Consider the following 285980-nt stretch of genomic DNA (forward strand, 5'->3'; position numbering starts at 1 on the left):
CCTCTTTTTTTCCTCATTCTAATGCTCAGTTTGAACTTCAGCAAGTCATCTAAACCATGTCTATTTGACTAAACACACTGAATTGCTAACATGTGATTGGCTTTTTAGATATCGGTGTTAATAAAAAATTGAACAGGTGTTCCTGAGAGTGTATAGAGAAGGACGGTGGTTTCCAACCTGGGGTTTGGGATCCCCAAAGGGCACAGGGAGTCCCTGAAGATTTGAACATTCAGAGCCATTGTGATTAATGTTCACACATTGTCCCAATTTTAAGACAAAAAAAAGTTAGGTTATATGTTGTTAATTTAACTTTGGCTTCAGGGAAGGACAAGACTCAGCCAGAATACAATATTTATGGAGAGAATCTCACTTTTGAAAGCACAAAACCAAGCATGGTTTCAGCATGGGTGGGTTATGGGGTCCACTTTTTAGTATTTGCATGAAGGGAGTCCTCAAGGAAAAACGATTGTGAACCACTGGAGAAGGAGAACATTGACACACTGTTGAAGAATCAGAACAGAATATAATCAGAACTAGAAGCACTCAGAGAGCACAGGTCTCCGCCAAGCCATTGTAATATAGATTTTTTATTTATTTATTTTTTGCCAGTGATTGTGGACATTAGTTTTTGAGTTTAGAAACTCTAATGGCAAAATTATCTCTATCTCCCAGGTGCAAACTTATGTCACGGTGGTCACATGACTATAAACAGCTTGCAGGTGAAAATAAACCCTGCGTCTTACCAGCGTCTGGGTTGAAGTGTGCAAATTGTTCTCAAAGTTTTAAGTTTTCTCCATCACTTCTCTTATTCAGAAAATTATCTATGATGTCATAAATTTATACTGATCCCCTCAGTGTCAAGGCTTGAAAAAGATTTGGGGCGGAACTAGGGAAAAGGAATGCCCTTATGTCTATCCACCGTCACATTGAGAAGGAGCTGCTAACAAGAAACATTCAAAACTTCACAAAAACACCAGCAGATGTTTGTTTTTGTTAACCAACCATTTCATGGTATTTTGGCATCTATACAAAAGCAACCCTACATTTTAAACAGTAATATCATAATAAATGTTTTACTCACCCGACACAAAATGATCTGAACAAATTGTTGAATATTTCAAAGGACTCCAAGGCATAACATGAGCATTGACACGCTTGATAGCTGCTAGCTAGTTATATATTTCTGGGCTTTTGGGTCTTTTGTTCGAAGACTGATCTCTTGATGTCTGTGGAACAACTACATTTATGGCAGCCAACCACAACACAACTTTTTGGCTTATTTAAAGGAAACTACGAAAATTCAAGAAAAATCTTTGAGGATTGTTGCTGAAAATCCAATAGTTTTATGTTTTAGCAACCTTTTGTTTTCACTGGAGAAAGACTCAGATGTGCCCAGATGTTCACACATGCCCTGGGCCTGTAAAGAATCCTTTAAAAAATTCCCAGGTCCAGGCAGTGATCTGGATCACCCCCAAAATCTAATTACTTATTCCTTTTTCCATTTCTGAGATTTCCTGGAAAATTTATTAAAATCCATTCATTACTTTTTGAGTTATGCTGCTAACAGATGTTTTTAAAATGTTTTGAGTCTTTATTGCGAAGCTGTGATGTTTTCACTGAACCAACATAGTTATTTTACATTCTGTACTTGTTAGGTAACAAAGCCATTTTTCACTATGATATTCATATTTTTAGAACCAGCAAAAACACAGTAAATGTGCATCTGCACTTAAAAACTAGACTACTTAAAGTCCATTATAACAGTCCCTTTGTGCTAAAGGAATTCATAGAAATATAGAATTTTTTATAAACAAATTCCTCAAAGTTCCAAATTTCCCTGATATTATGATATTTTCATCAACAAAAAAAGAAAATGTCCAGAAAAAAATAAAATGTGATTATGTGACTACTTGCCTGCACCCTTTGTGCATTGGTTAACAGTTTTAAATAATAAGGTTGGTCTTTACCTCTGCAAACATGGAAAACCATAACTTTTCAAATATCTGTAAATTTTGCAAGAAATAATTTCATTTGTGATAGTTAACAAAACAAAAACAGAGGATGAAAAGTGGATTACTTTACAACAGCATACTGATCCTGCATCTAACGTCTACATTGCACAATCTCTAGAGACCAAGCCGAAGTCCCTTGACCTGAACATCATCACCAATCTGTGGACAGCCCAAAGTGCATCAGTACATGTTCGACAGTCCAAGAATATTGCAAAACTGTGAGTCTTTTGCAGGAAGAATGTCTGAAAAGCTAAAAAAAAGTGACTGGACATAAGTAACTTGTATAAAATAGTGTTTTCAAGCTGTGATACTTACTAAAGGTGTTTTGTTTTATAAATATGGAATTAAAAAAACAGTCTTGTATGGAATATGTTGAGTGATTGTAAAGATAGAGTTCATTGTTCCAGTTGTACTTCAAGAATTCAAAAATATTCTGTGCAGACTCTCTGAAATGGATAGCTCGAATAAAGTTAAGCCCCAGTGTGTCTAAATAACGCAACTACATGGGACACTGGGATATGTGAACAACTGACTACCCCCATCTCTGGAAAGTATTGTACCAATCAAAAACAACTCAGCAATTTATGCTGTCTGGCTTCCTCAAATACAGTAAGTCCCAACCCTCTCCACACTCTGCCAAAGTCTCAGACATTAATGCAGAGACGTAGAGTAGTTTTGCTGTGGGTATTCTTCTCTCCTTCCTGAACTGGGAGTGCACCCTGTCTTCCTGAGCAAGCATCAAAATAATAATGCCAAGTCTTTGTAGTGTAGAGATGGCAGTGTGAGCTGTAGGCTTTTGGGCATGTTCTGCAAGTGATATATATATATATATATATATATATATATATGAGTGAATTAATGAAAATATGGAGCTCACCATGCACTGGAGGTGGTGGATCCATCTGTTTTTCTTTCATACAGTATTGTGCTTATTTACTCCAAATAACAGGAGTCACCTCCCTGTCGTTCACAGGATCATCATTATGTCTCCATCATGGACTGAAGAACTATCCCACTGTAGGTGAAAATTCCCATCTACACCATAGATATTATTGTTTCTCAACACAATCCACTTTCAATTTTCCTTGCCACTCAGCTTGTGAAAACGTTTTCTTTTCCAATCATCTTTTATGCACCTTCCTGTAACAAAAAGGTAAGCTGATGAGGTTTAAATTCTTTTTTCTGTTCTCACATTCCTGCATGATGGTAAAAACCTTTTGGCTCTGTCTAAAAATCGTCGATATTCTTTTGCTCTGTATTTTCTAACTAGGTTGTAGAGAGAAACACACACGCACACACACACAAAGGCACAAAATAGATAGTTGCCTCTGGAGAAGCACAAATGCATTCTAAATGTAAATAATTGTTGATCATGTGGTCACACCAGATTGAGTGGTGCCAGCTTCTCTCTGATTTGCAATAGTCAGTGGCACATGATCAGATGGAGTCCCACTATGCCATCTAATCCAGAGGCAGTCTGGCTTTAAGACATGTGATACAGTTTTTACACTCAGCCAAGCTGCACAGGAACATTTGTCTCTGAGTGCTCGCTGAGGAGGGACCCAGCGAGAGCCGCTGCTCGGAGGCTGCCTCTCACTGGAAGGATGCGGACGGTGGAAGAAGAGATTCCACTACAGTTAATTAAGGAGCACTCTGCACGTGCCTGTAGATACGAGGGGGCAAATGAATTCAGTGTCAGTGGGGGCAGCTCCTCAAGGTGAAGCAGTGATTTCTCAAAGGTGGAATTGAAAAAGCTGTAAATCTGTTTCCTGACTCCGGCTTGACGGTTATTTCTGAATCATTGGACTGTTGCTATCAAAGTGTGGAGCAGGGAGGCAGAGTCAGTGGAGTTCCCTCCTCGAGCCAAATTCAGAGTTACTGGATGGGATCATCATAATCAGAATTATGGATGGATTTATGGCATTCTGTTGAGATATTTGTGCACAGTTTGTTGGGTTGCTCAGGTAAGACTTTAATCTTTCTACTTTGGGGTCAATAAAAGTCCTGATGATGACAAGAGGGTTAGGTTAAATGTACATTTTTTAAACAAATATCACTCTGGTTTTACATTTACAAAAGCTAATATAAAAGTGTGATAGTGTGAGAATGAAAACAGCCAAATGCTTGAAGATGCAAACAAAAATTATAAATATGATGCTTATTTATTTTACTCCACTTGAAATGATCAAAAGCAGAAGTTTTATGCTCTTTACGATGCCGTCTCACGCAATATGAAACAGGCTCTGATCAGAATTTGTGCATCCTAAAATATAATTTTTTAAAAACAGTTTGCAGCTGTAAAACAGTTGCAGGGTTGAAGCGTTTTTTCATTTTCTGCTTCACAGATTTTCCTCTCTTTGACCAGAAGCATTCGTCACTATCTTTTTTCCCCCCCTTTTTCTCTTAACTGAACAGCATGGTGAAACACTACAAGCCTTTTTGATTCCTGTTAGCGCCACGTCACTGTCACATTATTCTGACAGATAGAGAATAGGCTTGGCAGCCAGCTGCTCACAAAACTCTTATCTTTTTTAAGTTTGATTTTGGTTTTGAGGCAAGAGCACAGCTCAGGAGTTGAAGGAAGTCAGCCTGTCAGGGGAAATATCTGCTGCATGGGAAAAACTCTTCAGGGATCACTCCGTATTTGCTGCGCTGTGGTTAAGGGACAAGACAGGGTAAACCAGGAGGAAAAAGTGCTCATACTTATATAATCACGGTAATAATAAATCCAGATGACTAAATAAAAAATCCCACAGTGGGGAAGCCGGAGTCAATTATCTTGAGAAATGCTTGATAATGCTGAGATACATTAATGTGTTTACTTGTGTAACACTGATGACTCTAAGTGTGTGTGTGGTTTGGTTGTGTGTTGGGGGCATGAGGTCACAGGTTTAGAACATGATGTATTGTGAGTGGACTCCCCCTCTGCTGGTCCTTAGCAGATGTGTCCTGTCATGTCCTGGCTGCTCTGCCTGTGCCTCTGGGTCAGTGTGACTGCCATCCAGCTGTGTCAGGCCACTTTCTACGACACCATCCAGCAGCATCCTGGGACAAGGCCAGGCCGGACCACAATTCACATGATTGGTGAGTCCTGCTACACTTTCCCTTCTTTGCTCTGATTACCAAAGATTTTCCCCAAATCATATAAAAATTAAAAAAAAAAAAAAAAAGCCAAAAATAAAGCATCGTCACCTCCTCTATTACTGTGCTGCTGCATTCTTGGTTTGGTTATATATGTGTGTAATTAGATTGTTCCAAGCGTAGAGGCAATAAAACAATTTGAGTTTTTTTTTTTTTTATTATTTTATGAAGTCATTACTTTAATCAGTATCAAAGCTGTTAACAAATAAGTTTGTGATGGCATTCCTCATTAAGATTTCCAACATACTGCTTAAGAATTTCTGCTCAAAATATCCCACAGATACACAATGAATGCTTCTATGTTTTCCTTCTTGAGCTATTAGAGCTGATATTCATGCCAGACTGCGCCCCTCCAATTTGATCTGTGCAATTGTGTTCCTTGTGAAATTGCACAGAATAGAATATGACCGAAGCATTGCAGGGCAAACTTTTGTTTTCGTTAGGCAGATGCGAGCCCTGGTTATGGTAAATAATTATGATCTCAGGATTCAACAAGAGGAGAGGAAGCTGAACGCTGTCAGAACTTCAAAGGGAAGAGCAGCTGCATGTGAGTGCAGGTCCTCAGTGTCTGTTATTGTGCACCTCAAGCATATCAGCAAGGGGTCTTTTCAATACCTTCAATGTTGTGAGTCAGAAAACTTCCTGTTCTAACACTTTCGTCTCATTACCCAGGTCAGTGCATGTGTGTTAGAGGAGAAAAAATGTAGTGGAAAAAAAGACCATTGCAAATAGGATGTCTTTTAAAAGGGGTCTAATATCAGCAACAATAAATCAAATAATTATTTCAAATTGTATTTTTTTTTGGGAGAAATCCAATTCAAAGCCAACAATCTGAATCCTCCGGGACCATCTGCTGCTAAAGGTGTAAATGCCCTGTCATTCCATTTACCATAGTCCTCACTCTTGGATAAATGAGATGCCAGTTTTATGAGAGGAGGATGGGAGGCCTGTCTGGATTGATTCTGACACTGAAACATTTGTTCTGTGCTGTGTGTTGTGTGCCTGGTGGATTGGTGGGAGGATTGGGGTTGACGGGTCATGAATTGGTGGCAAGAGGGCCGCTGGTTGCAGACCACTGGGCCAATCATTAAAGGCAGCAAAATGCCACAAGTTCATGGTGACTGGTATTAGCAGAGGAAATCGAGATTACAGAGGGCGAGAGATCAGTCGTGTCCTTGCCAATAGAAATTTTGATCTACAAGGAGGTGAATCAAAATCATTCATGTGTAGTGTTTTAGGGAGCAACTAAAATGTGACCCAATCTCTGAATCTCATAAATACCTAGAAGTTTTGGATTCATTATCATATGTAAATAAAATCACCTGTAACATGAAAAGGCATCTGAGAGAGCGAGATAAGTGATTTATCAGCAGTGCTTCTCTTGCTTATGTATTCTCAGTTATAATCTCTTTTGACAATGTACAAGCACATGTTCTACCTGTACACTGATATACTGGAAACCTTATTTTACAAAAAAAGAAGTGTTGAAGAAGTCCATTAGCTAGATGACCCCAGAGTAGGTGTTTGTGTATGCTCAGTGATTCGGACAAGGTGCCCTGCCTTTCACCCTACAGCCTTGCTTACAGATTACTGCCTGCCACTCTCTCAGAAAGGCTTAGGGCTGTTCTCTGCCTTCCTGGTACAGGCAGTGTTGCTCTCTGTGGTATGATTCATAAGGTGCTGCATTTATTTGGTGCAAAGAGCGTGAACGGTGCTCAAAAGAGAACAGATTTTGTGTGTCGTGCATTCGCAAAGTGCCGGGCAGAGATGTTGCTTTTGGGGTCGTGCATTTCTCGACCTTCGAACATGCCCAGAGGAAACCACAGATGGGCAATTTTCCCCATCAGAAACATTGACTTGAAAAGTAAAAACAGCCTCCTACATGCAGTGATTTTAAACCTCGATTTGACCACCAGAAATTTAAAAATATTCTGCAGCAGCTGTGACAAATTGCAACTAAGAAAGGGGCTGCTGATGTGTGATATTTGGTTAAAGAGAGAAATATATGCCTTCCTGCTACAAGAACAAAGGCATGTTGGACAAGCAGCAGTTTTTGGTTTTTTTTTTTTTTTCAGTGAAAGAAACAGAGCTATTGGTGATGCAGTGCATTGTGTGGAGGTGTTGGCAGAAAGAACGATAAACAATAGTGGCTGCCTGAGGTGGCCTTGCTCCTTCGTGAACTCACTCCAGCCAACAGTTGGCTTTGTGGGGTCAAACTCTTCATAACTGAAAGGTCATTTATTCTCTTCTCAGTGTAGATAATCTCCTACCTTGTGGTTGCTGTGAAGTGTGAAGTGGTGAGCAAACAGGCATAACGAGATAAGATATGCAACAGAGCCGAGGATACAAGCAGGAGAGTAACTCACTTGCAAGTGTTCACTTTATTCAGATTTAAGTCATGAATACATTACTCTTTGTCATATCAGTATTATCATCTTCCTCTGCTCTTGCTCCAGTGCCCACCGTGATAGCCTTATTCTGCAAACCTCCATCGTCCTCAGACCTTTTAGTGCCTTTTTAAGATGCCTCTTTTGACGTGATTATTTTTAGTGTTAAGAAACCTAAAAAGAATTCCCCCAGTGAAATAGGCAATGTTCCTATAGTTTCATTTTTCTTCAAGTGAAAATCCCACAGAAAAACTTCTTGTATCCCCTTCTGAGGCTTTAGAGGACTAAAGAATACGGCCGTTTTTGTTTTTTTTTTTTTTGTTTTTCCCTGTGCTTTAACAAAAGAACCACTCACTGCTGAAGCTCACATAAACATGAAAAATGGATTCTCATCTGTCACAAACAAAGGTTGTATCCTCTGTGCACTGTTTTAGATACTGACAATTTAATAGCCTTATATAATGCATCCTGGAGGCACATTATTTTGACATCTTCCTCCACCACTCCCCTATACGTCCTCTCAACCGTGCTTTCTCTTGTGTCATTGCTGCTCCCCAGCAACACCAATGGGAAGTGGCGTTCAGCCTCAACTCAAAGACTCTGCACAGCTGGAGCCCAGCAACCCTGCATTGCCCTGATATTGTTACACATGTTAGTGTAATGCTGAGGGACCTTTGACCAGACTGTAAAATACCAGAAATGTTGCTATAGACTCTTAATAACAGACTCTGGAAAAGACTTCCTGCTTTGAAAGGCAAAGCTTTTTCTGTCATCTTGTATCACATTTTAGCAGCAGCAAGATATTCATGTAATTTCCTCGGTTAGCGTAAAAGAAAAATATATTCTTAAGTAAATGAATCGAAAGACAATCAGTGGCTTAATTATTACTGTATGCTCTGAGCTACAAATAGGTTTTACATATGCTAGTATTTCCTGCTTATTCCCTCTTTCAGGTCATGAATTATTCATAAGAGAGAACTCCACTAAGCTTGTGGATATTTGTTTAAACAGCATGTTTAATTGAAGTCTTTCAGCCAATTCTGTGCTGAGGCTATGGGTTGTGGTCACAGCACTTATGTGCGAAATGAATTTTTGTGGCCCACAGCGTAATTAATTAGCCAGCTTTCTCTCTCTCAGACTGCACCAGCTGTTTCTTACCTCAGCCAGAATCCCCACACATTAATAACAGAGATGTTAACGGCACATGCAGTTCATCAGCTCATTTGTTTGGTAAAGATTTTTAGGTCACAGGACTACATTTTATCAGATATTAAGCTGCAAATTGAAATGACTTTGAAAAGCATGCTTCTGCTGTTTTTTTATGTTTGTTTGTTTTGCTTTAGTATATTTTATAAACAGTAAGCAGAGTTTTTGACATTCCTGAACATATCTTTGTACACAGAGTTTACTGTTACTTATTGAAGTCTTGCATTAGACCAGAAATTAATTAAAAATGCAGACATCTCAAAGTCAGTATAATTTTGCTATGAAGCGTCTTATCTCTTAAGGCAGCATTTTCAAAGTCATATCTGACTGATCAGTCGTTACAGAGATATCATCCATGTCATTTTCAGTTTTAAAGTCAGTTAAAAAAAAAAAGAAATCAGCCCACATCAAGCTAAATACCTGCCTTTAGGTTACATGTCTTCACCAATCAGGTTTGTATCTATGTTGTATCTATGTCTCCTCTGACTATTTTGATTTTAAAGCTGAGATTATGCTCTGATGTGAGACCAGTTCTTAGCCTCTGCCACTAGCCTACACAGCTGAAATACATGGTGAGATTTTACACCCTTGCGACTGTGCTTTGCAGCTCTTATTTATCTAAATGTGGGTTGTTTTATGCCACTGTGTTGAGTGTATGATTATTATTCAAAGTTTATGAGGAAATCAAATTTGAAAGACACCCTACTGAGCTGATGAAGAAGCGCTCAAGGCCAGTGATACAGAGGAAGCATGCAACATAGCAAAACGCTTTTACTCTGTTGATAAGGTACTTGCTCAGCTATTTGCTCACTCTGGTTTAAAATGCAAATTAGATAAGTAATTTTGCTCCAGTCATAAACTGTGGTTCATATTCAACATTTTTCTCATTTACACTATGCCTATATCTATAATCACCTCCAAGCTACAACTTTTTGGATTCTTTATATCAAAATTAAATATCTTCTTTGAGAAACTCTAACAGTTTAACATGTATAGAAGTCCTGTTTTGGTCAGTGGAACACATGTAAACATACTCAGTGATTGTTAAACTTAGATCACCATATTCAAATTAGTTCCTCCTGAAGCCGAACTGAAAATCTGTGAAAGATATGAAGAAATTCTCTTCTGGGATTCCTGATGCAGTGATCACAAGCAGATTCCCAAAAATATAAATTGGACAAGTGTGGGGCAAAAGAATGGCTGCGGTGTGAGGAATAAAAAACAAGTGAATCCATCTGTCGGTACTTGTTGAAAGACAACAGACTCTGATATTAAATAATGCATAACCAGTAAAAGAGGGGAAGTGGGTTCATGAAAAAAACTTTTCAGTGGAATGACACAAGACAAAACCTGTTTTAATTTTCTTTTTTTTAAATTACACAGTACGTTTGTGAATCTGTTCTTATTCCAAGTTTTAAGCTGTGGTGATCATCAAAATGTCGGTCTCCAGAATCCAATCACTTCAACAGATTTCTAATAAAGCACAGTAGACATAATGTTGTGTACCCTTATTCACCTGGATTACTGAGAGGGAAAGTTGACTCCTGGTGGCTTTTTTTTTGATTCCGTAAGGTTGATGATGGCATATTCCAAGTTCCTATCCTAGTTCACTATCCTATGCAAAATTAGGTAATGTGAAGCCTTTTAAGTTAAGGGCTGAGATGTTTCAGCATTTCTTTGAGCTCTTTTTATTGTCAAATCTTTTCTTACTTCAAAATTCCCAAGTCAAAGCATATTTTTAAATATATAAAACTGACGCAAAGGGGCAACATGTATGCCTCTTTTTTTTTACAAATGAGATTCTTAGAAAAGACACAATGCATAAGCAGTGACACTGTTTAATAAATTCAGTTGCTATCCTTAAACCACCAGTGCACCCACTTTGGGAAAGTTTAGTGCTTCGAACCTGTGTTGAAAGGTTTGAACAGTTCATCCAATAATTATTCAACAATTCACCAAAATGTCAGGAGCTTATGGGTGAAACTAAAATTTGAATGATGTAAGCTGCAAGCAAACAGTTTGTGCACTAAGCCAAACAGAAGAATTTACAGCATGCACTCTCAAAATTAATGCATTAATGCTACCATGAAATGTAGCCTCTGGTTAATTGGGTCTCTGAGACATCATTAAGATTGCATATGTACAGGAACCCTACCATTAAATAACTTTAGAGAACAGTGGGACATGCTTTGCCTCAGACTGACTCTATTACTTGATTGTTTCAAACCACTTAATCTCTCTTGGGTATGGGAAGCAGAGCTTCCTCTCCGGGTCATCAGCTAGTCTTTTTAAGAGCCTGGTTTTGTTTGTAGTTAGCAGCAGTTTTCTAAAAATGTTGCTGTGACAGCTGACATAGCTCAAGGATAGTTGACTCTGAAACCCTGAATCCTGATGACAGTGTTCACTTTGCTTTGATCCAGAAATAGTCCAAAACAAAGCTAAACTATTGCAACCACTATTCTCAGTGTCATGTACAAGCAGCAAACTGAGTGAGTGCTTTTAAAGCTAATTTAAATGCTCTGGGAAGGTAACGAGCCGGTTCCTCTACTTCAACAATTATCTGCAGCTGAAAATTAATCAGTGGCTTCTTAACAGAGTTCATGGATAACATTAATGTTTCATATTAATTAATACATAATGATGATGTTTCATGTGAGTAGTATTAAGCTTTAATTACTGTAAATTGTACATCGGCACAAGACCAAGAGCTGGTTTTAATATGTAGGAGCAAAGGTTGCAGAGGTAAAGACATGAATTTGTTAAAGCTCTGCATACTTGGCAGTGATAACATAATTAATTCTGCTAAGTAAATTAATGCAATATCTAATTAATATTAATTTATGAAATTATATTAATAAATTACTTTTTATCTACCACTGTGACGTGTAGTCACTGACAGACTGCATATTAGCATTAGCAGGCACCTGCAAAAGCACTTGTGAAAAAAATGATAAGAAACTAAGAGGCATGAAACATCAGTTCACTGTTTGCATATAATTTTGTGCTCAGTTTGTAATTAGTCATTTTTGCAATTGTTACATGTCTCTTTTGAGAAGTTTTGTGTCTTCTGTGTTTGATTCACACTCTTGTTCTGCTGTAGGTGCCTGAACCTGTCTATCTTGGTGCATTTAGGGCCACGAGGCTACTCCAATTGGAGTCAAATCAGCTGAGTTAGGATAACAAGATAGCAAACAACAGTAAATGTGGTTCAACTGGGACAGTACTTAAAAATTCTCTTAATCAAACCATGACAAAATTCAGTGATTCTGTCTTTTGTTTGTGTGTAAGCTAATAAAAAAAACCCTCACACTAGGAAAGATCCCACCATATCTATCATTTACAGTAATTCCTGGAGTTGTACATGCTAATGTATGCCTCATGTATAAGCTCTCTCTCCCCCCAGAAGAAAAACTGCTGCTGAATTAATGATGGCTTTTGTCCCTACTGTTTGTAAATATTACATCAGAAAGTTATGACCCTCTTGTTTTGTGTGTAGTAAAGACTGTTTCAGCAAATGTGCTGCAACCTGTCTGGGTAAAAGACCTTCCAGATGCCTATTTTTTCTTTTAACCATATTGAACTGTAGAGAGTCATTGGGCTATTTCTTGTCCTTGTAAGGAATTTTCAAGGTGTAGCAGCCATCAAATGAATTTGTCCCCTCACTTTTGGCCGTTGGTGGTAAAATTAGATGTGATCGGTAAGACTCTTCCGAGCCAAATTTCAGACGATTTGTTGGAATGAAAATAAAACTGAATGCATTTTCAAGTGATTAACTTCTTACAATCTCAAAAAAACATCACCAGAATCACAGCCGGTAAATCATCTGTATTTTTTAAGTGAAAATGGGACCCATTTCCTCATTTTAGATATTCCCTTGGAGAGAAATTGTTCTTGCAGAGTGGGAATTACAGTATGCTTGATAGATTATTTCATATGACACTGCCTTTGTGAGAGCCTATTTTAAATGCTTGGCAGGAATGTGAAATTCATTATCATTACTTAGACCTCATTAAACTGAAAAGAAGCATCTCAACTAACTAATTGGTTCCAAGGGGGAGGGTAGCATCAAAAATAAGCAGTGTAATTAATATTGGGTTTATCAGGCTCTATGCCAGATTTTATTTTTATGTGTATGATTTTTTTTCTATCCTTCATGTTCTACAGGTTTTCTGGCATATTTACGCCACAGATCCATCTACCTTTTCTGCAGCAATGGGAGTGTGTGTGTCTGTGTGTGTGAAACTAGGGACAGAAATGTTGATTAATGTTGATTAAAGTTTAAACATTTCAAGTTATGCACCACAAGACTAAAAGGATTAGTTAAATCTAATTTTCAATCTGGTAATTCGGCTCAATTTAAGGCATGAGAGCATGAAATGCTTTACTTGTATACACAGCTCTTGTTCTTAACAATAGCTGGTCATGTGACACAATCTACTCACTACTGTCATGCTGAATAAGATATCCTCCATGTTTCGTTGCTCATCAGCAGTCTTGCATAGTAATTGCCAGTGTCTATTCAGACTACATGCCATACATCATGGAAGGTCATTAAGCTTTTGCATTATGTATATTACTCACTTTAAATGTTGCAGCTGCATTTGCACGCTGCGTAGATGGTCTGGACCGCAGCGAGAGGGCCGACAGTCACATCGCAGACAAGCAGACACTCTAAACTCTCTGTGGTTCTACTCTGTTTGCTTCCTTTTCTTCTCACTCCATGTATCTCTTTCATCAGAGCAGGTAATCTAAAAATACAAAATACCAGTTGTGGACATTTGCAAGTTGGGGATAAGGGCTACATGGGAGGACAGGAGCAGCTTGACATTTAAAAATCATTGACATTGCACTGACACATTTTTTCGTTTCAGAAAAATTGTGAAGGAAATGTGTGCTGCAAGAGAATAATGTGCCATTATCTGTTTATTTGTGTTAAAGGAACATAAAAGCTGCACTGGGACTGCTGCACCTAATTGTCATCCTATACAAGCCACATATCTTCAACATAAAAACCAGACAACTTAGGGCCTTTTTGATGTATGAGTTCCACTAGTTGTCAAAATAGCATTAAAGGCCCTTAATCAGGACCAGGCTGGCAGTGTCCTGGGCCTGTTTTGTATGTGACAACATGAGATGATGGGCTTTGAGGTCCCCATGCAAATCAGAAACCCTTTCCCTATCTAAGCACTCGCTGATTCCTCTGTTGCATGCAGTTTTCATGCATCCTAAAACAACTCCAGCTCTGCTCTGAGAGTAGTCATTTTTGCATTTCAATAGAATATCACCCATTCCTCGCCCACTGCACAGGACCAATCTTACGGTCTCCTTGTGTGACATGCTGTCAAAACCACCAGCTACATCTCATGAATTTCTGCACTTTTATTTGTCATGGGCACTGCTTTTTCAGAGTAGCAATTGGTAGTTTTCTATTCCCAGAAATTGTTTAGAATTTTCTTTCTGCTGTGCACGTACAAGAATAATCTTACTTGTTTCTAAAAGTGTGGTTTCAACAAGAAATCCTCATGTGTCGACACTTGATGCTTTCCTGATACACTATTAATTCTCAAAATATTTTAAAAAATCTCAAGTTTATTCTTTTTTTAAACAAATTTGCCTTACAGTTGATCAGGCAATATCATTCACTTTCACCTCAACAATTATGTCTAGAGTAACGTAAGTACTACCGGGACTTCAAATGTTCCTAAAAACGGCAGGGAAGAAATAGTCACGCATTTCAACACCATGCAGTCACATGTTTTGTGCCTCTCGCTGTCTTCCATCTGCATTAATTTGACATTCTCTAATCCGGCACTCTGGTTTCCTGTCAGTAGCAGAAATGTTGTGCCCTGCTGGCTTGGCGAGGGCATACACAGAGAAAAAGGAACCTGTTATGGGTCACCTTGGTTGTATTTTCCATTAAAAGGATGACAGTCATGTTGTTTTAATACACTGACTGCTGTGGTTTGGACACTAGGGCCTGCTGTCTTTAGTAAATGACTTTAAAGCTACAAAATAATTAACCATGGGAGAAGCAGGTATTGCGGGGACCTGCATGTGACACGGACTCAGCTGTGGGCTTGTTTGGAAATATTCAGATGTCATACACTTATCAAGATATATTGTCATATGGCACTTGTCTGGTGGCATACTCATTCAGCACAGGGTGTGCACATGGTGTCACCAGCTGCCAGTCACTGGAATTCAAAGTCCCAGGAGAGAAACTGGTTATCTACTAAATAGAGTCCCTAAAGCTTTCCAGTTGGAGTGCAACAGCCACTACTGTGAGTGCTATCCTCTCATTTATAGGCAGTCTTCATTAAATCCAAATATTTCACTTGGATTAATTAGGTCTTAACCAAGTGATAGATGGTGTACTGGCTCCTTCTGTAAATTGCTCATATAGTTGTTTTTTTCATGTATACACTGTGTTGAGCCTCTGGAACAGATGGCAGAAGAGCGTTGCCATTCAGAGGGTATACTTGCTATCAGTGTCTCCAGAGACAGCCTCACAGTCTGGGCTCATTACAGTAGACAGCGAGTCATTGCATACTTATTGCGTAGTGACATTTCTATTGAGACAGACTGACCATTTTCCTTTGTGCAATGGCTGTTTCATCACGTCTGAAGAACCATTTACTGGTCCCACATGAACCCTGTTCACATTCATTAAGCAGGCCGAACAGCAGAGCCACAGAAATTCAGAACTGGTGCTACGCGTTCATGTCATGCATGATTTGATAGCATTTGCCTTCATCTAGGCTCGCTGTCCATAACTCATCAGATTTCAGTGCAGGGTTGCTGGCTCCCAGCATCACACATTGTGCCTAGGTTGCCATCGACTAAGAGCAGCTCACTTCCCATCCAGCAGCGGAAACATGCCTGATGGCAGGTGTTGTCATTTGTGGTGACACTGGATATTATGGTTAAATCCTCTGACAGACTTCAATTTGATAAACTGAAACTAAATAGACATGTGTCTGAGAAGCTGAATTAACAGCCAGAGAAGCTGGGTTGTATTTACAAAAACATTTTATGGTAAATTTATTTAACATCCGAATTTGCAAATGAAAGGAAAGCTGTTTAAATATTAAATTTATTACTGGTTGACTTAAAACATGAATTAAGCAAAAGAAATAGTGGGGTTGAGGTAAGTACAGACTTAATGTAATTTATCTTTTCTTCTCTTTTTTTAATTTCTGTGGGAATTAATATAAAACCACGCTTTTTTTTCTTTTCTTTTTTTTTTAAAGCTCTAAAGTTGGTCCAGTTAGATATAGGAGGCTAATTCGGAACTACATCTGCTCTGAATAAGAGGGTCATAAGGACACATTAAACAGGCCTACTGTAATAAGTATAATGACACATATTACAGAATGTCATATGTTCCCATCCTTGGAAGTGACAGCTGACAAAATGATTTCATCATGATCTGGTTAAGATAAAAATTGTGCATGTGGCTGACTGTTTCATCTCATTTTACATTGTAAAAAGGTTTGCTTTTCATGTAATATAGCCTATAGACAGCACTGATGTACAGTACACGTTTCATAATACAACTAGCACATAAAACATGTAATTGTGCAATAACTCTTAGGAAAAACCTCTCATTTTTTGTGTAAATCAACTGAGTTTATGTAGCATTGTCTTGCACATTCAAAGCGGTTTACACTTCTATAAAGGACTTTTTCATACAGAAAGGTTTTTCTAGTCTACATGGTGTTTTTAATCATTATTTATTTAGCTATGATACATCAACTCAAACACCAATTTCCACATTGTTGACAATGATGAGTTTATTGGAATCTATAATGCCAGTTTGGATGCTCAGTTCTAAGTTATACTTAAACTTTTTTTTTCCAGCTTAAACCAATCTATGAAATCAGGTAATTTCTTTCCACTGCTGACTTACAACTGCTGCGATTGTAAGCGCTTTCGTCTGTTCTCGTTTTGACTGTATCAGCCAGGGCTCCCTATACTCCATTTAGTAGATTCAAAACTCTGCAGCTAGACTAATTACTGGGACAAAAAGGGTCGAGCACATCAGCTCTGTGCTTGCCACCCTGATCCGGCTTCCTGGTAGATTTTCTATTGATGTTAAAATCTTACTGCTCACCTTTAAAAGCAAGCCTCAAATGGCTTTTCCTCCAAATACATCACAGACTTTTTGACTTGGTGTGTGCCCCTCCGACTACTGAGATCCACAATTGGTGCCATGCCAGATATTTCCAGGTCACAGTTTGTGACAACAGGAGATCCGGCTTTTTTCCATTAGAGTCCTCACCTTATGAAAATCTTTGCCCGCTGGCATTCTACATCTCTAGCTTCCTTCAAATCCTTCCTCATAACTTTTCTGTTTGAAAGAATCTTTTGTAATGCCTAATACATTTACAGTACCAGGCATTTTATTATTGTGTTCTAGTGAACTTCCATCTGAACAAAACTAATACAAATAATATTTATATATATTTTTATATTGTTATATTATTCTCTTGACCAAAGACACTTTAACATGAGGAATTCGGGAATAAAAATTAGCAAGCTTCTAATTAGCAGATGACTGTTTTACCCATAGATATATATAGAACGCTAGATGCCTTATGGCGGAGTCTTAAACGGCATCACAGGTCGGCCATCTTACCACAGGTTCGCTTCCTGGCAGAATCTGTCGAACCTGAGGTAAACCAAGGTAAGGTCAGTGATATGCTGAAACATTATTATTCTTATCTCGATGAAATTTTGACGGATTTACAAATGGTTGGATTTATTAGAAACAGTATTAACGTGGTTATAATCCTGGATGCTTGGACATGTTGAAATCGCAGATTTTCTCTTCAGAAAACGGTTTAGTCAACGTTGTGTATGGCTAGGCTGCTAGCTAGCACCTAGTAATTTTACGTCGCAGTCAGAGGCAGAATTGGTGTTTCTTTTCAATATAACTAAAGTTGCACATGATTTTCAATTTGGGTTTGGTTTGTTTAAAACATCTTCCATTCTTATTTCTACAGGAAATTTGTTTTTCAAAGAGAACATGCCGGACTTTTGTGCAGCTTATGGCTGCGCTAATCATCGTAGTCTTGACACAAGAAAACGAGGCATTAGCGCAATGTGGATGTTGGGTCTTCGGACACCGAGTTTCAGCTCCTAATTAAATATTTCTAAACAATGTGTTTCAGACTGGTTTTCTATGATTTCATATATGTAAATGTAAATTATACTGTACATTGAGGACATTTGATAATGCTGAAGGTTACCGTTTACTGTTTATACCAATATTAGTGGTATTAACCCTTTCAAGCATGAATTATAAGAAACAGTGCCACATGTTTTTTGCATACAGTATTTTACTTCCAGAGACACATACAGTGATGCTTTTTTATTTCTTGATCATATTTTACCTTATTTTTTAAATGTATTTTGACAGTTTATTCAAAATTATTAATTAGATAAGCTTTTCATATTTATATTATCTGGCTATTCTATAAAAATATGGCTATCATTTTTATTTTCCTGTTTATCACTAAAGAAAGTTTGGTTATTACAATGTATGAATTTACATATATAAATATTCATTCTAGAGTAAGTGACAGTGTATTGCATGACTCACTGATGTCCCCTGAAGTGGCAAAATTACAAATATCCACCCAAGAATATACTAGAAAACAGCTGTCAAATAGGTGTCCACCGTAGTGGATGCTACGCATGAAAGGGGTAAATTTATATTGTGTATTCTGTGATTATGGTACATTATGAGCATGCATTATATTGAGAGGCGGATGAAGTATTGTCAGAGGTGGGTAAAATGTTCAGTTAAGTTTATCCCCTACATGTATGGTCTCAAGACCTCAATTATTCAAGTATGCAGTGTCTACAGTATATACATCTGTGTACAGGGTGGGGATTTCAACATAGAGCCTTTCTTATAGCCTATTTGTAATAGGAAATATTAATCTACCTGTTTCATAACATTATTTTTAGGACAACATAATCATTAATAACAATTGAGTATAATTATTACATCCACCCATGTTTATAACAAACCAAACCGTATGAAAATCTGTTGAAATTTGATCAAGTTATGGTCCTCTGAAAAGTACTTTTACACTACCAACAGCGTTATGGGTGAGAGAGCTACCTGTGGTAAGATGGCCGCCAGGCACGGACGTTCGACTTTGTTGGCTGGCAACGCGGACGAGGCATCTAGCGTTCTATATATATCTATGGTTTTACCTGCCACTTGCAGCATCCTATAGCATCCACACTGGAGAAACTGTGGGTGTGTAACTCACAGAACTACCTTTACAGGATCATTTTTCCCCTATTTTTCAGCACCATCTACTGAAAAGGTTTCTTTAAAGCACACCAGGAACTATGAGTGGCATAACCATGAAATGGCTGACTATATACCTGAATGAACCACACCTAGCAACCTTATAAAAATTAAAGTGTAAACATCAGCAAAATGCTGACTTTCAGATAAATTAAGCCACTTTCAGTGTTGCAAATGTAAACGGAAGAAATGTCTTAGAAGGTATGTTATACTCAGGGGAGTTTTAGTTACCATCTAGGACGCTGCAGAACTGTTTGGTCTTATACTGCCAAATATTAGTACTAGGTCCAATATTTTGCTTTCCTCTAAATATATAACATGAGTAAAAAAGTATAGAAAATCAATTTAAATAAAAAGCTCTTGGCACATTTTGATTATCTAGTATTCTTACCCTTGCATTTATCACTAATGCAACTGCAGCTATTTTCAGATGTGCAAATTACCGATAAAGGCAAAACGTATTTAATTCTAAGTTTTGAGTGAATGAGTGAACATCCAAGTATTTCACACTTTGTTGGAGAGTCATAAATGTGACTGTCTTGAAACAGTAAATGAATCTATAATTGATTTGCATTAATTAGAGTAAAAAACGCAGATTTAAACTAAAGCAACAACAAAAAAGAGAATTTTACAGACAACTGATGCTTTGTCATTTAGTGGGTCTAAGATGTTTTCAGCTAAGCTTTTTTACAGGTGTAGCAGCTTTACTGATTTTTCTGTTATGGTTTTAATTGCATAGTTTTTGCTGTTGCTTTCTATCTTTTGTGTTTTTGTCTAATTTTTTTCTCTTCACTCTTCCTTCTATCTTCTCCTCATTCTCCTCACCCTGTCAGGTCCAACATTAACATTTAATTTAGCAATAATAAAATAAAAAATAAAGAATAATACTGTGTGACGTGTTACAGGGAACTTCAATCACATTTTGTACATTGAGCTCCATCTTGGTAATAAAGATTTGTTGGACACAACATGGAAGACAGACCATCGTTGTGCTTGCTATGATGCTGGAAAGGATTTTATTTCTAAGGTTATGCTTAAGGTTCTTTACTTTTCTAAATAACGTATAAATTTCTACAATCATCTTTAATAATTGCTGTGCATTATGTGTATTAAATAAAAATACAATGTTGGCCCCTGAGTTATGGCAAAAAGTAGATATTAAGTTCTGCTTGCCCACCTTACTGCTCAGTTTGCAGCTGGTTAATGTAATGTCCTCACTCATCTCTGAAATACAGCCATGAAACAACAAGCCTCTGGGCATAGACTTGTAACAGCCCTCCCACTCAACCTGCCAAGGTCTAAAAGACACCTTGACAGAAACAGATACACAGCCAGCAACCATGCAAATATAATCTGCTGTTGGTTTTCAGCTGTATATCTAGCAGATGCCTTGCGCTTTGTCTTGGGACAGTTTGCTGATATTTTGCATCTCTCTTAGTTTGTGCCTATTTTCTTTGTTACTTGTGTCTCTTCTTTCCATCAGTTGTTTGTTGTCTCAGTTTTTGGTCATATGGCATCATCTTATAGATGTTTTGTGTTTTATTTTGGCTGTCTTCTGTTTCATTTAGCCTCTTTTTGAGCTCTTTGTATGCATTATTTCCCTCTTTATACCTTATTGTGGGGATTCTGTGTGTCTCATTTTGGTCATTTTTCATCTGTTTATGGTTGTTTTGTGTCTCATGTTGGTTGTTTTGTGCTTTACTTTGAATTTCTGATCTCTTTGTGGACATGTTACTCTCATTTATGTTATTTTTATGTAAGGAAGAACCTCTGTGAGAAAATTTATTTGGTTAAATATAAATGTAGCATTAATATCAAATTCATAATAATTTATATACACAAGACCTGGCATCTCTAACCTGTTTGTTAGGTAAGACGAATTGCATTAAAGACCAAACAAATTGGGATACAGCAGATCTTCACTGGATTTCTTTTTTTTTTTTTTTTTTTGGGTGGGGGGGACAAAACAAATCTCAACAAAAGATATACATCAGCATAAAAGAACAAATCATTTCTGAAAACATGACAGAGCTCCCACCACATATAGCACAAAGTCATGACTTTTCCAGCTCAGCCAGAACTAAAAATGAGTTGTGCCCTGTTGGGCACAGATTGTATCTGTGGTCACCTTGTTGCCTGACAGCCTGTGTTCTCCAGCTCAGAGTAATGAAGAGGCAGAAGAAGGGAGAACAGAAACAGGGCAGTTCCAGTTGTGACCCTCTGCTCATATGTGACCCATGACCTTACAAACGGCAATTTCTGCATGACCCTTGTTCCTGTCAATCAAAATGTTGCAGGAAAGGCAACACAACCATACACACACATACACTCACATCCAGAATCCATTTGTTATTTGGAAGACTGACTTTGTTCATTGTTCCTGGTAATGGGGGAAATGGAAATACAGAAAACAATTATATCCATGCATGGTTCCAGCCTTCACCTGTAGGAAGCACTCCCATCCAGCTAAGTTATCCTCCTTCTCCTTTTGAAATATTTAGGATGCAAGATGGGGTTTCGTAGCGTGAAGCGTGCCGCACTTGCAGCTGAAACTGTGGGTGAACTTGAGGTACACAAAACAGTGTTGCATTGCTTTTGTGTGAAGGTACCCGATTCACCTGCTGGCTGAAAATACCACACTGATTTGCATTTTTGTTCAATTTTAATATATTCTTCTGAAAGGATGATTTCCAAATATAGAGTATCCGGTTTCTTTGGTCTGTTTGCTAGCAACAAGCAATGCAAGTTAATTCTGTTGAGTAGTGTTTTTAATAGATCAAAGAAAAAAAAATCTGGGGCTGTCTTCTGCAATTAAGGAGATGCATTAAGAAGAACAAACCCCTGTGGGCTGTTGTTTTCAAATGATGCCCCACTGCTTCCACTGCTACATCATGATTAACGTTGTGCAGACATGCCCTTTTGTTGAGTGCATCAGACAGCATGCAACATTCTCGCAGACTGACTACAAGATCAGGACATTTTTCTGTTAAAGTAAAGGCTATAGAAGTTTTCTGAGACACAAAGCCTGGAGTCAGATAACATCAGGAAACTTCACAGACATGGCAAGAAACAAGGAAAAAGAGTTTCATTATTCTGTCCTTCCCATTGCATTGGCACTTGGCTAATAATATTTTTTTCCAACTCTCTTATCCAATTAATAGATTTAAATGGTGGCTGGCAATTTAGTCCTGTTTATTAGTACTTGTCAATTATTTCAATGTTAGCAGACTTACATCCAGGCACTTCAGATTTACTGAAAATCTAAAAAGAAATAATGAATCCCAGATGAATTGCTATCAATTTGTTTTAGTAATTGAATCACTTCTTTTAATACAATGAAGTAAAATAATGGGAGACAATCTCAGTGATCTTCTTCTATACAGCAGGTCATGTGAGGCAGTGATAATTAATCCCCACCAGAGCTCACATAATGGCTCTCAAATCTTGTCTTTCTCTTTCTTGTTTGAACTTAAGCCCATTTTATGACTTGGTTCAAATGGAGCTTGGCTTGTACTTTTAACAAAAGCTTCACAGTGACTTTCGCCAGCAACAATGGCAACAAATCTAAAGTAAATTTAATGCATCCACACTGTTGTAATAGCTAAAATGACAGTTATGTTGTTTAGCATTTATATCCAGTGCATTTAATAATGAAGGAATTATGTTACTGGAAAAAAAAGGGTTTTTAAAATTCAGTTATTTGTTAATAAAAAGGATTATGTTTTACTACTACAAAAATTAAATAGTATAATGGTTTTAATGCTATTCATGTGCTCGTCTATTTATCTACTTTGTAAAAATTTAATAGCAAATCGATTGAACAGTAAATTTTAACATAACGTTTAATAGTAATAAAAATAACTTTTAGTAGTAATTTTAACAATATAAGCACATTTGTAAAGACATACTCATATTTTACTTAAATCGTCTGCACAGGTGAGATCAGCCAGAATAGGCTATTAAGACTGCAGATAATTGCTTTCATTTTTCAGTAACTGTTCTGCATTTATTTAAAAGCTGCTGAAGCAGTGAAAACACAATAAGGGAAATGGTGTAAAAAAATGCAAGCAAATTGTCTTCTTTGATTAAACAATACAAAGTCAACTCTTTAATTTTGAAGCAGGCTGGTCTCACAGAAAGGCATGAAATGAGCATGATTTGTTATATGGAAGGCAACTTATCTGTAAAACATTACCTGCTGGCATGCAGGACATGTCTCCACCAATATCCATCAACTACTGAGATGTCCCTATTCAGTCAAACAGCTAAGACATTAGAGCTATGATGTTCATGAACGAATCAATCAGTCTTTTAAACGGCTCTTTAAAATGAACCATTGGAACCAAGTCACAGCTGTGAGCCATTCATTTGTGAGCTGTTCTTTTTTAACTAGAAATTCTCCACACTGCCTTCACATGACACATGCGCCATCTTAAGTGTTTGATGTTCAACATGCTCCATTCATGTGATTCATCTATGGGCAGAAAGTATTGTTTGGAAACAAATACTGTGATTTATATCCAAAAGTTTGCAAAATTTTGCACTGATGTTGTAATGAATATATTGTTTTATTATATTTATTTATTATTATGGAATTTGTGTAATGTTGCTGGACCTGACTGGAGGGGACAGAAAAAAGAAAAGAAAGAAATAAAAAAAGGATAAAAATGGAAAGAAGTAAAAAGAAAGTGAAAAAAAAGGAAGTAGAGACAAAGACATAGTGGATAGAAGCAACAATTTATTAATTATTCTTACATATTGTGAGTTTTGGATTAATAAAATGTCCTTGGGTGGACACTTTTTGAGTAGTTGTTCTGCATGGAAGTTAACTGTAGTTTGCTTAGTTTTTATTGTGCCACAATGTTTTTTGGTGTTGGAAATCTAAAATAGTGATCTCACTTGTCAGCAGTAAAACATTTGTTTCATTTTCAGTCATATCATGAAAGAGTTGTGGGTGCGAAGAATTTTTGACATTTTTGACCTGTAGAGATCGGACCAAGTCGTAAATCCCTGAGTTTTAGGGCTTACAAAGCAGATCCCACTATTACAGACAAGGAGGAATTGTCCTTGTCTGTAAGAAAAAGTCCATCAGAGGTTAATTAAATAGAAAATTAAAGCAAAATCGTTCCTTTGACGAAGGCCAGAATACACCACAGCTAGCTAGCTAGTGGAAGTCTGACTGCGGCTGTGTCCGAATGTCCCCCTACTCCCTAACCCCTCGTTCACTACATAGGGCTGCACTATATAGCACACTACATAGTGCACTCATTCTCTTGGCAATTCGGACACGAAGCTGCCTATCATTTCCTTGCCACAAACCACGTGACTACCGCCGTCACCACGGCAACCACAACCCACGTCAAGATGTCATTCCAAATCCAATCCAAAGTTGTGTGTAAATATTTTTATTTTTATTCCTTATGTTGTATTTTATTCTTTGTTTGTTTGCTTATAGGTAATTTTGTGCAACTCAATTTTTTTGCCTCCTTGCGCCATGTTGAGCTTCTGCCTGCAATGCTGGTCTATATTGACCCGTCTAGTGACCATTGATGCTCACTACTTTTCAAGATGTATTGTGGGTAATTTGTTAGTGTCCTTATTTTTTATCTCTGTACATTGGGACACTCCGACAAAATGGCATGACCCCTATATAGGGCACTATGTAGGGAGTAGGGTGCACATTCCAACACAGCCTGCCTCTAGCTAGCTAGTGCAAAGCAGCAGGCGGTTGTGTATGGTTGTGTATGGTTGTGTGGTTGTGTGGTTGTGTATTCAGTCAGAAAAAGTTAAATTATGTGAATATTAAGTGTCAGAAATAAAGCTGCCAGCTAGTTCAGAACAGGGAGGAGATGCTGAGGGAGGTAGAGAGACAAGTGAGGTTTAGTATTCAGTTATGTTTGTCCCAAACAATTAATTAGGCTAAAATTTTATCAAAATCATAACATGCAATACTGAAGTGTTTACCTGACCTTGACATGAAATTGTATCAAGTAAAGAAAGCAATTTTGTTTGATAGAAACTGTGCCAAAAAAATCCACTATAATAATTTGAACATGTTTTTAAATTAAAATTGAATAATATTAATGTAAAAATTACCATTCCCACAAACATCACGAGCTCTTTGCAGTAGCAATGAGTCAAAGAGAGCACAAAGATTTTCTTTTTAAAAATCCTTACAGCTATAAGAATGGTTATATGTACTAAATGGTTTATCACTGTGTTTGTAATTCTGTTAATGGCCATATTTTCCTTCAAGTTAAATTTAAGTAGCAGATTTTTTTGTACTGACGGATTAAAGTACATTTCTGTGATGTTGATGATCTATCTGTCTAAGTGCAACATTATTCATATTCTAGGGGTGTCTGTGGGCCCTTTTTATGTTCCTATGTCAAAATCAAACTTACACCTTTGCATGCTAGTACAATCGAAGTGACAGAATTGTCATCTGTGAGCGATTCAGTGTTGAGAATTCATCTATTTCTGCCTCAACCAACTTGGTTTCCATGGTGACAAGGCTAGTTAAAGTCCTAAAAAAGACAGTAGCGTGAAACAACACCAAAGGTATGATGAAATTAGGCAGCTTGTGGTGGACTATTTATTTATTCATTAATTTATGGTAAATCAGGTTGCACTGAAATTGTCTACAACTTAAGCAGCATTTATTCATTCCACCTGCGCTGTGCTCTCCACATCGCTCCTTCAGTGGCCTGTTCCAAATGTAAGACTCACCTCTTCTGTACTCCCAAGTCTCATCCTGCATTAGCAAGGCAAGGAAAAGCAAGTTTATTTGTACAGCACAATTCAACGACAGGGTGATTCAAAGTGCTTCACAGAATACAAGAAGCATAATTTAACATTAAAACAAAAGAAAAGGGAAAAAGAAAGAACATCGGATAAAAACAGTATTAAAACACAATCAAGTTAAAAAATTCAAGCTTAAAAGAAACCGATGCAGATTTGGACTTTTTAAAATAAAAAAAACATTGAAATGCAGCAGAGAACAGGTGGGTCTTTAACTTGGATTTAAATAAACGGAATGCTTCAGCTGATCTTAGGCTTTCTGTGAGTTTGTTCCAGACATGTGGAGCATAGAAGCTGAATGCAACTTCTCCATGTTTGGTTCTGACTCTGGAAACTGATAAGCAACTGGATCTAGAGGACCTGAGGGTTCTGGCAGGTTCATACTGGGTCAAGAGGTCACTGATGTATTTTGGTCCTAAACCATTCAGAGCTTTATAGACCAGCAGCAGAACTTTAATGTCCATTCTCTGATGAACAGGCAGCCAGTGTAAAGACCTCAGAGCTGGACTGATGTGGTCCACTTTCTTGGTCTTAGTGAGGACTAGAGCAGCTGAGTTCTGAATAAGTTGCAGGTGTCTAATTGATTTTTTTGGTAGAACCTGTAAAAACACTGTTGCAATAATCAACCCGACTAAAGGTGAAAGCATGGACTAGTTTGTCCAGGTCTGGTTTAGCAAATTGTAAAGTGTGTTCATTCATTTCAGTAATGTCATTTTCTCTGGCACATTGCCATTGTGTTCCCTAGTTTCTATAAAGAAATAAATGTGCAGGAGGAAAAAAGGACTCTCTGTTATATTTGCTTAGATTGTACCAGAACATTGCTCATGCACTCTCAACCAAATGCAGAGTAATCAACCAGTTGTTTCAGCTCATCAACAGGACTGCTGCAATGATTCACTGCAGTTTGCTTTACAGCAGTTTTTCTTTTTTTTTTTTTTTTTTAAGTTTTTAGGCAGTGATGCATTTTTGCTTTTGAGAAAACAGCTCTACATCAAGAGGACCTCACAAACTAAAATATTCAAATGTTTTAGAGTGATATGCAAATCTAGCCATGACACATTTTTTAAACCCTCCGCTCATTGTCAAACATTACTTCAAATCACTTTGCTGGCAGTATACCAGATACTTTCCCCTCTCACTGCTCCTGCTCTCTGCTACCACCTTGATCTTATGTCACGCTGACGGCTGTAATTGTCAGATGGTCCTTTGCTGCAAAACTCTCATATGTGGAGAGTCTGAGAGCAGTGGGTGGGAGAGACCGGTGATTGAGGAGGGTCACGTCTGTTTGGTCTAATCCTCTGATCCTTAACGACACAACCAGTAGTTTGGTGATAATTACATGGTTGATCCAGTGCTCATATTCATGATGACCCTGAAGCAGGCCTTTCTCCCTGCAAATAGACATCTTTTGTCTGTGCACTCTAGCACATCTATTCATCATCTTTTTTCACTCATCATGCTGCAGGGAATTTGGTTCAAAAACTGGAAAGCACAGGAATAATTATTCAGGTTTACTGCAAACTTGAATGACGTTCCACTGTGATTTTGCTGCATGAAACAAACATGCATCATAGTTTAATCATATGATAGATGATGCTAAGATGTTGTGTATCAAAATGGCTAAGGTGTTTAAGTTAAAACGCTCATTGTGCAGTTAATGTTCTCACTGACTGGTATTTTCATTATATAACTCATCATTATACTGTTAACACTGAGCCACCACAGGAAAAGCAGCTATTTATAGTTATATGAAGCTCGTAGAATTTCCATTGGCCCCAACAGCTTGTGGCACTGCTGCAGGTCACAAGTTAAAATCTGACAGGAAAAATTGTCTCTTCAGCAGAATACATCTGAAACATGCCAAGTGGCCATGAGCAGACAGAAGATTTTAATAAGGGGTTACAATTCAAATAGGTTAGAAACACTGCAACCTTCCAGGTTATAATGAGAAAAAAGAGTGATGAAAAGTTCACCGGCCCCAGAGAAAATTAAATGTTAAACTAATTGGATAATCACTAGTTTAAATGTGGAAAAGTGTAATATTTCCCTGCATAGTACAACAAAAATCAGTTGAAAACAGCAACATAAAAATGTAATAACAGTTTAAGTAACAGTCTTGTGTTTGGAAAGAAGCAGCCTAATGTAGTCTGTTTATTTTTTCTCCTTATCAGAGGGAGGCACATGTGAAGTCATTGCTGCTCACAGATGCTGTAATAAGAATCGAATTGAGGAGCGCTCACAGACGGTGAAGTGTTCTTGTCTGCCAGGGAAGGTGGCTGGAACCACCAGAAACAGGCCTTCATGTGTTGATGGTGAGTATTAAAGCAATGCAAAATAAACAGTAAACTCATTGCTCATATCATCGAAAAGAATGAATCCCTCTTTTTGTCTTATAATTCCACAAAGCTTTTTTTTTCTAAGTTTTCTAAAAATACAGCGATGTCGTCACATCTCTTGAAAAGTTAGAGTCAGACTGTGCCTATGTCTTGTCCCAAATAAGATAACATTAACTGAGATAACGTCACATCCACATCTTGTTACTGTCAGACAGCAGACGGTATCTGCAGGGGTGAGCTTTGCTCTGAAACAACACAAAAACAACTACCTGAAAGTGGCACACCTTAGGGAAGAATAAAGGAATAAAATTATAGCATAATGCAAAGACATGGAGAGAAAAATAGATGTTTACTTCCTGGAAGAGATTTCATGATGGTTGCACACATTTTGACAAATATCTGCAACACAGCCTCAGTCCTTTGTAAGAGATGGATTTGGTGCTTGGGTGTGACACATCTAAAACACATATTGGCTCTAGGAAACTTCTCACCTGCAGCTTTTATCTTAAATCCTTTTGCAAATATTACTGCAATCTTGGAGCGGACTGGTGGAATTTCAGGTCTCTGGATGTCAGCTCTGATAGTTTCTTTTCCTCTGTCACACATTACAAACCATTTACTGTCTACTTACCCTGTATTTAAGACAATTTTCCCTCTTGACGGCAGAAGTGTGGTGTGCATTAAAGTCAAGCCTCAGTCACACCTACCAATTTTCTCACTCAATGAGAAGCCACAGTTTCACCCTCTACATTCTTCTTTATGTGCATATGAACAAAAAAAACGCTGCTTTTTAGTACATATATTTTGAATTGCTATTGATTTGATCATTTTTCTGGGTAATGGTCAGTTTATATGATTGAGAAACCCCTAATAAATACCTAAGCATTACTTATCAGCTACTTTCACATGTTTCTGTTTAGATCTAAAATTATGTTTAATAAATTCAGGGTATTTAGAAATGTTATATACTTAAGTAATTCAGCTTCATTTGTAAAGCTTGGTCCAGAGTAGAAATGCAAATAGTCTCATACAAAAGAACTGGATCCTACATTGTTGTTGAGTTACAGAACATAATTATTTAGACAACAGGAGAAAAATACCTAATCAAAACAAAATTTAAATTATGAATTGACATGGAGTCTCTACAGAGACCCTATAACTATCTACATGTCCAAAATGCAAACCTGTGCTATCTTGATTTACTCAAGTTTAAGGTTAAACACACCTGCAATGCCGTTTCTCTTGTCTTTGTTGCCTGTAGCATCTATAGTAATTGGAAAATGGTGGTGTGAGATGGAGCCTTGCCTGGAGGGGGAGGAATGCAAGACACTCCCTGACAACTCAGGCTGGATGTGCTACGCTGGAAACAAGATCAAAACCACAAGAGTAAGATAACCTCTCTCTTGACTGCATGAATTACACTGCAAGCACAATGATTAGGCAAATTGTACTCAGGGTTTATTCTATTGTTGAGCATACTGCACACTCTTAGTCCAAAATATTATCAAACTTTAATGTTTGACTTAAGGAAAGTAAGCTCAGTTTTTCTCAAGGTGCATGTACAAAATAAAGAATTTTGCACAAAGTCACATCTTTAATATAAACTGGGTTGTTTATCAGTATTTGGAGAAGGAATAACTGATAAGTAATTCAGCAGTAAGCTCTTGTTCATAGTCTGTCACGCTATTGATCTGTTCTTAGTCAATTTCTACTGAAACTGTCAGGTGCGTGGCTGATGAGGGCCCCAATGCAGAGTGAAGAGGCAGGAGACAGACCGATGCTGGAATGAAGGTTTAATGATAATAACTGAAGATAACAGGGCTGGGAAAACTAAAACAGAGACACAGATTTGCTACAAGGATCTGGCAAGAAACGAAAGAAACTAGGGGGTAAATATGCATGAAGGAAAACAGACTAAATAAGGAGCAGATAAAGCAAATAAGCAAATAAAACCAGGTGTGTAGAGAACAGGAAGTAAAACAAAATGTTCTACGGACAGGATTAACCACGAAAAAAAAATAGGAAACCAGAACAGCAACAGTAACTCCAACAAAAACCCAAACCAAAACCCACAGATGATGGCAGAAACAGCCACAGCATCCCTCTCATTCAAAGAAAGGTTTTGTCTTTCATCACTATAAAATATCTTGAGAAAATGGTCGACCACTTCTTAGAAGTATTTAAGACAAGGAAGTGCCTTTAGTTGTTTTTTTTTTGTTTTTTTTTTCAGGCAATTTGAGGCATTTACTGTATGTATTCAAAGGTATACTTTGATGAACATGATGCACAATATCCTCTATGAAGATAGCCCAGTCTCAGCAGAAAATGTCGAGTGCTATATTTGCCACATGTTTCAGTCGTGCTGGTATTACAGTAAAGCTTCAAACATTTTGAGAGAGAAACATTTTTTCATTGCCTGTTACTTTATATATATATATGTATGTTGTGAACCATATTTTTGTTAAAATGTAAACACATTTGTGATATTTTCTTGTCATAGAAAACCTGAGTTTGTCTCAATTTAGAAAGAAAAAATTGAGGCAGCATAATATTCAGTAATTACACTTCCTTGTGAAAGTGCTTTTGCACTATAGCCAACTTAGCTATTACACGTTCTAGTGTGAGATTGTGTTGATAAAGACCTTCATCTGCGATCTGGACTTCAATCAATCCCAAAAAGATCGACTAAGCTCCTCGCTACTAGTCCATCCTGGTGCCCCTCCTCCACTCTGTGGAGGTTTCATTAAAAGTTGTTTTGCTGTCCTGTGTAAATGATGCATCAAGAGTCACACTCATTTAATCTGTCCATTAAAACATGTTTAAGGTCATTCTTGTCCCAATCTTTAAATCTTGCAAATTGTATTCAGGGGTAGTTTTGTCCCAACCCACACCCCAGTTGAGTCGACACTAACGCTGCATTATAACTGGATGTTTTAGACAGTTTCTAAGTCTTGACTATTCAGTGTCCGTTAAATCTTTGTTGGTCCATTTTACCAAAGGTAATAAAGCTTCCCAATAATTATGCACACCTTAATGTAAGGTGTTTATCACTTTAGGCAACCCCCTCTTCCTAATTACATGAATATATATAACCTAAAAAATAATCCAATAAGTATTCAAGTTAATAATATGGTTTAGAGCTGAAAATTATTCAGAGAAATAATGATGAGGCAAGAACACTCACTTGCCTAATAATTGCACATGCAGCGCATAGCTGTGGGAAACAAAAATGCAGCAATGTGACGCTGACTGCGGCATCAACAAAAGCCGCACTGTTAATGGGATTGAATTTCCCAGGAAATTGACTTGTGAACAATGCAGTCTAACCTTCTATTTCTTCCTTTTTTCTCTTGTCAGAACACTCAGCCATACACAACATCAACATATTAACATTTTCTGGAGCAGATGCCAGGGAAACCCCCCCTTTCACAGGTCAGTCTTTGTCATATGTGCTGAAACACCAATAAAGTCCTTTATTTTTCTCGATTGTCTTAATTATCATCTCTATAAAGGGCAAACCCGCCAACCTGTACTCATTTTTTTGTGATATTTACACATTTTCTTTTTCTTTCAGAACTGTCATAGGACCAATTATCACAAGAGACAATGAACTTATGGTTGCTAAAAAAAATGAACACTTACCAAATCAAAGTGTAAAAAAATGTAGAATACATTCAGCACTTCTTGCTCAAGGGGCCTGAAAACAGAGATGCTCCAAGCAGCCTGGGAGGGACTTCATCATAACCTTGTAATGAATCTATTTTCATCATTTTTTTCCAAACTTTGAGATGAAGCATGACGGTCTGTGCATCTGGATTAATACTTGGACAGTAACTGACAGCCCTCTTTAGACACCAGTGAGACTGATGTTTACTGCAAAGCACCAAACAGGAGAGAAATTTATTGAAGAACATGGAATAAGTAAGAGCAGAAGGTGACTGCCCTCAGGATTTTCTTTTCTCCTTTTGATATTGTTGGAGGAAAAGAAATGTATATAAATTGTTTGTCCTTTTCAGTGTACATGGACTTTATTCGTGGTGGTTGTAAATCTCCCCTCCTCTTACACACAAAACCCAACACAGCCAAAGGTCGATGAGGTTGATGCAACAGATGAAGGAGATGTCTTACATACAGATTCAGTGTCTGGACATCACTTGTTAGTATGGTACTTGTACGCCTTTGATCACCTCTTAAATGACTTTACCAATATAGTTTTATAGCATTACAACTACCCTGGAACTGTTTAAATCACCGGAAATGTGCAATCAGCAGGTTATTTTCGATACTTGAAATGCCTTATTTGTGTTAAATCATTCAGATGATGACACTGTAAATAAGACGCCATTATTAATATGTGCTGAATTCCATTAAAGTCATTGTCCTGATATTTTTTTGTGAGTCCATCTTTGTTACTTTGTAAAGTTTAAACATACAGACGTACTACAGATGTTTTAGATTCAGTGAACCATGCATGTCATGAGGATATGATTATGATTACTTTCCCAGTGATGAAATAAAATATCCTTGAGTGAAGCCAGAGAGGATAGCAAAAGCAAGTTCTTTCCAGTTCCAAAATGTGCCTGATAGTTATTCATTTTTTCATGACCCTAACCCTTTTTTATGAGCATAAAACGAATTCAGTAAGGGTTGTGTGAGCATTCAAATGTACACTGCAAACATGTACTGCTTATTTTACTTCAGCTCAGAGTTGAGCTAACTAATTTGTTATAGCAGCTCAACCTGCAAACCAGCTGAGAGTTAAATGTTACTATTCTGTATTTCAATACACCTCATTGTGTTATAGCGCGGTTCAAAGGCTGCAACAAAAAGGGGGTGCAGGCACAAAGCGGTATTTACAAAAAATGATTTATTAAAGAGAAAACCAAATCAAAACAAAAAGAATTGAACAAAACATGCCGCCTGCACAGAGCCCAAGCCTGGGAGACACACCGAGTCCAGGCTGGTGAGGCTTTTAAATAGGAGCCAGAGCACACCGGGCCCAGGTGTGGCTCGTACCACTAAACTCCAAAATCGGCACCTGCAACGCAATCTGAAACAATTGGTGGTGAGGCCGTCACAATAGCCTCAACATTTCTTACTTTGACATTAGAAACATGCTTTTTCTTTGACTCGTTTTCACTTACTGTTTTGCTGAAAGATTTAACAATTTAAAACCCAGCCTGGTCTCAAAGAGTTTAAATTACTTGCAGGTTTTTGTGTTAGTTAAAAGTGTTAAATATCCTAAATGTCATGTGCTTTATAATAAATAGCCTGCACCTGTACAGAGCTTTTTAGGTCTTATTGATCAGTAAAAGCAGTTTGGTGTCAAAGTCACATTTACCACCAAATTCATGAAGAGTTTTTTCATTCTATGGATTGTGCAGAGATCTCTCTTACACACATGAGCACACATATGAAGATATAAGGTGCATTTGTAGGGTTCAGTATCTTTTCCAGGAACACTTTGACAGCAGACATCAGAATGGCATACCCAGTTAATTTCAATTAGTGGACTGCCTGCTATACCTCTGCAGCCTCATGGCAGATCTGCTCTCTTAGAATATATAAATAGAGAAGCGAGGGTGATGCTTTAAATAAAACTGAAAGAAATGCAGATGAGCGATTTCACTGAATTATGGCAGCTAATAGCAAATAAACTTGAGAAGAACTTCCTCTAAGGGACATTCTTGAGTTTTTCTGTTACCGTGATCTGATCAGTTCACAAGATATTAATTGCTGTGTTGTAGGACATTTCTCTAAATTTGGGCACAACTAGCAAACTAGCTTCCCCTTACTACCAATAATTATTCTATTCTATTCTATTCTATTCTATTCTATTCTGTTCTACAGTCATTTAGCAGACGCTTTTATCCAAAGCGACTTACATTTACATCAAGGTAGTCAGTATATATATATATATATATACATTTTTTTAATTTATTTATTTATTTTAACCAGTTCCTTGCTCTTGCTTCGTAACTGGCAGTCAGACCTGAACGTTATCATAAGTTCTCATCTAACTTTGGCAAAACAGTAATTAAGCATTTTTCTCCAAATGCCACACTGTTCCTTAAGATTTTGTTGCAAACATCTCATTAACCCTGTTGCATTTGCATCTTTTAGCCCTGCACCCATTCATTAATTGGTATCACTCTTGCACTCTGTATACACACAGAGTAAAATACCAGGACTAGCTTCTGTAAGTGCAGCATGCAGTGGGACACTGGCTACTGTTTTCACAGCCGCAGCCTCTCGGGAGTTAATCCCAGAGGAACTTCTGGCTGCTGGTACCGTGCACACTGTCATCCATCTCTGGAAAAAAAAAGGAATGTGTTCTCTGGGCTTCACCCTTGTTATTGTAGTTTCTACTGCTAACATATAGTCTGTTTTCTTAAAAGCACACATTGTCTGTTCATTCAGATGCACCAGAGCTACAGTTTTTTAAAGGCAAATACAGAATAGCTTGACATATAATATTCCATTTTTATCTGCTTTTAAACCTATAAATAATTTTGTCTCACCCAACTTGAACCTCAATCTGCCAGCTTCAACAATTTTTGGGTCAAAACGTCGTGAGTCTCTCTCACGGATTATCTAAAAGGAGTTTTCTTTCATAGGGAGTGCAAATAAACTTAATAATATTGCATGTTTTCCACATTGTATAAATAGTGAGTAGTAAATATGTAATTTCACCTAAGAAAAAAGAGAAGAAGAAGAAAAAAAGATTTTCTAGTGTTGAACAAAAGCAGCCCCCTTGAGTTACTCAAAATGCTTTCCCTTCGTAACCCTGACACTTCAGGGGTTTTGCCAAACATTATCCGCAGCAGGTTGTAACTTGAAAGGTATATTTGTGATCCCACAGATCTCTTTTGTCTAGAAAGATAAAAACTTTGCTCAGGGATCTAAAAACAAAAAAGGATTGTGTTTTTATTTCATTTGCTCAGACCACAGTGGTGACCCATCCTGTCTGCAGAAATATTGGATTTATATGTTTGCTTTGCCCAAGGCACATAACGTACATTTTCAGGGTTATAATATCCTTAAACATACAAGTTGCTGCTGTACAACAGGTAGAAAATGACAATTTGACTCTCCCCTCAAAGTGTGTTCAGGGAATGTTACACAGCGTGTAACCAGATCAACACCACAAACACAGAATAAAGTTCAGCTGCACAGAAAGATTCAGAAAAAACCCGACAAACCCAACAATGCACTTGAACACAAAGACTCATGGATGAATTGTTTGGATGGGGATTCTTATAAACCAGAATGAATGCTACCCAATTGTGTTAATTCTTTACTAAACATGGAGTGGATATGATACACTTAGAACTTTTAATGAGAGGAGACAGACAAGTACTTAAATATGGAGGAGATTTCACAGTAAATCCAGGTGTGGGTGTATCAGCAATCAACACACATCAGAATGGCAAGTTTTCAATATTCATTTCCCTGCAGTTTTTCTGCCCTTGTACATGACATGTTGTCTGTTGGCTCCATCTGCACTGAAATCATGCAGCAAAAATTACAGCACACTGTCCATCATCAGCTGTGCTGAAATTATAACATTAGACAGAGGCAGCTGTGGCTGCTATACAGTTCTCTATGAATTAATGAGCAAGCATTTTAGTCCTTGCTTTATTTCCTCCAGGCTACTACAGTTTTAACAAGGATCTGAAATAATGTCTCCTGTCCAACATGGGGTTGCTAAATGGACATAATGTGTGCAAGATGGCAGCAAGAAGCATCCCTTTTCTGTCAGTCTTCAGAGTGGCTCTGTGGTCTGCGGCTGTAGGCTCTGATGTCTCACGTCATGCTACAGAGCAGTGAGAAATAAAACACAAGTGATGGTGATGTGCCCTGACTTCTTTGTATGACGCACCAGCGACGTCCAGGGATTTGAGGCTCCCATGGGTTTGTTTGGAAGACACATTTCATTCAACACACCCTGCCATTCTAGTCATGCTCCATTCTCTGGACTTGGAAGTCACTTCTCTGTTTTCATGAATACCAAGGTGCAAAATTGCAGCAACAAAAGACGATAAGGTGCTAAGTGGAAAATAGCACCTATCAAGACAAAATCCCTGCACACTAAATATTGCCTAAGCAGTGATGAATGCACTTTAGAAACACTTTAAATCCAATGCATACTGTGTATAAAAAAAAGGAGATTAATTGTATCAAACAAAAGCAATAGCTGTCAACTCCTTCTCATGGGTTGCTTTCTATGGCATCGAGCAGTGACCAAGATTACATAGTCTAATCACATCCTGTAACCGAGAACTGTCTCCACTTCCCCTGCAGGACTCTTGGATTTCAAAGTCAAGGTAACACGGACCAAACTGGATTCTAATTAAAGTTGACATCAGGTGCCTCATGCTCCTTTCCCCCTCCTCCTCAGGCTTTCATCTAAATGATTCATGCAGAGAATACCCAGCCTTTCATGCTGTTAGGTCCTCACAAAGGAATAACAACTTGATCACACAAAGCAAACATGGACAGATTTACAATGACACCAGCACAGTGTCTGTTGAACTGACTTATAACATGTTATGTCAGACCAGGGCAGCAGTACTCAGTTGACATTTCATGTTTTTGCAGAGGTGTTTTTACAAACATTTGAGCTAGCAAATTAGAGCGAGTAAATTAAATCAGAGGGCTAAAAATGGTTTCTTAATGGAATCACACAGCATTATGAAGACAAAATACAGCAAAATATTTAGTTTCCAGGTGTGGTAATTTGAATAAGTTGCAGCCTGCTGTGAACCTGATTTGATTGAATGGAGATGAACGTGACAAGTGTGTGTCCGCCATGTGTTGTGGGCTGGAAAACTGCCGTTGCGGAAGAGAAATTAGCTCAAGCACTCAGTGTCACTCTGGGTGAAAGCACCAGCTAAATGCCTACGGAAACATAAAATTGAATCCTTCTATAAAATTGCAGAGGATACAGGTAGGCTAAATAATTGCTGAATAGAGAGATGAATACTTGGAGGCTTTTTTTTTTCCTTTTCCTTATAGGAAGAGGATTTATCTCTGTGTGAGAAAGCCTGTCTTGAATTAAAGATGAGCTCCCCATGCCTTTTGTCAGGTTATTGTGAACAACAGACCATATAATAAACAATGACTACAGGTATGCTGAGAAAGGTTTGTTAAAAGATGGTTTGTGGACAGGCTCAACAGACTGACCAGGACATGGAATTGCCTCCTGGGTGAGTACAAGACCTGTATGTTCTTTAAATTTATTGTAATTTTGTTTCATATATCCGAGTCTTGAAAATTTATATTGCCATGCCTCCACATGTAACTGCCTTAAGATTTTTATTTGTTTCTGTGTGTCATGTTAAACAATGACAAGATGTGAGAGTCATCAATTGAGGCGAAGGACGTGAAATGAGCAGCAACCGACTCATGTCCAATCCCTCCCTGCCATTTCTAGCTGTAGGTTATTTTCTGTCCCCGCCGCTCATGCTTGCACATGATTTAATAGGGACTGACAGCAAATCGCAATTACCAATAATTACACTGAAGGAAAAGAAGGATTACTGTTTTCTTTTTGAAAATGCAGGCTTATATTTGATTTATCCGAAATCTATGAACTGAAAAATAAAGTAGAAGAGTTATTTACATGAGTGCAGCTGTATGAGTTTTTAAGAGTCCAAGTAATGCCCAGAATAAAATCCTAAATCTAGACTAGGTAAGAGGAGTCATCTTGTAGGGCGGGATCAAAACAGAGAGACAGGAGGAGGAAATGTTGACCATTTCGTCCCTCCATGGACATGGGAAATGTGAAATCACAGGTAAAGTGAACCAGCATGGAGCCCTGATAAAAGACACAGCAGTAACATCAATAAAGTACTAATATGTGTTTCACTGTGACACAATATGTTATGTGACATGGCTGCAATAATTTAGACTTCAACATGTCTCTATACAGCTCTCGGAAGAAACAAACAGAAAGAAACTGCAGACAGTGAGGTATAAGGAAAGGAAGAGGATTGCTGTGCTTGTTAACAACAGGTGGTGTAATCTTTGACATATTGGTGAGCAGGAGCATCTATGCAGGCCAGATATTGAACTTTGACAGCAAGTTTCAAACTCAGACTTCACCTGCAAACATATGAAGCTTCATCTGCTCCGTTGTTGCCAAGCTATAAACACACCACTTCAATGCATTTCAATGCAATGCATTTATGAACATAATAAACACACCCTGGTCAAGCTCAGGGAAGTAGACATATTTGTTTTTTGGCATAGGCTATGTAACAAAAAAGATATGCAGATAGATTTTGTGTAAAGCTAAAGGTAGCTTAGCTTAGTTTAGTCAGATTTTAGAGTTTTAATCATGATTTTTTAAAATGTGGCTTAAAGACTGCAGGCGATGCCCTTCTGTAGCTTTCAATTAGCTTTCAAATACATTTATTGCTGGACATGAAATCATCAACAGCAAATCATATAATTCCCTCTATGACGTTGCTAACATGTGTCCCACATTGAGCAGTATTTTGTGTGGCACTGCAGGATCAATGCTCTTATTGATAGCTATACTGTATACGGCTGATTAGTCAGAAGCCATTAGGAGTCTCAAAAGCAGCCACCTTACCTAAGGAGGAAAAAACAACAACATTGGAAGAAAAATAGCAGTCACTATTAAGACACACCACAAAACTAACTAAAAGTAATCCTTTAACCATGAATTACAGATCAAACTTAAACCAATGAATTTACAGATCTTGGAGAGTAAATTCTGTGCAACAAGAATGTCATTTTAAATGTCAGTATGAAACTAATACATCCTACAACATGTTCAGAGGCAAAGAGCAACACAGAACGTTCCAATGTGACTCACTTGCCCAACAGTCAGCCTTTAAAGAAAACCATATGAAGCAGTTACACAGCCATGTGGTGTGCTCTCAAAACTGCTGAACACAGTCAAATCTTCAGTGACAGTGTGCACAAAAACTACCCAAGAACTTGGAAATAATTCAGAGAAATAGTCCAACAAGCTCAACGCTGCATCTGGGTAGAGGAAATAACTCATCAGTGTGTGCGGGACTGGTAAAAGCTGCCCGAGTTGATTTGCCAAAATGTCAGACAGCTTCAGCATTTTTAACTTAATTTCTATTAGAATAAATTATTCAAAAAGTTTAAATCGTCCATTTTTAGCTGCCTGGAGAGGGCCTGACATTTGTTTAACAGACTGCAAAACAGCCAGACATTTGCATTAATTTGATCTGTTGTCATTTCATTTTTATGAAACAAAACTGAGCCATAATATTCTTAAAAAATTTAAAAACTCAAACCCAAAGTATGAATCTAAATATGAAGAAATCAGTAACAAACATAGACTGTTTTTATTTTTTTTATTTTTTTTGCAGTATCTTGGAAAACCATAAACAAAAAATATCAATAAATATACTGGTCTGATTCTCAGATCATAGCAACATCTGTGCAATCACTGCAGCTTATAGCTAGCAGGCATGAATATTTGCAAATACATCACACTCAGAAGTCCAATCAATGTTTGTCCATTAAAGTGAGATTGTTCATCTCTGTTTTAATTACACAAAACTCCTCTTTATTCCAGACAATATGTATTCATGATGACAAAGCAAACACTAATTCAGCAACTACATTCACCATTCCTGGGAGTACCCTGCTCTGCATGGAGGTTTGCAGTGAAGCAGGGTTAATTCAGTTCACATACACAATGCACAAAATATATATAGAAGGATTGCGTTTACATCTTTTGCCGTGTCAGTTCCAGATGAAGGGAAAGTTGTTAAAGGGGGAACAGAACAGTGTTTCCATTATGTTTTTCATGTGCCCCAGGACAGTTTGTTTTCTTTTAGTGAACATGAACCACTGTACCAAATAGATATCCACTGAGAGAGAATGTGCCCTCCCACATATCAACCAGAAGCTGTCGAGTAAGCTTCGGGAATTATTTATAGGTCTGGTTTGGATTTTGAGAATCAAATGTACAGATTTGTTCTATAACTACTTATATCTCATTTTGTGGATATTTAATCCTCCATAATCCATTATCATCTATAATTTCCAGTAGTTTCGCCTCAGCCATGAGGTATTTTTTTCTTGTAAGCAACATTTCCATCTAAGATTTTAAAACTCTACAACATATTAATTACCTTATTTTGGCTGCTGTCATCTTGATTTTGGGGATGTGTTTTTTAAAGTCATGTGTTCTGACAGATACTGAGGGGGTTTCTGCTTAATTTGTCAGAAGGCAAGGTATGACTTTAAGGTTATTTTCCAGATAGAAGGTAATTAACAGCACTGCAGAAGTTTCTTAAACTTTTGTAAGACCCCCATATTTGTGTGTACGGATCGCAGATCATCAGAAAGTCACCTAATGAATGTCACACCAGCTCCTTTGAAAATGAATCAGAAAAAGTGGATTTTACTGGTATTTTAGGAATAGAAGCAGAGATTTGTGGACGTGTGATGTCAGCACTGATACCAGCTTCAGTGGGGTGTAAATGATCCTTCTTATTTCTTTCATTCTGCAAAGCTAATTCTTGTCAAATCTTATAAAAACAAGTGTTATTGCACAAAATATGACCACAATAACAGTCAATGCTCAATCTGTGAGTAAAAAATTAAGGAGGTTGTCTCAAAAAAGTAAACCTTTTAGAATATTTAAAAATGGTGAGATGGAAGTCTTACATCAACTTCTTCTGATTAAATTAAAGAAATCCCAGCTGCTCTCTCTTCTTTGCAGCCTCACTAACGTTGAGGCTCCATGTGTTCCTGAGCTTTCCAAAGCCTTCTTGTCGGGGTCTAGTTAAGCTTTAAGAACAGTTGGGGAGTCATGGGACGTTTAACTTCAATGAGCTTTGCACTTCTGCATAATATGAGTTCAAAACTGCAAGATGGGGAATACTCCAATGAACAAGAACATGAGAGGAGAAGACAATTGTTGGACTTTTAGAAAAAGCTCATGCAGCTCCCAAGTTAAATTTACAGAGCATATTATACAGCTCCTCTGTGTTCAAACTACATCAGTTTTGAGAAGTGTTTTTATTTTATTTTTATTTTTTTTATCCAGATAGCATTCACAATCCAAGTTCCTGAAGATTATCCTGACATACAAAAGCAAAGTTCAAGTCTATCAATTAAACAACAATGCTGGAGTTATAAGGTGAGTCATCCATGTGGTTCAGATGTTTTGAAATAAATACAAACTAAAAGAATTTTCAGTGCGGGTATTCATGAATCCTTTTCATATTTATTAAAAGAAAGGTCCCCGGGTAACATGATAACAGCTGTACAGTGCCGTATCACAGACGAGTTGGTGGTATTGCTGGACTATTACTGTTACATTTTACCACAGTCAAGTCCTTACAAATCTTTTGTTGAAGCATCACAACTCTTCTTTATCCCACTGTTGTCATCTGCATCATAAGCTTCTGCTAGATTTACCTACGATATAACACATGAAGACGCCGTTTTCCATACATTTCCAAGAAAAAAGGACAATGCATATATATGGTGTCACAGAGTCAACTAAATATCCTTGTTACTCTCAATCACTTCCCTGTTTTAGGAGAAAATTCACATTTTAACAGCATAATTCACAGCCCTGCAAACATTTAATTATTATTAAAACTGAATTTTCACAAAGTAAATCTATGAATAAATTCTTAAACCACATGGTAGCTTAGTGAAGTACCCTATCACTACCAAAACAATCATAATGCATAATTGCTTGATGTTGGACAGACTGCTTATAATTCTTCTGCTTTCAGCTTGCACAGCATGAGGCCTTCATAAAAGTCTGATACCTAAAATGAAATGATTTGCAGCTGATTGCATTATTATAAAATATGTCTTCATTGTGAAGGTAAAAATGCAAAATGAACACAAGAGATAAAAGAAAGGCAACTGTGGGGTGGGTCTAGAAGGAATATTATGCATATGAAGGGGACAACTGATCAAGTGGAAATAAACATTCTGTTCTGTTAGTGGCTATTATTTGCTTCAAGGCAGAGAAAAGCCTCTGTTTCCCATTATTACTATAAGCAGAGCCCCCTCCACAGGAACACTCAGTTTAGAGAGACAAACAAAAAAAGAGCATGAAGTAAAGACTCTCAGCAGTGAAGAGGCTCCTCTTCTCTTTTCTCTCCCATTTCTTCTCATGATTAGCATTTCAAACAGTTCTTGTTTTGCGTCAGGGCTTCATGCTTGTGTGCATGCCATCACAGCCTTGCAGGTGGTGGCCCGTCCAACCAGTGGAATCAAAAAGTAGTATTCGTGTATGTGTGCTTGTGTGTGTGTGTGCATGTAGAAGTATTTTGTGTCTAAAGGGATCTGACATCTTTAGAAAGCTAAGCATATGTTAAGGGACAGTGTTGACTACAAATGCTACATAGTGTAATCACAAATTCCTCAGTACTTGTGGTCTTTTTCTTTGAACGGCACAAAGTCATGAGCCACTGACTAGGCTCACATTCTGCCACCTGAAAATCCATAAAATCTCTTTTTAAGTGTCTGCCAGCAGCTCCATCCAAACTTTGATTGAGCGCATCACAATGTGCCCAGCATTCCAAGCACAAAAACAAAGACTTTTGCAGAAGCTCTGTTTGGATTGGAAAAAGGTGCTGCATCATTTTATCTTAAGTCAATTGTTTATAGATTGCTCTCTCCGTGAGATTAACACAAAAAAGAATTGTTTCAGCAAAAAGGAAATTAAAATAATGAATTCTTGCAGGTTAAAGCGCAGCCAGGAGATAGCTAATTAAATCTAATTTCTTTCATTCCCTGTGTGATGGGGTTGAAGTTGGCTGCAGCAGGTCAGGCTTGGATCCCACTCATTAGACAGATCTTATGTCTTGCTACCGCGCCACCTAAAAACATATGTAAAAGAAAGAAAGATTCATGGTTTTCTTAAGTGATTCCAGCTCCAAATTCCAAGCAACTGTCCAATCATCTTTCAGTATCTATAACTACAGTGAGGTCTGTCAAGCTGCTGATGCTGGAAAAGTGTGTGTATTGCTGTGGTAAGACAAACTCTATCACTAAGGTTTTGACAAAATAACAGTGGACAGCTGTCAGCATGCAAAATCAGGATGTAAGTAAGTGCTCAAAATCCAAGAAGTCTGACATTTTGACTGTCATCATTTAAGCACAGTTTGACCAACAGCAAACAGAACTTAATATATCCTTCATCCATTGGTTACACACACTTAATCCAGTTCAGGGTCATGGGGACACGAGCATATCCCAGCTACAACCCTGGACAGGTCACCAGTCCAATTTTTTGTATTTTTGAAGTAGTAGAAATAATTTATTTTGCATTCCCAGTGAGGTGAGGTATCTATCTATCTATCTATCTATCTATCTATCTATCTATCTATCTATCTATCTATCTATCTATCTATCTATCTATCTATCTATCTATCTATCTATCTATCTATCTATCTATCAGCTCATCTGAGCCGACCGAAGCTGTCATGAGTGATCTGAGTTTGAATACTGTGTTTACAAACAGCAATGGCACAACATGTTTTATGATTCATTGTCACTTTTCTGCCTTAGATGACTAAAATGTAAAGTAAAATGTGGAAGTAAAAATTTAGGGATATTAAACCATCTGAAATGTACTGGTTCAAGTGGTGGATGTTAAAGAAGGTAAGAAAAAAAACTCTAAGATGTTTCCTGGAAAAGCTTCCTTGAAATTCAGCTTTGGGTTTAGATAAAGACTGATGCAATCTTACCCCTAAAATGGCAACTGGTCAATCACAAGTAACCCTAAACCACACCCCAATCTGTGATTTATTTTATTCTAAATGGGACTATATTGTACTAAATGAATATTATGCTTTACTAATAGAGTCTTAGAACTAATAATTGAGATTATGAACAAACAAACAAAAAAGTTAACTTATGTAGCACATTTGTAAGGAAGTTAAGTCACGTGCTCTCAGACTGCTGGACAATCTGGTTTCCTTTTGCAACCAGACAAGACCTCCCTGCTGCTCATTATAAAGAGTGCATGTATCGAGCATTTTGCATTGCCTTCACTTCTCAGATACTTTTCAGAAGCTGTTTCCTTTTATTTATACAGACTATAAAAAAAAAACTTAAATTACTGCTCTTGATTTAACTATGAAGAATCCCCTTTACACAGAGCAGTGACTGAGAGAACAAGTGGGTGAATGGCAGGAAAATCATGGAAGCTGAGCAGTGTTGGCAACTTCTACAAACTGAAGCTTGTGAAAATCTGAATCCACAGCTGTCAGTTAGATATGAGATAGTGCCTGCATATAGGACAGCTATAGTACAATTGGCTTAGAAGGCAGATTTGATCCCTTCTAAGCAGCAAAGCAGCCCAGTTTACATGAGCGACCTCTTACACTTGCATGAAAAATTTGCTTTTTTCTCTAAAGTTGACCAAACAGCAACTGAAAAATAACAACTTAAAACAAAACTCAAACAATAATGAAGTTCCTACATGGGGCTTGAACTTAACTTACTGGAGAAAAGCTTGCAGCTGACTAAAGCTGTCTGCAGCTCCTCCGCCTCTAAATGAAATTTATTGTTGAATTTTGTGTGACAAAGGGTTAAGTGATGTAAAGATCCTTCAGGGTATAGTGCTTTGCAGATGTGTGGCGACCTGTTGAGGCTGTCTTCCTTTTTGGAGTTAAAGCTGCCAACCTATGCATAGCAGCACTGGTATTTTGCCTTTGCTGGACACATGGCAAATGTATCTTTGTAGCCTCAGAACTGGTTCAAGTCCTATATTGCTATATTTTGAATGGGCTGAGATGCAAACCAAGATGAAAGCGCAAGCATAAAGCAACGTTGAACCTGCTTGGAGGAATGAAAACAAATCCTGGCCATGTGGTAAGATATTAGTGAGCAATTACAAATGATAATGACCAAATAATGGTATAGTGTTTTGAATTAATGTAAGAGAAGTCTGTCTATATTTTGTGAACAAAAGCCTTGGTAGACATAGCAACAGTAACTATGTGAGAGTTATAGTAAAGGATGGCTGTGAGTTCTGTTTATTTTTTTCTTTATGATTGTCTAGCGGCCATAACGATGACTGCAAATCCAGTGATCACTTGCTGCATGCTCCCTGTGCTTACCTGCCCCAGTTTCACTGTAAAATGTTTCCCAACCCATGAATAATAAATACAAAACAGTTCAACAAAAAGGCAACTTCTGAGAAAGTGTGCTTCTAAAAGCAATGGGGTTTCCTTTGGCCGTCAGATTTAATTACATGGGTTTTAGTGCTCAGTATTAGTTCACAGCTTATTTCCTGTTTGTCCTCTTGGCCCCATCATTCACCAGATTATAGAATTAGGTTTTCTGAGCTTGCTGTGCCTTATGAGAGCAAGTGGGTTGATATAGCCAATGGGAGCAGTTATTATGCTTGATTGTGGAATCTTAAAGCATCAAAGGAGAGCTTATGAAAATAAAGCCTTATGATGAGTATTCACAAGAGTGTCAAACTTTGTCTGCATAGGAGGAAAGCCATAAAAAAGAGGAAATGCAACTGCATTTAAGCATCTATAAATACTTTGTCTTGATCTTAAATTATTATGTGCTTTGTATTTTGCAGGGCCAACATAATTTTCCACTTAGTTAATGATACATGTTATATTCATGTTGTGCTCCAGCCTACTCACCCATAATGTAAATGACTGTCATCACTGACACAGTTATCTGCTTCATTGCTCTGTTTATCCTTACAATAGCAACCGCATGAGCATACTGTAAACCCACTCAGTGGCTCCATAATTAATACCTTAAATGCTGGCTCTCTCCATTTTATCCACTCTCAGTCTCATAAGCTGAACCATGTGAATTTATCATTTATATACTGCAGGTATGCTAATATGCTTCATTGGGATGCATGCAAGAATTCATCCATTTGCTTCTGAATCTCGCTTTTCATGTCAGTCCCTTTCTTTTTTTTTTTTTTTTTCTTTTTTTTTTTTTTTTATTCCGCAAACCTGGAAAACTTCAAGCAACAACCCCACCCTTTAAGAGCCGGGCTCTGCTCGAGATTTCTTGCTTCTTTCTGTGAAAAAGGAGGGTTTTTCTTGCCTTTGCCTTAGTACTCTCTCAAGGGGGCTAAAGCATTGGCTTCTGGGTTCTTTAGACAATTTTGATGGTAATCATTGCTATATAAATAAAACTGAACTGAATGGCTATAATGGACTGGTGACCTGTCAAGGGTGTGCCTCTCCATTTGTCCAGTGTCAGCTGGGATAGGCTCCAGAAGCCCTGCAACACTTAAAATAAATTGGGTATAGCTAATAGTTCGATGGATGGATGAATGGATGGATGAGCTGAACTGTGACTCAGACTAATGCAAACCCCCTCCTCACCTTTGTGGTCTTCACTTTGTTCCCAGAGATGCATGACCAGCCAGTGAGGTCAGGGAGAACTCGACACTCTTCCCCCTCCAGACACGGCTCCATTTTACACCACCATTTCAGGCGCACAATTGAAGCTGGAGAGAGAAAAGGGGGGCGGGGAATGTCACTGCAGAAGGTCACTTTTTGATTGAAGGACTTCCAAAAAGATGAGTTGGTGGGAAAAAAAAACAGCTCAATCAGATGCCTCACTCTTTTAGTCCTTAAAATCTTCAGTGTCAGAAGATTCTAGTGAAAGTGGCATATACTGCTTTCATGTCATGTCAGGATTTTTTAGTCAAAAGAGAGTTAGAAGAGCGTTTCAGTAAAATTACCTTCAACACAAGAGGGCAGCGCCCTTGTTGTCCCTGCCACCTGTCCTGGGAAGCAGGAGCACTTGACTGTTTGAGAGCGCTCTTCAATCTTGTTCTTATTGCAGCAGCGATGAGCAGCAACTACCTCACAAGTCCCTGTCCTCTCTTTTGATGACCCTGTGAAAGAAATTTTGTTGGGAAAGAGCCATTTTTACATCTGTGTGTTTTGCATGCAAGTAGAAGCAGCTTTGTTGGCTTCAGCCTCCACAGGATTAAAGTCAGACTGCAACAGATTTATGGCCTCATTAAATGTTTGATTCAAATAAATACAGTAGTCTTTTCTTTCAGCTGCAAATCTTTCCAGTGATTATTTGTAATACCGAAGTGGTGCTACAGCACCACCCAGTGGATGAAAAGCATCAGCAATCATGCAAAGTGGGGTAAAACATCAATAGCGCATCACCATGTTAAGTCAAAGACAATAATATGCCAGACGATCTGACACACGCAGAATTAACAGCATCAGGAGGCTTTTTATTTTTTCTGCATTGCAAAAATACAGAAAAGCCTTTTTTTAGGACTCTTGCTTTTGCACTTAAGAACAGTTGGGAGCAATGGGCAGAGAAGCAGTTAAAACCTACTGCTCCAGTAATTTGGAAATAGGGGGTCCATTTAGCTGCACATCCCACAACATCAGCAGCACCAGTATATAAATACATAACAAAAAAGGGCTTAAAATTAGACCATAATAAAAACAAATAAAAAAAGCCAAAAGCAAAACACATAATTATTCCAAACAAAAACAACAGACTCAGTTTGATATTGTAGTTATTTAGGCAAATTTGCTATTGTGTCACTGGGGGACGGTGGATATCTAAATATAATCTGGTTCTTCTCAATGCAACTCAGTTACATTCCTGATGTAAGAAGTATTTTCATTAAATATTTCCATTTTTAACTGCTTTAAGCATGTATTCAAAAACATTTCTAAAACAAATTTCTTTTTTTTTTTTACTTGACCGCAGTGTCTAGATACTTCTCAGATTGCATTATATAAAAAGCTTGGGAAGGGCCTGTATCCTCTAGTTTTCAGCAGCTCTTTTCATCCTTTTTGGGATATGATTCATCCCGTTTTAATGTATGATTTATTAACCGTTAGCAAAGAGAAAGAAACCTCTGAAGTGGTTGCATTTAAATATTTATTAACAGTTTAGAGAGGTAAACTAAAATGAATGAATAAATAAAGATTATTAAAATTCACCATATCTACAAAGTGAACACAGATGTGCATCACAAAACTCAAAGTTTACCTTTGGAACCACTGGACTTACAATCAAGGCAAGATAAGTTTATTTATATAACACATTTCATGCATAAAAGCAATTCACTGTCCTTTACATAATGGAGGATATGAAGATAAATAGAAACTGTGTAGAAACAACTAAATTTATATTAAGACATGATTATAGGGTTGTGCAAAAAAAAATAAAATCACATAAAATGGCTAAATTAAACATATTTAAAGCAAAGAGCGGCCGAGATGATTTAAAAATTACCGTGCAGATTTCATGCATAGGCACATGAGAGAATAAATGTTTTAAACCTGAATTTAAAAGTGTCTACATTTAGTGAACGTTTAATCTCCACTGGCAGTTTTTTCCACTTGTTTGCTGCATAACAACTAAATGCTACTGCTTCATGTTTAGGCTGGATTCTGGTCTTAGCTGCCCTGAATCTTTGGATCTAAGATCCCTACTCAGAAAATAATAAAAAAAATAATAAAAATCAGAACCCTATAGGTTTATTTTGTCTAAACATATCACAGATGTATTCTGGGCCCAAAACAATGCTGTGATTTATAAACTAACATCAGGGTTTTAAAATCTATTCTGTGACTAAGTGGAAGCCAGTTTAAAGATTTTTCATCAGCTTCTATCTAAATGACCGAGTCTATACTGTGTGTATAGTCTAGATTATTCTATACAGAGAGAATAAAATGTTGATGATAAATGAAAAATGTATATATTGTTGTTATCAATCACTTGTTTCATAACCCATTAATTCTACTTTGCCATCACAAAAGCCTACAAGACATGAAGTATCTCTTTAATATTCTCATCTATTTGTCAAGCTCAGGGTCCTGTCTTTAAACAAGCTCTCCACCAGGCCAACAAATGGGTGACCAGGAGCTATAATGAGTCCCTCTGGGTCTGTGAGTGGTCTGACTGGGTCTGATGCTTACCTGGCTGTCCTCGGGAGCTTTGGTTGCCACTGGACACTAGCTGGATGCAGAGGCTTACTGTACAGAGCAAAAGGAGGCTCCAGTGTAACAGGTTTGCCATTGTGTTTATCTTCCTCTTGCCTGCACAGGGAAAAGACAGACTCATTCAAACTTTAAGAAAAAAAATGGCAAACAAAAACTGCTGGCCCATATTTTCCTTAGATCATCTGACCTTGATATTTTGTCTGTGGCATTATTGAGTGACATCTATTTACTTGATTAGTATTGACATGTCAGGGAACATCTAGGAGCAGACAAGAGCAGTTTAACACATGCAGTTCTGAATTTTCTGTTCTCTCTGTGTGCAGAGCTGATCTATCGCTCTATAAGCGATTTTTATTCTAGATTAGTCACACTGAAATTGAGACAATGATTATTTAGAACTAATTTATAATCATATAAAAGCAACAATGACATGAAGTAGCATACAGGTAGTTTGCTTAAGGCATTTTTTTAATGTTGTATGCACTTCGAATCATCTTGTACATAAAATGTGCTATACAACATAAAGTTGCCTCACCTTGCCTTTTATTAAAATCACATTAAGTATAACGTTACAATATATATATATATATATATATATATATATATATATATATATAGTTATCCAGTTATCTTCAGATGTTGTTGCCCTCAAATGTTTAGTCATTAAAATTGTTTTTTATATATAGGCTATATAAAATATTCTTTCACAATTTCCCAAAATTGAAAACTCAAAGACAAAGATTCTTGTATTAATCGTCTGCAGTGAATTGTTTGATCATATAAACAAATAAATAAAATTTGAATAAATCCAATTAATCAAATACAATAGTAGGTAATACATTATTTGTTGACTGACTCCTAAAATATTTTGTTTTTACATTTTGACATGAGATCATTTTATTTCGACAAAAGTTTGTTTGCACGTGTCACGTCTTACTGAGTTACAAAAAAACGTTTTGCGTACTTCTCTGAACTATATCATCAGATTCCTGACGGTGTTAAAAATGTATGTTTTTTTTCCACTTACCTGTGCTCAGGTTATTGGTGTGCACGATAAGCTGTTGCAGGAGTCCCCATCAATGTGTGTTTGAACATCAGCTTTTCAAGATGAAGAGTAAAGTTTCTTTTCTTAATTTTCTTACGTTTTCAGTCTCATATGAGCATAGAATCCAGAAAAAAACTAAGAAAAAACAAAACTCACAAAATCGCCCGCCTACAGCTGATGGACAGTCAACAAGTCATCTTCCTGCAGCTTCACACACGTCAGTTTTTCTCCCTGCAGGAAACCCTCAGGATGCTACGCCAGAGAGAAGCGCTGGTCCATGGACACAACGGGACAAGCCCGTCCGCCTAACCCGTCAGGAAAATTAAAACTTAATCAAGATAGAAACCATCTGTCTCCCGGACAATAAGCGGCCACTTTCATTAGCGCCTTAAGAGGCTTAAAGTGAGTATTGACATCCTGTCACACACTAGATACACAAGATGAACTGCATTTGAAGACATAGCCGTGAGGTTAAATGTATACTTGTTTAATTTATGCATCCAAGACTAACATTAAAAGCCTGAACACATTGTAATGATTTTTGTTATTTTCCTAAGAAAAAATATATCTTGGTTTTCAATTTAAAAAATATCTACATTTGGTATTAAATCTAAATGTTAAAATGTTGATTATGTAGATAACCATAAAGGTAAATTAAGCACAATCAATTTAGGTGTATAGAGGTGGATTTTTTTTTTTTTTTTTTTTTTTTTGGAAAACATGTAATTGTGCCTCGGTCTCTTTGTTCCCGTCATGTTGTAAGTGCAATACCATCGACAGCCACTAGGGCAGGCTTCAAGACATCAACGGATGAGCTCCTCTGATCATTTCAGTTATTGGCTAATGTCCCTCATTGGCCATTGGTGCGTGTTGGTAGTGAGACTACCTCCTAAAATCCACAATCATCTCTTTAATTTTGTTCATACCCAAGATCAGGTGAAGTTTCCCCATACTCAGCCTCTTGTCCCAAAGACTTTAGTGATTATGTCCCAAAGACTTTAGTGATTAGAGTATTTGTGCAGATGACAGATCTCAGTTGTATTAGGAGTCTGAAGTGTACAGCATGAAGTTTACCATCCCACGTGGTCCTGCTGACTGGTCTGTTTATTAGAAAGTCATAAATCCAGGCAATTGTGGCGGTACCCACCTGATTTCTGGATTTTCTCACATAACCAGACAGCCTGCATTATGTCAAATAAATTGATGATGTAAAACACGAATAATAAAGAACCTATACACTGATCCTAGAAAGTTTAGTTATTGTAAATTTTAAGCTTTTTGTCCAACTAGTGTCCAAAGGGTAGTCTTTGTATATGTGATTAACATGAAAACCAAAGGCCATTTGCTTCTAAAACAATCAAAATTCTTAAAAGAAACACACACACACAAAATAGCCTTCTAACAAATTCAAGAAAAATAAATACAAAAGAGTTGCTAATGATAATAAAGCTTTATCATAGCAGAGTGCACATAATTATTCTCAATTGAAATGGGAACTGAGAACAACAAGGGTATAAGTCAGCACAGGACAAAAACACAAACAAGGTTACCAACAGAAAAGAAACAAATCAAATCAACATTATTAAATGATTCAATGTTCATACGACATCCTGTCTCAGAAATAACACCGTCCTCATCATATTTACATTATAATATCAAATGTGTTACATCCCAGCAACACTGTGACCAGATGCGTCGGTGCTCTTTGTTTTCTGTTCAAGTGGTGAAATTGAGCTTGAAGAGAACCGTCTGAGGTGTGGTGACATCGGCTACAGCTATTTCCTGGCCATCCGACAACCCCAGCTCTGCATCGAAACAACACACACACAATTTCACAAATTGCTCTTACACACATGGAGGTGAGTAATTATGAACATTATGGGAGTGGCTAGGTAGCAGTTTCTTATTACCTTTTAAAGTTTTGCAGAGGTTTGGCCTGGTACGCTCTTCGATGGATTTAACCGACTGGGGGGAAAAAAGTATAACAAAAGTTCAATTGTAGAGAATGACAAAAACATTGTGGAACATTTTTAGAAGCTAGAGAGATTACCTGCAGATACAGAGTTTTATTCTTTCCTTCCAGAGTTGTGGTGATAGCAGGAGATTTCATTTGCCTGGAAAGGAATTATAAACAACGATCACTAATATACTGCTGCAGTATGAAAATGACATGCTGGGTGGGGGGTACTGTTGCTCACTCACAGGGAAGCAGTCTCTGTCAAGTACTCTAAAACCTCCTGTAATTTGGCAGATGGAGAGAACTGGAGATCCTGAGGTACTTGGCTGCATGCTGAACAATTTTCCTGAAAATTGAAGATAATTCAAATTATTCTCTGCAGGGAGAATCATTTATTACGCGGCAGACAAAATGATTACACAGCCTCATTAACAAACCTTTCTCTCAGCTTCAAATGTGTAGGTGTACAATCCATCCACGTCATTAAAGACCAGGTAATTATTTAAAGGAATATATGCACTGAAAAGAAAAGGAAATGTGTCATCAGATGATGCTCAGATGACAAATGAGAAGATAACCTGAATATGTTATGCTTATGAATATGTTACTGACCTTGTAGCTATTTTAAAAACTTCTGTTGCGCAGGCAGCTGTGGAAAAAAAGAGAAGTTAAATTAAATAAACCTCAAAATTTTTAAAACAGCTGTAATATAATTATAGTAGTTATGTCTTTTGTACCCTTAACACTCCCCCTTGCATACAAATGTGCACATTTATGAAAAAAAAAAAGAGCATCAAAAAAACCCTCTGATCAAGACCTTTTTGTCTTTCGGATCCCATTAGGCTCTCACATCCATGTAAACATGTTACCATATTCATTTAACATTTCTCTCAAATGTCAGTGTATGGAAGCCAGACAGGACACCTTGTGGTGGAGATGTTAACTGCTGCATCATGATTAGTTGTCTTCCTTAGCTTCAGTGTGGCAGAGTGAGTTGACAGTTAATGACGCAATTAGGCATGAGCTGCGTGTGTGTTCTTTATTTCATCATAAGTGATTGTAAAAACAATGCATATGTGATTCAGTGCCTTTTATAGTAGTTTGTAAGCAGCTAATCACGTCCTTGTTAGTGGGCTATTAGCATGTAGCTGTGTGCTTATTTGAGAGCACAATTTGACCGTTAGTTACTGGAGTGAACAGGATTTTATTGTTACTAACCAATACTCAGGACTGTTCAGATGGTTTTTGTCCATATTAATATGTTCAGTTTGGAGAAATTAGTTACTACACACATATTTGATTTAATGTTGTAAATTACTTTTTAATTTAATCCTTCAAGGAACTGTATGAAGCGTTATTTAATTTGGTTTCAATATGTGGTCTGTTTGCATACCACAAATACAGTCATGCTCTCATGTTCTGATCCATCTGTGCTGATGAATAAACAGTTAAAGGACATCTTTTCTCTGAAGCCTAATTCTCCTCCCGGAATCACAGTTCATATTGGAGAATCGTTACCACAGTCAGCTTATAAAGAATAAGCGTGTGCACCAGACCAACAATTTCAGAAATAATCTCCAACCTCAGTAATAGACATGACACATGCAACATGTGCCTGTTGGTGAACAGTGAGGTCAGCAACACCTGCTATCCAGAAAATGGTCACAACGAATCAGAGAAGGAGCTACAGATACAAATGCTGCACATCACAGGAGCTGTTAGAGAGATTCCAGATTTCTTCCTCTAACTTTCCTTGTGTGCACTTGTGGAGGACATGATCGTCAGATTTTTGTGTGAAGATTGTGAAAAATTTAACTCTGCAAATTTGCTGAGTCATGGAAGAGAGTTTGATGGAAATATTAAAAATACATTGGAGAGATGAGTTTTATCTGACAGAATCTAAATGCTACAGGCATTTTACCTCCAAAAAAAGAAACAAATATCATGTCCATTATCTATAGGCCTGTGAAGAGCTCATTAGAGCTGTTGTGTGAAATTAAAGCACACAGTTTAAATAAATAACTAAATTGTAGTGGAAACAGAACATAAAATGTTTCAACATAAGGTTCATACCAGCAATAACAGCGTTTGTTGATGCCACAGCAGGAATGATCCTCTTCACAACTCCTGTAACACAAGAAACACATGCAAGATGTTTCCATCTGTTCTACTAAAAAAAGAAAGGGGGAAAACAGGGAGCGAGGGTAAAAAGAAGACTTAGTGATGTAACAAATTAACTCTAAATAATTTAGTTTGCAGCTTTACCTTGAGTGAGTCTGTATGTCACTCCTGTGATGTTGAACTGTGCTGCTCTTTCTTGGGATCTTTCAAACACCCACTGGATGTGTTCGGGATTGTCTCCGTCTAAACTCGTATCTAATGGAGAGAAACACCCAGGCTGTCAAACTTTATTCGAACACAGACATGATGGATGATGTAATCAGATGTGGGTACACTTGCAAACCTCCAAAAGGCTTCTCTTTGGGCCACTGTAAGATTCTGGCATATTCGATGCAGTGTTCTGGTAGCCTCGGCATTGATGCGATGGTGCACATGGGGAAATTTATCTGTGGATTGTGAAATTAGACTTAGAGGTAGGCAAAAAAGTATTTAATGGAGCACCTGAAGCCACATATATTTTGCACGTTGAAAAAAGCAAAATGCTGTGGCCCTGTGATAATCACAAGAAAGATTTTGCAAGTAGTTTTTTTCTATAATGTTTCCTGTTTTAATTTTTTTTTCTCTGAGTTTTTTTTTATATAATTTACTTATCTTTAATAAACAGTTTGTTGCATTTTTAAGTTTTATTTGGGTGTTTTGCAACTAAGAAGCAGTGTAGTCAAGAGACTGAGATGGTTACAATCACCAAGGGAACTTTTTTAATTTACCTGTAATTTAAAAATGAAACCTCTGTGCGTTTCCACCAACTTTACCAGGGTATCATTACCCCCAAACTTTCCCTGGGGGGGAAAAAAAACTCCCAGTAAGAATTTAGGTGTTCCACACTTGTGGTTGCTGTGAGTTTAAGCTTTGTGAAGCTGCAAACATGTTTATTTCACTTCTAGAAACGTAACTTTGTGTTTTGATCGTTTGAAAATTGGAGAAGTGTACGGATGACGAGATCCAGGGTCATCGGAGCGCATTTGCTGAGGATAAAATTCATCGTGGCTTCGAGTAGGCAGCTTTTAACGAGAGTGTCTGGAACAAAAGCTGCTTAAGCTGAATGACGGCCACATGCAGAAACAAATGTGGGGGGGGGAATTAAAGAAACTGAAACAAGATGGTAATAAGCTGCAGGGCTACGACAAAGTGGGTCTGATTGCTATACCAACACGTTTTCCTTGACTTTGTGGTGCAATAGAAATGCAAACCATGCCGATTAATTTTTTTTAACCTTGTTAAATAACTTCTGAATAATAAAAATTCCTGGAAATGTTGGTGGAAAACCCCCAAATAATGTAAATTTAAAAAAAACTGAAGCATACTGTTCATGAAAAAAAATCTGAGCCATCATATTTCTTCTTCAATTCATTTAGAGACTCTTTTCTCTGTATTTAAGTCAAATGTTTGATGGAAAACAGACCCTGCTGCTGGTCTGTCACTAGCTAGTCCTAACTGCTGCTAGCTGCTTCTGTTTATGATCCCATGTTTTGCTTTTTATTAAACAAGCAGCTGTTGACTGTTGACAGAAAAGTAGCATCATCACCTCCTGAGCACCACAGACGCTTGCTCACACTCCAAACACAAGCTGAACAGCAGCCATGTTCTGAGCAATGAAAACAGATCGGCAGACTTATTAAAGCAATAACATAAATATCTAAAGAAAAGTGTGTAGTACCTGTGGTGGGTACAGTTCCAATGTGCAATCAATACATGCAGTCATGCCTGGCAGAATGACACGTGCATTTCCTTTAAAGCCTTCTGTCCCTCCATCAATGAGGGGGATGATGGAACTGGGATCCAGGACTCCATCTTCATAGCTTAAGAGGGAAATCTACAGAAGGTAAAATAAATCAGAAATTCTCTCAGAGTAGTCAAAACTAAAATAAAAATGTATCAGTTAGCAAGACTGGGAAAAAAAAATTAAGCTATTTTCTTTCTCTTACCAGCATGCCGTTCATCCAGCGTCTGGCGATGATGGAGTCCAGTCCACAGACAATAATATGAAATTCTGCAAAGAGAAAATTAGTATTTTAAAAAGAACGTACTATTTCAAATGAGAGTTAGAGGGGAAAATGAAAAAGAAAAACACACTTACGCCTGTAGAAAGACTCATCAAAGTCCTGGATCTTTTTAAAGTAACTGCATGTTATTAATAAGGAAGAAAAGTTAGTAAAAAAAAATATATATATATCATACAATTATATTACACAATTATACTAAATCTGAGTGGTTTATTAAAAAAAAAAAAGATGTGAAGGATACGGGACTACTTTGCATCCTGGGACGCGACTGTTGATAAAGTCGGCAGCCACTTCTGCTTTTGGTCTTCCAACATCTTTGGGCCTAGAAGTTTGCATAAATCAGCTCATCAGATAACATTTCTAAGGCTATATATTATCTGATTCATTACAAATGTTCTTATAAACCTCACATGAGCTGCAGATACTCAAAAAAAGATTATTAGACACAAATATGGTGTCGTAATATGATGCATATTCTTTGATAAGCAAACTCAAGGATTATAGAGACACAACGTCACCATTTCTTAATCATAGTTCCTGTAGTACGGAAAAAACAAAAATGCTATTACTGATGATTAAAACACCAAAAGAGATTAAATATGGAGGTGAAACCTACCTGAAAAGAAACTGCCTGTTGAGGTTGGACACATCAATTGTGTCCATATCAACCACATGGATAAGACGAAATCCTGACAGGGCCTACAACAAAACATCACAATATAATCACTGATCTCAACCAGTGTCAAGAACATTAATGTAACACCAGTTAAAGATATTTCCTACCAGGTTTTTAAGAAGTTCACATCCAAGTCCTCCAGCACCAATAACCAGAATCTTGCAAGTCTCCAACAAAAACTGCAGAGACTGATACGACAGATGCATCTTGATGTTTAAAGAGTTGCATTTAAGATAAATAAAACCTTAGTGATGAACATTTCAATGTCACCTCAGTGCTTGGTTCAAAGTCAGGATGGGTGAACGGGCCCGGTCTCTCCAAGAACTTCCTTACATGATTCCAGCGGCCATCCCAGTCGCAACTGCCATCTTTGTGTCCACCGTCAACAGCCATTCTGGAAGTACAATGTATAGAAAAAAAAAGCACTGAATGTGTACCATAGATTACAGCTTTACAGTAGATTCCAACATGATGGCAAATAAACTATCCAATTTATGAAACATAACTGTAGAAAACAGCACTTTAATTTAATTTGCAGTTACTTTGCATGTCCCTGTTGTTGCTGAAATTTACAGGCATAATGAGACCCAACGAGGGGGGCTAACATGAATGTAGGGATGACTACCTTATCAGCAAATATTATAAAACAAAATTCAGCAATAAAAAATGTGTATGTGCATGCTTTTTTTCCTGATACAATACCATATAGTGTTACTTTTTCAAGTCTGTAAAGGAGGACGTCTCACAGGTTTAGAATTGCAATACAGACATTAAAAGTAGAGAAACGTCTTGCTTAGTGGTTGTGATCTTCATGTGCCTCAAGCCCTTTACATCATTCAAATTCAATTTAGTGTGTATTATATTTTATAATATTCTATTTACTAATTATATTTTTTATTGGAGTTAGATTATAACAAATTAATAAATACTGACGTTTATTGACGGTCTATCAGTCATCTCACTGCAAATATCTACAGCCACAGGAACTGTCTCATCACTGCTGTGTAATAACAATGCATTTAGCTTAAAGTGGTGCTTTAGCTTCTTTCTTTTTAGGGGTGTTTACTGGAAAACATACTTAACTTTAAATTGTTAGTGTCAATCTTTCATTTTGTAGCTACACATTACTAATCAAAACTGGGTACTAAAGATTAATATATGCGGAACTGACTCAGCTATCCAGATGTGTCTTGTAATGATGATGACTAGTACAATAGCAATAAACTTCCCGCTGTATTATTAACTCTAACATTAACTAACCTATCGAGGCTGTTCCCTGCTAAAACAAATGTTTATTTTTATGTCTCCTGGCCCAGCAGTCGCTGCTCAATGTGCAACGCAAACCTGCCGCCAGTCAGAGACCTTTATTTAGCATTCGTCACTAACTTCTCAGTCGGGTCCTCTATTCGCCTTCTTTTCTTCTCCCTGTAAATAAAGTGTAAAACAATGCTTAGGTAAGTCCGTTTGGCATTAAAAACCCAAGTTTATAGTTGATAAAAATTGTATATTTCGTTCATTTAGACTTACGGCTCCTCGGCATCCGCCATACTTTCACGGTCCCATGTCCTCGATTCTGACTGCTGCATTCACGGACATCAAAGCTGCGCAGCACACTGCAGCTCCCAGTCTTTACAAAACATCAAACCCAACTACAGTACTTTTGTACATAGACTTTACGATTTCACGGGAAAAAAACGACTTAGATAAAAATAAGAAAATGATAAAATAAATTAGCTTCTCTGTAAAAGTCAAAGACTAAGTAGTTACATGGTTGTTAGTTTTGTTGTTGTTTCCATTAAACGTGATTGCTTAAGAGTATTTCCCGAATTTTGAGATAACTGTATCATGTTATTTGCCTAATGCCATGTAAATCAAACTTAAAGCTTTTTTGTTTCGTGTTCCCTTAAAAATTTTATAAATGGTTCGTTACTCTTTGATGGTGGCTTTATTTCTTAGAGGTTTGTTGTTTGTTTGTTTTTGTATTTTCTATTAATCAAATTATATTCCATTCTCAATTTGTATTCACGTAAATGCGCAGCGGCGCAATTTAGTGTGCAAGTCTGATACTTTAAACGCCTCACAAAAATCACTGATCTCGCGGGAGTAAATATTCTCGTTTGACTTCTCCCAGCCGAAAGCCGAGAGGAGATCAGCTGACCTGTCAAAGTATTACGCAGCGCGTGCTTGTCTGTTTGTTTGTGTTTTTTTTTACTGCACGTTGAAACATGGCAGCCAAAATGGAGCTGGCGCCCCTAAGACCGTGGGACGACTTCTTCCCTGGAACAGACCGATTTGCTAAACCAGAGTTTGGAGATTTAACAAAGTGGAATAACAGAGTGATCAGTAATTTACTGTACTACCAGACTAATTATTTCGCCTTGGCCGTGGTGGTTTTCATCATTGTAGGGTAAGTCCTAGCTAGTAGCTAGCGGAAATAGGCTGCCGCTGTGTTAACTTCCCTGCATACCATTGTCCACACCCATGAAGAGCACACAGGCTATTTTAAAGTCTTTTTTTCTTTCTTCTCACATGAAGATGTTTAAACGTTGCTTTCCTGTTAAATCATTTTTCCCAAAAGTGTAATAATGACAATAAGTCAGAATGACGTTGTTGTTTGTAGATTGTGTGCAAGTGTTTCATCGACCACAGATAATTATGCACAGATTGTACACAGATAATTAAAATGATCAATGACGCTATATCTAGCTGTGGATACCCAAACATCACAGCTGTTGCCATACAGACAGTCTCATAATCTGCTTTGAAAAGAGGATGATGTAGTGGAAATCGTGAGTTATAGGCCTCGGGCAAGCGGTACCTACTTATGGTTTACAGGAAACCATAAGAAGGATATTTTTTTTTACCCCTACCAGCAGGTTGTGCTATTTGTTTTGTTTTGTTTTGTTTTTCTAACAAACTGCAGCCATTAAACTTAATACAAACATGTAATTTTCATGTTTTAATTTTCAGGTTCCTGAATCCATTTGGCATGTTTCTGGGAGGTGCTGTGGTGTCTCTGGTCTTCGGGGTTTCTGTGTGGGCCGGAGAAAACAAGGCCACCATCAAGAACTTCAAAAAGAAGAATCCCACTCTGTTTGTGATCGGTGTGATGGTCACCAGTTACTTTCTGCTGTCACTGTGTGGTGGGGTCATGGTCTTCATCTTTGGGATCACTTTCCCTTTGCTGTGTAAGTCTCATATATTGTACAAGCTTAATTTCTTCCCGCATTAGATAAATTAGGTAGATAGACAGATTAAATGTTTTCTAACATAACCTGTATCCTATCAGGTTATCAAAAAGGTTTTTATTTTAAGGATCCATATTCACATTTTCCTTTTTTCCCTGCTTCTTCAGGTTTAATGTAGACATTTAAAACCAAAGATCTGCTAGCTTTTAGCACACTTTGGAGCTCCACATTTAGCTTAAGGCCAGGGTTATATGATTAAAACTGTTAAGGTAACTGATGAGTCACACAAAATTGCTAGCTGAGAGTTTTTTTTGAAAATGAGCAAGATGCTCCTAAATGCTCTCGTATTCTGACTCATAATGGATATTGCACAGCATGTTCAGCAGTTCAGACATGCTCATGCCTAAGATTTTAAAATAAAGTTATAAACCACTCGTCAGTAGAGAAGTTTCAGCTAGTTGGATCTTTAGCAGCTCTTTAATTCTGGCAAATAGAAGAAGCAGTCCAATTACATCCCAGGAGACATGCCCAGTCCTGCCTATGTTGACGGGTTGCTATGGCTTGTTGATTTGGAGAGAACCACATTTACTAGCTGATGTCATGCGTTCCAAATCTACCCGTCATGGAGCTAAAAGATTATTACGTTACACCTGCTACTGTGTGAAGTTCTAGTTGCAGCAGTGTCACATTTTTTGTTGTTTTCCAAACACTCTTTACACATGAAGTGCTAAAGTAAATTATTTTATATTTACAAAGACACAATAACAGCAACTTGGTCTTGTTTTATAGTAATCCTGATCCATGCTTCTCTGAGACTCCGCAACATGAAGAATAGGCTGGAGAACAAGATTGAAGGTGTTGGGCTAAAGAAGACCCCAATGGGTGTCATCATGGATCTCCTGGATCAACAGGAGGAGAGAATGAACAAGATTCAGGATTTTATTGAAAGTAAACTGAAGGAGTAAATCTTCAGCTGAGAGTTTGCCGCAGGAAGCTTGTGTCATACAGTATGAATTTAGATTTTTCTGACATTATTTGGTGTGTCGCAGTTTTGCTCCCACCCTCTTCACACGTAAAGTTACTGATATCTGCATTCCCACTTCTCTTTTTTTTATTAATTATTTTTGTTTACACTCACATACTGATTTTGAAGTGTGTCGATGAGTAACACAAGGTTTGTGCAATCATTATGTGAACAGGAGGTTAATTTGGTTACCAAAGCTTTGAACATTTCCATGTCCATATATGTCTAAAATCAAGCCATTTCTGTTGCTGACAGTGCACTTTGTTTTACAAGATAATTAGGTATTTAATTCAGCAAAATGAAGTGGAATATCTAAACAGAATAATAGAAATGAATAGGAAGAAAGAAAGGAAAAAAAAGAGTAACTTTCAGTTTGCTACCTCAAAATGAGCTAGTTTGTTTCTCATCTCACTTAATCAAACCACATAACCAACACCAAGAGAACTGCTGGCTAAACAGCAATAAGTTTAATTAAAGAGTTCAGATCTGAGATCAATTTGTTACTAATAGGTTAGCAGTAAGGACAAAAAATGTTATATACAGTATGTGGTGTCATAGCCTGACTGACGAGACAGTAGTGTGGTTTTTCTTGCTGTCTGTAGTTTGTTCCTGCAGTGCCTAGCCATACAGGCTGGCATTGGTTTATCTGCTCTGATCACAGTTATGCAATACTGAAAAATGAATGGCAAGTGCAGCTTTGTTTGAATATATTGTAATGATATGTGCAAGTTTGATTATTTGGATATGACTTCATAACATAGCATGCAGAACTGTAACAAATGGCTGCAGAATTTAAGTAAATGCTGAATTATATACATCCTGTGTGTAAATCCCTAGTAAACCACCTGCCCTTGAGATAAGTCAAATGTGTCATGTGTAAAGTGTTTATTTTTACACCTAGTATTTATTTGCAGGTGTCTCTAGTTGCTTTTTGTATAAGCACATTGACTCCAGTCTGTGCATGCAACATTGACACTTAGCAGAGTCTGTATACATCATATAAATCGTATATATCTACATTTCTATGTGACTTTTTCAGTCTTGAAAAGAAAGCAATGAACATGACTGTCCTCTATAAAATAAAAATAAATTTAATTTGGTATGTTGTAAGTTTGTTGTGTGAAATAATTAAATGAAAAAAGAAAGTTTATATATATATATATATGTATATATATATATATATATATATATATATATATATAGGGAGATATTTGTCATATTATGTTTGAGTCAGCTTACACTACAAAGTGAAGTTAAAGGATGTATATGCCTTTGGAAAATGATTTAATGCAGTCTGTCTTTAACAGATGGTAAATGAAAAGACTGAAATACTTTAATAACAGTTTAAGGTTGGGATGTCTTAACATTAGCAATTTAATTATTATTAGCATGTAAATAAGATAACACACAAGTGGATCAATCAACCAAAGTTCTTCTTGTATAATGATTACAAAGTTCACACATGATTGTACTGCACATGTATTGTGACTAATACCAGTTATGTGTAAAAGAACACACACACACACAATATGATGATGAAATTGCTGCGGCTGAGTCTCAGAGCAGACTTGTTTCACTAGATTCCAGGACTTTTGGGAGTGGCACCTGCAATAGAAACAAAAGAAAAGAACAAAGAGTTTACTTGGATGTCTAAAACAGTACTTGCTGTTCTGAACCATTTTAGGCTAAAAAAAAAAAAAACATTTGACAGTTAAAGCAATAATTTTAACATGACATCCCAGTTTGATTGACCCCTCTTTATTAATTCCTGGATACTCACAGGTTTGAGATATGCCACGTTGCTCTTTTTGATTTCATTTAGGAGTTGATCACGTGGTGTGACATCAACCTTTGGAGGCACTCGTCTGCGAGGCACAGGCTTCAAAGTCTTTATCACATCAGTCAGGTTGGCTTTTTCCTCTGCCATCTCTCCAGCTCCTGCGTCCTTAGCTTTTGGAGTCTTTCTCAGTTGAAAACTTGGCCTCTCTGGTCTCTTGTCATCCCTTGGGTCAAGCTCCAAGAATGGATCACGTTTCTTGGGAGTCCTCTTTAACTGGACATCTCTTAATGGGTTTGATGATTCGGTGGCAGGTTTTTGGGGAATGCTGTTGTGTTTGGGCTTCTTCTGTGGCTCTGGCTGCTCTGTCTTACATGTTTGAGGAACAATGTTAAGCTCTGATGAGGGTGGGACAAGTCCATGCTCTTGAAGGAGCTCAAGGGGCGGTATGTATCCCAGCATCTCAAGTAAACCAGGGGGCAGATTAAGACTGGTTTCATACATCTGCATTAGCTCCTTCTGCTCCTTTAGCTGCTGCTGCTTCTGCTCCTCCTTCCTCAGCTGCCTCTGCCGGTCCAGATTTCTGGTTAGAATATTGGTCACCACCATTCTGGGCCCTGGCAGCTCGAAGTGGTAGCCCATCTTCAGGAGGGTGTTGTTGGCCTTGAGCAGGCGAGAGATCTCCATCTCTGCATGGTGACCTAGCATATGCCTCTGGTTGTGAAATCGCAGCTCTGTGAGGGTCTCATTGAACTGGAGGCAGCGAATGATGGCGACGATGCCCTTTCCAGTTATGAAATTTGACTCAATGTTTAAAGTCGTAATGCTGCGATTCTCTCTCAACATGTTAGCCAGGCTGAAAGCAATGTTTTCATCAACACCAGTGTTGGCTATACTAAATGTTTTCACATATTTGTTTTTCTTTAAGGCATTGACGTAGTCCAAGAGCATCTCTTTAGGAATGTTTTCTATATTGTTGAGGTTTACCTCAGTGACAGAGGGGTTGTTGTTACGGAGCTTGTCAAGCGTTGATTCCAAGTTCGTCTCGTTTCCTGAGGGTCTTGATGTCATTTTTATATTATTCAGTGCCAACTTTGGGATTTTTAATTTGTTCACTTTAATCTGTTCTCTTTGTGGGAGTTTGTCATTTGCTTCATTTGTTTCAGGCACTTCTGGAGCCTCTTGTGCAAGTAAGCAATCGGTACTTGCAATTTCATCTCGATCATCATTGTTCTGTACCTTCTCAGTTGACTCTGAAATAGGGTGATTCTCATGTTTATTACTTACAGCTTCTTTTTCTGTGTTTTGTGGGGGCTCAGCAGGTTTTTCTGTATTCTCGGGTTTGTCAAGCACAGGTAGCTTCACCTCTTCTTCATTTTTTAGATTTATTCCTTTCTCATTTTGGACTCTTTCATCCTCTTCTTCAATTATTTCCTCAATTATTTCCTCTATAATTTCTACTCCATCTGGACAGTCAGCAGCCTCATCCTCAATGACTTCCTCTATCACTTCATACACCTCATAGTTCACATCTTCTGAGTTTTCTTCAGTTTCTTTCTTTTCAGCTTCTTCCTGTAAGCTTTTCTGAAAACAACATACAAGGACATTAAGATTAGAGCTTTAATATTAATATCTTATTCTGGCCTATCATTTGACATCATAAGTTATATTTATACGTGCAAGAAAATTGGAGTTTGAGACTTTACCTCACTGGGCAGCAGAGTAGCAGGAACTCTTTCTTCCTCAAGCATGCGTTTGGACTCTTTCTCCCAGTAGAGGTAATCAACCAGAGATCTGTGGTCAAATGTTCCTGTTGGAGGTTTCTCCGTCTGGTCCTTCTGTCTCTGTCCTACAGGTACATTCTCATCTGGGGCGATAATAACATCCATCTCACTCTGAAGCTCTTTAAGCTCCTCAGGAGAAAGCATTGCAAGGATTTCATCTTCATCAATGTCCTCTTCATTGAGATCCTCAAGGTCTGAACTGCTAGACATTTCAACACTTGGTAGTTTCTTTCCTCTTCTAATATAAAAAATAGAATAATTCCTGGTCAGTGTGAGGTTCAGGACAGAGCAAACTGGAAAGCCTCTTGCTTTGACTTCAGCTAGAAAGGGTTTGCTTCAATGCTTCTAAAATTAAATCTTGTGAACTGCATGGAAGATATTTAAGGTACAAGCAGGGGGGAGACACGCTGACATTCTTTTTTCAGCTCCTTCTCCCAGCTGGCCCGGCTGTCCGGGATTTTGAAAGGACAGTTGGGATGACAGTTGCTTCTAGCAAAAGGAAAGTATAGGACTGACGGCAGCAGGTGGACCCTTTTCATGGGCCTGCTGGTTGGGTGGGATTTGTTATAGTGACTCCACTAGAGACCCTCAGGGTGTGCTCTTCAAAACATAACTATACAGTGCTGTATAACAGCAAATCATAAGACCCGAGAGGTGATTTGACTTTTGTCTAACTTTGTTTAGATCATAGCTCTAGAAAAGTTTAATATTTTTGTATTTAACATAAAAAAAAACATTAATTTTAAAAGGGAAATTAAAACCACATTTGATCAAAACATTGACATATAAAGAGGAGTTTTGTTAGGTAGCCTAAATATGAGTAGTTACCTGCTGTAGACAGCTACACTAGCTGCTACTCAAGAGGAATTCACAGAAGAATACATATTTCAATCAAAAATCACTCAAACCTAAAAGAATTCATGGCAGTTTGAGGGATCCCTGCAGTAATCTTCACATAGCGGCTGCCCAACATACTCTGCTTTTAGTAAAATGTATCAGTCTGCCATTGATACAGATCTGGACTTCAAGGGAGGTGACATATGTGAAAGCATGTGGGCAAAGGTGAGACAGCATCACTGCGCTGCCATCAGTCGGCTGATTGTGCAATGCTAGCTTGTTTTGTGTAAGCACACAAAGATGAGGCGCTGATCCGCTTCTGTTTGGTGGTGAATTGCAAAAGAGAAACAGCTGTGAGTTGAAGAGGACATCTTTACAACATAAGGTACAACCAATGTGTGAAAGGGGATTTTATCAACCCCACTCTAAACAAAAAAAGTTTTTTTTTTCTTAAATAATTTGCCTTTAAAAGTTACATTTAAGTGTAAAATTCTGTGGTTGAACAGCTTTGGATGCATTTCCTGACCTTACTAACAGGACTAAATGACAAAAAAATACACTTGGTCATGTGCTTTAATTTGTTTTATAGGGGTCTAAAGGTTTTTTTTTTTTTATTCAGGTTATTTGCCTATCCTAGTGCTAATGCTATGCTAACTGCCAGGCTGGCTGTAACTTCATGCTGAGAAAACAAAGAAGTGTTTTTTTTAATTCCATTGTGGTCTCAGCAACTAAGAAATTATCCTGAAATGACTAACACTAACTTAATACCTAACCTGACTGGGATGTTTACCAGCTGCACAAGCCTCTCAAACAAAAAGACAACAACATCTACGTGTCGCACATGTATTTATTCACCTCCTCATTTAAAATGGAAAATATTTTATGATGCTATCTAATGACATATTACTACACACTAACTGTACAAATATGTGGGAAAAAATATGTGGATGTTGTTTTTATGGCAGTGTTTCTTTTTTTCTTTTAATAAAAAAAATAATGATTCATCACCATGCATTTAAAACACATTACTGCACCACCAAGACAAATGGCTCTATAAACAATATTGACATAATTCATTCTGATTCAACATTTAAAAAATGAATAGAAAATCATCCAACTTGCTCTAATGATCAAATCGGCTCTTGTCCTGTCACATGTTTTAAACTTTGTTTTATATGTGCACATAATTATCAAGACTATTTTTATGATGAGATGAAAGTGATGATTGTTTTTTTATTCTCTAACCTACTATTTTGTATAAGGCAGTAGCTAGTTCTTGTTAAAATACATGTTGACATTTTTCTCTTTAATACAGAATATGGTTTAAATCCAGTGCACTGTGCAACATCTTGACACATTCTCATCTGCCTCTACAATTCTTCACTCCAAGGCACATGGGAAAGTCATTCAAGAGTGTCATCAGTGTTCAGAGCAAACTTTAACATGAGGACAGTGTACGCCTCTGCAAAAACTTAAAGCACAGAATATCTCCAAAGACTGCATTTGTGGCTGAGAAGAAGTGTGTGTACACTACAGCCTGTGTTTGGGCTTCTTTTCCCTTCATGTGCTGCTGGCCATGGCTTTGTTTGTGCCAAAGTTTGGTTTGGTCCTCTTCAGTGGATGCTCATGTAGCTTCCATCCAGGCGATATCTGCATGCAATGATACAAGAAGGTGTCAAATATATAATACTTTAAATATTTAAAGAAGAAAAACAAGGCTAACACTGGAGATTTAATTGAGGGATGAAAGTAGAAATAAATAAAAACAAAGTGTTGAATATTATTGTGGTTTTATGGAAGAAATTTTTCAACAGTTTGATGGACTGCCTTGTGTCAGACATTTATCATCACATGAAGATGAGGCATTCAAAATTTGGAAGGACACTGACTTTTCTATTAGTGCCAGTCTGAGGGATTCCCAGTCTGGAGTAGGCTGAATAGTGACTACTGAAAACACTGCCATGGAATTTCATACTAACATTCATGTTCCTATCAGCATGTCTTGTGATATTTGATGATTATTTAATCAATTTAATTTTTTTAGTTAAAATTTGCCCAATAATAATTTTAGCGAGCAAATTCAAAGAGCTCAGATGGCAAACATGGTAGACATTAGCATGTTAACATGGTCAATATGTTAGTATGCTGATGTTCAAAGCCCTTGGCATCTGTGCTCAATAACAGCCTAAAAGAACAGCTAAAACTATTGCAGTATTTTCAGATTTTGCTAATCTTTGTCTTTGCCTTGATGCTGCATGATCATCTGTATGATGACTGGAATGTAGGGCAAATACAAAGATGCTCCCGTGGTGGAAAATATCTAAATAAATAAATAAACCACAACATGAACAGATGATCTGATTAAGCTGTAAAAGCGTAACAGATGAATGAAGATAGGACATCAAAATGAAGATGACAGGCACCACGACACAAAGCGTCCCGCTGTGTTTAGTCTCACCCTTAAGTGCTAGATTGGTTGTCTGATGGTTCATCTGTACTAGTTGTATCAGGGCCAACCACATCTACTGACTCAAATTTTTTAGGTATTGTGTCAGACTCTTTGTTTTCAGGAGAAAATCTGCGCAAGTGAGTGTTAAAGGCCAAGCAGTGAAAGAGGGAAGAAAGAGAGAGAGAAAAGATCCTTGTAAGAACATTGTATCTGAATGCTTAAAGATTACACCAGCAGAGTACAATCAAAGGATAAACCTTTAAGATGGGAGTGATGTCAAAACAGAATTTCATTTAAATGATTAAACTGAGGAACCACGAACATCTGTTTGTGCCTGGCAAATTTCTGCTTGCATCCATAGTACCTGGGTGGTGAGATTTTGAGCAGCACTCACCTGTTATGTGTGGGACTGCGGTTGTACAGAGATGACGGAGCTCCGGGTTGAGGGTACTGAGGCATGTCGGGTGTGTCAAACTCTGTCAGGCCGACCGCCAGCTGGTTGCGCCAGTTCCCTGTGCTCTCTGCTGAGGACACTGAAAAAGGTGGTACAACAAAAACGCTTAGCTGAGTGTTCAACTGTAGTAATTGTTGTTTTTGGAAACACAGTTGAGTTCAGTTTAATGTTATCATTGCAAAACAGAAGATTACCTCTAACATAAAATGGCAATATGTTATCACAGTACTGTTACTGTCAATTGATATGGTGACTTAGAAGTTTATGATCTAGGCCTATAAAGTGTAAAATATTTACTTTGTTATGGACTTTCACCAAAGTTAATGGAATAATGGAATTTCCAACTAATATACCAGCTAATTTAATGGCTCAGAAAAATCATAGCACCTGAAGAGAAAGAGGTGGTTCTGCTGGAGTGGCTGAAGGCTGCAGGCATGGTTTGGTAGCCCAGACTGAGCTGAGAGCCACTGTCAAAGTCATATCCAGCCATCAGTCCCCTCCCTCCCTCCCTGTGGCCTTTGTTCCTGTGGTACCAGCCTCTCAGATGCTCTGCCACCAGAGCCTTATGCATGTTTTTGGCCAAAAGCTCATTTCTGGGTCTCTCTCTGCTCCGTGGCGGCCTCACTGTTGCGTAAGGATTCTGAGAAAGACTATCTGCACCATCGCTGCTGTAGTGCCTGAATCTCTCATGTCCATGATAGCCATTCATTTGGTAGGACGGGTTGACGTTGTAATGGCCTTCGACTTCGTTCTCATACACGTAGGCACCGTTAGTGTAAGGCTCCATGTCCGGGCAGGGGTAGCCGGCAACGTAGTAGGCACTGGGCGCGTAGTGTGTTGAGGTCTCACATGAGTAATTACAACCAGAATGGTGCTGGACTAAGTTGGGCATGCTTCCAGTGTTACCATACGCTGCCACTTTCCTGTGAAGACGATGCATGGTTGAGGTACGGGAGTCCAGTGTATTGTATTGGGAGTTAGTTGCCCCACAGTAGTCCAGACTGGACTGGCTGGTGTATGAGGAGCAGTCTTCTAACACCTCCGTGCTGTTGCTACGTTCAGCTGGTGACAAGATAAAGACTGGCTTCTCCGAGTCTGTGTCTTTTCTTAACCGGGGCTGAGATTCCAGACTTCCACTGCGATGCCTGAAGCAATGAGGAGACCCCTCCGACCTGTAGAAGGGACACAATATTTTAACTGGTTCTTAACGGAACAAGAGAGTTATGGAAAAAAATATTTGGATTTTGCAGGAAAACTAAAGGTTGGGTTTATATGGAAGTTTTAGTAAGAGGTTGGAGGTGAAAAGAAGGAGGGAGGTGAGGATTCAGAGTGGGTTGGCAGTGCAGGAGAAGGAAGATCACACCTGAGCTGGCTGCTGCTGTAGGCATTGCGGGTCATAACCGGGGTGGGAGGCATGCTGCGTGGATCTCTAGGAGGTCTGGGAAGGGTTTTAAAAGGACTACTGTGGGTAGAGGAGACTTCTCTTGGATTCTGGTAGTATTGTGAAGCCTCCTGGCCATCAAAAGCTAATCTAAAAGGTTATGGTATTAGGACAGGATAAAAAAAAAAGGGACAAGAATTGAGGATGAATGAGGCTGCAAACATGACTCAACAAATATTGTGGGCTGTGCCAAATAATGATATCATTTCTTCACTCAACAACAAGAAGTCAGCTTTGAATACTTTTACTTTGCTTGTGAAACCAGTTGCACTTAAATGAAGATTTTAGACAAACAAAAAAATAGTTTAGGGGTAAAATTTTTTTCCAACCTGCAGTGGTTTTTGCTGTGGTTTCCTGTTGAAGATCCCTGTCTCTCTGCATCGTATTCTGCTCCTAGCGATCGCATTGGACTAAGCTGAGGGGAACCTTGGACCGACCGCGATCGTGGTCTTTGACCCGCAATATCTGAATCATCTAAATGTAGACAATGAAAAAAACTGTTTTCCCTCATTTGAAATAGATACAAAAGAAGTATAATCAATAATGCAGCAGGTCCAATGATCTTCGCGCAGCCAATATGTGTTGTCTGACTCACCATCATCCAGAGGGAGACTAGACAGAGAGCTACAGTCTGACCGCACAAGCTCATCTGGAGGAGAGAAAATAACTCCATGTACACCGCAAGAATGGCTAAATGATTGATGCAGTAACACACTGTATGTCAGCCTGCAGCTCACCTGCAATGATCACTGATGCCCGCTGTGTGGGCTTTTTCCCCTTTTTGATTCTGTACTGGTTCATCTCATCTTCTATCTGTTGGAGTTTGTGCATGGCATCCAGACAGTTTCTCCTCCTCTTCTTCTTGACTGTTTTACAAATTTCTGGCTCGTTTGCAAGCTTTTTAGCGGCCTCGACGATCTTTTGTTGAAGGGCAAATCTGCTCTCCAGGTTCCTAAGGAAGGGATCCTGCACAAATCACAAACCCAAAGATCAGATTAAGTAACCAGTACTCATCCACTCACAAAATACATGTCAGATAATTAGATTTAGCTTCAGATGACTCAAATTTTTATTTGGTATTCATGTAAAAAGTCTAATACTCATTTTATCAGCTGCAGATTTAGTTCTATCACATTCTAGTCAGTGAACTAAAAATTAAGACTATTTTAGGAAGCAATATATAAGAATATTTCTCTTTTTTAATTCAGTTGCATGAAGAAACCAAAAACAACAGTGCTTCTAAACTCATTTATTCCTGTTTTTCTTTTTTTTGTCCTTTTCTAAAATAGCCAGAAGCTTGCACTTTTAAAACAAGTAGAACAATAAATAATTTAAATAAATACACACATACATACATACATACATACATACATACATACATACATACATACATACATACATACATAAAATACTTGATGTGAATTGTTTTTCACTGCAGATTTTATATTTCATTAAGTATTTATCTTATTTTCATCATGTTTGGTCAGAAGCCCATAGTGTAGGTTCATTTTGTTACATGACAAAACTTAACTCAGGTCTTATGGGTGGACTAAGTCAGGTGACTTATCTTGCTAACACCCTTCTGAATGCTAAATATAAGTCCTCTTCTGGCAAGATATAGATTTAGGTCAGTATTCATTTAACTAAAGGGGCACCCAGTGTATTAAAATGTGATTCCAGGGACTCCAAGCTAAGCGTTAGCATGCAATAAGATGGAAAAACCATACAGTGCAAACCCATGTAGGATCCCCTTTAATAACAATAGTGTGCAGGTTTGTAATAACTGAACATGCCACCCACTGCAATATGTGCCTCCCCAAATACATATTTAATAGTTACTGGACAAGACTTTTTGCTTAATCCAAAACACATTATGATATATCAGATTTTGGTCAACATTAGCAATAAATGAAATTCTTAACTTTAACATAGTTCATGTTTTACAAAGTTAAACATGCTCCTACATCTGATTAAAGTGTAGCAGTTAAATACAGACCTCATTGTAGGGAAAAAGGTCATCTAACTTGAATGCCGTGCCAACACGTCGTCTGACCTGTGGTGGTCTTTCCCCTGAGGAGAGGGGATACTCTTTTGGCAACTTGCCAGTTAGTTCCTGAAAGCACAAACACAATAACTCCTCTGGACACTTAAATGAACTGCAGGTAACAGCAGAAGCAATAAGTCTTCCTGCCGCACAGCAACAAGGTTTAATAATGGGAGTTCAGCAGACTGAAAAAAGGACTTATGTAGCACCAGTGCAGAAGAACTGTAATTTAAAAGGAGATTTCTCACCGCCTCTCTGAGGCAAATCTTCTTCAGCTCTTTTGTTTTTTTGGCCAAAATATCTTGGATCTCCTGTTCTTTCTTTCTAAGCTCAGAGAGCTTTTCTTTCTTCTGTTCCTCGCTCATTTCAGAGTCCGCAGAACCTGCAAATACATTACTAAGTCTGTTTTTGCCAACATACAGTGCCACACCCTTATATCTGACAATTACACCCTGTCATGATAATGAATCATTAGCTAAGACTAAAATGTATCATCTTTTTTTTCTAAACAAAAAAAAAGCTCAGTGTTTTATAAATCACTTTTTCTTTTTTCTTTTTCTTTTTTCCCCATAAATATGATCTGAAATAGTGAGTTTTGGTGGAAAAACACAATATACTCTGCTTCAACCAAAATAACCACAACAAACCTGTAGACACCAGGCTCCCGTTGCTGGCTGTTATGAAGTCATTTTTCAGACCTACATCTCCAAGCCTGTTTACTTTTGCCCCTCCGTGCTCTGTGAGGTCCATGGCAATTTCCTCCAAACTTCTTGTTGGTCCTAGTTTAGCCTACAAGAATGAAGAAGTTTATATAAAATGAAGATTAGTGGGGTAAAAAAATGAAATGTCAGTGTCTGATATCCAACGCTTACTTTGCTTTGCTTTCTGTCCAAGTAGAACTGGTGCTGGCTAATGGCCATGACCCAAATGGTCTTGATCAAAGAATGGCTGGCATACCACGTGTGGATAAGTAAGCCCGTCTGCCCAAAGGTGCGTTTGGTTACTGCTCTCCTGAACAAAGTGCAGAATAGATTGCAGTTTGAGAACAACTCTTTTCCCCCATAATTAACACCAGAGCTGCAACAAAATGAGTCTTTCCTTTGGGTCACACAGAGGTGAAATAAAAATTAAATCAACATTAAATCTTGCAGCAAAAAAGAAAAAGAAGAAAGGTTCCCTTCCTCCTTACCTGTGTGGATCATTGACTTCTACAGCAAATTTTTTCTCTCGGAAGTACAAATTTTCCAGCTGTTTCCACTGGTACAGCTGTGGGTAATAAGCCACAAAACCATTTCTGATTAGGCAGACAAGTATTGCTTCATGATTCACAAGAGAAATTCTGGGACAATGCCCAAAGAAATGACTTTAAAGTCTCACCGTTCATGGTGTCACCTCTGTTTATTGTACATGTGTTAAAAAAAAATAAAATAACCATTCTGACTGACACGGGATAAACTTCTTTGGGGAAAAAAAGTGTCTCATGTGTTTTGGCTCACCTAGTTCACCCACAGTCAAAAAAAAGCCAGACTCTAACATGAGCTGTCATTACAGTCTGGGCTGCCTGATATGCCGAGTCTGCAATAATGCATGTGTTGGAGTGAGATGAATCCCATAAGGGGACATTATATGAAGACTCATTGTGGTGTACAAACTTTTCCATGGCTCAGCCCGTTCATCCCCCCCATCAACCAGGTGCTGACAACAGCCGCACATGAACAATCTATCAGGGTGACTGACTCATGAAGCGTCGGGACAAATGAGACAGAAATTCAACACAGTGAAGTGTGAGAAGGCAAGGAATTTTAACCTCTTACATGTCTTAAAATGAATAAAACTTCAAAGCTACATTCAAAGATCCAGTGTCTCCATTAAGCGTTTCAAAGCAAACCACATAAAGAGGTGTAATATCCAGGCTTACCAGTATAATAGAAGTTGATTGTAAATCCTTAAAAAAGTATTAAATCATCCCTGGTTTTCCTATGAGCACAAACACATACTTTGCTCTGCTTTCTTGTCAGCTCCAGACTTGTCTCTTCAGGTATTTTCTGAACATGCACAATAATGCCCAAATCCAGCCCCCTTCCCATCCACATCACCGGCTTACTCCTCCTCTCGTCTCCAAAAACAAACCAAGCAGCTGACTTACTTCTTGCACAATTTTGGGATGCACCAGGCGCAGATGGTATTCATCATGTTAAGCAATTGTAGAGCATTTTGACAAATACATGTAAGCAAAGAATTGTTGGGAATATTTACCACTGGTACATGTCTGCACCCCATCTAAACCAGCATGCACTGAGGTCACAAACTGGACAACATAGCTGATGGATCACTCATATGGGTGTTTCTGCAGTTAACTCACAAGCTAAATGAACACTTAATGAAACAAGAAAAGCAGGTTCTCAGTGTCTGTATGATTCTTCATCTAAAACACAGTAGCCTCATTAAAATGAACTGACAGGTAGACATCTCTGAGCAGAGATTTTGACTTAAATTTTCAAGTCTGGCCTCGTCTGCTGCAGCTGAAACTAAGTGCTTGCTGGGGTGAAAGAGCTGATGCATGAATTGTAACTGGTAAATCACCACACTTAACGTGTGACAGCAGCATCCCTGTGTGATAATATTCACTGTTTAATTAGCGAAGCAGTAAAGAGAAGTAGCTGCAGTCATTTAAGAGAGTAGGGAAGCTGTTTACCTTTCGAGGTTTTAATTTATCCTGCAAATCATACTGGCCGATGCCTTTATAACTGATTCCAAGCCACCACGGGATCCCTTGTTTATCCTGTGAGGAGAGAGCACAGCTTGTGTTGTTGACTGGATTCCAGATGCAACAGCTGTCATTTCCAGTGAGTCACTTTAAAAGACCTACCTTAACCTCATAATAATGCACACCATAGGTTGGCAACGATTCCACTAACGTCAAATACCTGGAAGGAAAACTTTTATTGAAACCACCAGCTGCTATTTCACATCTGCATATGGTTTGGTTTTGAGCAGGAAACTGATCTCTGCCAGTGAATCAGACTGCAACTAAAGAGGAGCTATTGATTTCTATCAGTTGAGGGGAAAAGGCGTGTCAGGAAGAGAGAGAAAGAGGTGGTGGGGTTATGTTGGTGACAGGAAGATTAATGAACTTGAAGCTTAATATAATTTACTGTACTATTACTAGTGCTGATATAATTAAGGTAAATGCACAATTTTATTCAACACTTACTGCACAATAGCCTGTCCTCTGGAGACACCTTTCAGCGGCTTATAATATTCAATTACTCGATCTTCACTGCAATATCACACAAAGAAAGATGAAAATAGGTTGGTGACAGATAAAAAAGAAGACTAGAATGTGTTTCATCCACTTAAAAATATAAATATTTGTTCCTTTCTTCCTCCCGTTCGGCTTTGATTGATCACATGTAAAACATTTGACTCAGCTGATAACCTTTCACAGCTCTTCGTCGGCCCTGCGAGTGCTGTGCTGCTGCAATGCGTACATTTCAGGCCATGGGCAAAATTTCTATTAACCATTTGCTGATAGCATACCAGTATGCAAGAGATGGGTGTTCCTTGAGTACTTTGGTGGGAAGAGTTGGTAGTTTCTTTAAATCAGCTCGAGTGTTTTCATCACTGAAACAGGAAAAAGAAATAACTGTGACAGATATGCGTTTTATATATTGACATAAGCAGGATTTATTCTTGTTTTACAGTATTTTACATTTATATATAGGTAAAAGGCCTTTTTCCTGCCATTTTGGGTGTTTTCTTTCCAGCATGTGATGCATTAAAGGAAAAAACTCTTCCTTCATTCGGTGGCTCTGCTGTTTCGTGAGGGGAATGATGCTGGCATGGTTTGGGTACACCTGACTTCTTAGTGGGAAGGATCACTGCAGATCACTTCAAAGTTGCTCTGCGAAAATTTTCTATCCTAACGAGAACGGTTTCCTCCAGGATGAGTGCTGCCATCCACGAGTTCACAGATCTCTATCCAACAGAGCACACATGGGACTCTATAGGCTGACATGTTAGGCAGCGCCCTTCACCACCATCATCTGCATCATCAACCAACAAACGAGGAAATACGCTTTGGAGGAAGGGAGTGTCATTCTTACATAGACTTGCAGAATAAGTGCTTGCCACATGTGGTGTGCCACCAAAACACAAACACTTTTTCCTTTCATTTGTCACGAATCCTTTTAAGATTCTACAAAATATTAGAATATGTTTATAAAAAATTTCACCAAAGGATACAGTAATTGGAAATTCCTCCAACTTAATCCAACCTCCACCCACAGCTACAGAATGAGATGATATTTAGGTGCAACTTCTGCATTTTCAGTGCTAAAAAACAACCAAGAAAAAACAAAAAACAAAAAGAAATCTGCACAAAAACATCTTCTTTTTGCAGCTGGTCAGAGCCAGGTGGTAACATGCACAAAGACCTGCAGTATTACTCTGAACACAGCTAGCATTGTATCATTGGTTAAACACAGCTAATAGCTGCTGTGTGCATTGTAAAGGTGTCTTGGCTCTGCAATACTTGGCTTCTATCAGCATTGTGAGATTCATTAGTTGTCTGGTGCAAGCTTCTCAGCACTCTGTGGTGAGCCTCACATAGTACTGCTATTGATTTTTGTTGTCTGCACTGGAGGAACAAGTGACCTATTGAATGTCTTCGCTAAAAGCTCACTATTAACTCAACCTGCTGCTGTTAAATACTTCTCATGCTGCTCATAATGTGCTCTTACCTCGTAAAGTCTCCTTTAGCCTCCTGAAGATAAAAAAACAACATCTTATTAGTCGATATGCTTTTAGATTAAGCAGTTAATCTGTTTATGAGACTATAAAGAGAATCAACCTGCAAAGCATTTGCAGCTAATTTGAAGACGTTCTCAGTTTCTACTTCAATGATCCCCTGAGAAATGAGAAGAATAAAAATAAATAGAGAAAATGAGTTTGATGTGGGGAAAGCTTTCCACATCCAAACATAGAATATTCCCCTGTGCAGCCCTACTATGACCTCTGCTTACTCACAATATGAACCCGTGTGTTTTTCTACTTTCTCATAATGTGAACTTTACATTGCAGCCAGCAGAGTAAGAAAAGTGTGCCCTGCAGCCAATGTCTGCTGATCTGAGGAGCAAGTTCCAGAGAGTGAGTCATTGTGGAGCTGCTGGTAAAACTATCTATAAAAAAATACTTCTTTTTTTTTTTTTTTTTTTGTACATATAGTTTTAAATCAGAGAGTGCTATGAAAAAACACTTACATTGTAGACAGCAGATTTTGCATTCAGGTAGAATAACTCCACTGTGATGATGTCCTTTAGCTGGGTTATGTTTTCTACATAAAACCTGGAAAAGAATAAAGAAGATTTTAACGACAATTCAATGAACAAACTTTTATTAATAATACATGCTTTTACAAACAGGTGTTGGTAAACAGCCCCTCCAAAAAAACAGGACAGTCAAAGACTTTTGAGCCATCAGGTAAGGAAATCCTAATTTTGTCAAAATAATGCAAACTGGGATTTTTTGTTTTATATAAAAACAAGCCAGACATTTAGTTGACAACTAAAGTTTTATATGAAACAGCAGACTAGTGCCCCCTGCTGGTGAGCTAAGACTTTGCATGAAAAAAGCGGTTACCTGACCAGGAAGTTAAGGGCGATGGCCCCCGGCCTCTTTGAAAAGTCGTGTTCAAGAACTCTGCGGTCCATCTGCAACCACTTACACTGACCACTGCAAAGGCAAACAAGTTGAAGCATCAGAAAGCTGCTTTCTGCAAACACACCAGTACATTTATACTGCTGCAAAAAGGTAGATTGTATTGTTTACATACTTGTCATTAAAAAATGCAAGTCCAAAGAATTCCTTCTCTTTGAGGTTGAAGTGGGAGGACACCAAGTCAAGGAGCTCGTACGACAGTAGCTTTGGCTGTGACACAAAGATAAACCTCCTTACTTAAATGATCTGCACTGTTCTCTTGATGAATGTGTCCAACACATTATAACACACACAAGCTGAGAGGTCACTTGGTGCAGGAGTGGCAATGTCTTGTTATATTTATGAACAGTTTTTAAAGGCTTCATTATAATGCCATAACTGATAATGTCCATACATGAGGCGAGTTGGACGACACTTGACATGCAGTATGGCCTCTTTGAAGTTGAGCTGAGTCACGTTTCTGGCTGCTGAATGTAAGCCCAGCTCCCTTTAACTTTTGTCTCTACCTCCATTAGTCTTAGCTTGTTTTTCGGATGCTAAATGTTCCACTGTGTTCACCAGCAAGTTAACAATTTAAGCTAAAAAGTGCTAAAGAAATGCATCAAACTGAAATAAGTTGTAAGTGTTTAGGACTGCTATGGCAATCTCTTTGATGGTTTTTTAAAAATAACATGCACTGCATTGTTTTTGCATGCATTGTCATGATATGGGGTCATACCTGAACCAGCAGCTCTAGCTTCCTGTCATCCAGCAGCTGAACTTGGCACAGTCTGCCCTCAGTCATCTGCAGGAGGAAAGTAGGAAGTTAAAACTTGTGATAGAAACTGTAGTCTATTTGCAATCACAAGGGACTGTGACATCAGGATCTTTTTTGTTTGTAATGTTTTTACCAATATTGAAGCAATGCACCCTTTTCAAATGATCTATAACTACAAAACAGGAGTTACTATGATGACATTAATTCACCATTGACCTCTGTGGTTAATACAATGATCCTTTTTAAATAACACAGCCAAGTTATTGACAATAAAACCATTGTTTCAAGGATCTGTTGCCACAGTAACCAAATGAGGGATTTGAAGTTCTTACATTTTGCTTTTAACCCTCTAGCCTCTCAGAAGCAGTACAAATTTAAACTCTTTACTTCTCCTTAGCCTACCATTTATGTAACTTTATATTACTTCTGTACCCCATGATTCAACTTGAAAACTATAGTTATTCCATACTTTGGGGACTTAAGATTTTCTGTAGAAAATTTATGAAATATAAAATGTTGCAGCAGCAAAATTTACTATAATGTCATTGGAATTTGTTTCACCTCAATCTGATGCATCATAATAGTGCAAAGACATGCAAGACAAGATAAAATGAGCCAGTGCAATGGCATACAATATGTGTTAACTAGGTTACTATTCATGCGCAACTTCAATGTTTTGGCTTTGAGATATTTTTCAGATTTATTTTTAAATGCTTGGCTCATGTATGTACTTTTAAAGATAGCTTTCCAAAGATGAAGAAGTTATTTAAAATTAATTTCATTATGAATTAACAAAAACTGTGGAATACATCTTTGGACTGGAACTGAGCTAAACTTTAAGCCTTTGATAACAGGACTTGTAATGTATTTCTAATGGCTATTTTTAACAATGTAAGATAAAAAAAAAAACTGGTTCAGATCAAATTCCGACTAAATTCAGCATCTTTAAGAATGTCTTTGGTATTTGCTCACACACAGTAAAAATAAAATCACATTTGTGTGTTTGCGTAAGATCTGTTTCACCACTTTGTCCTTTAAACTGTGCCTTTAGTCAAGATGAAGCCAGCTGACATGCTGGGAAACACAGTAAGCGCTATACACCAGATAAATCACACAGCTAGCAAAATGACAGATTGAGGTTAACCAATTTTACAATGAAAACAGCTCTCAAACTGAAAAACTACGCTACACAGATCCAGCAGCCTTCTCATTTGACAGAATGAGGCTGATTGCGATGTCTAACTCTTGGACTGAACCAAGCAGCTGCTGTACCTGGTAAACCTCTCCAGGGAGAGTGCAGGTGTGGATGCATCCCTGACCAGGTCTCATCCTTTAAGCAGAATGTCCTTTTGGATCCGAACTATGAAACTGTTCGCTCTGACTGAGCAGCTGTAGCTGATCACCATTAACCAGCAACTTGTTCCATCACGAATATTGACTGAGCTGCTGGGCCTTTGCTGTGTGTAGTGACGGCTTATGTGGTGTGAAATCAGCAGCTGACCTACAGTTAATGAGAAAGGGCTGAGCCGGATGCCTGATCACAGTTTAGAGTTTATTGCTTCTTAATATGAGCAATATGGGTCACATAGGTATATCTTGTGAGACAAAATGGTCTTCTAATACACTAGCACTTCCTTTTAGCCTATCATTCCTACATTAGTGTGTTTATGTAGCTGTGTGGGTTTGAATTTAGATATATCTCCTTCTTTTTTAGAGCACTGTAACAGTGATATTTCATTTTACACACCCTTTTTTTGATTAATGAATTATTTCCCCACTCTCCACAAATAAATTATTTATGCTTGCTGAATGGGGCAGAAGACTTGGTCACTTCTTATAGGAATTACATCACCTGTACAGTTTAACAAGCATTTTGTCAAATGTAGACTCCTGAATGATGTATCTGTCTTCTTGCCACAGTCTTAAATTTTCTTTCATGAGTTTAATAAAAAGTGCACATTCAATAAATCCAATTAATTTTGAGTGAGTCTGCTTGTGACAATCACAAGAGTATGATTACATTGATTTGAGCATGATTTAGTTATGACTGCATCCCAGAGGGCTCACGTTATTTATTTCTGTAATAGGCTTAACAGGACTCCAGACTGTCTTGTGGAGTAGAAGGATCTGACCACTAGATGGTGCAGGGAGGATTTTTTTTTCTGCATGAAGAAGTCCATATGTAGAAAACTGCTTCTTAAGTAAGCATTGAGTAATTTTCACAAGCTGTTATTAGCTCAGCAGATACAGATGAAGTGAGGGGGAAAGGAGGAGCTGATCTTTTTTTCAGGAATCCACACTATTAATCATCTGAAAGCTATAATCACTGCAAGAACTGCTATTTATATCTGACAGAGCAGCGCAGAAGCCCTCACTAACTCTACAGTCTCTCAGCAGTGACCCACAGAATAGACCCTCCATCAAACATAAGTCAGACTTAAGTGACCCCACAATTTTTAAACTGCTAGATCCAAAATAAATACACACTGGCCATAGTGTAATGGTTATTGGGGTCTGCTGATGTATGCATTAGACCTGGTGTAACTCATCGTTCAACTACAATAAAAAAACAAAAAAAAGAGGAAAAAATAAATAAATAAATACGGGAGGGATTGAAACAAACACTGGACCAAAAAGGCATAAAAGACATGAAAGACTCTTTGTCCGTTTTTTGTTTGTTTCTCCAGAGACTGGAGAGGCTCAGTATTGGGCTACAGGACGCAGGTTTGACTCTCCTGGCTTGAGGCTAACATATAGACAGCTTGTTATACATATCTCCCAGTGGACATTTGAGAAGGGTGCAGACACAGACATGGCCTCAGTACATTCACTGTAAGACATCACATCACATTATAAAGAGATGAATATCCCCCTAATAATAAGCACATATTATTAATTACCATTTTATAATCTTGCATTAAAATGTCAAACTTGTGGGGTGAACATCAAGCTAACAGGAGTATTTCTCTGTCTCCTGAATAACTGGCTGTCAGGATTTAATACGTCACACTGGTTAAATGTCATGTCCAGACTGCAGTCCGTCTTATCTCAGTTTTCAATTTTCATGCATTATTGATGAAGGCTGGTATCAAACACAAGCCAGTGCCCGCTCTCCGTGGTTACGTGCTCTTTTGAAGACACCTGGTGCAGCCATGAAACATGTTTTTAAAACTGTATTTGGAAATAAATGGTGCAAATTATTAAGACAAAATCATTAAATCAAAAACAGTATGTCGAATGCCTTGACCTATACTTGAAAACAAAAAAATAATCCAATGAAACCCCCAATGTCTGTGAATACAAATGACTGCCAAGATAAACAGGACGTGACATCAGACACAATATGTTAGTTAAGTGAAATATACATCCTTTGTTTTGACTATGTATGATCCCACAGGTCCAGTTAGATCTGTTTTGATGATATAACAAAGTACAATCAGCAAAGTTTTTCTGTAGTTAGAATTGGCTTTAATCACCTGACCCTGACGGTAACACGACAGAGACCTGCACAGTTAGTAGGAAACAACTAATTTTACACATAAAGTCCATTTAAGATCTTGGGGGGGATATGACAGCATATGTGAAAAGGAGTTGCAGCTACCATTTTATTGTTTGACAATGTTAGGTATTAAAAAACCCAGTGAGCATTGAAAACTGTATTTTTCTGCATTTTACTCCTGAATCTTCTCACAGTATGTTAGCCTGTTGGGAGGATGGGTTAAACTTAATCATGTCATATAACCATGAACTATTTTATCTGCTGTTTGTTGGACTCCAAAAACTCTAGCTTGTGAACACGTTTTGTGCCACTGTGTTGAGTTGCTTTGTCTGATTCACAGAGAAGCAATTAAAAACAGACATTATTAGATGCAACTACAGTTCTATGAGTTTGTTGGGGGTAATGAATGCTAAGAAATAGAGAAAAAAGCAACTTCTACTAAAAATACTATAAAAGATTTTAAGACAGGGTGTGTAGGATCACTTGACATTAATTAAGCATGATCACAGTACAGCTATAAAGGGTGAATACTGATTCTTATGTCGGTATGAACATGATGCAACTATATATTTCATATTATGTTGCTGTGAGGAGGTATCAAGTTTGAGCTAAGCAATTTGCCATTTATCATTTTTTCACAAGTAAACTCGTGGCTGGGAATGAAGTCCTTCCCAGTGCTTATCAAGTTTGTGTTGTAAGTTAAAAAAAAACAAGTATGATTAGCTTATTTGCCAGGCTAGCTAAAATTAGCAATGCACGTTAATAAAACTGCACTAACCAGTACTTTGTGCTGACAAACACTGTAGCTACATGTTCAGTGTTGGATGGTTAAAACAAATGCTAAACCAAAACAAAGCCAATTAAGAAACAAACAAAAATAAAAGGTATACTGCTTTTAATGTCCCACATAGCCATGTTAAATTTTGAGTTTGAGGCTGGAAACGTCAACTTTCTGAGTCAGACTTTCAGCTTCTGAGGCATTTGTAGTTGAAGTGTCCTACAGGAAACACATATTTATATATTTATTTTTAGCTCTGATTTCCACTACATTTCTGGTAAAGTATGACTCAGGCTGTTAGTTTCAACATTCCCAAAGCTAACAAAGTAGCAACGTTGGCTCTGTGTCAGTCCAAAAAGTAACTACTGGTTTTTAATCTTGATACTTTAAGAAGTAACTGTAATGTCAGCAGGGTTAATAATAATTTAAATACAAACAATATTAAGACAGTTTTCTTAAATGTATGTACCATATTTAATCATTCTTACTGGATCACATTCAGATAACAGTGGGAAATAATCTGTACTTCACAAAGCATGCAGGTTCAGTTGCTAAACTGCACAAAAAAGGGGATTACTATCCTCATTTACTCACGGTGTCAGCACTTCTATAATCTAAACTGGGAATAAGTTCAGTAAAATTTGAGCAAATGAAGCTGTAAACCTTAAAGAACAGTAACAGAATAAGAATGTGACAGAAAATGAATTATACAGTAACTAATGCCCATGATCTTTTACCAAAGCTAGAGCTTACTAAATGCAACCAGAGCTACAACAGACTTGACAAACAGGTGTCATATGGTTGTCCGTTCACCCCCAACTCTCACCCCTTTCTCCACATCGAGTGTGTGAAGGGTTGCTGGATAGCAAATATTTAATTTAGCTGATCAATTACAGCTATCTACTCTAACTGATAAATAACAACAATAAATCTTTATACATAAGCAAAGAATAAATTATTAACTCCAACATACAGTCAGTATGAAATACAGAGGAAGTGTATTGTGACTTAAAAATTTACAACCATCCATTAAAAGGAGCTCCTTTTACTGATGTCAGTTTAGTCAGAGTCTGTCAGGGTCTGGAGTCTGCAAGTCTCAAAATGAAAAATTGAAAATAAATTAATTAAAAACCTGGGGCTTGAAAAATAGTAGGTTACCAGACCTCTGCAGACCACTTGTCATATGTTTGCTGCTTCAAGCAAAAAACACACCCAAGTGCATGAGCAGTATATACGGCTGTGCTATGTGGGCGTTGGGTGTTCACAGGGAGAAAGAATGTAGAAACAGCTGCTTCTGCTGGATTGATTTATTATTTTTCTCTCACAATATTATGAGCATTTCAATTAAATGAACGTATTTCATATTAGTGAATTGAAATATTGATTTCTTTTTTATGGCAAGAAAATTAGCCTTCCAAATGAAACAAATTTACTAAATTATTAACTAACATTTGCATACAACATTTAAATAATCAAAGAAAAGGTAGAGTCCAAGCATATAGCAATGATCCCTGGTTACAACAGCAGTGAGCTGAAGGATACAGGATTATCTCCTCATCTCAAGTCTCATCATGACTCATGCTGTCAGCGGTCAAAAGGTATCCGTCTGCCGTCATCTCGTAAGGAGAAGCCGTCTGGCTCTTTGTGATATCCGGGAAATTAATTAACACAATGAGCCTCAGGATATTATGGCAAAATCACAACCTGGGAGAAGTATTAATTTAGGTTTTATAGCGTGGGGCTAATTTGATATAACAAAGGTAAGTTAGATAAATGTAAATACACTCATCACACTGTGCAAATTCATATTTCTACCCAAGAGTGGCTACAGAGGCAGCAGAGAATTACAATTTGTTTTCTCACAAGTGTAAGTTGCAGCATGGACCACATTGTTTCATCATCAGCACTCATTTTAACAGTACTGGTCATAAATATGATATTGCTGGTAGCAGGAATAATCATGTTATCCAGAGCTCATATTGCTTGAAATTTACAGTTTTTCAGCTGTTTTATGAGAGCTGCCCTTGAGTAATTGTTTACTTTCAATCATAAAGGGCTACATAACTCACTAAAGGTTCTGTATTTGGCTAAAATTAACCAACAAAATTCAAATGTTTAAAATGCAATTGTAAGTTTTCAAAGATATGCTGCTTTCTGCAGAGAGAGTCATCTCTGGCCTTCATTCATTTAATTTTTTTTACCAACTTATTTCTTTTTATTTATTTATTAGCTCTCATTTATGTATTTATTTTTACATTATTTATTTATTTATTATTTATCTTTATTTATTACTTGTTATTAATTTATGTAATATTTAATTGCACTTTATTTATTCCATTCTTTTTCTTTCTGTTATTTTTTGCATATTTTTTTTTCCCTGTATTTATTTTGGTTTTATATAATTGTAAATAAATTCAGTTGTTAAGGGGTTAACAGAACATGAACATAAGCAAGCTGGCCTTAGTGTGTTATCTGATTTTAGTATGTTTCTATGGTAACGTTAGAGCTAAACAAGGAGGTAATGTTATATATTGAAGCTAATTTGCTTGTCAAAGCACAAATTACAGTCAAAGATAACTTGTAAGTTTTAATGAAAAAAGTAAAATAAAATTGAGTCAAACACAGTAAAGGCAACTTTTAAAGACTTTAAATGAGATATCTGTTACTCTGTCTTACTATTGAGGGAGGCAGATCATTAGAGCTTTTGAATATATAGTAAATGCATCTGAAATCTACAGAACCAGGAGAGAAAGTGTTGGAACTGAAAGGGAGACATCTGTATGTGCTCTAGCAATGCATTTTATAGCAATGCATGATTCATATTTTGGTCTGATGTTGTTTACTAGAAGAAAGATCACAGAGGTCAGCCTTCATTAACTATAGTGAGAGTCAATGAGGCTTGCAAGGTCGGGCTGTCTCTCACCGGTTGTACGGTTGTAAACTGTTACAATGAACATGCTGGTATAGGCGTGTGGTAGGAAGTTAGCATGCTACAGCTGAAGGAATAACCCATTTGGTGAGTGAGTCTAATACATCATCTTCTAGTGTAACAGAATCATGTTCTGTAATCAAAAATCATCTATACTGTATATCTAGATACTCAGGTTACATATAACCTAAAAGCCCTAGTTTTCTTTTTAATTCAGCAAACGAGTGCAGAATTAAAATGTCTGGAAGGATCAAATCAGGGCACTGGATTGCAAGAAAACACAGAATACTTTAAAACTAGTGTGTACAATTTAAAGCTGTCCCCAGTGATAGTCCTGAAATCACAAACTGCAGAGTTTCATTACAAAGTACTGCAGTGACTTTCTGCAGAGCTCAGGGACACAGCGCTGAGGCGTGGATGTGAATGGCTGAAAAAAATGGAACATGACTAAATTACATGATATGCTTGAAGAGTGTCTGCAACCATGTGAGGATCATAAAATCACTGGAGCATACACCAAGATATCATCACATTGTATCTGTTGTCCTTACCTTCACTGAAACCATATACAGGAACCAGATGATCTTACAAAATGATCATTTCCAGGATAAATGCGTATAAATAAGACAAAGTTCTAATCACAAGTCACACCTAATAACCTGTTTCACTTCTTGGCTGCTGCTCTGCTATAAGATTTCACCTTATCTATCTATTAGATTTGCTCTGTCTCTTAAGTATGTGAATACAAGATTACTTGCCCATTTCAAAGTAGATCTCTTCCTCCCTGTCTTTAGCAGGGAGAAACTCATTTCTCTGAAACTCTCGGGAGGCTTTGATACCTAAATGGAAAGTTTCCAACTGAGTGGTAAGACATTTCTCAGCAGCATCAGACAGCTAGAAGAGCACCTCAGTCTGGTTAGACTCGAAGATTATTCACAACTACATAAAGATGTTCATGTGATCATGTGTATTGGGCTGTGACTAATTCTACTGAGGAAGCTTTTTTAAACCAGAAACATGGCTTGTTTTGAACCCTTTACACTTTCATTTTGTCAGAAATGCGTGTAAATTCAGCAATGGTGATAAATGGCACAGGACATCCTTTCTAACAAAAAGGAAGAGTCATGAAGTTTCAAACTGGACATGTGTGTCACACAGAGACAGACACCACAACAATTCCTGTTTACACTGCCTGATGCTTTAAATACACCCTCGCTTGTGTCCCTTTCTTCAGTCCTTAGATAACAGCAGGGAGGAAGCAGCAGGTCAATGTCAACCTAGCAGCACTCATCCTTTCTTGTCTTTGTCTCTTAAAAAGAAAATAGAGACTAGGCATCTGCTAGATCACTAAAATTAAAAAAAAAAAAAAAAAAAAAAAAAAAGCTAAAACACATTTCACTGGGAGGATGAGCTGGCCTGCCTGCAGCAATGTTACAACAGGTTCAGTATTCTTGCTAATCTTTATTAAATTTAGCACCTGACCTGGGTCACCAGTCAAACAAATTCACTCACACACTTGTTGGTGCGAAAACCACATTCTATATTGGCTATATGTACCCTCCTAATGATGATTCATTCTGCATTTTTAATATTCACCAAGATACAACTCCTAAATCAATTTTTTATGTATGACTCATTCAACCATGTATGTTCTAAGTAGCCCATACATTTCTCTCTCCTCCCTTTTCTCTCTTTTACTCTGTCTTTTACTTACAATTTTTAACCCATCCAAGGGTTCCACTGAACACCTGCCTTATTTGTTACTGCTTTCAGTTAATCAGCAGTGTGGGCCTCAGCACCCTGTTAAGAGACGAGCCAACTGTGCAGGCAGAACAATGAAAGTGCTACTGTAGGTTACTGTATATGGGTGGCACCTGAGCTCCATGTCTACACACATGTGTGAAACAAAAACCCCTCTCCTCCTTGTTTCACTGAGGAAACAGGCTGCTAGGTGCTACGAGCCAAGCCCATTCAGTTGTAATCTTCACTGATGCTCTCTTTTCGGATCACGCGCATGCATGACTGGTTAAGACTTTGTCTCCTCACAGCTCTCTGAGGCGGGTCCAATGCGCCCAGTCGCATCATATGTCGTCTTACCTTTGTACTTCTTGTATCCCGCTTTAGGTATTGATCATCAAGATGCTCCCCTGCATATTTGACCAGCCCCGTTCAGCTTTGTCCACAACCGCTCCTGGCAGGAAGGAAAGCCGCCGTGCAGCCGCTGCCCATGCTCATCACCCGGTACTACAACAGCGCACACTCGCCTCGTATGGAGCCAAACTCACCACGCCTTCACCCGCCGCCGGCTATTATGTGAACAAGCCCCTCACCCCCCCTCCCACCGCCGCTCCCTGCCTAACCCCCCCTTCCTCTCATCCAGCAGCCTGGTTCACATTGGATTCCCATAATAATGAAGTGATGGCCTGAAGGCTGTCTCTGCTGCATCCCTTACCATCATTTCAACTGCAAGGTCCAGGGTCAGACAGGATGTTAAAGTTCACATAAAATTAAACTCTGCTTTTGTTTGCCTCATTTGCTCCTTCTTTACTCAGATCGTCCATGTCCATATAAGTGAATTCATGAAGAGTATTGTCTTCTTCTCTCCAGTTCACATCTCACCATTTGATCTTTTTATAACTCGTTTGAATCTTTTTCTTAGTTGCTACCATAGCAACAATTGCTTCTCATGATGTCCTTAAGTATATAGAAAAATGAGCAAATGCTTAGATTTTATTGTTGGACTTTAGTAAATGAATCCACAACAAACAGCAAAAATGACACAAAAACAACAACAAAGTATACAATTTTTTACATGTTTACTGTAAATGTAAATTAATTTTTTTCCAATCTTCAAACTCACTTTTTTGCTCTTATAATTTACCTTCAGACATCAATAAACCCCAAGAAGTTGTGCCAACAAATCTTGCATATTTATTAACACATTGCATGTTTTCAGTGCTGTTAATATGACAAAAAGTAGTTCTCACTGTGCACTGGACTTTATTATTTTTTTTTTTGTGCATTGATGGGTTCCATTGACAATATATAAACATCTCTTAATATGACTTGTTGATGGTTGTAGCATGTGAGACAAAAGTTACAAAACATAAGAAATGTGCACTTAACCATCTTGAATTTTATTCTTGTACTTTCGATCTTCCTCACTAGCTGTAGGCAAATTCGATTTACTAATGAGCGCTGACACTGTAGAAGCATATAAAGATATTTGGCGTATGATCTGGACTCCGGGGCTTATTTTTAGCACCATGTTTGAAACCCCTTACAGCTCAAACAAGCTGACCTAGCTGCAATGTGGGTCAAATTCAGTGTTTGCAAAAAGCACATTTACATGTTGCCCAAGTCCATATATAAAAACTTTTCATAGACTTTAAAAAGTCACATCTAGCTCAACCTGTTATGCAGATGCTAAGCAAATATAATATAAAAACCAGTTTGGTGCCTCTTATTACACCATCACACCAGCTGCTACTGTACTGTTATATCATTTTACACATAAGCCAACATCCTGAAGATGAACATGACACATTGTTGCTGAACCATGCTATTCATTACTGCTCAGGAGTGACGACACTGCTAAAATATTCATTGCTCCTTTTAGTCTTACTCAGCTGGTAGTTTTCCAAAAGAAGAAGATACCACATGTTCCACAATTATATTTATTTTACTAGCTTTAAAAGAAAAAAAAATCACACAACTTCAGGGTCACAGCAGCAGGCAGAAAATCCTGTAACCTGTCAACAGTGCCATGCTTCCCCTTGGAGCCCCCACCACACCAGCCTCTTGCTCTTGGACTTCTGACATCATACATGAATAAGCATCTCATTAAGATCCCCCCAAACCATCTGTCCTGCGAGTCTCTTCCTTAAAGAAAAATGCTCACAAAAACAAAAGAGCAGGATTCCCTCATTACCCTTTTTACCCTCATTAGCAATTCAAGTTTTGTCATCAATGGCAAACTGTAATTTTAATCCATTCTGGGAACTGGGACACTAAATAGTTCAACTAATTTTTGCAACTGCAGCAATACAAACACTTAATGAACTGTTTATAAAAACAAATTTAAAAAAAGGTAGCACAACGTGCTCCTCAAGTCATCTTTTTAATAATTTTGCACATTTTTCAATCTACTGCATGTAGTTAACTGTGTAATGTGAGATGTGTGCTTGTATTTTAATGCAGTGTTGACTGTGCATACAGCTTTTAAACACAGTCAGATCCTGGTTGGCAGAAGCTTCATGCAAATGCCCCCACACTGTTCATAGATTTAAAAAAAGGACAAGAAGAAGAGGCATGTAACATACAGCATTAACCAGAAACAATAACTTTGTATTTTAATCGAAACTTTGAAAAAATACATAAATCAATAAGGCAATACCCAACAGACTGTGTGCTCTGTTTTTGGACATTTATTACAACCGAGTTTTTTACATGATATCATAGTTGGTCAAATTTACCAACATCGCTCTAATGTTACAGAATAGTGTCGTTATTTTAGTTGACATGAATAGAGGTAAAAATGATTTTATAAGCAGAATATTTCAAACCCAAATAGGCAGTAAGAACGCCAATATTCCTTTCAAACAGATTAACTAGTTGGCAATTATGTTGATTCGTTTAGCATAAAGTTTTTCTTTCCTCAGAGCAAACTGATCAGTATGAAGCAGTTATCATGTTTATGAGTGTCCAGCACACATTTTGACAACTGTCCAATTACCTCTCAGGGACAGATGGTTTTAAGTTCCTGGGTTGACGCCTGAAAACAAAGATAAAGGCAAATGTTTGTTCACACCTGAGCAGAACAGTTGTCTTTTATTGTTGTACAACATTTCAATTCATGTTTCCTTGTTAACCAGAAGTGTTTGCACTTGTTGGTGATTATGAAGGTAATTCTGCACATCACTGTTTACACAGTGATAGGCTTTGTTATCATGCACCTGTTTTCATTTCTGTTTTTGTACATGGTCAGCATGATAGTGGATATTTGTGTGAAGCAGCTAACAGTGTGCTGTTTCAACCCTGTGTCAAGTGTAACAGTTTAAATAAGCAGCCAAATGTACTCTTTGGCAGAAGCTTTAAACTGAAGAGTATTTTTTTATATTACAGAATTGTTATCGTGGTGCATGTTTATTGAGAAAAATTAGCTGGTTGGAGTGGAGATGATTATAAGATAATACACTGACGGAAACTTGAGTTATAAATACAATATATTTTAAATGATGATTAGATGTTTTATATTGATTATTTATATGTTTAATAGCCTTATAATGTTTATGGCTTAGTTATCTTTACATGTACTTTTAATATTTTATCTGTACTATATACAAATAAATAGTTTTTTTTAATTATTAGTTTGTTTTGCAAGAAATTTAATTCTTTAAAAAAAAGCCAGCATTTCAGTTAAAATTATAATAGTCTCTGTTTTGATTTGTTGAAATGGTAGACAATAGCTTAATTGTATTTATGGGTTTAGGCTATCTGAACTACTTTTTAGTATGCTTCGGTTCAAGAAAAACACAATATTCATACTTTTGGGATATTTGTAACACCAGATTAATATTCTGCGTGGACTGTGCATCCAAGACAGAATAATCTGAAGTATGAAATATTTACATACTGAGCCCACTTGAGGAATCACAAAGAGCTTTGTAGTCCACAAACTCCAGGGGGTCTTCCACAACTGGGGGGCACTGGGAAGCCAGTGCTTCTCTTCACCCAACTACAACACGCAGAATAATGTGTGTGTATGTGTGTCTCATCTATTGTTTGTCAGGCTGTCTTTTTTAACCGAATACAAAACATTGCAGCACTTGCATCTCATCTCCTGCTTTGAATGCGCATAAGTTTTTAATGTGGGTGTGTCTGCAATAGTTTTGCTTGTATACTGACAATGTTTCTCAAGTTTAAATGATAAGGTTTAAGGGTTTATTTTGAGGTTTTTCAGTAGAAGCACATCTGCACTATATTTGCAGCAGTAAAATCCATACTATAGGCTAGTTAAGTAGGTTGATGAGGTTATAGTTATCTCATATTGAGCCTCTAAATTTCCATTTTGCATCAGTAGGTTAACAACACTGGCTTTCTTAGCATTATACTGCCCCCAAGTGGTGGATAGGGGTACATCTGCAGAGGTTAAGGAATAGAAAAGCACGGTTTGGTTTGCAGTGAGGACATTATGGGGCTGTTGAAGAGAATAGCAACAAAGTTATATCTGTCTCTGAACCTAAAAAGAGAAAGAAAAACAGATGCGTAAGGATAGAAAGAGTCTTCATGTCTGTTTCATAAACTACCTTAAATAGTTTGAGTTAATTCAGTCAGTGCAAGGGATTTAAATTATTTGTGCTGTTTTTATGCAAATGTGAACATTTGGTCCTGAGCAACATCTTTCAAACAGATACAGTCTATCCTTAGTTTGCCCTCATGATGTCATTTTCAATCTTTTTAATGACTGAGCATGACATCATCAGTGGCTGATTCATACTTTGAGTCTGCAGTGGTTTTCAATGTCAATCTACACATGCATCTTAAAGAGTTTAATCCTCTAGGCATAATAATTATAACACTTGACTCTGTGTTGATCTCATTCTGTCATGAAATTGTTCTAAATGTGTTTTCACAAATAAGAAATGGATTTCAGAGTCATAAATACAGCTTGATTAATTTTCATTCAGAAAACATTAACATTCTGAATGCTGTCATATCAAAAATAAACTATACCCTTTTTCATTTCAAAGGTTTTATGCATCAGGACAATATATATATATAATTCTGGTTGTTAAAGGTCTTGAATTTGGATAAATAAAGCCTCAGATAAACAGCATTTCACATCATATTATGCCATATCATTATTTATTTAAGAAAACCTGAGGTGAATTGCAGAAACACTGTGTGAAAAAATAAGTAGACAATTCTATAGGAATTTGGAGAGTAGGAGCAGGTGGTTATAACCCAATACAGTAGATTAATTGATTATCAGTAAGTGTGAGCACCTCTAGAGAAGCTTACATTTAGGCTATTTGCGGTCTGTAGTATTCAGGTGTCTGTTAACATAATGTCAAGGGGGAAAGATGTCAGCAATGATCTAAGAGAAGCAGCAGTTGCTGCTCATCAATCTGGAAAGAGTTATGAAGTAGTAATCCAACAATTTTAAGTCTTTCAACAGTGATATTGAATACTCACAGATGAAAAGCATCCAAGTTAACTGCCACGCTTCCCTGAATTGGACATCTCAGCAGGTTTACCCCACAGTCAGATTGTGTGATGATCAGAGAAATTATAAAATGCCCAAGAGCTACATCTCAGACTCGTTATGTTAGCTCATGACAATAAACACACACACACACACAAAAAAAAAAAAAAAAAAAAAAAAAAAGCAATGTATTTGGCTGCTGAAACCAGAGTTAAGATGTTTGGTCTTTATGCACGGCTCTCCATTAATAAAGATTTGGACTTGCACTGCAGTAACAGAACCTAGGCAGCTGAGCAGAACGTCAAGTCCTTTGTTTATCAAAGTATTGTAGACTCAAATGAACCTCGAACCTCAAACCTCAATGAATTTAAGCAAATTTGAAAAGAAGACCGTTACCAGTCTCTCTCATTGATCCTCCACAGCAACTCAATAAACAGATACAGCCACACATAAGACGGTTACTTCGATTTATGGCTGCTAAAATATGGGGTGTATTTCATTGTCCACAATTGTTTAGTTGTTTGCACACTGCTTCCTTTTGTTTAGTTTTTAGCAGCTTTAATATCTGAAATATTTTTTTTATTATCTAATTAATAAGATTTTCATGGTGAATAATAATTTTAAAAAATATATATTTCATTCATTCATTCATTCATTCATTCATTCATTCATTATCTTGACCGCTTGTTCCATGACGGGTCGCGGGTGAGCTGGAGACTATCCCAGCATTTTAACAGGTGAGAGGCAGGGTACACCCTGGACAGGTCACCAGTCCATCGCAGGGCCAACACAGATAGACAAACAACCATTCACACGCACACTCTCTCCTAGGGAGAATTTAGAATAACCAATTAACCTATCATGCATTTCTTTGGACGGTGGGAGGAAGCCGGAGAACCCGGAGAGAACCCACGCCATACACGGGGAGAACATGCAAACTCCACACAGAAAGGCCACCGCCCCCCAGGTTCGAACCTCACCCCCGCCGAGGCTCGAACCGGCGACCTTCTTGCTGTGAGGCTGCGGTGCTAGCTGCACGGTGGTGTGGTGTCTTATGGAAATTAAAATTAGACTGAAAAGTTGACACTTCAATTAGACTGTGTAAGCTAGGTAAATGCCCCAAGGGTGTTGCAGCCAATCAAAACCATGCTGACATTGACAGCGCGGATGCATTTTGGTATTTGTAGTTTCTTTGACTCTAGTAGCTCGTTAGCCCCAACGTGCTAGCTGCTGTGGAGGACTACAGAGCTCCGGGTCCTGGACAGAGGAGGCTTGCGTTGACAGTTGGTTGGTACTCAAAGAAGTACAGCGGCACAAACATCGTCCGGCAGTTTTTATTTTTTAACGTTTATTGTTTGTCAAAAGTTGACACCTGCAACTATGCAGTCCGAATCGGGAATTGTAGCTGACTTCGATGTCGGGGAGGATTTTCAAGACGAGCCCAAAACGTACTACGAACTGAAGAGTCAGCCACTGAAAAACAGGTCAGTTCTTTGGTCTGTGGACAGTTATTTCCCACGCAGGAGTGGTTTTGGTGTTTAGGTGATAATTGCGCCGCAGATCTGAGAGTTGTCCGGAGGCCGAGCATGGCTGAGGCTTCCCCGGTGATGTCGCTGGTGCTGGTCCCAGCGCTGGTCTCTGGAGTGGGGCTGAAGTTGCCTCTCATTCTGTATGGTTATCATGCAGGCATGAAGTTATGCAACATTTGGGTGTTGTCTTGTCCACATCAACTTCAAATATTAGCTTGTACAGGAGCAGACAGTCAGAGTTTAGTGAGATGCTGCTCAGCCTCATCTGTGTTGATGGTTTATAGCTAAAACAGAATGGAAGGAGGGATGTAATTTATTTCAGTGAAGATCTTCTGAGATTTTTATGCGAAACTTTGCATTATATCAGCAGCCATAGGGGGGGAAAATGTATCAAAACATTGCATTTTTTAAGATAATAATTTGTCAAATGGATGTATGTATTAGAAAGGAAAACTGAGATTAAAAAAATCTAGATGTGGCTTTTTTCAACTGGGTAAAAGTTATCTACACCAACTAAATAAATCAGCAACCAGAAACAACACAAGTAGTTCTAACCGCAACCCACCATTAATTTAATGTTAGGCTGATTTATTAACTTCATTTATAGTTTTAAACTAAAGTGAAAGTTCAAGAAAGTGCTGCATTAACAAAAACACAACCCCTCTGCAGGACTGACCAAATTTCCAGCTTTGGTCCTCTGAGGCCTATCCAAACAGTCTACACTTTGCTGAGTCAGGTCTGTGTGGTCTGATTTTCACCTTTCACCCTTTTTCTGAAAGTGCTGCACAGTGAGCATGATGTCCTATGTGTCTCTCTGTGTTAAAATACTATCATTGTAATGGAGTTAAAATGGTCCGTGATGAGGTTAGAGGTTTATTTTAAAGGATTTGTTCAGTATTTTGGAAAAACTTGCTCATTTGCTGTCGTAATGAGAGTTAATGAGAAAAAGTCATTTTGCTCTTAACTGTGTTTCTGAAAAAAATCTAGGAGATACTTGTTGTGGAATCAGGCAGAAGCAGCTGTGCCAGCAGCACATCATAAATGAAACACAGAGTTTCTTGTTTCTTAGTAAACACTTCCCAAGAATACCACGCTTTTTGTATAAGGAAAAGGTAGAAGGACATCTTGACTTGACTGACAGTGATTTGTCTAATCTTAGAACTTAATGACTGTGAAGCATTTTGACTTGAGTTATGAAATGTGTACTAAACATAGATAATTAGCAGCATGGCCCTATTTTTAACTTCTAATGCAATAATATGACTTTTCTCTGGGGGAGTTTGATGCACAATGAAACACTTATGAGTTTTGACATAGCTGGAAAGCTGTGATAATGATGACTAATCCATGTATTAACAAAGCAGTGTCAGATTTTATTTTTCTTGTGTCAACGGCCCTCTGTTTAGAAGTAATAAGTGCAGTCTCATTGTCAGGGCTAGACAGACATGGGACAGTACACTACTGTCTTCAGACAAAGCAGATTTCCCTGCTGTTGCTTTTCTCCTTCTCGTTCTCCATATTTTGCTATGGATTGGTAGTCTATCTCCTTCTCTCTCTCTCTCTCTCTGAAAAGAAAAGAACCATCCTGCACAGTCCTAACCTTTAACCCAGTTCTGCATTTTTCAAACTAATGTCTTCAATTTCTTCATTAGTGAAAATGTCATTACACTGTTACACACACATGGGCTGAGTCTGAGCTGTGCTGTGTGGCTGCAGGCAAGGCTGTCGCTGCAATGAATCCCAGTCTAACAGAAGTTTCTGAGTGGATTGTTTCGCTTGATTTAAATATGTCAGGTTGTTTAAATCTTTGTTTGTTTCAAATGAATGTATCCCACTTCCTCTTCCCATCACATGAGGATGATCCAGCATAATAATAGTCACGATGACTGTGTTGTGAGGCATTATTGCAAACACTGGATATAATTAGTCTTATTGATAATTGACTGATGTCTTGAAATAGCTGCCTCAGCTCATTCTAAATTAGAAATCTAAAGGTGTGACAGTGCCATCTCAGCCTTTGCAGATCTGTTTCTTTTGCTTGCTGTCTCTGAAGCAGTTTGATAATGCACACTTGACTGCTTCATGCTGATGTGCCAGACTTTTTGTGCCATTAAATAGATGTGAAACAGACAGTGAACTAGTCTTCTATGCAGTGTAAATAAGCTGCATAAATTTAGCAGCTGAAGTGTTAGATCTTAAACTGTGAGTTGGGTATTTTTTTGCATCCAAAATCAAACTTAGGGTAAAAGTTTTAGAAGACAGACTTGTGCTTTTTAATGTATGTAGTAAGCTGAAGGAAAATTAAAGGTAAGGTAGGAGATGTTTTCCATGAGCATTTTTTACTATGTTATTTAAAATCCCCTTTACACTCTGATTGCAGCCAATTAATTAAATGCTCTAACACAAACACTGTACATTTTACAAATATGGTACAAACATAAAATTCAGTTATATTTTGAGGAGAGGAATCTCATTAACTGTGGTGATGTGTTGGTTTAGTGTGACAAACACAGGCACCACTCATTTAATCCATTGTTACTTTTTGGTATATTTAAAATAAATTTCGCTCAATAATCCCACTGCAATAACTGCACTACAGGTAACTACTTCAAAACTGTGTACATGTATACCGTCTTCTTCTATGTGGATTTTAAAGCAGTATTTGTCACAAACAGAGCTCTAACACCTATAAAACAAAGCCAGTACTGCAGTTTTTAAGCTCAGAGTTCTCACATCACTGACAGTTATTTGTCCATTTAGAGACACTGTAGTAAAATGGTCGCACAAATATGGCAGCTGCCATGTATGTGTACCCATAGCAAGTAGATAAAAATGGCTCATTCCAAGAGAATAAAAACATAACAGCTATTTAGTAAAGTGGTTATATACCATTAGAAATATAGCTTTAATGATATATTAAGTTTCTTTCATTGACCTTTAATTTTGCGCCTTTAATGCAACTAACCCCTCTCAAGTATAACAGTGATTGTTTAGTAAGCTTATACATGTAGAAAACTGATATTTTCAGCCGCTTCTCTCCACATCCATCACTGGCTTTCCCTGAAACCACTGCACGCTCAGCACTTTAATAGGAACAGTTACAGCAATATAACATTAGAAAAATCTGTGACTGTACCCTTTATACACTATTGAATGTTGTGTGAATTAGAAATATTGCTTTTATCATCACTTTCACCAGCATGTCTGAATGAAAGGAGATGAACATTTACATTAAAATGATTAATGTGTGACGAGCTAAATGATGAAGGCATTAATGTTACACATCTCATGTGTCAGAAGGGCTTTAGAGTCATGTTTCATCGTCAGACATCTTGTTTTTTATCTTAGCCACTCTAGCTCAGAGCTTTACTTTTAACTGATTTGTATAGTTTTCATTTTTATTTAAATTATTTGCAAAGGAACTACAGCACACTTCAAGAAGAAAAAATGCTTTCTTAACCCTTATCTGCCTCTAAAGATCAGATCTTGTTTTGGTATGACTGGCTCAGGAGCAGGTTTGAACACAACCAAATATAGAAGAATATTGTTGATGTTAATTTTGCAGAATGGCTAAAGGTTTAGGTCATCTTTCATATTTAGGAAAATTATAAACAGAAAATCTATTTTCTAAATAGATATTTCATAAGTGCAATGGACTGGCAACATGTCCAGGGTGTACCCTGCCTTTCGACTAGTAACTGTTGGGATAAGCTCCTGAATTGGAATAAGCAGTGTAGAAAATGAATGGATGGATATTTCATAAAACCTAAGCAGACTGCATGAGACAGAGAGCAGAGTCAAAGGTTAATAAAGTTTGCATTGGGGGCCGGTTGCTCCTGGGGGGAGTACCAGACAGAGATGCCAAAGAGTCCGCACAGTTTCATCTGTGATCTAAGAGAGACCGACGTGCTAAATGACACAGACAGGTGTTGTGGTCGGCGTAAAACACAGTCTGCGCAGCATGTCCTGCCTCTGAACCCCGTCTTTGGCTCCTTCATGCATAAATCTATCTTTTGCGTCATAGTTGCCGTTATTGACTTGTGATCTTTGTCTGCCTCTGATGGTGACCACAGGGAACTGCATCAACACTAAAAACTAAATACTTTCCCATACTTTTAGCTCTTTCATTAGGACTTTTTAATTATCACAAAAGTGGTTCAGCTATATAAGGCACTGTTGCATGATGCCTTTAGTACTACTAGAAAAAAAAGCTGATGATGGTTTGGAGTTAGTTATCTATGAATTGTAAAGGTCACTTTTAATATAACAAAAATAAATGAATCTGCAAATTATCACAATCCAGAAGCTGGAATATGTGAATCTTTGGTATTTTAACTAAAAAAAATCAGGTCTATATTGTTGTAGGCATACTGTGAGTATCCATTTCTCAGACACAAAGAATAAACCTGAGTAGCTGCTGAAATGATCCCATCTGTCAACCCCTACAGATGACATAGATTTTCTTTTAATTTTTTCTTTAGGTAAACACACTGTAACGTTCATTTTTGAATGGTCGCTGTTTGTAAAAATGTTAACTGGTGTTTTTCAGCTGTGAATCATTAACATGGTCTTTTTCCAATGCAAGAATGTGTTGAATGTCTGTTATTTTCACCTTCAAGCAATACCGAGGGCAATTCCTTCTAAAGAGTTACAGGAAAAGCCTCTTTGTTGCGTTACTACTACATCCTTATTTAAATGAACTTGGAAAACCTTGCACTCCTTCAGCCTGCTGTAGGACGGTATGCAATGTCCACCTTCTGACTGACCTTGGACGCGCTGTTCACTACTTGTTAAAGTGCAGAGGGAAGATAGGAGCCGTCCAGCTGAAAGCTAGTGAGGAGAATTAAGAGGGGCACAGAACCTAATTACAGAAATAAGACCCAGCAACTTGAAGTTATCCCAACAAGTCCTGGTTTCCTGGAATTACCAAGCAAAGAACCTGATTAGCTCATCATGCTCTAACAGCCTGCCCTCATTTCTAGGATTTTTTTTTTATATTAATTTATAGATAATTTTAATTTAATTTTAATGTGAATGATACAATGGTGTAGTGACTATTTTGAGCAAATGTAATAACAAAAGTACTTCATTGTTTAGCAGCATTGAGAGAAAATGACTATTTCATAAGAAACGCATATTTTGATCGTCACTTAGAAGATAAAAATTACATTTAAAGTTTCCAGCTATGGGTGTAAGAATTGTTTTAGGACATTTTCAACACTACTACTGCAGGGCACTCCTACTTTATTGTGTAATGTATTGTTCAGTACAGTATATACTGCATAACAAGACTAATGAATTCAGTCCCACAAGGGCTGCAGCCCTGCAGGTTTTTCAATGTATTCCTGCTCCAACACACCTAACTCATAATGAGTCATTATGCAGAACTTCTTAGGATGTTGGATCCATTTAAGGTGTGTTGGAGCAGGGAAACATTGAAAACCTGCAGAACTGCAGCTCTCGTCAGACTGAATTCAGTAGCCCTGCTGTATAACATCAAATAGACAATTTATATTAGATGTTTTAACAGATTTTTAAACATTTTCTATTATATTCACACGCAATAGAAATAATAAAATATCTTAAAACCTTGTGGAAATAATAATTTACAATACAGGCACTCTTATTTTTGTCTACAATTTAAACAGGCTTTTGGAGAGAAATTTTTCAATAGTTATGGGTTTATTAGTTATTTTCTGTAACATATATTTGTCTTTTTTCTATGTGTAAGGTTTGATATTGGTCGGGGTATACAGCATATCTCTGGCAGATGATCCATATGTATGTAATTACACAGAAGGCTGTATGAACCAGGGACAATACATAGATAGAGCAATTTGGGACAACAGAGGGCATCCTCTGATAGTTTTTAACATTTTAATGTAAATAATACTTTTCTGTTCTAAATTTAATCAGCCTATCAGTCATTTTTTGCATCGGCTAAATATCGTTATTTTTTTATTTATTTATTTTTTAATGGATAAAGCTGAGAATCACAAGTGTTTTTTAGTATTTTATTGTTCATGAAAAAAATGCATTTCATAGTCTTTACTTCATTCTTTGCTTCAATATTTCCTGTAAACATTAATAGTCTTTTTTGCATATTTTACCGAAGCTCTGTGAAGTTTCATGTAATAAAAACCAACCACCAAGGCCTTAGAAATGAACTGGACCATATATGCTGAAATTACTTGATCTCATGAACATGTGGCCAGTTGTGGTAGAAAAAGTCTTTAAAATCTTTGTATTTATCTAAAGAATTTTTGGCTTTTGCTGTTAGTGCTCCCTGTTAGCATGCAGGGATTCACCATCACACCTTGCCAGATTTTGTTCAGATCTTTATTACCACACCAGTTTTTAACAGTGGAGTCCACTGAGCAGATAATGGTACATTTAAATTGGTCCATGTGTCATTGTTACCTTTAATATTGCAATTGCTGTCAAATTCGTATCAGTTCATCTTTACAGCCCTGCAGTTTACCAACAGTAAACACTATGTTGTTTTTCTTGAAATCTTACAAGAAAACTCTTGAGTTTTAATCTGAACTGATACAGAAATCTTTAATCGGCATTAAAAAGAGACAATAACGCAACCTTTAGAAACCTTTCTTATTTTTTTATTACAACCCCTCCCTCCCAATTTAACCTTTAACTATACTGGTTTTGCATTTAAATTGATATGGGGGTTTGGGTATTGATGCTATTACACCTTTCATGTTCAAAACTGTTTTCTAATTCATATTAGAGAATTTCAACCCTAATTATTAGATATTAAAAGCAGTTTCTGCTTGCTGTTAGACAGATGGTTTTCTTTATTTGAAATCGTCGGACCAAGGAGTTTCTCTTACATGGTTTTTCAGAACATTTACCTAATAATTTGCAGTTATTTGACTGTTTTCTTGCCACTGTTGTTGTTGTTAGTTTGTGTTTTGGAAAATGTTTTACTGCACGGCTTTGGTACAAGGACTACTGTACATAATTGATGGTCTAGACATGCTGCTTCCCATTATCATTGATTTGCTTGTTGGTCACTGATTCCAGGGCCTGATGCCAGTTCCAGCAAAGTGCTTTCAGAATCCCAGAGATGTATTTGGAGCAAGATTTTTGTGTAGTTTGAGAGGAGGATTATTTGTTTGTTTCAGTGGGAACAAAAATGAGGCAGAACGGTCAGAAGCAATCCCTTTGCAGAGCTGTATTTTAGCAGCTTTTTTTTTTTTTGGCAGTTTTTAATATTGCACCAGTTTGTCCTTTTACATTGCTCTTATCTATTGATAATGTTATTGTATTATCACAAAACCCCCCTACACTCTTATACACACTAAGAAATGCAACCCCAATGGAAAACAAACCGTGTTAGAGAAAGTACAACAAACTCAGAAATATAAACGTAGCTCCAGGTAGAGGTTAGAAAATGTCTAAGCCTCTGGGGATGTTTTTTTAGGTAAGATGCCTTGATGTGTAAAAATGATAAAATAGTTGTGATGTACTTTCTCATGTGTAACTTTCTAATGTCAAACTCGAAACCATGCCTTACTTACATTCAGACATTAAAGTGAATGAACAATATGCATTCATGAATAAAATCCAGTTTTTTGTCTTGGTTAGAGAAATGCATCCTCACACAGATTAAAACAAGCAGTCTTTATTTGCCTGTGACATATTGGAGATTACAACGATTTCACACGACGGCGACTGCAGCTTCCGGTCGACACGTGTTTCTAAGTGAAACACTATCTGTGTGGTTTTACACAGCGTGCTGATGGATGGTGTGTTTCCAGTGGGCACTGGCCTTCTCTTTTCCTCTGCTGTTGCTCTGCGCAGGGCTGGTCCTCTGCCTAGGACTCTGTGAGGCGATTGGAGATTCCAGGCCGGGCCCTGGAGCCTCCCCCCTCTGACACACTTTCAGCTCTGCACCACCAGCATGACTTTCACTGCTCTCCAAGGGCGGGTGGTGCACCTTCAGGGAAAAACAAACAAATATGGAGGCCGTAGAAGTGCAAGTGTACAGACCCTGCTCATTTGACTGTCTGTGAGTATGGCTCCTCACCATCTGTGATATTGTTGCCATGAAGTAAGAAGAGACGTTGAGTCTGTATATGTGTGTGCAACACTTAATGTACAAATCAGGGACAGTGTCTGGAAAGTAGATACAATCAAAACTTTGCAAGAGTTTTCATTGTGCAAATAGTGTTTAATGTGGTTTGCAGTTAGTTATTGATTTATTATTCACATTTTTACAGTTACTAATTAAATAAGAATGTTTATATTAGAAGTTACAACTAAAATATCTTCTTAAAATTAAGTGTTAATATGAGTTTTTTTTCTTAAATTTTTTAATTTTTCTTAACTTGGCTAGAAGTGTGCAAAGCAGTCAATAACAGGGGTGCACAGCGTCTGCATGGCAGATTGTTTACCTTTAACAGCTCAGAGTTTTAGCTCTGACCAGAGTTTTGTTGTCCCAGTCACCCTCTCTTCCCTAAATACAAAATTGCTTCATGCTACTGTTAGGCTGCTGTGTGTCCTTAAAACCTGCATCAGTTCCAGCTCTGACTCTTTGACTAATGGTGGATATGATGGAGCAGCATAGTGAGCACAATTAGACGAATCATGAGATGTGGTGGGTGGGGCTCTTAAAGACTGTACAGCCATTGTTTTTGTTTTTTGTTTTGTTTTTTTTTCTCTCTCTCTCTTTCCTCTTCAAGATACACACAACCCAGAGAGGAGGTGGGCACACACACAAGATTGAAAAGGTTAAAAATGGACAAAAGAGCTTGTTATGTGTTTCAGTGGTCTGTCTGGTAAAATTCCACCAAACAGTGAAAATGAATAAGCTTAGAGAGAGACAGAAACTCTGAGGGTCTCTTTTGTTTCAGCTCATAATCTACAATATAGCAAACTCTATCACATGATAAACCAGCTATAAATAAACCTTAGCTCTGTCAAGGAAATGCAGTCAAACTTTCCATTGTTTTGTAATGTGATCATTGTAAAATTGATTTTAGGTACTTTGCTTTATTAAATATTATTTCGAAGCAGATATTTCAAATCAAGTAAAAAAATATGATATTGGTATAAGACATTTCAAAGAAAATGCAGTGTAAAATGCCAAACACACAAACATTGGGAGGTTATGATGTTAATCATTGAGATATATTCAATCTATGCTCAAGTGTCACCATTATATGTTGTCCACAAGAGGGACAACATATCCATAGAATATCTCCTCTGGTACATAACCATCATCACACTTAAAAAAAATAGAGAAACAAAAAAAAAACAGAATTGTTTAATGGATTTGCATCATTGACAGCTGGCTTATCCAAAGCTTAAAACAACTGTTTGCAGCTGTAGGCAGTTACCAAGTTAGTTTATCATGCTAGCATGCTAAACCATGAAAGTAAACTTCATAACCAGTAGATATTTGACTGCATTTTCTCTGACTGAGAGGTGGAGACTAACAGTTCCTCTTTTGTATGTGGAATTGCTGCTTCACCTTCGGGTTGTTGTTGTGTTTGTGTTGACAAAGAATGTGTTTTTTCTCTGATTGTCTGGAGGGGTGTGAAGATGTTTAAAGCATAGAGTGGCTACCAGCACTACTGAAACACTAACATTGCTTCATGTCTTTGGGATGATGCGCGGTTTAAACTGAAGGAGCAGCCGACAAAATTCCTTTGCAGAGATTGTTTTTAGTGAAAAGAACAATATCTCTGTTACTTTATGTTTGCAGATCTTTAAGTGTTTTATCATCAAAATACACCCTTCACTGTATATTAGTCACCTTGCTCATGTTTAGGATGAACTACTTGTACAAAATATGAACTACAACGTATTTTCTCCTTGATACTAATAGACGTAAAAGAGATTGTACAGTGTCAGTTAAAAAAAATAAATTGTGGGTGCTCTACCCAGTTACTATGGACATTAGACAAAGGGGAAAAAAATTAAATATTACAAAAAATGAAAAACATAAAAGTATACAAGATTAAACTAGGAAAAAAACATGAAAGGTCAAAGAAAGTTTAAAGAACACACTTCTTAAATAGAATAAAACTAGTGATTAAATGCTGAGAATAATAAAAGACAATGTAGTGCAAAGTGTTTATTAACATTAACATTACAAAGTTAATGCATTGGCAAAAGTAAAAGTTTTCATTACTTCAGAATAATATTTGGCATATTAATGAATTATGATAAATGTAACAGCAGGATATGTTGGGTTTGATCTTAACTAATATATAATTTGAATGAGTACAGCCCTGTTCTGAGATTTAATGAGACAAATGAAAGACCACAGATAAATTGATCAGCATGCAGTGATGTCCTGAAGTCTGGAGCTCATGGACATCATTAAAGAGCTGTTTTATTACTTTGTGATAGCTTGCCAGGTGTGTAGTGCTGCTTTCTCCAGTTGTTTGCTTGTGCTTCTTTCTGCTTTAGTTTTGTCTTCAGCAAATGATACGCAGCTTTATAAAGATTAGATCAGGGGAGTAATTCTCTGCAGCCATTGCAAAAACCCACCTCTTTACCCTTACATGCTCCTATATTTATATATATATATATATATATATATATAACCTTGCACAATATATATATATATATATATATATATTGTGCAAGGTTTTCTGCTTATGATGGATTTGGATAATGATATACCTACCTACTTCCTGGAGAGTGTTATTCATACAGCAGGGTCTTCTGAAGTGTTTTTATCTTTTCCAGGAAAATGATCCATCAATAATGCACTGTTCTTGTCTTAATAGATGTACAGGCTTTTTATGTTGCAGAGCTCAGCAGTTCATTTGTTATTTTTCTCTGAAAGTGCCAAGCTGTGTTTTACTATAATTAATGTTGTTGCTGTCTCTTTGGCAGTTTTGCTTGTTTGTTTCTCTTTTTTTTTTTTATTGTTTCTTTTGTTTAATTTTGTTATTTATATTGAAAGCTGCATGATTCACAAGTACTACACTTGAATTTAACTCCAAACATTTCATCTACTTAACTGATGAATAAAGATAATTTTAAAAATTGGATAAAAATATCGATAATGTAATCGGAGATTGTAAGCCGTTCCTCCACATCCAATTACAAAACCCAAGGGAGATCTTTTTTTTACTGTTGAAGCTCTCTATCTGTGGAATTCTTTATGTTTTAATTAGTCCTGGGCAACGATTAAAATTTTTAATCGCGATTAATGACATGACATGCTGCGATTAATCGCGCAAAATGTCTCTTTCATTTAAAAGGAGGCCTACTGCTATATAAAGAAAATGCAGTAAATTTTGGTTTACATCAGGGGTCTCCAACCTGCAGCTCTGGAGCCGCAAGTGTCTCTCTGGACCTTCCACAATGCCTCTAAATACGTGGCTAAAATATTTTTTAAAATCTATCTTTCTTGTCATTAGGTTGGAAACCAGGGACTTTTTTTTTCTTCAACATCATTTTCCACAAATATCTACATCCCTTAGAAGAAAGTCTGTTTATCCTCTTTTTATAAAGGTTTATGATTTTCTTTTTTTTTTAAACCTAAATAAAATATGGAAATAAAAATGTGGCGCTTCAAAAATAACAAATATCCTATGGTGGCTCTTAAAAATATATATATTAAGTTGCCTTTTTGAAAAGTCTCGTAACATTTGCGTCTCTAAAGAAGTTTTATTTAGCTGTTTTATTTAAATTCTCTAAACTTTCATTTTTAGCTTGACTGCACCTGCAGCCTCCGCCATCGGGAGTTAAGGGGTTAACATCTCGTTTCCGGGTGTAACGTCTGGTCTGTAGATGTAACTATAAACGTGTGGTATCCACAGAAAGTCCAGAATCTCAGCTACCAGCTCAGTAAAACCATTTCTATCACCAACAAACACAGTTAAGACACCAAATAATTCAAAGACCAGGTACATAAAGTCAGAAAAATATGTAAACGCAGATGATGTCTCCCCATGAACATGAACAAACGACTCATCTACTGAAAGCTCACATCTCACAGATTCCACAGCTGGAAGTTTTATCTCGCTACGACCAAGATTCACCGAACCAGAGGCAGAAGAAGACCCGATTTATGCTTTACCTTTGTAAAAGTCAGAAGGCATGTCTTACCTTTGCTATCTAGGCCTAAATTAAAACCGCATTTATTAAAAAAAAAAAAATTAATTAAAAGTTTCTCATTGTCTTTTGGAGCAGTTTCTCATCCAAAAATCACGATGTTCTGCCCATCTGCATGGGTTCTGACAGACAAAGAGAAACGTCGGTTCTTCTTCTTTCTTAAGTTCCAGACAGAAAACATCTCTTCATTTTATTAAACCCGCTCTCTCCTGACTACATCAGACGTAGAGAGACAGGGACGCTGTGTTTCTGTCATTAAAGCCAGCGGCCAGCCCCAAAAAAAAAAAAAAAAAAAAACTTAACGTGATTAAAAAAATTAACGCGCTAAATAAGCGTTGCGCTAACTAAGCTTTGCGCTAACTAAGCGTTGCGTTAACTAAGCGTTGCTCTAACTAAGCGTTGCGCTAACTAAGCGTTGCGTTAACTAAGCTTTGCTCTAACTAAGCGTTGCTCTAACTAAGCGTTGCGCTAACTAAGCTTTGCGTTAACTAAGCGTTGCTCTAAGCGTTGCTCTAACTAAGCGTTGCGCTAACTAAGCGTTGCGTTAACTAAGCGTTGCTCTAACTAAGCGTTGCTCTAACTAAGCGTTGCGCTAACTAAGCGTTGCGTTAACTAAGCGTTGCTCTAACTAAGCGTTGCGCTAACTAAGCGTTGCGCTAACTAAGCGTTACGCTAACTAAGCATTGAGCTAACTAAGCGTTACGCTAATGCGCGATTAAAGCGTTAACGTGCCCAGCATTAGTTTTAATTCCTTTAATAAACAGCTGGAGATCTTATTAGGGTAAGCTTTCAGTTGCAGTTTGATTGTTTTTGTTGTTTATTATTTTTATCGCTTTTTGTATTGATTGTAAAGCACATTGCAATTTTTATCTAAGAAAAGTCCTCTATACAATAAATTTTATTTAGAGAATGGACCACACACACATACAGTATTTCTGGAAATTATTGTACTATACAGTTTAATTTATATTTTGTGTATATACATAAACAGGGCCTCACTTGTCTTTTGAGCATCGTCAAGTCTTGCAAGAGTCGGGTCTTTACTGTCATCGGAAAAAGAAATGTGCAAAAAAAGTTGATCTCCGAGTTTCATAAATCATTATTGGATTAATTACATTTGAATCTGTTCAAATTGATGATTTGTATGTGTGTGTGTTGCATCAAAAGCCCAGAGGTCAAGGTGGAAAACACCTACGAAGGTGGTAGAGAATAACTGAGCTAAGATCCTGTGGGACTTCCAGATCCAGACCGACAAAATGGTAATGGCAAACCAGCCGGACATTGTGGTGATGGACAAACAGCAGAGGAAAGCTGTTGTGGTTGACATCGCAATACCAAGTGATTGCAACATCAGGAAAAAGGAACATGAGAAACTGGAGAAATACCAAGGCCTGAAAGAAGAACTTGAGAAGGCCTGGAAAGTGAAGGCAACAATGGTGCCCGTGGTCACCGGATTACTCGGGGCAGTAACCCCCAAACTGGAAGAGTGGCTACAGCAGATCCCAGGACAAACCTAAGATATCTCGGTCCAGAATAGTGCAGTCCTAGAAACAGCCAAGATACTGCTCAGAACCCTCAAGCTCCCAGGCCTCTGGTAGAGGACCCGAGCTTGGATGGATGAGAGACCGCCCACGGAGGCCGAGGGGACAATATATATATATATATATATATATATATATATGTTTCTGAAATCAACAATTCAGCTTTATTTGTATAGCGCCAGTTCACAACGAAGTTGTTTCAAAGCATTTTTAAATACAGTCCAACTGATCATTGTCCAATTTATAATCCAGTTAGAACTCAACCACTGCATGATCCACATTATGAGCCAGTTGATAAAAAAATAATAACTGCCTTTGCCAAAGATTGCATCAATTCTTCTCTTCAATTTCCCCATCCTGAGCATGCATGGGGCAGCAGATGACAGTACAAAAGAAAATCAGGAACAAGGAAGACCAGCAGCAGAACCAGGTTCAGGAAGGGTGGCCATCTGCCATGACCAGTTTGGGATGGAGAGGACAGGAAAGAGAGCAAGAACCATAATTCCAAATCAGGGATGCCAACTTAGAATGAAAAAGAGAATCATGAATTGAAGTTAACAATAATGTATACAGTATGCCTATAGCAGTTTAACTGAAAGGATGGCCAAGGATCACCCAATCCAGCACTCACTATAAGCTTTATCAAAAAGGAAAGTTTTGAGTCTAATATTAAAGATAGAGGCTTTTATAGGAAGTGCTCTGTCGGGAAAGTATAGAACTATAAAATCTTTAAGAGACAAAGGAGCTTGGACACTGAGAACTTTATAAGTAAGTCGAAGAATTTTAAATTGTATTCAAGATTTAACAGGGAGCCAATAAAGAGAAGGTAAAATTGGAAAATTTACTCTGCTGCTAATTTTCATCAGAACCCTCTCTCTAGCATTGGGGATCAGAGCATTAGTGGTACTGTCCAATAATAATGAATTGCTTTAGTTTGAAGTAACAAAAGCATCTGAAACAGTGAAGCTGATTAAAGAAAGAAAGAAACCCCAAAGCTTTCAGTTCTGGCAAGAGAAATAAAGAGTTTTAACATTAGATCCAGTGACTTTGTTTGAAATTTCTTAGATGAAAGGAAACACAAGTCATACAGACAGAGGAATTAAGCATATGCACACTAAACCTGATTCCATGGTCTCTGCAAAGTACAAAGGAACCGTCAAGAAAAAAGAAATAGCTGTCAGACTGAGAGACTCAAATTGGTGCTCTACTGTTAACAGAAGAAGCTGAAAGTCAGCCTTTGTTTTTCCTTTTAAGATCTTGTTTGACTTTAAATTCTGCATATTGGTCATAAAATATGGTTTTGTTAGGTATCAGGTGCAGAGCTCAGTCTGTGTGGTGTCAGACCATGAGATATACGCAGTGCTACGGTATGTTGAAGGCTAAACACCCAGTGAATACGCTGCAGACCGAAGCCGTCTTTGAGTGCACTGGCTAATTAGTACGATTATTGCACAGCTGGATTGGCCAGACATTTTACTGGGTTTTATCAAAAGGATCACTCACTCCATGAAGGCTTCATCCCGACAACTTCTGCTTCAGCAGTCTCTCTATTTTAGGACTGCAGGACTCAGTCTGGGGAGTAAGCATCTAAATTTAAGAGTGGGAAAACTGAAGCAGCCTCTTCTCGAGTGTTCCTCTTTTTGTGGTGTTTATTATCTCCTAATGTTAAAAAGCCTTTGTGAGTTCATTGACCACTCTTGTTCTGCTCTTTTTTTTATTTTTATTTAATTTTAATGAGTACATTGATAAGAGAGTAATTTTAGCTTCCATTTATGTAAATGCAACAGTTTAATCTGTGAAACACAAGACAGCTCTTGACAATAACTGACAAAGAAAACAATCAACATGACAGGTTACGAAAATAGATCAACCAGCCAGTCGATTAATTTTTGCAGCTCTACAGACAAGACTTTCTTTTGATCTCTGCCCCTCAGTCATCCTTCCTGCCAGTTTACTTCCATCGTGTTAACGTCACCCTCCCCTCCATCTTTTTCTAGCTTTCCTGCTCTCTTTTTGCTTGACTACTCCTGCCCCATTTGACCTCAATCTACCCTCTCTCCACTATCACTCGCCATCTTTTGGCCTTTGTTCGCATCAAACTCTCTAATCGGTCTTTGGCTTTCTCTTTTTCCCTCTCTGACCATTCATCTGCCATCTTCCCCCCTCCCCACAGCAACCCATCAGACCAGCACAGTTCCAACAAGCCCCCGCTGAGCTCCTCGGCCATGACATCACGCATCCTGCTACGGCAACAGCTGATGCGGGAGCAGCTTCAGGAGCAGGAGCGGCGGGAGCAGCAGAGACAGCAGTCCGCCCAGTACCCACAAACCACAGCAACCCAGACCCCCGCCATCAATGTCAGTGTCCCCGTCAGTATACCACCTGCTGCACAGGTGCCAATGGAGGTGCTCAAGGTAAGAAGCCATAGATGTAGTTTCTAAAGTCGGGGAGGAGGAGAAATGTTTAATTAGCAATATGAAGTTCCATCTCTGGAAGTTGCATGCGTCACTGCTGCAGCCTGAATGGTCCTGCTGTATTTATAGTTATTGGTGACTCGTGTGTAGACAGTCAGGCAGTTGTGGTTTTACTATGTCTGTGTAAAAAAAAAAAAAAAAATAGGGGTGAGTGAAGTGTGTTAAAATGCGTATATGGGGATTATCTTTCCTGAGAGAATTCCTCTTTAATGCATGCTGTGCTTCCAGCCATTTGGATTTAGCCATCTTTAATCCTATTTGCTCAGCTACATTCACATCTTTTCGTAGCTTTGATTCCCTGGCAGTCCAAGGGACAAGAGACTGTTAAGATTTGCTGTACAAGTTCAGAGCATTGCGTTTGACTGTACATTTCAACAGCATATTTTGGTAAGTGTTCCTGTTTCCTTGTTGTTCTTTTTTCAGAGAGGTTGAAATGAAGTATCGACAGAAGTGTGTTGGGTTGTGTTGCGTAAACGGGATTGCGTTCATCTGTGACGGAGAATTCCTGTGCTTTTGCTACTTTTTGGTCATATCTAGGTTTTTTTTTTCAAAAACAATTTCTGGAGAATGTTTTCAAAACATTTCATTTAGTGACTTTCCATGTTTAAAAAAAAAAAAAAAAGTCCTGTCTGTGAAGTCCTGTTTTTGAATGTTTTGCACATGCAGACAAGTTTTTAGATTTATTTTTAACTGGTCCTGACAAAACACGTCAGAGTTTTGTTATTCTGCTTTCATGGATGTTAAGAAATGTCAAGGGGTTAGGGTACTGCAATGCATGGAGGTTAGGTCAGGACTCTTGCCTCCGTGTTCTTGTATCTGTTCACATGTTTTTTGTGTGGAGGTTGGCGCTTTTGTAAAATCCAAAAGAAGCTTTTGTCTGTTTTTTGTTACTATCATGTCTCAAAGGCAAATGTTTTATCAGTTGACTGCGTTAATGACTTTGGTGTCAACACAGATGTTAAACCTACTTGCCAAAAAGTCAGAATTCCTTTAACCAGTCTTGTTTCCTTTGATGGCTACCACAGAAGTGTTAGTAAAAAATACTACATCACACGTTTTATATTGCAATTAGATAGTGTACCCACTATAAAGGCAGTAGAGGTCAAGACTGTAGACCTGTCCTTAGACCAAGTAAGGAAAGAGACGCTTGTGGGCTCATATTTATTAACCAAAACCATCCGAATATCATTTCTGACTCTTGGAAAGAGGAGAAAATCAGTAAAATCCCTCCATTTCTCCAGAGGTAGGAAAGAAAACTATTCTTTCCTACCTCTGTATTTTGTACCTCTGCTGTAGAACATAAGTAGCCATTTAGCCTGCTCACCTCCATAACCTTTTAATTAAATACTGTGTAAAAATGTGAGATATGGAGAAATCTTTATTGAGTTAAATTCATCTGCAGCACATGTGGAGATTTCACGCTTTCTTGCTCACTCACACTGTCATCACCCTAGATGTGTGTGGCAAGGGCCGGCCGTCAGGCACAAATACAGTACATCCATTGAAAACAATACCCTCCCCATGCAGCAAAAATAATACTTACTCTATAATCTGCTGCTCTTTGAGAGGTTTAGGACGCCCCCACCCTGAACCCCTCACCTTGTACAATACATCAAATTAGAGTAGTTACTCTGCTTTGGCCCAGAGCTTACAGACATTCTTCGTTGACTGAAGTCCTGAAATGAAAAGGCCGTTCTAGCTTGGCGCTGTTTAGCTGGGTTAACCTGCTCCCCTGTCTGTGGATAGATTAGCAGAGTCCACACAAAGCTCAGGGGTACCAGGCAGAGCTGCTGGACCTCAGAAAGTGCAAACATTAAGCTCAGATGAGTTTATCTAAAGACTGATTGGACCCTTAATTAACCAAGTGACCTCTGACCTTGTGGGGAATAAGTATGGGATCAGTTTAGGGATCAAGACAAAGGCGAGCACAGCCTTACCACACACCGAACGGTAATTCAGTGAAGAATGCTTGTGATTAGCCCCCACTGCCTTAATTCCATGGCATATTTAAGAGAAAAAAAAAACACTGCTTTGAAATTTGTGTTGAGGTTACTTCCTAAAAGGGTTAAACAAATGATTTGATGATTTCTTTTTTTCCTCAAAGGGACTTATGGTGCCTCAAAAAGAACAATGTGCTCTTCTACCCTGTACTTTTAGATCATACTAACAGTGTAGCACGTGACCAGTATGCAATAGAACTGATTCAGTTTGCTTTCTGTTTGCTAGCAGATACAAAAAGTAATTTAATAGGAAATATTTTATTTAGTTAAAAACACATTACCATGAAATTTTCTGCTAAAATTATTTCGTCTGCATTGTGCAGTGTAATCACTTCATGAAACAAAGCACAAAATGTTATTTTAAGCGCTAATCTGCCACCACTAGCGTTCACTGCCAAGTTTTGTCATAGTATTTTATCATTACCTTTCTATTATTAGCTGTATATTCAGATTTTATAAGACTAATCCACTTCACCGTCATTTTCATATGATTTATGCTGGTTTCAACCCAACATTTATCATTTAAAGACACATAGATGTTATTAGCCTAAGGTTCTAATTTCCACCCAGAGGAGAAGACCACAGGTTGTTTAGAAGTAGCTACTGACATTAGCATCACAGTTGTTGTCTGCAAGTTCTGCAAAGCACGTTAGCAGCTTAACTATGAGACAAAGTGGCCTATTCTTCTAGTTTGCATAGCAAACGGGGGCAGTGTTGTTAATGTATCCTGGTAGGACCATCAGGGAATGCCTGTAGCATTCAAGTAAAAAAAAAAAAAAAAAACAAATCAGTATTTGTCATTCTGCGCTCACCCAGCACCCTCCTTCAGTACAGCGGGACGCTTTGTGCTTGTTTCTGTTGGGTTTCTGACTCTTTGGGGGTTATGTTGCTGATGCCCTCTGGCTTGTTGGTGGCTAAAAAGGAGCTGGGGAACAACAAGCTGTCTTGTTTGCTGTGTTTGCAGATGCTGTGAGTTAGAAGTTGATGTCTTATTTCCAAACAGTGTACGTTGGGAAGAGTGCATAAAGTAAAGCTGGGGAAAGGAAGTTTAGGTCCTTGTTCTGTTTCGCTACTCACCGGTTTTTCCCCCAAACTAACATAATGCATGATTCATGCAAGAGATGCCTCACAGTATATGCTGGACCAAGCCTGAATCAATGTTGGATGCCACATTGTTTAGACTTTTCATACAATTTAGATACAGTAACCTCACAGAAGTTCATCTGTGTGCATCTCCACTTTCCAAATGCACCATGAAAAGGGTTTCTTTTTTACCTTAAAAACTGAAAATTCGTCACACTCAACATTATTTCATTGCAACAAAAGCCGTATTGACAAGGCCAGGATGTTCCAGCATGAAGTCTGTGGCCCTTAAGGGCCTTCAGTAAAGTCACTTGGAGCTGTGAGATCATCTAATTATGTGTGATAATTTAGGACATCCCTGAGGACAAAACAAACTAGAAAAAGCTCAAACGCTTGTTTGAGTCCAAGGATGAAACTAAATCAGCTGGATGGAAAACAATAGAGACTTCAGATCACAGAGGTTCACAAGTTTTTTTGCTTTATCAAAGCTCATTACTCTTTTAACTTATTAGCAAATACATTTTTTGCTCAGTACCAAGAAGAATACAGTTCATATTATACAAATGAGACAAAGTAGGTAGAAAACAGTGTGATGCATTAATTGATATATTTGATTTAACACAATATGATAATCAAATCATTTTTATTAAAACATTATTGTACATTTTCAAAAATGATGTAAGTAATTGTTACCATTACTTCTAAAAAAATGTTTTAACAGTAAACAATGACTGAACCCCTACAATATTAAATGGTTTAAAAAAAAAATTAACAAATAGCCTCCTTTAGGAGCTTTAAAGGGGCAAAATGAGCCATTTTCAGCTGATAATTGTCTGAGACCCAAACACTGCTTGTACTGTAAAATAGCTTCATATAGTTGTTCTGATTCGCATTGGGGCACCTCTATATTCTAGTTGTGCACATTATGACCTTAAAGCTCTCTTTGTTTCTATTTTCAAACTCTGCGACTATGTAGGATTGAGAGGGAGTGTATGGGGCAGTAATCTACAGTAATCCCTTGTACGTATTTTTTTTGTTTCTATTTTTAGACGTCTGCTATCGATTCTGAGGAAGTGTGAAAAAAGGAGAGAAACATACAGACAAACACACACACTCTTTGTGTCTGTGTTCAACAAAACCCTCTCTGTCAAATGTGGGTTTACAGGAGCCCCTTCAAAGTAAGGAGTCTGGGACCCACAAAGGGTCAAAGATAAATCTGTGCAGTTCAGGACAGGAAAGATCAGAAAATAACGTATCTCTTATATAAATCACTGTTGTTTTTGTCTTGTGATCAATTTTTTAAAAATTCTGTTATTTAACAGAAGAAAATAGAAATGATTCAGGACACGACAAGTAGAATTAACTGTAGAAACTGGTGCAATGATAAATTATAAAATGTACGTTTCTGCTGGTTTTATAAATGAGTGTCAAAGGTTCAGACCAGGATAGTTACACAACAACAGTTCAGGCTGAAAGAGACTTTAAAACCAGCCGATTAAAAAAAGATCTTTACCACACAGAAAGTACAGGGCACAAATTAAATCAAACTGAAGCACATAGAAAGTTAAAGTCACGGCAGAACAAACTGATCATTCATTCATTCATTCATTCATTCATTCATTCATTCATTTATTTATTTATTTATCTATCAATTTATCAATCAATCAAACTCAAGTTTAGTTCTGGATTATCACAAAAACTGCTAAATTAGAACGGTCACTTGAAAACAAAAGTATTTTGGATGGATGGAGGCTGAAGATGAATATTGAAGTCTAATACTATTTAAATGATATGATATACAGTACAGGGAAGGTGGTGGTTTTTGTAGTCTGTTCATGCACTTTCAATTTTTATTTTCTTGTTTCATTTTATTTCATATGATCTTAAGCTTTGCCTGTTTGTTTTTTTGTGATAAAAAGGCACTTTGAGTTGCAAAAGAAGTGCTTTAAAATTTAAGTTTGATTGATTGCACATCAATAAAATGTAATAGAGATTACAGATTTGATGTTTATCTTAAAATCTGAGTGAAGTGAAAACATGCTTTTGTTCTGACTTTGCCATATCAAAGTTTAATATGGTAAATATTTAATAAATATTTCTGCCATAAATGGATGATGCTAACAACTGCCAGCTTTGTCAAATTATGTTTTAAAACCTTACAAAAATGAGTAGTGCTAAATACCCTGATTGACAGACCTCAGATCAGCTTAAAGGAAACATAAACACATCTAACACAACCAAGTTGTGTTTAATGAACTAAACTGCTCACAAGTGCAATCCTAAACGCTTACTTTAGATACTGGATGTTTACTTCTTCTTCCAGCCTAAGTTACCAATATCGTTAAATTGTGCCACTTTTATTCTCATGGCCAGTTTGTCATGCTGAAAATTCAACAGATATCTGCTCAGTGTGACCTGCAGTAAAGGTTTTTATAGCTACCAAGTGAAAAATAAGGCAGGTGTTGGTGGTAATCTCCAACTCTCGATCACCATAGCTATGCACATAGTCAGGTCTCCAAATGTCTTTTGACTGTAGTTGTTTGTGAAGCTTTAGTATTCAGAAACGAGCACTCTGATCTCCGTCACAGCATCAATCCACAGTGTGCAACTCTGGTACATTTATATACAGTTTGTAACAGTATGAGACTGTTAAGATGTCTTTCAGTCCGCTGAATGATGTTTATAAATCAGATTCTATGAGTTAGTTTCTCCAACATCTTTATTACCAAGTTTAAACTTTGCTCTTCATAAAGTCGATCCAAGTCTTATCATCTCATTATCCCTTGCCAGGTTAAGTAGAAAGGTCAAGTTTATTAGAATGTGGCATCCAAAAGATGCTCATTTCTGTGACACAGTGTCGGGACTGGGTTTGGTTTTGCTAATTTCAAATCAAAAGTTCACTGTGCCACGGATACCTCATTTTAGATTCCAACCATCTATCCATCTTTTCTACCACTTATTCAACGTGGGGTAGCTGAGGTAGCCTAAACTGGGGGGCCAGCATTTTCTGGGTCTTACCCGGGGCCACTTCAGGGTGGGATGTGCCCAAAACACCTCCGGAATCCAGGAGTCATCCTAACCAGATGCCCAAACCATTGCATCTGCTCCCTTTGGTGTACCTAAAAAACAGAAAATGGACAAAAAGTTGTTGTACAGTCCAGATTCATGATTCAGTACAGCTGGAGTTTTTTGTTGCTCCTTGCTTATATAGTTAGCTATTCATCAGTTACTTGATCAACATAAATATTATGACCATAACTGTGTGGATTGTTTTTTTACATCAGTACTGTTTTGACAATTAATGGAAGAAAGTTTTTTTATTTATTTATTTTTTTTTCCAATTTTATCTAATATTACTATTTTGCCATTACTACTTGTAAGTCAAAAAGATTATTAACTAATTTGCTAAAATATGTTTACTTACATAGTAGTTATTAGTAGCTATATTTCAAAAGAAAACAAAAAGACGAGAGAAGGATAAAACCAATCTAAAGGCACAAATAATTCACATTCACTTTGTTTACTTCTTTAAACCTGCTAATAACTGGGTCACTCATTTATGGCTCAAGTTTATCCTTCTGGATTAGGTTTCTACACAATCAAGTCTATTATTAGGAGCTGCGCCTGTGTGGTTCATTATGTACAAAACATATCATCATTTATTTGATTTTTTAATTAAGTGGCTCAGAAAACTGATTTGTAGAGGAGTCGAGTTGCTATAGATGTTCAGATAAAAGAGGAAATGATCCTGAAGATGTGTCGATTACTACTATGGTTGCAATAAGCTGATGCAAAGCACCATAATGAGAACAAAATAAAGACTGAAGGAGGATATTAGTGATCGATGGAAATGAGCCGCATTCTTTTGCCTGAAGCTTGATATTACTCTTCTTAATGAATCATTGAAACACCGTGAATGCACCCCCCTCAGTGGTGTCAGCTTAGCAACCTTGTGATGAGAATTTACAGCATACCTGCAGGATACACAGTATGTTAATGTAGCTCACATGCAGGACAGCGATGTGTATCTGTGCATGGACTAGAGGCTCTGAAAGAGTCTCTGTTCTGAGATGTGGAAGGATTTTTCACAGAAAGACTCTCTGACACCCTGATCTCCATTATTGACTTCTGCTGTAACTCACTTTTCATTTTACACCTGTAAACTGTAAACTAGTTTAATTGACTGTATTTCAGAGTTTATTAGGTTCAGTTCATGAAAGCAATGCTGGCAAATCAGTTTGATGTTTTCTAAAGGTGATTTTTAAACTGGAGTTCTTGCCACTAGTTAATTTCCCCCATGTTAACACAAATAGGCATCAGAAACATCCCTGACTATAATGTGGTCAGCACAACACATCTTAAAATGTAACTTTAGATTCAGTGCACATTATTTAGACACACCTCTGTGAGTGTTAAATCAAAAACCTGACCATTATGGGCCCCATGTAAGATGAAGCATTTTTATTTTATTACATTAGAATGTATAGGTAAACCTAGAGGTGTTTGCTGCATGAGAATCATCATTTCAAAAGAAACATTGCATGATTGCATGTTGTAAACAAAGAATCCAGCAGTATGTTTTTTTATAAGACTTCATTTGTTGCTTTTGGACTCTGTTAGTCAAGCTCATTATTTCAACTATCTAATGCAGTACTGAAGGAGCTTCTATTCAGGGAGAGGAAATGTCAGAGGTTTCTAAGAGTTCGTCAAGAACCTGTGACCTCCTCTGTCAAAAAACCTTGTTCTCTGGGCTTCTGTGCAACAAATACACCAGTTTGAAAAAAAACTGAGTAGCTGAGACCGCTATTCATTAGCTTCGAGACGCATGTTCTTACAGATTAGAAATGTCATCTTGAGACACGAGGAGATGTTAGCTGCAGACAAACAAAGATGAAACAGACTTCATTCTTTGTGCTGCACTGAACTGGGAACACACGCCAAGCATCCACATGGGTTAAAAAGTGGATGGGGCAGAGCAACAGCCCCAGGCAAGTTTCAGTTAAAGAGGTGGCCCTGCAAAACAAAGGCTCTAACTGTTGGCGCCACATCCTGACATCAAGTGATACACCATAAAAGAAAAAATACAGATTTTACATAAAACAACACAAATTTGAAAAGGCTCATTGTGCTCACTGAGATTCCTTGACATGCATAGCTAATTGCTTTTCTTGCCTTTTTAAAAGATGAGTTGGATGTGTTTCTCCTCTTACTTGTAGGCTTAGTCTTCTGGCACAGCAGAGGAGGAAGCAACTACAGCACTTCTTAGTTTAGAAGTTAAACCCAGATCTTTTTTTCTTTCCTTTTTCTTTTCTTTTATTTATTTATTTATTTATTTTATAATTGTTGAAGCTTAAACAAGGAAATGATGCTTGAGATGCTTGGATACCAACCTTATGAGGTATGTCTAAAATCAACATTAATCAGACTCATTTCTAACTCATTGGTTTAAAAAAAAGTTGAGCTGCGTCCTGATCGGTGCTGATGCTTTGTGTACCTATATTTTATGATGACCTGTAGTGACTTTATACTTTGTAAACCAAAGAATTTGTTGATCCCTGAAACAAAACTTCAGGTAAAAGATGACAAGATTTAAATATAGATTTCTAAATGTGAGCTGGATTGCAGCAGCTCTGTTCCACTAAAAATGTGCCACTGCTTGACAAATGCTCTCTGGAGTTTGTTTATCTGCCTGCAGAAGCATTTCTGGATCATTAGCCATAAAGGGGGAATGCAGAGACAAAAACTTTTGTGTCAGAAACAAAAGATGCATAATGTACTTTGGGATTTTGAGGCTGAATCCAGTCTATTTTCAGATCATAGCCAGTTCTGTACAATACAGGGGACTGGAAATACTTTGAGCTATATTTAAAGTTATTTTAGCCTGACAAGAGACAACTTTGTCTTAACATGTCAGAAAAGTAATGTTACTTATGTAAAACTGAGTATTTTCTGGGCTTGTGCGTCCAAGTTACTTGCTTTTCTACACAAGTGGCATTTCTGTTGAACCTCCTGTAGCTATAATTACATCTACTATGCTTTAAGAATAATTTTATTTTATTTCAGGTATTGTTATTTATTGTTATTATTATATTTATTATTTGTCTTCAAGGTCCAGACTCACCTGGAGAACCCAACAAAGTACCATATTCAGCGCTCCCAGCAGCAGCAGGTGAAGCGGTACCTGGGAAAGCTTGGTTCCCAGGTGTTGAGCTTGCCCTGCCCCAACCAGTCCTCTGATCACGGGGGCATGCCGCCAGGGCCGGGCAACAGTGCCCCCAACAGCCCTATGGCCTTACTGACCCTCAACTCAAACTGCGAAAAAGAGGTGAGGTCTCCTCTGCAATGTTTCTTCATTTCCTTTTTTGGGAACTCATTTAAACACATTGACTTACCTCTGGTTTTCAGATGGATGATGTCATTGACGACATTATTAGTCTGGAGTCCAGTTACAGCGATGAAATCCTCGGCCTGATGGACCCAGGACTTCAGATGGCGAGCACGGTATGTGCATGTGTGTTTGTGGGGATGCATCCTCAGCACTGGATAATAAAACATGTTAAAGGATGATCAAAAATCTGGAAGCTGCTGGAAACAGTCTGACATTTTGGAGTCATGTAGATGCAAAAAGAGCTAAGAACTAGTTTATCTACAGTTTGTCACTGACTAGACAAACAAAATAGATCGTGATAACTACTTATATTGTCATGCCTGTGATCTTTGCCCAGCAGTGTTTTTGTTGTTTCTTCACAGATCCCTGTGCCTGCTAACATTATGGACATGTATGGTACTCAGGGCATGTCACAGCAAGGTCTGCCCATCAGCAACTCGTGCCCTGCAAACCTGCCCAACATCAAAAGGGAATACTCAGGTGGGAATGACAGTCTGCCCCTGCAGAAGATGTAAAAATTAAATACCTGTTTTTTATTCTTTGGAGCAAATTCTTTGAAGAACAATAATGTGTCTTCAGCTTCCCCGACCGCAATGGGAAACATCAGTCTTTTAACAATTTATGTAAAACCCCACTCTCCAGGCCTTTGTGCAGCTAATAACCTCATATTTCCTCTGTGTTGGGATGTTGACTCTACATGTTTTTTGTATCGATTCTTTGTATGTTGATGATAAAATGATTTATCTCATAGTGTCACAATCCCCGGCCATCATGCATATGCTGGATAAGTCTGGATCCTGTGGCAAATTTGACACCTATCAAAGGCCTGAAGGGTTCCCTGTGGGTATGTCAGAATATTTAGCTTCGTAATTTATTGTTAGCTGCCAGTTTTTTATAATATAAATGTACTGGACTGTTAACGTTACTAATTAAGCCTTTTTTCAGAAGCTGAGGTAAGAGCCCTGGCAAAGGAAAGGCAGAAGAAAGACAACCATAATTTGAGTGAGTTTTAATTAATTATACTTGACTTTTTAATGGCAGCGGTATATGGTCATTGTCCTTAAAAAAAACAGCTAAATATGTTTTAAATTGTGTTGCATGAAATAATCCTTAATACATATTAATTCTTCTCTATGTTCTGTAGTTGAGAGACGGCGACGGTTTAATATTAATGATCGAATCAAGGAATTGGGAACTTTGATTCCAAAATCCAATGACCCGTAAGTCACACATATTCTCTCATCTTACTGACAAAGCAGTTTGTCACTTCAAGAGTGACGTCTTGTGAGCAAAAGGCAGGCAAAATGCGATCAAGAATGATACAGCAAAAAGGCCCTGTCAGCCTAATGAGGAATGCATAACTGATAAATAAGCAAAGGGTGAAAAACATTACAAGCTTAGCTGCACTAACAAACTGTGTATTTGGCTCCTTTTAAAGGTTTAATTATTCCACATTGGTTTTTAAGAGATCTCTTATTGGGACAATGAACATGAAAGGAAAGAGGAAGGAAATCCAGGGTCTGGTGTGAACTTTTTAAAGTTTACCTTAAGCGAGTATCAAGTCAGCATCTTCCACAATAAATGTCTTTTAGGATAAAACTCCCTTTGAGTTGCTACATCTCAGCAGGAACACACAAGGAGAATTTTGTACTGAAAATACTGTAACAACACGCTTGATTTATGTAACTCTGGGTCCTCGTATGAGCTTCAGCTGAAGCTAATATTTGCTGATTTGATCTCCATATCTTGTTCAAAGATGACATGTGACCTTTAATAGGTTAACAAGTTTAGTTACTCTTGGTTTCACCATAACTGTTGACGTGGTCACTAAATATTTCAATAAATCTGCTCTGATGCTTCTGTGAGTTCTAAAATGTAATATCCCGACTATGAGATCTCAAGTAATTGTCCTGAAGATCTCTGGTTACACATACCTGAGCCCATAACACCGTGGAGTGGAACTGCAGAAAAGTTGGATCTATAGTAGGGATCTTTCCCATTTTGTTTCACAAAGATTGATTTTACTCCTGCAAAAATTCCTCTGCAACATTCAGTTCTTCTGGGTGCTGAGTGTCATCCTTATGACTCACCTCTGTGGCCTCTACTGCGACCCTAATCCTTGTTCCCTTCTCATTATTCTCTGATGTCTGTTGTTTTTACGACAGAGTGGAACTGAATAGACATTATGTCACTTGAGTACAGACTTTTAAAAATCTAAAACTCAAATTGCTGTTTGATTTTTATCAAATGAAAAGCTTCAGTACATCTGTTCATGTAACGTCACACAATATTCAGTCCATCAAGTTGCACCATGGTGTTAAACTCACGCTAAATATTTAACACGCAATACATTGGCCTCCTGCCTTTTCTAAGTTATTATCAGCCACCTACATCAGAGATAATCCTGCCCTCTTCTTCGTTGAGAATTTTGGAAATGAGAGTGCAGATTGTCTGATATTAAAGCTTATGTTCTTAGAAACTGTTGGAAAGTAAGAATAATGGAGCCTCTGTGATTTTCAGAGACATGCGCTGGAATAAAGGCACCATCCTGAAGGCATCAGTGGACTACATCCGGAAGCTGCAGCGGGAACAGCAGAGAGCCAAAGAGTTAGAGAGCCGTCAGAAAAAGCTGGAGCACGCCAACCGACATCTAATGCTGAGGATACAGGTAAAGATTTTGGCACAGAGTCAATGAATTTAATCAAAGTAATGTTATAATTACAGTAAATAGGATATGCGAAACTGTAAAAAGATGTGAAAGATGTTGGCTCATTTTTAATCCCTATTTATCTGAAATGGTAACAGTTGTTCTTTTTACACTATCATTACACTTTTAGAATCACTATGCACAGAGATCCATAAGTGGTAAAAAGAAACAACACTTCTTTATCTTATCTTGGGCCTGGATTCATGCTTTAGAAAACTAAGTCCAAGATGGGAGACTTTACTGAGTCACACATCTTTGCACGATGGAGCTGGATCTACAAATGCAGATGTGTGAGCACATACCTGCAAACTGAGATTCTGTGTTAGGAAGTGTAAACATTTGCCTACAATGCAAACCAAACAAAAAGCAGCTATAAACTATATTATGATAAACTATATTTTGAGCTTTCAGATCTTCTTATCTAGATGTATTAAATGTATTGTGGTATGGTTGGTTTGGATGTTTTGGTACATTTACAGTGGAAACAGTCAATGAATGACTGTTGATTGTTAATAGCTGCCAACAGCAGCCAAAATCTCACAGTTGCAACTGTGGCTAATCCAATTTTGAGTTTATATAGCACATAAAGCTTGTGTATAATTATAGTTGTGGGAGGGGCTTCAAACAGGTAGCAGAGAGCAGAGTAAGGCCATAAGCTCTGTTTCTGGAGTTTTGAGGAGAACTTCTTGATCAGTCCTCTTCAGAAAAGACCACGTGGGGATGAATGAGAGACATTATGTAAATAAACCTCCTTCCTTTCTAATGTGTGTGTGTGTGTGTGTGTGTTTTTATGTCCATGGCTTCTAGGAATTGGAGATGCAGGCACGAGCTCACGGCCTTGCCATCACATCTTCAACCCTCTGCTCTTCTGATCTCGGGGCGAGGACCATCAAACAGGAGCCTGCTCTGGAGGACTGTCACCAAGACCTTTACACGCTCCACCCCCATCACCAACACCACCCAGCCTGCACTCCTGAGCAGCCCGGCACACTGGAGCTAAATGAAGGCCACTCTAACTTCCCTGACGGCCACTACAGCGTTCACAGCAAAGCCGGCTCCAAACTCAACGACATCCTCATGGAAGACACCTTATCACCGGTGAGAGGGGGGGACCCTTTGCTCTCGTCCGTCTCCCCAGACACCTCAAAGGACAGCAGTCGTAAGAGCAGTGTCAGCATGGATGAGAATGAGCAGGGCTGTTAGCACACTCTGGTGGGCGACGCCTTCCCCTGCAGCTTCACACTTCCCCCTCCCACCCCCACTCCATCCTGCAAGTGTGGTGTTGAACACACTCACAGCAGCTGGAGAGCCTTTCTTCTCTTTGTTGTGTTTTGTCTTTCTACCCACCTGTGTTTACATGTGTTTTACCCCCCCCCCCCCCCCCCCCCCCCTCCCTTCCTTTTTTTTTGTCTTTTTTTCTATTGTTTGTCTTTTGAAGCCCTCAACCTTGATTTCAAGGACTGATTTCAAAGTGCTTGCTTTAATCAAAACTTTGATGACAATGATTTACAAAGATAGAAGTTTTTATATTTAAAAAATGTGCATTTATCTTTAGATAGAGACTAGGTTATGTGTTTTTCTATTGATTCCAAAGAATCTAGGGAAATTATAAATCATGGTCAGATGTGTAGATATTTTGTGGTGAGATGAACACTGCTTTTTAAATCACTAGCAATAATAGAAAAAAATATTTATTACTTTAGTGCTTTACACTCTTTGTGTCTTAGATTGAACTCGAATGTGCCAATGCCTTATTAAGATGTGTATACATCATTGTCATATTGCTATGCACATGTTTGGCTGTTAGCTGAGTCTCTGTCAGTCTTCCAGTTGAAATTTCCTTGCTTAAGAGATAATAATCATTTGTAGATTTAAACTTATTTATGTATCTATGCCTACAGGACTTTATGTACACATTCCCCTTTAAATTTAATTTATAACGAGGCAATCAAAAGAGCCTGAGAGGTTAACTAAATTATAAATCACCCTCAGGATGATTAAATACACAAATTTGATGCTTGCAAGGATGATTTTAGGTTTTATTTTATTCAATGTCTTGATGAAAAACAACCCAATCACAACACAAAGGTCAAGTTTCACTTCACTCCTTTAACCACAAAGATCTGATTGATCCACCCTTGTTTTACAAGGATATTACAAATAACATTCCTAACTCCCAAAATAACTGAAACATGTAAAACAAGTTTAAAGGAAGTCTCAAAATACATTTTTTAAAAAAGCTACATAAGGATGCTGTCGCTATTGATCTGATGGATCTGGTCATTGGTACATAATTCTATAAATAAGTTTTACTTTAACACACAAAAGTAAGAAAGGTGAATTAATTCAGTTTTTCCTGGGCTAATCAGAAACACAAAGCTGGTAAAATAATTAAACGGAGAGCAAAAATTAAATAACATTTTTTATATATATTTTTCTAAATTATAAGTTTTTTTTATACCACTTCAGTAACATTTCACATTCAGGGTGTTTTTTTTCCATTTTGTGAAATGTATAATGCCAAGGAGTATAAGGAGACTGCTTGTGGATTTTTTTATGAAATGCATGACATTGTCAAAACACTGGAATGACCTCTGTAAACTGAAACATGGCTTTTTATTGAAGCATAAATGAACTGCTGTATTTGGCTTGTGAAATGCACAAATAATAATTTACAAGACCGTAGTTCTTTGTGGTACAGCATCGCTATATGTTCCTTTGCAGTTTGTTTGCAGCTGTTGCAACATGCTTATTAATACCTACCTGTTCACTGAAACCTCCAGGTACAGCACAGCCTTTATGTTGTCAGACTATGCAACGGTTAAAGTTGTGCCTGTAAAGCCGCATCTTGTCTTGAAATGGTGATCTTTTTTATGGAGTAGTTTGAAATGGTGTCAAAGTAATAACCTTTTCATTTAAGTGCCTTAGAGTTGCTTTTGTTGTCATTGTGATGTAAGAGAAATGATACAGTATTTTATTGACGTTAATGGTGTTTGGTGTTTTACACATTTTCGAGGTGCCAAGATCCTGCAGAGAACAGCTGGAGAGGAAATTTTGTCCACGAGATAACACTCCTAAATATACTGTAAATCTCTCAAATGTAAACGCCACAAGAAAGTTTTTTTTTTTTTTTTCATAATGGAATCCCAAAGTGTTCAATATTAAATCAGACAGTTATGATATTAGAATATAATAGATTAGATTTCCATATTTAGATTTAAAATCTGGAAAAATTTTATTTTATTTTGCTGCTTTATTTGATTTTTAAAATGTCAAAAATAGTAGTAAATATCGCAGGAAATGGCAGACCAATGACGTTCACCCTGTGAAAAGCTGCAGCTTACACCAGCTAATTACAAGTCCTGTTGGACAGGCAGTGCTAATTTTGAGTTTATATGTGGCTCTGGTGACATGATGCATGTAGGACAGATTTTTCTAATCAAACACCAGACATCTTTGGAGATTTTTATTTTCTTCAGGCCTTAATTGGCTCAGCCCATCTCGGCCTTCATTTAGGTTAAAAACTACATTGAAAACTTTGATTTGTTTAGCCTTTGTGACAGCAAAAATGCTGTTAACAATTGGACTTGTTATAATTTTGATGCCTTTTCAATGTTGTGCCTAAGAAAGCTTTTCCCCTTTCACTTTTAAACCAAATGTCGGAGTGTCCGAATGTCCAGAGAGAAAAAAGTAGGGCACTCAGAATGAACCACAATGCATCTAGAAAAGTAGTGAGCATCGATGGTCATTAGACCGTTCAGTATAGACCACAATGCATTGCGGGCAGAAGCTCAACATGGCGCAATGAGGCGAAAAAATTGAGCTGCACGAAATTACCTATAAGCAAACAAAGAGTAAAATACAACATAAGGAATAAAAAAATATTTACACACAACTTTGGATTGGATTTGGAATGACATCTTGACGCGGGTTGTAGTTGCCGTGGTGACGCCGGTAGCACGTGGTTTGTGGCGACGAAAAAATAGGCAGCTTTGTGTCCGAATGAGAATGAGTCACTATGTAGTGTGCTATGTAGTGCAGCCCTATGTAGTGAACAAGGCGTTAGGGAGTAGGGTGGACATTCGGACACATCAAATGTTTTTTTTTTTTGTTTGTTTGTTTGTTTGTTTTTTTTATCACTACCGGTATATTTTTATTTAGTATTAAACATTTTGGAATTCCATATGTTGTAGCTGTGAATTTTATATTATCTCTTCCTAAAGTGTTAATGAACATTTTGTATCCTTAGATTTAGTCTGACTGTTGTTCACAGTTATAACTCCCAAAATGCGTACCAAAATTAAACTCCCACAGTCCCAGTGATGTATACATTACAGTGTCTAATCTGCTTAATTATGGTGTCTCTCTCCTACACCTTTAAAAGCAATATGAAGCATGATGCATTTAACTGAAATATGAAGAAAAGATTTGAGAAAAGTACAACAAAATTCATATATATACCCTTTTGCCACAGAGTGCCAGTTAGCGGAGCAAACTCTGACTACTTATTAAGTCTGTGCTATGCAACTGAAAGCTGCTAAAAATAAGTGAACCTTTAGTGACTATAGATAGTGGCGACCACTCCAGGAACTGAGCCTTAATAAAAACTCACAGGCCTGTTAACTACTGAAGCTAGAACAGGTGGGCCCTGAAATATGACTGTTTAGAACAAATAGCATTACACGCTGTGGCAATATATAGAATTACTTTTACTGTAGTTATAGCACAATACTGGTAAACCACTAATGGAGAATCATGTTAAATCAGTTTTCAACCTTGCCAACCAATTCTCATTCCTGTGGTTCTTACAATGTTCTTCTGCAATGTTGTTGTTAAAGTTTATATGAGATGAATGTTGTAATAGTTACTGTACCAACCGTTTTCAGATTAGTGAAGTCAAACTCATTGGTACTTAATGTTGAAGCTATCTCCTTAAAGATATTAAAAGATTTACTTGGACATTGTTAGATGTTGTGTGTTTGGTTTCCCAGCAACACCTTTCTTTTATTTATGACAACTCCTTGTAGAAAAACTTTTCTTGGTCTCTCTCTCTCTCTCTCTCTCTCTCTCTCTCTCTCTCTCTCTCTCTCTTTCTCTCGTTATTACGTGCAAAATGTCCTTTTCCTTTAAAAGAAGGCTAACTGCTATATGAGGAAAATGCATTAAATTTTGGTCTGCAAACACTTAATCAGGGGTCTGCAACATCCAGACTCTGGACTTTCCCCAATGGTGCTTCATACATGGCTTAAAATGTCAACTAACTATTGTTTTTAAATACAGATATAATAACAAATGCAGGTTTTTAGCTAATTTTCAGTTTTATTTTTTGGGGTTTTTTTTTTTTTTTTTTTTTTTTGTAAAATAATTACATTGAATTTCCACAATGTAATGACACTAAAAGTACGTTAAATATTTTGTTTTATCTATTTTTTTCATCATTAGGTTGGACACTATGGGCTGTTTTTTTTTTTATAGTTTTCAGTCAGTCAGTCTAGTTTGGTTTTTCTTTATTTTAAAACCTAAAACTAGAAATAAAAATGTGGTTCTTCAAAAATGACAACAAATTTCCTATAGTAGATATTTATCAACAATTATAAAGTTGTCTTTTTTCACATAGTATTATAACATTTGCGGCTCTAAACCAGTTTTATTTAGCAGGGCTGAGGGAAAAAATGGCTCTTTGGATTGTAAAGGTTGCAGACACCTGCACTAAACAATTAAACAGATTTAGCAGCAGTTTTGCAGTTGTCATTTATAATGAGTGTAATATCCATGCATAAAATGTTTTTCCTTTATTTGTCCCCAGAAGAAGAAAGCTCAGTGGTCCATTTTTGGAAAGCTTGGCAAAGGACATTATCTTCAATCATGTCATGGAAGATTTCTATAAAAAAAAAAAAGAAGAACATTTTACCCAACACACTGGCTGTTATCAAATTTTATTGGCAGATAAATAAGTTGGATAGTGTGCTTTTTACCTGCAGTGCCCAGTCCTGTGGGCAGAGGCATCCTCACAGAGCCAGCTGAGTGTTTCAGACGCTCCTTGAGAGATTTCTGCACCAGGGTCAGGGTGCAGTCCTGGTGCCACACAGGCAGGTCCAGACCCAACATGCACTGGATGATGCGGTCCTTCTCCTCTGCTGTCAGAAGCCCCTTTTGGTGGGCCACATAGACCATGAAGGACATGTCGATGTTGACCGCCTCCCCGTGAAGCAGTGCCGGTAATACTCTCTGTGCAGACAGAAAAGATGAAAACAGGTGTTTTGTTGGGTTTTCCTTTGTTTTCTGATATGAAATGTTATTCTTCCTGCAGTCATTTTGTTTCCTTTTGTGACATGTTTTTAGAAAAATCATAGGCTTGTGAATTTTCCTGCAATTTTTACTTTATTGATCCATGTTTTTCTAATCATATTGTGTTTTGACCATAAAGTCATCAGAAATTTCAATGAAAAACTACTCTATGACCATTTCTAACTCAGGGCTGATAAGGTGACCAAAATCCACCAGGCGGTCCAAGTCATCCTCCCAAAGATTAGGGGCCAGTTCCTCCAGCATGGTTTCTATAGCGATGCGGATGGATGCTGATGCGCTGTCTTCCTTTTCAATGCTGTTGCCTGTCGCACATTGAAGCTTGGCATGCAGCAGCTTCCTGCCATCAGCTTCCAGCAGCTGAAATAGACCACGGTGCTTCATCAGGGCCATCTAAAATCATTATAATATCAGTAGTTAGTTGGTCACAAATAGTACAAAATACTTAAAAACTGTAACATAATGACACATTTACATTGTTGTCCTGTCGACATTAAAACTGCAAGATTAGGATCCAAAGTTTTATCAGATAATTAATTTCTTCACATTGCATTCATGTTTTTTCCCTCGGTGAGCAGTGGGATAGAAGTTTTACCTCTTATGCATGGTTGTTGAGAAATATTACAACATGTAACAGCTTTTACTAAATTAGAAAACCTCCCTTTGGCCCCCTTTCCTCTCCTTTGTAGAGGTAGGATGCCATTCTTCTTTTAGAGATCAAGGACTAGTGGTTATTTAGTCCTTTAGCAATGGTGTTATTTGACTTACTTCTCAATCTCCAAAAAGAAACATGGAGAGAAACATGGGCAAAGAATAAAGATGAATTTGGTGCTGAGCAACCACATGCAAGATGTTAGGGAAAAGCATTCTCTTGATTAATGATGATGCGTTTAAAGGCACCTTTAGCATTTCTGCCAACCCATTAGAGATCTGTCGTTTGGGGAGTGTTTGGAAGAAGGAGCAATCTAAGAAAGTTGCCACTGGTGGGATGTAGCTTCCCAGCTTGTTTTTCCCACCAGCAAAGTTGACCCCTGTTTTTGCCCCCACGCTGGCATCAACATACGACAGTAAAGTGGTCGGCACTCGAATGTATGGAGTCCTTCTGCGGTAGAGAGAGGCCGCCAGACCAACCACATCCAGACAGACCCCGCCTCCTATGGCAATGATGGGCTCAGAGCGCCTGTCAATACCAAACGCATGAACTTCCTCCAGGATCTTGGTCACTAACTCCATGCACTTGTTTTCTTCAGTGGTGGGCAGAGGGAGGATCCTGTGCACAACTTCTCTGGCCTCAAAGTACTGGGAAACCTGGGAGCCATATAATTCATGTACAGTTGCATCAATGACGACAAAACGCTTTACAGGTTTAGAGTTACTTAAGGTGCCTTTCGGTTCTTCATCTCCTATATGGCCCCAGAGGAGTGTGTCATTCCTGGGGTCTAGTATGTTTTTGCATTGAAGGACTCTGTAGGTGAACACAATGGGGCTGATCACTGTCCAGGAAACTCCATGTTCTAACTTGGTCTCATAGCTGAAAATAATTCACATAGAAACTTGATTTAGTGTTTGATTCATAAAGAAACCGCTGTTAAAATGCAATCACAGGTGGTTTATGTTTTATCCTCTTTTATTCTACTAATTCAAAATAAAATTTTCCTTTCTGAAAAGTGAGAAGTGCATCAAACAAAAACAAGAACTGTTTGTTAGAAGTGAAATGTTGAAAAAAACCTCTTTACATAGTTCCTGCAGCACTGCTGCACGTTTCACATGGTGTCACTGCAGCCTAAAATAGAACGGTATTTCACCGCCCTCTGTCCATCCTAATGTACATATACAGGAGTGTTTGTGTACAGTACGACAGAGAAACATCAAAAAAAAAAAAAAAGCATCAAATCAGCACTCAACAAGCTGAATATGCTAAATAATTTCTAAAACAACCCAATTAAATCTATTTATCGCTGTTGGGTAATGACCTTAAGTATGAAACAGTTATAGAAAGTAAATCTCACAATGATTCAGTCTCTTTGATGCATACTTACATTTTGGCATCTGATAATTTTCCCTCTTGCACCTGGTGCTGCTCCATTTGTCGAATCCATGTTCCCTTCACTTGTACCAGATTATACTTAGTTTGAGGTGAGCAGCTGGAGTTGTTTGAATCCATGTTCCCAGGCTCACAGCCTGCCACATGTCTCTAACCTTCTCTGTATTTGTGGATTGACTTACAGGAGGCCTGTAAAGTGAATGCGATCATGGCTCAACATACTGTACCCCCACCCTTCGCTCCAGATGAACGGACAGAACTACATTTTAAAATTACAGGCTCACTAAATTACTGTAATAGTTATTTCTTTATTGTCACAACCGACGTTAAACTTTCATACTGTGAAACCCAAATTTCCCTGAGGACTTTCCAAAAGGATTAATAAAGTATTTCTATTCTATTCTACATGATAAAAACATTGAAGTAAATCTTTATGTATATGACAAAGCAGCTAAATAAAGATGAGACAATGTCAAGTTTGAAAGAATTAAAGTAAATGTTTTAAAAGGGGAATTTCTAGGTGATCTCAGAATGAAAGTACAGCTCTTATCTCGCTTATCTCCATGAATCATTGCCAATTGTGAGGTGTAATATTAATGATTATTACAGCAGTTTCAAGGTTTTTCTCTTATATAAAGCATCCTGCTGTTAGTGTTAAATATTACAGCCGGTTGAACCATGAAAAAAAAAAAGGCTGATGTTCTTTAACTCGTCGGTAGATAAAAAGAAGCTAAATTCACCCCATTCATCGTCACATAGGGAATCACCAGAGCTGGAAACTGTTTAACTCTGTTTTTTTGTGACTAATTGCAGTCATTGTATCCTGATGAGCAGCTTCCCTGTTATTTTCTAGAAGTCTTACTCATTGCTTGGTTGGTCTGGTTTCTATTGATATGCTGGTACATGCACTAGAAGTACCAATTCCCCAAAAGTTAGGATGCTGTATAAAATAGAAATAAATGCAAATGTTTTTCTTTCTTTTTTGTTTTTTTTTCAGATTGCTGGACCTAATTCCATCTTTATTTTTGAGAGTCTGCCTCTCCACGGGGCTCTATTTATACCCAATGTTACTGGCCGGTTGGCAAATAACCAAATCAGCTGCAACATGTTTTCTTCATGCTTTTCCAGCCTATTTTTTTTTTTCTTTCTTGATCTGTTCCAATGTTTATGGGAAACATTCCTGCCATCAAACTTCAGATTACCAAAAATATCCCAATTTCTTTTTTGTTTTTGCTCCATAAATAAAATGTTGGTTTATGTGGTTTGCAACCCATTACATTCCATTTTTCTTCCAAGAAGCTTCAGTAGATTATTGATGTACAAGCTTTTATTTTGATCTAATTTGGACAAACTAGATTCTGAATAATTAAAAGGTATTAAAATAAAAATACTTCCTTCCTCTTTGAACTGCGTGTGCAACATCAGATTTACAATTTTAATCATTTTTCTCCTCGTCTAAGGTAACAATTATTTATTCAAAGCAATGTTTATTTAGTCTTAATGGAGTTAGGTTTACTTTAACAGCATAATATCATGGTCCCCTGAAGTTCCTTATAATGCTTTCAATTCAATAAATAGTGCATTGAAAAGGGCACAGAATACACACATGCAGCGCTTTGAGTTGTGGTTCTCTGACCACCTTAAAAACAGTGTAAGACAAGTATTAGCAGTATTTCAATGTCACACAGGTACAAATAATTTCAGTATCTATAAATGAATTCTGAAAAAATTCTTTGCTTTTAAAAATGATATGTTTGCATCAGCAAACAATAAAAACCTGTTGTATCAACATCTGCAGTCCCTCCCAAGTATATTGTTTCTGTTCACACACCCTCTTTGTAAGCACATGCTGCATCCATCAGTTACTGTCCATCAGGATGCACAACTACAAATCTGTAACAACATCCTGCGGGAGGAACTATTTAATCACTTGCAACTAAGCCACTTAGCATTCTTGTGAGTTTAACAAGTAATAACATTTATTATCTGACTTCAACCAGCGTTTCTTTGTAAACTACATCTGCTGCCAGTAGGCAATTTGTTAAATAGTAACATGATACTACAGTGGGACGTTTGCCACCCTAAATTTACACAAGTCATCATGCGGAATAATGATGAAAGCTGTAAACAAAACTAAATTAAAGACGCATACATCATATCACAGATCATGAGGAATTTAATATTCATAGAGATGCATTGGTTTACAATAACAATAAATCTATAATATCTACTTTTACAAGCTCAGGTAGAGCAAAATTCAGCACTGTTCATGGAGGATGTGAAAAAGACCAACAGGTATAAAGAAGATGTTCATCTGATCGACTCATTGATTATACCTTAAATACAAATATCAGATCACATTGGCAGTGAACATTATCATTTTTTTTAAGCAACATTTTATTTTCATTGTCTACAAATCTTTATATATTATGACTACTAAAATAAAATCAGGTAGTGTGGCCCCAGCACAGCACAAAACTGCTATGAAGAGTGGAAACGTTCATTGTGAAGTGCTAACTAGCAGTGTTCCCTTTCCTTTGGCTTCTCTGCTTGTTGTGGTCCTTTACTTTAGAGAGATATATATATAAAATAAGAAAAATCACAAACAGTTTCACAAATGTGTTTTAGTGATCTAATTGAGCTGTACAAAACAAAACAAAAAAAGGTTGATTAATAACAAAAAAAAGTAATGCTGAAAAATATCAAAAGAAAAATAAAATCCCAAGTACTGAGTGTTTGGTTACGTAGATGATGCCATTTTTTTTTTATATTTGGAATACAAAGTCACACCGGCTGAGAGCGAGTCGACCTTGCAGTAGAAAACTTGGGACCTCATCGTCAGAGAGAAGGCACGCGATCGAGATGAAGGTTAAATCTCTGTGGGCTTCCATTGTCTTCATCTTGGTTCATCTCTGGGCTGTGACCCTGCTCGTCTGTACTCTCTGGAGATTCATAGGGATAATTTTCACATATCTCCTCATCCTCCTGCTCTTCTTTAATACTGGTGTGATGAAGATGCACAGAAAAGAAGTGAGCAGAATTACATTAAGTACCAGCACAGTAAAATAAATGAAAGATGTGTTAGGAAGGAGCACTTACAAAGCTTGTGGAGGGGACTGTGTTGCACTGCTGTCGCTTTGGTATCCAGATCCATTAGCCAGAGCTCCGTTCATCTGCTCCTGGAGAACATGAGGCAGGGAGTGCAGTGGGATGCTGCCCAGAGAGGCTGGGTTGTAGAGAGAGCTGCTGAGATCCAGATCACCACTCTGGGGAAGAAAGAAAAAGGCATTCTCAGCGGTTATGATTATACTACGGCAGTCTCAAACACTGAAATTGTATTTTTAATACAAAATTGAACAAATAGAGCTTAAAATATTACCTGAAGTGCAGACCCAGCTAAACTCTGGCGGTTCTGAGAGTTCTTCAACAGGTATCTGTCAGAAGGCAAATATAACACCCAGTTTAACGTTATTCATCTACACCCGGATGGCAAAAGAAAGAAATCATGCGTCTGTGGTTGAATTAAAAACAAAATCAGCTATCTTGTAAATTTCAGAATGGTTTGTTTAATAAACAGACAAATTAAAGAGTTTGAGCCAATCCCTCAGTTTAATCCTGAAGCTGTGTGTATGTTCAAACCGGGCTTATGCCAACAAGTTTGGCAGAAATTTACCAGAGACCCTTCCAGTATCTGATCTCAACTCATATTTTATTTAATGATGTCTGGATGTCCTTCTTTGTCCGGAATTCCTCTGCACAAACATGCCCAGTGTTCCTTATCAGAACTGCACACTTCCAGCCTTTGAAACTGTGACATTTGTTTACAGTAAATATTGTGCATACTTGCAAGGTGGAGCTACAAGGTCAAGCCATTTGATGTCAGGCTTCTAGAAACATTTTAAACACAGAGCTCTGGCTTAAAGCGTACATACCCATTCCCAGCAGCTTTCTGAGGCCGCCTTCTGTGAAACTCTATCTCGTCTACCGTCCACACAGCTCCCTTCACGTTCTCCAGACGCACAAAGCACTTATGCAGACTCAGATTATGTCTGACAGCATTCTGCAACGATCAAGAAAAGAATACATTTTGTACCTATACATAGCAAATTCTGACATTATGTAGGGAACTTGGAGCTGCGATGTAAATATAATCATGTTAATATGTGTTTTTTTTTTTATGTTTACGAACTCGTGTTCATACCTTCCAGGTTGCTGCATTGCGCCTGAAATAAGCAAAGTTTCTTGTGAACCAGTTGTAGATTTCGTTTAATGTCAGCTGATTCCGAGGTGATTCAAATATAGCCTGAAAGAGATTAAGTGTGTAAGAAAACAAAGAACATATTGTTCTACTTCCCGTTGATACAGAAAGAAAAACTTTAAACTCATATTTGTAATATTTTCAACAATAACAAGAGAGTAAAGTACATGTAAAGTACCTGTCTTATGAGAGAGGCGTACGTGAATGGAGGTCTGACTTCTGTGCTCAAGTAGAACTCCTTATTATCAATTATGTCTGTGGAAAGACAAACCATCAGCATTTCACACAGAGTAAATAAAGTAAAAGATATTTCCAGTTCTTAAAAATGAAGCTAAATAATAATGAACTTCAACTTGTTTTCTTTGTTGCTATGAAATCAATGTTAATCTTAGCAGATATTTCCACTGCATTAGATGTTATTTTTGATGTCAGGGGTACCTTGGCTCACAGAGCGGCTATATCGCCTCCGTACTGGGGTTCCAGTAAACATGCTATTAGGAGTGAGGACTGAGGGGCATTCAGTGGGTGGTGTGAGGGGTGTGGATGGTGCTGTGGCACTCTGGGAAAGGCTCATAGGAGGAGGACCTTTGGGCAATGTTGCCTGGGAGAAGGAGACATTAGATGCTAGATTTACCTGGAAACAACAACAAAAAAAAAAAGTCAGCAAAATGTCGTAGTTGCTGAGAGCAAAACAATCATTATTTTAAGTGAAGGAAACGTTGTGGCAGGTACGTACAGGCTGCGCTGCAGGTTTGGGTTCAGAGGACTTCAGATGAGCCATCATAGCTTGCAGCCGCTCTTTATCTTTCTTCAGCTGTGTTAGATGGGAGATCAAAATAGAAATTCAGGCTGGTGAATTTACATTTTGTGTTACATGACACTGTCAGGCATCCTGAATAGTGTAATTATCTGAAGACAACACTTCCCTTGACAAGCCTGGTGTGAAAAAAAACAACCAAACTGCAAACATTTACGCATTTACTGTAAGAGGGCTTGGTTCAACACTCAGAGAGTGTCTAGCAAACTTGCTTTTAATAAATCCAAGATGTGGCATTCATTTGACGGTTTAATTTGAATAGAAAAGAAACTTTGAAAAGCATAAGATGGTAGAAAAACACACCTGAAGCTCCAGCTGCTGAACCACTTGCATTTGGACACGACACTGTGCTGTACTCTTGTCATCAAGTGTGTGTTCACTGTTCAAATGTCTGCAAAGAAATACAAAATGATTAGATGCTTCAGCAACATCGCTTGGTGTAATCACAGATCTGTGGTTAAGAACAAAAACACTCACATTTAATTTCAGTAAATCTAAATAAATGAAACATCAGCTTCAGATTTTAGATCCATCTCATTACTTACTTGATAAATGCCTGAAAGTCTCCAAAAACAGTTTCGCAGCCAGGCCATTTACACATGCCATTTCCATACAGAGGATGGTTATTCTGTGTGTTTTCATCCAGAGACCCACTGGGAAAAAACAGAACAGTAGTCTATTAAAAATAAAGACTCTTAAAAATAATGAACTTGTAAATATTCAGCTGGATATAAAAACTAGACTGCAGCTTGGATCCGACTGCAAATTTCAAACCTTTCTTTCCTCTTCAGAAGAGTTTGATGACCGTTGATGGTGGACTGCTGACCGCAAGATTCTCTGATGTCTCCGGCAGAGGCGAAGATGCTGCCATTCTCACAACCTAAAAGTGCACATACACACACACAGAGACAGACACATGGTCAAAACAGTGGGATGCTACATTTGCATGAGCCAGTTTGCTTTGTCAGTCAAATTAGTTAGATATAAAATCTGCCTATGCATCATGGAAAGCGAGGCAAGTTCAAAATGCCACACATCAAAGCTTAAAGGGGGAAAAAAACATTAAAAACAATGAAGAAAAATAAAATTCATGCATTTTAAATAATTTAATGAATGCACATTTGAAATCCAAGGAGTAAAAGTTGCAGAAAATAAATTGTACAATAAGATAAACAGAAGTAAACAAAGATGTTTGATAACTGGAATTAAGTGCATAATGATCTTTAAAAGATAAGAGAATAAGTGTGGCATATTTTTTAAAAGCTTGTGCAGAAAAAGCTTGTTTCCTAAATGTTCTATAGCTGAAGCAAACTTAAGTCCAACACAAGCTGATTACCAGCAGAATGCAGCATGAAGACTAAAAACCATTTCACATACTTAGAATTTATAGACTGACCAGTCACTGCAGATCATGTTAAAGATATCCAATTTCTTTTGGGTTCAAACAATATCAGTGACCTTCAATTCAATTTTATATTCCACAGGGACCCAATTTAAGGATCTGAGAAGTAAAACAATGTATTTGTCGCCGTTTAAGAAGCAGCATATAGAAGGAGCTGTCAAACACCAATAGTTTTACTGCAGTTTATTATAATAGCAGAGTTTACAGCTAAGCAGAGACATTTCAAAGATGTCATTTCTCTGCTAGATGTGCTAGGTTTAATTAAAAGGCAACTTTCTTAACAATCTCACATATAAAAGGAGAATTGCTGTAGACATTTTTAACTAAAGTATTCAGATCTGTACAAGGAGGGGGCGTAACCACTCATTTTTAATGGTACCAGAAAAGTGTTCAAGCCAACCAACCTTAGTCAGAAGGGCTAAGAGACTTAAAAAAAAACAAACAAAAAAAAAAAAAAAACAAAAAACAACATATCGGATAGTTTACTGTCTACGCAACAACATACAATATACAACTATGTGGTAAAATCTGTGACACAGCATACCTGGGACTATAGCAGGGTTGGTGGGAAGCACAGAGAGCAGACCTTGCCTCTGTAGGTTGAGGAGATGTTGCTGCTGCACCTGAAGGAGCTGCTGCTGGATGGCAATCTGCTGGGCTGTCAGCTGCAAGAGTTGCATCAGTTGGGTAAATTCCTAAATCTGTTACTTTATGAGAACATCATCCAATAATAATAATAATAATAAAAAATGTGGCCAGAAACAAACATTTACTTTTATTCTGCATTTACAAAGGCAGTTTTCATTTTAAATATGATGGAGGTTTGGACTTGATCTTATCAAAATATTTCCCTTAGTGCTACTGACTCCATAATACCAGTATTGATTCTTCTTGTTACATAACATATGTATTTCTGTGGAGACCAAGTATTCATGAGCAGATAAAAATAAAACTAAAGTTACCTCTTGACTAACAATCCCAGCATTCTTCTGTTGCAGCAGCTGCATATTCAGCTGCTCTTGTTGATTCTTGAAGACTTCTTGAATTTGTTGCTGCAAACATGTTTATCAGATTGAAGTTGAGCAAATAAAGAGATCGTATTTGTTGCAGAACAAGACAAACACTTGACGTGCATTACCTGGTGTAACATGAGTGCCTTCTGTTGCTGCAGCAGGGCCTGCAGCTGCTGGGGACTGAGGACCTGCTGCTGTGGTGTCTGCTGTAACTGCTTTGGAGCCTCTGCTGGTGGGGTCATCATGGACAATGACACTGGAACCTTTAAAAAGAAGAAACACATAGAAAAATGGTTAAAACCTATAAACAAAAATAAAAAAAAGTAAAAGGCTGTGAAAGTCATGCCTGAGACAGGACACAATGGAGGTGAAATTTAATGGGCAATGATTACACAATGCACAGTATGTGGGTTGTCCTGTGTGTGAACACCTTCTACAGTGAAGAGGCCATGCAAACAAAACATACACAGCAACACAGTTGTGTTCGCGCTTTCCAGGTTATATACTGCATTTATCTGGATTTTTCAAAAGATCATATGTTCAAGAGAAACACTTCACATAGGATTTTACTGTGAGTGGCAGGACACAACTAACATTACTTGCAGTGGTGTAACTTTACTCCAATATAATTAAATCCAAAGTTCAACTAAAACTGACATAAACAAGCTCAAAGGGGCTCTCCTGCTGCACAACAGAAGCCCATTTGTGAAATCTAAACAGAAAAAATTATGTATGCTCTCATTATAATGTTTTGTGAGATTTATTGCTGGTCTAACTCCTCTGATTTAAAAGTAAGAAAAAACATTTATAATGATGTATTCCTGCCTTTTTCAAACATTAAGATGAAAATGAAAGCTGGGGAAGAAGACAGACCACTTAGTCATATATTGGCCTTTACATGTCGCAAACAGAAACTAAACTGAAATAGCAAAGTGTAAATTTAAAACCACTAATGCATGGAGCCTCTGCAGCAGTCATCTCATATCAAAGCATGCCAACACATTTTCCCTCAATCTTCCCCATGACTATAGTTATGAAAGTTCAGAGAGTGAACAACGTACAGGCAATAACTCAGCATGAAGCCAAAGACACAAATATACAAAGTGTCAAACTGTCAAAACTACTCCTATAAAGAGCCGAACTAACAACTTCGCTGTCCACCCACCAACTGCCTGAAAATGTGACAGGTTATTTTATTAAATAGTTTTTTCTCTCCTAATTTTTACCTTTATTCAATGAGAAAAGGCTGGGTTTCTCACCTCAGTATCCTTTCAGCTTTACTTGCTCATGCAGTGATTAGGAGCAGCAAAAATATCACTGAACAAAGTTAAATTACAAATTAATTGGACAATTAATTTCTCTATCAATAAGTTTCTATTCAGGAAAAATGCTGGAAAAAAACTCAATACATCTTTCACAAGTCTAAAAGACATGTTAAATTTGCTTCCATCTAAAGTAAAACGATGCAGTAAATCCTCACTTTACAGATGTAAGCCACTGTGGGATTAGAAGAAAAAAAAAAAACTTGAATTATTTTACAAATTATTTTTCTCCATTGGAGTCCATATTTTCCATCAACTAAATCTATCAGCTCTTTGTTGCAGTTGTTGTCCCGCATACCTCGTTCATATTTAGAAATTATTCATGGCTACCCACAGTACTAATGATTATTTTTCGCTTTAGTTGTCAGTCTGGCAAACAGAACTGACTCTACAGCCTTTTCGGCTAAACAAAAAAGCAGCAGACACACAAAAACAACAACAGCCCTAGATGGCTTAAGGGAATTATAGCTCCATCAAAACAACAACAACCAGGACCACGAAAACAACAACAATAACATCTTCTGCTAGACATGCAGCAATTAACCACACCCTTCCCCCTCACTGTCAGCCTCACAGCTCAGGGGATGTTTACGGTAAACATAAACAGAGAAATCAAAATGGCACAGAGATATAAATAATGAATAAAAAAGCACACAGAGCCTGTTTACAAAAACAGAACTTGAGATTCGTATTTTAATTAAGGTCTGAACCACAAACAAACATTTCTCTCCAAGGCAGAGCCTGTTTTGAATCGGGTAAACAAACTGACACAGAATTTCACACAGGCTTTGGGCTAACAATAACAGTTGACTACCTCTGAGTTTGTTCTTTCTTATGAAACTCTGTGCTGCTGAATGGCCACCAAAGCAATGAAAACAGGTCTATCCCATAGAGAGAGCCAGTTGGCCCCTCTATTTTTCTGTGGACACCATCAACACAACAACAGCCTCTGCCTAATCCCTGTTGCTATGGCAGCCAGCAAGTCCAAACATCTTCTGTTGTTGTTATTGTTGAAAGTCATACCAGTGAGCAACTGAGTGTAAACACAGATCTGTTCCCGCAAGACTGGTCTTGTGAACTTTTGTGAGAAATGACTGACAGTCCATAGAAAAGCTAAAAAACTTGCAGGGAAAAACAAGTAATAGGCCTCCCTTACTAAAAATAATACTTACTAATATGCTGTAAAAGTGACTTAACAAGCAGTGCCTTGAACAAAAACACATGTACTTGGTGATAAATCCAGATAAATATCAAATTACACAACTACAAAAGACATTACATGACTTTCAAACAGAGACACTGATTCAAATTTTAGATAAGCAGACAGTTTAAAATTATAATCATTGAAAGAAAAGTAATTAGAACCAGCCCAAGAATTATAACAACACAGAACAAATAAAGTGTCAGACAAACCTGAGAGTCTCCATTGAAAGGTTTCTCTGGGCACTGAAAAAGATAAATCCCACTCAGCAACAATAAAAATCTACCATTGCCTCCCAAACCCACATGATGCGTGCGTAAACAAAACTAACAATATAACACTGACTGATCCCTCCACGCAGCAGGAGTTGTGCTCTCCCCTCCCCTGCTAAACCTCAGCACCACATCCCCCCCAATCCCTGTGCTCCCCCTTTAGCATAAATATGAAGGATTGTGGTGATGAGAAACAGAGACAAGTGAATGAAAGGAACTTTACATGTTAGAGATAAAACCATGTAGCTCAAATTCTCCTACAGGAGTAAGCTGTGTGCACTATATCACCATATACCTGTGATGTTCATGAATACTGAGAAAAAGGTATGTAGTACCATTGACAGTACACTAACTGTGCAAAAATATTCAACACTTTAATGAAAGAAAAGCAGCTGCATCAGCTGCACTGAAGTCAAATGGGTTTATATGACAACTATACAGTGTTAACAGAATAATAATATTGCAATATACAGAAAAAATAATCCCATAATACAACCCAAGATGCTCCTCTACAGCAACTAAAGCATATTTATCCAATAACTGTTTAGTCTATAAAGAGATATTTGAAAATTACTTTTGTGTTTTAAGCATTTAACTCTGATGTGTTAAACAAACACAGCTGAAAATGACTGACCCTGGGCACCTCTGGAGGAGGAGTCTGGCCACTCTTCAGTCGACTCTCATTCTCAGTATGATTTCTGTTCTCTGCCTGACTTGCTTGAATGGTGTGGCCTGCTGGTTCTGACCGAGACTCATGCATCTGGACTTCACTGACCTGCAATGAAGAAATGACAGTAAACAAAAGCAGCTGGATGAAGCGGTGCACTGTGACAGATTTCAGGGAACAGACACGCAGAGTACTGCTGCTCAGTTGCTTTTGACAAAGCTGTTACTTCACAAGGTGATAAGACGTCCACACTTGTAAAAGGATTTAACAGTATTCAATATTCTCTTATGTAAAAGCGACAGTGATAAAAGTTAAGACTTCACTGTTATAGCCCTACCCACTAATACAAACATGCTCCTCGATTAGAGAGGAAGATGTTAGGACTATTTGTTGAATAACCAAGTGCTGCCATGACTACTGTAAACACAAGGGCCCTGGGTCCATGTTTATGTGCAAACATATCTTCCTTCTGGAACAATTTACCATTAACCAGGTGGCGCGATAAATGACTGTGGCAGGTAGTACAATGCACAAGTAGGCTTTTATGTATACAGCCTGGGAGTGTTTGAGTAAAAAGCTCCACAGCATAAACAAAGGTAAATAAAGTAGGCAAACAAATAGCATAAGCAGATGGAAAACTACGTGGAAAGCCTGAAAAAAACAGGCAGCAAAGCTTTAAGAGAATTGTTAGTACTGTCAGCATTTCCAAGTCATATACTGAGATTAATCTGGTAATCGAATCAATCTGATAGGCGCAACTGAGAGTCAGTGTCAACTGCTAGACAACATCTGATTAAACTGTATATACTTAGATAAAGTCATGACCACAACAGTACGAACAGGTAGCTAGACAGAAACAAATGAATGAAAGAATAAATTTTTAAAAAGGGGAACTTGAAAATGACTAACAGAAGACTACTGAATTGCAAGTTATGTCTAACTGCAGTGGTGTGTCATTCAGACACAAGACATAACTTTCATGGTTAAAAATTCCAGCAATCTTAAACTAAAACCTGTTTGCAACAAACAGGCAGCTGTTGGTGAAGTCTTCAGTGTTTACTTTAGCTCTCAGGATCAGGATTAGTTTGGAAGACAAAGGGCAGAGTTTCCTGCAGACATTTTTTACAGCGGTAGGAGGGTGAATTTGGAATTCTGTGCCAATTCCTTATCAGTTGCATTGTGCAAACAATAAAACAAATGTTGTTCAGTTGCGTTTTAGCACAATCGCTTTTTATTTTTTTTATTTATTTTAATTTTGCCATTAGGTCAACATTTAATGAATTTGGATTTTTTTTGTGAACTGGGAAAAACCCCACTTCTTTTCAGAAGTAAATGCTAATAATCATGCATTTATAGTAACTGGTGGTCACACACACACACTATGGTGAAGGCATGATATCCTACACCGTTTCTCATAGTTAGCTTTATGTTTAAAAAACCTTTTTAGGTAAACAATTTCATAATTTCCCTCGGCAAAACGTATTTTCATTTCATTTCATTAAAATGGGTCCAATAATAAATATACTGCGTATATTTTTTGTTGCAGTGGAAAAAATATATTAAACATTAATTACATCCAGTAAAGTATAGCGAAATCAATTTTTACCTGTATGAGCTACAATCATGGCTTATTAGGAACTCGACCCTTTCCTGCTTAGTCGACGTTTTAGATTATAATGCACTACCTAAACTATTTACTTAAGCATTGCTTTCGTGTTCAGTGCCCACAGCTCATGTAATATAAATAACATTAAAGCAACGGGTTGAAAGCCAGTCGGACTGTAAAAGTAAAAACTGAAAATATTTTAACGTGTCTAATTTTGTTTTGGATGTGTAGTTCGGTCAAAGTCGGATAAATTAATGTATTTTGTCCCAATTTAACACCATGTTACACTTAACTACCGCCTGAACGCGCTGCACGGCCGACAGATCCTCCCGCAACCAACACCTACAACCACGTACTTAAACTTATGAATGAACATTACTTGATATAACATTAACTATGTCACGGCAAAGTTATTATCAATAAGACCTTTCAGCGGCTTATGAACTGAACCGATTCTGTTAACATAAACAACCGCAGTTTGAGATTTTCATTAAGGATTTAAGCCATTAGCTTACATAAGAAATATAACCTGAGATAACGCGATTTATATACTTCTAAAATGTTAACTGTGCAGGCAGTCTAGTTTCGTATAACTATGCTATTTAAGCAGCCGCGTTAAATGAACAGTTTTTGGCCAACATTGAGGCTGGCATTCACGTTATGAGCAGCTACAACAAAAGCTAGCAGCAGTCCCGACGCTAGCTCACGGGAAACGTTTTTCTCTCATTTTACCACCAAGTAATATTACAATTAATGTGCTGTTAAAGTAAACATACATTTAACATGCGTCAACAAGACGTTGTATTATCGTTTACTTACAGAATTATGAACGAGTGGACAGTCGTTGACTCAGGGTGGTGTCAGAACAAGATCCTTCGGTGATATGCCTTCCTCGGTAGCGAGCTAGCCACAAGTTGCTAACAGAGGGCGTGGCTTAGGTAAAAGTAAACAATGGTGACGTCATGTGAACACGCGGACTGTTCAAGATCCTCTTGAATTTTGACGCATATTGCGCCACCAAAAACCATACTCTCCGTTTTTATTGAACAGATAAAAAACTATTTGTAAAAATAAAAAATATTAATGGGTATTGATAACAAATCTAAAGTAAAGCCTTCTTTTGAAGAGAGAAGGGATAAAATACATGAGACATTTCACAAATCACAGCAAACAACAAAACTTAAAGCACTCGACAAAAATCTAGAAAGCAAAAAGTAAATAAATAAATAAATAAAAAAGAAAAAAAACATTATAAGGTATTTAAGAAATTAACACCTCAGAAGACAAAGACAAAGACGAAACAGAAAACAGAATATCAAAAAACAATCACAAAACAGTACATTCACAGAAAACAATCATCTTTGTTTTTGGCTTTACTCTATACACGTTATCATATTATTATTATTATTATTGTTATTATTATTATTGTTGGTTTTTATTGTTGTTGTCTATGTGCTGTTGGGTTGTTTTTGGTTTTGTTGTTGTTTTGTATCTTAGGGCCACCATTATAAATGCTGGAAGGAATATGATCACAGCATTAGAAAAAATTGAAATATAAAGTCTCATCTACACTTGGTTTGTTCATACTTATATCTCACAATTTAACGGTAAGCACCATCTTTACCTGAGTACCTTGAAACACTTATTCACTAGTACAATAAATCAGAAAATCACCTTCCCAAGGGATATTGCTAGTTAACTATTTTTTATTTCTGTTTTTGAATACCTTCTGACAACAATCAACATACACGAGGGTCTTCTTAGTCCAATGCTGTGGCAGATGTATTTCAGATATTCGGTACTAGAAGTATTTAATCAAATTTTATATGTGGAAATCCAAACGTAGATCAATAAAAGAATTGTTTTCATCATTGTAAAAAAAGGTTGTATCATTGGTGTTTAGGTTGATCAGGCTACACAAGCAGCTTTACTGCTTATAATAATGGCCTCTGTGAAACAGATATTTTGCATTCAAAATGAAGTGTTGTAGAATATTTCCTATGACCACACTAGTCAGACCACAAGAGGGGGACATTTACAATCTTGCTGCTATGAAACAAGTAAAATATGCTGTACAGCAAGTTGTAGGACGGCCCTCATATATTAATAAAGAGTCAACAACATTGAGTACAAAGAGATCTTATGTAGAAGTTATACTGATGGAGACCTAAGCATGTCATGATACAATTAGAATATAATTATAGTAGAAGCTTCCCTAAGCAGGACAGCAGTACCCCCTCCCTTGCAAATACTGTACTGCAAGAAACATGGCTTACGTATTATTCCCGCTTCCTAAAGATAGGATTCTGATGAAATCTGTATGAAGCAGGCACAATCCACTTTCACCTCACCTGACAACCTACACGGCCCAAAGAGTTTACTGCCAACATCACAGTAGCAGACACTCCAAGGAACCCTGCAAAGGTACAGTGTGTAAAAACTACTGACATCTAGTGTAAAGATGGGCTTAGAAATGACTTCAAATGACAAGCACAGCTCTGGATGGACGGTGGCCAGCAGTGGCTAATATTCTTGCATGTTTTCATCTGCAAGTGGATCAAGTTGCCTCAGGTGAGTGATCTATGGGTAACTACTTCAACATTGTGCTCCTGTGTACCACCTTTATTTATGCCTTTTAAAGGTGTTAAGTATCCCAACGGTGCACTAGCACCTATCAAACAAACCGGTACCGCAGTTTTAAAGCTCAGAAGGTGCTCAGTTTGCATGCAAAGTTGTTTATCTCTTCAACTGATGAGTATATTACTATGTCTATTATTCCTTGCAAAAGTCTAATGCAAGTAAATATGAAATATGATTAAAGTTGGATCTTGAAAATGACATTGATGTTAGCAACTGTTTTAAAAAAGCAACATTTCAAGAATAACGTGCCATTTCATGTCATTATATATTAACTTGTCATGTAAGCAAAGATTACAAACAGAAAAAGTTTCATTCTTTATTTTTTATTTTCATCACATGTAAAACCAATAAAGAAAAAATGAGACTATGTACACAATTTCAACATGCTGAACACAGGACTTTAACATTGTAAACTGCTGATAAACACAAGGCACCATCCAAGATCAACAATTAGTTACAAGGTCTTAGATCTGAAGTGAGCTGTTAGCAATTCATGTGCAGGGTAAAAAAGACTGTTATAGTCAGACTAAAGTATGCACTTTATCATCATATGAACAGCAGAATTAACATGAGTGTGTGGTTTCACATATAATTCTTTAGTCACTGATTTTTACAAGAGAATGCAAACTTGGCCATCAGCATGAAAAATTCTTCATTCAATTTGACTGATAAATTAAAAAAGCACTCAAAGTTTGAATGAATACTATATAGATCTCTAGAAATCACTTCTTAAATAACAGTCGAATTTACCCTCCTCTGTGCAGTCACTCAAACACACAAGAATGGCATCTTTGATGGGAGAAATTTCATGAACATAAAACATTTCCCCAAAAGAGATTATGACTTAAAAAAATGCAGAAAATAGTGAGTACAGAGAAACTCATTATTTTGGTGTGGCACTTATAAGTTGTCTTTGTTCAGCCAATTTGTTTCGCACAGCTTTTGGCCTGTGATTCAGCAACATTTCTCCATTTCTGTGCCCTGCTGACAGGGTTCTGTAAGCCATGAATTCATTATTTACTTCTCCTTGGGCCATTTCTTATGTTTTGAAAAAACAGTAGGTGCTAAAATTTAATTTGAACAACAATCAAATAAAAAGTGAAAGCACTTTGGTGTCGATGTGTTTAAGTTAATAACCAAAGCAGGAAAAAATGAAAGTCATATAAAAATGAACAAAAAGGAAAACAGTTTTATGGTTAGGCAGAAAAGGTGACACAAAACCAAAGAATGTTTGGTCTCAGGAATCAAAACTCCAGATTATCCTGGAGGGACATCTAGATATCTTACACACACACACACTACATACACACAGTAACAAAGTGCTTGCTTTAGGACAGAGGCTGAATCAAAATGATAACCACTACACAACACATCTGCCATAAACTCTACAGAAAAAAGTTATTGCATATATTTCTCATAATCTATTCAAGGTGTTCTGTGCATTGAGGTCATTTTATTGTAACAAAAACATACTTCATTCTTCTGCTCATATCCTACACATGAAAATAAACAAAAAGTGCAATGTTCTGCTTGAGTATTATGTTAAAGATTTAATAGAAATAAGAACAAAGTAGAAAATCCTTGTGATGTATTATTGGGACAAAGAATTTGATTGTGGAACTTTATTTCTTCTTCATTTATATTAAGAGATTTGTGGTTAGTAAACTGTTCAAAAATGCATGAACGCATCTAAGAAAAGGTGATTTTCTGTTTAGTTTTTGTAAAACTCTACATTATAAAAATATACAAAAACACTGTCACATCTAAAACTAAAACAGTTTATGCTTTTGACTAAAATAACTATTTTTGTCATGTCAGTAGTGCTCAGAAAAAGTGAATTTCATTGCCTGATTCATAATACTTGGGCTAAATTGAGGTAACTAAGATTAACAACTCAACTGCTTTGAAATTTGCCCGAGTATTATGGTCCAAAACACCTTCACCAGCAAAAATGGATATTGTATACCTCCAAGGGTCTGATGAGCAAAATGTACTAATGTCTGGATCGACCTCCTTCAAAAGCATGATGCTCCTCATGTGCTGGAAAATAAGAGGGAATATATAAGAAAATAGGTCACATTTTATGATGTTGTTGCAGCTCCTGATAAACTATCCAAGTGTTGTCAAAAGGCATAAGAAAACACTCACGTTTATAGAACACAGCTTTAAAAGGAATCTGTGGAAGGAGCTCATAGATCTTTCCTAAGACGTTGGACTCGTTGGCACAGGAAGCATTTCCATTCCAGACCTGAACCACATCTTCTCGATCTCGTACACTGACGCTGACCCCAACCACTTCATCATCTATAAGCACAGAATGAGGTTACTGCATTTTGGAACCATGGTAGCCGATTGGAGAAATGCCATTTTAAATAATGGCCAATAACTACAGCCCTGATATTTCACGAGTCAAAGAAATTACAAAGACATTTACCTGAGGCACAGTAGTCACTGAACTGTTCTCCGATAGTAGCCAACAGCAACTCCTTCCACACAGAAGACTGCAAACATAAAGTAACATTATCAAACACTGACAGTGGTAAACGACCATAGTATTACTTGAATATGTAAAATGACTCACTGTGCACTCTTTGGGCACTTTCATCTTCCAAACCCCACCCTTAGCATTGCTTTCTTCTTCCCTGTAAGCAGATCAGCGTGGAACATTACACTCTATACATACAGTACCCTTAATTAATATGCAATAGAAATTATTGTGAAGGTTCAACTCACCAAAGAGGCTTCCTTTCTCCTCGCATCAGATGATAGCTACACCTCAGAGGCAAGCTAGAGACACTAGGTATGTTGTTGTAAACTCTCCAAAAGTTCTACTCCAGTGCCAAGTTGAACAGAGGAAAGAGGTTAATTTACTGAGCTTTTGCTGACACACAGACGGTCCTGTTAATGTTTCAGATCTGCTACTGTGGCACATAATATAATTTATGCATAAACCCAGGTAGTAATATGATGTACATGATCTGGCTTGTATGCTAATAATTACATTAATATGATGTAATTTCATGTCTGTAAAAGCATCTTACCTGAACAGTCTCCACAGTGTAGATTTTCTTCAGGTTTGACTCACATTCAGCTGCTGTTGTTCCAGGTAAAGATCTAATAATAATTAATATTGTTATTTTATTAAAGTTTTTTTCTTGTAAACATCCCATGCTGTATCTAGAAATGCCCCACTTTTTTCTTTCTTCTGTTCAGTGCTACATTTATCAGACATGTCAGAGTGCTGCCCTCTTAGCAGACAGGTTGGGGTGGCGGTGGTGGAGGGGGATCAGATGACAAATAATCCAGTAAACAGTAAACAACAGTGACCCCATTTGAACACAGTACCATCTGATTTGTACACTCTGTCCACATTCAAGCTTGTGTAACTCAGTGCAACTTGTGATCATATCTGTTATGATAAACTATACATTTGGGTTTTTTTTTAAGTCTAATCTACATGTTACATGAGCTTTAATAAAAGGTTTGACCAAAGTTTAATCTTAAATTCACCCAACAGCAACAAGAGGTAATAGCAATGATTCAACAAGTTTATAACAAATACAAGTGCTCATAAAACCTCATATTGAAACACTGGCATTTGTTTGATTCCTGTTTAGCCATTTAATCATAATTACACAGTTTATGCAATTTAATTAAACAAGTTGGCAGAAATGCCGTTTTAGTTATATTTAAAGTTAGAGCAGTTGTAATTATTTTTATTTTTATTTTTTTGTAAGCATTCCTGGTGTTGTTTGGTCTCCGATCACTGACTTATGCCAAGCCTGATAAAGTCGTCGTTGTTCTCCTAAACGGGTCAGACAGAGAGTTCACACTTGACACTAACAACTTACTAAAATAAATAAATAAATAAATGTAGTAATAATAATAATAATAATAATAATAATAATAATAAGTTCTTACCTATCAAGCCAGAAAGTCCATGGAGAATGTAAAGGTAAGGTGTCATTTTCACTTTTATGTGAAATCCTTCCCAAATCTCTCTCGCTGGTGTGAATGGTGTGCTCCAGAAGACCCGGGCTTGACGGTGAGCTCAGTTGTATTGCAGCTACGGGAACTGCCATTGTTATTGTTAGCTCTGAAAGACGTATAACTTTACTGAAAATAATAATAAAAAAATTGTTGTCGCCTTCTTGCGCAGACGTTTTCACTGGAGCTGTTGCGGTTCGATATATATGTATAGGTTTGCTAGGCACAATTTAATCAGCTGCTGACTCATTGGTTGCTTCACCGGTTTGCGCCGTCACTAAAAAAAACAAAAAAAAACGAAGACGCTCGCTGACTGCCTTTGGCATCTACAGCGCACCAGAACAATCGACAAGTTTCTGTCACTTAAGCCAAGACGTGCTTAAAAGTTAATCTCAAAATTACTAGAGCTATTTGAACAAACAATAGTCACATTTTTTAGATTTATTTCTATAACCAATGCGGCATTGAGAGCTTTGTTGTTCTTCGTCTCTTCCGCAATTGCGAATACGTAATTGCAGACATGCGCAGTATCCACTGCCACCAGCTTTGTTGAGTTGTTACCCATGTTGTTGCTACCTGCTAGCTGAACTGCTAACTAGCAAGCATTTCCTGCCTGTGACTGGACACAGCCATGGATATCGACGCACTGTTGGAAGCGTTTCAAGGCAATGTTTACATTTATACAAGTTAACTATCTGTGTTTAGTGTTTTACATGATTTTACGTATAGTTTGGTTTAATCGTCAATATCTATTTCTTTAGCTAACAACGTAACATACGTTATCGTCCAAAATGTAGCATACCAGCAAGACCTAGCTTTTAGAAAAACAGACACTTAAAGTGTTTGTCGTAAGTTTTGCTTGGCCTGTCTACTTAAATTTTACCCTTTGCAAGAAAGCAATCCAATGCATTCTATTTTTGTACCAAATTTACCCCTAAAAACACTTAACGATTATGTAAACAGCTAGCTTAAAAACGTCACAGTACACTGCTAACGTTACACTGCTAACGTTTTAAACTTCTATGAACTTCCTGTGTTGATAACTGAATGTGGTGTTTTGCAGCTTTATAATTGAACATTTAAACGACTAATTAACTTAACTAAATGTAATTTCCCTAGGCTTAATTGCTAAAAACTATTCCACATTTTATTAAATCAGTACAACTGGTCATTTTATTTGCCAGAAGCAGCTTGGAACGAAAAGTGATTTTTCGAGGAAAAAATGAGAAGATTTTGAAATTATTGATCGTCATGGTTAATTAAGATAAGTTTCACCTGTAGCTCAAGGTTAATGCAGGTGTCTGTTGTACATTTGTATGCTTTGATTGGGATCAGATGGATCCACGGTTTTAACAATGAATGCTTTATGTTTCAATGTGACGTTTTCCAGATTTTGAGAAGAAAGGGAAGAAAGAGATATGTCCTGTACTAGAACAGTTCTTGTGTCGTGTCGCCAAGACAGGGCAACCAATGTGAGTTGCAATTTGCAGTACACATAACCTCAGATGCATTTTTTTTAAAGAAATTTTGCATTACAGAAAATAGTACATCAGTTAAAAAAAAAAGGAGAGAGAGCATGGTGGTGTTTTATGCATAATCAATATGCTTGCATTTCTTATATCTTTCAGGATCCCATGGTCACAATTTAAAACATATTTTAGGTTTAAATTAGAAGAAGTCATGGACGATTTCCATGCTTCGGCGCCAGAACAGAGAGGTATACATAATCCTAACGTGGAGTATGTCCCCTTTGAAGAAATGAAGAAAAGGATTTTGAAGATAGTGGATGGTTACAATGGGTGAGTGAAGCACAAACCCCACTACATTTTACTATTAGAGTAGGGTGTTCTGTGTAAAGCTTTTCACCAAACTCTAGGAGCCATTGTGTTCCTTAACATGACTAATTATTTGTGTAGTAGCTTGTATTTTTTTTTGACTGTCACTGGCCACATCTGTCCAAATTGTTCCATTTTTTATGTTTGTCTCAAGATCTCACTATCTTTAGCAGGTTTTGTACTACAGTAGTGATTCTTGTGGTGAGATGATTATGCCTGTCTAAATCTAAATATATGTTTGGTAACTTCCAGAATTCCATTCACCATTCAGCGCCTGTGTGAACTACTTACAGACCCCAAGCGAAATTATACAGGTACAGACAAGTTTCTCAGAGGTTTGGAAAAGGTGAGCAATACACAACACTACTTTGTCTAAATCTCTGCATACTTTGTAGGAGATGATGATTTAAATGTACAAGTAAAGACTATAAAATAATCTTTAAAATCTGTGTTACTATTTTCCTTTTGCAGAATGTAATGGTGGTCAGCTGTGTGTACCCTACATCAGAGTAAGTAACATACTAACTTTCAGCACCCTTTCACCTAATGGCTAAATTTTAGCGAAGCTGCTTCTTATATATATATATATATATATTTACAGTTACCTTAAATTTTTATTCTGAGTCAGCTACAAAATTAAAAAGAAAAATTAACAGAGATTTTTTGTGTGCCTTTTTTACTTCTTTCAAAGGAAAAATGGTGCATCCAGTGTAAACAGAATGAATGGAGTGATGTTTCCTGGTAACTCCTCTCTGTATTCAGACAGGTGGGAGGAACACACTTGTCAGTGATCGATTTTTACAAATCTGACATTGCCTCATGTGTATTTTGAAGAGAATCAGGGTGTAGTAAGGATAGCTCTGTCTAACCTGACAGTTTGGGTCTACCTCATTCTGTTGATCTGGCCTATGATTCAGCCTGTGACATGACATGCCTTAGAAATGATTGTTGTGTTATTCTGCAGTCGAAATGTTAACGGACCAGGCATACCGAAAACACTCAACAGACCAAAGCCATCATTGTCCACTTCACTTTCCACCAATGGCCTCCCTGACTGTCCAGCTAGCAAAGAGCCAGAGCCAACCACTGAACTGGAGGAGCACCATATGAGGTAACTGAGTTAACATGTTGTATACTCAGTGTGTTTACACACTATGATAAAAACTGATAATGCTGTTGAGCCAAGACCTCTCCACCATAATCAGATCTTAAGATTACACCTTTAAAAGGAAACATGAGCAACACACCACTTTTACCTTGTGGAAGGAGCAATAATAAAAACCATTTTTGATGCAGATTGATTTTCAAATGTTTTGTGGAGTTTCTGAACTCCTGTTTTGATTATATTTCAGTTGCTTGAAACAATCAAATATCATGACAACCTTACTTACTCAAACTTGAGTATTCAATCTAAATATTTGATTTCGTATGTTTTTACAGTGAAACGTCACCATCAGACAACGAGATGACGCCAAAGAGTGGAATGAAGAACAAACACCCAGAAGAAGAAGGAGATTCTGAGGGTAACAAACAGGAGGCCAAGCGGCTGAAGTTTGAAGCGAAGGAAGAGGAAGAAACTACAAATGAAGAAAAGGAGTCATCTTGCCATAAAGAACCAGATAGCTTGTCAGAGACAGCTGAGTCTTCAGAAGACTCTTGTGGTCAAGAATGCAAAAGTGAAACGTCGTTGGACACTCCCAGTATTTCAGACAATCATGGTAAGTGTAAATTCATCCTTATTTGAGCTGATATATGCTAAGTGATGCTGTACAGTTGAGTCATGTGATGCTTTCATATTGTTCAAGTGCACCACTTGAAACATTTGAAGGGTGTGGCATATAACAAAATCACTGGTCAATGACAGAAAAATATAATGTATAAACTCTTAGAGCCTATTATGTCTACTAGCTGTGGGTCTACATACATGGCAGCTGCCATATTTGTGCCACCATTTTTATTATGGTGTCTGTGAATGGACAAAGAGCTCTGTGTGAAGTGAGAACCCTCCGAGCTTTAAAACCAGCTTAGTTTGGTAGGTGTTAGAGCACCATTTGAGAAAAGTCTTAAAAGACAAAAAAGTAGTTATCTATAGTGCAGTGGATCCACTTGCAGATGAAAACATGTTTGTTTGGAAGAATTTTGGCCACTAATGGCCACTGTCTATTCATGAATGTACTTGGCATTTGAAGTCATTTCTATGCTCATCTTTATCACTAGATGTCTGTAATCCTTACACAATGCACCTTTTCAGTACTGGAGGGATCAAAACTAATTGAAATTGAGCTAAAAGCTTGTTTTGTATGGCTTCCAGACCGATGGTGGGATGTTTGAGTATTTTTGCGAATGGGCCCTTTTCATGTCATGATTGCAGCTGTGCTGAGAAGAAAGAAAAGCCAGAATGAACTTTATTATGTTTTTACTCAGCCATTCAAGGCACCTTTCAGTTTAAACAATTCACTCTTTTAGATAAACACTGATCAGGAAACTAACTGAAAAACAAAACATGCAGTAACAACGCTATCAGCGAATTTAGCTTTTTCTTAAAATCAGAATATACTGGTGATTATATTCGAGAGTAGAAATTCTTGTTTACATTACATAGAAAAAAATGTTTTCTGTATTTTGTAACACCTGTGATTTCGTTATAATGTCCAATGCAGCATCAAAGATCTTCAAAATAGAACAGACTAGAAGTGATTTGTTACCACAGATTATTTGTGATGCTGTGTTCTTTTCTCAGAGCCTAGCAGCACTCAAACAGAACCAACTGAGGAGGAAAGCGACTCATCGGAGCCAGGGGCTGCCCACAGTGATCAGAGTGACAGCACTGTAGATCAATCTGAGGAAGCGGCTTCAGCAGAGGCAAATGCAAGCTTTGAGCAGGACAGTGGGGAGAGCAGCAGCAGCAGCAGCAGTGATGGAGAGAGCTTAACCAGTGACAAGCATGTATCTTCTTCCAGTAATTCACCTGACTTGTCAACAGAGGGTGGTACTGACATTTCAGACAATGGAGAGACTGCAATAGAGCCTGGGGAACATGATTAACTTTAAGGCCAACATGCCAACTTATTATTATTTTTTTTTAACACTGTATGATACCACACCAAGGGTATATCTGTAGCACTGTGGACCGTTAGGCATCAGGACCAAGAGCGATGTGGACCTCGAGACCCCTCACAGGAGAGTTTCGTCCTCTTGCATTTCAGCTTCTCCTGGCCACTCTTCAGCTGGTCTTTAAACTGGAAGAAGATGATTTAAATGAGATCATGGAGACTGCCTTTTTCACTGTTGACTAAAAAAAAAAAATTTCTAACCCTTTTTCTTGTTTTGTTTTTTTTTTTATATATCTTTTAATTTAAACTTGATAATGTATTCAGTAATTTCTCTAGTCATCTGGCATTTATTTCCAAAGAGCTCAATTTAGCTAAATTTGTGTTTTAGGCTACATCCACACATTTGTGTGGACTGACGAGAAGATTTTGCTGTAAAAGCCACGTCATACTCAGTAGTTTCTGCAGCACAAATGCAACACTGTAATTCACTATTGTAGTTATTTGCAGGGTTAACACGTGGGATAAGGGAGAAATCGAGCTAAGACTTCATCGGTTCAAGAAAGATGCATATGGCTTGTAAACACAGAAACAAAACTGAGGCGTTTTCAAATTTATTTACACCTGGTTTAAAAAAATTAGCATTTTCAGGCTCCCAAAATGTCAGTTTAATGTGGATAGACCTAAACACGCCTGTGTGTGGATGAAGCCTTAGACTAAGCACAGTAGCTTCAACTATCTTTTGGGTGAATGTGTCTCTTGTTTGAATGAGGACACCTGTCATTATGATTGTGAAGCAAAAATTCAGATGTGTGTTTGCATTTTCTATGAAGCACATACACTGCACTTGTTAGCATTGATCCCTTAAAAGATGTAGAAAATATTGTTTTGCTTTGTCACTGTATGAAGCCTATATAACACAGTTGTGCCAGTAGTGACCACTTTGGTCAGATAGAATATTGATTTGGCATAAGGTTACTAATTTCTGCATCAAACTTTAGTCAAAATACAAGGTACTTACACTTTCTGGATGTCATACCTTAATTGTACAGCTGTCACTTTTGATAATTAGGATTTTTACAGTACATATCTGTAAATCAGTTTTTGTAGACTTGTAATACATGTCCACTGCCTTTGTAAAACTGATTGCTGGAAGTTGAAGGCTTGAGCTTGTAAGATAGTATTCATGGAAAGCAATAAATGCTAAAATCAAGTGTTTATATGAGTTGTTCTTTTTGAGCTGCAATTTATGTTACACAAATGCAGAAGAATTAGCCAGAAGACTGGGAATTACCTTTAAGCCAGACATGTAGTATGACTGGAAATGGCAACTTTGACTGACTGGTTTGTCAACCCAGAATTTTAATTCTGATTAAAAACAAAGAACTGAAATTTTAGTACACACGTTTGCAGTCTGTTAAAATCTGAGATGATGGATGACTCCAAACCCATATGGCAAATATAAGACATGACATCTCTTAAATCTTTTGCCAGATCTCTTGTTTATTTTTACTTAGACAAAAACAACGCTGCCAGCCTCACTTCTAGAAATGGGTAATTGGAATAAGGGGGAATTTGTGCAAGGTGATAAGAGAGAAAATAGCAGTTGTGTAAGACTTAGGGGGTATGAATCATTTTAATCTCGAGAGGATAACATCCAATGACTCCTCAATGGCCTTGATACCTCTATAAACCAAGATTATCGCTGTCCCAGTTGTCAGCACATATCATGGACCAGGAAGTGTTGAACCAGAGCAAGTCCATAAACAGTGCAGTTTTTCTGTTGACACCATGCTATTTCCAAATAACTCCCAGAGACTTCCTGCCACATTGCCCGTGTAATCCAGTGTCAGTGCAACTGATAAGACATTTACCATAGACCTGAGTGAGACAGCAACAGGCATGTAAACAGCATTTTGTGCTTCCTGGTATATTTACCTTGGTGAATCATCAGACTGGTCATGACCTTCTTATCATGAGAGATTTTACACAAACCGTCACACAAGCCACTTTTACCATAAAAAACAGAAGCATGAAAAAAACTTAGATTTCCTGTAATGCCTCTTAAGTAACCTGATTTTAAACCTCTGTCACTCTCAAATACGTAAATTGGCACATTTCATTTATCTATGTCTATACAGTTGGTGATCTTTAACTCATATAAGGATTTAATTCCCACCTGTATGAAAAGGTTCCTGAAACCTGTGAACGTTGTGGTGTCTGCTTCCACACATTTCGTAAACAGCACATGTATGTTTCCGTTTATTAGCATTGATATAAATAGGAACACAAAGGAAATCCCCACATTATCTGTATGTGTACTGATGATTGTGAACTAATTGGTTTTGACAAGTCTTCATTTCTAATCCCTCACCATGTGATCCATCGCAGCCAGTGTCTTATCCTCACTTTCAGCAGGGATTTGTAACAATAGAGAGCCAAATAACCGTTCAGCCTGTATGGACTTTGATGCCATATTGATACATTTTATTTTTGCTGATTAGCACGAAATTACGGGCAGTCATTCAGTCTGCTGTTTGCTCACTTTTTTGGATTTTGTACTGTAGACGGGGAAGTTAGAAAGAGAGTAAACCAGGTTAAACAAGTGCATGTAATGTAAAAAATATCTTTTCTGTGCTGGGGAAGCTGAAGAAAATCTTCCCATCATGGGTCAGCGCTTGAGTGAAGACAGTGACCCAGACAAGGAAATCGATGTGGCAGAGCTGCAGGAGTGGTACAAAAAATTTGTTGTGGAATGCCCAAGTGGAACTTTGTTCATGCACGAATTCAAGAGCTTTTTCGGAGTTACTGATAACAAGGAGGCTGCAGATTATATTGAAAACATGTTTCGAGCCTTTGACAAGAATGGCGTAAGTACAAATTTAGATTTCACTCTGCTTGGGTCTGATACAGATATGCTGCACAGTGCTGCACAATTAACAAGTAAATATTTTAGTAGACAATGTTCTGTGCTGCAACATCAATGATCTCCAGAGTAAATTAAAAAGTATTTTCTCAAAATACTAAGATCACACTTTCCATTATGTTTAAACTCTTTTTCTCTTTATGTTCACAGGACAACACCATTGATTTTCTGGAGTATGTGGCAGCTTTGAACTTAGTTCTCAGGGGAAAATTGGAGCATAAGCTTAAATGGACATTCAAAATGTATGATAAAGATGGAAGCGGATGCATCGATAAGACAGAACTTCTTGAAATAGTTGAGGTAATATTTCACAATTTTGATGATCTTTAAAGCTTTCAAAAATTTTCAAATAATAATTCATAATAAATTAGAGGACTGAAATTGACGCAGTTTGTGCAGGAGTCATTGTAACACCCTTTCCTGTCACAGTCTATTTATCGGCTGAAGAAAGCCTGCCATGGAGAGCTGGATGAAGAATGCAATCTGCTTACCCCAGACCAAGTGGTTGACCGGATATTTGAGCTGGTTGATGAAAATGGAGATGGTGAGGTTTTTTTTTTTAAGTTTTGGGAGTTTTATTAATTATTTAAAAAGTCTGTGTCAGGCTGCTGTAAGGGTCTTGTAAGGTTGCATGCATTAATTGTTTATGAAGTGAAATAAAAAGACAATTTCAGATGTATAATGGTCAGCTATTGAAATTCTGAGTTCAGGACTAGTGACACTGTCTTTTGTCATTTAGGGGAGCTATCACTGGATGAGTTTATCGATGGAGCACGGAGGGACAAGTGGGTGATGAAGATGCTGCAGATGGATGTCAATCCCGGGGACTGGATAAATGAACGGAGACGCAGCGCTGACTTCTAAGGCTGGAACCTGGACTGTCAGTCTGTCAGACACACCTAATGTGTGACCATTCACATTGTGATTTTGTACATATTTGTGTATGAGTCATTCTGGCACTGCAATTGAAGAATTTCAAGAATTAGATGTTGATTCCCAAAAAAATGCTATTTTGCTTCTAAAGGGGCCGTGTGTTCAGAGAAGTTACACTTTTAATCAAGTTATGAAACAACAGTAGTCTGATCTTATCTGCTGATATCTGTGACAATGTAGGATTGTGGATCTATTTGCGTTTTACATATGCTGCAATGATAAGGTGTGTACAGTATTTTCTTTTGTGTATGTCATAAATTATTCATAAAAGTTACACAATAAACAAACTTAAACATACCCTATAAAAGTGTTTTCATTTATTTGAGATGACCAACTGGACTTTTTTGTTTTGACTGACATTCAGACTGAAATGTATTTACTTCCTATCACATATTGATGCATTTTAACTTAACAGAGCATAATAATGTTTACTGGTATTACTTTCATAGCCTGACATGATTACAGAGAAATAACAAATTAATTTGCTATACTCTCACCCTGTTTAGTTGATTGATTAGGGTCTGAAACCTATATGGTGAGAGGCAAGAGCCACTCCGCCACAGTGCTACTAGAAACTTAAATATAACAAAAAATATTAATGGCCATGTTTTAGATATAGATGGCGTAGAATGTTATAGTTTAATCATGAGAGCGTTTAGGAAAAACAACATAAAACAGCTTTCACTTTTAGGAGAACGTTATCATTATAAAGTCTCGTTTTTTCTCGTGAGATCAGTTTACTGGCTGCTTCCACCCTGCTAAACAACATGCTAGCTGTCTATTTAGCATGAAAGCGATTAGCTGTCACTTTTTTAAGAGGTATACGAGCAACTTCCTTTTTTCACGAACAGCTAATAAACTAGTCTTTCAGTCGAAAGTGCATGCTGACTGTCCAGTGCATACTTTTTATGTTTTCCATCAAGTATTTCAATTCTTAACACCAAATCAAATCAGCTGGCAAGATCTCAGCTCGTTGTCGCTAATGTCGTCCGAAACTCGGACACCAGACTGCGCTGACAAAGTGAAGGTAAAACTTAAAAATGGTATGAATTAATGTGTTTTACATGGGCTTAAAGAGAATGCTGCGACTTTCCCTTCGGACGTATACCTCCCGTGCTTCCATTGTATTTTATCACACGGTGTATTGTCGCCCCCTTCTGGCTAGCTTGCAGACGACAGTTGGAGCCTGAATTATGTCACGGGGAACCTGTTCTCCAGCCCAGTGGACGAAGCCTTGGCCCACTGCATCAGCGAGGACTGCCGCATGGGGGCAGGCATAGCAGTGATGTTCAAGCAAAAGTTCGGCGGCGTGCCGGAGTTAAAGGAACAGAGTGAGTCAGTTCAGTTCAGAGGTTTTAATGAATTATAGAGCATTATGTTTGTGTTTATTTTTTTTAATGATGTCTTTCCATTCTGTATTTCCAAACAGAAAAGCTGACAGGACAGTGTGCTGTACTGACAAGAGACACACGCTTTGTCTACTATTTGGTAAAGCTGTTATTGTTTGCTAACATGATTATTGTATAATCATTATTCCAAATTGATTATATATTCAGTGCAACAAATGTGACCTGCCTATAATTTTTCACAGATCACAAAGAAAAAAGCCACCCACAAACCCACCTATGACAGCCTGAGACAAAGCCTGGAGGACATGAAGTCTCACTGTATAAAGAATGGAGTGACAAGAATATCAATGCCACGGTTTGTAACATCCCCACTCATTTTGTTACACTTGTAAAACATAAAAATAAAATCTTTTCTGAGTTTTGTGCAGTCTCCCTCCCTCTGACAGTATTGGGTGCGGCTTGGATCGACTCAAGTGGTCAAAAGTGTCGGAGATGCTGATACAGATCTTCAAATGCACAGACATCTCTATTACAATCTACAGCCTTCCCCAGAAGACAGAGACCACGGTGATGAAGGAACACATGCTCAGATGATACACAGATATATTGTAATGTTCATTTTATGCAATCTTCTGTAATAATCTTTGTTGCTGGGAGTGTTTTTATGTGTACATATATGTTATAGACTAAATGAATGAAAATAAAGTTTTCCTTTTTATTCAAAATCAAAGTCAGCTGAACCCATATGAATTTCTGCATATAGATGACACAGAATTCTGCAGTCCAAATGTTAGTGTAGTAGCTTACATCTGCAATTGGCAATTTTCAGTCTGTTGATAAGATGGGAACAGCCACCAAAACATGTAAATCTAGATTAAAAAAAAGACCCAAAACAAAAGATGTAGCTGGACTGTATTAACAAACTGCTCTGTTTAAATATTACATATAGTGCCAATGACAATTTTTCAGATCTTTTCAAGTTTTCTATATTTTTTTTAAACAAAATTTACTTGACACTTTGTCAAAATGGGTCTTTTGAGGTGTTAGAGAAAAAAAAAATCAAATAAAAGCTTGATTTTATTTTTCTTCCAAACTACTCACACCTTTTGTTCTTGTTAACACACCTTTGGCAGCAATGGCAGTTTCAAGCCTGTGTATTGATCCTGCAAGTCCAGCAAGCTTTTTTGTTAATATCCTTCATTCCTAGCGGAAACCTTCTAGCTCGGTCACATTCAGTAGAGAGCATCACTTCGCACCCTGTTTGAGAGATATTCTGCTGGGTTCTAGTTTATTCAAATTGAAGGTAGTTTGTGGATGTAGGCCTTGACTTTGTTTTTTTTTTAACAAAATAAACATACCTGTAAATCAAAATCTTAATAAACCATAAATTTAAGTTTTACTACAATCCCAATGAGTTTTTTCTTAATAAGTGAAATACTTGTGGTGACCTGCTGTAAATTAATGCCTGTCACAGTCTATGGGCGTGGGTTTGGTTGGGTCTGTCCGTTCCTAAGTTGTTTTTCTGGTTTCCTGTTTTATTTTTGTAGGTTATCCCTTCCTGTGTTTATTTCCTGTTCACTAAACCTGGCCGATTACACCACTTTCTCCCTGTTTTTTTATTAGTTTCCTCAATGTATCTACACTTGGTTTCTGTTATTTGCCAGATCTATGTCACACGTCCTCGTGCTTTGTCTTTCTTACTGTTGTCTTTGATTGTTATCAGTATTTTTAGTGGTTGCTTGTGGGCTCTTGTTTTCTGGTTTTTTACTCTTGTCATTTTTTTTCTGCCAGTGCAGTGCTTTTATTTTATTTGATAACATTTGTTCTACCTCTTTTCCTTACAGTTTGGTTCTCAACCTCCATGCGCCTTGACAGTGCCATATAAATAATTTGAGTTAAATGTATAAATGCATGCCCACACAATTATAATGAAGAGGCCAAAACCATTCTTTTCTGCCACACCATAAGCATTTATTTCTGCTGTGAAGAGTGGGATTTAGTATTGCTCTGTCTGCAGGCTGACATGAGCCAGCTCTTAGTGACCAATTGAATAACAAGAAAAATGTAATTAGATAACTAACAAATGTTTTAAATGAGTACTGTATGGTATTTTACAACTGTACATTAAGCCTGTAGTAACAGGTGTCTCTTAATTTTCCCTTTCATTCGTCAACCATTTACATTGTTGACCGAGCAAACAGTTTTACTTGCATTTCTATGAGCTCATCGTATAACTTGTGGAGTTCCATTGTGGCCTGTACAGATAGTATTGTATGATCTATTATTGATCTGCATGAGTACAGCTGGGACACAATGGACCAGATGTGAGTGGGGAGGGGGAAGAAATAAATGGAAACCAAACAACAGGAGCAGGGAATCTGACACCACAAAGTCAATCCCACATATGCCTTTTCCTCAGTCTGGGAAAGCCTTTAACACATTATGAAACACAAGTGGAGAGAAGAGACATGATACAACACTATTTGCTTTAATGGTACTTAGCTTAATTAGTGGAATTCAGGGATCTAAATAAGGAGGGCTCCTTTTAACAAGCTGATACAGGTGTTTGTAATTATAAAAAAAAACACCTCAGTAGCAGTGAGACTGGCTGAATGGGCTCAATGGTTTGCTGTCTGCTGCCCTCCTTCTCTCTTTTGGGGCACTTTCAATAATTCATGAGTTAAAGGCATTAACTGCTCTGTACTCTGCGGCTGGCTGCCCACTGCCCACCCCCCACCCCCCCATACATATCCAGGCTGGCTGGAAGACTGTACATCAGTACCACTGCAAACCAGCCCCCGCTCTTCTTCTCCTCCTCCTCCTCTTTCTCCTTTCCCATCCCCCCTTCTTGCCTGGCAATCAGACTCGCACTGCAGCAGAGCCACCTAGCTGCGCTGCAGTGAGTGCAGGGAAATCTCCCTTCATCTGACCTGCTGCAGAAAGAAGACCAGCACATCCAAACCTGTTCTCACCCCACCTGATACCCCCCTCCCCAGCTTGTCTCTTTGTTCCCATGCAGCTGCTTGTCCCACTGCAGTACACTGATTCGCCTACAATGCTCTCTCCCATCACCACTTTCACTTTTTCTCTCTCACACACCCCAACCCCCCCTCCTCTCTCTGTCCTCCATTTCTTTTTTTTTTTTTTCTTTGCACGATGCGTATGAAATTGCAGAGCTCAGCATTCTTCTCCACAGGCACTTAGGAAAAAAAAAAAAAAAAAAAGGAGGGATGAGATGGGCGGGAGGGTTTCTGTGCACCACATTACTGGCCCCCTTCCAATTAAAGAAGAGCTTATGTTATTGAAGAGCTACTGAGCCAATCGGGAGGCAGTGCAGGCAACGATAGCAGAAAAAAAAAAAAAGCAGTGGAGCAGGCGAGCAAGAGGACGAAAAAAAAAAAAAAAAAAACTGCAGCGTGTGAGTGTGTGTAGTTTTCATCCCTCCCCTGAGCAGATCTTTATCAATTTGGGTACTCCAGTCTTTGGGTGCATTTGAATGGGTGTCTGTGTGTGTGTGTATATGTGGCAGAGTTTACAGAGGACAGAATAAAGGTGTGTCTATAGAGCTCTTTTTGACTTATTTATTCTGAAACTGGAAGTGAGACAAAGTAAGAGAAGACTGATTACTTTTCTCTCTATCTCAAAGTGTCTCGGAGCCTGAGGAAAAGGGGAAGAGCTCAGCATCCAGGAGAGCGTCCAGATAAAAGGTAAGCACCTTTCTTTTCCTCTTACAACAAGCATTCAGGGCTTTTTCCACTTCTTTAGTTGTTTTTGTGATGAGTGTTCCAGCCATTTACCCGCTGCTGTTCTTCAGTGAGTATTAACATTGTGGATTTATACTTGTCCTAAAATATTGTTTTACATTACAAAGATCTGACAGAGAAGCAGAGTGCAAGGCAGAGGCAGCGAGAAAGGGAGGGGGAAGCTTAGTGCGGGACTCCCTGATGCTCCTAGGCAAGTTTGTATGCACACGGTTCTCTAGTGCTGCAGTATCCCATTACATCCCTGTGCAGAGCTGCCTCAGCATCCAGCCAGTGCCAGGCTGAGTGACTCAAATCAGTCACTAGCTTTTAAAAATAACTGTTTGGCTTTTCTTTACTATGTCCAGATTTGGAATAAGAAGTTTTGCCCCCCCTTTTATTTCAAAATTTGCTGCACTTCAGGAAGCTTAGTGAGGTTAAAAGTGCTGCAGCCCATTTTAGTATTGTTGTGCATGCTGCCACGGGGGATTCTGGGTGTCCGTGGGGTTGGGTTAGATTACAGACTGAATTGATTATGATCATGTTTGAACCTGGTGATTTGTTTTTGTTTGGTTTATTCGCTGCTTTAGGACTTTTTCATTCTGAGTTTGCAGAAAAAACAGGTTATTTTATTGGTTGTTTCAGGATGACTAATTAAGGCAAACTGAAGAAAAAAAAAAGCTATTTAATTAATATAGCTGTGCACTTTTTGTCAGGTATTTGGACATTGAAAAAGAAAGAAAAGTTGATGAATAGGCAATCACAAATACATGTTATTTTTAAACGATGAATTTATCCTCAGCTTTTTAAGGCACATTTGTAGCCTATTTAATATGTCCCGCTTTTTTTTTCTTTTTCCTTTTTTTGCAAGTCTGACCTTCATCTTTTGCAAATGAAGCTTTGATGGTGTCCAGCAGTGGGCACTGTGTGTCTCTCCTGTCTGTGCACACTGGCCTGCTGCAGAATGGGAGGAAATCATAGATAGACTTATGTGTGTTTTTGTGTGCACACACTGAAAAACAACATTAGACAGTGTAAAGGGTACAGTATGTACTAGCCTTTTAATGTCACTTAGAATTAAGGCTGTTATGGTATCGTTCATGCTCCGATGAGATGTAAGCACATGACATACACATACCTGGCTAGAACTGCTGATCCCAGTTACTCATTTGAAATTTTATCCCAATAATTCAAGACTTATTTCCATGCAAAGAGATTCAGAGGGGATAGGAAAGCATATCTTTTCAGCACCATGGACAGAGCACATATCTACTCTACACAGGAACCTCCGTAGTTGGATTAATGGACAGCTCCAACTGTGTTGTTAGCTGATCAAATAATCTGACTGTGATCCATATTTCCAAATCCCTTTTCGATATTGTCCTTGGCTGTGCACATCTTATCCTTTGCTTTTCCAGCTTGTGGCATAAAGAAAACACTTTTCATTATTCATGTACCTTTCTTTTTCTAGAACACAGTCCAAAGAGACCCTGAAAACACAGTCCTTCATTGGTTCAGTTTAAAAACCTCTGTGCTGGCCCTGTCTTACCTCTCATTTCATACATTTATGGGAGTGATAACATGATAATCAAAAGATAAGAAAAGTTGCCTTATGTCTACAAATAGTTGCTTGTAATCAATTATGTTTCAGACGAAAATACAAAAAAACCCTGATGCTAAAAGACTCCATTTTGTGTAAAACATATAACTTCTCGATCTCATAGAGCTCTGCCACCAGCTGCGACATGAAGCTTTGTTTCATGCTATGGTTGAGAGCGACCAGGAAAGTGTCCCAGCAGGATGCTGCTGGCATAGTGAGAAACCCATTCAGATGTCAATGATCAGAAACCTCAGATCTTTAATGGGAAATGGAAATGAGACCCCACACAGTTCTAAGATTTAACCAGTATCCTTCTTTAAGATAAACACAGAGTGTGAGAGGTGCATGAGATTTAACATTTTCCTATTAAATAGAAGAGCTGGTTTAAACATTTGTGTTGGGATTTATGTTTCCCTCTTTTAGCAGCCAGTAATGCAGTCTTATTAATGTCACAACATAAACAAAACTGATCATGTTTATGTATTTATATCAGTAAATGTAGGAAAAGACTTGGTGTGTTAGTAAATTGCATAGAAGAGCTAATTATCTTGTGTAACTCTTTTTGGAGGAAGTTTTTTGGAAGCAGGGAGCAGCGGCTGGTGTTGTCATTGTTCATCCTCTGAGTGTGACGCCCTCTGTTCCAGCATGTGTGACTTGGGCGTATAGCTTGCCCTTTTAAACGATAGTCTGGGCAGCGCAGCAGAGCAGACACTGCTGTCACTGCAGTTAACAACTCTTCCAAAAGTTAGGTGGAGACGAGACACCAAATAAACTCAGCAAATGTGTTGTTTAGGTTGTTTATGTAAAACCAGAGGACACTGCAGATGTTTGAGATGTGCTGACTCTATTGGACATGAAACCTTAGTGTATAAAAGGAATGATCATGAAGAATACCCTGTACTGTATTTCTCATGCTGTGGAGAAATACATGGAGATTTGGGGCTGTTTGGAGGCACAGACCAACTCATGAAGACATCATTTATTAAGTGTTTGGGTATGGAGGATGAGGATTGTGGTTAGGATAAGGCTACTTTTAGTTTGAAGGCACAGTTTGTAAGAATTATTGACATTTAGTGGAAAAAATGGGTGTAGCAATGACTTCAAATGCCAAGTATGGTGGTGAATGGACAGTGGCCAGAATTCTTTTAGCTAAATAAATAAATATATTTTCTTCTGTGAATGTATATCTGTTTGCTAGCGTTTGATGAGGTGGAGTTTTAAGGTCATAAAGTTATGTAATACATCTTTAAAGCTCAGAGGGTTTTCACTTTACACACAGAGTTGTTTGTCCATTCAGAGACACTGTAGTAAAAACAGTGCCAAAAATATGGCGGCTGCCATGTATGTGGACCCACAGCACATAGGTATAAAGAGTTTGTTCTAAGAGAATAAAAACTTAAAAATTATCTTAGTAAAGTGATTAGACACCAATAAAAACACAGTTTCAATGATTTTCATTTTTTGGCCTTTGACCTTTGATTTTGTTACATGTTGAACCTTTAAGTCCGCGGTAAGATCTTGGTCTTTGCAGGTTGTGATTATTGTCCTCTAACGTGATGGAATCAAGTGTGTGTGTCCTTGTTTTACTGTATTAATGGGAGTCATTTGTTGTTTGGATTTCAATAGCTCTGTAAGGACAAGCGCTTTATTACTAGAATATCCTTAATTAACCAGGAAATTCTCAGTGAAATCTGTTTTAGAAGAAGCAGCAGAGTCGGAGGAAATATAACTAAATTGCTTTACAATCATTAGCAAAATCATCTTCTTAGATCTTTAGTATTTACCATGCAGAGGGAAAATAATATTTAAATGCTCTAAGAACTCTGGGGACAGACAAAAGGTATTTACTAGGAAGCTGAGTATGATAACTTGCAGAACTTTTTTATTTAGACTATAGGTCAATATAAAGGAAGCAAACCAATAATAGTCTTCATGAATAAGAAAATGTCAGAGATTTAGTCAGTGTATTGTTGAGACAAACCCTTCAATATGGCATTGTGGTAGATGGTATCTATTGTCAAGCACAGACACAAAAGGGACAACGAAAAGCCTCATTTTAGTCTTAATGGGTTGACACAATATGATTATAAATGAAAAAGCCAATCTCAGCTCAAATTTTTATTTTTATTAGTTTTGTTTATTATGCCAATATATTTATATTGAGTTATGGATTCAATCACAGCGCCCTAAAAAGTTTTAATAGTTCAGTAATTCTAATTTTGCATTCGAGAACAGGTTGATATTCAAAATAGGTTTTAAGATCACATGGACTAGATTAAACCGTATCGAAAGCAAGCTACAGCTGACACAGAACCTGATTGGTTGTAAATTTTACCACAACCTGAAAGAGCTGTTTGAGAGATAGAAGTTGATTTTTAGAATTATTATAAGGTCCAAATAAGCTCAAGTTTATGGTTTCAGGGAATACATCATATCAGCTGCTGGTCCACTCAATTATTATATAATAAAACAGAAAGAAAGTTGCAGCTTATGAGGAAACTGCTACTCAGCCTTGATTAGCTGACAAACTGGGCTGATTAGTTCCTGTTTTGAGATCATCTACAGCAAAAAACAGTCCTTTTAAGACAAAAACCAGTAGGTAAATTTGCAGTTCAGGAAGTCTTGTTGGTATGGCCGCTGTAGAGCAATTAAAAAAAATGTTATGTGGACATTTGATGAGTAGAAATAATTTTAATGTGATATATGCCCCCTGCAGAATAGGTTTAGGCATATTTGTTTAGGCAGATGGAGGTTGTGCAGACATAATTGTGTTTGAAACCCTGTTCTCTCTGACCTGAGTGTGGTAGGGAAAGACTTAATAACATTGAAAAATAAAAATAAAATGTTCAAATATATGTTTTAAAAAGCAAATTAATAAAACTGGGATACAGTATACAACAACATAAGTAACTCCAACAATCATTGAAGATTCCACTCAAAAAAACAAAAAACAAACCTAAGCTGTTGTCTCCATCATTGCATTAACTCAGTCTTTCTATAGAGATGGAGCCCCATATAATCAGCATATAAGTATGCATGTCTGAGTGCATGTGAGAGGGGGGAAGGCAGGGTAGCTTAAGTGAGGAAAATAAAAGAGCGTGGGAGACGTGGATTACAATCTACCTCAGGAGTGCAGAGAAAAATGGGCATGAAAAGGACAAAAGCACTGAGAGGAAAGTGAAGAGAAGAAGCAAGACAAATACTTCAAACATGGGCCAGAGAGGGTAACAGAGATAGAGTGAGAGATTGAGAAAATGTCAGAGGCAGAGCAAGAATGGAAGAGAGTGGGTGTGCATAGCAGAGCTACGAGCACTGCAGTACATTGCAGTGCCCAGCCCCCGCTGTGTTCTCTGCTCACCATCCGGTTCCATGCACTGAAAAGACCCCTGCAGCAGCAGGGCTGTGCTGCACAGAGGGTTGCCTGCTGACGAACAGCAACCTCACAAAGAGCTTCTGACCCTCCATTTGTGCAGTCTGGGCATTGGAGGATGTGCAGATTTTGATGGAGGAGTGATGGCAACGCGGTGAACACTAACAGCCGACCTGCGCCTGCCAACGCATTGTCATGTAGAGAAAGGGAGTCGTCACTGTACGCTCCCCCCCCCTGGATTATGTAAGTGTGTTACACATTCAATTCCCTGATACCAGCTGAATGATCTCACCTTCCCTTGGCCATGTTTTCCCCATTAGAGACATCTGCCTCTCTGTTTGCTTTTGTTCCAGAGGCAACATCTTTGCTAATGTAGGCAAGCACTGTATTGAACTTACTGAAATGCCAACAATAGGATGGCAAACATGATGAGGTCCTGTGTGACACTGTCCCATGAATATCTGTTAAGAACCCCTCTGGTGTGTGCTCATTTTAAAGGCAAAACTTTGCTTATTTACTTCAGTCAGGCATCATACATTATGGACCAATGATTCACATGGTGTAGCCACACTTAAGTAGTTATTTCGGATTCATTATACAGCCTTTAACCCCCCCCCCCCCCCCCAAGTAATACCCTGCATCCCCCTTCATCCACTGTCATGTACACACGTACACATGCACATAAACACATGCCCACAGATGTGAAATTAATCTTCATCATGTGAATAGTTCAAGAAAATGAAGGAGAGTTGTTTCTGCTTCAATAAACAGTTGCTAAGCTTCCGCCTCCTGCCTTGGGTGGGGTGGGGGTGGGGGGTGGAGGGGGGTCTCCTTGGCTGAAGTGTGAGAGCTTCCCCCGTGTTGTATATTCACTGGTTTCCCTCCACTTTGCTGATGTGGCTGATTCAGGCTGTGTAGTGTGTGCTCTCTCTGCTTCCTGTGACATGGTCTGATAGTGTCACTCGCTGTGCTGTTGAGCAGCTGAATCAATTGCACCTTTCCAGACAGGTGTTAGGGCTGTTAAGTGTGTTTTGCCTCGCCACATCACACTGTGTTTGCCTTTGATATGCACTAAAATCAGCAGCAGGCTTTGGGACTGCTACGGCAAATAAAAAAATAAATATAAACATATGCATATTGTGAGTCACACTGCAACCAAAGATAGCAGTAAAAGTCCTAATTACTGTAATTGTGTTCATTCACATCAAATGGATCTGATGCTCTAATAAACTATGTTTGCTAACTGACTGGATTGTCGTGTTTTTCCGTGGGGCGTTTCACATGAGTAATCATAATTGGTTTTAATACAAAAGTATTTTAATGTTTTAACACGCAAAAGCAAGATAGGTTGCTAGAGGAACAAAGTACTTGCAGGTGCTTCAAATAAAATGAATAAATGCATTTATTTTATTTGAAACATTATTTAATTTATAAATTAAATAAAATGCATTGAGTACCGTTAGGAAAATAGGGAAAATTAGAGAAAGACTAATGTGATGTTTGTGTGTGTAACAGACACAGAGAGAGTGGGAGAAAGCAGCAGAGTATTGTAGTGTGGGTGAGCTGCAGTAGGGATTCAGAGTGCTGCATTGAGCTGCATAATTAATGTTGTGAGGGTGGAGCTAAAGGCGGAGATAACTTGCTATGAAGAACATGACGCTGTAATATTGCCAGAGCTAGATGGCTCGTCTTTTTAAAGATGGAAATGCTCCCTAGGTAGCAGACAGAGAACAGTATGGATGTGGTGCTCTAATGCAGAAGAAAAGAGGCACACTGAGTCGTTCGGTCCTGCTTTATGGCCCCGTCCCATCTGCTCCCTTTAGCCCTCAAAGCCAATCATTCTCCAGTGAACTGTCTGCCACAGCCAAATGTCTCAGTGCTGGCTGCGCTACTCTGTTAACCATCCAATTTGTATCAAAACACCTTCCTATATGACACATCTGGTGCAATTCTCATCTGATCTGTCTGAACAAGACCTCAATGAAGGAGGGGGAGTTTCTTTAATCAAGCAGGATGGTTATATTTAGCCAGATTCTAAGTTTCCTTTCTTCTTCTTCTTTTATTTATTTATTATCTCTCGTGGTGAGATTGGTTATGAAAGGATGTATATTCTTAATTTGAAATAGTTCAGTTCATACATAAAAGCTTTCCACAATTACTTCAATGCTCACGCCTGCACTTGGATGTGAGTAAATGTTTATGAAGGTATGTACTGAATGCACTCAAGCTTTCCTGTGTACAAGCATGCTCCTCTCCAGTGCTGTCAGATCTCACAAACCTGTTCAGGCTCTTGTTTCTGGGGCAATATTTCTTGGCCACTGACTGAATCTTTATCGCACTGCTCTGCTTGCACCTCTGTCACCAAACCTCATCGTCACTTTTTTGAGCCCTCTTCTGCTGCAGCATCTTTAGCTTCTGTGTCATCACTGCTTTACAGCAAGTCTTTGCAGGCTTTAGTTATAAATGAAAAAATGTTTGTTTTTTTTAAGTGTCCCTGCCTAAAAACTGCTTTAAGGATCTTTCCTTGTCAGAAGGGTCAAGGGATTGCACAGAGACTTTTGTATTGTACCCCATCTGGGATTCAAGCTTTTTTATACACAGCTTAAAGGGTGGCAGAAAAAGGAGTTTCTTTCTTTTTCTTTTCTTTTCTTCTTTTAGCCAAGTCTCACTAGACACCCCACCAAAACAACTCTCTGAAATCACAACCCCTAACTTCATCAGGTGCAACTTGCAAGCTGGTGCAACTGCACTTTGATGACATAAGCACCAGCGAAGCAAACGATGATTCATGCTGCAAGTCAAGCTTTTTTGGATTCAGTGGTTTAATCTGTCTAAATAATTACAATGAACTTTACGATCGTTTGAAAACAGGAACATACCTTCAGGCTCCAAGTGTATTTAAATTTAAACTGAAGGATTTTATGCTTTTTTTATGCTAAGAAGTTTTTTACTTATTTATTTTGAGAAACAACACAAAGCTTCATTAAATATTTTCTCCAGCCCCCTGAAATCTTTAAGATGTGGAGACATTTTCTGTCCTCTCTCTCTCTCTCTCCCTTTGCATTCCCACAGGCTTTAGCAGTGGGAGAGCTGAGTTGCCATTTTTCACTGTTGCTAAGAGAGAATCTGCCCATCTGACACACAGAACGCTTGGAGCGATGCAAACAAAAACAGAAAATCTTGTGGGGGAAAAATAGAAGTTTTTTTTTTCTTTGATATAAACCAAGGCTTTGAAATTCCTGTGAATGTGGCAAATGTTCTGGAATCCTTTAAACTGCAGGCTGAAATGGAGGGAGCTTTACATGTTACCTGCGAGCTTCTGTGATCTGTGACTCTCAGTTTGTTCACAGATCAGGTAAACAAGAACTTATGTGTTTTGTTAGAGGAACACTGTGCAGAGAGATGCAGATAGATACAAGGACATGGGAAGGAGAGCATTATAGCTACGTGAGTAGGTGTTCGGCATGAAAGCTGCTTTTTTTCTCTCTTTGCAAGTTTTAAGGCCAGTGTGCAGTTGAAGGTCAGCAAAGAGAATCACTAATTCTTTCTGGTAGAACCAAGAAATAAACAAAGAAAAGCAACTTAAAAATTGCAATAAAAAGAAGAGTGGTTCAGTTTTCAGATGATTTTAATAGTTTAATGTTCAAAATTGGGGATTATATTGTGTTGAGAGACATGGAAACACAAAATTTGCATTGTAATTATTGTAAATCCTACTTAAAAATAATCTTTTAATGTAAAAGAAGCTTTTAGGACCACAACAATTTAACAAAGGAGCCACATAATTTGAACAAATCCAATGTATGAAAAATAGCAGCTCCATGCTAAAGAACTCGGTTTTCCGGGCTTTCTCATAGAGATCTACCTCCATTATGCCCCCACAGTTTTTCCTAACTTACCTGATAACTGGGGGTGTGTGAGTGGCAGGTCACTTAGGGTGCCTCGTAAAGCTGAAGCTGCTCCACTCAGTCTGGTAAGTTGTTCTCCAATCATTGTGTTGCCGTCATTCCTAGAACAAGATCAACGTTCTCATTTGTATTCAGCTGCCATGTTTTGAGCCAAACTGCAACACACAAAGGTGCCAGAATCCAACAAAAATAACAGGCTTATAATCCAAGTTTTCTTGGATCTAAAAAGAGTGAAGTACAAAGTCTGAATATGATTTTGATGTGTAAGTGAGAGCCACATTTGTGGAAATTCGATCACTCCCAATGAGATTATTGACTTGACGGTGAATTGGTTGGTGCCTCCAAGAGTTTGATGGAGGGTTGCAAAGTCTATTACCTTCCATTCTAGTAATAGCTGGGGCTTGCGAGACGGACACAAAATTCATTGTACCATATTGATCAAAATAATTACTACCATCTTTTGCACAGTTCTCCAAACCCCCACACATTATTGCTTTTGCAGCCTTAACTCTTATAAGAAAAGTTTTAGTGAATCATTACTCAAAAATCCTCATAACACAGAGATCTACATGCACAGTGCTGTTCTTTTGTTTCTTTGTTTTTCATTGCAGTATAGCTATGTTAATTGCCAAGAGTATACAACAGAACAGATATATAATATCTGACAGCCCAGGAGAAAAACAGGTAAACACAATGAGGAAAACATGAAGATGCCTCTTTAGTGACGTTGTATCCTGCTGTATGCTGGAGGGTACTGTGCACTAATCATACTCAGTATGTAGTTATTCTCTGCAATTTGTTTTAATTAGTCAACAGCAAGTCTATTTTCTCATCAACCATAGTAGAGTAAGTAAAAACTGCTGCTTCGTTTCAGATTGAAGGCCAGACTCCCTTTATTGTCTTCTTTAGTCAGTTACCAGTAGTGACCTGTTATATTTGCTCTTTAGCCACTCGATACCAGACACACACACAAAGACATAAAGAGGAGCAGCATTTAACAGTCCCAGTCAACAAAGAAATAGTCTATGAAACATGAAAAAAAAATCACCTGGTTATTAAAATCATAGGTAAGCAGCTTTTCAAGCTGTATTTTTCTGGTATGGAGCTCAGGAAGTGATGCGTATCCCCATGTGTTGTTGTTTGCTGTTATGTAAACCCCAATGCTGTTGAGAGCCTTTCAGTGCAGTGCAGGATATTGTTTATCTTGGACATGACTGGTTTGTGCCCCCTCACTGGCATGTGTCCAATGAACTCTGAAAGCAAGTCAGTTATTTTAAAGACATATTACACAGTTTTGATGCTTGTTCTGTATTTGCAGGTATGAACACAATGAAAAGCGATACCAACTTACTGACAGACACTGATTAACTAAAATAAATTAGATTCAAAGACAAAAATTCATGATAAATGTAATAGAATAATTTACTGAGGTCTAGCACAAGAAAAGGGATTAGATTCCTCAGCCTGTAACTATCAACACTGCTAATGTTTCTAGACGGAGTCATTATATGTGAAATATATTTGAATACTTGAGGAAACAGTGAGGTTGGAAATATGTTTGTTGTTTGTGAAAAGTGGATGACTTCTCAGCTTGGCTCAATCACAACTGGCATGCTTGCTATTTGACCCTGAGTTGGCTAGGTTTCCCCGGTGCTTAGCTCTACGAGAAATGAATGGACCTCTGGTGACTGGCTGATTGTGCTGCTTTCTGTCTGAAAGCACAGTGAAACTGTGATTTACACACAAATACTGAAACTCACATTTCCTCCTTATCTTGTTGCTGGCATGCGGCCAAAACGTCTCAGAGTTTCTTTACAAACGTTTCTTTTAATTTTTGCAGCCTCACCATTTTCACATTACAAATTAAAGAAAGAAATCCAAATTGGAAAGTTAAAATGCAACAAAAGTTAAACTGTTCATAATGAATTTGGGGCACAAGTTAAACATCATGTGCTGCTGTAGCTGTCACCCGAATGGGATTTTAAAGACATGATGCTGAAGCCTTTAACAGATTCAAAACATAACCCCTCTGATTTATTAAACATTTGCAATGTGTGGCCTTTTCATATTTCTACAAAATTAATGTTTAATGATTCTTATTCTTATTCTTATTATTATTATTGCAGCTGTTTTTCTTCTTTTGCTTGAAGTAAAAACCCCTCTGCTGAGATTTTTGAAGTAAAACATGTTGTTACTTTGCCATGCAGACCTCAGCCCTCATCAGACAAATATCAAACATTGTCTGGAATAATTTCTGCTCAAATCTGTGAAACTAATAAACTTCACAGCAAGACTGGATGACATTAAACCCAGGCAGAGATGTGTTTTCTAATGATACAACACGTTAACAGTGCTGGAGCTAGTCACTGAGTGCTGCTGTTTATAGGTAAGGTACTATTCTAGGGGTCAGTGCTTACGAAACTGCTGCTGAATGGGACACTGTAAATTATTCTCATGAACAAAAACTAAAGCATAAAGCACCACAAATGCAGCTTCTACAACATCTCTGAAATATACTTTTTAAGAGACAGTAACTAGGGATGGGAGTTGAGCTTTGTTTGTATGTGTGTGAGTGCTTGTGTGTCTGTGAGATTGTGTGTGAAAGAGACTACAATGAGGTGTGTTTTAATTTCCTGTTATATACTCTGCTGTGTGAAGGCTTTTAAATGTGTTTTTAATATGCATAATTTGTTTTTATTATGTAAAGCACTTTGTGTTGCTTTGTGCATGAGAAGTGCTTTATAAATAAAAATTGATTTAATTTGTTATAAATTCATATTAAGACTAAAAGGATGCTTCAAAATTCTTTGCATATTTGTAATAGTTTTGTAGTTCAATTCATGTTCTAGTGTCCTTGGAGAAGACATACTTAAAACACAAAATCTCTTACATGTTCTTTAAAATGTGATTTTAAGTAAGTGTTTACCTTGTTATGCTGTCATATGCTCATATTAAACATGAGCTAAGTTTCAGATGATTAGGTCAGTATATGTTAAAATAACTTGGAGTTAAAGGTTCAAAATTCAAAGAACTCGCTGCTGTCTTCTCTGTTGATGTTTGCATACATCCTCACAAAGCAGTCTGTTTGATTGACATTGTAGACGTTTAATGGACTCCGGCGTATAATTTACCAACAGATAGAACGTCTTGTTTGATGACTACAGAACAAAATTTAGCAGGCTATGTTTTCTATTAACAGGGACATACAGAACATTTTATTTGAATTGTGAGTCAAAGTAATATTTTCTGAATAGGGATGTCCCTTTTGTTGTTTGTGTTTTTCCCTGTCAGTGGATTGTAACAAATGTTTTCAAATGACATTGGTTTGTAGGTCTGAAGTTTGCTTTCAGGATCTTTACACCTGAGGATGAAGCAGTGCCCACAGGCAAAAGCTTCCTTAAAGCCAGCAAATCAGAATAAAGTAGGTTTTGTAGCGAGAGAGGTTTTAAAGAGACAGGTGTTTAAACTCCATTTTAACTAAGGGGCTGCATAACAGGCATTTTGAGATATAAAATTGTGAGTCATGCATGTTACATAAAATCAGCATTCTAGGCCCTCTTTGACGTTTAAAGGCAGGGAGAATGTGTAAACCATGATTGAAGCACTTCTCATCGAGACATCAGGAAATGCAGCACAAATAATTAGAATGGTCATTCTTTGACTGAGTGAATGACAAAGCGGGATATTGAGTTTGACATGCAGATTAACTAATAATCACCAACGTAATGAGAACTGCAGTCACTTGATTCTCCTTTATTTCAGTTTGGGGAATGGCTATGATGCTACAGAGGCAAGTCATTGTCATGTTACAGATGCAAAATGGACACAATGTTGTTTGTTTTGACACAAACACACTCTGGAACCTGGAAAAACAAATGTCTTAAAAAGTTTAGGTTGGAGCTGAACTGAACCCCCAAATAATAATAATTACATTTACTGTTTAAACAATGTTATTTCAAAATATTTTAACTGATACATCAAATATGGAAAAATGTGTTACTCGTCTGAGCAGGAATAGTCAGAGCCCAGTAATCTGCAAACGGAAGCTACGCCTTTGTAAGAGATTACTCAGACAAGCCAGCCTTTAGCCCTGGGAAGAAAAGCTTTGCATTATTGAAGTATGAATACGGCACATTTTGTCTCTGGAGAAGGTCAAGTATTACACCAATGAGGGTGAAGGACCCAAAGACAAGAGGGAGATCGTTGTCACGCCCCATCTTTTTTTTTCTTTTTTCTTTTTACTATAACACATAGTGTGGTGGGCTTTAAAACTCAACAAGGAAACTTATTAATTTTGATTTCTACCTTAAAAATGAAACACAAATATGGCAAAAAAAATGAAAGTACAGCAAATATTCTTCATGCATCATTTTACCTGCATTACGTGATCTATCATTCATACTAGAACTCAACCTGGACTTCAGGATCAATGTTGTACTATCCTCCCCGACACACAGTAACCAATGACTTTTGACATGAGCCAGATGGTGTGCCACACCGTGATTTACTGCTGCATAACTGGGGTTGCAGTACTTTTTTGTGAGCCTTTCTCCTCCTGAATTATTGATTGAATCCTGTCAGTTGGCTGTGTAGAATTTCACATACTGCCAGCTGAGTGGAGAGATTTTGAATGTGTTATGCGTTTCTTCAAGGCTGTCTGGTTTTTAATTGTCCGAACATTATCTTAGCTCACATCTGCTGGGATGCAGTATGAGATAAAATTAAAAGGTTTCTTTAATGATGAAGTCTGTTCTAATGCAATGTGGTAATGTTCTGGGGCTATTTCTAAACCTGGCATTGTTAAGAAGTGATGAAGAGCCTGACAAAAACAATCTTTAATTTGCCTCAAGAGCTGGAGGACATTATGAGTGGATTTACATCACTGCTGTATCACACAGTCATAGACAATAAACAGGTACTTTCTGAATGTATTGAAAATATGACCATGCAGCATTTTTCTCTCTTGCTTGGAATAACTATCTCATTTGATGCTGCAGTTGTTGTTAGGCATTCCAAAAGTGACATTTTATAGCCCTCTAACTGTTTTGCTTCCCTGGTTTTCACTGCCGCATCCAGCCGGGATAATTTGATGAGCTCATAAAACAATCCCATGTTAGAAAGTGTGCCTCTCTTGGAGGTTTCAGCTTTAATTCTGGCCAAAAAGATTAAGCAAGTTGTGGCAATATTTACCTGCCAAGACCAAAAATTGTTTGTCTTTTCCTGCCAGCTGATGCTGACTTCCAGGATTGAGGGGTGGCTCCACTCCGGCACCATATTTAGACAATTTCCTCAAATACACAAGTGTTTTCTGTTTAGGTTATTTTCTGCCATTTCGTGAAAAGGATGTAATCAAGTCAGTCTGAATGAGCTGGCTTCTAGAGCAGTATGTAAGGGATTAGCTGAATATGCAGTGAGATTTGGTAAAAAATTTTAAGCAGGTTAAAGACCAGAGACTTTAATGACACTTTTTTTCCTCAAGTATCCTACCAGATGGGTTGCCACGCACTTCAGTGGAATTTAGCTAGCTGCACGAACTTGTTGGTTTTAACAAAAATCCACTCAAGTGATGACTTTTTCATTTGCCTCGGCAATAGTTTGTGTCTAATTGGAAATTCTTTGCCCACTACTGAGCTAAATGGAGAGGGTGATCATAGCACATCTGTGATGTCAACATTGTGAGGATGTTGACTTGCTGGTTACTGCACATTACTGCTGTTCAGTTATTGTGTTGGTATTGCCATACTTGACTCATGCAGTCATGATAATAAGTGTTCATGTAACACAGAATTATCTACGTTGTTAGACCCAAGAGGTTTTGGGGAACAGCTGCTGATCACAGTTTTTGAATCTGGCTTTCAGCTGGAAAAGGAATTAGATTTAATATCTATAGACATGTAGACATGTCCGCTAAAATGCTCTTCTATCTGCAGAAAAAAGACAAAACTCATTATTAGAAACAAGATTTCCTCGATCACCATGTGACAAAAGAAGGCACAGTTTATTTATTTATTTGTTTTTTTTTTAGTGAAGGGACATTTTATATAACTGCTTTAAACAGAGGCTCCCTCCACTTTTAGTTTTGCAAATTGTGAATCTTAGGAAAAGCAAGAATCACAATTCTCATTTGAATTGATTTTTTTCTCCTGACACCCTGTAAGTTTTATCCATTGGTCAACCAGCTCAGGCTCCATGCGGTTCGTAGCAGTTTGCTGCTGTGGAGTGATAAGTGCACAATTACCGTAGTGTTTCTAACAGGCATCGATTGGTCTTGTCTTCTCTATCCCTCCCTTCATTGATTGTTGATGCCATTCTCAGATTACAAGGTTATGTGAGGGCAGGTGATAATACACTGCTGTCTACCTGCAGGGACATCCCTTATATATATTTTTCTGCCTTTCATTGCGCTTATGGTAAATAATTCTTCTGTGGTTATATTTTTAAACATCAAAAAGAACACGACTGCATTCATAAATGGATGCATTTAATCTAATTTGAATAGTTCATAAATTTAAGCTGATGTGCAGCTAATGACTACAGATATTTATACATAACTCATCTTTCAGCTGAGAAATCTCTCTTTGGATTTGATTAAAATCAGACATTTACACATTTCCAGCAGTTAGCTGGCAGATTTTTTTTAAAAACTAATATAGACTTATCACAAGAAGTAAGGAAACGTGTGTTTGGTTGATTATTTCTTCGTTGTAACATTTCTTCTTGGCAATAGCTCATGTAACACTGGAAAGCCTGTTTTTTCCTTTTAAATGGTGCCACATTTGTAAAGAAGATGCATTTGTGGGATGAACAGTAGAGTTAAGTATCACAGGTGGTTCCAGAGTAGCTTCACCTGTCTGCATACACCCTGCTACAGTGGTCATTTAGTGTCTGCTCCAAGCACACACTTAACTGGATTGGATCTGTGCCACAGGACTACATCAAGCTGGTGTTTAGAAAAGCCAAGGGCTGGCATTATTTGGAGTGAGGCCAAGTAACATCTTCAAACTGAAGGCCAAGTGCCATATAACAGAGGGTAGCAGAAATAGTCTGCAAAGGAGTCGTCTTAAGAGAACAACACCGCAAAGAAAAACTGTTTCCTCACCCTGTCAACACTGAGGAACCACAGGCAGTCTTCCACAGATTAGCAGTCAAGTCAGTTATTAAATTTCTAGTATGTCTTGTTTTTCAGACTTCAATCATTCAATCCAATAAATGACCCCAAACAAGAAGAATAAGCCATTTGGCATTGGCAGAGAGGATATGCTGAGTTTTTCATGGATGTAATCCACGCATTCAACTCTGTTGCTCAACCTTCAAACACATTTTCCTTCCAAACATGGCACCATTTTAAAAGGGAAATGAACAGGTTTTCCAGTGGTATAAGATATATTCCCAAGAAGCATTGTTACAGCAAAGAAATAATTCACCAACTCACAACTTGATTTACTTTTTATGCAAATCTATATGTAGGTATTATGGCTGTGGTCAGTTTTTGCGTTGAGTGAGGGGCTAGACAACATAATCTGTGGAGGAAAGGTGTTCTTCATTTGCATCAAAGGACTAAATGAGAGTGTCATTGTGAAACACAATTTGACATCTTAACTGTTTTTCCCCATCATCTTGTTTTTACATTAACTGGAAACAAGATTTTGTTGAAAACACAAATTGATTAATTGCATAACCTCAGCAGATATTTTCCAATATACAGCGGGTGACAAGTGAAACTCAGTCTAAGAAAATTATACTGTATGAACACAGAAGTTATTACGGCATGCTTGTTGAAGCAATTACTTGATTAAATGAAATCCAAGAAACCCCAGAAACCACAGCACTGAGTTTTCATTTTAATTAGAGAAACAGGGATGTTTTAAAAGCACAAGTCTACCTTCCTCTCCTCTTCCCTGTGCAACTGTGTTTCAAAGGTCAGTGTCTAATTTAGGTTTTAATGAGCACTTAATTGAAATAGACTCTCCGTCTACTTTACAGATGATCTCAGTTAAATATTGCAATGTTATTGGGTCAAATCTTTCCATCACTCATCAGGAGACACTGCATTTTTATATGAGATATGTGGTAAAATATAAATCCATTTGTTCTGAAAAGTGAGTAACAATATTATTTCATGTACAGATGAATAAACTGTCAGGGGTTTGAAAGGCTATTTTGAACTGTTAAAACTACAGTAATCTCTTTCATTCTAGTAAATTAAAGACATGTTCAGACTTTAAATGAGAGATCATTATAGTGGGAAGCAACAACTTCCAGTAAGCCTACTAAAGCTTACTAAAGCCTGTTGTTGCTCATCTCTATGCACAGTATACTAAATAGGAGCCCCTCACTAAGTGAATGTTTTAGTCACTGCTGAAAGATGTTATTTAACAGTTGCTTGTTTATTATTCAAGATTTTTTTTAATCATTTGTTCGGCTGATTAGATGTTTGACGTGTCTGTAACTTCCAAATGAATATACTGTTGCTTTGTGCTGTAGTTATTAACAGTGCAGCGAGGCAGATTTAAGAGTACAACAACAAAAATCAGCATTTATACGGTGCAAGGAGATCATCACCAGGGGTTAGCTGTCACACTTAATCTGTGTTTGACTAATGGCTCAGTGGTTTCCAAGACTTGGGTCTGACTCATAATGGAGTTCTCTGCTGGTCTGAAGGTGAAAGATCCACATGAGCAGCTGCTTGCGGCTTGTCTATCATTTGTCCTACAATACCTCTGACCGCAATACAAGTGGCGAAAGAGAAGATTTGTCCTCATCTGACAAGTTTTTATCTGCAACTTTTACAAGTTTTATAACAAGACTATGCTCTTCATTGTGAGACTTTTCAGAATGACAAATCATTAAGTGCAATCAGATCATTAAGGATGTACACCAAAGAGATGAACTGTTGGTTTGCAGGAGGAATGTGGCACACTGAGAGGATAAAATGTTCCTCCAGCTATAGATAGATCTTGGTAGGTAATATGGTTTATTATGTTGAGAGCTGCTGTCCAAAAGAAATAGCTGCTTGCAGAGCACATTACTAAAGCCTATTTGACATTTATAGGAGTTTGTGGGTCCCCTGGGGAGTTAGTTGTTTTTCCAGTGTCACAATGTTCTCAGGAAGCATGCAGTGCAGAGACATTGTAATCTAGATAGTTTTGTTCGGCTCTATGACTTTCATTTGTTTTTTTGTTTTTTTACAGACCCCTCTACCTCAAACTGTTTTTTTTTTACATTAAGGCAACTATTAGATCTGCTTGCAAATCATTCATGATCAAAAGCAGGAAGTAAATTGACAAGTTTCATCATTTCTTTAATGATATTTAATCCTTATGTCGAGTGTGGTTTGTAATGTTATGTTTCATTCACTGGGCAGGCAAAAAAGGGAAGCAATTAATCTGGAATTGTGTGCCGTTTCGTCCCTGCTGTTGACCATTACTCTGGGACTGGATGATGAATTGCCTTATTTCAGCACATGAACACAGGTCTTGTCTCTCAGTGGAGCAGGTAGCCAGAGGAAAGCAAGCACTCTCTATCAGGATTCATGGACAGTAGGTTTGTGAAAAAATGGTGCTTTCTTCAAACAAGTGAAGTAAGATCATTGTTTTTCAAAAAGCTCTAAAGACTGGGGGGGAAATGGTGTGAACCAGATCTTTCTTGTTGGCATTTATGCTGTGTCATGCAACTGATTGAGCAATTACTTTTTAACTGCTGCCAGACAGAACACTGAAATTGATTTGATGCAGCCATTTCAGATTTAACAGAGATTTAACCTGCTCTTCTAAATTGAAAATGATTTCTGCTAGACGTAATGCTGGGTATTCCCAAACCATCAGGGTTGTATTTCTGCAAAATGGTTTTAGATCACTCTTTTCATTATTTTTTAATCCTTTCTGTGTGTCAGAGCCTCTGACACACCAAAGGAGGAAGACGGAAGAAAGCCTTCAGGTCAAACTTAGTGACCATGATGCTTTGATAGTACCTGGTGCTGATAGATTCATGAGTCTGTAGGATGAATAAATTAGAAGATTTGATGTGATAAATAGGTATCAATATTTTGCATTTTATTTGTTGTATGAATATTTTTGATGTTAGATGATTGTTTAATCTGTTTTGGACTCAACCTAATGGAGTTTTAGGCTGATTTATACCTGGTTTGCTCACCTAGCATTCAAATAAACTATCCACCCCAAGACCTCTGCTGGTACCAATGTTCCCTGCAGCTTGTGAACCAAATATTCAAACCCCATGGTGATGTGGGGTGCCTATGGCTCCAATTTAAACCTCAAAGCTCACCTGTCAAATTTCTTCTCATGTGTGAAATGCAACCTGAATCAGTGATAAGTTTGTGTTAATATTTAGTTGTTCGATATTCATTGACATAGATTAATATATTCTTAGAAAACAGATGTAGAAACCTGTACGATGAATAAAAACACTGACCAGTAATTGCAAACCTATTATGCTGATCGGCAATTGGTTAGTAAGTAATCACTGACCACTTCCAGAGAATGATTAACACAGTCATTAATAGCCTCAAGAGTAAAGAATTAATTACACAGCAAACAGCAATTCAACATCCTGCCAGAGATGTCTCCAGACAACTAGTGGCTTGGTTCATTAGCCGTTAGTTATGCTAATCTAGAAGAAGCAAATGGTGTCAAAACATCAAAACACACAGTTCCTGTGAGCTACAAAATGTTCCATTGTTTGATATTATTTTTTTTTATCTGTAAAATTCAAGAGGGCCAACACAAAAATATAAAACTGACAGCAGATGCGATTAGCCATGACGGATAAAAGCAGAAGGTTTGTCTACAGCAAAAGAGCTACGTTATGTGAGTCAAAATTAATACAAGTCAACAGTTAAGAAGGTTAAATTCACAATTCCTCTACAACATAAACACTTATAAAAGAACATTTTTAACACATAATACCCGCCAGCACTGGTTCCTTTAAGCTTGATTCAGCTTTCCATGTCGTTCTCAAAGCAGGAGAACGTTTGACGGACAACATCATTTCAGTTTTGTCTGTGTTTACTGTTTGTATCAGAGCATGACGAAGTTAAGGTGCCATCAATATCTTGTTTCTGCTGACTGCATTAGACTCCCCCAGTCTGCAATCTGCCATGTAAGCAACAAGCCATCATGCTCCTCACCTCATACATTCTGAAAAACTGCTCGGGCTTAAAGTGAAGCCCATGGCGGTCTCCCTCTATGACTTATAATCAGAAGAATGACTGCTAAATAACTTGCTACACATAAATACTACGAATAGTCTAAAAATGATTGAATGAGTAATTGTTTCATATGATTTGATGATTGCTTAAGATTTGCAGCATTTTTTTAAAAGTTTTTTTGTGGGTTGGAAAAAGAGGATGACACGAGAAATATCAAAGCTGATCAGGACACAGTTAAGACGAGGTTGTTCAAATCTTAAATCAAGCCCTACCCAAGGATGTTTTTGTCATTTTTTCTGCACAGTTTGTTGTAAATATGCAGTCTTAAAAACACATTTATCAGCTATAATACTTTTAAACAATCCATATCTGCAAGTTCTGCTTCCCATTTGTGAATGTTTTAAAGATTTGGACTTTAAGCTGATCGTCATAAACCCACCTGAGTACTATAATGTTACAAATGCCCCACAGCTGCTTATGGAAAAGCTGCTTTATCAAACACTGTGTCACATCATTTCACAGTATTGAAAACAGTCGTTTCTGTTGGTCAAATTAAATTTATGCAGCTTTTTCAGATCAAATGGACTTTGGTGTATTTGCACACATGCATTCGTCCATCTGTGTGTACTCATGTTTGTGTGAAAATATGCGTCTGTTATCTGAAGGCAAGTTCTTTAATGCGTTTGCCTGCCTTCTGGCTCAGTGTTAAACCCCTGCATTGCAGCACTGCCAGTGGGATTTCAGCAGGAACAGCCCCCCCTTTTTTCTCCCTCTCTAACCCTTCATCCTCACAATAGAGAGATTAAATTTGGGCCAGATCCCTCCTGCGCAGAAAGCTCTCCGCTCACACATGCACATCTTCCAGTGTTCATATGCTACGCTCCAGAGACCCTGGGCAGCTGAGAGCCCCCAAAAGTCTCCTGTAGCAACAGTCCTGGAGAGCCACGTGTCTTGGAGACAGACACTGAGCGAGTGAGAACTGGAGGCTGAGAGAGCGAGGGGAAGAAAGCGTGGAATCCTCTGGGGGGTTCAGCAATTCAAGTGCTGTCTGAAAAGCCTCACAGTGATTTTGTTAAAGAATGGAGAGGCACTAGTTTGGTGCTGGGTTACTTTTCTAGTTGTTTGGACATGGTACCCTTCATTAAATAGCCCAGTTTGGGAATAAGAATAATCAGAGGATTCTTTTTTTTTTTTTTGGTTGGGGGGGGGGCAAGAATAGGATTTTATCCACTTTGAATATTTCATAAAAAAAAACCTTCTCTGAAGGCTCCAACTTTTTTTTTTTTTAAATCTGTGAGAGGAGCTGACGAGTCAATAGAAAAACCAGCTAACACAAACACCTAAACAAGCACTTTTGTGATAGTTTTAAAGAAAAAATTGATATTTTGGAAATGGCTTTATATGATATCAACATACAAGTAAATCCTGCTTCTGTACACTATTTGTTTTGAGTAGACTAAGCAGCACTGTCATAAAAACATCCTTTGGTCCTATTTATGAATCATTAAAACACGTCAGGTTTTGATTGAGAGTTAAAGAGGTCAAGTTAGAATGTATGAAAATGTATTTTCAAATCCAGTCATGATTTAAATGAGCACTCATCACAACATTATAGCATGGTGAGAGCCAAGGTTAAAATTTGCAGTTTAAAAAAAACATGAAAAAAACTGTACTTGTGTATCAAACAAGACATCATTTAGTTGATTTCTTAAGCTACAGTAACTCTGTCAATAATTCAAACAAGATTCGGGAGCATATGCTGAAGAATTATGCAGTATTTTTAGAAGCTTGTTGTGGTGTGTTTAACAACGTAATTATGTCTGCCTGCTGTAGTTACAAGGCTAGTGCTGACCTTCAGTGATTTGGCTCATAGATGTACGATCTGATGTGACCCCAGTCCCAGGTTGCTTCGCAGAATGTCATGTGAATGTCATCATGAAGTTCTGGTTCAATTTTCCCTGCATAGTTTGATCTTGGGGGCATAAACATGTCTGGAAGGATGCAATCATGTTCGCCAAGAAGCAATTCCCTATGATGTGATTGTATCTGAGAATATGCACATTAGAGCCTGTTGTCTCTGTCAGCTGGCACAATTACAATATTCCTCGATTTTATTATGTTTGTCCTTGTGGGGTACCATTTACTTGTGCTGGAAGGTTATTTTACTCTGTAGACATGACATGCAAAAAGACTTACTGGTAGATGTGGGATGCTAATTAAACTCCGTTGGATTTTTTTTTTTTTTTTTTTGGTTTTGTTAAGTAACAGAATTTCACTTATATATTCTTACAAATTTAGTGTTGTTGCTATGCTTAAGCCCCCCTGCCCCCCATCCTGTCACTGCTACCCTCCAGCTACCAACAAACAGGTCACTTTGACATTTTCATTCTGTTTCCATAATGACTGCAAGTATTTAGCTGTGAAGGTACATAAAAAGAGCCCCTGTACTCACTCCTTCATTAAGTTATTTGTTTTATATAATACTGATGTTTATCACAATTCATCTAATTATCTAGATATTCCTCATGATGATATTCCTCAAGCTTTATTCATCGTAACTGATTGGTTTCAGTATATGGGTTTACCAAGTCCAAATGAAGGATGGATTGCAATGGCGCTGCTCATTTAAACAGGATTTTCAGTGGATGGTTTGAGTGTGTTTAGAAGAATCATAATGCATTTGGAATGCACAAACCTTGCAGAGGGAACTTAATGTTAGAGATGACACATTTAAATTTCATTAAATGTTTTCCCTCACTGAAGTTCACAAATGAAATTGGTTATTTCTCCCCATGGATGTCTCTCACGATACAATTACAATAGCACAATTAAGTCCGGTGAATCATGAAATTGATTGATTTGCTAAAACGGGAAGAAAATTGCTCTTCAAATAGAAACAAAATCCCCAAAGTCTGAGAGCAAAGATAGAATCTCACCTATCATAAAAGTTTATTATTGTTTTTATTAACAAGAACATTTGAGGACTCTGATAAGTTTAAGTTGCGCCTCACAATCTAAATGTAATATTTTAGTTAAAAACTTTGTACCCTTTTTTTTCCAACCAAAGCAGGTAAAAAGTTGGTTTGATCAAAGTGTGACTCTCAACAGCTAAAGGAAAGCTATGAAGCAGGGAACATGGTTTCAGAGTGGTACCAACCTTTCACTGGTCTACAACCAAGAGTGACCTGCACGATGAGGGTCTGGAGTTGGAATTATTTAGAGGGCAATGAGGAGGCACTGAGTTCTAAATCCATATTCTGAGGCTGTTTGAGACTCATGTTGCTGCAATAAAGGGGTTCTTATTTCACTAATGAATGCCCACTTGTTTAATTTTTTGCATTGTACATAAGCATTGCTAATTCTATGTGAGGTTTTTCTTGCTGGTCTGATAGTAGACAAAACAAACAACAACAAAAAAAACTAAATAAAAATTTAAATAAATACAAAAACTAAATACACTGAATGAATCATTTTCCAAAAATATTCTGAACCGTTTTTTCGTTCATTTCTACTGTGTGGTGTCAAAGCTTTGAGTGGGTCTTGGATGCTGCCCCTAATACCTTGAATTAAATGTTTGAAGGCAGAGTTAGCATGTCTGATCCTCAAAACTAGCATTTTGAGATATAGCTGATGGATTTATAATGAATGAGCAAGTTGAATGGTTTCCAGCGTTTGGCTTTGGCATTAGCTCAAAACTAACCTACAATTTGTTTTGGACATCCCCATTACTCAAGAAGCATTAAATCTTTATGAAATAAAGGCCGGAGTTTAGATCACTGACTATCAGTTTTGAGCTAAAATACATTTATCAGACAACCTGCTTCATTGTCTTTAGTATTTATGTGAATGACCACATAGCCAAACTGTGTTGAGGCTCAAAATATTTTGATTTGTTAGCTATGACTGTCGGGCAGATACGTCTTTATTAAACCACCCCTCACCCATGGAGCGGTCTTATAGTCTCATATTTAATAACACATCCTTTGAGAAGAGAATTTCTCTGTTTGCATAAATGGCAGATCAAGCTGACCTTTGACATTTCCCAGAGATCTTCTGGGGTGCTGCATGTAAGAACAAAGATGTCTGCAAGTTCTGCTTAGCAGAGATTTTTTAGCCAGTTCCCTCGTAATGAGACAGTGTGTGAATGAACCTGAGACATGCTCGTGAGCAGCTTCACACAGTAGTTAAAAAGAGTAATAAATGTATGCTGTAGCAATGGCCTCAATTTCCCATCATGTCTATAAATCTATTGGTAATGCATTCATTTTGTGCTTTATGTTTCCCCATGCAAATGTTACCTTTAGTGTTTTTAATCTATCTGTTCAGGAAGTAGGACATGTTTTGTTTATAGATTTTCATCCATAATATAGAAGGAATGGCAGTGTTTGTTAACAGATGGTAATGTTACCTGTCTCTGCACTACAGATATTGAATTGTTGGCTGTAAGACTACTGAGAGAGTCTACCTGTTAGCTTCCAACACAGCATATGAGATCACCAGCTCAGTTGTTGCCAAGCGACGAACACAACACCCCAGTGCATTCATGGCCATCTCTGGAGAATTAAACCACACCCCATTTCACTTCCATCTTTCCAACAGTTTGCCAACTTATTAGTTAATTAAGTCATTCATCCATTCATCCATCCTCAGTCAGTTATAACAACTATATAATGTCCCTTAGGGATTTAATAAGAAGTTATTATATTTAAAATTCAGTTAAAAGCTAATTCAGCCTCTTTCAATGTTATTTTTTTTGTATTAGTTGTGACATTGAGCTTCATCTTGTGGTACAAATGTTGAGTCTTAAAATTTATGTCTTGACTCAGGAAGGGTGTCCATCATGCTCGTCCAGTTGGTGTGAGGGGACAGGAAAAGAGAAAATGGCAACAAGAAAGAGACAACAACAAATATTAGACTCTGGACAGATTTTACAGGGTACAAAAAAGTGCAGGATGACAGGCATAAACCAGAGGAGATGGAAACACGCAGTTAATGACATGTAATAATGACATACAGATGCATATTTAGTAAGAGAGAGGAGAGTGGATTAAGGGGTTCTTTCTGCATTGGAGGTGGTCCTCCACTAGCTTAGCTTCTACAGCAGCATAACGAAGGGCTGGTTCAGGGTCACCAAACAATTGGTAGTTTCCTGCCAATAACATAATTCAGTATGTTGAAATCTAAGTCTTTGGTTATTATTTTTTCATTGAATACATGTTTTGGCAAAAATGTTGAAAGAACAAATTAATATAATTTTAGTAATGGGTGCTTTGAACTTGAAACTGTGTCGACTCAGGTTTAAAATCTGCTATATTTCAAATAGACAGTCATTAGAGTGCTATTACAGTAATGGCAATAAATTAATTTGATAATTGGTGAGCAGTAGTGTGTAACAAATAGCTGTCAGTGAAAATTTATCCGTCCTCTAGCTTCAGGGATCAAAACTGATTTAGGCATTAACTTGCTTGTGTGAACAGGAGACAGTTATCAATATTCTACCTTTGGCACAAGATGATTTTTGTCATGTCACTGTGCAGATATTTTATAAATGGCAGTTATTAACTTTAGTCTTCAGATAAGTCAAATGATGATTGTCAATTTTAAGGTCAGCTTCATTTTTGCCTAATTTAAAAAAAAAATGTGATCAAATGTTTTAGCAAGATGCCCTCCCGGACATCCAAGGGATTATATCTATCAAAAAGTGAATACCCCTCTCTGAGTTCATGTTATTTTTCTCCTACAGGATTTCTGACTGACAAGACTCTCACTGTGATTACTTCCAACCATTTCTCAAGACTTCAAGATTTTGGCTGTAAGTATCCCACGAGCAGATGCCATGTGCTCGGCAGCACAAGCTCAGAGATTTCTGAGAGAAAGAAAGAGGGAGGAGGAAAACGTTCTCCACTTCATCAGAGCGGTCCAGAATCATTGCTGTGACTGTCCTTTTTAAGCAGGGACAGATCACTGCACATAGCTGCACGCATCCATCCTCTGCAGCTCCCCTCTCAGAAATCCAGCGAGCATGTTCCCTCGCCGTCCACTGAAGGCATGGCCCAGATGGCACACTGTCTATGGCTGGATGCTTTCTGAAACTGTCCAATAATATAACACTCCGATGAGCTATGAGGAGGAAACGTTAGCTGACCTGAAAGGAAAATCCTGTTGCTTATCATTGTTTTTGTGGGAGAATTGAATTCTTTTGGAAGAGTAGAGTTCTTTGTACTTCATAACAAGTTCTGGGAATTCACAAAAGAAACAAATCTCAATGTTAAAGCTAAGTGTGTAATCAGATTTAAACCCAATGCTATCACATGCTTTGGATTCCACTAGATGTCAGCAGGAAGCGTGTGTTGGGTTTTCCCCATTCTCCCATCTGTTCTTAGAGAAGCTTTGCCTGTGCCAGAGAGGAAGGAGCCAGCTGCAGTGTGAAGTAAGCAGGAAAGGTGTGGTGAGGAAGACGTGCAGCCTGCTGTGAACAAGCATGATTTACTGAAGGATTGGCTCTTTGCACGCCAGACTCCAGCACACCCACATACACCAGCACTCAGCTGATTAATCAGAGTCATTTCAATGAGTGATGTAAGCTGGAATACTGCAGGGGCCAGAGAGAGCTAATAAAACCCAGAGGACATCAGCCACGCCTGGGAGGACGCTTAGTGGCAGCTGCTTTTATACCAGCTCTGTCCAGCTACCATTATACTGTTCTCTCTGCCCTGTGTCACCCCTGTTGTTATTGATATATCATATTTTGGGGACTGGAGTTGCAGCACTATAGGCTGTTATATGGTTTGCAACATAGTTAGCTGAAAATATTGTTTAATGTAACATTTAACATCTATCAATATTTCAACATATCTGTTATATAACATTCAGTCAGCTACAGCTGCATAACTTAAAGTGGGTAACAGACATGTTTTTGTTTTAAAAAACTTAATAGAAGAGTTGCATAAAGTGGGTGTAAAACTGACCTTTTTTAAAAAAGAGAAACTGGCCCTTTTTAAAAAAAAAAAAAATTAGATATAACCCAAAAAAGTAAGATAAAGGCCCTTAAGAGAAAAAACACTTAGGTTAAAGATGCTGAAAAGTAAATTATTATAATTAAGTTATTAATTACAGATTAACAAGTTAATATATACAAGTTATGTATATATATATATATATATATATATATATATTCCCAAATTTCCCTGAGGACTCTCCAAAGGGATTAATAAAGTATTTCTATTATATATATATATATATATATATATAATTATATATATATATATATATATATATATATATATATATATATATATATATATATATATATATATGTATGTATAGTAATAATAATAGTGAGCTTTCCATTCAGATGCTCAGCTTGAATTTAAGGCTATTTACTTTTAATTTGAGGACAGCTTTATGAGGAACACTTTTTTATCCCTACAGATCCCCTTTTTTATGGAGCTTGAATATAAATGAACAAATTAACTTAACCAAGCATAAAATGTTCTCATGGACGTCATAAAAGAATGAGCTTTTTCCTTTGTGATGCTTTCCAGGCCTGCAGTACAGCTGTCTTCAGTTTAAGGTCTTTTTGCCTTTAGTTTTTGTCGTCATCGAGTGATCAGGTTTTAATCAGGTGGCTGACTCAAGCACTGGAGAATACCACACAATATCTTTACCTTAAATATCTCCTGGTTGCTTTGCAACCAGCTTCTTCACCACATAACATGCATGCACGGATGCTTTTTTGTTCTTTTTTATCTCCCAGTCATTGTGGTTGAAATTGATCTTAGTTCCATTTGTCCAAAAAATACTGCTTTAGAGCTGTTCTAGCTTTTTAGAATAACTTTTTGGTCTAATATGACCCAAAATCTAATATAGCCTTTCTATTGTATTCTGTTCCTCAAGGTTTTTTTTTGCCAGTCTGTTGCAGTCCAATTCCACTGCTCCTTGTGTACTGTACTGTGTACAGTATATTATTATCCACCACATCAACAGTTACTTACACAAAGGAGATAAATATTAGGATCATTAGTAAATACAGTGGATTCTCATTAAAGCCACATTATGTTGGTTTGAGTAACTTACTGAGACAGTAAGCATCCCCTCACAGAAAAGACGCCACTTCATCTTTTTTTTTTAACTTGTGATAAGATAAGATACCGGCTTCTTATACACACCATAGAAAACGTCACACACTAAATTAATATAATAAAATAAGAAAATATAACTGTTAAAATCAATAAATAGATTAAACATTTTCACTAAAAATAAAACTTCATAATTAGTCTGCCTTCAAGAGAAGTGTCTTTGCCAGCACTACACTGGCTAATAAAGGACAACAGTGACATTGTGCTAAATTTCAGGATGCTTACGGGGACAGGATTATGTTTTTTAATCCCAAATACAGCTAGTAAACAACTTGACATATCCACACTACACTAGACACATAAACTGTTGAGACCACTTATGTATTTAAAGTTTAAGAAATAAATAGCAGAATTTGACTGAAAAAACAAGTCAGACTCCTCCAGCATGCATTATCTATTTTTATAAGCACAAAAATGGTAAACTCTGACATCCAGTAATATTTAAATTACTGACGTTTTGTAAGAGTATGACTATGTATTGTATCGGTTTGTGTTTCATTTGCATAGTTAGGCTTTTAGGAGTCACACAGAGCTGGAAAAGAAAATCTTAAAGTCATTATGGTTCAAAAGTAATTCTCATTTTAAAGTTGTTTAACACTGTAGGAAAAAAAAATCCTGTGCTTAATTGCTGCACAAATCAGCAAGAAATAGAAAGTTTCTTGTAAAATACCTCAGAAAGTGGAAGATTCATGCAGTAAGACCTTTAAAAATGTGGATCAAATAACCTCTAGGTATGAATTTATAAAACTTTGTTATCACTCCAAATGATTCAGCATCAATTAATTAGTTTAAAAATGTCCTCAGGGATCTGTTGCAGCTCAGAACATCGATGAGATCTACAAATAAGGCTTGAATTGAAATACAAGGGCCAGATGTTAAAAATAACAAAAAAGAGAGCTTTAGGATTTTGTAAGATCTCATGAACTGACTGATTAATTTTTCTAACAAAATCTAACTGGCAGGATTTACCTAAAATGTGCCTCATTGTGTATATAGAAATATATTGCAGTTTTTGTTCAGTTCGATTCATTTGACATTTTAAAAGCTGTTAATTTCCTAACCAATGTTTATTCACTAATTATTACACCACTAATGTTGTAGGTACATCTGGCACATTAATAATGAGACTGATTTGTTCTTTTGTCAGGAGCATGGTTACTCAAACCAACGTAATTGCAAAATGTGCCATTTAGTCTTCAATTAACATTCTCACACGCAGTAAATTCACTTACAGCAACACACATTGCACAGCTTTATCAAAGGCAGTCTGGAAGCTCATTCTAGAAATATGACTCTAGTAGGGAGGTTTATCTCTCACCCTGCCTAGTTTAAAATGAGCCAACACAATGAAATGCAAAGTGCTGCATGGTTGCATCACCTCACATCTGCAGCAGCATGGATACAGAAGCAGAGCTAATCCTTGACTGCCAGCCACAGCGTGGAATATTTACCATGCTAACATGAAAGCGGCAATCACTTTGGAGACGGGGTGGTGGCAGTGAGCCTTCAAAGTTTCACCCTTAAAGCCATCGCGGACATACATCTTAAAGAGTAAAAAAGAAACATTAGGTGCTGTCATATGTTTGTGCATGTGCACTGCATCCTGTGTAACAGACTAATATGGGAGTGACATTTCTTTTCGTAAAATCATGATTCACAAAAAGAACACACACACACACACAGAACAGTAGGAACACGTGAAAAAACACAAATGTAACACTAGATGCACCCAGGGACACTACAGAGAGCGATGCGCTCAATTTAGATAAAAACACAAATCGGCAAGTCACAGTGATGAGAGTAAGCCTGAGGGGGCACAAAGTATATGTAACTTTGCTGCTTAGCCCATCACTTCCAAATGTTCCAGAGTGCCACACTGTGTGCCTCATTCTGAAGCAGTTTTCTTTTTGTATGTGTATTGAGTAATGTCTTTTGTTTCTGTGTAAGTAGCAGATTTGTGTTCTTGGTGCATTTTGTTGGATATTTAGGCTTTGGCTGATGTATGTGTTTGTTTTTAAGGACCCCTGCAAGGTTTTGTTTTTTCCCTGAAATAAGCTCACTACAACCGTGTGGGATTCATCACTGCACAGAGAAACACATGGTGCTACACGTGAGTTTTTTTTTTTTAAAAAAACATAGCGTAACACATTTTAATGGCTTCACACAGTCATTGACTAAGCAGCTTTTGATGCAAGGCTGGAAGCTTGATGCAGTAAGTCTCCACATGCATGCCTTATTAAAAATGTATCCTAAGTTGTACTGAATCTCTCCAGAGACTTGGCCTGTTTAGTTCAAAGTAAGGTCTGATGGAGTTTTTTTTCCTTCTTTTTAGTCAGTGAAAATATACAGATAATTACTAGATTTCCAGTACATTTACACTCTGCAGGGGAAGCAACTTAAAACTATGATTAGAGTATAAATATTAGTCATCTGTCACTACAAGTCAATGTCCATCTGCATTTACTGTCTCATGGGGAAAGTGCTGGTCACGATGGGTGTACCCAGTGAGCAATGAATCTTGGTTAATCAATATTCCTTTCCCTGTCAGACACTGAATCAGACCTGCTCGGGTTTCAGGGCACTGGGCTGCAAGACATCTTTTACAATGCAGTGAAAACTGCTCAAAATACAGGAGTGACTGGAGCTGATAAAATCAAATGTCACCACATTTTTCATACAGGAGGAACAAAAACTGTTAAATTGTTGAGTGTATGTTGCAGTGGAAAGTTGCCAATTAAACTTCACCTTTATAAAAACAAGTATAAAGTTTAGAGATGCTGGAAGAATGGAAGCACCCTGTCTGAGTTTTTCAAGGCAGTGTTCAGCATTTCCTGTCAACTAATGCAAGTGAAAAAGCAAAAAAAGGAATATAAATGGATTGTTCCTGCAGACAGGTGTTGTCTATGCAGCTAAAGCCCTGTGAAGCTTATTTTTCAGTTTAATTGTCATCCTCAACCTATTAAAGCCACACTGGTGGGCCATACTGTTGAACGGCGTGGTGTGTTTCTTCAATACATCAGCAGTGTAGTTATTTTGTGCAAGGTAGAAATATTGTGAAACAAAAAAGGTTGGAAAGTTTGGTGCTTTTTACAGATGATGTGTCCTGTTTGTTTCATTGGGCCAAAATCATTAACTCTCTCTGGAATGGTTCGCGGCTAAATGTGAAGCGACACTGAAAGAGATTGCAGATACTGGAAGCTAAAATGAGTTTCCTCCAGAATGTCTGGCTTTCTCTTAAAGATAGGGTGAGATCCTCAGTCATCCAAGAGTGTGTCAGAGTACAGCCTTCTCCTCCACGTTGAGAGGAGACAGATGAGGTAGCTGGTTAGGGTGTCTCCTGGAGGCCTCTCTGATCAAGTGTTCCAGGTATGTCCCAATGTCTCAGGACAGAGATGGGGGACTGTATTCCTTGGCTGGCCTGAGAACACCTTGGGATGAGTTGGAAGAAGTGACTAGGGAGAGGGAAGTCTGGGTTTCCCTCCTTGAGCTGCCGCTTCCACAACCTGACTATAATAAAGAGTAGAAAATGGATCCATGGAGGACTGGAAAGTATTTAAATAGAGAATAAGTCATTGTTTGTTATCATTAAATTTAGAAGTATACAATGATGTGCAAAATCTTGAGCTAGCACTTGTGTTTTTTTCCCAATGATTTATTTAGATATGTGCAAATATTACTGGAAATACTATGCTGTATATAAAGAATCTATTTACCTCCACCATGGTGGAAGTCATGTATTGAGCAGCATTGATTTGTCTGTCTGTCTGTCTGTTACAACATTACTCAAAAACATATGGACAGATTTGGGTGAAATTTTCAGGAAATTTCAGAAATGGAATAATGAACAGGTTATTAGATTGTGGGGGTGATCTGAATCACCACCTATATCCAAAAGATTTTTAAAGTATCTGTATAGCTCAGTTGGCAGGGCGGCCTGCTCCCATGCAAGAAACTTGAGTTGGAATCCCACTGGGGATGAATATTAACACCTTCTAGTTGGGCCTTTAGGCAAGACCCTTAACGCTATATTGTGTATTTTTCCATCCAGGTACACTCTTTTTTTTTAAAAGCTAGACCAGATGCATCTTTCAGGTCTTTGCTGTATTTTTATTACTGTCACCAAGGAACAAGTGATTAGATTTTGGGGGTGATCCAGATCACCACCTGTATCTAGGAATTTACAGCTTACCATTACAGCTTCTAACTTAACAGATAATGCCCAGAATCTAAGGCAAAAATTATAAGTTGACATCATGGTAGATGTTAAATTTACTAACAGCTAACCCAGATTACCACCATTAGTGAAAATGTGAATATCTTCAATAATTTCAAGACTATTGTAACTGTTTACATCTTGATGTGTAAGTGTATGTTTCAGGGTCAAGGATTGATGGAAATAGACAGTGAAGTTAGCTTGAAGTAGACATAAAACTGTTGGCATGGGTTTGGTAACGAGGTGGGCTGTTGGGCCTTCGGCTTTTCTCTTGAAGTTTTGGGGTGAGTGGTGGCGGTCTGTGCTTTCTGAGTCATCCTAGTTTTTATTCCATTTGTTAAGGAATCACTTTGTGATTCTGTTTCCTGTAGATAGTTTTTTTTAGGCGTGATACTTCTTTCTTTGTCCTCTATTTGTTCAGTTGCCTTTCATCTTTAAGGACACTGTGTACATAGCTTTTTAGGAATCACCTTTGTGGTGCAGAAATACTGTTTCATGCCTGTAAACTTATTTAATTGGACATGCAATCAAAGAAAGCTTACCAAGTAAGGTGTCTTTGCAAGAGACTGCTAGTAACTATGTGCTCAGAAATGGTCCTTTGACTGAAGATGAGTGAAAAAGCAGCCAATGTCCAAAGAAAAGGCTACTGCTAGCCTGGAGAATGATTGCTCAAGATCAATTTAAGATTACAAGAGATTTTCGCTCATTGGAAAATATAGAGAAATGAGGGATAGCTCAAGACATTTTGCTAATAAAATAAGATTTTGTCTTGTTCCTTAAATTTTGCCCAATTATCCAGTAATACAAGAAGAAAAATACACAAGGAAGACCATATCAAGATGCACAGATCTTTGAAGTGCCAATTAGAGTAGTCTCATCCTACCTTTAATTGCTACATTCAAAAACACAAAAACAACACATTACATGAACCCAACATAGAGAAATGCTATCAGCACACACAAAAAATTAGCCTTCCTCCATCTCCAGCTGTATGTTTTGAATTTACAAAGAGCCATCTCTCATTTTCTTGGCCTTCTATTTTTACTGATGTAGACTTTATTGATTTTTGGATCAAGCCTTCATTGTTGGCCAATAAGGTGTGTGATTCACTTAGGGGACGATGATAATTTTCCGTGACATACAGCAATACCCGAAGGGCTCCAAACTGTCTGGCTTACCATTGGTGTTAAGCAAAAGAGTGCGTCACATATTGTCATTACTGAGCAGATTTACAGAGTCATATGCTGACTGGGCGGGGGGGCCTATGGTGAGCAAAGGGGGTCTGTGTAGTATTGTTCTAAATTTGCAGATTTTAAACAAAGTAAAAAGTTATCCTCTTCTTCCAGTTTCAGAGGTTTATGTGGAATAGTGTCAAAATGTGAACAATCATTCCAGCAAAAGGCCTTTTTGGTTTTAACAGAAAGTCATATATTTATGTAAGCTATGCCACGATATGTATCTTGAACATGTTAAAGATTAAAATCTTCCTCAGTGACAGTGGAAGTGATGCAGGTCCAAAGACATAAATCAGATAAATGACAAGAGAGACAAAGTAGCAAATTACTGCTGCAGATACCACACAGCAGACAAGATTCTTGAAGTCTTTATCTTGTTATCTCAAGGTGTCACCTTTTCTGTCATTTCATTTCTTTTCATTTGCATCCCCTCTTTTTCCCCACTCATGTGCAGCTCAGGAACATATCTGATTCCCATGTCATCCCCTAGCAGCAGAGCTAGGTTGGATGCTGGTTGCTCAAACAAGCATATGGATGCTTTTTGAATTGCCCTTATGCGTTGGGGCACAGATTGGTGCATACAGCACCTTGTGAGCAGCATCACAAATCAGTCGTCCGAGCAGTGAGTGCTGGAGCTGAGGGAGAGATGGAAGACAGAGAGAAAGCGAGGGGAAGGGAGAGGTGAGAAGGAGGGGAGGGGGATCTTTTCTGTGAAAGAGACAGAAAGAGTAGAGAGAGGGAAAGGAGGAGGGGATTGAGCGAAACAGAGGTGGGGGTAGTTATAGAGAGAGTGACTGAGTGTGTGTGTGCTTGTGTGTGTGTGTGTGTGTGAGTGTGTGCAGGAGAACAAGTATTACTGCAGTGGAAACAGTGTGAAGAGGACTGCAGTTTCTGGTGCTGATGGGAGAGCGGTCGAGGGACGTTATTAAGGCACTGTTACATTAACACTAAGTGCCTGTTTGGTGAATGGGTTTGCCTGTTGTGGCGAACAGGATTACGGAATTACGGTAGTGCTGGTAAGGGTGTATTTCAACTCTCTTCTCAGCATTGCTCGAACACTTCCTTTGAGGAATCTGGACAAGGCTGGTGGCTGTCGCTGTGGTGATGGATTTGGAACTGCTGTTTCTAACTTAGCGTTTCTCTTTTCGGTGGGTTTTACCACAGTGCAGGTGCATGTTACTTTCTGGTGCATATTGTCCCAGCTGATCTCCGAGCTAAATCATAAGCCTTCCTTATGAATGGGATACTGAACACCATTTGGATCCTGATCTGACCCAGGATCAAGCTATTTAAGGACCTTGTTCTCATGCAGTTTGTGCGTAGTTTGTGGTATGGATGTTTAGAAGAGGGGTGTAGTACTGTATCATGATAATTCTCATTTATCATGCCTCATTTAGCTTGCCTGGTGGGTGTACTTCTTATCTGGAGAGTGTCCAGGAGGCTGCCCTGCTGACAGATGCTCTGCTTGCACCTTTAACTTGACCTGCATCTCTAAGAACCTCCCTAAACACAGAGAAAACAGCCAAGAGGAGCCAAAAATCTGTACACTACTCTAAAAATCCCCAGGTCTTTTTCATTGTTACAATGCAGAAATAAGCCCTTGGGTCTTTATCTTTGAAGGCTGAGTAGTCAGACACGAAAAGAGGCTGACAGTTTTGCTGAGGAGTACAGAGAGAGGGGTGGGGATTTCATAAAGTGCTGCAGGATGCTCTTTTTTCTGCTGTCTCTCATGGGACATATAGCTCAGACGGCACTGAGGTGACAGTACCAAGGACAAAACCTATCTTAGGCTGCTTGTACTCTCTGTCTAATGCTGACTCTTGCAAATCACCATTAGACCTGTCTTTAACATCACAAAGTTTTTAGTAAATTGAGTTCAAATTCTATATAAGAAATTTACCATGAATGGCTTGCAATGTTTTTGCTGTGTTATTGAAAGGCTTATTATACTCAAAGAGAAATCTATTCTGTTTTCTTTACATACTGATGTGACCTGAAGTAACATTTTGAAATACAGGCTCTAGTAGTTTTATTGCTACTAAAGAGGATCTGGTGCTGCAATAGTCAGAAACAGTCAATGTCTTGGATTCAGAGTGGTCACATGATCGCTCAAGTTTCAGAAGCATAGTAAACAAACACTGCTGAGGTTGTGAGGGATCATATTATATATACATACATATCGGTATCTGCTTGCATGTTTTAGATATGAAATCCCCCTGCTAGATATTGTGTGGATCAAACGTGTGGCCAAACAGCTTTGATCATAGGACTTGGGCAAAAGATCTTTGTGGGGGATCTTTTTTTTTTTTTTTTTTTGTGTGTCAAGGGCTTGTTTTGACACATCTTGTTAGTTTTGAAGCCCCATTAACTCTTTAAAATCTGTCATGTTTCTGAGCCATTCTGGTCACAACTGTCAGGGAGTGCCATTGCCAGGAGGGGTGTGTTCAGCTTGCTGCAATGTTGAATGATGAGGGTGATACAGCGTGGATCAAAGTAACCTCCACATGAAAGCAAGAACCTAAGGTTTCTGAGCTGAACTCAGCATTGCAACAGTGATAAAAAAATACCTTGCTAACTGTGGTTAGCAAAACCATGGTTTTAATGTTTTGGCTTATCGCTGTATGTTTACACCTCTAAAACCCATATTGCAAGAGACGTTTTGATACTGAGCATGCTCTGAAGGTTCTCTTTTGTCAGGCTTTAAAACATTCAGACAGGCTCATTAAGTCTGTACCCCAGGCAGCCACTCCCAGTGGCTCTCACACTAAGAAATACTCAGAATCTCTCATACATAACCAGGAAAATGAGAGGAAGCTTTGAAGTTCACCAATCTTGTTTCTTTTTTCTGTCTGCTCCCTCCAAGTAGGCAGCTGGTACCCGAATGCTGGAAGAGCTCAAAGAGAAAGAGAAAGAAAAGAAGCTTATTCTAAACTGTACCGCCTGCATACCACCCTACAGTATATTACTAAAGTGGACGTGTCCTATTGGATGTATAACACTGCTGTTGTGCAAAATGCATTCTGCTTCATTAGGTTGAAATATTCTCTCCAAGCTCGTACTCCAAATGCAAAATAATGCTCAAAATGACAAAGCTAGCCACTCCAGACTTTAAAGATGAGTCAGCAGTTCACTCTTTCACATTAACACAGTTATCACTGTGAATGTTCAGCTGCTGTCAGCACCTCACCCCAGGTGAAAGCTGAGACTTCCTAGTTTTGGCCCCAGCCCATGTAATGGTGTGTTGCTGGCAAACAATGGCTGGGAGCGTCAGTTTTAAGCGGTCGGACACTGTCACCAGTCACATCATCCTGCTGCGCTGATGTGACCGTTTGGAGGGAGAGAAATGTGCTTGTTTTTTTCTCATGAGATTTTTAGCTGTTTTTATTTTGGCTCTGTAGCTTTTTGGAGCTGTGAGTTAAATACAGAACAGGGAAACACTTTCTTGTGTGAGAATGAGTGAAGTGTTTTCACAGTGTTTCATCATGCTGGAAAAATTTCATAGCCTGGTCTTTGAAATTATGCTCATATTAGCTTTTTGGAATGTTATACACAATATATATCCAGACGTTAGTTTAATGAAGTAATTTGACTTTTACTTTTTATTAATTTGCTTTGGCAGAGTAACTCCATCTGCCAGAACATACATTTTTCATCAGTAGATTTCAGTAGATCATTTTATTGTATTTACCTCGATATAAGAAGATATACGATATTTGTTGTCCTCTTTTTGCCCGTTGGAAAAAAAATTACACAAAAAGTATGTGGCTGGTTTTAATTAAATTTGTTAGAGAGATGAAACAAAGGTAAACAAAGAACCATTAAGACTAAAGAACCAAAGCATTACAATCAGTGGGTTAGAGGTGGAGGTGATTTTGTTAACAGATGTAGTTGTAACTGAATAACAATTTTCTAAGAATTTTTATTTTTATGTCTTTCTAAGAAAGAAATTATAATTTCAAGCAAAAGTAATTTTCTAGCCTTCATTAAAATGATTGTCATAACAAGCCTCTTAAAGTTTACTAGATTTTGTCTAATGTTAGATTGTGAATGTGAATGTGAAGAAGTCTCTGTACCCACAGGCTAGCCTTTCAGTGGTGGATTTTGGTTAACCTACCCATGGTGGAAATGTAAAGCAAGTTCTGGGAAAATTACTTTTAAATATATTTACCCAAAATAGCATGCCCTTATGGTTTAATTGACTTGTGTACTTAATGTATTGTTGCAGTGGCTAAGCTAAACTAAGCTGCTGCTGGCAGGTCAGCAGCTTCAAAGCCTTAAAGTGAAGGAACATGAAACAAGAACTAGATATTTGTATTAGGACACAGAACAGACCTCACTGCCCACAGATCAGCTTTGGGTTATTAGCTGTATTACCTCTGTACAACGAAGCTAGAGACATGATAATAAGGAAAACCAAAAACAAATAACTATAAAACAACACAGACAGCACACAGTTCCTATCTCTGTCGGGCTGTATCATAGTGCCCCATTGCTTATACATTTGTATCCTTGAAGCAACATACAGTAGAAGCAACACAGCGGCGTTAACTGTTATCTGCTTTCAATCTCTCAAATTTTTTGACATCTACATTGTTTTGAACTCCATCAAATCTTTCATCCGCTTGTCTAAAACAAGCAAAACACAAGGTTGTCTTTACAGCTGTTATCAGTGAGACCTGTTCCTTCACCTTCACTAGAGCAGGAAAGTGAGCTCTGTTAGCTGTTTTAAGACAAAAAAAACTGGAAAGGTTTAAATTTGTTCAACCTCCACTTACAAATCATTCAAGGTGATGAAAATCGTAAATGAGACCATCTACTGTTACTGCGACTGCTGCCACTTCCATGTTATGTCTAATTACATGTCTATGGGGAAGCACTGCTAAATTTTTCAAAATGTCTCTATTTATATTGTTTAACTTATGACACAAACATATCTACGAAATATTAGCTATTTTCTTTATGACTAATATAACCTCTGAGAAATGAACCAGAAAGGATACAAGCTAATTTCCCAAGATGTCAAGTCACCTCTTCAATGTTTTATTGAATGATTTCTTTAGTTCAAAAAAAGATCTTTTGCTCTCAGTCTCATTTGCTAAACATTTTCCTTTCTAAATGTTATTAGATCTTGCCTATTTGCAGTGCTCCAGAAGCCCTCTGCTCTCTCGAATTTCCTTTGCACTTCCTTACATGCAGATTGGGTCAGTGTCTCTGTGACAGAATGATTAATCGGCCTATCGGGGGGACATGGGAAGGGGAAGGCGCTGAGGGGAAGAGGGAGGATGTATGGCAACTGGCTGTAAATGATGCCTGCAGCTCCTCACTCAGCATTCAAACCCTGGCACCTCCCACCCCCTTTTCAAGGATCCCTCCTGATAATAGCTGAGTCACATTCAGCCGCAGGTGAGAATGAGCATTGTTTTATCTACACAAGCAGGTTTGTAAATGAGCCCTTCCTCACTGCCCTTTGGGTCGATGCACAATGAGGTATATAAAAACGAGGCTTTTTTCTTTAGAGAGATGTTGCACAAAGCACCTTTCTGACATCTTTATCTCAGTTGCTGCCCTTTGATCAGCAGTGACATCAGTAGGACATCTTGATGCACTTTCATTTTGTTAACGTAGAAGTGGTATTGCCCTGATGGTGTCTCTGAGGGTCAGTTTTTTGCTCATGGATATTCATAGTGTTTCTATTTAGATCCCAAGCATTTGTAATGCCCTTAGCCTAAAAACAGGAGTTTAGTGCTTCTGTAAATATCTTGTCCCACATGGCTGCAGTAGTAGCTTGCTTACTGTCACCTGCTGAGTGCATGAAAATGCCCTATTTCACAGTCAGAAAGTAAATGATTCACACCAAAATTTGACCAAGTTTTATAAAATGGCTCTCGGTGGTTCTTCTCTAATCTTGTTGGCAGACAGCATTGATCGTATACTTCCACCTCAGCTATCATCTTCAAGAGGGAATAATGGGATGAAAGATTGGCTCAACAATCTTGTTAGTTAGATTAATGTTTTAACTGCTGCCAAGTAGTTACGTTGTCTGGCAGATCTTAGAGGAACTCCCATTAACTTATTGTGGATGGACACTTCAAAACTTTTGGTCGGTGTCAGAATCTGGTTCTGGCTCATTGTTTTGCACCATGTGCTGCATCTTTGGTTTTGCCAGAGCTTTGTCACTTTCTTGGCCCTCTAGTAAAATGATAAAAGAGGGAATACTTTGTAACTAATGCAGAAATTTGCCTCTGCCATATGCTAATTGTTTATTTAACTGTACATCCCAGCTGAAATCTGACTTTTATTGTTTTGTATACAAGTTTCTCTGTATATTGTATTGTATACAGAGATGCAGATTATCAGGAGTTACAGAAAACTACAATGTCAAAGCACAAAATCCAGCAGAGCCTCAGGATTTTTTATTGTTGCTGGTGCAAATTTTAAATTTTGCTAAAGTTTAATCAGCTAAGATTCAGTCCAAATGACATCATCATGATTTTTTTTATTTAACTGATCATATTTTCAGGTTTGACTCAGACCAAGTTCTAGTTTCCCATCTCATTTTCTGGGCATATAACAAGCAATGCAGCCATCAGTATTTTCCTGGTAATCCTATTAAAACTTGGCCAAAATGAGGTCATTATGACAACGGGAGACCCAAGTCCATTTCAGCTGGGGTGAATTATCATAAAGTAGCAAGAGTTCAGGAACCAAGCAGCACATTAAATCTAATTGAAACAGCCCCACCATTTCAGCTCAGCTTTCCGATTACAGCAATGCTCTGTCTGCTGGATCCCATAAAATACTCTGGCCTTTGTTCTCAAAATGTTCCAGTACACATTTCCAGCTGAATTCAAGTTCAGACAGATCAGAGGTCAGCTGTGACTCAGTGCTGGTGAAGCCAATATTCACATCTTCCAGTATCTTCAAGTGCTTTTATCATGCATGCCAAGTGTTTGAACAATTACCCAGCTTATACCCAAAATAGCTCATTGGGATGAAAGAGTCACAGCATGAAAAACACAAGTACAAATTTAGAGCTGAAGCTTACATGCAACTTCTCAGCTAGTGATAACCTGTCAATGAATTTTGCTTAAAGGCTGTTGCAGCCTTCATGAGAAATCATGAAATGAAGGGTCTCACTAGGATGTAAAACCTTGCAAGTCTCACACTTCTTGTAGATATTTTCAAGACTCCAACCCATCGTACTGCAGCAATCACATCAGTAAGACTTAGTGGAAATGAAGCCGCACAGGATGCACAGCTAGTTCAGCTGGAGGCCAAGCACTCTGCCCACCCACACATAACCCGTAATGTCACAGATGGCAGGGGCCTCAGTGGGGGCTGAATGATTTCACCAGGGTCACGTTATTCAGCTTGCTTTGTATCTTTGAGAACCCATGTCATCTAGTGGCCCACGAGAACCAATCAGCTATTGCTGTTTATTCTCTTTGAATATAACAATCTTTTCACAGCTCCTAATATTCAATACTTAATTTGCCGCCTCACTGCTCCTGACTGTTGCCCTGAAGGGCAGTCATGTGACCCAGCTACCAGCTTACTTTCCATTTACAGGAGCCATTTTGAACATGGATGCTAAAATGTTTGTAGCGTTTAACCTTTGGATGTGTTTAATTAGAAGTCTGAATAAATATATGTTGGGATTTTGAGCCAAACAGATTGCCCGCTGGCAGGCAGCTGGATGAACTGCTACAGAAGCAAGTTGTCAGCGCCAGGGGGAAGCAAACTTGGCCGTCAAGCTGTAGATCGTCAATTAATTGCTGTTTGGGGTACTTGTTGTTAAGTCAAACAGCAGCATGAGTTTTGCTCACTCTCTTAAGGTTGTTTTTCCCTTGGAGCTGATGTGGGTGCTAATAAGCCCTCGATAAACACAAGCCCCCCTCACGGAGTCGGCTTAACTGCAGGCAGGGGTTTCCCACCGCAAGGAAGGATGTCACACTGTTCGGGCATCACACACATGATACAAGACAAGCTTCAACATTTCTTAGTCGTGTGTTTATACTGTATCTCAGAGCAAGAATTTTTATGGAAATTTGACAGGTGCTCAGTAATTATGCCCTGTGGGCATGTTTAAGTCTTACTAAGTGACTCATATCTTTCGTCTAATGATAAAGAAGACAGGATGTGATAAACCAATGGTGTGCACAAGTATAAAAGTCCTATTAGTTGCCAGGACTGTTATTTAACACATAAAACACATAATGTTCATCACCTTGAATGTGCTCAAGTGAAGCTACTATTACTTATTGGTGAAGACATCGTCTCTAGTTTTATTCCAACTGGGGATCTCTGCAGCATTTTCTACCTCACTCCCTGTCTTCTTGTCAATACTTACCACATAATTTTCCAACATACCATAAATATACAAGAATGACAATGAAGCCGTAATCTCCTGTTTTCATTTCTTTGTATTTTGAACCACTTGACCCATTTTAGAGGAAGAAAGGATTTCTCCTCTAAATATACCATAATTCCTCCTTTGAGGCCATTTCCCTTCACCTCCCTATATGTCCTTTCTGGTAAAGTTTGACAGGCATATTAAAAATGATTTTCAGTAAAAACACTGTGCTAGTGGGCTAGGTTGCTGCATCCAGTTTGCTTGATTTGCTTGATCCCCATCCAGCTCAGAGCAGTGTATTAAGCGATAAGAGACAGATCACGCTCAAGGCTGCACTCCTCTGGGCTGTGCAGCCAAGCCATTTTGCTTTAACTAATCATGATGACTCAGGCTCTTATGAACAGGGATGCACATCGAGAGACGGAGATCAAAACTCCTGCAGATCTCAGTAACAGAAGTATTATATGAAATGTATACCGGATAATCAGCATACCTTTTAATTCATTCAGGAGTGAATGAAGGACTCCTCTTCCATTAATGGTTAGCTATATGAGCACACTGTCATGTATATTAACAAAATGACGGAGCCCAACTCCAATTACAGTTTCTGTTGGGCACATCTCGGGGATTTTGGTGACAAGTAGTATTCATTTTCTCCAGGATTTTTTTTTTTTGATATTTTAAAATCCTCACTGACTTTAAGCAAATTTCAAGCACCACATGTTATGTAACATTTTGTGTGCATGATTGGCATGTAGTTGTATTTATTTTTCTTTTTTACTGAAATACTGCTTTGCTACACTAAAATATCTCAACATCAACTTGATGGATTTCTGTAAAATATGGTGTGAACCTTCATCTCCCTTTAAGAATAAATTCTAAAGTCTTTGTTAAACCCTTTGATTTTCTTTTAAATCAATTTTTTTCTTGTCCATTAAAATATATACAAAGTGCAAAATACTATACAAATTATTCCAAATGGCATGTTATAAAGAAATGTCATCTTTTGATTAAAATTTCTCCAGAATAATAGTCACGTGAGGAAATAATTTCATGCTAATTAATAGCCTTTTGTCCAATTTGTACAATGAGTTAATGCATCCTTAAGCAACCAGTCCACAAGTAAAATTTGCAATATGTTGTTGAACAAAAACGTCCACAGAAATAAAGATCCTTTGCTGAGAATTTGAATATATTATTATTATTATTATTATTATTATTATTATTATTATTATTATTATTATTATTATTATCATCATTATTATTTAACCAGAACAAAAACCATTAAGATAAAAAATTCATATTTGTCTGAAAGACTGGAAATTGTTTGAGTATCAAGGCAGAGCACTTGCTCTTTTTCTATCTAGTAATTGCATTTATAGTGTGTATAATTACATTTTCAACATCTGGACATGAAAATATACACAAGCGTATGTGTTCATATTCATAAATTAAAAGACTTTGTCAGAAAAAAGGTCTTTCCCATATTGATTTTTATGCTCATTTGAGCAGGAGAACTTATGTGACTTGCTTGCAGGTTAAGTTTGCTCTTTGAATTCTGATAGCCACTCTGATTTCAGTTTTGTCCCTATGCATGACCTGAAAATAGAAGACAGCACTCTTTAAAATAACTGTGGTTTATGTGGTGGATTTTCCTGGTGTGGGTAGTGAGTACTGACTGTGAAACAGGACTAATGGCAGTCATAAAAGCGTAAATCTGTGTCCTCTCTGCTCGTCCTCACTGCTGCCCTCAGAGTGGAGGAGATAGGATGCTTGAGCACATATCCGTGACTGTTAATTTAATTGGTCTGCCTCGGTCTGATGTGAGGGACAAACAGGATAAAATATCTTTTGATGTAAGCCCTTATTATTGTCATATATCTACAGTGGTGTATAATGCTGAGGGGAACACACATTTCTGTTTTAGTAAACAATCCACTCATTTTTAAATGCACTAAAATCTATTTCTAAATTATTTTTTTTTAGCAACTATAAAATTTTAATGTAATATTTTAGTTCCCATCTTGAGTTATTACCACAAAATGTTTGTCATTAGTCACATCAGCAACACAAGTAATTTTAGCATCACTTGTTTTAAGATGTATAAACTGGTCATGGGCCCTGAATAATATAAGCTTATCCTTCCTGCTGTCAGCCTCAATTTGAATAATTTATATGCAGCAATAAATAGAAGCAGAATCTCTGGTACCAACTTGAATTGGAGCTTGAGAAATGGAAGATTCTACTTTTTCCCATACCGTCATGACTGAAATAAAATCAAGAGCAGAAGTCTTCTTGTGTTAGGCTTGTCATCTGTCTCTGCTTTCCGTATTGAGGTCTCGCTCTATCACTCATCACTCTGTTGGCAGGCTGCTTTCAGCTGCACTTGTCATCCTGTGATTTCTGGAAGCGATAAGGGCTCTGGTTGAACATTTGTTTAGTCTGTGAAAATACTGCTGTTGGATAGTTTGAAGTTGCTTCTTTCTACGGATAAACAACCAAACAAAGATAGGATGAAGTTGGGGCTGATAGTCATTTCTTGGTAGCTGATCTCAAATTGTCATGTATGGCACACACTGATGTAAAAGACCGCGGTCGGTCAATGTTTAACTTATACTAATGCCTGCTTACTGAAACTGATTATTACAAAGCCAAAGTCACACGTTTAAAAATGTTTTTGGAGGTACCTTTGCTCGTTCTTTTTGACTACAGGACCAAAAGAGACTGATGTATGAACAATATAAACAATGACTGCATAAAAAGGGGTTTTGTAATCACAGTTTGGATTTTGTCTTGGTTAAATTTTCTTTTAAACTGCATTGTAAATAATTTTGCGAAGAGCCATATCTGTTCAGCATCATGTTTTTCTCTGTTAGCTACAGCTGAGCGTCATGGTTCAGGATGGCTGCTCTGGTCTTTTTGGTGGACTTTGATGCTGCTTTTGTAGTTGGAAGATGTTTCTTTGCTGTATTTATAAAGACCACCCAGCCTCACAGAAATGAAATATTGCATAACACAGTGAAGTTGTTTAATATGTTAAAATTATTGTATGTACCAGAACCATGAAACTACTGTGACTTTGTTGCATTTACCTGATGTAAGAATTGTGCCACACTACCACCATCCCCTATGATACACTAAAGTTTTGTATTATCAGTGTTGTTGTTAAAGTACATGCCACCACCATGAACTGGGGTTTTAAAGTGATCAAAAAACCAAATTCAGACTTTAATTTGCTTCCATTAAGTAGTTTTAGGTCTGCTCATGATTTTAGTACTTTGTGTCTGTGAATGTTTCAGATCCATGTTTTGCACCTTCTTAAAGTGAATTTTCTCCAAAGCAAAAACTGTGTTTGGTTCAAATTTTATTGGTCAACATAAAAAAAAGAAGAACACATATTTGTTTAATGTTCGTTCCAACGACAGTTTAAGAATAGTTTTGTCCTCCACCCATCCAGTTAGTGCCACTTGTCAGGATCTGGGTTGTGGAAGTGTTCATAAGTGCACTTGGCACAACAAAACACTCCATTATTGATTTTGTAATTGTACCAACAGATCTGAGGCCATCTGTCTTGAACACTTAAGTGAAGAGAGGAGCTGAGATGTCAGCTGATCACCACCTGATTTTGAGTTAGACAGTGACAACCCTGCTGCACCCAACTGTTTAGGGAGGGCGTGTTTGGAGCATTTGGCTTCAACATCCAACAAATCTTTTACAACATTTTAGAGAGGGGGGAGGGACATTGTGTTTGAGTGGTCCGTGTTGCATTGCCATATGAAACTGCCTCTGTAAAGTAATTTAAATCCTGTTGCCTGTGGCAACCCTTGAACTCAGTAGTGGACACTTGACAGGAAAGAGCCATTAAACTAAAGAATTATTTTGTGCATCCATGAATTATTCCTGTATTTCTTTGCCCCCAATCCAAGCTAATTGGTTCTGCTTTGTGTTTTAGAACAACTTCTCCATTTAAGCTTATCAACAAACTATAGCTAACAGCAAAATAATCTCCATGATTACCCAAAACCCTAATAAAACGAGTTTCTTTTCATACAAGAGGAATTAAATATGCATGTAGAAAGCAAGTCTCTGATGCTTGAATGGCCTCATGTAATGGCTGTTTTCATGCTGTTTTTCAGGGACCGTGTGTGCAGCCTAAATGACGAAGTGGAACTTGTTCAAGCATCAGACAACGCCCATGGTTGCTGCTAAGCCAACGGGGGCCAGTGACTTGAATGTTACTCCAGCCCCTGTCGCATTAATCTCTGCTGATAACTCCACAGAACCAGTCAACAAGAACGATGCCTTCGGTGAAATCAAAAACAAGTTCCTGAATGAAATCGACAAGATCCCACGTGAGTGCCTGGCAAAACCAGGAAACCTGTTCCGATAAACCAAGTCCCATTGATGTGATTCTGAACAATGATTTTAGAATTAGATTTTCTCTTTGGCTGCAGGCGTGGGCAGCCCCATAATGTCTTTATTCATTATTGATCATTAGCTGCTCTACCTAATGGCAGAGGAATCTAATTTTCTAACCCACCACCTCTCACTAAATATATTTGGTCCAGGACATGACATGAAGCAGGCAAACTGATTGGTTGGTCAAATGTCATTTGAGTGTTTGCTTCTTACTTCTGTCTCTGGTAGTGATATACTTATATATTAACTGTTCTGTGTGTTCTCAGTGCCGTCCTGGGCCATCATTGCCATTGCTGTGGTTGCTGCTTTACTCATTCTAACCTGCTGCTTCTGCATCATCAAGAAATGCTGTTGCAAGAAGAAGAAGAATAAGAAGGGCAAGAAGGGAAAGGGTGACATGGGAATGAAGAACCTGAAAGGGGGAGAGGTATGTTCCACCGCGGGAGGCTGTGCAGAGGAAATTAACACCCACGCTGCAAATGAAGCTAAACAAACCACAAATAACTTTGAGCTAATCACAAAGCTGTTATGTAATGCCTGTGGGCCTCAACGTGAAGTATTGTACTGGAATATAGACATAAATTATGTGTTAGTAAATTTGACTGGCTAATTTGTTATATTTTAGCAAAGCAGCATGAAAACATTTAATCACAGTTTGAAATGTGTTGGATTATTGGTTAGTTTACAGCACAAATTGTGTAACTTTTTAAAATCTTTCAAACCCAGTCAAGAGTATTTTTCACAGGTGTTGATTACATTCTTTTTCCACCATAATTATAATTTTTTTCATTTTCTCTTCTCTTTCTTTGTTATTCAACATATTTGTCATGAATGTTATTGTTGCTCTTTCTCTCACTTGTGCTTTGGGGTTTGAGTGAAAAATGACAGGGCTCTTATGTATCCATCCCTCTTTTATGAGTGCTTTTCTTGCATTCATAAAAGAGTCATTATCAAAAATTAGTAGTCAGCACGATGATGCTGCCTTGGGTTGATTTTTTTCTTTTCCTCACGTACATGATTGATGATCGGACAAAAAGCAGTAACAACATCAGAAAAGTGAAGTTATTTTAAAACCCAAGGTTTTGCTGCACATGATGCAATTGTGCTAATGAGGAGGCTTCTCCATCTGTCATTTTCCTCACTCCCTCCAGTGTAGCTTACTGCATTTGCTGTGATTACCCTTCTTTTGGTGTCTGCTGTGAGTTCAATCTCTTCCTTTGTCTCTGCTCTCCTCCTTCCTGCTTTGTGTCTTATGTGTGCTTCGTGTATCTTGACTGTGGTGGACTTCTCTGCCTACGGTAGGTCTGATAGCACGCGGCACCCCTCTCTGGCCGCTCTGAGTAAGCGCAGACCAGTGCGGGGCGGGAGTGGTGGTGGGGGTGGGCTGGGCTTGGAGGGGTTGGATTGCAGTGATGATGACAATGAGTGCTTTGGCTTCCTTAGTTGTTTTTGCAAGCTTAGGTGCTGCTGGTGCTTGAGGACTCTATAGGAGCAATTAAGCTGCTTCGCAAAATCCACTGAACTGATATGCTGCACCAATTGCTATGTCTTGAATATCCAGAGATTGCAATTTTGGGGGGGGAAAAAAGAAGAAAAATAAACCCCAAAGGAGTAAATATCTGTTTAAATGTCTATGGTTTGAAATGAACATTAAACTCATCCTATGGTTAAGCCTTTGAATGACGAGTGCACTGAGCAACTCACTAGAGATCACTAACATGCATGTGCAAGGGGTAAGCTGGATATTTGTCAAATAATAGCTAAAATGTTACCTAACTGAGAGTTTGCGGCATGTTTCCATTTTGATAGACTTCAACTGTAGCGCACAACCGTAAACAGATGCCAAACTGTTTCTCTGCAGAATGACTTGGATATGAAATTCAAAGGAAGTGTCTTGGTTGTGCAAGCATGCTCCTAATTTCATGACAGATAAAGCTATTTGTATCTATTGACAAAGACCAGCATATGCCCTTGCATTAGGTACCATTGAATGGCCACAACTTGACTTGAGAGTAACTTTCCTGGATGACCCATGCTGCTGACATACTAGGTGACAGTCATTGATGCCCCTGTTCCTCCCTGAAGCACTTGGGTCTCACTGAAGAGACATGGTGAGCCAGAATGTTTGCCTAAATTTGCAATGAATGAGGTCTGAATTCATTTGATGCAAAGCTAAGGCCGCAATCAGCTGTCTGCTGTAATTTAAAATCTTTTCTTCAAAAACTTCACTACTGAGCTTGCATTTCACTCACTGGAGCTTTCTGAAGGGCATTTATTCAGACATACCATGTCTTTATCTTTGAGGCCCCCACTGGAAGTTTGAGAAGAAGTGGAAATTCTCAATATAGCATGATCCGTCCATGGATGTGTGCATTTCACCCAGAACATAGATACAGAAATTTTTGAGCCGAACAAAAATTTGTCCCAGAGGTTTCAATAACATCCAAACATAACCTTTACTTCTCCTTGGAAATCATATGGTAATCCATTTACATTTGCCATCAGAAAAAACCAAACAAAACATAAAAAAAAACTTAAATCCTGCATTGTGTGGCCTGGCATGCTTGAATGAAAAGCATTTACCACAATATAGACAGATAAAAGGATACTGCGTGAGAATGTACGTGTGTGTGTGTGTGTGTGTGAGAGAGAGAGAGACAGAGAGAGTAACAGAGTGTTTTTATGCATGCGTGAGAGTTTGCATGTAATTAAATGTGCGCGGGTGTGTGCGAGGTGTTCACTGGTTGTGTTGGTGTGTGTATTATCTGTATGTGTACCCTGTTCCTTTTCCAGCTCTTCAGTGAGTAGCTGGACCCTCCAGTCTTACGAAGACATTTTCAAGAAGACAGCCATAGGAAAGTAGGCCATACGAAGATATTGTCCTGACTCCAAAATAAGTTTACTTTAGTCATATCAGAGCAAGTTTCCATCACTTGATAAATCAAGACTGCCTATAAAGAGTTGAAACACTAGTTACTGGGCATGATGTAAAGGAAAGATGGACGATAACAGAAGAGTTGATTTATCTTCTCTATCATGCCCTGATTACATCAGGGGGCGGTAACTTGTCAGTTAAATGCTGGATTTTTGTTCCTGTTTATAAGAAAGCTTGAAAAATTGGACTTGGTTTGGAATAAACCTGGACATCTTTTTGTAAATTTATCACTAACAGCAGTCAGGACAGAGTATCATAACAGCACAAAATTCCTGTCAACATTAACAGAGAAAAAAACAATAAAATCCTGGGATGTATAAATAACATGTTAATATCGCTTGGTTTAAAGTTAACCTTCCTTCTAATATTAGAGGATTGTTTCCTTCAGTTTTAGTGCCAGATTTCTCTCTGAGGGACTATGTTTACATGGATAGCGATATTTTTATATTAAGGCCATACTCCGAATAAGACATTGCCATGTAAACAGCATTTTTTGATTACTTTAACCAGAATAAGGTCATATTCAGAGCATATGCGAAATATAACCATCTTATTTGCAAAATGTTGCAAAATGTATGCACTGTAATCACAACACTGCATCCTGAGCAGCTTATTTATTTATTTATTTTTTTTTTTATTAACTAACTTATATTGGCTAACGTCTGGCTGCGTCCTGAATTTGTGACTTTGGTTGCTTTCGACTCTAATAAAATCCAATATTTCGCATCAAACTGGGATGGTATGATTCAGGGTTAGGGGTTAGGGTTAAATTAAGGTTGATAAAATATTGCTGTCCATGCTAGTATTTGGTCAAATCACACAAACAACTAAGCTCTGTCCTTCAGTTCCTTCTTTTAAAATTCTTGCATGGAACGTACAAAATAACCAAACTGTGGACCTGAGCCCTGAACTGGACTGTTTTCCTAATCCCACTTCTGCCCTCTCCCACTGGATCAATGATTATTGCCTCCCACTCCTGCCCCCACCTGCAAACTTTGTGACTGTTTGTGACTATCATACACAGGTCCATTGATTTTGTGCCTTTTCCCATCTTTTATTCATTATTTATTAAGATTTCAGCACATTTGTGGCAGCTAACAAACACCAACAACTTCATGTGTGACAACAGAAAAAATCAAGCTTATATTAATTCCCAGCGAGTCAGTCGTCAGATCCATGATAGGTTGCGCCAGAAAACCCAGAAGGACTAACATTTCTGTTACTGAGAATTGTAAACAACAACAACAACAAAAAACCAAAACAAAACAAAACATATTTGAATCGTACAAAAATTACGAGTCAGTCAACTGAGACCAAATCAAAGTTTAGAAAGCATGCAGGTAATAATTCATTTAATTTGAAGGCATATTTTAATAGTTAACTAGCAAATACTAATGCTAGTTAATGTTAGCTTGCTATTCTGCTAAGTAACTTAGTTAGCTTGCTAGCTGGAGAGGCATGCCAGATAATAACTAGACAGTTAAGTGTTATTTTCAAGAGGACAGCCATCGGAAAGTAGACCATACTATGATATTATCCTCACTCTAAAATTTGTTTACTCAAAAGTAAAATGTATTCCATATTGCCTTTCAGTCTGGTCATTTGTGACACTGGCTCATCTCTGCTGATACTGCTCTCCTCTGAGTGCAATATAATATGATGTTTTCTCATTTGTGATGAGTCATATTTGGGGTTTGTGTAGCTGCATTTCTTCAAAATCTCTTTTCCTGCTGTTCAGTTATTTTGTCCACTCCCTGTTAGAGCATGACAACTGACAGCTATTCAAGTGAGCAATACTAATTTGAGGTTTCCAAATCACTGTTTTAGAAGTGAAAAGAGAACTTCCAAAGGTTTGCAAGGCTGTTGCATTACATTCTGCTGAAATGTAAGTTCTGCCTTTTTTCAATGTTCATCCTCTGTATGTTGGCTGTTTTTGTGCCTCTACATCCTTAACACAGTAACTTAAAGTATTATTGACATGGTATTTCTGCAACATTTTGCAGCTGAAAAAGATTCCAGACACTTATTTTAGCAGATTTAAAGTAGTTGTAAATGCCCATAACAAAAGAAAACAGCAAATGGTGTCAGCCAAGAAATAGTGAAATCAAGTCAGGTTGCAACTGTGGTCATCGATGAACAGATTGCACTAGTCACACTAGGGTAAGTGGAAGGTAGGTGATGTGACTAAACCGACTGCTGATACCCGAGGTTTGGGGTTCGGCACAGCAGCCACTTCACAGCCGTCTTCTTACTCCTTCCTCTGCTGCCTGTTTCCCTTCTGTCACTGCAGAAACAACAGGATGATGATGATGAAGAAGATGACGTGGAGCCAGGACTAACTGGTGATGAGAAAGAGGAAGAAGTGAAGGAAAAGGAAAAGCTGGGGAAGCTGCAATACTCCATTGATTATGACTTCCAGGAGAACAAGGCGAGCATGCTATAGTTTGTTTTCCTCTGGCCTGATATTAATATGCTGATCATTCTGGAATTAAAGCGTAGAATTGTTTGTGTTTGAGACAAATTTGTGTTTTGATGTTTTTTAATCAAATAAGTCTATGGTCTTCAGCTGACTGTGGGAATCCTGCAAGCAGCTGACCTCCTCTCCATGGACAGCGGTGGCACTTCAGACCCTTACGTCAAGGTCTTTGTACTCCCTGATAAGAAGAAGAAGTTTGACACAAAGGTTCACAAGAAAACCCTTAATCCTGTCTTCAATGAGACTTTTACTTTCAAGGTAAGAGGAATATAAAATTTTAAAAAGCTTACCATTAATTAATTATTTATTAAAATAACATATCCATAGTGATGGTTGATGAGTAGACAGGTCCTGTTAAAGATGTGCTGCTGCTTCTTTTCTCCTCTCTCCTATAGAGCTTAGCAGGTACTTAGATTCTGTTTATGTCTAGTCTTTGACTTCTGTCCAGCAGGGATAAAACTCAGCAGACATATTGAAGGTTTCTGACAAGGAGAGTGTGGTAGAGAATCATATTAAAGGAGACGGCCACCTCTGGTGCACCTTGCTTGCTGACACAGCTCTATCAAAAACAATCCAACAGCTTTACTAGACTGTCAAAGTCAGACAGCTTTGCTGAAGCAGCATGTTAGGAAGCCAAACAATTTGGAGCTGCGAACCAAAGTCAAAACCAAAATTGCTCTTTTTGAGCTGATTTTATGCATAGTTTATCATAAACTGTGCAAATGGTCCAATTATCTCAAGCAACTTCTAAGTGTGGAGGAAGATTCAAGCTTCAGTATTGTTAAGAAATCCTGTTGAAAACAGTTTGTATCAAATTTATTCAAAAGGACAGGACAGGGGTAGAACAGATAAAGAAGTGCACTAAAATGTTAAATTGTTGGAGGTGTTAAGGAGGAGGAGATGCTTCCTTTTTCAGAGATTTTATTGAGGGTAGAGAGGGTGACTGAAATTAGATTGGTTGCTGTATTTCAGATACCATTCCAAGAGATGGGAGGGAAGACTCTGGTGATGTCCGTCTATGACTTTGATCGCTTCTCGAAACACGATGTCATTGGTGAGATTAAAATACCCATGAACACCCTTGACTTGGCAAAGCCAATAGAAGAGTGGAGAGACCTGGACAGTGCAGACCAAGAAGAGGTAAAGTTTAATCGTTTACTCAACATATTGGTTAAAAACAGGCAGCATTAGTTTTATTGTACATACATCTGAACTAAAATGTTCATGCACAGACAGTCTCACAAATACAGATTTTCCAGATTAAAAGGAAATTACCAAACAGAATCTGAACAAATGTGTGCCTTCACGTGGGTTTAGGTTGTTCAGGAATAAATGTGATCTGTCAGAAGAAGCTCCACACTATGTTCTTAACACGATGAGCCAACAATATAATGACGAGAGACATCACATCAATTCTCCTCTGCGGTTACTTGTTATGTATCAGTAGACATACCAAATGAGTGATATGTCTGGGCTGCCATGCTTCTTCCTCAGTGGTCATGCAGCCTGCAGCGTGCTGCTTTCACTGCACTGGAATTTGAGAAACTAGTTTTAATCAATGAAACCGCCTCCCCAGAGCCACCTTAAGAAGTAATACTCGGAGTATAATTAATTCACTTGAAGACTCAAATATTTTTTCAAGCAATGAAAAGACCAATTAGATGTTGGAGAAAATAATTCATGAGAATGTTTATTTAAGACACAGTTTGTGCATTACTCTGTTGCACAAGATGTTTTGCTTCAGGCCTCCCTTAACTTTGTGTCCTCTTCCCTCCTTCTCACAGCCAGAGAAGCTGGGTGACATTTGCATCTCCCTGCGTTACGTCCCCACTGCTGGCAAACTCACCATCTGTATTCTGGAGGCTAAGAACCTGAAGAAAATGGACGTGGGTGGACTGTCAGGTAGGTTTCTTTATGTACACAAAACTGAGGATCAGATGTTGCTTTTCAATGTTTTGCACTTGAGATTCCTGCTTACAGCGAGACTGTGGTGTGTGAAAAGAGTGTGACTGTGCACAGCCATCAGCACAGTCCTGCTCTGCTCACGTGCTGAAGCTGCAGTGCTCACCATGCTGCAACACATCACTCATCCTGGCTTTAGCATTAGCTCCATCTGTTGGCACATTACAGCACTGCAACCCAGATATGCACATGCATCCAGCTTTTTCTTTTTTCTTTTTCTAATCTCTCCCTCGTGATTTTGCCCCATCTCTGCTTTCAGATCCCTATGTGAAAATTAACCTGCTACAGAATGGAAAGAGACTGAAGAAGAAGAAGACAACAGTGAAGAAGAACACTTTGAATCCTTACTACAATGAGTCCTTCAGCTTTGAGATTCCACTTGAGCAAATGCAGGTATGGATCTGTTTTTTTTTTCTTTACCACAGTGGTTGAAGTAGTATCACACAATCTAAAATACAATGAAATAGTTGTCTGCAGAGGATCCTGGAGTTCACAAATGTATTTTTTTCCAGGTTTAAACAGATTTCTTTGAAAAGATGACTATATAAGTAGTTTCATAGTTGCATGGATTAATGGTTGGAACTTGCATGCTTGTAAAATACAAGAAAAGACTGAAATATTACTTTGGTTGTTGTCCAGATGAAATACATAAGATATGAAATGTTGATTTGTGAGTTTGAGCTTTAGCTGGAGCCTTACATTTAATGGTTGGACTGCACATGGATTAATTTTTTTTACCTAACCCTCTGCAATAAACTAAACATGCATATATCTCAAAATGGTGTATCATCTAGTAATTGTCACTTGTGATCACTTTAACCACTGCAATGTAGCAAAATACATCCATTGCAAATCAAATCTTAGTGTAGATTCGGCTGGAAGTATTCCACATCAATAGCAGTGCCACTTAAACATTAATACCAGTAAGGACCAAGACACTAAGAGAGACCACTGAAGAGAGGCCCACACATTCATAATGCTTTTTCCCTTTTCCCCCAGAAAATCCAAGCTGTGATCACAGTACTGGATTACGACAAGATTGGCAAGAATGATGCCATCGGGAAAATCTGGGTAGGAAGCAAGTCCACGGGGGCCGGGCTGAAACACTGGTCCGACATGCTGGCCAATCCACGTCGCCCCATCGCCCAGTGGCATCCGCTCCAGCCAGAGGAGGAGGTGGATGCCTCACTGGCAGCCCTGACAGCCAAGAAGTAAACTTCCACCACCTCCACACTTACCTACCCATCCATTTCCCATCTTTTTCCCTTTATCAGTCCCACATGTCAGTGTATATTCTGGAAGAACACCCCATCTGCCCCTTCCACCACATTCCTCTCCCACTGCCACCTTTCAAAAGATCCATAGAAAACATTTGACATGATGGGGAAAAAAAAAAAACAAAAAAAAAAAAAACATCATGTTCTTTGAAATCATGTCACTGAGAGAAGAAGACAAATTACAGGTTGGACAGATACTCAGTTAGTTTCCTTTAGATCTATTTTTGTATTGGAGTAGTGGTTCCATTAATAATTAAAACAGAGTAGATTGTGAAAAAAAGGATATGGAAACCTGGTGATAGAGGGGATAAAACCTACATTCACTCATATTGTACTTCTCACCCTTTCCCTTTAGTCACACAGTTTGCTTAGAATAGTGCTTAATAATAAAATGCTTTATACTGCCATATGATAGAGAAATAACACAAGCAGGTCCATTCCGTAGGTGTATTGTGCACCATGTCCCACACCTGCCAGTTATCATACTAGATGATTCTGTTGGTTTGAAGTACATTCCTAGAGTTGGGTAACAAAGTAGGGATAATCACATATCCAGTTACCCAATAACACACTGCCTTTTTGATTAGTTAACCGTCAGCCCATCGTCTCAGGAAAACTGAGAGGAAACTAAAACTCCATGCCTTTTTTTCTAAACGGGTTCTTTTTATTCAAATACGCCACTAGATGTGAAAGAAATGTTGCATTATAAGGCTTATGGTTAGCATTAGTGCATCCATTAAATGGTGTCAGGGGCGAGGAAAGGAATATTGTATCTTAAAGAGGGAAAAAAAGGATATTTGTATTTTAAATTCTGCAAAAAAAAAGAGGAAAAAAAAGGTCCGTCTGTCATCTGAACACCAAAAAAAGCATGGAAACATCAGAGCGATTTAACAGACTGATTCCAACCACCACTGACATGATATTTACAAGGTGTCGATTACTGCCTGCAGTCTCCCACCTCCCCTCCCAACGCCTCTGATTCTGTATCTCACTTGTTCAGTGCTACTGCCATTAGTCATGGACTTGACATAAGGGTTTTACTTCAAAGGAATCCCTATAACTGTCTTACAGTCATAAAGGAGACAAGCCTTCCAAACAACAAAATAAGCAATTTTCAACTACCAGGGACGCCTTCCAGTTAGCGGTGTTGTTCTCTTCATTTCTCTTCTTCTTCTGTTTTTATTATTTATTTATTTATTTAACTTCAAACTTATATTCCTTAAGCACTTTAAATATTTGAAATATTTTGTGCTCAGAAATCAGAGCTTTAACTGTTTTTTTGAGGGAATAACTTTTGTTTTTCTTTTAAGAGCAAGGGTGTGCATCATTAAAATATAAGTTTTGTTATTTTTTATATTGCTTTTTTTGGCCTTGGCTTATATGTATGTGTTTCAGTTGTTTGGATAATACATTTTTCCCTTGATAGCAAAGATGTGGTATGGAAGAAGGCACTGATCCATGTGTATTTTATACACAGCTTACCAAACTGTTGAATATTATTGCACTACTGGGTATTATTATGTTCTGTGGTAATATAACACTGTTCCTTGTTTTTCTTTGTGATAAAATGTTGTGAAATTGATTTTTTCTGTGGCACATGCAGGCAGGTCTCTTCTACTGAATGGATAAGAAAAAGAGACACATTTCAGTCCAGTGCTTTCCCCTGGTTTCCTCACAGAATGCGTCAGGTTTGGTACAGAGAGCCGAGGATTCATCCATGCCAGTCGCGATTGCATTAACTCAATATAAAATCCAATTTGGTTACTCAGATTTCAACAGCAAAGTTGGGTGATCAGAAATATGCTTTTATAGTTTAACAAAGCTGAGCAATGTTTAACTCGTGAGCAAAGAAGAAACTGCAGCTCCCTCTGAAAAATATGTAGCAATGCAGACATTTCCCAAAATTTCCATAAAACTCACTGAAGCCTTTAACATGAAATCTTTAACTGTTTTTCTATTCTGTAGTCATTTAGCAGACACTTTTCTGCAAAGTAACTTACATCTGAAGGTGGTTAGACCGTAGCGTTAAGGGTCTTGCCTAAGGACCCAGCTGGAAGGTGTTAATATTCGACCCCTGCAGGATTCGAACTCTGGTGTCCTGCATGGGAGACGGATGCCCTGCCAACTCTGACCTAGCATAAATTTAAATATCAACTCTATTATTATTTTTTTAAACATACAGTATAATTTTTAGTTTACATTGCCAGAATTGAGTGGAGTTTTGAAGGAACTTTTCACATCTCAAACAGAAACAGGTTTCTCCTTGGCTCTCTATATTTGGAAATGAGCATTCTGTTGAAGAAAAATTTTAAACTTTTATAAATAAATGCTAAGAGGCCCTCACTAAATTAATGACAGCTTACTTGTTAGTTAAAGATCTAGTGGTTATTGTGTTTGGACCCCTGAGTGCTTCCTTCCTGGTCTAGCCATTAATAACAAAAACTGCTGGTTGAGATCATCAAAAGCAACAACTACCAGTTGACTTTGTGCAATGTAAAGCAAATGCAGTTAACCTTTTAGTCATTATCACAACGTTTTTTGGGGGGAATTTAATGAATGTTGGCTCTTGTATTTTCTTTATTTTATTTTGTAAATATCACAGACCAGATTTAAATTTGTCATTTTGCATCATCATTATTATTTTTTCTTCTGTTGATGAAGCAACACTAAAGAAAAGGCAACATGGAAGCAATCAAGCAACCCATTGGTGTGTAGTTTTGCCTATATACATAGTTCATACATGTTGATACTGCATGTTTATACAAAATACTGTACATAAGAGCATGTTTTAGAAATGAAGCAAAAATATCTCGTGTACGTAAATGGGTGTCATTTGCCATTTTAATAACACAACAAAAGGAAGAAAAGATGCACTGTATATTTTCTAAATAGAACAAAGTATGTATTTATTTTCCATGAGGGTCATTGGAGAGAATGTCATACAAATATTAAGAGTATAATTACTAATAAGAACCTTTCCAAGCCTGAAATTCTTAAGCAAGTGTGTCGTCCGGTACCGTGTGTGAGTTCATGTAGGATGAAAATGTAGCCGCATGCTTGCTATCTAAATTCCCTGTGCTCAATATTATTATTTAAAAGAATTTATTTGCTATTTTGTTCAGGCAACTTCCCAGAGGTCAGTGTTTTTTTTTTCTAAATTTTATTATCTTATTGCTGTTTTTTTTTTTTTTTTGGTTGTTTGTTGTTGTTTTTTTTGTTTATTTCATTGTTTTTTAAGTACTTTTATATCTTTAAAGTCTGGGATAGGGGATCTCCAAGTCTGAAAATTGATTATTTTTTTGTGGCAGATTTGACACCGTGCTATCCTGAAAAAAAGACAGAATAATTATTTGACCTGTAGGTGGATTGTGGGAGGTATTTGTGCCAGTGCTGACCAAGTATGAAGTTCAGTGGACCATATCTTTACATAGACTGCATTTACAGGGGCCAAAAAAGGAAAAATCCTTATTCTGAAGAACACATTTGACTTGGAATCCCCTCTTAAGACTTTCTTTACTTGGAACGATATTTTCCACCTCTATTTGACTGATCTAAAAACACTCCACGGCTGTTTCTCTTTTACTGTGTTTATTAAACAATATGTGTATGTGTAAAGAAAATAAATTAATAAGATAAACCTGAAAGCCATAAAACTCAAGCACTAACTCTTTAGAGCTCAGCTGAGTAGCTAGAATTTATTTATAAAGAAAAAAAAATCTGACATGTCTTCATTTTCCATGGCCAATATTTCTCTTACATTCCTTTCAGAGGTCTTTGTTCATCAAGAGGGCAAATTCCATCCTAGTGTATATGTGAGCATTGAGATCATTTGTGAGTTTAGTAGAGTGAGTGTGTCTTTTTCTACTTTCAGAGCTGGTGATGTCCTTGTTTCATAGAGGTAGCTGATTTTACAGTATTGTGATTAGTAATGTATATCCCTTGTTTTGATAGTATAAATAATAGATATGATATCACAATAGGTTCTCAGTAATAATCCTAAAATTATATATCTTAAGAGTGTGTTCTATTATTGGGCTGAGTGCAATTTATGAGCCAAACTGGGGCACTCTTTTAGTTTCTCTTCTTCCAGTTTAGCAGAAGAATGTACTTGTACAATCAATAACACACAACAGATGGTTTGAGGCTCACTGAGATGGTTTTTGTTGTTTTTATTTTCTTTCTTTTAGCAAGCTGCTTAAACAACAAAGATTAGCTCACCAAGAGAGAAACTTAAAACAGTGCAACCCACGTTTAAGCCTGAACCCCTCCCATAGAACTATGCATATATTTATTATTTTCACAGAGTCATGGCAGAAATATCTGAAAACAGAGAAATGTGTTTTCTGTAATGCACAGGGAATGAATTGAAGAAATGGCTCGAAAATGTTGGGAAACTTGCCTTCTTGCCAGGAGTTACATAGCTGAACATATCTGAATGTTAGCTAGGGTTAATCGGAGTGATGCTTGTGAGAGCTTTCAGGGTTTTGAATATAGACAATTTATAAAAGACGGAAGTAGCCGCTGTGTCATAACGTTGTGGTTAGTAGAGTGCAGTTTTGAAGAGTGGAATGAACCATTTAGCAGATGTCATTTTGTTTTCTTTTAGTGAGGTGAAGTGCAAGGGATGGCTTTAAACATTAACTCTAGGATCCTACAACTGTCCATTGAGTTACAGTTTTAAATCTGGATATAAGCCAAAAGGGTGAGATATAAGAATATTCCCCTCTGTACAGTTGTTATATAGAGGAAAATTAGCTACAACATATAAGCAACCAAAACAATTTTTATTGGGACAGTAAACATTACTTTTTCCTGTTAAGTAAGGCATTTTAACCTGCAGGTTTAGGGCTGTAATTACACTTGGATCCAGCCTCTAGTGGCTATTAGCAGAAATATAGTTTTTGGCACTTCCTATTGGCTTAATTTTTTTAGCCATGTAGGTTACCACTTGCTTTTCAAAAGGAATTGATCAACAGTCTGCACTATTTTAACCTTAGCTATGGTCTCATACTTAGTCTGCAACTATCCAATTGTTTGTCTTGACCTTTCCAAGGTACAAAATAGTGATATAAGAAATTTGCTAAGACCTTGCATATCTGTTGAGTCTAAAAATGTAAAATGGAAACATTTTACTCAGGTAGCAGGGGAGGGATGAGGTGGCTAGCTTAGCTTAGCATAAAGACTGGCTAATCTTGAGAGTACGTAAACAGCTGAAAAAGGTCAGTGTTACAAACTCACTACTGCTGGATCTTAACTTCTAGATTTTAGTGTTTGTGGAGATAAAAAATATTATTTATTAGTGAGTTTCAGGGGCTCTAGTTTTTTTTTCTTTTACTTTTTCAGATTTACCACACAGACGAAAGGTTAAGAGTCAGCTTTGTCTTAACTCTTAACAAGAAAACTAATGAGCACTTTTTCCAACGGGTCGAACTATTCCTTTAAGCTCACCTCAGTCTCTGAATTTTCCTGAAGTTAAACTGCCACATCTGTTCTGGCAACCGTCTTCAATGTGTTGTATAATACTTCACATTGCTTAATGCAATATTGTATTTATTCACTGTCCCATAAATGCCATTAACGCTGACCAAATCATGCGCTGAGAGCAGTTCAATACGATCTCAGTGCATTTTAATAATACTGCCAACACCTGAGTACATTTGCCTGCATTTGTCACCACTGTTTGAATCTGCAAAGCCAAGATAACAATTCATGCAGAGCAGAGACAGAATGCATCAGATCATAAGGCAAATGTGATTCTAGGTAAACTCATAGCACATTTGAAAGGATTTATTTTTGTTGCTTTTTACTGCTCGGGTCACCACTGTCATGACCACCGGACAAGTTCTATGGGGGACTGAGACTGAGAGATGTGTGTGCTTGTGTAGTTGAAATAAACAGATTAAATATAGGACCTTTAGTAGACATGGTGCAAAAACATAGCACTGGATTATACAGTATAGTATACAGGTCTGCATGCACGGGACACAAAACTCATTCTTAAATGTACATTTTTGTGTGTATGACCAATACTCAAAAAAAAAACATGGTTAAAATATGGCTATTTATCTGTTCTGTTGATGGTTGTGTAGATGTATAAAACCTTATGCACAAATGCATCTGAAGCTCTGTGGTTTCAGTTTTAGAGCACCGTTCACACAGATGTAGTCTGTTTTGCTTTTTTTTTTTTTTTTTAAACAAATGTTGGGATTAAAAAGGGAAACCATGCAAAGTTCAGTGGATCATTCACCACGTTGTCAAAATGTATTGAGGAGCCTCTCAGCGGGTAAAGACACCACTTTGAAACATTCTGTCTTGTCTCCTCTATTACTCGCTGTATTTCTTCTTTGTATTCTTGTGGATATGTGTAATCACTCCTGTCAAATTTATGTTTTTGTGATGTATACCTCTAATGTAGAATGGAGGACTGTGTTTAAGACAAAGCCAGAACTGTGTCACCATACTCTTTAACATTTGCTTTCGGTTTGCGTCTTCGTCTTGTTTATGTGTAACCGACTTTCAGTATCATTATGCTGAATAGAGAGCAGGCTCACTGATGTCTCCACTGATTCTGCAATTCTGCTTTTGCTGAGCGTGAAGAATGCTGGCCTTCATGTTTACAACATGGACATACCCTATACTGCCAAACATGCAGGGCCGTACTGAACTCCCCTCTTGAGTGCTTAGTCCTCCACCTCTCATCCCTGATGCAGCTGCATTCTTAAGACTCCTTTGTTTTTCCTGCTTCACGTCTTTCTCTTTATCATCTTTTAAAGCATCAGAGGGCAGTCAGGTTGTGTCCCCTAGCTGTGTTTCTTCGTGTCTAGTGTCGTGGTGCGCGTGTTCATGTCAGTACTTGTGCCTACTGTGGATCGCATGCTTTAGCCTTTGACTGGACACAAACGTTGCTCACAAACTCCTCTTGACCCTTATGTGGACATATGTTGGGGATCCTTATAAAGTTATCAAGGGAACCAAATAACTTATTACAAATTTATCATATGTGTTACCAGTTCTGTAAAAACAAATAGGAAATAAAGGCCTTTTAATAACCATGATGTGTTTGTGTTTTGTATGCAGTGCGTTGAATGTCACTAAATCACTTTATTGAGCAAAAGAAATAATCTGAATATATTATGAAACTATTATTCACATTTGGTGTTAAAGGATATTGTTCTTGAGGGAAGGTACAGTCTTTAAAGAGAATTTTTATTCTCCACACACTCCTTTGAATTTTACTATTTTTGATAATTGAGCTGACCAGCAAGGGGTGACATGGCCTTACAAACACTGTAGGTAAAAAAGAGCCTTTAAAGCATCAAGGTACAAGAGGTGTGTCTGTCTCTTCTGGACTTTAAGTCTGTAGATCTATTTACTGCACACCAAAACCAGAATAATAAGTCTTGAATAATTCAATTCAGTTCAATTAAGCTTTATTTGTATAGTGGTAATTCACCACAATGTCATTCAAAGGCATTTTACAGCCAGTTCAGTTTAAATCAATTCATTGTGATCCAATTCAAACAAATCCACAGTAGTCCAGTTTATAATTGTGTTCATACAAGTCAATTCATAAAAAATATACCAGCCTAGCTAAGAAAAGGCTATGCAGTTACTATAATTGTAATAATTGTCTAATTACAAATTAATCAGATTATAATTTTGATATGCTGGTTAAACTTGGGAAGACAAAAGAAGAAGAAAATGTTTTGTTTTTCTAACTTTATTGATAAAATTCCATTCACATAGTAGTAGGTAACAACATAAAGTGGAGGCATATTCCAACCCTCTGATTATTTTTATGTTTTCTGCTGTTCCCTTAAATACAGAAAAGAACTCACAGAACACGACCTCACCTGTTCTTACCAGTCAGCAGCTGACAATGCCGACATGTTTCTACCCTCTAGAAACACCTTATATACCTTTCCTCAACAAAATGAATCATGCATAAATAAAATGTATTCAAACCAAGCAAAAAAACAAAAAAAACAAAAACAAAAAGACAAATAATTTACATGAGTATACATGATTATATTTTGCTCTCAGATTAACACCACACCATCTCAATATCAGATCAATCCGATCTGACTGGGATGTTTAAATGATTCATTTTCTTCTGGCCATGTTAAACTTTTATTTTTAATAAAAGTGGTCCATGTAACCAAAGCTGGTGACAACATAAAGGGCAAAGCTAACAAGAAAACATTACTATGTGTGCTTTCTATTTTTTTTAAATAGATCTCAAATAAAAAACATTTTAGTCTAATAGGACAATAAACATGACCTCCAAAATGACCACATCAAAAGCTGATCAGCTTTAAAAAGATATTTATTGAGTGGGCTGTTAAGTTAGATTGCATTTGGTGGATATACTGCAAATGAAAAAAAAAAAAGAAAAATCAAAAGCCACTTTTTAAAAATCTATTAAATGCAGTTAAATTAAAATGTGTGTAATCACCACAGACAGGAAAAGTGTTGGCAGCAGTTTGCAAACTTTGGATGACACATATTTAACATCCTACAAAGGCTGTGGTGACTAAAGTGTCGCAAGTGATCTGTGAGTAAGTGTGTGATCTTTGCCACTAGGTCAACTAAATAAAGAAAATAATGCTATTAATAATAATGTATTCCTTTGAAACAAACAAAATCAGCAAAGAAAGCATAAAGATGAAATGTAATAATTAATAAATAAATAATTAAATATATCTCTCTCATTAGCATAGCATAGGATTTTCTTTTCATCTAGACATGCTCAGAGTGGCTCCTCATGTTAGCCTCAGTATTAATTGTTTTGAAGCTGAGATATGAAAATTAAAATAAAGTAAAACAGAACTGTCTGGGCTGCAATGCACAAGTGAAAGAAAAACTAACAACAACAAAAACAACTACGTCCTCATGTTACTGTGCAAAAGTGCCAAGACCTTTGCTTTCTAAGCTCCAGCTCGATTTTCAAAATGGATTAATTGAAATGTTTATCTGTTTGATGGAAGGTCTGCCAGAGGGTCATTATGTGTTATCCCTGGGCCCTAATACTGTAGATCATAAGCTGTGGTAGTACTTTGTGGAGAACCACCCACAGGCATCTGAATACAAGTCTGCAGTTTACAGTTTGTGCAACTGGAAGCTATAAAATCCACATTTAGAGGCACTGAATTGTGGCAAGCTGACACGGCTGAGTGAGAAAATGAAGAATGCTGTCAATCAAAACGTGCTGCATTTCAGCTTTATCATGGAGTGAAAACATATTTGTAAAAACAGCTTTTTGTACTGCCAAGAACTTATAGAAAAAAAGCTGAAAGTGTTATCTACCACTCTAATATAGTTTATGTTCAAGAAAAACTTGTCACTTTTTGATGATTAACATAAATATTTAAAAGTGCAGAGTTTAATGCAGGAACAAATGTGAAGTTGTGATGTGATATGTTGATATGCTATTAAGGTAAAGTATTTTCATGCAAACTTTTAAAATTGTTTGGACCGGACCTTAAAACTTCAACCAAACAAAATACCTGGTTCCCAGTTTGTGCAAGTGAAAAATATTTTAAAAATTTACAAAAACGAAAGAGAGACAGAGGCAGTAAATTGACCCATGCACATTAATCCTTCTCTTTGGATCTTTACAAGTTCCAGCAGGTATGATCAGGGTCTGTATCTGCGAGCACAGCCAGACTGCTCCATCAATAACTCAGTGAGGAAGGAAAACATGGAACCTTGTGGACAATTCCACTGCCATATCGTGGTTAGAGCATCTACAGACATAAAACAGCTTCTGACATGTTTTCATTTGGACAGCTTGCTGATGACTCGAATGAGAGCCCCGTTCTCATCTTTTAGCCTCTGGTTGTCTGACTTGAGCTCTGTTAAGACCTGGGGAAAATTGAGGGTGAGACGTGGTATTAGAAAAATGTCAAATCAGTGTCAGTTTCTGGATAAGTTTGCGATATAAAGCATTAAGTGGTGAAATAACACGATTAATTGGACTTTTTACTGCACTGATGAAATGTCTTGCAAAACTGCAAAATACAAGTGAACCAAAAGTTGGGCCAAAAGTTGTCTTTGACTTCGGTTGGAGGCCAGGCAATGAGGTCATGCTTTGCAGCACTTGATCATGCAGTGAAAAGTGACATTGACAGTGTGCTCCGCAGTGTTAAAAGTGACAGAAATGAAGTGAAGCCAGAGCAAAACTGAGAGAAGGTCAATTTCCCAAATCTAGGTCATGTCTCTCACGAGGAGCAATGACTGAAAATAACCACCCTCTTTGTCAAAGTATTTCCCTTCTGCTGGAGACAAACAATAACCCTCTGCTCATACTAGGACACAAAGAAACCAGCAAACAGGCAAAAGCTTCTACCATCATAACCTGTGGATTGCTCATTTTATTCTGTTTTCTTTCCACATTGTGGCATTAATATGCCAGTAAACTGTGGTAAATGTAGCTATAGGAATGGTTTTATATCTGGGAATATGCACGGTGAAAAGATTGATGCCATCCATTATGTTGGTAAAGATGTGATGATTAGCATGGCCTGATATAGGATGATATAGCTTGCTTGGTTATTTCCAGAACTAAAAAAATCTTCCTACAAGCACCTATGTGGTTTTATTTGTGGTGGTAAAGAAAATACAGTATAACAGAATTTACCTGTAAAATAACTAAATAAACCTGAAACCAGAGGCCCCACACTAGTCTGTATTTTTACTGTAATTTGTTGTGACAGTACGTCACTGTTAGTTTACAGTACATGGCAACAGGATAACCATAGCTTTTAAATAATATCTATAATAATACACTAACTACCAACAATCTGTTTAGAAGGATTTTAATAGTTTTCTTCTTTTTTTCTAAACTTGCTAAATTATACAAAATTAGAAATTGAAACCATTTTACCCTAAGATCACCACTTCGTGGTTATAACTAATTTAAAAAAGTATTTGTCAAATTCAATATTAACATGTTATATTTCCGTTCATGTAACACTTGATTTTTCTGTATTATAGAAGAAACTATATAACTTTTTACAGTGCAGCCTCCAGCTGAAATATGATGTGATATCAACTGCATCATAAAAAAGACTGAACCTTATGTGCAAACATTATTATCTTTCAAACTATTGTTTGATGCTGGTGAGACGATAAGTGTAAGTGAGGTTTGCTGAGCAAGTTTTCTTCTGCCTTTCAAACGTTTCTGTGTTAAAAAGGGAATAATTTTCTATTTACAACCTCCTGCAAACATACTGTCAACAAGTGTGTGTGTGTGTGTGTGTGTGTGTGTACTTTTAAATTACAGCTGTCTGCTGATGTTGACATAACTGGTAATTTACAGGAAGCAGATGTACACTTAACAGATTCTATGAAACACAGTTAGATGCTGTTTTACAGCCACTGTAAAACTGTGATGCATTGCATCGTTTTTGTTTGAGTGTTAAAGTGGCTTGTTGTTAATACGTCTTTATAAAATTTATATGATTAGTTTTCTTCACAAACATCTTACAAAAAGCATAAAAAGTTATTTTGGCATATGATTTATGGATTTTGGCAGATTTTCTCACTGTGGTGCTCCAAACAAAGGCTAACTGTATCCATCTTGCATCCTATATAGGCTCACCTACAGGTCTTATGTTGACTTTTTTCTTTTTGCTTGCTCTATGCTGTTCCCTTTCTTTTCCACGCTTCCTCTAATAATGTCTCTTCGGGTTTCATTGTTGAATCAGCCATGGTGCACATCCAAACCGACCGGTGTGTTGACATCCAGTTGCTGGCATGTTATGTGGTACCGTAAAGCAAAACGCAGCTTTCATGTGATGTTCTGGGCTGGAACATAAATTTGTGAAGAGCAGTGTACCATCAAAACGAGTCAGAAGCACAGAGTTTTAAGCTGGGGAGCTTATATGGTGTTTAAGGAATCAACTCTTCTCTTGAAATAAAAAGACTTACAAATATTTCATCAAAGTTGATTCTGATATTCTAAAAACCTTTAAACCATCAGCTGACCAGGAGATGTGCATCTTGCTTTAGCTTGTATTAGCTGTATATTTGTGGCTATGTTCCACCAAATTGACACAGAACATGTTCATTTTAAAGGCTCATGATCTCACACGTTTCATTAACTTTGGAAAATTGAATAGAAGGGCTATTTCCCTGAAAAACACGTTTGTATTGATTACCCAGCACCTGTATATATCTAACTGTGGAAAAATCAATATCTGCTGTAGAATTTGTTTGTGTAGAAGCCTACATCTTTACCCAGATGGCTTAAAACAGTGGTCATGTTCTGTGAAGCAGCATGCAGCATGATAGTAGTTAAAAACACTTCAAAGGAAGATTTATGAGAAAGCATTTTGCCCTCTTACAGCCATGAAGGAGACTGGGTGATAAAAGCGTACAAAGGGCGGGGGGGCATGCATTGCAGTGCAGGGGTGGGGATTCGAGCATGGAAAGGGTGACCTGCCTGAGAGGAAGACAACAGAGAAGGAGGGAGCAGGCTGTGACGGCACCAGAAGGAAAGAGAAATGTAGACGTTATGTGGCTGAGGAAGGGGGGAACAGAGAGGAAATAAGGCCAGATGATCTCAGAGGATCAGAGGTCCTCCGTCTCCGGCATGGAGGCCGTCTCAGAGAGGCGGGTGAGGACACGCAGCATGGCTCTGTTTTCAGCCAGGAGACGCTCGTTCACCCTCCGCAAGGCCTGGACCTGAGCCAAAACTGGGAAAGCCTGCATACGGAGAAGAGAGAGAGAGAGAGATACAGAAAGGGAGCAGACAGAGAAAGCAGGTGGAAAGGCTGGGCTGTGTGCAAAGAGAGAGACTGAATGACTGTATCCGTATTCACTCATACAGACATGCACCCACACATAGAGCCACAGAAGCAGGATTTATCTGAAAAAAAATATATAGAAAAGAATTATTTACTTCGCAGGGATATTTTCTAAAGAAACAGTAAAGCTGCAGCAAGCAAAGAAAAGGATGAAGCCACATCTCCTGAGGTATTTCTTGTTAAAACTGAACTTTATCCAGAGGCTGGTGAGGTGGTAATGTGCTTAGCATTGCAAAGAAGAGGGGAGACATATTAATAGAAACAAAAATCTTAACTCTATTTCAGAATGCACAAGAGCCTTGGGAGTAAAACGCCACAGAATAGGAAATGATTCATTTCCTCCTTTTCTTGGCCTGATTCTCTGAGGTAAACCTCAGCTTGGTTTGACAGAATCATCTGTGGTTTGATGCTGTTCCTGCGGTTGAACACATGTAGTGTTCCAGGCCACCCAGATACAACTGTGTGGGATTAAATTTGAACAAAGAGGAACTCAAACAATTTCTTATTGCTCTAAAATTCATGAAAACAGCTAGTTTTAAAGCTTAAAACAGTTCAAGCATGTAATGTCTTCTTGGCATTAGAACAAAACACTGCAGTTTCTGGAGAGATGCCCTTAGCAACAGGGAGGAAAAGGAGGTGAGAAGGCTAAATGACCAGTATAGCTTATTTCTATTTGTTTAACTTAGCTCTTTCTTATAGGAATCTCAGGTCCTGCAACAAATGTACAGTATACTTCTATACAAACACACACTAAAGGTGGAAGAGAAGGAACAACAGCAAATAGAAGATGTGGATTTTCTGGAGTTTTATCTATACAGACAAGAAGAGTGACAAATAGGATTTTTTTTGTTGCTAATTGCACTTAATAACAGCAAACGTAATCAAACTACAGCCGTTGCCACATTTGGCTGTAGAAAACAGCACATCCATTTTTAAATTTACAGGTCAGACCTTCCCACTGTTTTTCCTTTTCAGTTCAACTTGGTGCTTCAAATGACAACTGAACAGCTCCCTCTTGTGAGGAATATGCAGATTACTCAACGTGAAAGAGTTGCCATGTGAGAAGGGTGAAAGCCAGTCCCCTAAAGTGCCTCACGGCTAAAGATAAAGCCTGTGTTGCTTTTACATTTTGAGATCATTTTACTTTTGAAAGAAAAATTCCACACGTGTAGACATGCCCCAGTCTCTAAACATGTGAAGTGACAGGCAAGTGTCAATCACTCCTCTGCATCATAGCAACCACTCACCATCCCCCCTCCCCTGGGACAGCCTGTTCTCAGGGCTGGTACCCACAGCGGAACCGCAGTGGGGCGTCCTGCTGATGGAACCATGACAACACCAGGGTCAAACGTCAGCTACTGGTACGTCACACTGCTGTATGTTACAGTATGCCTGTCACTCACCTTAGCCAGTGGTTTATTTCATGTTACTTCAAGTGCCCAACAATCAAAATCTAATCTCGATGTATAATTTCTTGCACATACGATACAGAATGTGCAGTCAGGCCTGAAATGACTGTGTCCCGTGTTTCTTTGTGAAGCAGAGTACACACAGAGCAGCACTGGAATGTCTCACAAAAGCAGGTCTTTTGGTCTTGGACGGGTTTTGGTATTCGGCTGGAACTAGGTCACAATGTTCACCCTAACAGTGGGATAAGTGGAGCAGGGAAGCTGCAGCACAGGCTCCTCCTCAGCCTGGCAGGAAGTGGTCCAGCAGAACATTGGGGCTAATGAGCCTGAAGCATTAACCCTCCCTTCCCTTGACTCCAACACCCACCTGGCTGACCACAGGCCTGCAGCATGCTGTGTGTGTGCTCTGCCCTCTGAAAACACTTTAGAAATGCATCATTTAGTTTGAGTAGGAGGGGCTTTGCTGAAGGGACGCACCTTTATGGACTGTTGTTATGATGGTGTTTGGAGACAACATCATTAAGATAAATGAGACACAGCAAGTTTCTCAGACAAAATAAGTGCCATTAAATCCCAAGGTGGGTGTGCACTACTTATTTTCTGCATAGACTGACCTTTAATTCCTCCTCCATGTCGGACACTTTTTTCTCAAGAGCTTGTTTTTCCTGTAAATACAGAAAAACCAGCAACACTTTGAGGCAGACAAGAAAACAAGAGAAGACAGCCACAAACAGGCACATCAATCCATCTTTATTGTGCAGCAGAGCATGATGAAAGAAAATACCAGAAGGTTTAAAGGTTAAAATGACACTTACCCTTTTCTCTGATTCAAGAACTGTGGATCTTTCTGATATCCTGTCTTGCCTCTAGAAGTTAGAGTGGTGTTGTTAATGGAGAAGAATGTCTACACAGTATTTAATTCTGATCATAATTTCATGAAAACAAAAAAAGAAAGCAGTCACAACTTTCTTTCAACAAAAAAGAGAAACGTATGATGTTGTTTTCTCAGCCTTTCTTGTTGAGATTTGTTCCTTTTCTGCAGCATGAATAAGTGGTACCTGTGTGACTTTCTCCAGCTGGGAGCGAATCTTCACTAACTCTTGTTTGCTGTCTTGCAACCTGAACTTAAGTCTTTCGTTCTCTTGCAAAGCTTCTGCATACATCTGGAAAGTAAGAAGAAGAAAAAAAAAATCTGTTTTCAGATGTTCCTAGAGATGTGTCAAATCCTTCAAACCTTGTTAAAGAAATTTAACTTAAGAGAGAAATAAATGAACAGAAATAAAAAATGAGACAATAACCTTGTTAGTAAGAAAGAAACCCATTTGAAATAATTTTATTTCTGAACTGTAGGGTTATTCATATTGACAGATATATGGTATCTCAATGGATGTAAAATTTACATTTCTTTAAAATCCTTTTATGTTCAAGTTTAATAGAACTTCCTGCTTGACCCGGTTTCTGGCAGGTTGCCACAAACTGAAAACAAGAGGTCTTAATTGTTGAAAATCAAAATGAAGTCTTTGTATGGCTGGAATAGTATTCACGTTAATCAGTTACAGCAATAAAACATAAATGTAATTCTTTTTACAAGATAATGGTGTTAAAAGGTTTTTAAAGCTTACTTTAGAAAAATAAAGTTAACTAAAAAACTATTTTAAACATGTATTGGAAAATGTATAAATAATTTTAACTTAAATTACTGTGTGAAACTGAGTCATCAAAACTAAATCTCTTTGCATTCTGGCTTGATATAAGATTTGAGCAGCTCATCAGTTTAGTCCAACAGTTTTTTTTTTATTTTTTAATTTTTTTTCTGTTTTCTGTTTTAAAGTGCATCAGTCGTGCTCTTTGCTCTTTGCAGGCCTGTGCTGCAGGAAGCAAAGCTTAGTGCTCTTCTATCACAGATCCACCCTGCTGTAACACGAGGATGTGGCCTGGCATTGTCTTACGGAAACAAAAGAATCCTTTCCTGAAATAGAAGTTTTCTGTGTGACAGCACGTTGCTCCAACACCTGTTTATGCAGTTAATAGATTGTTTATATTAATGCTGCCTTCGTAGATGTACAAGTCCTTTGTGCCTTGTGTTCAACTTAACCCCCATACCATCACAAATCTGCCTTTGAAAGTCTTGTTTTTCTAGGAGTCATGGATTTAAAGAAGTGATTTTAAATTTTGATTTTAATACAAAAGTTCACTTCAGTTCTTGAATATATATTTTATTCTTTTAACATTTTGTATTTTATTTTTTTTTACTGTTTTCAATTAAACGTCTGATTTAAGTGGTCTTCGAATGATTTGTTATTACTCACATTCCTCACAGTTTCCAATTTTTTGGGGGACAAAGGTCGTGGTGTAAACTGACAAAGATGTGAAATAATTTTGCCAAATGCAACCCCAGATGTTTTCACTGAATCCAGTTTTTAAACTGCTTTCTATTTGGTATCAGAAGAGTCTGGGTAAGCAACTTCAGAAATTTCCACTTAAAGGATTTATAAGTGTTGTTTACAGAATGTTAAAATGCTAAGAAGTGTGTTTTACTGTGAAGTTAGACTCTAACTGTTGTTCCACCAGCTTTCTGTTCAGGGTTTTTGGAGCTGGTCTAAAATCACAAATCCATCAGTAGTGGGACTGATATGCTAAGCTCAGACTTCAATGTCTTCAATGATCACTGTCTGTAGATTTTAGATTTTCCCTGCTCCAACATATTTGATTTAGATTTAGATTAATGAGTCATTGTGCAGAAGTTGACAACAAGCTGGTGAATATGTTTTTAATGTGTTGGAGAAGAGAAGCACCTTAAACCTGCAGGACAGAAATCTCAGATTCCTGATATGAAGCAAGAAAAAGTGACGCAGGACCAACACTGGAAGGTTATTAAAAATCCTAAAAACACTACATCAGCCTTGGCCAAGCAACACTTGACTAACTGTTCAGTTGTTGTCACAGAATTTGGGTGTTTATAAAGAAACAATGACAACAAAAACTGGATTCCCTTTGTGAGGAGCGAAGCCGTAATGAGGCACTACAGCAGTGTGGCGAAGGTCTGAGAACCGAGTAACCGGGCAGAGCTGCAGAGACAAAAATCTCAGAATCTTTTACAATCTTTTACTGGAGACAGTCGTGATTAAAAACTGTCTTTTTATCCAGCTGATGAACATTAGCTGAATCCTCATAGAACATACCCTCCATTATTTAACAATAACTCAGTTTACAGCTCCAAAGTCATACAAATATTTAATATCTGCAGTACATGTATGTGGGATTTAACATTTAGGCAGTTTGCTTTGGTGTGTTTGAGCTCTGTTTGCCCTGTTGGTTCTATGTGAGCTAATCTGAGATCTGCTAATTGGTGTCTATGGACACACCCTCTTTGCTCATTTTCATGTGATTTAAGACCTAAAACTTCTTACTGTTTCGATTAATTTAATTGATGCGTTACTTGTATTTCTATGTGAAAAACTCAGAATGAAGATTTATTTCTGCTTCCTTTATGCTTCACTTAAAAGTGAAATCCCTGCCAGTGTATCTGCAGTATTTATATGTGAAGTAACAGTACTGTCTGGAGAAGCTACACCTTAAACCTTTTCAACACACTAGCTGGATACTAGTCTGACATAAACTTTATATGGCAAAGTACTTTAAAAACAATTTAAATGTTACAAAGACTTAATAATGAGAATTTCATGGAAGTTAGAGCAAAATTCTGCAGATAACAAAAATGTCAGCTTGTATCCAGCAGTCATGCCGTATCTACTGCTGCTGCTTTGAATCAGTCTCAAGAGAATGTGTTTCTTTAAAGAGTTACTACCTTCTTATAGTCTTTGGCTGTGGAGTCCTGCTCCTGTCTGTTCAGAGCAGCCAGCCTTGTCTCTCTCCGTGTATAAGAGCTGGTGCGGCCCAGTGCTTTCTCTGTCGCGCTTTCCCCACTGGAGTCGTACCTGGAGGCAACATGGTTCATACTCAGTGCACAATGCAGTTTGACTTTTTCAAGAAGATCACTTCTGCAAGAAAGTAGAAAACAAAGCTGAATTCCTACCTTGACAGTCTTTCATGCTGCAAAGAAAAAAGAAAGAAAAAGTGAGACATTTTAGTCTAATCAGTCAGTACCACAGCTTGAGAACACAGTAAGCTCCTCTGTGGTATTTAGATCCACATTTGTTTGTTTGATAAAAAACAAACAAAGTTCTGGGCAGAGACATATTTTCCATTTGGAGACAAAAGACTACCAAATCAAAATTTCCTGTTAAATTATCCCGGCATGTTTAGAGGCCTATTGTCTCAGAGGGCAGAAATGTGTGCAGAAGTGAGATATAATTCAACATGGAATTATATCTCTAACAAGGTTCACGAAGGTCAGGCCTGCCTGAGCTGGTTAAGCTTTGAGAATGAGGGTGGGGGGACTGATGCCTCCCCAATGCCTGCAGCAGAGGGATGACATCATGACATCAGAAGTTAAGTATGACAGGCCGTCGTCTGACCTCAGACAGCAGACTGATACCAAACTGTCCTGGCAGGTTTGTGCTGTGCGCAGCCCTTTCATGGCGGCCAAGCTGCCTGCTGGGATCCCGTTCTGTATATGTTTCCATTTCTCCAGGGAGGCTGGGTTCTGCGCTACAGCAGCAATTACATACTGTGTCCTCTGGCTGTGTTTCAGACAGATCTCTGTTAGGAATCAGGTTACCTCAGAGACGTCCCTGTAATGAATTAGCACAAAGCTGGTAGAATGAAAGATTTGGGGAATTCCTGCTGGGGGAGAAATTTTTAAACACCTGCATTTGTAAATGCTTTGCAGTAAACATCTGGTGGAGGTCTGAGCTGTTCAAGAAGCAGATGTTTACTGCAATACAAAAATATGATGAAGGAGGGCAATTTATGTCAAAAGGCACACTGATTTGGTGAAGTGTGTGCATGTGTGTGGGGTATTTCAGTGTCATAGGAGCTATTCTGCAGCGAGTGTTTACATAACTGAGTCAGTGCTGCCTGTCCTTATGTGGTCTTGTGCCTCAGCAAAGCTATCCAGGAAAATTCAGACCTCTGTGACCTCAGATGAAAAGGGGCTGAGGAAGGAGCGAAGATGAGTTCTCAGTCACTAATCTCTGTGTTTAGCAGCAGAGAGATTCCTTAGTCAGATTTGGCATTTATCCATTAATCTACTGGGAGAGGTGCATCCTTGGTTTATGCATAAATAAATCCTGCTTGAAGTTAAATTAGTGGTGTAAAAATTAGGCCCTTTAGGGATTAAGGCAATAGATTTTTAGGGAAAGACTGACCCCTTACTACTTCGTGCAAAAACATTCATACCAGAGCTTAAATTCTGTTTACTGATGGCAGCTGCACCGATATGATCCCCTTGTTAGGAATACTGGAGGGAGTTAGAGGAGGCACATGTAATGAAGCAAGCTATTTGAGGCAGAGCAGATGGAGGATGATGATCAAGTCAGACTGGTGGAAACTGCCTCTGAATGGGCATGTTATTAAACAACAACTGCTAGGACCAGCATCACACACACTGGGGGTGGAGGGGGTGCACATACACACCAGCCAGCTGCATAAGCTGTTACAGTAAATAAATGATCATGGTCTGTCCATTTAACACTGTAAAACTCTTCATGTCTTTCACTTACTTCTCTCTTTCTGTCACAGCATCTTTTCCTCTGAGATGCTTGGATGACTGCAGTCGGAAAATCTGAGCAACACATACATATTTTTTTCTTCGCTCCCACCAGAACTGACTGGGATCAGAACCATAAAAGATGCTTCTTTCACTGTCGCCCACCTTTCCTCACCTCAACCATTCCTCTCTCTATTCCATTAACTGAGACTTTCTGACAGCAATAAAATGATCTTTTTCCTCTTCTATTTCCATGAAAAATCATTTTTAAAATGCATCATTTCAGCTGGTTGAAGACACACTCAGGTTTTTTACGTAATCAACAGCATTTAGTACATAATACTTAAGGCCTCATTGCAATTAATACTGATTGATGGATGCACTGAGGTGTAATAACTACTCCTAAACAGTATATTTAACCCACAAAACGTAGTGGACAGAGTATAAAGTAACATGAAATACAAGCACTACCTCAGTTTTGTACTTAAGCAGAGAGTGTTTGAGTCAGGGTACATAACTGCTTCTCCTTAAAGTGGACATCTACCAGATGCTGAGCATCTGTCAGCCTAACGCAAATGTGTTCCTGCTTATTTCGCTTTCTGTTGCTCACAGCTGCAACAGGCTAAATTGAATTTAACCGAAGAAGTCCAAGCTCTCATCAAAACATTGCAGCAAGTGCTGCAAGTACTGCGTCTAGCGAGTCCCACCCCCTCAGCAGTGCTTTTTTCTCTCCCAACACAAACTCTGCCAATTCAGACTGGGCTTACATCATGGAAAATTAATGTTAAAGTTTCACCATGGATACAGTAGAGAGAGGCTGACACTTCTTCGACAAAAGAGCCCAATCCACAGGAGGATCTCAACAGGCACTGGAAGCATTCACTGCTGGTGGCTGAGCAACAACAGAGTGTGTCTGCAGTGTTGCATGACATTACCATACATGTGTCTGAGGAGGCAGAATCACATTGTGTCACATCTTTTCCCTTTTCTCTCTATCCCAATAAGTGTGCATGTCACATAGAGTGCAGCTCAGACCGACATGCCGAAACAAACACAACAGTGAAACTACACCCAAGAGAATAAGCCACTTAGAAAGAAGAAGAAAAAAAAAAACTAACAGGAAATTACAGAAAGAATGCTTCAACCCAGAGCTCTTTTCCATAAAACGTGATCTGGGTTTCAGAGCAAATACTTGCCTCTCCTTCACAGCTCAACAAATAAATCAAGATGAGTGGCTGATAAGTTTATATATATATAAAAATTGTCCCCTCGCCCTCCGTGGGCGGTCTCTCATCCATCCAAGCTCGGGTTCTCTACCAGAGGCCTGGGAGCTTGAGGGTTCTGCGCAGTATCTTGGCTGTTCCTAGGACTGCACTCTTCTGGACCGAGATGTCTGAGGTTTGTCCTGGGATCTGCTGTAGCCACTCCTCCAGTTTGGGGGTTGGAATGAATATATATATATATATATATATATATATATATATATATATATATATATAAATAAACTAACCCAAAACCATATAGAAAGCCACCCTTATCATTTAGATTCCCATTATTGATAAAGCGCCTTTATCCACTTGATTGTATTAAGAAATATTGCCTTTAAGTTCCAACTCTGAGGGGATGTCTTCAAACTAACTTCCCAAAATACAAAGAAATTGAATTTATGACAAAGAAAATGATTTATTCCTCACATTTTAGTAAGTGAAATCATCAATGTTCACTTAATCTATCAGTAATATGACTAAATAAGTTGCAAATAAAGTTTCAGCTCAATGCTACATCACTCAGTCTCTTAAATTATGTCTCGAGCTGTCTAGGTAGAATCAAGACAAATAAGTCATGAAAATATATCGGACTCTCAACAAGTTAATACAAATTTTCTCTGATAAAGAATTGTGATAGAGATCTTTCTGAAAATAAATTATTCAGAGGGATATGAAAATGTATTTCTGTTCCAAAGTTTCACATTGGGAAGATGTGTTTCTGTAGATGAAAGGCTTACTCTGAAGTTTTTGTCCGTATAAGACGGAGAGGACGGGGGTGACTCTGTCAGAGACTTCCTGGTGCGAGTCAGGTCCTTGGTGCGCGAGAAGTAGGATGACATCTCCCACCTTTAATCCAGACAGGCAGGTCGACTTCTACTCTAACGCTTGCTGAGGCCACCACCAGATAACAGCTGCACGGATGGGTTGATCCCTTCAAGCGACACTGATGAGGATGTCCATGACTACGCTCCCGGGGAATCCTCAGCAACAGGTGTGTGTGTGTTTACATGTGTGAGTGTGCGCGCTGTTTCAGTCCAATGAGCTACCGCTGACGATGGGTTTCAGATGTGTGCTCACACCTTCTTTCAGCAGCATACAGATAAAAATACAAAGTGCAACTAAGCTGAATAATCTCTTTCAGATCAGAAAAGCCTGGAAAATAACTTTGAGTGAAGAAAGCAAGCAAAGATTATTCCGTCTCCATTTTGTCAGTCCTTCATGAGGTGCACAGAAAGTCCAAAAGAACAAGAGAGAAAAGTTTGTTTGCCTCGTCCTGTGTTTCCCAAAGTTATACTCATCTCCCTCCCTCTCATGCTTTCTTTCTCTCTCCCCCTCTGCTTCTCCTTTCTGTTTAGTCAACCTCCCGGTCCCTCCACCCCTCCAACCAACCCCCTGTCCTCCTGCCTCTCCCAGCTTCAGCTTTGGCAGCTCTCTGTGGCAGCCTGCCAGAGGCTCTGCTGTGGACAGCGTCAGAGCTGAGGGCTTAAATTGTCCACTGATGTGAGCAGGGATAAGAGGAGGCTGGGGTGGGGGTTAGCTAGAGTTTGTTTTCTGGAGAGGCAACAGTTTTACCTGAGGAGCAATCAACAACTGTGAAGTGCAGAGTAACTTGGCTCCCCACAGTGTGATGGAGAGATGTTGTTAGTTTTAAGTGCTTCAGGGTGTAAGCACACGTCACCTCTGACACATTTCCTCTCAGTAAAGCATGTTTATTTACACCAGCTTTTAACCCTGCGAGGGTTATCATACATTAATTATTTTGCCCCAACGCAGTGCTGATTTCATTACCGTATAGCAGTCTGAATTCCTGCTTTGTGAAAAAACATCTTTTGCTGTTCCATCTTGGGAGATATTTTCCTTCTCATCAGGAGTTATGTGAGAAGATTGATGGTTTTCTCATGCTTGGATAAAGCTGCAGCTAGCAGTCGGTTAGCTTTGTTTTGCATAAAGACTGGACGCTGGGGAAAACTGCTGGACATATCTGTTGTATTTGTTTGTTTCAACAAGTTGTGGACGCCCAGGTTGATTTCATAACTTAACATTTTTATTTTGGTTAAACAAATTTAACATGTTAATACTGGAAGTGAAGTTCAGTGAGGCTAGCAAGTGGATTTTGGCTGAACCGGGCTCATAGTGAGTTCATGTCAACCATAAAAAGAGGGGGACAGACTCTACAAATATTCCTCCAACATATCACACTGTGCCTTTAAAGAACACTGCTTCCCCCGTCCTTTCCTTCCATAGTTTGCACTGCTTGTTGCTATCTTCCTTTTATAGTCGCAGCACCCTGCTGCTCCTAAACCGCCCTCATCCCTGCACAGGACAAATAGATAGAAGGAGAGATAAAACATTAAACTAAACAGAACCACAAAGAGAGAAAAAGAGAAGAGAAAGTAATAAAGATGAGATATGGTTTGTTTTTGAGGTTGAGGTAATGAATTCAACATTGAGATCTAACAGTCAGACAGAGGTTTCTTCATCTATCACTGTTTGTGTCTTGACTTTACCTGATAAAGCTAAGGATGAAAACTTTGGATATTTGGTTATTATTTGGAACATGTGTGAGTTAGACTTGGGTTTTCTGATATTAAGACAACAATCAGGTTTGAGTGAGTGCCCTATCTATCAAACCTGATAACTGCATGAAGAAGGGAGATTTATAATCATCAGGTTGGAGAAGGTTACAAAATAATCTTTAAAGGGTTTAAACTGCAGAAAATCCACGATCAGATCAGTTTTCTAAGAATGGGTAAAATTCAAGATCACTGTCATTGAAAATTATTCCAAGAGCAACGTTTGCAAATCCCACAAAACCCTCCAAATACATTTACCAAAATGTGAGTAGAGGTCACATAATTTTTAAAAAATGTCTCTTGGAACTGTTTTTAGGAGCAAGGAAGTTTCACATATCCACATAGTAAACCAGTAGTCCAGATTAGTTTTAAATCGACAGGCCTCCCTAAGTCAGTAGAACGCGCATTTGAAGAAAAAACATACTGCTCTTTAAAAAGAGTAGTATTGTCTGTGTAGTTTATGACAAGCAACATGTTGTCCTTTGTTCAGAGAAAGAAAAAGACTGTATCAAAATGTCAATTCCCATCTGTGGAGCATGGTAGTGAAGTATCATAATATGGGACCACTCTGCTGTGTCTAAAATAGAACTGATTGCAGCCATTAATGTAATAGTAAATTCTAGATTATTTTTATGTACCAGCTTTATACACACAAGTCCTACCAAAGAATATTTAAAAGAAATAAAGTTAATGTTGAGTAATGGCTATGTCAAAGTCTTTGTAATTAATTTCTATGCAAATGCATTGGTGCTTAAACTAAAAGCAAATCATGACATTCTTTCCTTGATGAGTAGTTTTGCAAATAAACAAATGTCCAATTTGTGTTTTATTTGTGTGCTTTTTGTCTGACTTTCAACCCCCACCACGGCCTGGAAAGCGTATAGTTCTAGCACATGTTTTTCTTGCAAGAGCATCTGACCTTCGTAAATCGACTGGATGGTAGTGAATTATACAGGCACTTGTGCTAGAAACTTGGATTTAAAAGTCTATCGCTGCTGGAGTTCCCCCAGACTGATCCTCAGCCTTAGTTTTAGGAATTCCAATAAGGGATATTAAAATTGTGCTTTTTTCTGTGAAACAGAAACTTAGTGGCTAGACATCATCTTAGTGCTGGACAAAGAGAAAAAGAAGGTTAAGCCACCAGCAAGATCAAACTGCTAATCACCTCTAATGTAGACATAGTCATAAAGGTATTCTTGCAATTTCTGGGTCTCACCATCAAACAGCTGTCTTTAGTTGTCTTGCCTCTGTACCTGCCTTTTTCTCTCTCGTTAAAGGATATGTGGAAAATCTGTTCAGATCATCATGGAGTCATGTAGAGGTTGGCTGTAGTGATAGGCAGCCTGTCATGCCTCTGATGAAACCCCGCCGTGCTGTATGATTATCATAGACAGATATAGTCCTCTTGGTAATGCTCTCATGTTACTAACAGATCTCTGTTTCAGATTCAGGAATGTTGGACAGCTGAATGGCTGACCTGGAGGCAGCTTAGAGGAGAACCACTTTCCACTCATGCTGCATCACTCGTAAGGCATCCATGATCAGATATACCTCTTGACAGTCATGTTAAATTTGCAGCCTTCGTTATTTTCTTTTCCTAAACCCAAATTAAGAGACAACTTCTATCCAAACATGAACAAGTTGCAATAAGCAGGGGGCTTTGGTTAAGAAATTCATGGTTGGGGTGTTTCACATGCAGCAGGCAGGTGGAGGGAGAATGGTATCAGTTAAGAAGAAAAGAAAAGAGAGTAAATCCTTCTGAATCTAGGCTAAGACCAAGCAGAGAGCATCTCAGTTTTGCCCAATATGGTATGGAATGTTGAGACACCTCAGCCATGTGATGTGAAGAGGCAAAGTGACTCAAAAGGAGTCCAGAGGGTTGCTTCTTTAAGACCGTCATTGTATAAGATATGAAGTAGTTCTTCCAGTTAAAAGTATCTTTGAACATGTGTTTCACATCTATGATTGCAGTGCATCCTTCAAATGTTGCATCACAGGCTTTAGGTAACAGCCTTTGAGAAATTGAAGCTTTCAGGTGAAGCAGAAAGACAAACTGAAGGTGAAACAATGGTGCTAATGAATTTTGACCTATTCAGAACAAGAACATTTTTTGCCATTTGAGTTTTATTTTAAATGTATATTGTATGGCCACTTTATTAGATACAGTTGCTTGTACCAGATTGGACTCTGTTTTCCATTCAGCTGCTTTAATTCTTCATGACGTAGATTCAACAAGGTGTTGGAAACATTCCTCAAAGATTTTGAGGAATGCCGCACTGATGAAGAGCATCGTAATGTTTATTTATTTATTCATCTTTTTTTTTTTTTACAAGCAGGCCAGTCAGGCCACTTGGGCCTTCCCAGGCCACTGGGAATTGCTCCATTTCTCCTATGGACCAGTCTGGAGCTGGGTAGAATGCATCCAAGCGTTCATATTCTGATCCTACCATCTGAATCTGCCATCTGAAATTGTGATTCATCAGACCAGGCATCATTTTTCCCATCTTCTATCGTTCAGCTCTGGTGAGCCTGTGTGCAATTGGTAGCCTCAGTTTCCTGATCTTCGCTGACAGAAGAGGCACCTGGTGTGATCTTCAGCTGCTGTAGCCCATCTGCTTCAAGGCTGGACATTTTGTTTTCAGAGATGGTATTCTGCATACCTTGCTTGTAACAAGTGGTAATTTGACTTCCTGTTGCATTTTGGTTGAGACAACTGCTGCTCACTGGATATTTCTGTTTTTCCCTCCATTCTGTAAAAACCCTAGAGGTGGTTGCATATGAAAATCCCGTGTGTCTGAAATACTCAGATCAGCCCATCAAGCACCAACAACCATGCCACATTCAAAATCACTTTAATCTCTTCCTTCTCCATTTTGATGCACAGTTTAGATTTCATCAAGTCACCTTGACAACTTCCACATGCCTAAATGTATTCAATTGCTATAATGTGATTGACTGATTAACTATTTGTGTATTAACAAGTAACTGAAAAGGTGTACCCAAGAATCTATCAGTAATACATTATCTGTGGCCTTTTATCGATTTGTAATAACCATGACCAAACTTTCTCAATAAAGACCTCTGTGTATTTAAGTTATTTGTAGTGAGCTATAATTGTGAGACAAACGAGTCATGAAGAACAAAGTGAAATTATCCTTTGGCGCCATCTAGTGGAACATCAAAGTTCAATCCATCTTTCTCCTGTGGTGGCTGATTGTTAAACTATAAGATATAAAATGTTTTCTACACACCTCTGTGTCCTCAGCATTATAGAAGACTCGTCTTTGTTGTTGGTTTGCAGAAAATGTCAGCTCTGCTTCACCGTCAATGGGATTCTGATTTTCATCCCTCCACCATCTCTCCGCAACTGCACTCACAAAGCAGAATTTACTTTCAATGGATCTCCAGATCACAGCATTTTGATCAAATAACTTCCAAAAGTGTTTTGTGTTGACCTAGAAGTCATATGGTCATATTTATCAGTTACATTAATTATTATTTTTTATTAAAGTAGAGTTGCATGGTTAACTTTGATGTCTGCAACACAAAAATTGAAGCTAATGATCTCACCTCTGAAGGAGCTGTTGTTGTTGTAAGGCACACTGCAGGATCCATGCACAGACAAATATGTCAGGTTTGGAGACTCAGCAAGGGTTTCTAGCCTGTGCTCCATATTTCCCTCCTGTTCATGAATAAGGGAATGATTCAATGTATAGACATAAATCACAAATATCAAGGAAAATCACACATCAACCATCTGAACTGTAGAAAGTCTAAATGTGGTTTCTGAATAGAGATAACCTCGTCCATTTTGCTCCATTTCAGACCGATCACTGTTGTTTCTGTCAGGCCGGTCTGATCTCCCCTGTCATCTACTGAGTCTCTCCTGAGACAAGACCTGTCTTCAAGAGTGCCTCTTTCTTCCTTCTCTCTGTCTTGATGAGACAGGCTGTAGGTCTTCTGGGCCTCTTTCAGGTCTGTAAGTGTCACACCCTGCAGGATATTCATATATCTTCATGTCTCTCAACAATTAAACTGTTTTTTTTTTCTTTTTTTTTTAAAAAACCTGAGCTCATTAGTCGTTTGTTTCTTACCTGTGTTGACCGCCGAGTTTGTCTGGCATGACGAGACTTTGCTTTTCTCTGAGACTCTGCTTCATCATCCCTGACCGGAGTGAGATACGACCTTAAAAACAAACAAAAAACACAACAAACAAATTCAGAGAGACGTCAGCATATAAACATTTTTATTTAAAACTGTTCATAAAATATACAATTTTCCCATTTAAATACCCCAGTTTATATTCCAAAAGCACTACATTTTATTTCTGCCTGTGCAGTTTGGGGGAAACCAGTGGATATATCAATACTGACATCAGTAATGAAGCTTAATGAGTTGGAAACATTTCTATATTGAGCATCTCCAAAAAAGTCAGTATTGTGGCTTCTCACTGTTGAAGTCTTTAAGACTAAAAATGTAAATATAATATCATAAAAAAAACAAGAAACCAAATTAATTGGGGAAACCAGATCAGAAAAAAGACAGCAGTTAAAACACATAATTTAATTATCAGAAGGTGAGGCCTGAAACTAATTTCTACTTTTTAATCTTTCCAGTCGTCATTCTTCAGCATAATATCTTACTTTATCAGAAAATGCATAAAATCACAAAAAGCATGATCTTCTAAAATGCAAGCATGATACCTGCCAGTAGCTTCACAGCCAAATAAAGAGCTGAGCAAGCACCAGCTCCTGTTTTACCCACACAGCTGTTAGCTCCTCCTCTGCTACACTTTTACTGCTATTGATTTCTTGGTTGTGGAGTCACCCTGAATCCTGAATCTAATGGGCATGTGAGCAGCAAAATCTGTGGGATATAATGCACATAACTTAGAATATGGACTCAACAACCATGCACAGTTTCACTGGCTGACACAGGGAATCATAGAGCAACAATAGAACAAGTCTCATTTTATCCAGCTTCTCTTGAATAACAAAGCTTGCCTAATAGACTAATGCCTCTACTTGCTTATATACCAATATTCTTAAGCCATATTATAAAGATGTTTGTAAGTGGATGCTCAAAGTAGTTGTTAGGAATAGTAGTGGCTTTAATCCAATGCTTTAGAAAATCAATAAAACCAAAACAGTAACTTCTATAAACCTGCAGAACAAATAAAGCTGATAAAGGCCTTCAGTTTAGTCAGAGTTCTTCTGAAAATCTGTCCATAAAATTAACAAGATAATAATCAACATGACTCAGGCCACATGAAACTTACCTGGGAACAAATGCCTGCATGGTCCCTGTGGAAGGTCAGACGCTGAGACACACAGACACTGCAGCAGCGATGAGAGGGAGAGGCTGGAGAAAATGACTTTGTAGCTGGCTAGAGAGGAGAGAGAGGGACACAGACTTCCTGTCTGGATGATGCATACACAATCAATTTAGACCTTCTATCTACAAAGGGCTGATGCAAGCAAGTCCACAAATGCTCTAGTTAAACACGTGAGCAGCAGCCATATTTGGACCTACAGCCTGCAAGGTTTTTGTTTGAAGAATTTCTCATGTAAATTTGGCTTTGTGTTTGCAGTAGGAACGTAATACACAGCTCCTTGGAATCTGAAATTGGTGGCATCTTTTTTTTTTTAACTGAGATTGGTCTGTTAGTAGATAAAATAAAATGCTTTTAGATCTTGGGCAGAAGGGATGTAAATTATACAGCAAAAGAAAGAACTTGGTGCACAATTTTTAATTTATTTTGAGTTTCTGACATAAGTAAATCTATTATTCAGGCTGCAAAAAATTTTTCATTGCCTCATAGATTATTAATTTAGTGGTTCTGAAAGGTCCAACATGTTTTAACTCTTTGAGACCTTTAAACTTCACGTGAGGGATTGTGATTGATGGCTGCTCATGGTTCTTGTTCAAAATCACTCACTGGACTATTAGATTAACCCATAAGAGCCTGACGTTACATACAGTTTCTGAGACATTTTGCTTCAATTTATGGTATAAACTTTGCTCAAAATCCTGTAAAACACAATCTGATACTTGTCTTCTGTCCCCTAATAGATACCCAGAAGCAGAAAACCACATTATAATATTTTAAAAATATGAGATGATAATAAATGGTAGATACACCCCCCTAAAAAGTTTTTTTGTTACATTTTGTTAAAGGGCCAAATAAAGACCTCATATAAAAACAACTGGACTTTACTTACCATTTTTTCGTGGGTTGGGCCTTAGAGGGTTAAACCGCTCAACATACAGTAAAATGAGTTCTGAGGAAGATGGCAGTGGATTTATAATTGTGAAAGATGTAAACGAATGGTGTTGTCGCCACTTCATTAGAATCTGGAAAAAGATTAAAAAACTCTGACACAGAAACTACTAAAGCAGGGGTGCCCAAGTCTAGTCCTCAAGACCTACTATCCTGGATTTTTTAGATGCAACCCTTCTCCAATACACCTGAAACAAATGGCTCACTTCCCTCATCCACATGTCATTCAGCTCTGCAGACGCCTGGTAACGAGCCATTCATTTGATTCAGATGTGTTGGTTGCATCTAAAAGCTGCAGGTCTTGAGGACTGGACTTGGGCACTCCTGTACTAAAGCATCAAAGACAGATCCCCTCTTCCAAAAAAGACTCCCTCAAATCTGCTGTAGATCAAAAGGACAAAGATTTTAATGGTCACAAGAGCTGGAGCTTGAGTTGTTTTGCCACAATGACTGCATGCATCTGTGGAGGGAATAGCAGGTGAAGCATTCGGTCTAAAAAACACACAGTGGTGGTAGCATCATGGTCTGGGAGAGTTTTGTTGTCAGTGGATGGAATGAATCTCAAATTGTACCTTTTATTTCAGAGCAATGTTAAACTACAGTACCATGATGCCGTAATATGTTGGTATTGTGCGAACAGAGATGTGTTTGTGTAAATAGTGTGTGAATTTACTTATTTTACCTTTGGCCAAAAACAAAAGTTGCCACCTGGATTTAACTAAGCAAATATGTACGTTCCTCCTATTGGATAATTATTGCACGGCTGATCATCTTTCAGACGGCAACACGTTTTTTAACTTCAACACATTCAGTAACTTCTCATTTCTTGAACACAGAATATACTTTTGATGTAAAACAGCACAATTAATTCTGAGTTATTGAAATTTATATGTAAAAACATTGATCTTTAAAATGTGAAGCAGTAATTAATCAGCAAATTATGACTCTTTTCTTTTTTTACATTGTGAGAATAGTTTTGAGTATTCTTGGAAAAATGTGGCACAATGTAAGTCACAGTCCTGTTTGACCACATATAAAATCACTGATTTTACACTTTTAATAAGCCTCTGGAAAGCAATTAATAATTAAATAAATATCAACATGGGCATCAGAATTATTTCAACAAATTTCATCCAGAAACAAACTTGAAATGGTAAAAGCCACCATACCCCTGGAAAGCAGAGTAGCCTTTACCTAGCTTCCTATACTAGATGTAATGAATGAAATACAAAACAGAATCAAGTATACAAAAAGGAAAGAACCAGGGTTTATTTTAAAAACAGAAATGTTATACTGTCAGTTGCCACAGCCTTGGCAAAAACAGCACACTGAATGTCAGATTTAGTAAAAATACACATATACAGTCTATGATAACATCTCTGTCCTGGTCACAGGTTTCATTCTGTGTTTGGCAGAGGCTCAACATTTTTTTTGTATTGTAAGAATTCACATTGAGATTTATCTGCAGAGCATCTTAGGAAAAATCCTTCTGATGTGGCCATGTGTTTCAGACTTTATTTCTTCTATTCCTCCATTTTCTTCAGATCTGAACGCCATGCCATCGTTTCGATCTATGGCCGCAGCTTTCTGTTCAATCTGATTCTGCAAAGCAGTAGTTCTCTTTGACCCAAATGTTTCTGAACCTGAGTAGCTTTGGTTGTTTACAGCAACCTCTCAAAACTCTCCAACAGTTTTCTTAAAATTAAGCTGTCACACTGTGGTTTAGAACATTGATGTTTATATAAGGTGAATGGTTCATGTGGGACTGTTTTATGGTTTAATTAAACTGTGGTTTAGAGTTATGATGGTTCCCCCATCTACATAGAGAATTATTTTTCCCTGAGATACTTTACTTTGTGAAATTAACAGGTTTTTTTTCTGAGGTTAAAGCATAGACCGTCTAGTGTAATTTGTCAAAGAACCTATAAAATCAAATCATGAAAATAAAGCTGATGATTACAGATGAAGAAATGCAAGAGAGTATTTGAGCATTTAGTGCTGGCTGTGTCCAACAACACTACAGGTGCAATCTGTCTGGTTGGAATTGCCTTTGACAACGACCTAAACTATACACTTTAAAAATGCAATAATAATAAAAAAAAGATGAACTACAGTATGTCATACTTTAAAAACATTCAGAAAGCATTAGTTTTTAATCAAATCAGATATGTTTTCTATCTGTTTTACTAGCTCTATAGATAACAGTTCTGCTTGTGTAAACATCAGGGACAAAATAAATTACTACAACCAATTCTTTTCCTACTTGTAACACATTTCAGGCTGTAACAAAACAAAACATACTTTAATGTTACCAAGACAGACATTACTTATAGCTTCAAGTGCACTGATGAGCAGTTTATGCATTGGCTTCTCTGTATGGCTTCTTTAAGTGTTGCAGTTTGGTGCAGAAACTAACCTTGAAGAAAAAGTGGGAGTTATCAAGAGTGGGAAATCCTCTCTAGAGAAACAGTCTTTAGTGGATTAAGGCATTTAAAAGGTTGTTATTGGCTGGTAAACCCCAAGTGAATCATTGACTTAACAGTCATCAGAAATTTTGAGGTACTAGTTGCACTCAAACTCCAGCATAGTGATGTCACTCCTCTGACTAGGTCTGCCTCTCAGAGAGCAACCAGGTAATGAATACTGCGCCTAAACAACAGCAAACAATAATGCCTTCCTACAGTTTTTGTCATGTTATAGAAAGGGACACTAGTCGGAGAAGGTTCCCATTCTGCTTGGTGACACTCTCCAGTATGGAAAAAGATCTCCTTTTGGTGACGTGTTCTCTGTAAAACACACACAAAAAAAGGAGAATGTGTGATGACTTATGAAGACATTTAATCAGAATCCACAGCAATGTTGCCAAAAACTTTTCTTACATTTGTCTTCTGGAGAAGCATCATCTTCTAATGCCGCCTCCTCCTCTTCCTCTGCCTCCTGTGGCTCTTCAGCTGCTACATCCTGCTGCTCCTCCTCCACATCAAGTTCCTCCGCCTCTCCTTCAGATTCCACCACTTCTTCCACTTTTTCACTCTCATCCTCACCTGTTGCTTTCTGGTTCTCATCTGCTGCTGACTCCTCCTGAGTTTCTTCCTCATTAGCTTTCTTGTCCTCTTCTTCAGTCTGGGTCGTGTCCACTTCTTCCTTTTCTGATGCAGCAGCTGCCTCCCCGTCTTCTATCTCACTCTCTTCTGCTGCCTCTACCTCCTCTTCAGCAGCATTTTCTTCTGTCTCAGTATTTTCCTGCTCCACAGGAGCTGCATCTTGTGAAACTGCCTCTCCTTCTCCAGCTGCCTCTGCGCCTTCTTCCTCTAGAGAGGATGCGTCTTGTTCTTCACCTGCAGGGGGTGTCTGCTCTTCTTCCTCTGCAGTTGCTGTTGCAATTTCTGCCTCTTCTGTTCCAGTTTCTGCAGCAGCTGCCTCTTCTTCCTCTTCAGATGCAGCTGCCTCTGCTTCTTCATCTTCAGTTGCTGCAACTGCATGTTCCTCAGTCTGCTCCAAAGGCTCAGCAGGAGGTTGTGTTGCTCCCACCAGCTAAGACAAAGAAAGCAGATTTAAGTCATGGTAAATACTATACTTCACCGGTTGGTTATCAGGATATCGAGGTGTCTCAGAGAATGAGATAAGATTTAAATTACATACAAAAGAGGAATCTACATTGTATGATTGGCAGTACAAGTGTAGATGTGAATCCATGCCAAGCAATTACTTCCTTCAAGTTAATGACATGAAAATCTCATTTTTGTTCCCTGTGGAGTGTACAGAGTGTACAGAAATAGTAAAGAGACCATGTGCACTCACAGTATGTGTGCAAGCCTAGCACGGTCTGCCATTGTAGATGAAGTTAAACTAATAATGATAACATTCTAAAACTACTTCATACTGACAACTGCAGGTTCCAAGTCAAATCTCAATAATGAATAAGTGGCTTTATAAAAGTAGTGGAAGAAAATGAGAATTAAACTAGATCATCAGGCTACATCTGATTGGTTTCTGTGCTGGTTACCTGGGTAACCCGCCTCTGTATGCTCTCCAGCTGAGCCCTGAGTTCAGAGTGAAGACTCTGGGCTGCTGAGTTGTGACCCTGAAGACTGACGTACCGTATTTAGCTGCTCCTTGACACTGGCCTGCTGGAGCCCCTGGGACTGTTCGTTCTCAAGTAACTCTCTGAAAGACAGAAGGGAATTTGTCCTGTATTCATCATTTAGAAGAAAATCTTAAATCTTAGTGGTAAAAGTCACCAATGGCTTCATTGTTTAGCTTTCGTTCAATCTGAAAGCCCTTTAAATTAATCACTGATGTCTACACAGGCTTCAAAGAGCCCCCTTTTTACATACAAAGGATATTCTAAGTCAACCAATAAGCCTCAAATCTCATCAACACAAGGGAAATGTTTACACAGATCCGAGCCAACGATGGCCTATAGCAACAAAGCGACACAGACACAGGCAGCCAAGAGGGCTTTGACTAAGTCAACATAAAGTTATGGGTGAAAGGAGGTGAGCTATTTTCTCCACAGCTTCAAAAGCATCTTTTTTCTCTCTTTTTTTTCTTTATAAATGAGTTACCTGACTGTAGCCATCTCCAGTATGCTGGCCTCTAGCTGAGCCTGGTATTTGTCAAGCTGATCCTTCAGTGTGAGCACCTCGGTGGTCTGTCCATCCAGGGTGGCGCTGATCGTAGCAATCTCACTGTCTTTCTCCCCCAGCATCGATTCCACCTCTCCCAGACTCTCCGTCAAGACCTCAACCTTATGGGACAGTTCGCCGTTCAGTGTGGCCAAACCCGCCACCTGAATCCTGACTTCCTCAAACTCCTCGCTCTTTTCCTTGAGCGTACTCTGCAGCTGACTGAGCTGCTCCAGAGACACCGTGGCCTGCTGCGTCTCCGCCAGACGGGCTTTCATCTCAGTGTGGAGGGACAGCACCTGGGCTGGGAGATCAGACGTTTTGAGCTGCTCTGCTGTAGCCAAAGCCATGCCAACCTGTTTCTGAGTGAGTGCATAAGACTCCTCGAGAGCAGTCAGACGGGTCTCCACGCTCTCTGAAACATGCTGCTGCAACGAGACACACAGACGTGGAGTTAAGATGAGCCACTTGGATTCTCAGTGAGCTGCTTGTAAAGTCCTTAAGAACCCTAAAAACTTTTAAAAAAAAATAATTACAAAAAGAGTTTGTTTTCTGATTTTGGTGGAAAGATTGTGTGTTAGATTAAGTTATTGAAAACACTTAAATTACCCCTCCAATCGAGTTATTCAGAAACCAACCTCAAATCCCTGAGTCCAAACAGGGAAACAGGATTGTGTGGTAATTCTGCATAGCTGTTTTTAATATTCCTGAATGAGTGGACATCCCTGCACTATCCTCAAACTTTGTAAGCTCATGAGTCAGCAACAGCTTGCTGCTACTGCAGGAAATATTTGCTCAACAAGACTGAGCTAGCAGAGCTGTTCTTGTGCAAAGCTTTAGCCACACTGACTTTCCTAAGCTGTATGTGCAGCCACATGAGGAAGTGAAGGTGTGAGAGTGGATTTTTATTTTGTTCAGTGGCTGAAAACATGCTCATCTGCCAAAACTGGTCTGTAACTCGTAAAAGGGTGAAATACTCTAAACATTACAAGAACTGTGGAATATGATAGGTTCAGTTCATTCATGCAGACGGATGATCACAGATGCTCACTGAAACATGAAGTAGTTTAACAAACATCACCTTCTGTTCTACCATCCTTCACATGGCCTGTGCACAGCTTCTGTACTGGTGTTTGGTATCAAAACCAGACTAAATATAGCTCTGGCACATCACCTTCTTGTTTATTATTATTTTTAGCAGCATCTTTTGCACAGCTTAAGGTTTGTGTATCTGATATTATAACGAAAACATTTCCTAAAGAAAACTTTGGTAAGTGAAAAGATTTGATAAAGAGCAGGAGTTAAAGTCGGTGTCCCTGTGGGTCTTGGACTGATCCTCATTACAAACGTCAGCAGCTGTGTGCATGTTAGAAATAGCAGCGTTTTGTGTTCACACCAGTGAAGCTCTCGGCATTTTGAAATCTGAGAAAGGTCTGCAGTTCTTGACTTTCTATGCTTGCAACTTACAAGCATAGTCCTGAAGCCTTTTCTTATTTTTTCCAAAGAGGGGTTTGTTTCAATTGTAGGCTGGTGAAAGTAAGATTTATAGTTCATTCATTAAATAGGCCATGAGGCCATTCTGGTCTGCAAGCCTCAGTGCAATTCACGCTCCAGCGGGTAATTGAATTATTCCAGGTCCTTACCTTACTTTTTGACTGTCGCAGCTCTTCATGAGAGGACTGCAGTTTCACTATCTTCATCTGAATGCCCATGAGGTTGTCTGTTAAGTGAGTTAAAGTTTGGTGTTGCTGGAAACAGAACCATGCGCCAGTGGCACCGCAGATTACCATGATCAAGACTAAAACTGACAGCAGAGTGTAGTTATTCCCTCCAGCGCGAACTTCTGTTTCAATCGCTTCATTTTTGAAAAAGTTATCCTCCTGTTTGTGGTTACTTTTCCCTTTCCGATGCTTGGCTGTCATTTTGCTCCAACCGAGGACACAATGTTCTCGCCAGGCAGAGAGGTAATATCCGAGGAGCCTGCGGGTCAAAAAGCCTGAGCCGCGCGGAGCGCTGATTCACTTCAGATGGCTTCTCTTAGTGCCGTTGCGCAAAACTGACCTGGGTTAAATCAGCGCGCACACAAATGGGGGCAAGAAACTGCAGCAAGTTGTCGATGAGGAGGTAGAGCTGTAGATGAAGAGAAGGAGGCGTGGACCGTAGGTAGCGTGTTTCTCCCTTCAGCAGGAGAAAAGAGAGGGCCGGCCTGTCACTGGGAGTGGCTGTACCCCCCCTGCTGCCATGTGCGCTGCTGTCATCGCACGTCCGGTGGTGCACGCACTACTGTGCGCTACTGACTGCCGCAGCCTGAGACCTGACATTTCAGATCTCTGCTAATAATCTGGTCACGGCCACGTTCCTGAGAAGAGTGGCAAAATTAGCCACTTTAGAAGTTCTGTTTTAATTGGTACCCTTTTCAAATTAAAGTGAAATAAGAGCCGCTTTAGAATAAGATAGGCTGTTATGTTCCGTGTCATGCCATGCCATGCCATGGCTGGAGAAGCACGTTGATGTTAAAGGCCAACGGCCTTTACTTCTTTAGTTAAAAAACAAACAAACAACAACAACAAAAATAAAACTCTTTCTTAACAATGTCCAGTCAAATTTATATTTATTTTCTTATTTTTCCATGTGCTTCCACATCGACAAAAAAGCTCACACTAGATTCAGCAAGTAAAACATGATTTCAAAGTGCTTTAAAATATTAAAACCGTTTTAAAAATGTCTTGTAATCAGTGGTGAGAAATAAGTATTTATATCCACATAAGTATCATCCTTAATTAAATGTTACTTGCTAATTCCTGTTTAATGCCGCTCATATGTCCACCCCAATATTTCAAGGTGACATGATAAATCAGAAATACCTTATCAAGCAGCTGATCAGCGTTTTTGGCTTTTAACATCTTATATTACGCCTCTCTCTCTCTCTCGCTCTCTCTCTCTCTCTGTTTTAGAAGCCAATGAGCTGTTAAAATAAGCATCTTAGATGGTGTTATTACAGTGACTGTAGAAAATATATATTCTTTCAATAAAAATCAAACATTACAGACATTTGTGCATCTTTTTTTTATTCTTTTGTCTTTCATCACTCATCTTAGTCATCCATCAGATTTAGGTTCCTGCTGCTGGTATAGACCCAAACTCTGCCTCCCCCCACAACCTTGAACAGGAGTATGGAAAATGAATAAATGAATTATTATTGAAAATGTCAGTCAAAAGTACCAAATCAAAACCTTTATAGAAGTTGACTATAGTTATCTGCTACTACTTCTGTATTTGCAAAAAGCATTTTTGTGTTTTTGGACTAAAATATTGGTACATTCACTAAAACAAACATCTTCCAGTACTGATATTCTTACTTAACAAGACATCCGTTTATGCTTAAAATTGAACATCAAAAAACAGAAAAGATGTTAACATCCTATCATTAATGGTACCTGTTGTGAAATACAGTTTTGGAAGCTGCTGTGCTACTATGTTGTAACAGCAATCAGCTGGTAAGACATTACATGAAACTACAATGACTACGATTACAATAAATGGTCAAAATGTCACAGGAAAGGCCCACAGGAATGCAACGTAAAACTTATTGTTAATTTCAGCTGCCATCCAACAAACAGTTTCATCTGCATGATGTGAAAACAGCAGAACCACTCCACATCATCTGGTGAAGGACAGCTTATACAGGATGTCTTCAGTTTCTTTAATCTGTATAGACAGAAAAAAAGCAACAGCAAAAAAAAAAGAGTAAGTACCAACAACTTTTCCTTTCTCCTTCTTTTAACTGCTACCATGTTTCCTTTTTACCTCTGACACTGAGCACTGTGGAGCATTCTGCTCGCCCCAAGCTGTTCTCTGCGATGACGGTGAACTCTCCTACGTCTTTAGGACCCACACGGAGGATTAACATGGAGCAAACTCCAAAAGTGTTGGAGATGTAATAGTTAGTATCAGTGTTTAGACTGACGTGATTTCGATACCATGTGATTCGAGGTGTGGGGTTTCCCTTCACTGCGCAGCTCATGTAGCATTCATATCCTTTGATTGCGGTGTGAAGCTTCAGAGGTACAATAAAAGATGGAGCACACTGCAAATCACAGACTTTATTTGATGGTTCAGATGCCACAAATTTTTCTGCAAGAGAAGACAAAAAATATTGTTTTATTTGTCATGAAAAAGTGAGTAATATTACTTTTGAAAATGCCTAACAAACACAAACACACCTTTCTTTTTCTCCATCCCCCATGTTGATGACTCTGAGGGTTCTGATATGCCCATGTCGTTTTTGGCATACACACGAAAATGATATTCCCTCCCGTGGATTATGTTGCAAACCGTAAACCTGTTATTGAAGAGCCTGTCAGCCACTGGGGTCCATGTGTGTTTGTATGAGTCCAGTTTGGATACTGTGTAGTGGAGACGGTCATCGCGCTTCTCATCAGGAGAAGGTTCCCAGATCACAGTTACTGTGCCAGGAACGTTTTCTTCCAGCTGCACTGGTCCAGGAGGCTTTGGGTCATCTGGAAACATAGTTTAAAATTTCATTACATCCATTAAAACACATTCAAAGCTTATGTTGAAAAAGAAAATCTTAGTTTTTAGTTTTACCTGTAACCCTGACCTCTGTGCTGAGTGTTTCTTGTCCAACAAGATTTTTTACTAAAATGGAGTAGATACCAGAATCAGAGCGCTCAGAGCTGGGAATCAGCAGCTGGGAAGAGCCATCAGAGTTACTGACTGTAACATGCTTTGTCACTGGCACGTTGTCCTTCAGCCACATTATGTCTGGCCACGGGGAGGCCTGCATCATAAAGAATAAACAGAACATGCCAACATAAATAACTCTTAGGCAACAGCGAAGAATTTAACTGGAAAAAAAATCACAGCTTATATAAAAATAAAAAATAAAGCATAAATCCCACCTCAAAGCTTACTGTGATCCTGACAGAGTTTCCTGCCTTCACCACCATGAAGCTCTTCATCTTCTTGTTTGTGAACTTTGGCCTGACTAAGTAAGAGAAATGATAAAAGCGTCATCTTGTCTTGTGCCATAACATTTACTAATAATCACAGTTCAACATTTTGCAACTTCATAATAAAAAACTGTATAATAACCACATTTTCATTACTCAGTGCACTAAAGAAATGCAGCTTCCATCCCAATATGTGATCACATTTATGTTCATTTTCTCCGTATGTCTGGTTACGTGATGTTCATGCTCAATGTCTCACTTCACTTCTTTGCTTTCACTTGCAAATGGTTATAATTAGAATAATATACATGCTTATACATTTTACTATTCATAGGTTGCATTTCCTGTCATATCATATTGATGCTATTCTGCTGAAAACAACAGCCTAAGGATACATAACCATTTCCACATAAACAACCATGGACTGTGACAGCACAACGTTTTGGAGGATTTTGAGCAATCAATTTTAACACCCCAACTTTTGCCATTCTTCAAAAATAATAACCAACAGAAAGTTAAAGTTCTTAAAGGGCTGACATACCAGGTGAGGGCATTGCAAGGACATAGTTAGGCAGCTCTTCAGGGGCACTCTCTCCTCCATCATTAGTAGCAATAACTCTCACCCAGTACATATCCATTGATTTAAGGCCTTTCACATTGAAGGAAGTCATGATGATGGGAGTACTGTTACATCGGGACCATTCAATGCAGTCTGCCTGCCGAATCTCAACAAAATATCCTTTAGCTTCATCCTGTTCGCTTGGTTTCTCCTCAGGTTTGGTCCAAGTCAGGACCATATTAGTGTAGGACGTTTCAGCCACCTTCAGGCCTGTAACTTTACCAGGAGGCTCTGGAGTATAAAGATGATCAAATATAAACAATGTAGTTTTAATCTGCATGCTAACAGATAAACAGTTGCAATACTCACTCTTTGGATCCCGCGCAAACACAAACTCTGAGGCATTGCTAAATTCACCGGCTCCAGAGAGGTTTATGGCAGAAACTCTGAATTCATATTCCATACCTTCCACAACATCCTTCACTCCATATTTCTTTTCTGTAAGTATTTTAGGAGAGAAACAAACCAAACATCAATGTAATGGCCAACAGACTTATAGCACTAGTTTTGCCTGTAGTAAAATGCATACCTTTTATTATATCATCTGCATTGACCACAGTCCAGAGATTACTCCCCTTCTTACGTTTCTCCAAAATATAGCCCAGGATACGAGAGCCTCCAGTGTTACTCGGTGAAGCCCATGTCAGGTTTATGCAGTCATTAAAAGCACTGATCACCTTTGGAGGAGCAGGAGGGCCAGGTAAAGCTGAAATATGCAGAAACAGGTCAAGTTGCTTTGGTAAATATTGTCACCAAACACAACGAGCCTTTCTTCAGTTTGGATATTCAGTCATATTCACACAGCCTTGTTGGCATTGGAGATATGTGCTGTGTTTTGTTTTAAACCCCTGGGGAATAATGTCTTCCTGTGGCCATCAAACTGCATAACTCAGCACTGTGGAGTAGTGCTTTATTCATTATCTCCCAGTAAATATTGTGTCTCTTGTATTTTGTGTTGTTTATATATTTTTTTTAAATTCGGCACTGTATTCTGCCTCTTACTTTCACTCTTATTTTTCTATAAATTTTTTACTCTGTTTCACTGTATTTAACCATACTTTACTGCAATACAGTGGTTTACCTCTAGAATGAATTATTTCTGAATTTGACATGCATTTCAGCATTACTTTAATTAACAGGGACTGAGAACTTTGCCCTTTTATTGTAAATTTGACAAAATATTTGGGAGTTTTTTGCTCTGAAATTCAAAATAAACTGTGGCTTGCTTTGAGCTACTACCTAACACTGAACTATGAAAACAGCTTACATCAGAAAGAACAGTATGCAGGGGGAACTATGACACTGACGCTTTGTCACAGGACACATTTTAACATATGGCACATATGTTAAAATGTGTCTAATATGTGTCTAATATAGAACAGTAAACAGTAAAATGGGAACAGACAGAAAACAACTTAACTGTTTGTGCAGTTAGAAAACTTAGATTGCTTCAACTAAAGTCTAAAATATGAAAATATTTGCTATGTTAAATACACAGTTGGCGAGGTTTCTTCCATTAAGTTATTTACTGCCCAAGTTTTTATTCCTTTTTGGTGAATATGATTTAACTGTTTACAAAACTAATAGTGTAAATATTAACTGGCTCTTTACTGTTCTTACTGAATCAGCTAAGTTGTCATGAGCTGTTATCCTGTAATTGATTATCATACAAATAACCATGAAGAGGTACAGTCCATTTATTTTGGAGTGATGGCAATGGTTGGTAAAAGTTACCCTCTAAAATTAACAGGAATAACTGGATCAGGAGGATGGTGATTTGGACTTTTCAGACAAGGATTACCTCCAACATAATCCACGGAAAGTTTTTGTAGTCTCATACAGACAGAAGATAACTGGTTGTCCTGCTCAAAACAATGGTGAGACCAAGGTGGACAGACTCTTTATGTAGCCCTGCAAACAGTAAGTGTATATATAATATATAATATTTTGTGATTTAATGGAGCAGTGTTGGGATGGATATGAAATTTTTCCAGTGGCTTTGATAGTTTGATTGCGTCATGAAGCTTACATGTTTGAACATATCTAATCATTGGCTAGCTGTAGGTAAAGGCCATCTTTTATTTGTATACACTGAAACCTCCCCTGTTTAACCACAGACAGCAGACAATGTGGACTTGTTGGCTCATAAAATGCACATAGTTACTCATTATTTGTATACATTTAATGGGTAAAACTGTTTCCAGAAACTCAATAGATTAAACAAAATTGAACAAAATGCAGCAGAAAGTTTGATGTTGTCTGCAGATTTGAATGCATTTGGATACAGAAGTTGACAGCAACAAATGAAAAGGCCTATAGGATGACTCTTTTGGATGATAGAAGTTATATTTAAGAGACATGAATCATGAAAATTAAATTCTTAATATATGCACTTGCATTTCTAATAGATCTGTCATTCGGATAAATAGTGAATTTGATAAGGTGACATGTTGGATTATTTTACATTAGTACTGGGTTGGCTTACCAAATGTGCCAGCTTGCATTTCATCAGTTTCCATCACTTCACTTGTACCCTCTGAAGTCACCGCTCTGATTCGGTAACAGTATTTACGTCCACGGTCCACATCAGTGTCACGGTAGCTGGGCACACCTGGTACTTCCCCTATTTTCTTCCAGGTGTTTCGTCCCACCTGCTGACGCTCCAAAATGTAGCCAATAACTGGCGAACCACCATCATCCTTTGGAGGCCTCCACTTAAATTCAACACATGTAGCTGAGCTCTCGGTTACCTCTGCAGGACCCAGAGGTGAAGTTGGTTTGTCTACAACATACAGAAAATGCTCAAAGTCCAGAAAAAAGTTTCTTTTTAAGGTTAAGAGTATTTTCAAAAACAAAATAGATTAATTTGTGACAAGCTGTGAAGTGCATAAGCAAGCATGCATTCAAGCCTGTACAAGCACAAATGGTACAATGAAATTAAGGCATCATGCTAAAGAAAAGACTGGCAAGGTGTATGAATATGTGTATAAGGATGGCTGTATGTGGACAGATGCTCAAGCAGTGTATTTATTTTTTACAGCTGAGTCAGTTAAGTCTTTCTCATTTAGAACACATACTATGCTGTAAGCAGCATGTGTATAAATAAAGGTTTAGTAATGACACTGACAAACATCCTTGGTAATGTACATATTTAATGCATTAATAAGCCATGCACTCTGTGTTAAACATGCTAACACCATCTTAGGTATAAAGTGAATTGTAGATTAGAAAAAGGGGGTTTATGTGTAATTCATAAATGATAGAAAAAGAGAAATAACACTACTACTAAGATTAGCATTTTACACAACTCACTCACCGAGCACAATAAGCTGTGAGATTGCCTCAGTGAAGCCATGTTCATTCTTGAGCTTGATCTTGATCTCTCCTGTGTCCTTCCTCTGGCATCTGATTAGGAGCAAACGACTGTGACTCTCAGATTTCTCCATCTTTGTATTGTTGTCCTCTTGAAGCTCTTCTCCTTCTCTGTACCACTGAATCTTTATGGGTTTGTGACCAACAAATTGCAGTTTGAAGACAGCGTTGTGACCCATTTTAACTGTCAAAGGCTCAGTGAAAGCACTGAGGTCTTCAGTGTTGAATCTGGGGGGATCTGACAAAAAGGGTCCATTTAGGATCAGTTCAGTGCTGATGTGGTGATGTGGTTCAGTTAGCTTTGGTGTAAATAAATTTTAAAGGTAACTGTAAATGTTACTCTTGCTAAATAATTTAAAATATTTTTGCCTTCTTGAAAAATTGTCTAACCTTTGACGTTGAGCATCGCCTCTGTTTTACGACCATCTGCTTCAAAACGATATTTCCCACTGTGCTCTTCTTCACACTTGATTATGGCTAATTTATGGATTGCTCCATCTTTAGTGATGGAGAAATTGTTATCTGGGGATATCTGATGGAAAATGGGACAAATACACAAAAAAATCATTCCAACAGTGAGAAATTCTTTCTTAAAAGCACAAAATTCAAATCAGAAACACTGTGGACCCTAGAGTTGTATTGTGTCACATAGATCCAATGTATTTAGACAAAATCCAAATATGTGTGGTACATTTGACCAGACCCTACTGAATGAAAAATAGTTTATACACAAAGGAAATGTTAGATTGGAAGGTGTAACAACTAACCTGTTTGACTCAAGTAAATATTCTCTTCAAAACAAACAAAATATTCATTGGGGCCCTAATGGAAATTGCATGGTTGTAGTAAAAGACTGATGTATTTTTGTGTATTCAAATGTTAAAAAAGCTTGTTTAGGCTTATTTTAATTTTCTATATTTGAATATTTAGGCACCAGAAAAAAAAGTATTCGGGGCTGCATTACGTGACAGGAAAATGATTCACCTGGGCTGACCTGTTAAAAGTAACATCAGGCTACGTTACCAATACAGGTAACCAAATAAAATCTATCCTAGCCCTCTTTCACTTGAACTAAAGTGACAAAAACAAGCACAATAGTGGCCTCAAAAGTTGATTTGACTGAAATATATTGTGCAAATTTCTGGTTTTAGCTTTGTTTGCTAAATCTACACCTTTTGAACGAGTTTTGGGAGCCAGGAGCCGGTGCTTGGTCAGGCTCTGGCTCCGAACCAGGACTGGAACTCGGTCAAAAAACCCCTTTGATGACATTAATTTCACACACACACCTTATTGAACCTAGAACAACTCTGTTATTCTTCTTTGTCACAACAACATAATATACTTTGGCAGCCAAACACACCGAAGCAGAAAAAGATTAGTTTGATATTTAGGACCAACCTTTTTGCCATCTCTGAACCAGGCTCCCTCACAGGCTTCACTACTGAGCTTGCATCTTAACTCAGCAGCCTCTCTGATGATAGCATTGACATCAGACAAACCCCAGATGATGTGAACACCTGGATCTAATAACAACCAACAATGGATTTTATTTTTTATATATATTATATTATTTCAATATATGTACTACAAATTGTTTAATAGTAGTTTGACAAACATAAAAGAAATATTTAATATATTTTTGTTGTCTTAATAGGTCAAAGAGGTGTTGCATTTGCAGTTCTTTCTAGTAACTAGTGATACAGTGGCTCATGGATTACTCACCGATCACTAACTCCTCTATGAGTGGGCCTTGTCTTTTACGTCTCGCATGTGAGGAAGAGTCACCAACTTCTTCAGTCTCTTTACACCCACAGTGATCCTCAGAAAATGTACTTTCGTCTATTTGAAATGACAACATACATGCCTTTATTGTCACAGTGATCTAATAATTCCAAGAGATGCATGCATCAGCTTTATACAGTGGTGGATCACGTGTGGTTTCTTACCAATGGCTGCAGCATCCTTTAGCTTTTTGCTTTGCTTAGATTGTCCTTGAATTCTCATCAGGCCTGCAGAGTCCTCGTCCTCATTGTCGCTTGGTTCTTCGTCACTTGCTTCATTTGAATCTGTGTGGAAAATGATTTTAAGAATATGCAAACAGTGGCTTTCCTGAAGTTTAACAAAGATTTATTTTCATAGTTAAGAAAAACAAAACAAAACAAAAAGAAACAAGCAAACCTCTATTTCAACATTGTTGCCTTGAAATAATGACTTAAATTATTCCATTATCTCAAGAAAAACAAAACCTTGTTATCTCAAAATGATGGTAAAAAACAAACAAGAAAAATAAGAACTGGTCCAAACATGGCTGCTCTCAGCTTATTGCTGAAGCCAGACTACAATTATTAAATGAAACATTATTCAAGTTCATGCATGAGTATAAAACATTTCACCTATTAAAACAAACGTGTTAATATTTATACTATTAGTTTTGTAAACAGTTAAATCATATTCACCAAAACGGAATAAAAACTTTGGCAGTAAATAAAGGAATGGAAGAAACTTAGCCAATTATGACTTTAACATAGCAAATATTTTCATATTATAGACTTTAGTTGAAGCAATCTAAGTTTTCTAAGTGTAAAAACACATTTAAGTGGTTTCTAATAAATTGTGGAACAAAATGAATGGGATAACAGCAGAATAACGTCTGAATTATTTGGCCATAAATTCATACAACATTACTGTGGCAAATCATCTGTGGTTTTGTACCATTGGCTGCAGCATTTTTTGACTTTTTACTCTTCTTAAATCTTCCTTGATGCGTTGTTTGGCCAGCAGAGTCCTCCTCTTCGTTGTCACTTGGTTCATTATCACTTACTTGTTCATTTGAATCTGCAAGGAAAACAACTGAAACATCAAACACAGTTTTATAAAGTTTAAATTCTGAACATTAATACATTTAATTTGTTGTACAGTTAGAAAATAAACTTGCAAAATGGCATCAGATTTGGGGTCATTTTAGCGCTTTATTTAACAGTCATGTCTAGTATGTTCTGACGTCTCTGTGTCTTAGTGTAGTTGGCAATTAAATTTACTTTTTATGGGCAATTTATACAGAAACTCCTGTTAGCAATGTTAGCATCAGAGCTATCTGGACTAGATTGATCAATTGTAAATAAAAGGAGAGATGAGTCCATATTCTGACATTTAACCAAGGAAATAGTGGTGCACATTCTGATTTTGCAATCCCTGTTTTTTCCAGTCAACACATAAATGTCACACTTGAAGTCAAGTTTTTCTCAGCCTGGAAGGTATTTTCTAAAGGTTTGCTTTGAGAGCCCAAAACTGCATCTGCAAGTGCACAACGGGCCCAAAAGCATAGAAAAAAATGCTTGCATTTATCAATATACCCATGTTCATGCTTACGTTTTTAAAAACATACAATTATTCCTAAAGTCAAACTTATGATCAATGATAAACATATTTGGCTGCATTGTGCTCTTATTTGGGTTTTTGGTTTCATTGTATGTATTGTTTCACCTGGTTGTTTGTTCAAAGTATTTTGAAGTATTTTTTTTTTTTTTGTTCTGGATAAATAGCATCACGGAGCAAAATAACCTCAAATTGTGTGGTTTCTTACCATTGGCTACAGCATTCTTTGGCTTTTTGCTTTTCTTGGAGCCTCTTTGATGCTTTGCCTGGCCAGCAGAGGCCTGATTTCCATTGTTGTCACTTGTTTCATTGTCACTTGCTTGTTCATTCGGATCTGTGAGGAAAACAACTAAAACAACACACACGAGCTTTACAAATTGGATTTTAAGTTCTGAATATTATTGAATTGTTGTTACAGTCAGAAAATAAACTCACAAAAATGACATCATGATCTGTTTTTAGCATTTTTATTTAGCAGTGTTGTCTAATGCCTTTTTAAAGGGTTACATTCCTTAATATAGTCGGTGATTAAATGTAAATTTAATTAATAGGCACCAGGACTCTGTGGGCTATGTTGGTATGTAAATAAAAGGGAGATCAGTTCATATTCTGACATAAACCAAGGTAATAGGGTTGCATAATTTGATGTTGCAAGCTAAAATCCCCTGTTTTCCAGTGAAAAGGCAATAATTTTTTAATCTGGGAAGATGTTTCATAAAAGTTTGGTTTAGAAGATGATCTTATGATAAAACGTATGAGCAATGATAAACATGTTTAACAAGGTTATTGGTAGACCATTCAATCTTCCACCCATCAAAGAACAAAATGTGGGACAGTATTATTGACATCATGGAGCCAGACAGCACTTAGTCTTTTAGTAATTAATTCATACAGCACTATCCTGTAGTGAATAATTTGCATTCTCTTACCATTTGCTGCGGCACTCTTTGGCTTTTTGCTTTTCTTAGAAATTCCTCCATATGTTGTCTGGCCAGCAGTGTCCTCATTCTCATCATTGTCCGTTGCTTGTTTAGTCAGATCTGTGTTGAAACCAGTAAACAATACACATTGTGTTTTAACCCTTTAAAGCGTTGGAGGTTTTCAAAGAAAATAATCAAGAATTCAAAAGTCTGTTGCTTTGAAGCAGTTAGATGAAAGCTTACAGGAAATTAGGAAAAATGTTGAATATGAACCCGAGTTCATGATGGAATTTCTTTTGTATATTGAATAAGAATCTGCAAATGGTTTAGAAAATACTTCATCAGCAGTGGAAAGAGTGTTTTGTTGTGTGCTTTCTCAACAACCTGCACTGTATCCTCATCAGGTCAGGGTGTCTTTTAAACTCGATCTGTGACTATATACCTTTCCCTGCTGCCATGTGAATGCTTTTTCCACTTTTGTCTCTGTGCAGCAGAGCAAGCCTTTCCTTTTTCTTTTCTTTTTTTTTTTGTTAACACCAATTAAAATTTATATTAAAAGTAAAATTTCATTAACTAAATGAAAGTAAATTGGTGATGAAACTGAATATTATTGGAACCTTGTAAATTAGAATTAATTTGATTCAGGAAATTAGTATCTGTTGGGTTTAACACCATTGAATATAAAACCTCTTCAAGTATCTGTATCATGTACAGCTTTTCCTGCTGACTTAATAGCATTTTGTTGTCATGCATCTGATATGCTTAATTTTGGCACACAATTAAAGTACATGCAATCTATGCAGTCAGCATGTTTCATTTCGTACCAGATTCATCTTCTTTCCATTGGACCTTCTTTGTTCTCCTTTGGTTTCTGACAGAATCTCTTTGGTTTTTATTTCCGCTGGATTCGATCATTTCAAGTTGACTCTCAGTTAACATTTGAAGCTGGTTTCCTGCAACACATTCATCACTGGACTCTGGAAAAACAAAGCACATTTATCAATTAAACAAATTCCGCAACAGCAGTGATGTTAAACTCCAGAAAAGTACTCCAGAAGGTGTTTTCAATCATAAAGAAAATTCCCATATCTAAATACAAGTACAGAAGAACCTGGTGTTTTTTTTTCTCCTTTTATTTCACAAAAAATGACATCTACACATTAAAAATTATCACTTTTTTCCAAAAATCAGCTGGACTTAAAGTTATCCGTCAAATTATTTGACACAATCTGATGCTGAAAGCACACATCTGATGAATGTTGCAAAATAAGTGAAAACTTTACTCTGAACTCTTTTTCAAGAAGTTCAGTCTCAGAGCCCAAAACTGTTTTTATGTGGAAGGCTGGCAAACAAGCTTCTAAACATCTGTGATTATCAAAATAGCCATGTTCATCTGTACAGCGCCTAACACACAGAGCTTATACAAAATGTTCATATAGCCTACTTGATAAACATGGAGAAGAACATTTTCAGTTGTCTTGCTATGAATCCATTAAATCTATAAAAACCTGCTGTAACATCATGTGGCTTTTTGCTTACATTTAAACTTCCTTGATGCTTTTTGTGGTCAGCAATAAACTTGGTTAATTGTCGCTTGCTTGCTCTTTTGGATCTGTGTTGGTACTAATTTAAACAACACACACAGCTTTACACAGATTTTCTATAAGTTCTGAACACTATTGCTATGCCATTTTATATGTCATCATTTGTTAATCATGAAGGAAACCAAAGCGACTAAGGGTGTAAAAAAGGGGGAAAAGGCTTAACTCTCACTTATACATTTTAATTGTTAAATTTAGCTTTAAATTGATATTTTTCCCTGCTGAAATGTCATTGTTTAATCTTCTTGTGTAGTGATCCCTGCTTGCTTGCTCTTCTTTTCTATTTTTTTTCTAAAATATCTAACTGGACTACATCAATACATTCATTATGGACAGAGAGCATGTGATCAAAACAATTAATTTTACACAGTTTTGGATGTTAAAAACATTTGATAATATTATCAGTCACAATCAATTGGTCAATTTTCAGTTAATCATTAAGATCGTCACTGTTTTGTGTTTATTGTTCTTACCAATTTCTCCATTCTCCATTTCTTCACATTGCTTTAAGTATCTTGAGTCGGTCACAGTTCCAGTGGGGTTTCTCTTTTCCTTGAGGGGTTTTTCTGCATTTAAATCTGTTGTATGTTGGATATAAAAAACGTTGATATCAGTGAAGGTAAAACTAACCAACTAACTTAGTTTGCTAACTAAAGTGTAGCTGATGCAAATGCATTTTTTAGGAAAATATAAACGTTACCTGCTACTGTGTGGAAACCCGCTCGACCTTTGGTGTATTTTGTACTTATGGGGTCACCTGCTTTCAGCTGCTCTCTTACTTCTTCTACACATCCTGAATTTTCTACTTTCAGAGCTTTGCCATCTTCTTTTGAGATATTGCATTTTGTTTTTCCTGTTTTATCCATCCCATTCCAGTCTTCACCATTACATGTCAATGCAATTCCTTCTTTCAGTTGTCCTGCTGCGTGTTTGGCCTTTACAGCTTCTAAAATCTTCTCGATTTCTTCCCGGTTCTTCTTTTGCTGCTCTTTGGCCACTTTTTCCAGGTCAGCCTTTATTCCACCAGCCAATGTAATTTTACGGAGTGTCCTCTTACCACCAGTGTTACTCTCATCTTTAAGCATATACAAAAACACATCATGTATTTCTTAAAACGGTCACTTCTTCAGTAAGGACATGAGTAGATTCTGCACTATAAAATTTTACCTTCCACAACCAGCCAGGCACTGCAGGATGTAATACCAGCCACGGCTGAATAGATGGCTTTATCGAGCTTATTGCAGTCCTTAATCAGGAGCCTGTGAATCAGTTTTTGGTCTGATACAGTTATACCATACTTTTCTCCATCTTCCAGGACCACACCTTTTTTCATCCATGTGATCTTTGGGAGTGGATGCGTCAAAACGCACTCAAATAGAGCATGGTCTCTCTCTTGAACTGTAATCTCTTGAATTTTGATAACAAAGTCCACATTGGAAACTAAAAAAAAAAAGTGCATATTATTTTTTGAGCATTTTTTATTCCGCATATTACACATATCACTTCTATGTCAGTAAGGTTTGGTTCTATAGAAGAGAAGAGCTACTACAATTTGTAATCCACACCTTTGGAAGTAAACATCATAAAATGAGCACTGTGTTAAAAGTTTAGGTTTTAGCTTTGTTACGAACATTTTCATCAGTGTACAAAGAACTGTTTTTGAAACCACAGTACCACAAAGACTAACTAGACATCACTGAGTACTTAGTTTCCCAGACAGCCGTGTCATAGCTCATGTGTGACTTTGACATGAGGTGAGATTGTACTGCCGTGACTATTTTGACAAAAAATGGATGTAGGAAATTGATTAACATGATAACATAGTTCTAGATGAAAAATGTAAAGAGATTAAAAAAAAGGAGGTCATTTCCAAAAAGCTCATGCATGAAGTAAAACATGAAGGTTCAGGATGCTGAACAGACAGTTGTAACTCACGTTTAAACTCTGTAAGTAGGAGGTCGTCTTCAACACCTGCTTCCTTCAGCTGTCTGTTTAGGAAGTTAACCTCCTCAACATCTCCCTGATGCACCGCCGAGTCATGTTGCCGTTGACCATTAATGTTGATTTCCTTTGTTCTCCCAACACTTTTATTACCGCATTTCTCTGTTGCATTGTCATCATCATCATCATCATCATCATCATCATAGGGTATTACATTGTCCTGTTAGGTACACAAAAGTTTTACTTATGAATGCTTTAAGATTCATTGTGCAGTCAAAACAAAGTCACCATGGGCATTAATTTGGTTTTTCATATTATTTGAAACTTTCATACTTAGTTTGTATAATTGTAAATAGTCACTAGTAATATAACAATAATGTATATGATGAGTTATTGAAGTACAATTGCAACTGGTGCATATTTAAGTAAAATGATCTATTTTAAATGCGAGTGAAAGAAAACTTATAGAGATTGGAGTCAGTGAGCCTGGAAGTGACAGGAGAAGTGTAGTGGGGCAACAAATAAACACATTTGAATGATCAATTTAACGTTACAACAAACAGCTGTAAATATTCAGAATAAACATGGACTTTCATACATTATTAATGTCAGCTCTCTTAAGTTAAATGAATCTGTACTAAACTAAATGAATGGCTTAGCAGAACATAATGAATCTGAATGAAGACCTGAGAGTTTCCATACCTTTTGTTTATTCTGCCTTCTGTCTTTCTTCTTCTCTTCAAGCTTTTTGAGAACCACATTTAAGTCTGTAACACCGTACTCAGAACAGATGCGTTCATAGTCTCTCCTGTCAGCATTCAGCATTGCATCCCAGAATTTCTCATCATTTTCTCCATCTGCTACTTTACTAAAAGATTTGCAAATATTTATTTCCATGTCTCTGTTATTGTTATAAGATACACTCATGCAGGATTCTGCTTTAGTAGCTTGCATTCTTACCTTTTCCTCAGCAATTTTCTGAAATCTGCAGGATTTGTTGAAGCTGAAAAAATATTCAGAATAACTTTGTATTCATGCAAAACATCATCTAAACTGCATGTTTGACTGACAAAGGCAATAAAATATCTGGCATAGAAACTGAGTAAAGTTCAGTAAAAATTAAGTTTACAAGACTAAACATCTGAGGCAAATGTACAATCAAGCAAATACTCTCACTTGTGTTTACAAATGTCTTACCTTCAATTAAACTTAACGTTGTTGTGCAGACAGCTTTGCCATAGTCGTTCACAGCGTAGCATTTATATGTATCCGCCTCTGCAGAAGTCACTTTGTGAATCTGAAAATACAAACTAGGTATTTACTTCACACAACAAATAGAATATGTTTTATTATGCTGTAGTGTTGCACAGTTTTGTTTAAACTGTGTATGAAGTTATGAGTAGTCGCCCACCACTGACAGGACCGTCACCCACCTCTAATATGTATTCCCCTGTTGATTCTTCAAATTTTCTTTGAAATTTTTCCTTATCTGACAAAGTTCCTTTAGTTCTTTTCCAAGATACATCTGGTTTAGGGTCCCCGGTCACCACAGCCTTAAAAACAGCCATTTTTCCTATAGAGCATATGTTGAAAGAATTTTATTTATTTTCACATCTAAAAATTTGACTACTATGGCTTCAGTATTGATAAATCATAGAATATTTTCAATTTCCAACCAGTCCATTAGTGTTAGTAGCACATTGTGATGTTAATCTTTTTCTGTAATCATGCAGTTCCAGTTTAATGCTTCATCGGAAAGAGACATACCTTCCTTTACAGTCACTGGTACGAGTTTGCATTGGAAATCTGGAGTGCTTTTACCCTCCGGCAAGTTGGCTAAATACTGCGTGATCATCACCCCAGGAGTTTTAGATCTTCTTCGGATGGCAGCTAAATAAAGTCGGAGGAGAGGGAGAGGAAAAAAAAGTCAATTCAAAACTTGACATCCACTGTATGTTTAGATCATTAAGCAGGTTTCTGCTCTGTTAGAACAAAACAGATTTCTCATTTGCTACCAGCAGATGTCAGGAATGTCAAACATGTTCCCAGTGATGCTCGAAGTGTGTTGAGAGCAGGGTTGACTCTATGGCAACCACATACATATATATCATGATGGAGAAAAAGTGACTAGAAGCCTGTTATTGGCCTTCTAATTAGATAAGAATTTGCTGCAGGTGACAGGACCATAAGCTTCAATGTTAAAGTGATAACTATAGTACATTATGATAGTTAGTGCACTATACAATAATAGAAAATGGTATATTTATCTTATAGGTAAATTGGAAATAAGCTTAAAAAAAAACTTTCTTTTTAAGGGACCATACCTCATATACATCTTAAATATTCACCTTTTAAATGAAACTTTCATTGATTATTTATGTAATCATGGCAATGGCAGTCAAATAAATAATAATAAAACAAATCTGTTTGCCAGAAACAGACAGAATAAATTCTTGTAAACCTGAATGTCGTGTACAGACATATTTCTTCTTTTTTGATGTTATGAAGTTGGCTTAAGAATTAATAGAATTAATAGATACTTCACTCAAATATTTCACAAAGCATACTCATGAAGTTGACTTTGCAATCACTCTGGTCTTAAACATTGTCTGACCAGGATGTACATGTCATGAGATAAATGATCACACAGGAATCGGTGGGGGGAAAAATATTAACAGATAAAATGATTATGAAAACATCAAACTATGAAAACGTCACTGCTTTGAGCACAGACTACACACAGTCAACACAAAGGCACACAATAAATTCAACTTCAGTATTCCATTATTCATCATAGACTGTCTCAGTTTAGTCATTTATTTGTAGCATCTAAAAAAAACTCCAGCTTATCAAGCAGAAAACACAGCAGCTCTCTCATTTTACCTGTCTTGTTGCCAGACACCTCATTAAAACGCTGAATGTACTGGTGGACGAGAGAGAAACCTACATGGAGGAGAAAAAAAAAAATTCATTAGATCAGCCAGAAAACCACGAGGGAATGTTGCACTGCTGCTGTGGGACATCATGAAATATAAACCATGTCCAACAGGAAATGTTCAGAAATGGTTTCTTCAGTGAAAGTGCAAGTTAAATCATGCAGCCATTTACTTATATTTGTGGAAATGTTATTTGAACCAGGAGAAGCATCGGGGTGTAGAGAAAAGGCACAGTGAGTTGGTCATTTACAGAAACTCCAGCAGAATCTGTGCAGTAAATGGAGGGACTGTCATGTGCATCATCTAGTGGGGTTGAATGGTTTTTATCATTGTCGTGTAAGAAGTTATGTATGTGTTTTGTTAAAACACTTTCATAGTAGAGGACAAAAAATGGTATAGTGTGGATGACAATGACATATTTTTAGGCTTTTCTGTGACGTGGAATGTAATCCAGTGTGTTCATCTGTCAACTCATGAAGGAAATATTTGACTCTTTAGCTGCTGATCTATGCTTCTTTAGCTAGTGTCTGTGACTGTTTGCCATCTGGTGCCATTTTGGGCTTCATGAGGTTTTTATCTTTTTTTCACATACACTGTTTATTTCACATTTGGAAATATGCTATTCATCATTTTCTTTTATAAAGCAACATATTCTACAGCAAAAGCCTCTTTTTTTGTATTAAACTAAAGATTTTCTGTCTTGATAACAAGCTTTGTGACTTCAAAGCTGCAGCAATACTGGTAGCACTACTTGTATAATCGAATTCATTTCCTTTTGAAGGAATCAGGATCCTTTTTACATTTCAGGCATTTACAAAATGTGCCCATTGTGTTAAGTACTGACTAATTTCTCATCAGGTGAAATATAACAGATGCATACATGTATATTTTTAGTCTTTGTACATTTTTTTTAGCTTTAAATGTCTGATGGACTTTTCAGTATAATATAAAGGGAAAATGTCTAAAAAAGACAAAAGGAAATGCAATACTGTACATGATCTGGTATTAGACTGGCCCGGGTTCTTTGTTCTTTTCCACATCTTGGCAAGAGTTGTCTGTCAAAATGGTTACCTGCAAACAGAAAGTGATCATGATCAGTAGTGCCCGTTACAAAGGAAGAGATTAGTGTAATGATGCATTATGATGTACTCTGCACATTTGGTTTTCTTGCTTTGAGGCATTTTTTCCTTAGTAAACAACATCTTTCAGAACGTTTTTGGTGGAATTATCTGTCTCACTCTGTCTCACTGCAAGACCTTCTATATAGAGGTAGTAGTTTCCGAGCATTTTCCAGCATTACTTACACTGCAGCAGCATAATCTCTGGTTAAGTAAATGAATAATGCTTTTGCAGAAAATGTCTACATGACCCAACCCACTGCATCTCACATGTTGGTGCTTTAATTCTTCCACATATGAACACACCACCTTTTGTTTAAGCTGAGGGTGTGAGTTCATGTGGGCTGCTGAACATGCATCCAGAAATGTTTAATTTAAGAATAACCACATAATGATCTATTCATAAATACATATGTAGATGCAGTTTGTAACCAGAGTGGTGTTCATTGAAACTTCTTTAGTTAAACATTAATCTAATCTGCTAGAGAATGCTAGAGTCAGAATTTAGAGATTCGAACCAAGTCTCTGAAAAATCACTGTGTTTATGAGTTGATAAATCCATCGAGTTGTCTTTGGTGTTAAAATGTATTTGTAATCACACCTTTTCCCCCTCAGTGCAGTCCTTCTGTTAGTTTTGTTTTTCCAGACCTAGAATATCCTCTAATCTCCTTAACTATAGACAACATTATCGTCTATTTTCTGTGACATAGTGTAGCTGAGTAAGACCATAGATATATACCATCAGCAGTACATTTGTAATTTTCCTTGTATTCTTGTTTTCATGTTGAAAATAGACACTAAACCATGTTTTTAATGTCTATTTTATTAGAAACTTGATTGCAGACAGCTAATATATAGTGAAGCAGGTAATGTGACTGAGAACATGCTCTATCTGCTCCATCCTTGTCTGACTGCTGCACTTACATAATTCAAGGTACAGTATAACAGATGCTGATGATGCAAAGCTCCCAGTATGCAGTTACCTGTGACCCAGTAAAAACTTCACATGGTTACACAACATCAACTAATATTGTTCCGTTGTCTCTATTATTATGAAAGATTCTCAGATTTAGATGCTTTAAAAACAGCGAGTACTCAATAAACCCATGATAAATAAGATACCTTGAAATATATAGAAAAATGTACTAGGGAGACACATAAAGTAGGTTTTTGCAATGTTTAAATGTTTTTTAGTAAAATGATAGAAGTATGTGTAAGAAATCACCATGAAAAGAAAAAAATACAAACACTTTTTTAATCTGTGTTTCAAGCAGAAATCTCTGATTCCTTTTAAAATCAGCCAGAAAGTCTTCCGGCTGAACGATTCACATTGGTTTTTAAAACTGTGATTAAGCTGGATAAAATAAAGAGGTGAGAACTGGTGTATAGTTCTCCTCTACACACTTTTGGTCACACACAGAAACAAATGGACAAAAGAGTTGTTTACCTGTCTGTGGCTCTATGTTGACTCCCACTCAGACTGGTCTGGAGATGCACAAACCTGCTGCCTCGTGGCTTTTACTGGATATTAAATCCTTTGAGGAAATGTCTGCTTTTTCTGCCTGTAACCTAGTGCCCAGAAAGCGGTTGTCAGGAGAGGCTTCCTCTGTTTAGTCAGATGGATGCTGACTGCGAGTGGGTTATTATTTAGGACTGTGGTGGAGGGGGTGGTGTCTCTGGATGAGATAAGGCCGGATGAATAGCCAGAGGAAGAGGGAAGGTCTACCAATGACAAATTCATAATGAGGTGTGTCTATCATAGCAGTAATTACTGATGAAAACATACTCATCTTTCAAAGAACAGCTGCTGACATGGAAAAAAAAGACTAACGAGTTCATGTTTTTATGGCTTCTGATTCTTCCAGATTACACAGATCAGTGATAAAAGTTAGACAGAAACTTCTTTTAGTATAGAGTTCAGTTCCAGTTGAGTGAAAAAAGCACACAACTGGCCTCTTGCTATAAATGAAACAGCTTAGAGATAGATCTCCAGAGGCTGTGATTTTCAACTCGGAGCACTTAAAACTGCTGAAAATGCTGTGCCCTAAATGATAGCTCGCAGGTAACTTGGCACAGGAAATTTAGTTTACTGATAAACTACTGCAAAACTCTGAAGTGAAGTCAGCGTTTCTATCAAACTTTTAAAAATGTCAACATTATGCAAACTTATTCCTATTTATTTTCACCTTGTCTGGATACCAGGGAACAGCCCGTTAACAAGGAACTAATCTCCTTGTCTGCAGTGTACTTCTTATGTTACGATGCATTGCATAATCAAGGTTATGACATTTATGAAGTATAAGCTCTTCCTCTCTTTGATGCAGTCCTAACTTTGGAATAGGAACATCAGATGAAGGACAAGGTATCGGTGATAAAGGTCAAGCATCAGAATGTTTAATTCATTGGTCACATTAGGTATCAGACTGCGCATTACTGTGTCTGTCTTTGAAATCTACACATTGAAACATTAATGTTGTGTTTGAATGTCATTATTAAAACCTGCATAAACATCAGTAGCTAACTTAGACATACTTTGTTTTGTCTTGTTTTGTTTTTTCAACATCCACTTTCCCTTTGGGAGGTATTATGTTCTACTTTCTCCATGGAAACTTTTTTTTGTCTCATTAGCAGCACAGCTCTAGAAATGTCAAGCTGTTTGTTAGTATTACGATTCACTATAATTCACCACTTTGGTCTGGAGAAACATTTGCTGAACATATTACCATCAAATTGATTCACAAATCCATGGTCCCCAACAGCTGATTTTTAAGAACTTTGCTGATTCAAAGACTACATTAGGTTTCCACAATAGTAGAAAACACAAGTAATGTCAAATATAAACCAAATGCAAGGTTTTATAGCCAAAATGTTTCATTACTTTCTCCATTGCACCCATTATAGTCAATTTAGTTCTCAAATACAATGCTGTTATTCAACAAAATAACGGCATCACACTATGGTAATACAGATAAATGTTGTTATGTAATATCAATGTATGTGTGATTGTAACAAGGTTTTATTTTATTAAGATGATGTGGCAGAAAGTGGCAGATGTCCTGTGATGCCATGGAAATACCAGCATACAGGCTACATGCCCTCAGTCAGAGCTGACAAAGCATGGCTTTGATTGAAAAAGGGACATTTGACTATGCAGAGCTAAGCCTCAACCTGATAGTTCTGGATATTATGCAGAGGACGAACTTTTCTGACTTAGTTAACAAATCTGATTCTACCTCAACTCTCAATTTTGGCTTCAGATGCTCAATAAGCTGTAGATGCACAAGGGCTACTTTTGTGTCTATAAGTAATCTCTGACATATTCGCCATGATTTATTCTCTGCATTGCGACTCACATGTCCCCAGCCCTCTAAGTGTAGTCTCCATGGCATTGGAACTATGAACAAAACATGGGTAACAGTTGCTCCGATGGTACTTAAATGAAATGACACACCATGGAAACTGTCTTTGTGCTGAATAATAGATGGAAATACAAGCATACAGCATGCTGAATGTCTCTGCAGTTATAGAATCTACTAGTTCCAAATGGGACCAGCATCCTGACATGCTTGTCCTTCCATGTACAGTACCTCTAATTCAGTTCAATCGACTTTTGAGTTGGGCTGAGCTCACATAAACCAGCTAGATTAGGAATTAAACCCCCTCAGCTTACCCTCCCTATATTGATGAAATGTCATGCAGCATAGCTGTCATTCCATTCAAGACAAACCACAGAGAGCTGCCGCTGAGGTGCTAACTAGACAGCCTGGCCTGTCTCTCTGGAGTGTGATTGCTCTTGTGGGGAAACCTTAACAGTACATCAGCTGAGCCTTTGTTACTCACTGTTCAACAGGGTGTTAGATGATCCTAATTGAGATTCACTGTGATGTATCCACAAAACACCTTAACAACTGCAGCTGCTTTCTAAGGACGACTAAGCTTTTTGTTATTATTGATTTTACATTTTTCCAGAACTTAACAGCATGCCTTCTCGTCAGGTTTGAGAACGGAGATGCATTTTGAAGATGTGGTATCTAAACGCTACACAGGAATCACCATGACATCTGTAAGTGGCTTCCATAGCTAAATTTTAACTCTACCTCCACAAACAAAGACTGAAAGCTACATCAGCCATTTATTTGGATGAAAAAATGCAAATATAGAACATGGCTTGAAAGATTTCAACTTTTGAATTAATATTCACATTTTTTAACATTAACGTTAATTTGCAAAATAAAAAGTTTATCGTGATCCAGTTAAATATGATGGGTAACCTGTTCCTTCTGAAAATTAAAGCAGTTTGGTCACTATGAGCATGGCTCTTAGAACAAAAGCCTTAGTCTTATGCTACTTAAGCTAATGAATTTGTTTATCTGATGACTATTCTGCTTTTACTTAGTAACATTTATTTGTTCAGATCTTGTTATCTGATGGTCTCTGAAGGACTGTGATTGCCTCGATATATCAGGCGTTTCCCTCATGGCCACAGTTATGCCAGTGGACCACTGTTGCCTTTAGCTCATGTAGCACACAGAACAGCAGCGGAGATGTTGTGACTGTGATTCTTGCATTTATTACATTGCCATTTCTCCAAGATAGGAACTGGATGGTTTTTAGCCACATTTAGGTATTATCTGTGAAAGCCGGTGGAGGGATTGTATGCCACATATACTGTGCCCCTCATTTCTGGGCTTCAGACCAGAGCAGCTAAGTCATCTTTGTTCAGTAATGAAAAGCTATTTCTGATGAGATTACCAACAACCAGAGGTGATCTGGTATCCAAAGCAGAAAAGGTCAAACAAATCCAGGTTTAATTTTAACAGCTCGCGCAGCTGAAAATGGGACATTGTGTGCTGGTGCGGCCTAGAAATAAATGAGTAATGCTTGAGGTTTGAGGCATAGATTTGTAAATTGCTAGAATAATATTTCCTTATTCTGACACACACACACACACATATATGTGTGTATATACATATATATATATATATATATATATATATATACACACACATACATATATCAGTATGTAGTACTCTAGAAATGAAACTTTGACATACAGAATATAAAACTATATAAACTAAACTTTGATATTCAGTATGTCAAGTTTAATTTCTATATTGTTGTCCCATGAAACGATATACTAAAATATTTGTAAAAGTGTGAAGGGTGTACTCACTTCTGTGAGATGCTGTATATAAATATATAAATTTATGTGCTTCTTAAAATAGTTTGATATTCTGGAAAACAAGGTAATTGTCTCTCAGATTTGCTTCTCTTTGAGTGAAAATAGGGGGAGGTGGTTTATTCTGTTAGAATATTTCTTGAGAAGTGATTTCCCAGATCCACCAATTGTCTGGCAACTTTACTGTGGCAAGAAGACAAGAGTCACTGCTTCCAGCTTCAGATTTAGGTGGACAGATTTTCTTTTCCGTTTTCTGGACGAGTTAATCATTTGCAGGCTGGATATTTAAATTTACGGGTGAGACTATTAATGAGCTTTTAATCAAGTATTGACCAATAAGAATATTGAAATATTGAGATTTTTTGTTCAAGTAGATTAGAAAGTGATCACTTGTAGCTTGTAGCGACATTAAAAAATACGGTAGATATTTTGTATTTCTACATAGGTCGTTTATCATTTTCTAAGGTTGGTGTAATAATTTACCAACTGATAATTCCTCAACATTAGCTCCAAGTAGTTTGGAAGCACAGAAGAGGCGCACAGCACCATCTTTGAACTTCATATATGTTTTTGCTGTGGGTGTTTCATATCCTGCTGCATTAAAGAGCAAAATTATAGACATCTGATAATGACAGCACACACGCTCATAGATCTGAAGAGAGCTTCTTAATGATGGTTTGAGTGTCAATAAATCTTAAATAGCTGCATTTAATTAAATTATATAACAACTCTCTATTACTTAAAATAGAAATAAAAAGACATAAATAACTGTATTACCCTCTTGATTTTAGTAATGTTATGTTCTAAATTAAAATGATGGCAAAAACTCATTTAACTTGCGTGATTATCTATGTGGTATGAATCAGATTGAAAAGAGATATGACTATAAACTGTCCACTTGTGGTAAGGGAGAAGAGATATTTGTGATGGAGTACTTCCCTGCCATGAATTGCATTCTAAATCCTCATAACATCCTCCTGGTGGCCCGTCTCCATGGTCATTACTCACAGCTCCAAAGGCTCCAAGCACGATTAATTCCCCTCACTGACAAAGAATCTGTGTGCCTTAAACACTCAGACTTTGGCATTCTGATTGTTGTCTGCATGCTCTCTCAGAAGAGCTACACTGGAATCAATTCGCTTTAGAGCTGAGGAGTCACAACAGAGCTTTACATATTTCACAGCTTATTTTTGGCTCAAATAGCATTCAGTGCAGTTTGCCGCTGCAAAAACTTTTAAGACTCATAAACATGCGTCTGGGAAGAGGCCTTTCTTCTCTATCAGCTGGGATCAGCACCGTGCCGTGGAAATACCTAAAGAGCTTGGGAATGACGAAAACATGGCGCACCCCTAGATTCAACTTGGTCATTTAGGAATCGAACACAGCACACTGCCGAAAGTCTTTCTGCTTTGTTAAAGTAAATTTTGTAAATGAGGACTGAAATACCGTCACTGTTAACTCTCTCATTACCAGCTACATTAAAACTTGTCTCATTAACTATTTCCAGTTCCACTGAAATAGTAACATATACAGATGCTGTAAGTGTTTGCAACACTTCATTTACACAAAATTAAACTAATACATGCCAAAAAGGCAAATGCAACCAAGAGATTTGATTACATTTAACAGATCTTCAAATTCGTTCTGCCTCCAGTGCAGCCAGACTACTCATAGTCACAAATGGAGCAACTGAACCAGAAAGAAAAAAGAAGGCAGCCTTGATAAATGTTAGACGAAATCACCATAAACCTGTGGTGGTTTCTGCAGAGAGAAACAGCCATCGGTTGTTTCCACTTTACAGAAGAGTAAAATAGATGAGATGGGGACTTGGCAACAGGAAGTTGGAGTCTGCTTGTGGCCATATCTGAAGGCCTGATTCCATTACATCCTGATGTGTGGATCATAGGAGCTCAGAGGCTGTGCTATGTTCTCTGACTGGCATGTTTTGCTTGTTTTTCTGTAGCTTGTGTCCTAAAGTGCTGATTATTTGAGTGAGTACTTTTTATTAATTCACATGAACTTCAGGACACCTTTCCTGTTCAAATTCCACAAGATGGCAGTGAATCTCCTTGGTTTGCAGAGATTACATTAACATAGTGCCCTTTTAAGAGTGCAACAAATTATTGACCCATGTACGTGTTGTTTACAGCATTCTGAGGGTACTTCTTTATCATGATTACTTTATTGTATGGTGATTAAACAGCTTATACACTTACATATTTTTAACAAAATTTTTATTATATTTTGGATAAACCCATTTAATTTCATGTGTGGGTTCAACACTTTTCACACCGGTTGAAAATAATATATTGATTTGAACCATCGTGATGTAAAAGGAAAAACAATTAATTATATTGTATTTTATTAAAATTAAATGCCATCAGCTGTTTTAAAATATCGTTTGAATGGATTATTTAAACTGGATATGAAAGAGACATTTTGATTGTATCTCAGATCTGTTGTATTGAGATAAATGAATCATGGAAAGGGTAATTTAAAACTGGGCAAAACCTTTTCTACATCAGAAATGTGGTAAATTAGCAAATATAATATAGGGATCCTTTAATTTAATTTATTGAAGATTTTATCACTTGTGTATGTTCTCTTTAGCTTCATCTTTATCTTTTCTTTTTTAATTAACATTTTATTGCATTTGTTGACCACCGGTTGAAGGGATAGTGAGAGCTACAATGTGGATATTTACACTGTGTTGTTTGCAAATATCCACCTGTTTCAGCCTGACCTAACATCTCCCAACAATACCAGCTCTGAGCAAAGCCTCTAGTGACAGTTTGAGTTGTGATCAAACAGGCTGGATTTTTGCTGATATTTGTCTGGTTTCTGGGGGTTCTTATCTCTCAGCAAATCCTGGTCTACCAACCAACACAGCACCCTTCAGCAAGACCATCCACTTTACAAGATGGCACAGCTGTGAATTTGGGGGAAAATAGGCATAAAAAAGCCTATCGGTATTCGAACCACTGCTTAGCTGCATTACAGAAGATGTTGGATAAGCTAACTGAATTTATAGGTTGATCATCGAAAAGCGCTACCTTTAGAGAAGTATTGATTGTACACTCTATTAATGTTCCAATTTAAATTACTTGTAGACTGTTTTACTGGCCTGTCAATTACAATCATCTGTAGGTGTATAAAATAAACCAAAGTATTTAGATCTTGATTCATTGTTTCAAAGGTTTTTGGATTGATCTTGTTGGAAAGGAGGTGAATGGGGAAACCATTATCCAAGTGTTGGCTGTAATTTACTAATGACAATAGCTGCAAATTGATTTTTTCTTTTTTGGGGGGTGGGGGTCGGGGTTCAGATTAATTTCTTCACTCATGACCCAGGGGAAACAATGTCTTCTTCCTCTTTAATTTATTTTATTTCCCTTTAAATCAGTCAACTTCAGTTTTTATACTCTATGGTGTAACAATAATCAATGCATGACACTCTGTTCAACTCTTCTTTGATGTCAGATACCACAAATGTGGGTTAGACAAGGAAAAGAAATGGACCTGACATCGGCATAGCTCTTAAGACAACCCGTCATCCGCATCCTCTGCAGTCATCCTTTACTCATCTGCCAAAATCCTAAACCAGTGAACCTGTCAAGAAAAAAAAAAACACTTTCACAGGCGTTATCACCACCTTTCCCTCGCTCATCTGTTCCTGTCATAGGTCACAAGGACTGGACCGATCTAGCACATTCTAATCAAGCGGTCACCCTTTATCATCTCCAACTGACAGCTTTAAACAGCCATAAATAAGTGCAGGCCAAGCTCCTCATTTGTCAAGTGAAACCCTGCTTGCAGTATATCTCCACGTGTAGAGACCATAGCTCTTCTTTACAGCTCCTACCTTAATGTGCAATGCTTAGGAATGATGGGAGCGCATAATCCTGTGATGATAATGGACCTTAGTTCCTCAATGATGATGAAAAAAATTCTGTCCTGAAAGAAAATTTTTAGCCTCAGGTTTTGCTTAAAAAATGCAATAGAATTGCTGCTACTTCCAACCCTGAATTTCATTTGCACTGGACCACAAAGTTGTTTTTATTTAACTAATTTTATTTGTTTTTTATATAATGTAATCACATTATGTCACTTTGTTCTTTTATTTCACTTTAATGTTTTTATCTGGTTTATAGTTTTCATACTAATCAGGATGCAAGATAAAACGTAGATAAAAGTTCTATTGTTCTTACGCAACCCACCACCTACATCTTATTTCAAGCATACAGTAGCATTCAGCAACAAAATGACTGCATAGAATTTTTTCTTCACTCATAGAAAATATACTGGTCTTTATTTAATGGTAAACATTTGCACCAGGTATGTCTTTATTTGTGTTTGGTAGATAATGATCCATATGTTGCTAATAAATAACTGTTTTTTTTAACAACAATAAAAACTTACATCTCATACACTGCCACAGTTAAAAATGAATTATTACTGCTGCTTACAGATGACATTAATTGACCACATTTGTCTATGGTAGCGACATGGGAGCTAAAGTGACTATAATGGGTGCAATGGAGGAGGTTATGAAAGATTTTGTAAAACCTTACATTTAGTGGCTTCTGTCACGTTCTGGAAGTAGACACGAATTTCAATATTTGAATACATAGATGCAGTAGCTTACAAGAGCTATTAATTATTATAATTATTATAAAGGAGAATTTTGTCATGATCTGTGGTGTGAGGCTCAGTTTTTCCAGCCGCCCTGAACGCCTCATCTCCACCAGCTCCTGATTAGGGCTAATGCGCTTCACCTGTCCCAAGCACGATTTATACAGCCCTGCAACATCCCTCCAGTGCCAGATTGTCTTGGTTCTTCCCTGCACGTATCCTGCCTGTATTATCCTGCTTGCTTCCCCTCCGGACGCTGATCTGACTTTGGACCTGGATTCTGATTCTGCCTGCTCCCTGTCTGGTACTCTGCTTTGGTTGTTGATTTGGATTACTTGGCTTTCTGACCCCTGGCTTGTCAAACAGGATTGGAGTTCGGATCACGGACTGATATATCTGCCCCCAACCGGACCATTCACACCCTGCCTCTGCGGTCCGCTCATTCAGGTGCTCCTTCCAGCAACCTGTATCCCTCCATTAACCTCTCCTCTGTTCAGCAGCTTTCCTCCCTCAGTTTTCCTCCCGGCGGCCCTTCTCCAACCCCTGGATTCAACACTCTGCGCCCCGTTGGATTCCCACTGCTGGTACGTGAACTCTCAATCCCTCTCAGAGTTCTTATCAGCTGCCTGCCTCCTAACTTCCATCTTGTGTGTCCACAGACCCCTGAGCGGAGAAAAGCCGGATTGCACAATCTCATTATTCATCTCTGTACAATAAAGATCATATACCTATCCCTGGGAACCTGAGTATTTTTGAGTCCAAACATCTGAATCATGACAAATTTAGCATCTGCTGCATTATTGGCATGCAACTTCAATAAGTACCTATTACTGTAATATTTCCAACCACATGGATTTCTAAATGATCTCAGGTTTCCTAAACTGGTGCAGCTGGATTTAAATAAGTTAGTGTATTTAAACAGTAGTTAAACTCTTCTGTGTAGCCAGCAGAGTAAAACAGAGTTGCCCTCTTCCACCCAGGTTGTTGGTGTAATCCATTACATTAGGAATCCTCTCTTTTATGCTGCCTTTTGACATACTGGAACGGATGTTTAGTTTTATGAGGTGAAAATACTGATGGTGGTAAAACACCATTTGTCTAGGATTCTATGGTTGGCCTCAGCAACTGGTTGCAGTCATTGCACCTTTTATTCCTTTAAAAATCCACACCATAATACTGTTACCCTCATAGTGTAAGCCATATTCTGACCAAGTTGTGATGTCTGTCTAGTTGTCTTTCCTATTATTGCTGACTGGCTGTGCATCATTGCCTACAAAACCTTAAAATGTGACTTAGGCTATTATGCTATGAGGCTAAAGATACATTTCCAAAATGCATACGTGTAACTTCACACACAATGGTATTTTTGAGTGTGAAATAAGGGAAGATAAGTTTAAACATAATTCACAATCTATACACAATCTGTGTATAGATGTGTAAGCGAATCATGATGGGACTGTATAGAATGGGTGACTCACTTGTGGTAAGTTCACAAGTGAACTATCTCATTGGATTTTTGGAGTGGATGTGAAATGACTTGTGTCTGCACTCTAGTGACCAGCAGACAAATGTC

The 285980-nt window shown here is 37.8% G+C and overlaps 17 protein-coding genes and 2 long non-coding RNA genes across 40 annotated transcripts; 7 read left to right on the plus strand and 12 right to left on the minus strand.

The window, feature by feature from the left end:
- Positions 1 to 3413: 3413 nt before the first annotated feature.
- LOC121650984 (chemokine-like protein TAFA-1) lies at positions 3414 to 32595 on the plus strand. 5 transcript variants are annotated; one of them, XR_006012373.1, is made up of 7 exons: positions 3414 to 3976; positions 4955 to 5096; positions 28046 to 28186; positions 29472 to 29596; positions 31568 to 31642; positions 31785 to 32144; positions 32227 to 32595. XR_006012373.1 is itself a non-coding variant. In XM_042002813.1 (6 exons), exons 2-5 carry the CDS (start codon positions 4955 to 4957, stop codon positions 31598 to 31600), a joined length of 441 nt encoding a protein of 146 aa, XP_041858747.1. In that variant the 5' UTR covers positions 3414 to 3976; positions 4952 to 4954; the 3' UTR covers positions 31601 to 31642; positions 31785 to 32595. The 5 variants fall into 5 exon arrangements, 4 of the variants coding, with proteins under 4 accessions (XP_041858747.1, XP_041858746.1, XP_041858750.1 ...); XM_042002813.1 differs by having other exon boundaries at positions 4952 to 5096; positions 31785 to 32595; XM_042002812.1 differs by having other exon boundaries at positions 31785 to 32595.
- A 9708-nt stretch (positions 32596 to 42303) lies between these two features.
- LOC121651703 (chemokine-like protein TAFA-4) lies at positions 42304 to 50426 on the minus strand. The gene is made up of 5 exons (XM_042004077.1): positions 50319 to 50426; positions 49153 to 49272; positions 46932 to 47087; positions 46570 to 46694; positions 42304 to 43074 (listed from the first exon to the last, which is right to left on the minus strand). The coding sequence occupies exons 2-5, from the start codon at positions 49250 to 49252 to the stop codon at positions 43063 to 43065; spliced, it is 393 nt and encodes a 130-aa protein (XP_041860011.1). The 5' UTR covers positions 49253 to 49272; positions 50319 to 50426; the 3' UTR covers positions 42304 to 43062.
- A 1230-nt stretch (positions 50427 to 51656) lies between these two features.
- LOC121652218 (NEDD8-activating enzyme E1 catalytic subunit) lies at positions 51657 to 58637 on the minus strand. Of its 3 annotated transcripts, none has more exons than XM_042004866.1 (18): positions 58566 to 58637; positions 58425 to 58463; positions 57309 to 57432; positions 57146 to 57226; positions 56979 to 57061; positions 56604 to 56684; positions 56437 to 56480; positions 56285 to 56349; positions 56017 to 56172; positions 54643 to 54745; positions 54444 to 54554; positions 54252 to 54305; positions 52791 to 52827; positions 52616 to 52697; positions 52424 to 52524; positions 52272 to 52335; positions 52132 to 52186; positions 51657 to 52026 (listed from the first exon to the last, which is right to left on the minus strand). In XM_042004866.1, the coding sequence occupies exons 1-18, from the start codon at positions 58622 to 58624 to the stop codon at positions 51938 to 51940; spliced, it is 1428 nt and encodes a 475-aa protein (XP_041860800.1). In that variant the 5' UTR covers positions 58625 to 58637; the 3' UTR covers positions 51657 to 51937. The 3 variants fall into 3 exon arrangements, with proteins under 3 accessions (XP_041860800.1, XP_041860801.1, XP_041860802.1); XM_042004867.1 differs by having other exon boundaries at positions 58401 to 58463; XM_042004868.1 differs by lacking the exons at positions 58425 to 58463; positions 58566 to 58637 and adding an exon at positions 58299 to 58404.
- A 584-nt stretch (positions 58638 to 59221) lies between these two features.
- LOC121652066 (PRA1 family protein 3-like) lies at positions 59222 to 62350 on the plus strand. The gene is made up of 3 exons (XM_042004607.1): positions 59222 to 59445; positions 60009 to 60226; positions 61016 to 62350. The coding sequence occupies exons 1-3, from the start codon at positions 59264 to 59266 to the stop codon at positions 61189 to 61191; spliced, it is 576 nt and encodes a 191-aa protein (XP_041860541.1). The 5' UTR covers positions 59222 to 59263; the 3' UTR covers positions 61192 to 62350.
- On the minus strand, positions 61809 to 65243 carry lmod3 (leiomodin 3 (fetal)). The gene is made up of 3 exons (XM_042004606.1): positions 64734 to 65243; positions 63031 to 64611; positions 61809 to 62855 (listed from the first exon to the last, which is right to left on the minus strand). The coding sequence occupies exons 1-3, from the start codon at positions 65019 to 65021 to the stop codon at positions 62808 to 62810; spliced, it is 1917 nt and encodes a 638-aa protein (XP_041860540.1). The 5' UTR covers positions 65022 to 65243; the 3' UTR covers positions 61809 to 62807.
- Positions 65244 to 66457: 1214 nt separating this feature from the next.
- On the minus strand, positions 66458 to 88022 carry frmd4bb (FERM domain containing 4Bb). 2 transcript variants are annotated; one of them, XM_042005007.1, is made up of 24 exons: positions 87815 to 88022; positions 78473 to 78538; positions 77870 to 77964; positions 77677 to 77769; positions 77298 to 77382; positions 76889 to 76945; positions 76779 to 76801; positions 75577 to 75660; positions 75251 to 75316; positions 74906 to 74963; positions 74732 to 74818; positions 73226 to 73302; positions 72909 to 73047; positions 72684 to 72825; positions 72285 to 72418; positions 71989 to 72105; positions 70730 to 70958; positions 70588 to 70641; positions 70322 to 70466; positions 69915 to 70082; positions 68939 to 69723; positions 68492 to 68630; positions 68107 to 68220; positions 66458 to 67298 (listed from the first exon to the last, which is right to left on the minus strand). In XM_042005007.1, exons 2-23 carry the CDS (start codon positions 78536 to 78538, stop codon positions 68109 to 68111), a joined length of 2955 nt encoding a protein of 984 aa, XP_041860941.1. In that variant the 5' UTR covers positions 87815 to 88022; the 3' UTR covers positions 66458 to 67298; positions 68107 to 68108. The 2 variants fall into 2 exon arrangements, with proteins under 2 accessions (XP_041860941.1, XP_041860942.1); XM_042005008.1 differs by lacking the exon at positions 68107 to 68220.
- A 6179-nt stretch (positions 88023 to 94201) lies between these two features.
- Positions 94202 to 127701, plus strand: mitfb (melanocyte inducing transcription factor b). 2 transcript variants are annotated; one of them, XM_042004627.1, is made up of 10 exons: positions 94202 to 94408; positions 110264 to 110504; positions 119757 to 119972; positions 120053 to 120148; positions 120398 to 120515; positions 120787 to 120879; positions 120981 to 121037; positions 121180 to 121255; positions 122556 to 122703; positions 123550 to 127701. In XM_042004627.1, the coding sequence occupies exons 1-10, from the start codon at positions 94305 to 94307 to the stop codon at positions 123943 to 123945; spliced, it is 1545 nt and encodes a 514-aa protein (XP_041860561.1). In that variant the 5' UTR covers positions 94202 to 94304; the 3' UTR covers positions 123946 to 127701. The 2 variants fall into 2 exon arrangements, with proteins under 2 accessions (XP_041860561.1, XP_041860562.1); XM_042004628.1 differs by having other exon boundaries at positions 120984 to 121037.
- LOC121652083 lies at positions 102080 to 102912 on the minus strand. Its single transcript, XR_006012557.1, has 3 exons — positions 102868 to 102912; positions 102501 to 102589; positions 102080 to 102410 (listed from the first exon to the last, which is right to left on the minus strand). It is a non-coding gene; the product is annotated as an uncharacterized LOC121652083 (long non-coding RNA).
- A 626-nt stretch (positions 127702 to 128327) lies between the features above and the next one.
- LOC121651823 (2-epi-5-epi-valiolone synthase-like) lies at positions 128328 to 131212 on the minus strand. Its single transcript, XM_042004244.1, has 5 exons — positions 131088 to 131212; positions 129949 to 130579; positions 129205 to 129441; positions 128718 to 128970; positions 128328 to 128623 (listed from the first exon to the last, which is right to left on the minus strand). Exons 1-5 carry the CDS (start codon positions 131210 to 131212, stop codon positions 128535 to 128537), a joined length of 1335 nt encoding a protein of 444 aa, XP_041860178.1. The 3' UTR covers positions 128328 to 128534.
- Positions 131213 to 133250: 2038 nt separating this feature from the next.
- On the minus strand, positions 133251 to 144574 carry LOC121651533 (forkhead box protein P1-B-like). Of its 3 annotated transcripts, XM_042003808.1 has the most exons (17): positions 144470 to 144574; positions 142012 to 142152; positions 141318 to 141350; positions 138708 to 138845; positions 138532 to 138621; positions 138114 to 138234; positions 136942 to 137047; positions 136713 to 136820; positions 136471 to 136558; positions 136087 to 136164; positions 135789 to 135984; positions 135529 to 135605; positions 135294 to 135395; positions 135025 to 135152; positions 134472 to 134526; positions 134192 to 134358; positions 133251 to 134093 (listed from the first exon to the last, which is right to left on the minus strand). In XM_042003808.1, exons 2-17 carry the CDS (start codon positions 142135 to 142137, stop codon positions 133931 to 133933), a joined length of 1776 nt encoding a protein of 591 aa, XP_041859742.1. In that variant the 5' UTR covers positions 142138 to 142152; positions 144470 to 144574; the 3' UTR covers positions 133251 to 133930. The 3 variants fall into 3 exon arrangements, with proteins under 3 accessions (XP_041859742.1, XP_041859744.1, XP_041859743.1); XM_042003810.1 differs by lacking the exon at positions 141318 to 141350 and having other exon boundaries at positions 135789 to 135951; XM_042003809.1 differs by lacking the exon at positions 141318 to 141350.
- A 2019-nt stretch (positions 144575 to 146593) lies between these two features.
- On the minus strand, positions 146594 to 150572 carry LOC121651060 (eukaryotic translation initiation factor 4E type 3-like). The gene is made up of 7 exons (XM_042002916.1): positions 150212 to 150572; positions 149332 to 149404; positions 149024 to 149118; positions 148872 to 148932; positions 148725 to 148791; positions 148439 to 148594; positions 146594 to 148330 (listed from the first exon to the last, which is right to left on the minus strand). The coding sequence occupies exons 1-7, from the start codon at positions 150370 to 150372 to the stop codon at positions 148284 to 148286; spliced, it is 660 nt and encodes a 219-aa protein (XP_041858850.1). The 5' UTR covers positions 150373 to 150572; the 3' UTR covers positions 146594 to 148283.
- A 194-nt stretch (positions 150573 to 150766) lies between these two features.
- On the plus strand, positions 150767 to 156380 carry LOC121651058 (serine/threonine-protein phosphatase 4 regulatory subunit 2-A-like). The gene is made up of 9 exons (XM_042002913.1): positions 150767 to 150942; positions 151668 to 151749; positions 151906 to 152076; positions 152365 to 152458; positions 152584 to 152621; positions 152804 to 152878; positions 153077 to 153223; positions 153553 to 153830; positions 154853 to 156380. Exons 1-9 carry the CDS (start codon positions 150909 to 150911, stop codon positions 155155 to 155157), a joined length of 1224 nt encoding a protein of 407 aa, XP_041858847.1. The 5' UTR covers positions 150767 to 150908; the 3' UTR covers positions 155158 to 156380.
- Positions 156381 to 157342: 962 nt separating this feature from the next.
- Positions 157343 to 159318, plus strand: guca1b (guanylate cyclase activator 1B). Its single transcript, XM_042002917.1, has 4 exons — positions 157343 to 158032; positions 158239 to 158388; positions 158518 to 158632; positions 158828 to 159318. Exons 1-4 carry the CDS (start codon positions 157829 to 157831, stop codon positions 158950 to 158952), a joined length of 594 nt encoding a protein of 197 aa, XP_041858851.1. The 5' UTR covers positions 157343 to 157828; the 3' UTR covers positions 158953 to 159318.
- A 443-nt stretch (positions 159319 to 159761) lies between these two features.
- On the plus strand, positions 159762 to 161784 carry oard1 (O-acyl-ADP-ribose deacylase 1). Of its 2 annotated transcripts, XM_042002915.1 has the most exons (6): positions 159762 to 159840; positions 159944 to 160048; positions 160187 to 160352; positions 160451 to 160509; positions 160613 to 160725; positions 160817 to 161784. In XM_042002915.1, the coding sequence occupies exons 2-6, from the start codon at positions 160004 to 160006 to the stop codon at positions 160962 to 160964; spliced, it is 531 nt and encodes a 176-aa protein (XP_041858849.1). In that variant the 5' UTR covers positions 159762 to 159840; positions 159944 to 160003; the 3' UTR covers positions 160965 to 161784. The 2 variants fall into 2 exon arrangements, with proteins under 2 accessions (XP_041858849.1, XP_041858848.1); XM_042002914.1 differs by having other exon boundaries at positions 159774 to 160048.
- Positions 161785 to 163790: 2006 nt separating this feature from the next.
- LOC121651056 (synaptotagmin-2-like) lies at positions 163791 to 220393 on the plus strand. 5 transcript variants are annotated; one of them, XM_042002908.1, is made up of 11 exons: positions 163791 to 163922; positions 164017 to 164077; positions 189899 to 189967; positions 210231 to 210446; positions 210780 to 210940; positions 215739 to 215876; positions 216015 to 216182; positions 216897 to 217064; positions 217709 to 217826; positions 218146 to 218279; positions 218886 to 220393. In XM_042002908.1, exons 4-11 carry the CDS (start codon positions 210251 to 210253, stop codon positions 219099 to 219101), a joined length of 1299 nt encoding a protein of 432 aa, XP_041858842.1. In that variant the 5' UTR covers positions 163791 to 163922; positions 164017 to 164077; positions 189899 to 189967; positions 210231 to 210250; the 3' UTR covers positions 219102 to 220393. The 5 variants fall into 5 exon arrangements, with proteins under 5 accessions (XP_041858842.1, XP_041858846.1, XP_041858843.1 ...); XM_042002912.1 differs by having other exon boundaries at positions 215748 to 215876; XM_042002909.1 differs by lacking the exon at positions 189899 to 189967.
- Positions 220394 to 227481: 7088 nt separating this feature from the next.
- On the minus strand, positions 227482 to 248183 carry LOC121652194 (protein phosphatase 1 regulatory subunit 12B). 4 transcript variants are annotated; one of them, XM_042004829.1, is made up of 12 exons: positions 248112 to 248183; positions 246928 to 247018; positions 246635 to 246826; positions 246404 to 246515; positions 246085 to 246200; positions 237418 to 237434; positions 237190 to 237319; positions 234440 to 234544; positions 234197 to 234247; positions 233996 to 234046; positions 233220 to 233287; positions 227482 to 229027 (listed from the first exon to the last, which is right to left on the minus strand). In XM_042004829.1, the coding sequence occupies exons 1-11, from the start codon at positions 248129 to 248131 to the stop codon at positions 233249 to 233251; spliced, it is 924 nt and encodes a 307-aa protein (XP_041860763.1). In that variant the 5' UTR covers positions 248132 to 248183; the 3' UTR covers positions 227482 to 229027; positions 233220 to 233248. The 4 variants fall into 4 exon arrangements, with proteins under 4 accessions (XP_041860763.1, XP_041860762.1, XP_041860761.1 ...); XM_042004828.1 differs by having other exon boundaries at positions 233220 to 233290; XM_042004827.1 differs by lacking the exon at positions 233220 to 233287.
- A 2172-nt stretch (positions 248184 to 250355) lies between these two features.
- zgc:66479 (uncharacterized protein LOC327541 homolog) lies at positions 250356 to 256027 on the minus strand. 4 transcript variants are annotated; one of them, XM_042002823.1, is made up of 5 exons: positions 255385 to 256027; positions 253682 to 254166; positions 253214 to 253280; positions 251993 to 252647; positions 250356 to 251899 (listed from the first exon to the last, which is right to left on the minus strand). In XM_042002823.1, coding segments are annotated over exons 1-5 (1488 nt in total). In that variant the 5' UTR covers positions 255664 to 256027; the 3' UTR covers positions 250356 to 251897. The 4 variants fall into 4 exon arrangements, with proteins under 4 accessions (XP_041858757.1, XP_041858756.1, XP_041858759.1 ...); XM_042002822.1 differs by having other exon boundaries at positions 253682 to 254169; positions 255385 to 256026; XM_042002825.1 differs by having other exon boundaries at positions 255803 to 256025.
- Positions 256028 to 257444: 1417 nt separating this feature from the next.
- On the minus strand, positions 257445 to 271367 carry LOC121651826 (immunoglobulin-like and fibronectin type III domain-containing protein 1). The gene is made up of 23 exons (XM_042004246.1): positions 271245 to 271367; positions 270537 to 270762; positions 269769 to 270041; positions 269302 to 269676; positions 269075 to 269179; positions 267825 to 267977; positions 267010 to 267120; positions 266289 to 266429; positions 265418 to 265540; positions 264652 to 264771; positions 264428 to 264544; positions 264104 to 264228; positions 263096 to 263237; positions 262650 to 262943; positions 261819 to 262115; positions 259863 to 260039; positions 259643 to 259771; positions 259256 to 259564; positions 258664 to 258749; positions 258350 to 258542; positions 257965 to 258261; positions 257549 to 257875; positions 257445 to 257449 (listed from the first exon to the last, which is right to left on the minus strand). Exons 1-23 carry the CDS (start codon positions 271365 to 271367, stop codon positions 257445 to 257447), a joined length of 4248 nt encoding a protein of 1415 aa, XP_041860180.1.
- A 1010-nt stretch (positions 271368 to 272377) lies between these two features.
- On the minus strand, positions 272378 to 274505 carry LOC121651891. The gene is made up of 3 exons (XR_006012522.1): positions 274473 to 274505; positions 273426 to 273485; positions 272378 to 272432 (listed from the first exon to the last, which is right to left on the minus strand). It is a non-coding gene; the product is annotated as an uncharacterized LOC121651891 (long non-coding RNA).
- Between the last annotated feature and the right edge of the window lie 11475 nt (positions 274506 to 285980).

This window comes from Melanotaenia boesemani, chromosome 13, assembly GCF_017639745.1.
Source record: "Melanotaenia boesemani isolate fMelBoe1 chromosome 13, fMelBoe1.pri, whole genome shotgun sequence".
Lineage (NCBI taxonomy): Eukaryota > Metazoa > Chordata > Actinopteri > Atheriniformes > Melanotaeniidae > Melanotaenia > Melanotaenia boesemani.

Coding starts and splice junctions, on each gene's coding strand:
- LOC121650984 (XM_042002813.1), top strand. CDS start 4,955: ATGTGTCCTGTCATGTCCTGGCTGCTCTGCCTGTGCCTCTGGGTCAGT. Junction 5,097..28,045: donor GACCACAATTCACATGATTG/GTGAGTCCTGCT, acceptor TCTCCTTATCAG/AGGGAGGCACATGTGAAGTC. Junction 28,187..29,471: donor CAGGCCTTCATGTGTTGATG/GTGAGTATTAAA, acceptor TGTTGCCTGTAG/CATCTATAGTAATTGGAAAA.
- LOC121651703 (XM_042004077.1), bottom strand. CDS start 49,252: ATGGCAAACCTGTTACACTGGAGCCTCCTTTTGCTCTGTACAGTAAGC. Junction 47,088..49,152: donor AAGCTCCCGAGGACAGCCAG/GTAAGCATCAGA, acceptor TTTCTTTCACAG/GGTCATCAAAAGAGAGGACA. Junction 46,695..46,931: donor GCTGCCCTCTTGTGTTGAAG/GTAATTTTACTG, acceptor TTCTCTCTCCAG/CTTCAATTGTGCGCCTGAAA.
- LOC121652218 (XM_042004866.1), bottom strand. CDS start 58,624: ATGCAGCAGTCAGAATCGAGGACATGGGACCGTGAAAGTATGGCGGAT. Junction 56,350..56,436: donor TGATGAGTCTTTCTACAGGC/GTAAGTGTGTTT, acceptor TTCTCTTTGCAG/AATTTCATATTATTGTCTGT. Junction 52,187..52,271: donor ATAAAACTCTGTATCTGCAG/GTAATCTCTCTA, acceptor TTTTCCCCCCAG/TCGGTTAAATCCATCGAAGA.
- LOC121652066 (XM_042004607.1), top strand. CDS start 59,264: ATGGCAGCCAAAATGGAGCTGGCGCCCCTAAGACCGTGGGACGACTTC. Junction 59,446..60,008: donor GTGGTTTTCATCATTGTAGG/GTAAGTCCTAGC, acceptor TTTAATTTTCAG/GTTCCTGAATCCATTTGGCA. Junction 60,227..61,015: donor GATCACTTTCCCTTTGCTGT/GTAAGTCTCATA, acceptor CTTGTTTTATAG/TAATCCTGATCCATGCTTCT.
- lmod3 (XM_042004606.1), bottom strand. CDS start 65,021: ATGTCTAGCAGTTCAGACCTTGAGGATCTCAATGAAGAGGACATTGAT. Junction 64,612..64,733: donor CTACTCTGCTGCCCAGTGAG/GTAAAGTCTCAA, acceptor TGTTGTTTTCAG/AAAAGCTTACAGGAAGAAGC. Junction 62,856..63,030: donor ACGTGGCATATCTCAAACCT/GTGAGTATCCAG, acceptor TTTCTATTGCAG/GTGCCACTCCCAAAAGTCCT.
- frmd4bb (XM_042005007.1), bottom strand. CDS start 78,538: ATGACTGAGGGCAGACTGTGCCAAGTTCAGCTGCTGGATGACAGGAAG. Junction 70,642..70,729: donor GGCATCAGTGATCATTGCAG/GTGAGCTGCAGG, acceptor TCTCTCCTCCAG/ATGAGCTTGTGCGGTCAGAC. Junction 68,631..68,938: donor AACCACCTCTTTCTCTTCAG/GTGCTATGATTT, acceptor CACCTTTTTCAG/TGTCCTCAGCAGAGAGCACA.
- mitfb (XM_042004627.1), top strand. CDS start 94,305: ATGCAGTCCGAATCGGGAATTGTAGCTGACTTCGATGTCGGGGAGGAT. Junction 120,880..120,980: donor GCCTGAAGGGTTCCCTGTGG/GTATGTCAGAAT, acceptor GCCTTTTTTCAG/AAGCTGAGGTAAGAGCCCTG. Junction 121,256..122,555: donor ATTCCAAAATCCAATGACCC/GTAAGTCACACA, acceptor TGTGATTTTCAG/AGACATGCGCTGGAATAAAG.
- LOC121651823 (XM_042004244.1), bottom strand. CDS start 131,212: ATGGATTCAAACAACTCCAGCTGCTCACCTCAAACTAAGTATAATCTG. Junction 129,442..129,948: donor GGTTGGCAGAAATGCTAAAG/GTGCCTTTAAAC, acceptor TAATGATTTTAG/ATGGCCCTGATGAAGCACCG. Junction 128,624..128,717: donor CACAGGACTGGGCACTGCAG/GTAAAAAGCACA, acceptor TTTTTTTTATAG/AAATCTTCCATGACATGATT.
- LOC121651533 (XM_042003808.1), bottom strand. CDS start 142,137: ATGCATGAGTCTCGGTCAGAACCAGCAGGCCACACCATTCAAGCAAGT. Junction 136,559..136,712: donor GACTTTCAGGCATTTATCAA/GTAAGTAATGAG, acceptor ATTTCTTTGCAG/ACATTTGAACAGTGAACACA. Junction 134,359..134,471: donor TAGCTGGGTCTGCACTTCAG/GTAATATTTTAA, acceptor TTTCTTCCCCAG/AGTGGTGATCTGGATCTCAG.
- LOC121651060 (XM_042002916.1), bottom strand. CDS start 150,372: ATGGCAGTTCCCGTAGCTGCAATACAACTGAGCTCACCGTCAAGCCCG. Junction 149,119..149,331: donor ACACTGTGGAGACTGTTCAG/GTAAGATGCTTT, acceptor GCACTGGAGTAG/AACTTTTGGAGAGTTTACAA. Junction 148,331..148,438: donor TAAAGCTGTGTTCTATAAAC/GTGAGTGTTTTC, acceptor CTTATTTTCCAG/CACATGAGGAGCATCATGCT.
- LOC121651058 (XM_042002913.1), top strand. CDS start 150,909: ATGGATATCGACGCACTGTTGGAAGCGTTTCAAG. Junction 150,943..151,667: donor ACTGTTGGAAGCGTTTCAAG/GCAATGTTTACA, acceptor GACGTTTTCCAG/ATTTTGAGAAGAAAGGGAAG. Junction 153,224..153,552: donor CTGGAGGAGCACCATATGAG/GTAACTGAGTTA, acceptor ATGTTTTTACAG/TGAAACGTCACCATCAGACA.
- guca1b (XM_042002917.1), top strand. CDS start 157,829: ATGGGTCAGCGCTTGAGTGAAGACAGTGACCCAGACAAGGAAATCGAT. Junction 158,033..158,238: donor GAGCCTTTGACAAGAATGGC/GTAAGTACAAAT, acceptor TTATGTTCACAG/GACAACACCATTGATTTTCT. Junction 158,633..158,827: donor GGTTGATGAAAATGGAGATG/GTGAGGTTTTTT, acceptor TTTGTCATTTAG/GGGAGCTATCACTGGATGAG.
- oard1 (XM_042002914.1), top strand. CDS start 159,809: ATGAAAGCGATTAGCTGTCACTTTTTTAAGAGGTATACGAGCAACTTC. Junction 160,049..160,186: donor ACTGCGCTGACAAAGTGAAG/GTAAAACTTAAA, acceptor CCTTCTGGCTAG/CTTGCAGACGACAGTTGGAG. Junction 160,510..160,612: donor CACGCTTTGTCTACTATTTG/GTAAAGCTGTTA, acceptor AATTTTTCACAG/ATCACAAAGAAAAAAGCCAC.
- LOC121651056 (XM_042002908.1), top strand. CDS start 210,251: ATGACGAAGTGGAACTTGTTCAAGCATCAGACAACGCCCATGGTTGCT. Junction 216,183..216,896: donor ATGAGACTTTTACTTTCAAG/GTAAGAGGAATA, acceptor GCTGTATTTCAG/ATACCATTCCAAGAGATGGG. Junction 217,827..218,145: donor GGACGTGGGTGGACTGTCAG/GTAGGTTTCTTT, acceptor CTCTGCTTTCAG/ATCCCTATGTGAAAATTAAC.
- LOC121652194 (XM_042004826.1), bottom strand. CDS start 248,131: ATGCAGGCATTTGTTCCCAG. Junction 246,516..246,634: donor AATGGAGCAAAATGGACGAG/GTTATCTCTATT, acceptor ATTCATGAACAG/GAGGGAAATATGGAGCACAG. Junction 234,047..234,196: donor TTCTTGAATCAGAGAAAAGG/GTAAGTGTCATT, acceptor CTGTATTTACAG/GAAAAACAAGCTCTTGAGAA.
- zgc:66479 (XM_042002822.1), bottom strand. CDS start 255,663: ATGACAGCCAAGCATCGGAAAGGGAAAAGTAACCACAAACAGGAGGAT. Junction 254,170..255,384: donor TGCGACAGTCAAAAAGTAAG/GTAAGGACCTGG, acceptor GTCTCGTTGCAG/CAGCATGTTTCAGAGAGCGT. Junction 253,281..253,681: donor CTGGAGATGGCTACAGTCAG/GTAACTCATTTA, acceptor TCTGTCTTTCAG/AGAGTTACTTGAGAACGAAC.
- LOC121651826 (XM_042004246.1), bottom strand. CDS start 271,367: ATGCTGAATGCTGACAGGAGAGACTATGAACGCATCTGTTCTGAGTAC. Junction 264,545..264,651: donor AAAGGATGCTGCAGCCATTG/GTAAGAAACCAC, acceptor CATTTCAAATAG/ACGAAAGTACATTTTCTGAG. Junction 259,772..259,862: donor TGCAGATGATATAATAAAAG/GTATGCATTTTA, acceptor AAATACTTACAG/AAAAGAAATATGGAGTGAAG.